This window comes from Tursiops truncatus, chromosome 7 (genome assembly GCF_011762595.2).
Source record: "Tursiops truncatus isolate mTurTru1 chromosome 7, mTurTru1.mat.Y, whole genome shotgun sequence".
In the NCBI taxonomy this organism is placed as follows: Eukaryota; Metazoa; Chordata; class Mammalia; order Artiodactyla; family Delphinidae; genus Tursiops; species Tursiops truncatus.
In genome coordinates this window covers 80,883,997-81,156,022 of record NC_047040.1, presented here as the reverse complement: position 1 = coordinate 81,156,022, position 272,026 = coordinate 80,883,997, and the positions used below count along the sequence as shown (strand labels likewise).

Sequence of the window (272,026 nt, the reverse complement as noted above, 5' to 3'; positions counted from 1 at the left end):
AGCATGTCGAGTTCTCTCTCGGTGACGTTTTTCATTTAGTCCTAACAATTGTGTAAAGTACTATTATTTTTCCCATTTTACAGGTCAGGAAAATGAAGTTTAGAGAAGTTAGGTAACTTGCCTTATGTCACACAGCTAAGTTACTGAGCCAGGAATTAAATTCAGGTAGTCACCACACTTTTAACCACTGCCTCCCATCTTTAATGTGAAAGAAGTACCACCTTCAAAGGAGTACTTATTGTACTTCTCAGTCCACTTATTGACAGCATCTGTGTAGCAGAGTTTTAAATTTCATCTAGAAAACAACCTCCTCCACTCTTAACACCATCAGGCAATTAATGTTTGTTTTTTGCTTCCCAGACTGAGTGCATTAGATCCACCTGTGGCTTCTAGCCATCCATCAATCAAACCCAGCCCTATCAGTTTATCCTCCTCTGTCTGCCAGACCTAGCCGGTAAGTGCTAAAGCTCTCAACCAGCACAAAGCTTTGGAAGCTGGGTCTGGGCCAGGACGTGGCTGAGTTTAGCCCTTTCTGGACCTTGGTTTCCCCATCTGTAAGATGAGCAATTTCCTAAAACTCTAGAAAGGAGGCCACCCTGCCAAGCTTGGTGCAGGTGTACATGTGGCCCGTGTGTCATTGATTTCTCACCAAGGAAGTAAATGATGTGGGAGCTAAGGCTGAGCATATGGTTAGTCTAGAGCTGCTTTTTATAAAGTCATTACTGTCATCGATGACTGTAAAATATTGACAATTGTATCATGTAATGCAACTTATCCTGTGCAGAACTAATAATTCTAACCAACTTCAGTGACTACAAGTCTCAGAAGGGCACAAGAATTACTTATTTTTTGGAGGAGGCATCAGTGGGGAAAACAAGACATCACAGTGCAGTAGAATATCAGAGAATTTGTTGAGCTGGGCTTTAATCCCTTCTCTGCCATTTAATTGGCTGGTGATTTTATCATCTTCATATTTCCCAACTTGTATCATAGGACAGATGGGTAGAATTAGATAACCTCTGACATCTCTGCCAGCTCTGATGTCATAGGAATCAAATCTCCCCCTACCCCTCTTAACCTCCCCAGGTGGCTCCCTTGCTTTCCAGGAAAATCACCTTCCATGCCATTGTCAGTATCCATTGCCTTACCAGCACCATTCAAAAGGATCAATACCAAATCAGACCCTATGCACCTTCCTACCACATCTTTTTCTTTTCGTATTTGTCTGAAGGGGGACTGTTTCTTATTTCAAACACATGGGCTTAAGCTTTTTAGTTGTGACCTACTGCAAAGCTTGACATTTTAACAGGGAAGAGGAAGGTAACACTGAGCCACATATTTCTTTAGCAGTAATTTATTTGGCACAGGATTTTAAGCATGGGCTGTCTCGAAATGGGGTCTTGTATCAAGATTAAGAGTTATGTGTATACTTAGAGATGTCTTGTTATTCTCATGAAACCTCTCTTGTAATGCATATTTGAACAAAACCCCTACTTCCCTGGCTGGCTGACTAGAGTAACATTGCAGGTCAAGAAGATGATAAAGTATCTCTGAACGTTGACCCTCCCTCAGAGTGAACATCTGTTATCCTCAGGAAAGCCTAGGATCACTGCAGTTATCTTCCACTGATAGAACAAAAGAAATCTACTCCAATCAAAAAAAATTATTTCACCTGCCGTATACAAACTGTTGATTTGATAAATAGCACATTCTAGAGCAATGACATTTGCCATTGTTGAAGACCTTTAACCATTAGCGTATAGAAGAACACCGTGTACTTCCTCTGCTCAGTCCCACGGCCACCAGGGGTCATGGGCACACACAGCTCCTGTCTTACTAATGGCTGTCTCTTATATGCTCTTCTCGCTCATAAGTAGATCTTGGTCAGTGGCCAGGTAAGCCCAAATTAGGAATAGCCAAGATGCAGGATTTCAGCTTTTAACATGAGACGTCTATATTAGTTATCTACTGCTGAGTAATAAGCTATTACAGACAACACATATATTACAGTGTGGGCTAGGAGTCCAGCACAAAGCTGAAATCAGAGTGGCAGCTGCTCTCGTGTTCTCTGGAGGCTCAAATAGGGGAGGATCTACTTCTAAGATCCCTCAGGTTGTAGACAGTTCACTTACTTGCGGCTGTAGAATTCCTAGGAATTTGCTTCTTTAAAGCTAGCAATGGAAGAGAGAGTTTCTGCTGCGTGACGTCTCTTGCTTCAGGGAAGACCTAGGCCTTTGTGAAAGGCTCATCTATAATCAGGCCCATGCAGCCTGGTACGCTTTGATTAGCTCAGTCAGCTGATTGAAGACCTTAGTCACATCTGTAAAATCACCTTTGCCATATTCTATACCTTAAGCAAGTCACAGGCCTTGACCACACTCAAGGGGTGGGAATTACACAAAGACATAGGTACTAGGGGACAGGAATTATAGGGCCACCGTAGTGTGTGTCTGCCACATCTGTGTAATTGAATTAACTCCATCCCACTCAGCCCAGTCTCCCCATCTCAGTATACCTTGGATTAACCTCAATGGAACTACATATTTATATAGGGAAACGATTTAAAGTACTCTATAATGCAAACACTTTGCTATTTTGTAAGTAAGTCTTAAGTCCCACAGGCCTAGATGTTGGGCAGCGGGTCAGGTCCAGGCTGGAGCTAAGCCTCCTGGCCAGCATCAACACAAAAACCTTGCGGAAGCTGGAGTGGATGAGACCAGCTAGAGAAAAAGTAGGATGGAAAGAGGAAAAGTATGAAGAGCAAAACTCTGAGTTTCCGTGAGGCCAGGGGAAAGTGGGGAGAGGAAGAGGCAGAGGAAGAGATTGGTAGTTATCTTGGAGGAAGATCTGGATCCAGGGGTTTCTAATTTCCTTCAGAAGAACCATGCAGAGGTAGAGTGCAGGGGGGAAGGGATGAGTGGTTTGGGTAGGTAAGGAAGTACAGGTGATGAGGATTTAGCAGTGAGGAGGTAAAAAAACAACGAGGGCGTGGATCAGAAAGCCTGAGCCCAAGCACGGGCTCCAGACGCGCAGGCTCGGCGGCCATGACTCACGGGCCCAGCTGCTCTGCAGCATGTGGGATCCTCCCAGACCGGGGCACAAACCTGTGTCCCCTGCATCGGCAGGTGGACTCTCGACCGCTGCGCCACCAGGGAAGCCCCCCAGGAGAGCTTTTAAAGTACAGATGTGTGGGTCTCACCCCAGGTTGACTGAATCAGGATCTCCAAAAGTGAGTCAGTATATTATCTTTTGTTTTAGTTCTTTCTTTGCTTGTGTGATTTGCTGGTTGACTGGTTTTTGGTAAACTCCCCCAGACGGTGTTTGTTGATTGCAGCTAAGGTTGGGAATGACTAGTCTAATCTTTCTGTTTATTAGTTGTGACCATGGATGTGTAACTTTATGGAAAAGCTCAGGATTTATTTCCTTAGCTGTGAAGTAAGGAGGGTTAAATTATTTGCCCAGTCCCATTAGCTCCAAGGGCACACAGAGAGTGCCTCTCACTAAGCAAGCTTCACAGCCACTAGAAATAGTGCTGATTATGAAGCTTATAACAAATGCTTCCTTTAAAGTTTTGAGATTGTGTGCTTTAAAAAATAATTCTGTCTTGCAGTTTATCACGGATGAAAATTATGGCTGCTTAAATTCTCTATAGCAGTTCATAAGTGTACCTCACACCTTACCATCTCAAGCACTCTAAGTTCCCAGATCACCCCCCAAACATCAGCGTGCCCAGAGAGAGAATTGTCGTCCCTCCCCACCCCTGCCGCGATGGTCCAATCACCACGTTTCAAATGCTCATTCACCACCACTGTTAGATGCTTTCAGGTTGTTTAGACCATGGCTGTCAGTACATGCTTTCCAATTGTATATGACTGTGGTATTTGATTACAGGGACAAAGTTACTGTCCTTAAGAAGCTGCCTTAGGCGAACTTTTCTTGCCTAACATTTACACAGCATTTGGGACTTCGCTTTTTTTCTCTTTGTATGTACTCTTCCCTGCCATGAATTTGAATACTATCTTTATCTGGTGACTTCACAATTTTTATCTTTATCCCAGAACTCTACGCTGAATTCCATTCTTCTATATCCAATGCTTTGTTGACGCCAACACTTGGAAGTCTCACAGACATGCCCACACTTACCATGTGCAATCTTTCGCCTGCCTGCTCCCAAATGTGTTACCACCACCTCTCCATCCCACCACTGCTTGCCCCAGTCTTCGCCATCTCAGATGTGACATCTAAGACTCACCTTGATTCCTCCCTTCCCTCAACCCAACACCTGGAACAGTCCCTAGACAAGTCTTTTTTTTTTTTTCCCGACAAGTCTTTTGACCTGAGCTCCAATATATATATTTAGTTCATCTGTTTTTCTCTGCACTGCAGCAGCGCTTCTCCCCACTTCTGTTCTTGCCCATTTCCAATCAACTCACGTGGTAGCAAATGTTATCCTTTGCAAATCAGATTTTCTCAGTTGTTTCCTAAAAACACTCCCACTGCTTCCCATTGCATTTAAAACCCAAAATCCTACCATGACTGTAAGATCTTTCGTGTCTTGCACTGCCTTCCTCTCCAAACTCATCCATATTACTTTATCGCCTCACCACACTTGAGCCCACTGATGGATTCGTCCAGACTTTAATGAATGATTTCCTGCCTCAGTGCCTTTGCACATGGGCTTTCCTTCTGCCTAGAATACTCCTCTCTGTCTATTCGCTAGCTCCTTTTCATCTTTTAGGCCTCAGGTGTCCCCTCTTCAGAGAGGTGCTCTGTGGCCGTCCTCCGCTGTTATTCTCTGTCCCTTTATCTGTGAGTGATATGAAGGAAATATTTTAAATTATTTGTCTGCTTACTAGTCCTTTCATCTGCCTCATGAGCCTCGTGATGGCAGGAACTGGTTCTCCATCGTATTTCCTGCACTCAACACAGACCCCGGCACATGGTAGTTGCTGATATACTTGTTGAATAAATAAGTGAATGAGTAACAATTAGAGCTTCAGAGTCAAAAGATTTCTTTTTTATTTTTTACTCTTTTTATTGTTATTTTAAACCAAAATGTGGTGACCACTAAACTTAGTTTTATTTCTCTTGGACTTATTAAACAAACAGATTTGAAATCTAAAATAGTTTAGTTACACTTAAAATGATTGACCTATAGCTTCAGAAACTGGTTTTCCCCATGAAGCTTCTTTAGGAGGTTGCTGTCATCTTTAATCCAAAACCTGGCAGATGGTTGTGGGTAGATAGTGGCAGAAAATAGGCTTTGTTTTAAGATTTCCAAAAGCTATTTTTCTGCTTATATTTATACAAAATTAGCAGTTGTGCTCAAGTATAAGAAAATCAGGGAGCAGATTGGGTAGCTGTTGGTTTTGTCATTGTGTTTGTGAGCTAGAAATATTTCTTCATCAATGATCACTGTAAGTCTCGTATCTGGGGTTTGTGACTAATCACTGTTTCCTTAGGCACTATGCTTTCCAGGTGTATTTTTGTCAAAAACTCAGATTTTAACACACTTACCAGGAATGCATTGAGTTATCAAAGCTTTCCACTTAAGCTATTATAGTTCGGAGAGAGAATTCTTGCTCACACCAAACCCACATCAAATGTTTGCCAAAAAATGCAAATAACATTTGTACCCAGCTGTTGATATTTGACACCAATTTTCCAGATGTGGCTTGAATTGGGGTTAATTTTTCATCTGTAAACCATCCTGTCCTGGCTGCTTTAGAAAGTGCTATTCTTTCCAACCTCCATCACTGGCAGGTGAGATTTGTCTCGGTGTTTATGAATGAAGTATAGCCCTTTTCTCAAAGGCTTTGCCTTTTTGCATTCTGTCTTGGGGAATAGATTGCACAGACTTTTTGTAACTAAAAAGGAGGCCTACTGATGATCTTGTCCAACCCTCTCATTTTACATATGAAAAAACGAAGACCCAGCCAGCTGAAGAAGCTTATCCGGAACTAAACGGTGCCCAATCTGGGACTAACCCCAGAAGGCTGCCAATCCTGTGTGCTTTCTGAACATTCATAACCTTGATCCAACAAATGCTTGTTTAAGTGGTTTTCAGCTCTTAGTTATAAGTTCTATTTAAAAATGTCAGATGGCCATGTTACTAGTGAACATTTAGATGCTTTGTTATACACACTGCATAAGTTAAGAGACCCTTAAAAACTACATGGCTTGAAATTAGTATTTTAGTTGTCTAAATTCTACCCCACCCGAAAGTAAGTCATGGACCCCTTCTTCCTTTGTTTGAATTTTATGGATATACATTTTTTGTTTTTGTTTTTCCTGAGATGACATTCACAACGTAAAATTAACCATTTAACAGTGAACAGTTCAGTGGTATTTAGTACACAATTCAGTGTTGTGCCACTACCACATCTAGTTCCAGACATGTCAACACCCCAAAAGGAGACTGTAATTAACGCACAGTTCCCTCTCCCTCCAGTCCCAGGCAACCATCAGTCTGTTTTCTGTCTCTATGGATATACCTTTTCTAGATATTTTATATAATTGGAACCATATGTGACATTTGTGTCTGGCTTCTTTCACTTAGCATAATGTTTTTAAGGCATATATACATTGTCGTATATACCAGTGCTTTTTATGGCTGCATGATATTGCGTAAGTGTCTACCACAATTTATTTCTCCACTCGTTTGTTGATGTGTTCGTTTTTGGTTTTTCCCACCTTTAGGCTATTGTGAATAATGCTACTATGAACAAGGGTATACATTTATTTGCTTAAGTACCTATTTTCAGTGCTTTTGAGTATATAACTAAGAATGGAATTGCTAGGTCATGTGGTAATTCTATGTTTAACTTTTTGAGGAAGCCACAAACTGTTTTCCACCATGACTAAACCATTTTACATTCCCTCCAGCAATGTACAAGTGTTCCAATTTCTCCACATCCTCGCTAACACTTATTATTTTCCTTTTAAAATATGTATATGTATACGTTTATGTATATGTATGTATATAACCATCGTAGTGTTTGTGAAGTGGTATCTCATTGTTTTGAGTTGCATTTCCCCAGTGACTAATGAAATTGAGCATCTTTTCATGTGCTTGTTGGCTATTTGTTTATCTTTTCTGGAGAAATGTATATTCAAGTCCTTTACTCATTTTTAAGTTGAGTTGTTTCCATTTTTATGTTGAATTGTAAGACCTCTTTATATATTCTGGATATAACACCCTTGTAACTCATGATTTGCAAAGAATTTCTTCCATTTTGTATCTGATCTTTTCACTTTCTTGATAATGTCTTTTGATGCACAAAAGTCTTTAATTTTGATGAATTCCAGTTTATCTATTTTTTCTTTTGTTACTTGTGCTTCTGGTACATTATCTAAGAATTCACTGCCAAATCCAAGATCATAAAGATTTACTCCTGTGATTTTTGATAAGATTTTAATGATTGTGAGCTCTTATATTTAGATCATTTATATATTTTGAGTTAATTTTCATAAAAGGTGTGAGTTAGGGGACCAACTTTATTATTTTGCATGTGATACCCAATGGTCCCAGCTGCATTTCTTTTTTTTTTTTTATTTTTTTATTTTTTTAACATCTTTATTGGAGTATAATTGCTTTACAATGGTATATTAGTTTCAGCTACACAACAAAATGAATCAGTTATATATATACATATATTCCCATATCTCTTCCCGCTTGCGTCTCCCTCCCTCCCACCCTCCCTATCCCACCCCTCCAGGCGGTCACAAAGCACCGAGCTGATCTCCCTGTGCTATGCGGCTGCTTCCCACTAGCTATCTACCTTACGTTTGGTAGTGTATATATGTCCATGCCTCTTTATCGCTTTGTCACCGTTTACCCTTCCCCCTCCCCATAGCCTCAAGTCCATTCTCTAGTAAGTCTGTGTCTTTATTCCTGTTTCACCCCTAGGTTTTTCATGACATTTTTTTTTTTTTAAATTCCATATATATGTGTTAGCATACGGTATTTGTCTCTCTCTTTCTGACTTACTTCACTCTGTATGACAGACTCTAGGTCTATCCGCCTCATTACAAATAGCTCAATTTCGTCTCTTTTTATGGCTGAGTAATATTCCATTGTATATATGTGCCACATCTTCTTTATCCATTCATCCGATGATGGACACTTAGGTTGTTTCCATCTCTGGGCTATTGTAAATAGAGCTGCAATGAACATTTTGGTACATGACTCTTTTTGAATTATGGTTTTCTCAGGGTATATGCCCAGTAGTGGGATTGCTGGGTCATATGGTAGTTCTATTTGTAGCTTTTTAAGGAACCTCCATACTGTTCTCCACAGTGGCTGTATCAATTTACATTCCCACCAACAGTGTAAGAGGGTTCCCTTTTCTCCACACCCTCTCCAGCATTTATTGTTTCTAGATTTTTTGATGATGGCCATTCTGACTGGTGTGAGATGATATCTCATTGTAGTTTTGATTTGCATTTCTCTCATGATTAGTGATGTTGAGCATTCTTTCATGTGTTTGTTGGCACTCTGCATATCTTCTTTGGAGAAATGTCTATTTAGGTCTTCTGCCCATTTTTGGATTGGGTTGTTTGTTTTTTTGTTATTAAGCTGCATGAGCTGCTTATAAATTTTGGAGATCAATCCTTTGTCAGTTGCTTCATTTGCAAATATTTTCTCCCATTCTGAGGGTTGTTTTTTGGTCTTCTTTATGGTTTCCTTTGCTGCGCAAAAGCTTTTAAGTTTCATTAGGTCCCATTTGTTTACTCTTGTTTTTATTTCCATTTCTCTAGGAGGTGGGTCAAAAAGGACCTTGCTGTGATTTATGTCATAGAGTGTTCTGCCTATGTTTTCCTCTAAGACTTTGATAGTTTCTGGCCTTACATTTAGGTCTTTAATCCATTTTGAGCTTATTTTTGTGTATGGTGTTAGGGAGTGATCTAATTTCATACTTTTACATGTAGCTGTCCAGTTTTCCCAGCACCACTTATTGAATAGGCTGTCCTTTCTCCACTGTACATTTCTGCCTCCTTTGTCAAAGATAAGGTGACCATATGTGCGTGGGTTTATCTCTGGGCTTTCTATCCTGTTCCATTGATCTATCTTTCTGTTTTTGTGCCAGTACCATACCGTCTTGATAACTGTAGCTTTGTAATATAGTCTGAAGTCTGGGAGCCTGATTCCTCCAGTTCCTTCTTTCGTTCTCAAGATTGCTTTGGCTATTCGGGGTCTTTTGTGTTTCCATACAAATTGCAAAATTTTTTGTTCTAGTTCTGTGAAAAATGCCAGTGGTAGTTTGATAGGGATTGCATTGAATCTATAGATTGCTTTCGGTAGTAGAGTCATTTTCACGATGTTGATTCTTCCAATCCAAGAACATGGTATATCTCTCCATCTATTTGTATCGTCTTTAATTTCTTTCATCAGTGTCTTATAATTTTCTGCATACAGATCTTTTGTCTCCTTAGGTAGGTTTATTCCTAGATATTTTATTCTTTTTGTTGCAATGGTAAATGGGAGTGTTTTCTTGATTTCACTTTCAGATTTTTCATCATTAGTATATAGGAATGCCAGAGATTTCTGTGCATTAATTTTGTATCCTGCCACTTTACCAAATTCATTGATTAGCTCTAGTAGTTTTCTGGTAGCATCTTTAGGGTTCTCTATGTATAGGATCATGTCATCTGCAAACAGTGACAGCTTTACTTCTTCTTTTCCAATTTGGATTCCTTTTATTTCCTTTTCTTCTCTGATTGCTGTGGCTAAAACTTCCAAAACTATGTTGAATAAGAGTGGTGAGAGTGGGCAACCTTGTCTTGTTCCTGATCTTAGTGGAAATGCTTTCAGTTTTTCACCATTGAAGATGATGTTTGCTGTGGGCTTGTCATATATGGCCTTTATTATGTTGAGGTAAGTTCCCTCTATGCCTACTTTCTGCAGGGTTTTTATCATAAATGGGTTTTGAATTTTGTCAAAAGCTTTCTCTGCATCTATTGAGATGATCATATGGTTTTTCTCCTTCAGTTTGTTAATATGGTTTATCACATTGATTTGCGTATATTGAAGAATCCTTGCATTCCTGGAATAAACCCCACTTGATCATGGTGTATGATCCTTTTAATGTGCTGTTGGATTCTGTTTGCTAGTATTTTGTTGAGGATTTTTGCATCTATGTTCATCAGTGATATTGGCCTGTAGTTTTCTTTCTTTGTGACATCCTTGTCTGGTTTTGGTATCAAGGTGATGGTGGCCTCGTAGAAGGAGTTTGGGAGTGTTCCTCCCTCTGCTATATTTTGGAAGAGTTTGAGAAGGATAGGTGTTAGCTCTTCTCTAAATGTTTGATAGAATTCGCCTGTGAAGCCATCTGGTCCTGGGCTTTTCTTTGTTGGAAGATTTTTAATCACAGTTTCAATTTCAGTGCTTGTGATTGGTCTGTTCATATTTTCTATTTCTTCCTGATTCAGTCTTGGAAGGTTGTGCATTTCTAAGAATTTGTCCATTTCTTCCAGATTGTCCATTTTATTGGCATAGAGTTGCTTGTAGTAATCTCTCATGATCTCTTTTATTTCTGCAGTGTCAGTTGTTACCTCTCCTTTTTCATTTCTAATTCTATTGATTTGAGTCTTCTCCCTTTTTTTCTTGATGAGTCTGGCTAGTGGTTTATCTATTTTGTTTATCTTCTCAAAGAACCAGCTTTTAGTTTTATTGATCTTTGCTATTGTTTCCTTCATTTCTTTTTCATTTATTTCTGATCTGATTTTTATGATTTCTTTCCTTCTGCTAGCTTTGGGGTTTTTTTGTTCTTCTTTCTCTAATTGCTTGAGGTGCAAGGTTAGGTTGTTTATTTGAGATGTTTCCTGCTTCTTAAGGTGGGCTTGTATTGCTATAAACTTCCCCCTTAGAACTGCTTTTGCTGCATCCCACAGGTTTTGGGTCGTTGTGTCTCCATTGTCATTTGTTTCTAGGTATTTTTTGATTTCCTCTTTGATTTCTTCAGTGATCACTTCATTATTAAGTAGTGTGTTGTTTAGCCTCCATGTGTTTGTATTTTTTACAGATCTTTTCCTGTAATTGATATCTAGTCTCATGGCGTTGTGGTCAGAAAAGATACTTGATACAATTTCAATTTTCTTAAATTTACCAAGGCTTGATTTGTGACCCAAGATATGATCTATCCTGGAGAATGTTCCATGAGCACTTGAGAAAAATGTGTATTCTGTTGTTTTTGGATGGAATGTCCTATAAATATCAATTAACTCCATCTCGTTTAATGTATCATTTAAAGCTTGTGTTTCCTTATTTATTTTCATTTTGGATGATCTGTCCATTGGTGAAAGTGGGGTGTTAAAGTCCCCTACTATGAATGTGTTACTGTCGATTTCCCCTTTTATGGTTGTCAGTATTTGCCTTATGTATTGAGGTGCACCTATGTTGGGTGCATAAATATTTACAATTGTTATATCTTCCTCTTGGATCGATCCCTTGATCATTATGTAGTGTCCTTCTTTGTCTCTTCTAATAGTCTTTGTTTTAAAGTCTATTTTGTCTGATATGAGAATTGCTACTCCAGCTTTCTTTTGGTTTCCATTTGCATGAAATACCTTTTTCCATCCCCTTACTTTCAGTCTGTATGTGTCTCTAGGTCTGAAGTGGGTCTCTTGTAGACAGCAAATATATGGGTCTTGTTTTTGTATCCATTCAGCCAATCTGTGTCTTTTGGTGGGAGCATTTAGTCCATTTACATTTAAGGTAATTATCGATATGTGTGTTCCTATTCCCATTTTCTTAATTGTTTTGGGTTCGTTATTGTAGGTCCTTTCCTTCTTTTGTGTTTCTTGCCTAGAGAAGTTCCTTTAGCAGTTGTTGTAGAGCTGGTTTGGTGGTGCTGAACTCTCTCAGCTTTTGCTTGTCTGTAAAGGTTTTAATTTCTCCATCAAATCTGAATGAGATCCTTGCTGGGTAGAGTAATCTTGGTTGCAGGTTTTTCTCCTTCAACACTTTCAATATGTCCTGCCACTCCCTTCTGGCTTGCAGAGTTTCTGCTGAAAGATCAGCTGTTAACCTTATGGGGATTCCCTTGTGTGTTATTTGTTGTTTTTCCCTTGCTGCTTTTAATATGTTTTCTTTGTATTTAATTTTTGACAGTTTGATTAATATGTGTCTTGGCGTATTTCTCCTTGGATTTATCCTGTATGGGACTCTCTGTGCTTCCTGGACTTGATTAACTATTTCTTTTCCCATATTAGGGAAGTTTTCAACTATAATCTCTTCAAATATTTTCTCAGTCCCTTTCTTTTTCTCTTCTTCTTCTGGAACCCCTATAATTCGAATGTTGGTGCGTTTAATGTTGTCCCAGAGGTCTCTGAGACTGTCCTCAGTTCTTTTCATTCTTTTTTCTTTATTCTGCTCTGCAGTAGTTATTTCCACTATTTTATCTTCCAGGTCACTTATCCGTTCTTCTGCCTCAGTTATTCTGCTATTGATCCCATCTAGAGTACTTTTAATTTCATTTATTGTGTTGTTCATCGTTGCTTGTTTCATCTTTAGTTCTTCTAGGTCCTTGTTAACTGATTCTTGCAATTTGTCCATTCTATTGTCCATTCTATCTCCAAGATTTCGGATCAACCTTACTATCATTATTCTGAATTCTTTTTCAGGTAGACTGCCTATTTCCTCTTCATTTGTTAGGTCTGGTGGGTTTTTATCTTGCTCCTTCATCTGCTGTGTGTTTTTCTGTCTTTTCATTTTGCTTATCTTACTGTGTTTGGGGTCTCCTTTTTTGCAGGCTGAAGGTTCGTAGTTCCTGTTGTTTTTTGTGTCTGTCCCCAGTGGCTAAGGTTGGTTCAGTGGGTTGTGTAGGCTTCCTGGTGGAGGGTACTAGTGCCTGTGTTCTGGTGTATGAGGCTGGATCTTGTCTTTCTGGTGGGCAGGTCCACGTATGGTGGTGTGTTTTGGGGTGTCTGTAGACTTACTATGATTTTGGGCAGCCTCTCTGCTAATGGGTGGGGTTGTGTTCCTGTCTTGCTAGTTGTTTGGCATAGGATGTCCAGCACTGTAGCTTGCTGGTCGTTGAGTGAAACTGGGTGCTGGCTTTGAGATGGAGATCTCTCGGAGATTTTTGCTGTTTGATATTATGTGCAGCTGGGAGGCCTCTTGTGGACCAGTGTCCTGAAGTTGGCTCTCCCACCTCAGAGGCACAGCACTGAGTCCTGGCTGCAGCACCAAGAGCCTTTCATCCACAGGGCTCCTTAATTTGGGATGATTCGTTGTCTATTCAGGTATTCCACAGATGCAGGGTATATCAAGTTGATTGTGGAGCTTTAATCCGCTGCTTCTGAGGCTGCTGGGAGAGATTTCCCTTTCTCTTCTTTGTTCTGACAGTTCCCAGGGGCTCAGCTTTGGATTTGGCCCCGCCTGTGCGTGTAGGTCCCCGGAGGGCGTCTGTTCTTTGCTCAGACAGGACAGGGTTATAGGAGCCGCTGATTCGGAGGCTCTGGCTCACCCAGGCCGGGGGGTAGGGAGGGTCACGGAGTGCGGGGCGGGCCTGCAGTGGCAGAGGCCGGCGTGACGCTGCAGCCTGAGGCGCGCCGTGCGCTCTCCCGGGGGAGCCGTCCCTGGATCCCGGGACCCTGGCAGTGGCGGGCTGCACAGGCTCCCCGGAAGGGCGTGTGGCTAGTGACCTGTGTTCGCACACAGGCCTCCTGGCGGCGGCAGCAGTGGCCTTAGCGTCCCATGTCCGTCTCTGGGCTCCGCACTCTTAGCCGCGGCTCGCGCCCGTCCCTGGAGCTCTCTCAAGCAGCGTTCTTAATCCCCTCTCCTCGTGCACCAGGAAACGAAGAGGGACGTAAAAGTCTCTTGCCTCTTCGGCAGGTCCAGACCCCTCCCCGGACTCTCTCCCGGCCAGCCGCGGCGCACCAACGCCCTGCAGGCTGTGTTCACGCCGCCAACCTCAGTCCTCTCCCGGCGCTCCGACAAAAGCCGGAGCCTCAGCTCCCAGTCCCACCCGCCCCTGCGGGCGAGCAGACAAGCCTCTCGGCTGGTGAGTGCCAGTCGGCCCGATCCTCTGCGCTGGAATCTGTCCGCTTTGCCCTCCGCAGCCCTGTTGCTGTGCTCTCCTCCGCGGCTCCCAAGCTCCCCCACTCCGCCTCCCGAAGTCTCCACCCGCGAAGGGGCTTCCTAGTGTGTGGACACTTTTCCTCCTTCACAGTTCTCTCCTGCTGGTGCAGGACCCGTCCCTATCCTTTTGTCTCTGTTTAGTTTTTTCTTTTGCCCTAACCAGGTACGTGGGGGGTTCCTTGCCTTTTGGGAGGTCTGAGGTCTTCTGCCAGCGTTCAGTAGGTGCTCCGTAGGAGTTGTTCCACGCGTAGATGTATTTCTGGTGTATCTGTGGAGAGGAAGGTGATCTCCGCGTCTTACTCTTCCGCCATCTTCCCAGCTGCATTTCTTGAAGAGACTCTGCTTTCCCTGTTAAGTGGTCTTGACACTTGTAGAAAATACAGGTGTCAGGCCATAGATGTATGGGTTAATTTCTGGATTCTTAATTCTATTCCATTGATACACACACACACACACACACACACACACACACATATATATATACCCTTATACCACTACCACCATTGCTTTATATAAGTTTTGAAATCAGGAAGTGTGAGTTGTCCAATTTTGATCTTTTTTAAGATTGTTTTCATTATTTGGGGCTCTTACAATTCCATGAGAATTTGAGGATTGACTTTTAGAAATCTGCAAGAACACTGATGGACTTTTTATAGGGACTTCATTGAACTTGTATATTTCTTTGGGTAGTATTGCAGTCTTAACAATATTAAGTTTTCCAATCCATGAACATGGGTTGTCTTTCCATTAATTTAGATCTTAATTTCTTTCAGCAATGTTTTGTAGATTTCAGCATACAAGTCTTTCACTTCCTTAGTTAAATTTCTTTTATTCTTTTGGATACTGTTTTAAGTGAGATTTTCTTAATTTTTTAACAGAGTGTTCATTTCTGGTATACAGAAATAAAACTGATTTTGCATACTGATTTGGGGTCCTGTAACTTTGCTGAATTTGTTTATTACCTCTAGTAGTTATTTTTGTGGAATCTTTGAGATCTTCTATGTATAGGATCATGTCATCTGTGACTAGATAAAGTTTTACTTCTCCCTTTCCAGTTGAGATGGCTTTTATTTCTTTTCCTTACCTAATTACTCTGGCTGGAACTTCTAGTACAATATTGAATATCAGTGGTGAAAGTGGGTACCCAAGTCTTGTTCCTGATCTTTAAGCGAAAGCTTTCATTCTTTCTCTATTAAGTATGGTGTTAACTGTGGGTTTTTCATAAATATCCTTTATCATATTGTGGGAGTTCCTTTTACTCTTAGTTTTCTGAGGGTTTTTTGTTGTTTTTTATCATGAAACGGTGTTGGATTTTGTCAAATGCTTTTTTCTATGTTAATTGAGATGACCGTGTATGTGTTGTTTTGTTTGTTTGTTTTTGTAGTTCTATTAACCTGTATTATGTTGATTGATTTTCTCATGTTGAACCACCCTTGCATTCCTGGAACAAATTCACTTGGTCATGGTATATAATCCTTTTAATATGCTATTAGATTTGGTTAACCAATATTTTATTGAGCATTTTTGTGTCTGTATTCGTAAGGGATATTGGTCTGTAATTTTCCTGCGGTGTCTTTGTCTAGCTTTGTTAGCAGGTTAATACTGGCTTTATAGAATGTGTTCTCTCTTCTGTTTTTTGGAAGAATTTTGGAAAGATGGGTATTAATTATTCTTCAAATGTTTCGAATCACCAATGACTCTGTATAGTGCTAGAAGTGGGGGGGGTTCTACTACTGGTTCAATCTCTTTACTTGTTATGGTCTATTCAGATTTTTAATTTCTTCTTGGATCAGTTTTGGTAAATTTTGTATTTGTAAGAATTTGTTCATTTCATCTAGGTTATCTAATTTTTTGGCATTTAATTGTTCATAGTATTTTCTTATATTCCTTTTTACTTCTGTAAGGTCAGTAACAATGTCTCATTTTCATTTCTAATTTTAGTTATTTGTGGTTTTTTCTCTTTTTGCTTTGTCAGTCTAGCTAAAGGTGTGTCAATTTAGTTGCTTTCAAAGAATTGACTTTTGGTTTCATTGATTCCCTCCATCATTTTTCTGTTCTGCATTTCACTTATCCCCACTCTGATCTTTCTCTCCTTCCTCTACTAGCTTCACATTTAGTTTGCTTTTTTTTCTCTAGTTTTTCTAGTTGAATTAAAGTCTTTCTCTAATAAGTCCAATGTCTGTGTCTCCTCAGGGGTAGTTTCTATTAATTTTTTTCTAGGAATGGGCCATATTTTCTTGTCCCGATACATGCTTCATCATTTTTTGTTGAAAACTGGACATTTTGAATACTATAACATGGTAACTCTGGAAATCAGATTTTTTCCTCTCCTTAGAGTTTGTTTTTCTTGCTTGTTGTTGGCTGTAGCTGTTTTTTAGCAACTTTTCTAAAGCATATTTATAAAGTCAGTATTCTTTGTCATGTATGGGTTTCCGGTGTCTGTTTTTTATCTGTGTTCAGCTAGCGTTTTAATAAAGATTTCCTTCAGTCATCCCCTTCCCTGGTTGGCGGTGGTGGGGCCGGGGTGGGGGGGGAAGTTGACAGAGAAATAAAAAGTTTTAAAAACACAAATAGGGAATTCCCTGGTGGCACAGTGGTTAAGAATCCACCTGCCAATGCAGGGGACACAGGTTCGAGCCCTGGTCCGGGAAGATCCCACATGCCGCGGAGCAACTAAGCCCATGTGCCACAACTACTGAGACTGCACTCTAGAGCCTGCGAGCCACAACTACTGAAGCCCGCATGCCTAGAGCCCATGTTCCGCAACAAGAGAAGCCACCACAACGAGAAGCCCGTGCACCGCAACAGAGCAGCCCCCTGCTCGCCGCAACTAGAGAAAGCCCTCGTGCAGCAACAAAGACCCAACTCAGCCAAAAATAAATAAATTAAAATAAATAAATAAAAACACAAATATTTCCCAGTCTTTGCAAATTGCTTTGTATTGGAGCACTCCTTCAGTGTTTAGCCAGGCTATTTATAACTCTGCTTTAGCCTTCACTTCCTCTTGGACTCAGCCTAGAGATCAGCTGGAGGAGAAAGCTTAGAGTCTTCTCAGGTGTCTTCTGTGCATGTATTCTGCCCTGGGCATGCATGTGGCTTTCCAAATTCCCCAGTGTGGAAGGGCCCCTGCGAATTCCCTGATTTCCCAAAACTCTCTCCCTAGCTTTTCCACCAAGCCTTTGGGCACTTTGTGCTTTAGTTATAATGTTTTTGCCCCAAGTAGCTTTGGACAGTTGATTTGCCTTACAGTATTTTCAAGGAATGTCCACCACTTTTCTACCCTGAGCGAGTTCCAAGTTAGACAAAACAAAAACAGAACACCAGTATCAGTTCTTCAGGTAACTCCTAGACAGGTTAGAATAGACAAGCACAATTCTTTGCAAGTTAGGTTTGTTTTGCTCCTTTTGGAACCAGAGTCCTACCCTGGGAATGTGGACCACCATCTTCAAGACCACTGATGTGCCACAGAGGTTAGTGGGACAAGGGCAAAGGAAAACACCACAAAGCTTTTCTACCATGTTTAGGTTGCCTTTTTCTTTTTTTTAATTAATTTATTTTACTTATTTATTTAGTTATTTTTGGCTGTGTTGTGTCTTTGTTGCTGTGCGTGGGCTTTCTCTAGTTGCGGCGAGTGGGGGCTACTCTTTGTTGTTGCGGTGCACGGGCTTCTCGTTGCAGCGGCTTCTCATTGCAGAGCACGGGCTCTAGGCACGCATGCTTCAGTAGTTGTGGCATGTGGGCTCGGTAGTTGTGGTTCATGGGCTCTACAGCGCAGGCTCAGTAGTTGTGGTGCATGGGCTTAGTTGCTCCGCAGCATGTGGGATCTTCCTGGACCAGGCCTCAAACCCGTGACCCCTGCTTTGGCAGGCGGATTCCTAACCACTGCGCCACCAGGGAAGCCCCATAGATTGCCTTTTTCTTGATATAGGGTTCCCTTGCCTGCTGTAAACCTTTGTTTTCCAGAGTTGACAAAGTTGGTTCTAAAATTTTTTGCTTGATTTTTTTTGATGTTTCTGTGGAGGGATGGGTCCTTGGAACTGCCTGCTCTACCATTCTCACTGACATCTGGCAGATATAGTTTTGCCCATCTCTTTATTTGTAACCTCTATCATTCTCGTTGTTTTGTGTGCGTCTCGACACAGCATAGATTTTATAGAATTGTGTATTGCTGGTTTTTTTTTTTTTTGGCCGTGCCATGCAGCATGTGGGATCCTAGTTCCCCGACCAGGGTTTGAACCCTCACCCACTGCATTAGAAGTGCAGAGTCTTAACCACTGAACCACCAGGGAAGTCCCATATTGCTTTTAATAGATCATTTAAGCCCATTTACATGCTTTGATATGAGAGATGTTTTGTCTCAGTTCTTTCATATTGTTTCACGTTTACTGTTTGTGTTAATGTTTATGTGTGTGCATGCATACTTGTGTATGTGTTTCATCATGTGATCTGCTTTCTTTGTTCATCTTTGTTGTTGTTGTAGTCCTCTTTGTGTTTAAGAAGGCTTCTATTTTTTGTTTTAGTGGTTCTCTTTGCATGTAGGTCATTGTATAATTCATACTCTTAGTTCCTTCTTTCTTTAAACAACACCTAGTGGTTCCCTACCATGAGTAACAATTTCATTAGCTTGTGTCTTCCTTGCCCTGCTGCCCCTCTCTTCTCCAGCACCAAATTTTAGTCAATAATAACTTTGTTTTCCCTTTGTATGCTAAAAGTACTTACGCTTATGTTACTATAAGTGATATCCTTTGATTCTCAGCTATTTCAAAAGGGACTGTCGGGCTTCCCTGGTGGCGCAGTGGTTGAGAGTCCGCCTGCTGATACCCCGGTCCGGGAAGATCCCACATGGCGCGGAGCGGCTGGGCCCGTGAACCATGGACGCTGAGCCTGTGCGTCCGGAGCCTGTGCTCCGCAGCGGGAGAGGTCACAGCAGTGAGAAGCCCGCGTACCGAAAAAAAAAAAAAAAAAAGGGAAGTAAAATAAGTGCCGTGACAGTCCCCTTTTTTTGTTTGTTTTTTTTTGTTTGTAACTTTGTCAGTAACTTTGGTTATTCTTGCAACTTTCCATATGAATTTTTATTTTATATTGGAGTATAGTTGATTAACAATGTTGTGTTAGTTTCAGGAGTAAAGCAAATTGATTCAGTTATACGTATACATGTTTCTACTCTTTTTCAAACTCTTTTCCCATTTAGGTTATTACAGAGTATTGAGCAGAGTTCTCTGTGCTATGTAGTACGTGATTGTTGGTTATCTATTTTAAATATAGTAGTGTGTACATGTCAATCCCAAACTCCTAATCTATCCTCTCCCCCACCCTTCGCCCTGGTAACCATAAGTTCGTTTTCTAAGGCAGTGAGTCTGTTTCTGTTTTGTAAATAAGTTCATTTGTATCTTTTTTTTTTAGGATTCCACATATACGCGATATCATCCATATGCATTTTAGAATCAGTTTCCTAGGTTCTAAGATCTATGTAGGCAGTTTGCTTGGAATTGTACTGAATCTTGGAGAAATCGAATGGAATATACCTATAGATATCTTTGCAAATTTGTTGTTAGCCTTACTCCTAGGCATGGTTTTTGTTGCTCTTGTAAATTACTTGGAAAACCATGATTTCTTCATTAATTTATTGCTTGTTTTCCTTAACACCAAGGGGTACCCTGGCCTTTACTCCCTCACCTTGATCATCTCTGCACTTACCTCCAAGTGGTTCCCCATCCGCTGCTCCTCCAGTGCACCTCAATACAACTTAAACAGCCGCAGATATCATTCGTCTCATCACACTGACCATCTATCCTTCAATGCTGGCCAGTGATCACACTAACCAGTCTGTCCTCAGTGCCAAGGTTATACTTTTTTCCAATTCTATGTCTTAATAAGCGCCACTGTTTTTGTTTGTTTGTTTTTGCGGTACGCGGGCCTCTCACTGTTGCGGCCTCTCCCGTTGCGGAGCACAGGCTCCGGACGCGCAGGCTCAGCGGCTCCGCGGCATGCGGGCTCCTCCCGGACCGGGGCACGAACCCGTGTCCCCTGCATCGGCAGGCATACTCTCAACCACTGAGCCACCAGGGAAGCCCCAAGCCTTGTCTTCTGATGAGGCTGCCTTCTCCAACGAGGCTGACTTCCCGTTACTTCCCTTTCATAGCACTTGCACTTGAACTCATTACGGAGTGACCTCATCTGCCTCTAAGCTACTTAAGGACAGGGAGGGACCTCGGGTGCCTTCTCCACCCATGCCTGGCACATATCAGGCACAAACATATTACCTGTTGGACTGAACGAATTGGATTTCTTCTACCAGTGGGAACGAGAAGGTTGTTCCCTTGTTCAAGATAGTCCCTCTTCTGGACCATATAGCAAGTTCTCTTTCCCATCTTAAGAGATCCCTCTACTAAGGGGTCCCTCCCCCAGCTCACCAGAGGATGTGACTCAGGATTTCAGGTGACGATTGCATGGAGGCTGGTGCTCCTCACGGCCCCTGACAAAAGTGTGTGTGTGCAGACAGCTGCCAGCTGGGACACATTGTCCTCTGGAGCTCTGCCAGGCCACCCTTCCGTACATACGTGGCCTGCATCCCTGCCCTGCCCAGACTTTCAGTGTTCCCGGTAGTGAGCCTGGTGGCAGCTATGCCTCTGTCCTTTGCACAGGAGCCCTGGCCCCTTACCGCTCATTCCCATCAGCTGAGAAGCTTTCCCGCAACTGACACAGGGCCAGGGCTCCTGGATCCAGCGCCAAGAAACATTTTGTAATAACTTATAACCACATGCCCAAAAGTCTAACCTTGAGGATATCTGTGAGTCACACACACATCCCAGGGCTGGCAGCCTCACAGGAACACGGGGCCAGAGGGCAGCTTAGAAGCGGGCACTCAGCACGGTGGGCACTAGGCTGTTAGAACTTCTTGTCTGTCCTTCCACGTGCCCTTCTTTGCTGTCCCTTATCTCTGCCATACCAGGCCATCCAGGGAGCAGTCTCTGGGGCAGGGAAGATGGAGCAGGGAGTCGGGTGGGCTTTGGCAGCCGTCATGGTCTGCAACAGCCGAGAAACATTGCCAGCTGCTTCTGGACCTCATGGCTGTTTTGGGGCTGCAGAAAGTAACGTAGATCTCTCTCTCTCGCTCTCTGTCAAGACATTGCTTGAACATAAATTTTTTTCAGCCGTGTTGACATCTCCTGCCTACCCCACCCCTCTCTCCCAGATGCTCTGGAGCATACGCCAACCCCCAGTAGGAAGAATGTCACCCTCCAGCACGAGGAAGTTACGCACCGTGTGTGTTTCGTTAGCACCGCCTCTCAGGGCATCCCGCTTTTTGACTCCGGTTTTAGGATTTTACTTCTAATCACTATGAAGTATTGAATATATAGGCCAGCACTGTCCAGTAAAAATGTAATGCAAGCCGTATCTGTAATTTTAAATTACATTAAAAATGTAAAAAGACAGGTAGAATGAATTTAATAGTATTTTATTAAACCCAGTATATCCAAAATATTATAATGTCAACATGTAATCAATATAAAAATCATTAATGAAATTTTTTGTTTTGTTTTTTGCGGTATGCGGGCCTCTCACTGTTGTGACCTCTCCCGCTGCGGAGCACAGGCTCTGGACGCTCAGGCTCAGCGGCCATGGCTCACGGGCCCAGCTGCTCCGCGGCATGTGGGATCTTCCCAGACCGGGGCACGAACCCGTGTCCCCTGCATCGGCAGGTGGACTCTCAACCACTGCCCCACCAGGGAAGCCCTGAAATGTTTTTACACTCTTACTAAATCTGTTTAATGAAAGATGATGTTATACTTTAAAAAAATATTTATATTAATTAAAATTAAATAAAAGTGTAAAATTCAGCTCCACAGTCACACTGGCCACATTTCAAGTGCTTGATAGTCCCAGGTAAGGAGGGACTATGGGCTGCACAGCATATGGCGCAGACAGTTGGGAACAAGGTGACAGGCTCGATTAGGCAGGCCAGCTTTCAGGATATTGCTTGGTTTTCCCTGCACAGTCGCTGTGTCTTTTATTTTCTGTATTCTGCGGCTTTGACCCTGGAAGGACTGCCCCTCCCAGTTCCTAGAGAGAGCAAACAGCACATCTGTAACCTGCCTCCCTATGCAAAGCAGCCAGTCCAGAGCCTGCTCCCCAGACACCGCTGTCGGGCTCTCACTCTCTGCTTTTCCCTGCCCTAATCACCCCCAGACCAGAAAGCAGACTATTAGGGACAGCCCCGTAGTCATCGAAATGACTCAAACTAGCCAGTCCTAAACAAGCGTATCCTGCCTTGCCCATGCCTTCTTGAGAAGCCACAGTAAAGACTCTCACCCATGTTTTCTCCTTGTTCTCTCTGCCTCCTGACCCACCCCAGCACTTCTGGATGTGGCTTCCCTGCATGCTGTAGCGTGGCTCCTGTTTCTAGGGAACTGTGAGTTTAATAAACTTCTTCCTTCATGACAGTCAGTTCAGTGTCTGTGTGTCTCATCTCAGGTACCCATAAACCACCCTGTTCTGGGGCTTATCTTCCTTTTCATCCACCTCGTCCTCCCCCCCAGTCCTGGCATGCTCCTTCTTATTTCTTCTTTGCTCTGAGCATGATGCTCCTGTTTGGTTAAGCTCCTATTTCCTGAGCAGGCCCGCCATGTACAGTTGTGCAGGTTGTGTATAGCAACCAGTTAGGGCTGATACCCAGCCTGCATTGGGTCGGCCCTAGGAGGTCCCTCTTTCTGTGGGCTGGCAAGACTGTTTCTGGGAACCTCCCTGCCACCCTCCTACCTCCCTAAATCCAAGCCATCATGGAGCCCTTCCAGCTGTTTGCAGACCTTGTGCTCCTGAAACAGAAGGCAGGATCCTACTCATGTTGCTGCTCTGTTATCGCACTGGAATGTATCCTCCTCCCACAGGAAAATTCTGCAGGAAGGTGGCCAAGCTGCCTGTGGAGCCTCAGTGGAAAGCAGAAAAGATGCTCTTTTGCCTCCTCAGCCGTTCTGCTTCTGCTTCTAGGTGGAGTTCTCACCATCACCCACCCAACCCCACTCCCATCCCATTTATACCAGGGAGGAAATGACTGAAGACAGCTTGAGGCAGGGCCCTCACCCCTTGCCTCCTGCCTGTAATTCAGTAGCCCTCAAGTTTTCCAAGATTGGCTCTTGAGGTCTAGACTAGATCAGTGCATCTCAAACTTTAAGGTGCATCAGACTCGCTGGAGGACTCCTTAAGACACAGATGGCTGGGCCCCACCCCCAAAGTTTCTGACTCTGGGATGGGACCCATGAATCTGCATTTCTACCACGACTCAAATGAGGCCGGTGCTATTGGCTCTGGGACTGCACTTTGAAAACCACAGCTCCAGATGTAGTGCTCCAGGTATCAGCACCACCTGAAGTGGCCGTGACCCTCGTCTCCACTCCTCAAATTCAGATGTCTTCCTTGCTTTGCAGAATACGGTGCCTGAGCTTTTTGGGCAGAGAGTCTGTCCTAACGTGGATCATTTTGTTTCCCCTCAGCAAGTCTTGCGTATCCTCTCTGTGCAAGCTTGTTTGCCAGGAACAAATATCTAATAGTTTTGCAGACTCTTTGTGTGTTTGATACCAAGTGATGATGGTAATTTTCAAAGCGCCACAGAAGTATTACATGGAATTCCTCCAGTCCCTTTACCCTGAACTGAGTGACATCGGGGTTCTGACTCCAGAACAAATAAGGATTTTCTGGACTCATTGATACGGGCTGTGAACATCACAGGGAGAAAAACCAAGAAGCGTCTTATTTTAGAGAAACCTATCCCCCTGGCTCGTGCCCTTTTCCCATTTGATAAAAATGGTGGCTTTTCAGGAACCCCAGCTCACCTTCTGAAAGCCACAGCAGCATTGGTGGAATAGTAAAAAGAAAAGCAAGCCCTCTCCCCCCGACTTGGTGCCAGCTTTCCTTGGAGAACGAGCGACGAAGCCTCACTAAATGGCAGCAAGTTGAAAATTGTTGGCAAGAGAGGAGATTTGCACGCAACATTGAAACCCCTCTGCAATCGTCACTTCCAAGTTGTGACTGCCTGTCTGTAAGGACACCTTGGATGCTTCCCCAGATTGCCACAGCCTCCAAAATTGGACCTGGTATTATAAGCTGACGTCTGGATATGCTTTTTCTGGGGTGGGGGGGAGGGTGGTGGAAGAGAGAACAGATTTTAAAGAGCTCCTTAAGTTAAAACCCAAATCATATCCAGTCTGCACAGTGAGAACTGCCTGAGCCAGGCACGCTTTCTCTTTGCACAGCCAGTAAATGACACAGAGATAGCCCCTGGGAAGGCTTGTCACTGAACTCTTTCAGCACCGGTGGGCAGGGCGATCTTCAAGACCCACACTCAGCAGCAGCGGAGAGCACAGAGCTCATTTAAAATCAGAGGTTCTGAACATCACCATCACTTTTGGAGCTTTTTAAAAAATACCCATGCCTAAGGTCCTCCCCAGACCAATTAAATCAGAATCTCTGAGGTTGGAGCCTGGGCCTCAATAATTTTCACCCTGTCCCTACCCAGGTAACTCAGATGTGCAGCCAACATTGAACGGCACTGCTTTCGAGCCTGCAGGCCACTTACTGGCTGGGTGACACTGGAAGGCTGTTCAACTTCAGTTTCCCCCAGTGATTCAATGTGGTGGACATGATTTGCCTCCCAGAATTGTAGTGAGTAGCAGGAGAGGTGAATGGGTATGTAGAGCTTGGCACAGTGGAGGGACCACAGTAAGTGCTCAATAAATGGTATCTTCTATTTTGAGCTGAGCAATTGAGGGCTAGCAATTGGGGGAAGATCCTGAAGTGTGGAAATGGAATGAGAAATAAAATTCAAACCAAAATCCAAGGAAATGAAATGGCAAGCCATGGAATATTGTGAACATTTAATCCTAATTTTATCTGATGAAGGACTAGGATATAGAAAGAATATCCAGGATATAGAAAGAATCTCTACAAAGCAGTGATAAAAAGATAAACAACCCAATAACAAAGGGTCAGAAGACTTCAACAGACTCCTCACAAAAGAAGATATATGATTAGCCAATAGGTGCATGAAAATGTGTTCAATGTCGTTAGTCGTTTTAGGGAAATGCAGATTAAAATTGCAGCACGAGATCACTTCATACCCATTGCAACAGTTGGAATTCAAAAGCTTGATAATACCAAGTGCTGGTAAGGGTGTGGAGCAATTGGAAGGCTCTTACATTGTGGATAGAAGTGTAAAATGGTTTGATCACTTCACAAGTCTGTTTAGTAGTTTCTCATAAAGTTAAGCATATATTTACAATGCAACTCCGATCCCAGCCCAAGAGAAACAAAAACATATGTCTACAGAAAGACTTATACAAGAATGTTTACAGTTGCTTCATTTGCAGGCAAATACTAGAAACAACCCAAATGTCCATCAATTGGTGAAAGGATTGACAGACTGCAGCATGCTACTAAGCATTAAAAATGATCTACTAGGGGCTTCCCTGGTGGCGCAGTGGTTGGGAGTCCGCCTGCCGATGCAGGGGACACGGGTTCGTGCCCCGGTCCAGGAAGATCCCACGTGCCGCGGAGCGGCTGGGCCCATGAGCCATGGCCGCTGAGCCTGCGCGTCCGGAGCCTCTGCTCTGCAACGGGAGAGGCCACAACAGTTAGAGGCCTGCATACCGCACAAAAAAAACACAAAAAAAACAAAATGATCTACTAGTTCAACCGCAGAGATAAATTTCAAAACATTATGTAGTTGTGAGAAAGAAGTGAAACACTGAAGCATTTGTCCTGTATGAGTCCCTTCATGTAAAGTCCAAAACAAACAAATCTAATCTTCGGTGACAGAGAACAAATCAGTAGTTATGTGTGAATGGCTGGATGGGGTTGAGTAGAGAGAGGCATGAAAAACTTTCTTGAGGATGGAAATGTTCTACTTCTTGTTGGAGGTGATAGAGACATGAAATTTCCATTTGTCAAAACCCATCAACTTGTACAATTTAACCTGTGCATTGTATTTATGTAAATTATACATCAGTAAGAAAGAGGTTGGGGAAACAAATAATAAAATCTCACACAGGAGAGTCTAAGCGTTTAGGTGCAAAGGATGAAAACTGGAAGAAGGATGAATGTATGGCTGCCAAGTTCACCACCAACTATTTTTGCCCATATCAGAGGATGTATCTGTGCCTAAAAGGAGGTGTAAAGCATATTTACATATAATATTAACCAAGGATGTATGCCCTCCACAGAGGAGTATGATCTGCTGTCTCTCATGTAGTCCTCTTGTCAAGTTGAGATGATTTCCATTCTCCAAGACTTGTAGAAATAAAATCTTTTGGCAGGGCAAAACCGTTCCTTGTGGATTTTCAACTTGGATATTTACCAGAGACTAACCTCAAAATATGATGTTGTGATAGCTTGTCTTAACCCAGCCAGTACCCAGGAGCAAACCTGTAGAGCTTCCAACTGGCCAAAGATGGGCCATGTGAGCCTCGCTGAGGATGATGACTACAGTGGATTAAGTACATCAAATACGTGTAAATGCAAGAGTGTATAATGGTATTAAACCAGCAGTGACACCAATAGTAAATCTAACTGGTCACCACTGGAGGATGCTGAGGAACCAAGCCATTACTGTGAAAACAGTAAATAAAAGGAAAGAAGTAAGCATTTATCTTGACTTCTCTTTACTAACTGTGCCACCAGCTAGAGCAGTAGTACACAAGGTGACATTTATTTTAGTAGAAGTATTCCAGCTAATAAATAAAGAATCGTGGATTCTGAATATCATAATTTTGGATCTTGGAATGTTACTCTTAACATCACACAAAGAAAGCAGCAAGCCATTGTGTGCCTCCTGATGGAAGTGCACGCCACCATCCAGCAGGTGTTCTTCCCAAAGTCTCTTGCCTGAGTCTGACCAAGCCTATAGATCTACCTGCCAGTGCAGAGAACACAGGACCCCATGGATGCAGTCAGCAGAATGCCAACTTGGGAAACTGGGGGACAAACAGCCTGTTTTTTCCCCCAACAAATTACTTGTAAGAAAAAAAAAAAAAGATGGAAGGGAAACCTATAGATTAAAGAAAGTATAAACACATTTCATCCAATTACTGTGTGTGGACTTTAATTGGATTCCAATTCAAACAAGCTGTAAAAAAAAAAAAAAAGAAAACAATGAAGAATGAAGTTTACGAAACAATTGAAGTTCTGGATATTTACTAGATATTTGATATTATTGATTGATTCTTAGGTGTGATACTGTTATATATAAAAGAGGAGTCCTTATACTATTTTGAGATAGATAGTTTTTTAATTTACAGATGAAGTAATATGATATCTGGGATATGCTTCAAAATAATACGGGAGGAGCAAGTAGATGGGATATAGAGGAAACGAGATTGGCCCTGAATTGGTACATACTCCTCCTTTTGAAGCTGCTGAGATGCACAGAGCAATTCACTCTACTATTTGGTCTACTCTTGCCTGTATTTGAAATTCTCCATAGTGGACACTTTTAAAGAGCAGAACTGGGGCACAATTTTGGTGACAGTGTTACCCTGTTAGAATACGGATATCATGGGTGCTTACTAATTTTCAACAGCAATAGAAAAAAATATGCTTAAAAATCTGTCAAAATGTAAATGTGACATCAGTTAAATAGAAATAAAATATATAATTTTCAAATAACTAAGGGAGGGAAAAATATAAGATCCTTGAAAGTCCAGTAAAAGTCAGAGGGAAATAAAGGAATAACACAGTGGAAATTCCCTGGACACAGTGGTCCAGTGGTTAGGACTCCTCACTTCTGCTGCAGGGGTATGGGTTCGATCACTGGTTGGGGAACTTAAGATCAAGCATGCCATGCAATGCAGTGATTCCATGTGTGTAGAGAAGACCCTATGTGTTTGTAAATGAAAGAAAAACGGAAGCCCAGGCTCTTAACTCCAAAGAGAGGAGCAGGATAGCAGTGGGAATAAGGCAGACTTTCATCTTATTTTATTTACTTGATATTATTTGAATTTTTAATATAAATGTATTAGTTTGGGGAACTTTATTGAAATATCAAAAGGAGGTGATAAGTTTCAGCCATACGTAGGACTGGTTGACCTTGAACTTCTAACTCGATTTTCTGGGGCAGGGCCCATGCACCACTTGCCTGCCTCCACTCCAGGTGATTCTGTCGAGCAGACCACAGTCTGACGATCTTAAACGGTGGAAAGGACAAACCTGACCAGAATTTACTGTTACAGAAATAATGTATAGGATATGCAGTACTCAAAGCTTATTGGTTTGTTTATCTCACTATAATAAACTATTTATTTTATAATAATTTTAGATTTACAGAAAACTTGCAAAGGCAGTACAGAGAGTTCCTGGGTCCCTAACTGCTAACATCTTATGTTACTATCGTACATTCCTCACAATTAGGGAACGAATATTGACACATCATTATAAACTAAAGTCAATATTTCATTCAGATTGTCTGAGTTTTTACCTCATGTCCTTTTTCTGTTTCAGGATCCCACCGAGGATACTGCGTGACATTTAGTCCTCGTGTCTTCTCAGACTCCTCTTGGCTATAAATAACAATTTCTCAGACTTGTTTTGTTTTTGTTGACCTTGACAGTTTTGAGGAGTATTGATCAAGTATTTTGTAAAATGTCCCTCAAGTTGAGATTGTCTGATGCTTTTTTCACGATTAAGCTGGGATGATGGGTTTCTGAGAGGCAGATCCCAGAGGTGAAGTGTCGTTCTTTTCCCGACATATCAGGACTATAGACCATCACCACGACTTATCACTGATGATGTTAAACCCGACCATCAGAGGAGTTTCATATCGTATACAATCGTCCAGAATACAGTTCCAGAAGAGAGTCTTCAACACGTTTACTAGTAACATGTAATGTCTTCTTTTTTTCTTTTATTAACAAGATAAAGTAAATAACAAATATTCCATTACTCCTGATGTAGTTACAAAGGCTTGAGGAGGGAGCGAGGCTTTGGGAGCTCTGTGGATTGCGTGTTTTTGTCTCACTTCTTGACAACACCAGGGTCTGATGGTGGTTTTCTCTGAGATCATTTATGTCCCACAGGGGAGCCCATGGCCTGGCTGTGAGCATCAGAAGAGCTTCTAAGAACATGGAAGCCAGCCCTGAGCACCAGACTGGATCACAGGTATCAGGCACTGCTCTTTTCTTTCTCAGTTACTTAGAGGCTGTTTTTTTCTTCCAAGAACTTTACATGGGTTATCTCCTTTATTTTTATTTATTTTTTAAAATCTCCCCAGCTGATGCTGATGTACATTCGTTGTTAAGAACCATTGCACTAGTTCAGTAGTTCTTAACCTTGACTGTACGTCAGCATCATCTGAGGGAGCTTTTATGTATGTATGTATGTATGTATGTTTTTGGCCATGCCACAGGGCATGAGGGATCTTAGTTCCCCGACCAGGGATTGAACCCGTGCCCCCGGCATTGGAAGCGTGGAGTCTTAACCACTGGACCGCCAGGGAAGTCCCGGATTATCTCATTTAGTCCTTTTACAATCACCTCACAAGGAAGGCATTTGTATTTGGGGGCCTCCCTGAATGCGGAGCCTGAGACAAGGATGTGTCTGAGCTTGTCTAGGGGAAAGTGATCCCAGGAGCAGGGACAGTGAGGTGGAGACAGGGAAAGTCACTCCAGAGAATGGTAAGGAGGTCGCTGCTATGGGCAAGAGAGGCCTGACACCCTAAGATATCTAAGGAGCACACGGAATGCCCCCAGATCTTCTGTCCCAAGCAGAGGAGGTTAACTGTCCCTCAGCTAGGCCACCGGCCCACTGGCTTCCATCTGCTCTTGGTGGAGGGTTGCTAATGGGGGCTCAAACTTCCCTGCTCTTCCAACACAGGGCTTCCGCTGCTTCAGAGAAGGCCCTGAGGCCCAAACGCCTGCAGGCTGAGAAGCACCAGGCGGGTTCCTCAACAGCAAACCTGTGAGTGGGAGAGTGAGGCGCACAGAGCTTGCCCCCCAGCCACCAGCTGTGGCTGAACCCAGAGGCTGCCATGGGTTGGTACCAAGCACTGAAAGCCTGTAAGAACTTCAGCAGCATCCCTGATTTACCGATGAGGGAACTGACGCTGAGCGAGGTGAATTGACGCATCCAAGGTCACACAGCTGGTAAGTTACACAGCCGAGATGGTCACTCAGGCTCTCACGAATTCATCTCACATCGTTTAACCATTACGCTTCTCTGTCCACTGTTTTGCCTGCACTTAAAGCAACGCTACGTCTCGCTCATGGATTCCATTCAACATCCTCATCTTGATGCACTTTCTCCCGGCCCTGTGCCCTAACCCCCCATTTCTTACGTGGCTAGGCCCTGCTGGGTCGTGTGTCTCCCTTCCCCACCTCCCTCTGCGCCTCCTCGTGGCAGGACCGAGAGCCCAAAACTCCTTTTCCACCTGTTCTACCTCGGCCAGTCCTGTCTTCTATCGAGCGAGCAGTTTCTGATACTCCCACCTGTGCTGTGAGCTGTGCCTGGACTTGGAGGGGAGGGTGGCTTGCTGAGTCTGTGCTCAAGAGGAGCTCATGGCTTGCCCTCGCCCGAGCCAGGCTGCGCGCGAAGCGCCCAGGGCCTGCCCCGTCGGCGGCCCAGAGGCCAGTTCACGTGGTCCCCACACACACCTGCTGACCTGCCTGTGGTATCCAACTTCACTGGCCACTTGGCTCTGGTCTAATGGTTTTTATCCAGCTGTACTTTTTTTATCTTTCTATTTTGGTACTAAATTCCTAGAGGTCATGGACCATCTCTGTGCATCTGCCCTAAAGTCACGGGAAGGAGCCTTGCTGGCCGCCCCTGCCGCGAAGTCAAGTTTCCTGGGTTTGGTCAAAAATGCGTGGACAGAGGCCCAGATGAGGGGGCTGAGGTATCAGTGTGTACACGTGGCTGCGACTTGTTCCGTTTTTCAACGTGTGTCTATTTTATCAGCTCCTTAGGCTGAATGACCATGTGTCTGTTCTTTCCTGTCTGTCCCCTGACGTATGTATGACTGCTGCTGGGATGTGAGTCCACACGGGTCCAGGGTGCGTGGCAGCCTCCTGTGTTCCAGCCAAGGAGGTGAACAGGGATGGATTCTACCATCCACTGGGCCTGGACTCTGGCAGGTCGTTGGTAAGCGGGACAACTTATGGCATGAACAATAAGGAGTTGCTGCCAGAGAGGCCAGAATCTTAGAGAATGATGTAGAGGCTCTGTCAGTCCAAGGAGCTGAGTCCAGAGGCTGAGATCAGGAAGGAGGGAACAGAAGAATACCAAGCGCTGGAGCTGGCAGCTGGATTCAGAATCCAGGAGCTGTCCAGGGACAACCAGCCCAAGCAGTATAAAGGAATGGGGCTGGGCGCACAGGCAAGGCCCCCCCCCCATCATGCTCGCTCCACTGCAGGGGTGGGATCAGGCCGGCCAGCATGGGCCTGTGGCCAGGGGACCTTCCTGACTCAGGCAGGGAGGGCTGGGCCAGAGGCTCTGCAGGCCTTTTTGTCCTCTTGGCTTCTTTATCTCCTTGGTCATGCGGTAGCTCCCTGGATGCTGGTCCCGCTGTTGTCCAGAGGTGGGCAGGGTCTGCAAGGAGGCAGTGGGTAAGTGCAAGCAGTGGCTGGTGGAAGCAGAGCCTGGGGGTTGGGGGATGGAGAGGACTGGGCGCAGGTGCCCAGCTGCAGCTGGAAAGAGTTTTTGCTGATCCTTTAGGGCCCAGACGTCCATTAGAGCTCAAAGCTAAAACGCCTTGGCAGTTCCAGCAGGAATAATGGTATTGAAGGGGAAATGGGGTCAATGCAAGAAAGTAAAGTGCTGGCACACTAGCATGCTGGTTAAAGAATTTGGAAAAGCCCAAGAGCTGCTGAAGCAGCTTAAGACTTTGTAATAAACACTAAAGGAGGTGAATGGGAGAGGGAAGCCTGGCAGGGCTGCCCCAGGCAAATGTGCAGGTTTTGTCTTCAGCTCATCCCTTCTTGTTGGGGCCTCACTCCTTGTGCAAATCTCTCCCACCCACTATCATCAGTGACGTCAGCAGATGTGAATTAAGCACGTATTGTGTGCACAGCATATAGGCAGGCCGTGAAGATGCAAAGAAAGAAGTGAGAACATCCAGAGGCTCACAGCTGGCATGGGGAAGCATCACTACAGCTCTTACAAGGGAGCCTGGACCAGAGCTGGGTCAGGGACTGGGACGCTGCAGCTGCCCCTCTGTCGCTTTCCTGTGACAGATGGAGCAGTGTTTTTTCTTTAATTTTAGCGTCATTCTTGATTGACAACTCCCATGATGTGACTGCCTTTTCTGGCCACAGCAACATACTGGCCAGGGTCCTCAGGATGGTCCACATTGTTAGAAACATCAGGGTAGGAACATTGGGCACCTTGCTAGTCCTCTCGCACCCTCAGTTTCCTCGTCTATAAAGCAAGGCAGTTGGACTTTGGAACAGACACTTGTCAAGGTCTTTTAAAGACTAAGCAGAATAGTGCTTCTTGTACTCTAACGTACATCTGACTTAACCTGTGGACCTTGTTGAAATGCAGGTTCTGCATTCAGCAGGTCTGGGTGGGGCCTGAGAGTCTGCTTTTTTTTTTTTTTTTTTTTGCGGTACGCGGGCCTCTCACTGTTGTGGCCTCTCCCGTTGTGGAGCACAGGCTCCGGACGGGCAGGCTCAGCGGCCATGGCTCATGGGCCTAGCCGCTCCGCGGCATGTGGGATCTTCCCGGACCGGGGCACAAACCCGTATCCCCTGCATCGGCAGGCGGACTCTCAACCACTGCGCCACCAGGGAAGCCCGAGAGTCTGCTTTTTGAACAAACTCTCAGGTGATGCTGATGCTGCTGGTCCATGGACTCACTTTGTGTATCAAGAAAAACGATCACATCGCATGATACAATGGGAAAATCCAAGGCTTTCCAACAAATAGCCCTGGGTTTGAAGGCCAGTGTTGCTACTATGTGGTCTTGGACATGTTCCTTAACTTCTCTGAGCCTCAGTTTCCTCATCTGTAAACTGGGACAATACCAGTAGTAATATCCCCTCTTTCATTTATGATTTTAGTATTTTGAGTCTTCTCTTTGTTTTTCTTGGTCAGTCCAGGTAAAGGTTTGTCAATTTTGTTTATCTTTTTGAAGAATCAACAACCAGGTGATTTCACTGATTCTCCTGCTTTTCTGTTCACTATTTTTTAAAAATCTGTGTTCTAATCCTTATTGTTTTTTTCCTTCTGCTAAATTTGGGTTTAATTTCTCTTTTGTTTTTTTTACCCACTGTCTTAAGGTGGAATGTTAGGTTGTCAATAGGCTCCAGAACTTCAAAATTGCTTTACTGGACAGTTTCTGCTCGACAACTCTTGTCTAGGTGGGGAGACAGATTTCTGGAACTTCTTACTCTGCCATCTTCTCAGAACCCTCCCAAGACTAGCTTTTTTTTAGGCTGGTCTTTGACATTTGTTTTGACGCCACTTGGGCTGTTTTTTTTTGTTTTTGTTTTTTTTTCCAGTACGTGGGCCTCTCACTGTTGTGGCCTCTCCCGTTGCGGACGGAGCACAGGCTCCGGACGCGCAGGCTCAGCGGCCATGGCTCACGGGCCCAGCCGCTCGCGGCATGTGGGATCTTCCCGGACCGGGGTACAAACCCGTGTCCCCTGCATCGCCAGGCAGACTCTCAACCACTGCGCCACCAGGGAAGCCCCCACTTGGGCTGTTTTTAGCAGTGTCTTTCCCTAGTTCTCTCTGGTGAACACGTTAGCCTATGTTTTAGCTTATTGCTCTTAATTAGAAGGACCTATTGTTTTCTATAGCACTCTTAGGCTTGAACTACTGCACACGCTGTTTCAAATAAAGTCCGTTCTTTTGATGAGAGCCTTGGAGCTCTCTTTTCTTATGGACTGACTCTCCCTTGGGCAAAATTTCTCAGCCACCACTCTGAGCAATGGCTGGTATGGTAGTCTCTAGTCTTCTTGGCTTGCCTCTACCCTACAAGTGAGCACTGCGATGAGGGTGATTGAGGCCCCAGTGTTCTTGTTTCGTCAAGCCTGGGATAGAACCTCCATCCTATGGGTTAAGGCTGGATGGTAGTAAAGTTCTCATCAGGAATTTAGCCTCTTTACTTTGGAGATGGAGGGAATGAGAAATGCTGATGGCTTGGCTCTCCTAGGGAAATATGGTAACCATTGATTAGGAGATGAGGGGAGAGGGAGTCCTGTCTTCTGGATCACAACTCTTTGGAGTGGAGCTTCTGTCAAGCTGAGATGGGTAGGGCGAGGGAGGGAGTAGGTCACGGCTCAAATGCCGTGGACGCTTGCTATTCTTATCAAGTTTAATATATTTTCTTGAATAAATGTTTCTTCATTTGTTGTATGCCCATAGGACAATTTCCAGAGATTACAAATGTTTGTTTTAAAACTGGTTTTCACCAGCTTTGCTTGTTTTGCTGGGAACTGGGTCCACTCAGCTCCTCATGTTACCATCCTGGAAGTGGAATTCCCATCCAATCCATTCTATGCCCCACTGAGAGGAGGTTTTCTTTGGAGCATTTTGATCAATACCATTACTTTGTTTAGAAACTTTCAAAATTCCTGTGCCAGAGACTATAGTTGAGATTTAATAGCCATTTCCCCCTTCCTCCTCAAGCACAGAACCCCAGTGTTATCTGAGGCAGCAGTGCACCCAGACAAAAGACTATATAGCAGTTAGGTGTGGCCAGGTAAGTGAATTCTGGCCTCTAAGTGGATGTATTGCCTGTGTCTTGAAGAAAACTGCTTAAAGGGAGCTGTTCAGTCAGGATTGTGACCCTTTGCCTTTCTTGTTGACTAGAATATGGTCCTGATGGCTGGAGTGCTAGCAGTCACCTTGGACGATGAGGCAATCTTAAGGATGGAAGTCACGCAGTGAGGGTGGCAGAGTAGAAACATAGAAAACATTCTTACTTTGATTCCTGAGTCCTTTGTTACTTCCTGGAGCTGCCATATCAGTCCTGCATTGCCTTCTTATAACGAGTATAAATCTTTGTGTGTTTAAGCCACTGTTTTTTCAAATGTCACCTCCTCTAAGTCTTGCTTGACCCCTTGAGAGCTAGAAACGCTCTCTCTTTCCTTTGAATTCTCATAGCACTTGCCTCTAACTCCCTGTGGCATGATACATGATATAACGTTTCTCCTTGTATTAACAGTACTCCGTTTTATGCTGAAAGGAACCAAATGGCTAGCCCAATAAAATCTAGTCCAGATCGTCCAAGGCCGGCCATGGGCAAGGAATCAACAAGTGAGGAGTGCTGGCTGGACCTCAAAGCCCTCATCCTTGCCCTGAGATTCACTTCTCTCCTGGGGCTTTCTCCCTACTACCTATTGGCTAGCTTCAGGGACCACTGCTTTACCTTTGAGGGTTCAACCCAAGTATGAGGACAGACAACACTCAACTATTCCCTTAATTCCATTTGGCACAGCTGAGAACAGGCTAGAAGATATTCTTTAAAGATTATTGAAAGCTCTGAATAACAAAGGAGAAATAAATAAGACAGTAAAATAACACCAGTAAAATCATCTATTTCACTCCCCTTAGCTTGGGGGCCCTGCAGCATGCTTTGGTGCCTCCATGTAACAGATACCTTCGGTCCCTTGTCATCTTCACATTCCAGTGGCCAAGCTATCCAGATGCAGCCATAACATTATCTTAAAGCCTTTGGAATATGAAGGTAGTGGATGTCTGTATCTGGCATGCCCAAGCTGAGACCTGGATCCTAATACTTTTTGAAACAATATCGAAGAGGATAAAAAACAAACAGCTTTTGTAATTTAAAAGCTGCCTTGTAGGGGACTTCCCTGGTGGTCCAGTGGTTAAAACTTCACCTTCCAGTTCAGGGGGTGCAGGTTCCATCCCTGGTCAGGGAGCTAAGATCCCACATGCCTCGGGACCAAAAAACCAAAACATAAAACAGAAGCAATATTGTAACAAATTCAATAAAGGCTTTAAAAATGGTCCACATAAAAAAAATCTTTAAAAAAAACCCAACTGCCTTGTCAAGGTAATTATTTTGAACCTAGAATTACATTCAAATGGAAATTTTATAAATGCAAATGTAAAGCAAAGATCCTCTTGTAAATGAAGATATTTGAGACTAGTTCCCAGGAGCTAAACTTAGAATTTAAGATAGTAAAATGTCATCCTCGCTGAATGCTGAGTAGTATCTCTCTCTACAAACTTGATTGCTTTGGGAGAAAATGCCCTTAACTTAAAAGGGGACAGGGCTTCCCTGGTGGCTCAGTGGTTAAGAATCTGCCTGCTAATGCAGGGACACGGGTTCGAGCCCTGGTCTGGGAAAATCCCACATGCCGTGGAGCAACTAAGCCCACGTGCCACAACCACTGAGCCTGCGCTCTAGAGCCCATGAGCTACAACTACTGAGCCCATGTGCCACAGGCACTGAAACCCATGTGCCTAGAGCCCGTACTCTGCAACAAGAAAAGCCAGCGCAATGAGAAACCTGCACACCGCAAAGAAGAGTAGCCCCCGCTTGCCGCAACTAGAGAAAGCCTGTGCGCAGCAACGAAGACCCAACGCAGCCATAAATAAATAAATAAGTTTAAATAAATAAATAAATAAAGGGGGACAATAATGATGGAAGAGCTAGCATGGTACCTGGGTCTTGGACTTGCACTGAACCCCTATATTAATCAAAGGGATGGAGGTTAGGCAATAACAGAACTGTTTTCAAAGAAGAATTTGTGAGACTCAGGGCTTAAGGCAGAACTTCAGGGCAGGTGACAGGTAGCTGAGAGCTAATAATAAAAAATAAAAACAATAATAGCAAATACTTCTATAGTGCTTATTCTATGCCAGGCATTGCTCTAACACATAATACTTGATCTGTATTACTTTATTAATCCTCATAGTAACCTTTGAGGTAGTACGATTATCATCCCTATTTTACGGATGAATAAACTGAGGCATAGTAGGTTAGGTAGTGTGCCCCAGATCACTCAGCTCTGAAGAAGTGGAGTTGGGATTGAAGCCCACGCACTCCAGCTCCAGAGCCTGGGACCTTCTCAATTTACTGTCCACGTAAGGAAAGTGTCTGTTTCTTTGCACCGCTACATGAAATCCTGAGCTCTTATTAATAGCATTCCATCTTCGTTATCAAGCTGTATATTCCTGATGAAAAGAAAAAACGGGTGATTTCATCCACGTATTTTTCATCTGACCACTTTACTGACCTTACATATTAGGTCAATTAGCTTTTTAGCTAACTCTTACTATTTGGAGGTGGTGGTGGTCGTGAACATCTTTCCTGCGATTGTGTATAATTTTGCTTCCCCTTTTTCTACAGCTATGACTCCCATTTCGGTTTGTTGCCTTACCACACTGAGTGTAATTTATGGAATAGTAAGAATGGGATTAAGTGTTAGAGGGGCTATTGAAAGGATAAATATGAGATCAGAGTATATGGTGCAGAGCGAGCAGTTAAGAAGCTCCTGCAGTAATTTAGGTGTGACGTCATTATACCTTAGTCTAGGATAGTTGCTAGGGACGTATAAGGAAGGATATACGGGCACGATATTTTAGACAAAGAATTTACTGGACTTAGTGATGTGGCTGAGCAATTAAATAGACACATCCTACCTGAAATCTAGTACTCTACCTGATGGTGACAATCTGTAACAGATGTTGGTATCGATGGAAAACATATGTCTGGTCATCTAAAAGGGGTAAGAGGAAGGGAGTGAATCACAAGTCTCAGTTTATGACAGCATTAGCAGAGAGAGAGAGAGAGAGAGATTCTATTCTATCTTTATCCATCCATCCATTTATCTATGGATCCATCCACCTATCAATCTATCTAATTTTAAAAAATCAGATCTCTGTGGTTCAGTCTTCAGTCCCTGAACTATCCAGCCCCATTGCTTGTCTGACTGCTCCAGGACCACCAGCATCCTTCCCCCTCATGTCTTCCACACACTGTATTCCCTATCCTTCCTCCCATCTTAGTTTAAATGGCACCTGCTGCGGAGCCCTGCCCTGATCGCCCCAGCCCTCCAGCCAATACCACCACACATCCTGCACTTTTCTTTCCAAAGTACCTGCCACGATTGCAATTCAATAGGTATTTGTGTGACTGTGAAGTCTGTTGCCCTCACTAGACCATAAGCTCCGTGAAGACATGCACCAAGGCTGTATTTGTTCCTGCCGAATCCCTAGTGCCCAGCACAGTGCCTGGAATATAGTTCATAATCCATAATCCTCTTGCATGGATTTATGACTATCAAAAACATATCTTTTTTTTTTTGTTTTGCGGTACACGGGCCTCTCACTGTTGTGGCCTCTCCCGTTGCGGAGCACAGGCTCCGGACGTACAGGCTCAGCGGCCATGGCTCACGGGCCCAGCCGCTCGGCGGCATGTGAGATCCTCCCGGACCGGGGCACGAACCCGTGTTCCCCGCATCGGCAGGCGGACTCTCAACCACTGCGCCACCAGGGAAGCCCACCCTTGTGTAGAGCTTTTCTAGTTTCTAGAGTGACATTCTGTCTGTTGTGCACCATCTGGTCTTCACACCAACCCTGTGAGACATGGGACATTTAGCCGGCACCTTACAGGTGGACTGTATTTTCACCTGCATCATCTCATTCCGTGCTCATTTATATCCTCATCATTCACACACCAGCAGAACTGGGCTCTGAACGCAACATAATTTTTGTTTGTTTGGGGATTTTTTGGCTGTGCTGCACGGCTTGCGGGATCTTAGTTCCCCACCCAGGGATTGAACCTGGGCCCTCAGCAGTGAAAGCGCTGACTCCTAACCACTGGACCGCCAGGGAAGTCCCCCACAATATACTCTTGACACACACAAGTCCTTCTCTCTGCTGAGCACATCCTCCCATTGTGGACGCCATTGTGCCCCACCCAGACCTCCTCTACCAGCTTGTGCTCCCCTCTCCCAGTGCTGGGAGTGTCAGCTCCTCTCTAGAGAGTTGCCTTCCTCCTAACCTGAGAGAGAACCCCACACATCCAGTGACTGACTGACACGGGGGTACAAAAGGCTACCCCCTTCCTCAAAGGGTTGCAGTTATATACCAGAGTTTCCTGGTGGGGCCAGGCTGGAGCCGGTCTCCTGCGACCTCACCATGTCTCACTCCCCTGCTCCCCTCACTCTTTCAGAAACCACTGCCATGGGACTGCCCATCTCAGGCTTTGCTTCTGGGGAGCCCAAATCAAGACACAACTGCCTTGGACTTCCCTGGTGGCAGTGGATAAGTCTCCATGCTCCCAATGCAGGGGGCCTGGGTTCGATCCATGGTCAGGGAACTAGATCCCACATGCATGCTGCAACTAAGGGTTTGCATGCCACAACTAAGGAGCCCTGGAGCTGCAACTAAGGAGCCCATGTGCTGCAACTTAGGAGCCCACCTGCCCCAACTAAGACGCTGTGCAACCAAATAAATAAGTATTAAAAAAAAAAAAAAGACACAGCTGCCTTGTCCACCTTACACACCTCTGTTCATCCTACAAAGCATTTCCACCAGAGACAACCTTCTTCTGCCTGGAGGTGGTGAAACAGGTGAGTGCAGGCAGCGTGGTCCTCAGAGAGGTTACACCCAAGCACCGGGTGGTCCCAGCAGGCTAGCAGGTGTGGCGGGATCTCTACAGAGTCTGCATTTCTGGAAGCCACCCTGCCAGTGTCCAGGGATGAGGAAGCCAGGAAGGACCTTCCCTGTGTCACTGAGGTGCACGGTGAGTTGGCCCCCCTGGTGGGAGAGAAGCAATACCCGCTCCTCAGCCCCCCTTCCCTCACTCCTAATGCCTGAACATGGAGGAAGGGGAGTGGGTTATACACAGGAGCTTGCATTCGTGCAGCCCTGCTATCTCGAGCCCTACCACTACTGGACCCCTTGATGTCCAAGATTCCAAACAGAGAGACCCAGCGAGAAGCTGGAGCCTTCTCCAACCTGCCTGAGGCCTGCCTCCCTCCTGGGGGTGCTGTCAGTGGAGACCCCACGCCTCTCCCACAAGGACATGGCTTTACTCTGTGAACACTGCAATTCCACTCCTCTGAAGCCCCCAATTCAGTTATTTTCCAGGTCTCTGTTTCTCTCCTAGATGGCAAACTCCAGGAAGGCAGGCACCATGCCTTGCTTATGTTAGTAGCTCCTGTGGTAGCAAGAATATAAATGTTATTTTTGAGTTGAAAGCGTTCTTAGAGTTACATGGTATCGTTTCCTAGGACAGAGTCTTGTGATCAATCTCATTAAATGAGGGAATAAATATTTTCCTTTGATTAGGATATTCCAATAACTCAACCAAAAGTATATTACGGTAGGATTTCCCTGGTGGTCCAGTGGTTAAGACTTCGCCTTCCACTGCAGGGGGTGTGGGGTCAATCCCTGATTGGGGAAGTTCTGCATGCCTCATGGTGTGGCCAAAAAAAAAAAAAAAAAAAACCAAAAGTATATTAAGGTAGATTTGCTAGTTAAGACCAATTTTTATTTATATTTTAGGGCAGGGAGGCCTATAGGTGTCTTCACTCTTTTAATTACTTATTTATTTTTTTATTTTTTTCTTTCATGTGGACCATTTTTAAAGTCCTTCTTGAATTTGTTACAGTATTGCTTTTGTTTCATGTTTTGATTTCTTGACCCTGAGGCATGTGGGATCTTAGCTCCCCAACCAGGGATGGAACCCTCACCCGCCACCCCCTCATTGGAAGGCTTCGTAACCACTGGACCGCCAGGGGAGTCCCTCCATCCCTCCGCCGAATGTGGGATCCTCCCGGACCGGGGCACGAACCCGTGTCCTCTGCATCGGCAGGCGGACTCTCAACCACTGCGCCACCAGGGAAGCCCTGTCTTTTGTTTTTTAAGTTGATTCCTCAGGCTTACTTGACATTTTGAAAATAGGAAGAGAGTAGGCTGTGATGAGAGTCCTCCAGGCAGAATGAGAACCTTTCACACAGCAATTTGTTTTGTCCCACGCATGGAAAATCCCCAAACCATTTCTATTTCTTTTTGGAATAAAGTGAGCCAGTCTCAGGGCGCTTCTCTCTCTCTCTCTCTGGTTCTGATCCTCCTTACCTTCTGACTGCCTTCTGCTCACAGATGGAGACTGCAGATAGGCACAGAGTGCATGACGCACTTTCAGATGAAAGAGAGTGGAACGTATTCATTTTTTCAACTATACACATATTTAAAAATAAGTAAACCTCCCTCCCTCCTTCCCTCCCTTCCTCCCTGCTTCCTGTCTCCTTCCCTCCCTCATCGTGGTAGTAAATGGCCTCCATGTGTCCATACCTTAGTCAGCTCGGGCTGCCATAACCAAACGCCACAGACTTGGGGGCTTAAACAACAGAAACTGACATTCTCACAGTTCTGCAGGCTGGGGGGGGTCTAAGGTCAAGGTTCCGTCAGGGTCCGGTTGTGGTCAGAGCTCTCTTTATGGCGGCAGATGGTCACTGTGTCCTCACATGGTAGAGAGAGAGATTTCTCTCTTCCTCTTCTTACAAGGCCACCGTCCTATCAGATTAGGACCCCACTCTTATAACCTCATTTAACCTTAATTACCTTCCCAAAGGCCCTGTCTCCAGATATGGTCACATTGGAGGTTAAGGTTTCAATATATGAATTTAGCGGGACACGATTCAGTCCGTATTTACAGCCTTGCCCTGCAGCTTTGCAGTCCTCTCTCACTCTGTCTCTGGCCTCAGTCATGTGACTTGACTTGAAGTGTGAGGCAAGCAGAGGCTTGAAAAGTACACGCACGTTTGCACCTAATCTCTTGCATAGCTGGGCTTGCTCACGCTACCTCGCCGTGAGAACATGCCTGGACTGGCTTCCTGGGGTGATGGAGAGAAGTGGAGGGAAGCCTCGACCATCTTAGAACACACCGACAGCCAGCTGATCCCCCAAAATGGGAGAGAGCCCAGCCAAGTCAGCAGAACTGTCCAGAGACTCATAGACTGGAGAGACATAATCTACAGTTGTTATTTCAGGCCACTGCAAGTGAGACCCAAAGGCTGAAACCATCCATACAGTCTCCATTCTGTAAGAAGGGCTATCTGTTTGGCTCTGCTATACAGTGAAGCCAAAGGGGGAGGAACAGAGAGCCCATGGAGAGAGTGATGAGTCTCTCCCATTCTATCCCCGGGTTTGTATCTCACTGGTGTTTCTAACTGGGCTTAGAACTCTTCTTTCATCTGATCACTCCCCACTTAAAAACTTCCAGTGATTTCCCACTGTCAGCTGAATGCCACCCAGACACCACCACCTGTGGTCCAAGGCGCTCAGTAATCTGGCATAAACACACTTTTCCAATTTTAGTCCCCAGATGTGTCCGTTCAGGTTTGCACTTGTTGTTCCCTGAAGGTACAAGTGGTGCATGCCTGGTATTTCTGTCACTTTCAGTAGGAAATCTACCTCTGTACACATTTCAGGGTTTGATTTATGTTGCCCTTCCAGAAAAATGATACACATCTACCCTCCTGCCAGTAGGATAAGAGAAGGGTGGCTTCTTTGTATGCATTACAGCATTGGGTGTTATCGTTCTTTGTAATCGTTGCCAGTTTAGTAGGCATTCCTTTGGTTACTAATAAGGCTGAATAGTTTTTCATGTATTTAAGGGTAATTTGTAATTCTTTTGTTTATTGAGTTTTTATGCTCTCGGTTAGTTTTCCTATTGTGCATTACAACTGTCATATTGACTTGTAAGAATTCTTTATTAAGGATATCGACTCTTTGTCATATATGTTGCAAAAACCTTCCTTAGCAGGTTGTGTTATTTTATTATTGCATATGATTTTTGATGTTAAAATTTTATATTTTTATGAAGTTTAATATGTTTCTTTTTTCCTTTGATAGTAGCCATCTTAAGGGTTTTTTTATTGTTTGCTTAGAATGACTATTTCTCTTTTAATCTCTTTATATCTTGTCTCCCAATTAGACTGAAGCTCTTTGAGAGAAGGGTCTCTTTCCAAAGTTGTACTCCTTGACTCTACTCTCTACCCTGTTTCAGTGTAAGTGACAGATAAGTGACAGTTAATTCATTTATTGTTGTGACAGGCAGCCTTCTAAGATGGTCCGCAATGATCCATGCCTCCTGATATTCACACCTAAGTGTAATTCCCTCCCTTTGAAAGCATGCAGAACCTAGTGACTTACTTCTAATCAAGGAAGTATGGAAAAGTGATTGGATGAGATTAAGCTATGAAAGACTGTGGTTTCGGTCTTGTTTCCTCTCTCTCACTTGCTCTGATGATGTCTACTGCTCTTGAGAGGCTCACATGACGAAGAACTGAGCGTAGCCTCTGGCCAACAACCAGTGAGGAGTGGGATCCTGCCAAAAAACACAAGACTGAGCAGGAAATGGATCCTTCCCCAGTCTGAGCCTTGAGATGGTTGCATCCCTGGCTGCATGAGAGAGGAAACTTGGGCCACAGGACTCAGCTAAGTGATGCCCAATTCCTGACCCACTGTGAAATAACAAATGTTGTTTTAAGCCACTAGGTATGGGGGTAATTTGTTACGCAGCAGTAGATAACTAATACCATTGTTGAAAAAAAATGCTCTAGTCTTTGTGTACTTTTCTCTGACCTCTGTTGGACAAAACCTCATCTTATTTACTGTTTCAAAAAGTAAAGGAGAATCTCTAAAGGGAACCACATCAACCTTGGAATTCACAGTCTTTATTTAACATATTTACAATGAATTGATTTGCCAGGGATGCTACTGTATTCCTCCACTGTGGGCAATAGGAAACGTGTTTTTATTTATTCTTCTTTCCCACAGTGTCTGAGGAGGATGGAGCTGCTGAGTAGAGGAGCCCCCTGTGTTTTGCTGAGCACAGTGATAAGTTAGAGGCTGCAAGCCTGGGACGCAGGTAGAACACCACAGACTGACTCTGCATCAGGGAAGAACAGTGCAGGAAATGTCAGGACCTGGAGAGAGGAGTCACATAGGGTGTTGGGATGGAAAAGGACCCTCTGTGGTGCATGATGGAGATGGGAATTTAGAGACATGAAGTCTGTCTAGCAGTGGTTTTTAAATAGTTCACTGTGGGGTGTGCAATAGAAATCCCTCATCTGGGATTCCTGTTACATTTTTAGCAAAGTTTACATTACTTCCTAAGCTTTCCTGAGAGTGGATTTTTAGAGGAACTAACAGTGTTGAATTCTGTCTCCAAGTAGGGCCTGAATGAAGTTAGGCATAGTTGCTGAAAGATGAGGGAGTCGTTGACATTCAGGTCACACTAGGATTGTGCTGTCAGACCGGGGAAGGGCAGAGGTGCCCATGCCTCTCACCTCCTGCATCTCAGCTCCTAACTGGGCCTGGTGCCTTGTACCTGGTTGCCAGAGCTCATTCACAGGTGGGCCCCTACCTCTACCCCCAGGACACAAGAGTTTGGCTTTTCTCTCTCCTCTGCTCTCCCTCCTTAGACTCAGTGGTTCTCCATTGTATTTGTCCAGAGCCCTGGATTTTTTTCTGCAAGAATTAATACTAAAGATTTCTAAAGATTTAATCTAGTAAAATGAATCTCAGTTGATGTGTCAACTCCCCTAGAGAGAACAGGCTTTCTCCTTCAGATCAGCTAATGTCATGTTAAAAGGAAGTGATAGTCTTTGCTTCTTCCCCACTGAGCTGGGTTATCTGGGCCACTTGAGGTGATAAATTTTAAAAGACACCCTGGTTTTCCATTCCATGGCAATAGGCTATTTTGCAAGTTTTTTTTGCAAGTTTTAAAAGGATTTTTCGACACTTTAAAAAACATTTTCACCTGTTCATTTGGTTTTTAATGTTCACTAGGGCCAGATATTCTTTGTACTTATAGGAATGGAGCTGGGCCCAGACCATCAGAAATGATTAAACCCACACGGGAACCTGCAGACCCCAGGGTTTGAGTTAAACGACTATCCCAGTGACTGCCAAAGATGGGGAGCTGATGTGAAAATTGAAGCAATTACCTAGATCACTCAGGCAGAAGGATTTCTGAGCCTTCTTTTCCTTGAACAATCCAGATAATTGCTTCAATTTACACTTCTCACTAGCAGTAGAGACTGGGATAGAAACCGTTCTCCAGGACTGAGCTGAATAGAGAAGCAGAGTGTTCAGAAAATGATTCTGATCACTCCAGAGAGAAGGGGGGATGGGGTGGGATTCACATGCCTTGATTTCTGTTAAGCTCAAGCTAGTCAAAGGGAGACTGTTCATTGTTGCCTGAATGATCCAGATAATTCCTTACTTATTTTCTGTCCCATCTCAACATTGAATTTTTTGGGCCAAGCAGGTGTTGCTGGTGGAGGCGTCAGAAGAAACTGTGGCTGGGGAACTTGGAGGCCGTTTGAGGCTCTTACCCTGTGCTAGTGGGTGAATTCCTCAGTTCCTTAACTGCCCTCAAAGGACCTATAAATTCCAGCTTCAAGAAGGCTTTGCTGGGTCAGGAGGGAGGGGAGTGGAGTAGGCGCTGTCCTGGAAGAGCATAGCACACCTCTTAACTTAACCATGAGCAAAAATCAGGGCAGCAGGACTTGACCAATCCCTGAAGCAGATGATTCCTTGACTAGGGCACTCAGGGATTCATCGCTGCAACGGGAAATGCACATTTGTTGGATGAATGATGATGCATGAACACATGAAAGACATTTATTGAGTTGCTACTTTGTGTCTGGCATTATGCCAGGCCTTGGAATAATTCATTTTATATTATTACCTACTTTTCTTTCTTCTCATGCTTTCTTGGAAGGGGTGATTCCCTCAATCTCTTCACAGCCTCTCCCAGACCTTATTTCCAGGCATTTTGGCACATATTTCTCTCTCAATTCTCACTTATCCAGAAGAGATAATATTTTTAGCACCATTTCAACAGATGGTGTAAAAAAATCATTCAGAGAAGTTGAATATATTTTCTAAAGTCGCAGAACTTGCTAGCAGCAGAATGAATGAAAAATGCAGGTCCAGTGGTCAGGACTCCACACTTCCAATGCAGGGGACAGGGGTTCTTTCCCTGGTCAGGTAACTGAGATCCCACATGCTGCATGGTGCGGGCAAAAATAAATAAATAAAATGAACTACAAAATTCTATTTAAAAATGCATGTCCCGAGCCCAGGGCTCCATCTACAATGCAAGATCATCATTTCCAGGTTCATGTATTCATTCATTTGTCCTTGCCATTATCATGATCATGATGGACATGGGCTGATCACCCAGAAAATATTTTTATCAAGCACGTAAATGATACATGATCCCCACAACATGGATAAGGGAGCAAGACGTACACACAAGACATTTAACAGAAAGAAAAACACTGTGAAGAGGAAAGAACTAGAGAACAGAACCACACAACGCTGGGAATGTCACTGCAAGACAGCAAGTGCTCAAGTGCCAGATCAAGGGGACCGACGGCCTGAGACAGCAGAGAGCTCTGTGGGCTAGAGCTGTTCAGGAAGGTTTTCTAAAAATCAATTTCTTTTTCCTTCACTGTTAATATATTTTAAAAAACTGAGATATAATTGATATATAGCATTGTATTCATATATATGTATATTGTGAAATGATCACCACAGTAAGTTTAGTTAACATCCATCCCCATACATAGTTACAGTTTCTTTTTTCATGACGAGAACTTTTGAGATTTTCTCTTAGCAACTTTCAAATATGCAATGTGGTATTATTAACTATAGTCACCATGCTGTACATGACATCTCCAGGACTTATTTATCTTATAACTAGAAGTGTGTACCATTTGACGCCCCTCTCCCTCACCCCCTACTCTGGCAACCAGCAATCTGTTCTCTGTATCTACGAGTTCGGTTTGTTTTTCTTAGATTCCACATATAAGTGAGATCATGCGGTGTAATCTTTCTCTGGCTTGTTTCACTTAGCCTCTTGACATAATCTTTCATTAATTCCACTCTGGTCGCATAGGTTTTCTCGCTGTCCTGGGTATGTAAGCTTCATCTGACCTCCAGACTGTGTCTCTTGCTCTCTTGCTCCCTAGATATCTTCTGGTATCACTTAATACCCTTTCAGCTGCAAGTCACAGAAAGTTGACTTGAAGAACAGGCAAGTTTACTGGCTCAAGAAAGAAATCTAGAGAAGGGTGGGTTTGGGTTGTTGAATCTCAGTGGCTCAATCATGTGATCAAAGACCCAGGATTTTTGGTCTCTTGGCTCTGTTGCCCACAGCTTGGCTTCATCCTAAGCCTTGTTCTCCATGCAGTCACAGAATGTGTCAGTAACAATTGGTGTTGAATGTCATCCTTTAGCCGAGGAGGAAAAGGTTGGGAAATAGAATCTCTTTCCAAAAACTTGGCAAACTTTTATCTCCTTGGCTTCATCCTGCCCACCCCTGAGGATGGGATGATACTGTTTGTCTGAGACTAACCAAAGCCCATCTCCGGAGTTGGGGATGGTTCTCCACGGCATGTTCTGACTTCACAGTAGGGAGTGGTGGGCTGGATGTCAAGGAATTAACCCCAATGACCCAATCACCTCCCTTTCCCTTTTTACTCCTTCCGCCCCCCAGGGAAATCTATTATTAATTTTTTTGTTTCTCCAGCTTTATTGCGATATAATTGACCTATAATGTTGTATAGGTCTAAGGTATATAAACTTGTTAATTTGATACACTTATATTTTGCAAGATGATTATCACTATAGTGATAGCTAACACCTGCATCATGTCACATAATTACCATTTCTTTTTGGTGGTGAGAACATTTAAGATCTATTCTCTGAGCAACTTTCAAGTACTTGGTACAGTATCGTTAACTATAGTCACTATGCTGTACATTACATCCCCAGGACTTATTCATTCTGTAAGTGGAAGTTTGTACTCCTTGACCAACATCTGCCATTCCCCCCAACCACCAGCCCTGGTAATTCTATTCTATTTTTCTTTATCTCTTAAAAAATTGAGATAAAATTGACATATGACACTGTGTCAGTTTTAAGTGTACCACATTATGATTTGATATATGTATGTTGTGAAATGATTACCAGAATAAGTTTGGTTAACATCCATCACTGTACACAGTGATGAGAACTTCTAAGGTCTACTCTCTTAGCAACTTACAGATATGCAGTAGGGTAGTGTTAACTATAGTCATCATGCTGTACATGACATCTCCAGGACTTATGTATCTTATAACTAGAAGTTTGTACCTTTGACTACCTTCATCCAGTCTCCACTCCCCCACCCCCTGCCTCTAGTAACCACAAATCTGATCTCTATATCTATGAGTTTGCTTTTTTTCAGATTCTACGTATAAGTGAGGTAATACGGTATCTGTCTTTTTCTGACTTATTTCACTTAGCATAATGTCCTCAAGCTCCATCCATGTTGCTGCAGATGCAGGATTTCCTTCTTTATTATGGCTTAATAATACCCTATTGTATATATACCACATCTTCTTTATCCATTTGTCTGCAGATGGACACAATTTTTTCCCTGTCTTCGCTATTGTAAATAATGCTACAGTGAACACAAGGGTACAAATATCTTTTCAAGATAGGGATTTTGTTTCCTTTGGGTAAATATCCAGAAGTGGAGTTGCTAGATCATATGATAGTTCTGTTTTAAATTTTTTGAGGAAACTCCATGCTGATTTTTTTTTCTTTTTTTAATAGTGGCTGCACGAATTTACATCCCTACCAACAGTGCACAAACGTTTCTTTAAAAAACTGTGGTAAAATAGGGACTTCCCTGGCAGTCCAGTGGTTAAGACTCCATGCTTCCACTGCAGGGGGCGTGGGTTCAATCCCTGTTGGGGAACTAAGATCCCACATGTGGCGCGGTCCAAAAAAACAGAAAACAAAAAACCCCCCAAAACAAATGGAGCTGAGTGTGCCAACCTGTGATGTCAGAAACATACCCCAAATATAGGAATCACTGTAAAAAAATTGTGGTAAAATATACTACAACAACATAAAATTCATATTATATTTTATAGCATAAAATTTACTATTTAAACCATTATTTCAGGGTACAGTTCAGTGGTATTAAGTAAATTCACATTGTTGTGCAATCATCGCCACCATTTATCTCCATTTTTCATCTTCACAAACTAAAACTCCATACCTATTAAATAATAGCTCCCCATTCTCCCCTCCCCCAAGCCACTGGCAACTACCATTCTACTTTCTGTCTTTAGGAATTTGACTACTCTAAGCACCTCATATAGATGGAATTGATACTGTATTTGTCCTCTTGTGATTCGCTTATCTCACTTAATGTCCCCAAGGTTCATACATGTTGTAGCTCGTGTCTAAATTTCCTTCCTTTTTAAAGCTGAATAATATTTCATTGTACGTATATACCACATTTTGTTTACGCATTCCCCATAGATGACTTGGACACTTGGGTTGCTTCCACGTTTCAGCTATTGAGAATAATGCTGCTATGAACATGGGTATACACATATGTGTTTGAGCCTCTGATTTCAATTGTTTGAAGTATATACCCAGAAATGGAATTGCTGGATCATATGGTAATCTATTTCTAACTTTTTGAGGGATGGCCATATTGTTTTCCATGGCAGCCACACCATTTTACATTCCAATCAACAGTGTACAATAGTTTCAATTTTTCCATATCTTCCTGAACACTTATTTTCTTTTTTTGATAAAATCCTTCCTAATGGGTATGACGTGGTATCTCATTGTGATTTTTTTTAATTAATTAATTTTATTATTTATTTATTTTTGGCAGTGTTGGGTTTTCGTTGCTGCGCGCGGGCTTTCTCTAGTTTCAGCGAGCGGGGGCTACTCTTCGCTGCGATGCACAGGCTTCTCATTGTGGTGGCTTCTCTCATGGCGGAGCACGGGTTCTAGGTGCGCGGGCTTCAGTAGTTGTAGTGCATGGGCTCAGTAGTTGTGGCTTGCGGGCTCTAGAGTGCAGGCTCAGTAGTTGTGGCGCACGGGCTTAGTTGCTCCGCAGCATGTGGGATCTTCCCGGACCAGGGCTCGAACCCGTGTCCCCTGCATTGGCAGGCGGATTCTTAACCATTGCGCCACCAGGGAAGTCCCCTCTCATTGTGATTTTGATTTTCATTTCCCTAATGATGAGTGATGTTGAGCATCTTTTCATGTGCTTATTGGCCATTTGTGCATCTTTTTCAAAGAAAGTTCTTTTCAGGTCCTTTGCCCATTTTTAAATCATATTTTAAAATATTGTTGATTTGTAGTTCTTTATATATTCTGGATATCAATCTCTTATCAGATATATGATTTGAAAATATTTTCTCCCATCCTGTGAGTTGCCTTTTCACTCTGTGGATAGTATTGTTTGATGCATAAAAGTTTATCATTTTGATATTGTTCAGTTTATCTACTTTCTCTTTTGTTTCTGTGCTTTGGTGTTTCTTTTTAATTTTTTTAAATCCTAGCTAGTCCGTCTCCTTGATTAAGCCTTCTCAGCACCACTGAGCATTGTACCTCAGTACTGACTTGTTTCTAAGTTGCCTGAGGGTGATGACTTATTTTGCAATTTCCCCTCAAGTGGGGGACCATAGTCCCCTTGAGTTCACTTAATAAACCTAAATGTATATAGTGGCAGCAAATGTCATTTGTTCAATCAGTAGTTGATGGATGGATAGGTGGATGAATAAATGAAGAGTGAACCCAGGGACACACAGTCAGTTCTCTCTTACCACTCCAGGTTATCCATGTTCTGACCTTTTCAGACAAACCAGTGTGTGTGAGCTTCTAGGCATCCTATGGTGGGCTCAGGGAAACTGGGGATTGGACTGCCCTCTCCAGTATATTGTGAAGTTGACAACTGAAGCTTGTGGGTGTCTGAGCCAGAGAACTACTAAGGTGAAAATAGATGAACATGTAGCATTTGGGCCTTTTAAAACCTACTATCACTGTATCCGAGGACAGAAAATAAAATTGGTACTGCTCACAATAGCTGACAAAAGTTTATTTCAGTAGCTGTGTCTTCTCAGCTAGGTGGAGAACCTCTATTCCCAGGTACACCTGCATTTAATCAACAGATGTGTTCCTAAAATTAACTGAGTAAATTACTTGTTTTACACTCATTTGTTCATAACTTCATCATCATCATCATATCTGACTTTCAAAGGTTTATATCATACATGTGACCCGCAGCATGCTAGGTGCTTTAAAAGTATTATTTCTTCTAATTCCCTCAAAAACTCTATGAGATGGTATCATTACTTCAATGATAGAGATGAGGAAACTGAGTCTTAAGGAAATTACATACCTTGCCATGGTTTATTATGTGCTATTATGGTTTATTATGTGCTATTATTATGTGCTATTATGTGCTTGCCATGTTTATTATGTGCTAAATGCTAGAGACATAAAGATGAGGCAGATATCATTGCCCGTGGACTTGCAGTGACAGAGGTGGACACAGGAGGTAATGAGACAACAAGGAGGACCACCTACTCTCTGTCAGTGTTTAGTGAGTCAGGGAAGGCTTCCTAAGGAGGGAGGGCTCACTTAGGGCTCCCTTCCTAAGGAGGGAGGGCTGAGCTGAGTCTTAGAGGAAAAGATAGCACTGGAAAGGGAGAGTGGACATCTAATTGTTCTGCCAGCCCTGCAGAACGCTCTTCTTCTGGGACTGATGTCCCTCTTCTTTCGTGTAGCTTCCGACCGTGAGATTCCTGCAGGATCTCACAACGTCCTTGACTCTGATCGAGTTGTCTAGAGGTAGACACCAACCGAAGCCCAGGCCAATCACAGACTTGCCCTAGGGGTTTTCAAACCAAATCTCTGAACAAACATCTATCCTTATCTAATGGCAGAAATTGAAGAATGAATGCAGGGGCTGTTGGCAGCTGGGTTTCTTGACATGTTGAAGGGATGATCTAGAGGGAGAGTAAGGCCAATAAAAAGAGAGAACAGGGACCAGTGGTAGAGAGAGAGCCTTGGTAGTCTGCCTGTTCCCTGGCTTGGTTTTTCATCATTCCTTTAATAAGCCAGATCAATCTGTCTTCTTCTTTTTTTCTGTTTGTTTATTTATGTTTTTAATTCATCTTTATTGGAGTATAATTGCTTCACAATACTGTGTTAGTTTCTGTTGTACAACAAAGTGAATCAGCCATATGCATACATATATCCCCACATGCCCTCCCTCTTGAGTCTCCCTCCCACCCTCCCTCCTTTAACTCAGTGGCTCCAGGTGGATTCCTATCACTTTCCACGGTAAGAGCCCTAATATACGTACTTACTAATAGGCATGAATGCTTGACTCTGGGAGAGTAAACGCTTAAACAAAATACCAGAAGCAAGAAGAGCAAGAGGTGAATTTAAACGGAGGAAGCCGCAAGTAGTTTGGTGTTTGTCAGAGTGTAAACATCAAGACAAGAAGTGGCAAGAGATGAGGCTAATAAGTAGACAGAATCTGATCATGGGACCTGGATATATTTTGCAAAGTACTTTGGACTTGATCCTGTATACATTCTGTTCATTCTACGGGGTTATAAGTAGGCATTAGGCAGAGGTTCTGTAAACTGTACAATAATTAGTAGTAATTAAGAGGCTCTTAACCTGGGAGTCACAGACAGGCTTCAGCTGTCTCCAGTCCCTCTCAAATAGCATGAAAAATCTGTGGGTGTGTACAGGTTTATTTGTCTTTGTTTTTGTTATGGAAGAGGTCCCTAACTTTCATCAGGTATTAAAGGAGTCCCTGACCCAAAATATGTATGAACTGCTCTCTATGTACAGGCATTTTCAGGAGTTACTGACTTCAAATATTCATGCAAATCTCATTGCCCCCCTCCCTCCGATTTCCTCACGACGCTTAAAAACTGTTGAGCACAGAGAAAATGCTTCATAACTGGTTGGACACTGTCTTAAGAGGGGATTTTCCTTTGGGATCATGAAACGATGTAAAGAGATGATATAGACCTGGTTATTTATAGAGATTTTAACCGGGAATATTGGATGTGACATCCATCCTGTTATTGACTTGGGCAGCCAGCCAAGACCTGCAGGCTCTCGGAGGTGTCACCCGGGGCACCAGCGTTGTCTCTGAAAGCCAGCTCCAAGCATCCTTGTCCTTCCACCCGCAGGTACAACGACTACAAGTCCCAGGACGCTTCGCTCGTGGAGCCTGGGCGAGGGCGGGGCGGATCTCCGCAGTGACGTCACCGTCCCGGGGCGGACCGAGGGAGGGCGGGGCGAAGGGGCGGGGCGGGGAGGCGCCGGAGCGCGCTGGTGCTGATGCAGGATGGCTGAGCTCGCTGGAGCCCGGGAGGTCTGAGCCGGGCGAGGCTTGCTCCCTGCGCATCGCCTCGTCCGCCCGCCGCGTGGTCCTGGGCAGGTGGTCCCGGGACGCAGCGCAGGGCCAGGGCAGGGCCAGGGAAGGCAGGTGTGCAGCTGGACGGGCCAAAGGTTGATAGACTGCCCACCTACCAGGTCTCGGAGCGGCCAGAGCTGCCCAGCCCGCCGAGTTCGCGATGACCTGCTGAGAAGCTTCGTCGGAGGCTGCGGGAGGCGGCCTCGTTGCGGGCGGTGCGGTTCTCGACCACCTCCCTAGTTGTGCGGAACCCCGTCCCCCCGCCCATCCCCGCGCCCCTTCCCTCTGCCGCCGGCAGAGATGGCGGATCCAGCCGAATGCAGCATCAAAGTGATGTGCCGGTTCCGGCCGCTCAACGAAGCTGAGATCCTCCGCGGGGACAAATTCATCCCCAAATTTAAAGGCGATGAGACCGTGGTGATCGGGGTAAGTGGCTGGGAAGTCTGGCCTCCCCTGCTGCTTCGCGCCGCAGCCCTGACGCCCCAGATCTGGCAGAGATGCTCGGGCTACCCCTTCGGACATCCCCTCGGGGCTGCCCTCTAGGGTAGACTCGACGAGAAATCCCCTCCCCCCCCGTAGTTCGCCCCTGGGCCGGTGGAGGGTCGACTGGGGACCATGGGGCGGGCCCCAGGCGGCGGGGGTCGGGGTGGGGGGCGAGGAAGTGTTCGGCGCCGCCATTGTTATTGGGGTGCGGGCCCGAGTGGGCCCATTGTTCCCCGCCCTGGCCACACCGCGTGGGTAGTGTGTTCAGGTTACCCTCAAGCCCACGTGTAACCCACAAATGATTCCAGTCATTGGTTCAATTTATCGAACACTTTGCCTCTTCTCACGAGCTTGGTGAAAGAAACAAGGTACTGGAAAAATCCTAGCCTCGGCGCGGAGCTCCCACAGCTGTGCAGAATTGGCTCCCCGCGGCGTTCCTCCTTGCTCTGCACGCGGAAGGCGGGGGATGGGGGAACACTGGTGGCCTTGGTGTCTCCTGCTTCCTCTCAACCCAGGGTGCCCTGGCTTGGGCCTCGGTTCTGACCCTTCCGCAATAGGGCGACCCCCACTTGGTGTCCGCAGATCCTCGGGTGTGCTTCACGCTGGGTGGAGAGGAGGCTGTGCGCCCACGTCTGTGGGGCTGGGGGTCCGGAGCGCAACCAAATAGCCTCTGTGCCCAAAGAAGTTACTTTGTGTGGCTGGGGTCCCCTCCCTCTTGGTCTCCCTTCCCACGTTACCCCTCCCCCCTTCCCTCACCTCCGCAGACTTGGCTCTTTCTGCAGCGGGGCTGCTGGTGGGGGGGAGGGAATACCATTGGGTTTTAGTTCTCAAAAGAATATGTCAAATGAAATAAGCCAGCCTCCCCCAGCTCCACCGCCCTTCCCCCTCCGCTGTCCCCAGCGTGTGTAGCTGATGGTGCCCTCTTTGTATGCGAGTCGCGTGGGGAGGGACCGAGTTAATGGGAGCCTCCCGATCCCTGCTGACACGTTCCTGGCAGCCTGCTCGAGGCTGCTGATGCAGCCTTCCCGGCCTCAGCATTGATTAAGTGATGTCATCCCGTTTACTGAGCATGCTCCGACTAACCCCCTCCCTCCTATTTCACCCAGTGGCTGGTGTATTTAGGTCAAGTGATTGACAAGTGACAATTTACTTAGGGTCTCTGCCCGAGTCAGCCCGGCCCTTCTTAGGCACCAGAGGCCGACATTTGCCGGCCCAAGCAGTCCCAGCATCTTCGCCAAGGTTGTGCCGCAGTCCCTGGTTAGGGACCTGAGCACTGGCAGATGCTGGCTGAACCGGAAGACAGGCGCTCTCCGCGCAAGGGGAACAGAGGCAAGGCTCTGGCCTCGGGGCTTCATCTTGTACCTCCCTTAGGAAGGTAGCTCCTCTCGATGCCCTCTTCTCTCCTCCCAGTTTTCACAGCCATCAGAAAACCATGACCTCCAAATGCTATGGGGATGGTAGTTCACCCTGAGAGCTGACCTAAGAGGGCAGGAAAGAGGGGTTTTCTGTCTGCTTAGTGTTAAATTGAAGAAAAGATGTATGCTACAATTATTGATGAGGAAGATTCTATACTTAATGGCAGACATGGGATAGTGACATATCTATGGCCAGTACATGGGGCAGATGGGGCAGAGGTGTTGGCATACACCTCTAAGCTAGGGTCAGCCTATAGTCTGACTTGCTACTTCCTGAGCCACACTATGGTTTAGATAGAGTGGGAGTTACTGGGGACATCTAGTCCCTGCCCCTTTTCTTGTAACAATGTTTTAACAAGTAATTGTGCAGCCCTAGAACATGGTCTGATGACCCTAGTTTTTCAGAGGTTTTAAAGAAAAGCTGAAGTTGTTTCTTCCCCTTTTCCTCCTTCTTCTCCTTTTCCGTCTTCCTCTTCCTCCTCTTCCTCCATCTTCTAAGGGTGATATACCAGGACTAATGAAGTGGAGTAATAAGAAATCATCCCTTTGATCTGTGTGCAAGGCAGAGATCCTTAATCTTACAGTTATTCTTCTTTCATTTTGACACTACTATGAGTATATATTTAATTCCATCTACATATTCATGTTATTGAGTGAATAAAGTAAAAACAAAGTCACCATATAAAAGAAGTATATTAAACAAAAGATTGTAGATGTGAATACACATGTAGCTCTTCAACTGTAAATTAACATTTATGATCATCTTACTATAATCCTTTCTTTAAAATTTTTATTTATTTATTTATCTTTGGCTGCATTGGGTCTTCGTTGCTGCACACAGGCCTTCTCTGGTTGTGGCGAGCGGGGGCTACTCTTCGTGGCGGTGCGCAGGCTTCTCATTGCGGTGGCTTCTCGTGTTGCGGAGCACAGGCTCTAGTAGTTGTGGCGCACGGGCTTAGTTGCTCCGCGGCATGTGGGATCTTCCCAGACCAGGGTTCGAACCCGTGTTCCCTGCATTGGCAGGCGGATGCTTAACCACTGCGCCACCAGGGAAGTCCCTTACTATAATCCTTTAATACAACAGAGAGTTTTCAGTTTTCTTTAAGGTAAATTTTTCTTTGAAATAAAGCATTCATATAGAAAAGTGTTTTCATAAGTGTACAGCTTGATGATTTTTTTTTTTATAAACGCTCCCTTGTAACCACCTCTTAGACTAAGAAACAGACATTTTCAGGACTGCAGAATTCTCCCTAGCATCCCTCCCAGTCACTGACTCCCTCTGCCTCAGGGTAACTACTATTCTGACTTCTAATGCCATAGGTTAGTTTAGTTTAGTTTTTTTTTTAAGCTTTATCTACATAAAACCATACAGTATGTTCACTTCTGTGTGTGAGTTCTTGCGCTCAACATTACTCTCGTCAGATTCATCCATGTTGTGGTGTGTAGCTGCAGTTTGTTCATCCTCATTGTTCTGTAGTATCTCATATGAATGTACCACAATTTAGTTATCTAGTAACTGGTCGTAACTGTTTGGATAGTTTCCACTTTGGGGCTCTTATGGATGGAGCTGCTATGAACACAGTTTTACACATCTTTCAGTGAGTGCGGTACAGAACAGAAGACTGCCAGATGCTGAAGGGTGCTGGGACTTCTGTTGGCATGTGCTAGGACCCTTCCCATTCCTGATTAATAATGTGTAACTAAAGGAAGTGACAGTTCTGGCAGCCTGTATCTGACTTTGTACACCAAATAGAATGGCTCCCCAAGTCAATTCAGTAGGAACCATCCCACATGGCTCAGTTGCAGGTGGAAACTGCCTTAGGGGGGGCATTCCCTTCCTTGCTTGCAGGGACAGAGATTGTGGGGATGACCAAAGAAGCCCAGAGCCATCCAGAAATGTCACCTTCACTCCCAAGAGAGATGAGTGAAGAATGAATTTCTGTGCAGTTATCTGTGAGTCCAAATTCAGAATTCCAGACATTGTATTTGTTTTTGAAACTGGGGTGATTTTATTTCCTTTAATGTCTTGTTCATTTCTTATGGAGATGTATGCTAAGCGGGAGATTTTGCAGGTGGAGTTCCTAGATTTTTCTTTTTTAAGAAATGTCCTGTCTTGGAGGGATTATCTCTACCATTCTTGCTCCACCCCGCCCTCCACCCCCGCCCCCATCCTGTGCAGAGCTTTCTTTCCCTGACTGCTCCAGCCACAGTCTCTTCCCACTATGAACTCTTGTAGCATTTATTCTGTATATGATCTCCTGATTTTTTTGCCTTAGATTATTTTTAATTTTGATCATATGTTTAATGACATTGTAAGGCATGTGTAGAGACAAGGCCCATCCATGTTTTGCTTCTGTGTACTTCCCAGGGCCTCGCCCATAGAAGGCACTTAATAAATATTTATTCATCTCTTTGTTGAGTATAGAAATCTTAACTCTGATGTATTTAACTGATTTCATGGACTTTTAATTGACTGTAGGCTGTTGGGGGTAGTTAAAAAAGAAGTTTAAAGAGATGTGCTATTCATTGGAGCAGGACTGGTAAGAGAGCATATAATACACTTAAATGTTATAAGAAAATTGGGAAAGAACCATATCCAGCTTTGTTAAAAATTAGAAGCACTAATGATACTCGTGGTGAGCTAGAAGTGGAGGGCGGGGCTAGGGACTCCATAATTCTTCAGAGAAAAATATTGGATTTACAGCATTTCTCAGAATACTCCTCCATTAGCTGCTAAAATTCCGTGTGAGTCATCCATTACTTTGAGCTCTGCCTATTGGTTTTGATGCATCTGTATTGTTGGAACTCTGTTTCAGAGAGGTCTCAGTGAGTTTCTTTGAAATGGACTCATACCCTTCAGTTTTGGGCTTTCCTCTTGTTTGCAATCCTGGGAAAGCAGGTGTTGTTAACCATGGGTGCTTTCCCTGGGACAATGTAAGTTCTGACTTGTTGGAAAGCCAAAGCAAAATATTATCTATAAACCCTGAGCTGGCCTTCGGGTGGAAAGTGGCCTCAGGCTGTAGGAGCTTAGATTAGTTCTGGGCAGTGGATGGGCAGGGAAGGCAGGAGCCAGGACAGAGACCAAATTCCAAGCCTGAGTTATCTTTGTGGAGATTATAGGCTGAAGATGTGAAGAAATATGGCTAGAACTTTTCTTTTTGTCCATAGCAATGGTCTTTTAAAGCAAGAGTATTTTCTTTTAAAATTTATACAGAGTAAAGTCACTTTTTTTGGTATATAGTTCTATTGTAGGGGTGTGAAAAATACAGAGTTGTGTAGCTATGCTGTATTAGTTTCCTGTTGCTGCTGTAACAAATTACAACAAATTTAAAGGCTTAAAATGATACAAGTTTATTATCACACAGCTTCCATAGGTCGTGTGGACAAAGGATGTCGCCTGCCATTGATGGTGCACCCTGAGGGGAATTCAGGACATAGAAAAACAGAATACTGACCCTAGATAGTTAAGATGCATATCGCAGGAATGTTTTCCTTAGCCCAGTCTCTTTCATCTTCCCATACATAGAAACGCACTAAAATCATTAACTTGAGATGTCTGTTTGTTGTGATTAGCAGTAATGTTTTGATGTTCCACTACATTGTTTTGTTTTGTTTTGTTTTTTTCCCCTGCAAAAACTCCTGTATATCCCACTCCTCCTTTACCTCTTTGGAACAGTCCCTCAGAGCTATCTGAGAGGCTGCCATCCCGGGCTATAGTCCTCAGTAAATGTCCTAAATAAAACATATTTCTCAGCTTTTAGGTTGTGCTTTTTTTTTTCAGTCAACAATCAGAAGTCCATCAAGTCAGCTGGTTTCTCTGTTTAGAGTCTCACAAGGTCAAGAGCAAGGTGTTGGCAGGGCCATGTTCTTTTCTGGAGGGTCTGGGAGAAAATTCATTTCTTTGCTCATTCAGGTTGTTGGCAGAATTCAGTTCCTTGTGGTTGTAGGACTGAGGTCCCCATCCCCTTGCTGGCTGTCAGTCTGGGCTGTTCTTAGCTTCTAGAGGCCACTCGCAGGTCCTGGCCACATGGCCCCCTTCCTCTACCTTAGGAGCCAGCAGTGGGTTGATTCCCTCTCATACTTCAAATTTCTCCTGCCTCTTCTTCCATGGCTTGTCTCTCTCACTGACTCCTCTGCCTCCCTCTTTCACTTTTTCAGGGCCCACTTGGTTACAGTGAGCCCAGTCAGATAATCGGGGATAATCTCCCTGATATAAGGGCAGCTGATTAGCAATCTTAATTCCATCTGCAAAGTTCCTTTTATCCTGTAACTTTCACATATTCACAGCTTCCAGGGATTAGTGTGGACATCTTTTGAGCCATTATTCTGCCTCCACATACCATACTCAAGATACAAAGCAAAAAAAAAAGATACAAAGAAATTTCATCACTCCAAAAAAGAAAAAAGTCCTCATGCCCCGCCCCACCCGTAATCAAACCTTCTCCCCTCTCTTAACCCCTGGCAACAATTTATCTGTTCTTCCTTTGTATAATTTTTGCCTTTTCCAAATTGTATATATAAAAATGGAATCATAGGGCTTCCCTGGTGGCGCAGTGGTTGGGAGTCCGCCTGCCGATGCAGGGGACACGGGTTCGTGCCCTGGTCCAGGAAGATCCCACATGCCGCGGAGCGGCTGGGCCCGTGAGCCATGGCCGCTGAGCCTGCGCGTCCCTGTGCTCCGCAACGGGAGAGGCCACAACAGTGAGAGGCCCGCGTACCGCAAAAAAAAAAAAAAAAAAGGAATCATAAATTTAAGTATCTTTTTGAGCTTGGGTCCTTTGAGGTTTAGGTGGTTGTTGGTGCATGTATCAATAGTTCATTCCTTTTTATTGCTTAGTGGTATTCCTTTATACAAGTTTGTCACAGTTTGTTTATCCATTCACCTGTTGAAGGACATTTGTGTTGTTTCCAATCTGGCATGATTCTGAAAAAAGCTGTTATGAAGCTTTGAATATAGGTTCTAGTGTGAGTATAAATTTTTTATTTCTCTTGGGTAAACACCCAGGAGTGGGATTACTACAATAAATCATATTGTAACTATATGTTTAACTCTAAGAAATTGCCAGTTTTCCAAAGTGGTTGTACCATTTTGTGTTCCCACCTAAAAGCGGTAACATTTTAAGCCAGACTTTTAAAGAATGTATTCAGTCACTGTGTCTAGTGAATACGAACAGTAGTGTTTAGTAGTGTCAAGATATACCAGCCCTTCACTCTCTTGTGCCCTAACTTCAGAGATGTTTACATGAGATGTCACATGTTTAGATGACTTAGTGATTTCCTGTAAACCGACCCTCTGAAACCCTGGAATGAGTGAACACAGGAGAGTAGCTATAACCTGGCATGTGTCACTGGAGGCCACTCATGTTGGTGGTGAGCACACAGTCGATGCTATGTAAATGACTGGGGGGTTGGTAGAGGCAGCGGGGAGAGTCAGACAGAACCGAGTGTGGATTCACTAGCTCTCTGTGGAGCATTTTTCAAGTTGCTTAGCTTTCCTGGGCCTCAGTGTGGTCATATTTAGGGTGGAGATAATTACTTATCTCACAGGGTCGTTGGGATGAAATGAAGTGGTCAAAACAGGGTCTAGCACAGAGAAAATGCTCAATAAATGCTAATTATCTCCCACATTTCCTATTCCCCTTTTAATTTTCCTCATTTTCAGAATTAGCCTTGCCCCCCAAAATTACTGCCCTTAACCCTGGCTAGCCCCTGAAAGCCCTTCTTGCATCCCCATTTCCTAGGAACTGGTTCACCCCATTCTCCTGCTTGGAATAGCCACTCTTTTCCTCTTACCTGTGGAATTCCTAACCATTGGAAGGCAGAGCTCAGGTTCCATTTACTCATAGACTATATCAGCTGTTCCTATTATCTGCAATGATCACACATAGGTGTGTGCACACGCATGCCTGTGTATATCCTCCTCATGTAAATTGCGAGCTTCTGAGAAGCAGGAGCTGTTTTTTTTTTACGTCTTTGTCCCCTTTTCTGTCATTTTCTTGTTGCTTAGTAAGTGTATCTTGATTGACAGTTCTGTCTTCCCCTTTTCCCTGCCTGGAATCAAGTCTCCCTAAATGCCAATTTCTGCATTTCCTTAAATAACTTGGGCATCACTGGGGATTTCCCTCTGCCTCCACCTGTGCTCCTCTGGCCTAACGCCCCTGTTTAATGACAGTGTTTTGCATCCTTGGCTTTTCTCCTCCCTTCAGAATACGAAACCTCCCCCACCTTTGGGTTCTCTTTAGTACCGGCCTCAGGTTTCTCACCCGTGTCTACTTGTTACACAAGCAAAAACAAAACTACATCCTCCCTAATGGTTTCTCTTGAGTTAAAAAAAAAAAAAAGCTCCCTGACAGATCCAATTTCACTTGATTTCTCTCAGGTTTTCCATAGAGTCCTATTTTTGTGGCTGAGAAAGCTCCTCCCTTAACCCATTTCCTGCACATCAACCAAGTTCCTTTTAGTAGGAAGAGAGATGTTGAGTTTGTGGTTATTTGCAAATATTGCAGAACTTGCGAGAAAATAGAGTTTTAGATTCATCTTACTGTCCCCAGCACCAAAATTGGACGTGAGGCAGACAGCCCAGGACCATCATTTCCCAGCTCTGCGACTTCTTAGCTTTAAGAACTTGAACAAATTGCTACACCATGCTGTTTCAGTTTCCCGGCCTGTGAAATGGGGATAATAACACTCTCCACCTTGTGACAGTTACATGAGCTAATGTGTGTAGATTGCCAAGTACGGTGCCTGGTTCAGAAAATGTACACTGTTGTAAGACCCACAATGGTTATTTCTCTGCACACCTGTCAGGCTGACTAATCTGGGGAAAGCCTTAGACCCTTCACAGGTGCCCTGGTACCTTCAGGTTGTGTTAAAGAAAAAATTATTCTCACACTTGTAAAGATAGTAAGGAAGACTGTTGTAGTAGGGGGTCTATAGTACTGCAATAGGGAAGAGAAATCAGGCTCAAGTACAAGTGGAGCAGGTTGGTGGGGGGATAGGTGGATGGACAGTCACTAAGAGGGGACATGAAAGGTAAGGGGGATTCTTGCTGAACTGACCTAATAGGATTCTTGCTGCAGGCAGGCCAGATATCAACGTTTTAAGATACACGTATTGCAGTATCGAGGGTGATTAGATATTGACGGTGGCGGGGATTCTCTCTAAACTGCCTTAGCAGGAGCCGTGCTCAAATTGGACTCTGCAGGGACAGACATGGAAGTCCAAGGTCAAGGCCCAGTTGAGAAGAGGGCTCAGCGGAGCCTGACTAAAGTTCGATCAAGGAGAGAGTCTTGGGACTTCCCTGGTGGTCCAGCGGTTAAGACTCCACGCTTCCACTGCAGGGTTCAGTCCCTGGTTGGGGAACTAAGATCCTGCATGCCACGTGGCACGGCCAAAAAAAAGGGGAGAGAGTCTTGTTCATTTGGAACCCAGATGCTTCAGTGGGGGCATTCGAGACCTCCATCCCCCAGCCCTACCTACCTTCCTAACCTCACCCCCGACCCCATGTTACATCTGGGCTTCTGTTCCCCTAAAATATTAGGCTTCTCAATGTCTGCCCTTCGCCGCCACAGCTGCCCACATCCCACATGCCTGGGATGACCGTCCTCAAAGTGTACCTGCATGGCAACATCCACTCGCCTTTAGAATCTCATCCCATGGTGCGTTTTCTGAACACTTTTGTGACCAGCTCCTCTCCCCCTCCCCCCCGCCACCCTGGCCAGGTTAGATGCTTCTTCCCTGCACCCCTCGTACCACACAGGACTCCTGTCAGACCTCCCCCACTACTGCATTTCATTTATTTGGGTATAAGTGTCCTTTCCCCCAATTAGACTAAACCTCTTGGAGGGCAGGAAGTGTGTGCCATTCGTTTCCATCTGCAAGTCCTGGACTAGTAGCTGGAATAGAGTAGTTGCTCGGTACAAGATGTCATTTGAAAGAAGTGAAAGAATGCCGACCCTCCTGGGCTGTCAGATGTCCAAGCCTGGGGTTCTTTGCTTGGATTTTTACCTTTGACCTCTGTCTAGCTCTGGTAACTTCTTTCCTGCCTTGGATATCTTCATGGTTTTATTGTTGTTGTCTTAAAAGAAATAGCTTTTTCAGGCGTCCTGATATATGCTCACTGAAAAGACCTCAGACCGTGCAGAAAAACATGAAGGAGAAGGTTAAAATCACTGTTAATTTTATGAACCAGAAAGCATCATTGTTAACATCTTATTGTTTATTCCAGCTCTTTTCTATTCTATAGGAAACATACTTTGTTTTAAAGTGAAGATATGATTTTATAAAATTTGTTTTGAAACCCAGCATTTTACTTAACGGTATACCTCGGACATCAGCATTTTTAAAGGTTGTATGTAATTCCATATGTGTCTGATCAGTACTTTAACCATTTTCTACTGATGGACATTTGTTTTTCTTCTGTTTTATTTTTCAGTTATAAACAAAGGTGTGATAAACATCGGTGTATGCATCTCTTTGTGCTCTTGCCCAATTTTTTGTTAGAATACGTTCCTAGAATTGGGATTGATGGGTAAAAGGATATAGATGATTTTAAGGTATCCACAGTTTTTGAGGAGGAGCAATTTAGAGATGGTGAATTGTCTTCTGTTTTATATTCTCACTTCTTTGCCCCATGGCAGACTCCATGGGGTTGGTGCCAGTTTGTCTCATAAGACATCCCTTCATACCTCAGCTAAATTAAATTCTTACCAAGAGCGTGTGCTTCGTCATGCACTGTTAACCCATAGATCCAGAACACGGCAGTGTCTTCAGATTTTTAATGTAAACCATAGGATTTTGTTGGCTGTCTCTTGTCAGTTTCAGTATCCTAAAGGATGTTGTTCCTTGGAGGTGATCAAAAGCGAAATTTGTCCCTTGAGACAGCGAGAGATAGAGGTCAAGATTGTAGTCTTAAAGAAAACTAGGATGGATGTGTCCTTTCTTCTTGGAGCTAACAGTGAATGGCCTGTGATATCTTCCAGGCAATGGTAAGATGAGAAGGGATATAATAGCCCTCCCAAAAAAGCCCTAGAAAGAGCTTTTTTTTTTTTTCTTTTCCTTTGATTACTAGGTACTCTTAAAAAAAACTTATATAAAATTTCAAGCATACACCAAAGTGGAAAGAATATCAAAATATACCCCCATGAATCTATCAACCAGTTTTAGCTATCATCAACAAATGGGCTAATCTTATTTTTTCTATACACTCCTAACCTTATCTCCCCAAATCACTCAATTATTTTAAAGTGAAATCTGATGTCTCACATTACTCTATCCCTAAACTTTAATAGATACCTCTACAAGATCAGGACTCTTAAAACCATAATAACATGATCACAGCTAACATGTGCACAATTCCTTAATGTCAAATACCCAGACAAATTCCTCCCATTGCCTTATAAGTTTCTTCTACAGCTGGTTTGCTCAGATCAGAATACTAGGTACTATTGATTACAAGTGTGGAGGAAAAGAAATGCTCATACGTACCAACCTTGAAACAAGACGGAGGGAGGCTTTTGCTATAGAGTCATGTGTGGCAGTAGAAACACACACAGAGCAATCAGGGCTAATCGAGATGTCCAGCGCCATCTCCCTTAACAGTAGTAATGTCCTAGTTATCCTTTTTAATAAACCAATGCCAGCATTGCAGAATCACCCACAAAAGCTATTTAAAGAGCAACATGCTTTATAGCTTCCCTCACTGCTGCATCTCCCCTTGCTTTAGTTGGCTTGCGTAAACGTCAGCAAAGCAGGACACGTCACTCATTTGTCTTCTAAGCCCAGTACCCACCCTTATAAAATCGGTACCAACTACGTTTAGAGCAGTTCTTTTAGGTGTGTCTTGGTGTGTTAGTATTTATTATCTTTTCAGTCAGTGCATACTCATCCTTGATGTGAATTGAATACTGGAAAAGAAATCCACAGAGCTGAAGGGAAAACATGCAGGTGAGCAGGTGAGAAGAGAATTCAGTGTAACACAATACTTTAAGGAAAAAGGTTTGTAGTTCTCTTTTTATGCATTTTCTCATGCAAAAAGAAACCTTGGAAGGGAGTTGAGGTTAGAGAAAAAGTGCAAATAAACACCAAATCCCACATGATCGATGCTTTAACTTCTTTGACTGCAGAGTATGGTCGTGAGAGCTGCTGATCAGTAATGTTATTTTAGGAGCATTTTGTTTGAAGAGCTTGGTCACACAATTCCGGGCTAGCAAATCTCCGGGACTCTTCCCAGGCTCTCTCACAGAGCCGTCTCCCCACTCCCAGGTCTCATTTGTTCTCAAGGGGAAACGAAGAACAGCCTGCTTCAGTTCTCTGAGGAGGTTATATCATAGTTTTTTACTGAATGAATGATCGGGTCCCTCACTCCACAGAGATTACTGATGTTCATCTGGGAACCTGGGTAGACAACGGCTCCGTCTGACATCAGGAACTTGGGGTAGCCTTGGGGGAACGGACTTCTGCTCCTCTTTCATGGCACCTCTTGCTCCATAGAGAGGAGCAAATGCCAATCTGATTGGTCAGTGTCCAAACCTCTATTGGTCCTGGTTACTGGTGGACAGGGTCCCTTGGGAGGCGGTCAGTTCCTTCCTCTATCTGGCCTCTGTGGTAAGCTGACCCCTGCTGGGTCTGGCTTCCTGGGCTGGCTCCCGGGGGCTGGCTGTTTTTCCATCTCAGCATCATCTACTGCTGAGTGGATAAGTTCGTCTGGGCCCACAGATTCGGGCCCCTGTGGGCTGGTCTTAAGGTTCAGAACAGGCTGGGCTGTGGGACGGTGGGGTGGTGAGGTGAAGAAAACAGGAAGACCACACAAGCCTCCTTGCCCAAGCCTTGGCCAATTTTGATATTGGGATAATGGGTGCTAGTGCCCTACCCAGGTGGTGCTTGGACACCTGCTGTATCCCTGTTCCTGTGTAGAGCAAACTCGTCCGCCCAGGGGGAGAAGGCGGCTGACTGTTAGGGGAGGCTTCTGGCATTCCAGGGCCCCTGGTACTAATGTCATCACGATAGCATCGAAACCGTCTTCAAACTACTAATAGTTTTTTTATCTAATATTTGTGAAAGTAGACTTTAGAAGAGAAGTGTTTAGCTCTTCAGTAATAATTACTAAACAACACAACCCACTAATTATCTGCTCAAACAAGTGGGAAAAAACCCCCACCTGAAGTACTGTATCCTAGAGTAACGCTTGCTCATGTGTGTTGTTAAATTTGCCTTAATGAATATGCCTCTTGGAAAAGACTGGCTTGAGAATTTTTTTTTTTTGAAGTATAGTTGATTTACAATGTTGTGTTAATCTCTGCTGTACAGCAAAGTGATTCAGTTATACATATATAGACATTCTCGTTTATATTCTTTTCCATTATGTTTTATCACAGGATATTGAATATAGTTCCCTGTGGAGGATGTATTTTAAACAATATTTTCTGATCTAGACATTTATCTAAACAAGTTTGTAAAGGGGAAAATATACACCTATCTAATACTTACTTCCTTCGTTCTATTGAAAACAAATATAAAGAGCTAGCAAATAAGTTAATGTAAAACTTTAAATGAGTTCTTTATTACTATGAAAAATGTTTCCCTCTATAAAGAGGTGTTTTTCTGCACTGTGGACCTTTTGGAACTTCACTGTAATACTATGCTGTCCGAAATGGTAGCCACCAGCCTCATGTGACTATGAAGCACTTGCAGTGTGGTTGTCCAAACTGGGGTGTGTAGGAGATGTAAATGTAAACTGGCTTTCAAAGGCTCTGTACCAAAAAGAAAAAAGGAATGTAAAAATATTAATTTATTCATTAATTCTTTTGGTATTCATTTCATGTTGAAATGATAACATTTTGGATGTATCGGGTTAAATAACATTGATGAAATAAATTCCCCCCTTTTCTTTACACTTTTTAAAATGTGACTACTAGAAAATTTAAAGTTACATGTGTGGCTTGCATTTTTGTCTGACATTGTGTATATACATACATATATACATATATATATATATACCTTTTTTCTCTTCTTATTCTTTGGTGGTGGCATGCGGCATGTGGGATCCTAGTTCCCTGAGGAGGGATCGAACCCCGCCCCCTGCATTGGAAGCGAGGAGTCTTAACCACTGGACCGCCAGGGAAGTCCTGGCATTATATTTCTATTGGCAATATATTTATATATGACAGTGCTGCTGTAACATTTAGATGCTAGCATTCTGATTGTTTTTGCATTTATTAATTTTGGTTCCAGTTTGGCATATTGAGGGCTTATTGTATGCTAAGGTCAGTGCTAGGCACTGTGGACTTCCTGTGATAAGTAAGACAAGATCCCTGCCATCAGTAACCGTGTATATAATTAACTCAATGGGCGGAAGCAAGTGAAAAAAAAAAAGTAGTGTGCTATGAGTGTCCGAAGAGAAGAGGAAGCACAACCTTGATGGAGTTAAGAAGAGAGAGAAAGCACATCCAGTGGTGTTCTGGGAAACCTCAGGCAGGGGGACCGTTTGATCCTTACCTCGAAGCTGGGGTAGGAATCTGCTCTGCAAATGTAAAATTTGCTTCTTTATCCTCAGTTACTTTGCAGTTCTGCATAGCCGCTTTAGAGATTTCTGTTTTAAATATGGTTGAGAAAAAGACCTGATAAGGGATGTGTGCTGTAGCTGGGCGTCACTCTCCTCTACCCCCGCCCCACCCCCACCCCCCAGCCCCCCCCGCTCCGCCGCCAGGATTGTGCTCCACCCCGCATCCTGTAATTAAGTACCAGCCATTTGCAGCGGGTTTGTGATGCGGATTTGTGATGCCTTTGCGTGGGTGACATTGAGAACACCAAAAGGTGACGGGGGCCTCGTCTTGGAAATGCCGTCCTGCCGCCAGGCTCCAGCCGCAGCCGCCCCGGGGGCGGCGGGCCTCGCCCTACCCTCCGCTGGGTGCTGGGTCGACCTCCCCAGCCGGCGGATTTTAATTTCCAGGCAAGGAGCGCCAGGGTGATGGCAAATTTGCTGCTTACCTTGTCTCCATTCTGTCGCTAATGCTGGGAATGATGAGACCTCTTGTCCTGAAAATACATTCCCCTTCAGCGCAGGCACCTTCTAATGAGGTCCCTCCCCGCAGCGGAACAAAAGCTCCCATTAGGAGGACGTCAGGGGGAGGCTGCGCTGCTGTGGGAAACCTAGGCAACGCCGCCTTTGTCGCTCACAGGTGCCTCTTCTTTGTCCTGGCATCTGGGGGAGAGGTCACCTTGCAGGTGAAGGCCACACAGCTTTTTGGAGAAGGAGCTGGAAACTTTTCCACCCCTACTTAGGTCCCTGTGTGTGTGGGTTGGCACAGAATTGATTTTTCCTCCTTTGTAAATGGCAGAAAGGCTCATTCACATGATGGTAACATGAAAGAACAGCCACGGCAAAATCAGCCATAAACTTACCACCTTACATCATCCACGTTAATTCTTTTGTATCCTCCTTTCTCCTCTCTCGGTTGACACTTAACATCTTGGAAAATAAATGTATACCATAGATATACAATTCTGCCTTTTTTGAAAAAACCAAATCCTACTCCATAAATGATTTTCCATGTTGTATAATATCTTCATGGGTATAATTTTCACTGATGACTTAAGTGTGCTTTGGGCTGATAGATCACAGTTTGCTCGTTCAGCTCTCGTCCCCCCTTGCTGTGGGTGATGCTTTAGTGAGCATATGCATGCACGGAGCTGTTTTCTTTTGCTGAATTATTTCTAGACGATACGTTCTCCAGAAGTTGATTTACTGGACCCAATGCTGTGAATATTTAAATTGATCCTATTCAGTATTATCCTGTTGCTTTCTGTAGGGGTCTACCCATCCCTATGGCCTCTGGGGATATGTGAGTATCCCATCTGGCAGGGAATTAATTTTTAAGGCAAAGGAGATAATCATTTGAGAGGGTAATTTATAGAGCAGTGGTCTGGGATTCATGTGTCTTGGGTTTTGTTCCAGGCATTTCCTCTGATTTTATATGAATTTTAAACTAAAAGTATAACTATTCAGTGATCTGTTTTACTTTGGAATGTTGTTGACATCGGGCACTTCTGGGGTCAGGCTGATGAATGGGGAGCCTCCTGGGCTTTCAAGACGAAGGAAGGACTTGGAAGTGTTGGTCCACCTCCCAACATTCATCAGAGGAGTTGCTCGGAGGTGGTGATCTACACTTATGTTTAACTCAAGGCCCTTCTCACATGCTCACAGATATAATTATTCATGCTGTGGCATTGGATGAACTTCAGACCTTCTCTAACCTAACAGCAGCTCACGTAGGGATACATCTTGCTGGATGACCTGGGGCACCTTGTAGGAGTCCATCCTTCCAGGAGGTATGGTGACATCATGCAAAACGCATGACTTCATGCTTTAGTGGTTCTATACATCCAGGCACCAGCATTGCTCTTTAGTTCTGGGGTAGCCCACCAACCAGGCTCATCGTCCTGTGGGCATCACTGGCAAACCCAGCGCTGGGACACAAGAACCCAGGTAAGGTAAACAAAAAGAAAAGCAAGATGAATAGGAACTCGGGCCAGCCTGAAAATGAGAGGAAAAGAGTGCTGTGGGCCCCCTTCCTGGGTGTCTCTATTCTCTGATCTTACTAGAGAAGACAGGACACATTTCTTTTCTTACAAAATTGACTTTGAATACAAAATATTGCTCTCTATTGAATAGGTTTAGTCACTTTTTTGGGGTGCCTTGATTATCGTTTCAAATACCACTTATTTAAGAAACTTATTTCATTTGTGAAATTTTTACCTATTACTCTGATGAAATTTTAGGTTTTATAAAAGTGATAAATTAAGGCATACTCATGGTATAAAGCTCAAAGAACACAGAAGGAGATAAAGAGAAAAGGAAGGATGAGGTAAGAATTTTTACAGGGGAGGAAAGGTATTCAATGTGATCACTGTGTGTTCAAGGACTGGAGGAAGCCTGCAAGCCACATTCAAGAGGCTTGAGGACAGAGGAGCAGCAAGGTGGTCAGATTAGAATAAACAGGAAGGAATGAGATGTAGAGAGTCTTGAAAGGGGGCTAGAGGAATTGAAACTTGGTTTGGTTGACAGGTAACTCTACTCTAGCCTGTAGCTGGCTCAGGAATACACCCACAAAACATTTCTCCTTAAATCATGTACCCCTTGGCCTCAAACAACCTTTTCAGGTTCCCACGAAGGCGGGTACTGTTGAAGTTTGCTCTTCACAGCTTTATGCCTGGTGTACAATGCAAAACATGCGTGTTCTCATCTATCCCAGACGAAGTTCAACAGTTACGGTCCCTTGATCTGTCATCTAAAAGGATTAATATATCTTGTTTAACCCCAATAGTTAGGGGATGAAGGTTTTTTTTCATGTGTGGATCACCACATTTCAAGGAATTGACACACAGCAAAGTATACATAACTTAAGCCACATTTAACATAATGTTTTTCTGATGATCTAGACATTTCCTGGAAGATTTTTGCATTGTTGGTAAGAATGGTCTAATTTGGGATATTGTATATGTCAAAGGCTTCTCATTGTACAACAGTAGTTTCATGTCTGTTGATGTCTGTTGATATTGCTTATTTTAAGGGAAGAGATGATAGAAAACAACCCTCTAAAGTGGCTTAATTCTGGCAGAATTTCTTCAGCACTAAATTGCATTTCAGTAGCTGGCGCTTACTCTGGAAAGTGAGTGTGGGAGGTCAGAGAGAAAGTGCCTTCAACTTGAATGCTTGGGAGAACCATATTTAGAGAAAACTCCTGAATCTTTTAAAAGTTAAGAATAGCCTGTTTTTTTATTTCCTATTTGCCGCACCCCACCCCAAACACAACTCTAGTGTTCAGTATAAATATCAGTTGATAAGAGTGTCTCATTAGCAGAACTACAGACAATCTGTGTGTTACTGCTCTTCTCAGAGACCTTTATGAACCTGTTTGATGACCAGTAATTTTCTTCTTACACCAGTGAGGTTATACTCTTCCCTGCTTGCTTGCGAAATATTGTAATTCTAACAGAGTAGTGACAGCGTATCACAAAATCTGCTTGACTTAACAAACACGTAAATGCTTTACGTTTATTCAGCCATTTATTTTAATCCTCAGTACCACTCTATGAGGTAGCCACTATTGTCCTAACCCATCTCCTCATTTCCACAGATGAGAAATTTGGGACACAGGTTAAGTAACTTGCCTAAGGTCACACAAGAGTAAGTTGTGGATCTGGGATTCAAACCCAGGCACACTGGCCTCAGAGTCCTTGCTTTAAACTGTTTGCTATGTTGATTTTGCTATTTTGGTTCATACCAGGAATTGAGAATGTTTGGGTGCACAGCATTTTCTAAATTCGAGTTTCTCTAGGTCACTAGTTCCTTGAGTTATTCCCTGATAAAAGGGTTTGATATCAATTAAATGTAGGAAGAGTTACCCACATTCTCTGCCTCTTGGAGATCCGAGCCCCCCAGCCCCCTCAAGCAGTCCTGCCATAAATCAGCACACTTAGCTTTGTTTAACTTGGTGTTTCTGAGCTGAGGCATAAGTTTGGGACCGCTGTAGGAGAAGGTAGCTGTAAACTAGGGCTACCCTTGAAAATGGAGGATTTTTTTTCTCTCTCTTTCTTGTCTTTGCATTGATATCAAATTATATATGATGGTCAGAATCAGCTTCTCTGTTATTGCTGTGATTTCCATCTGAAAGGCTGTTTAGGGCATTCCATAGAATACAATGCCACTGTTCTCAAGGGTGTGGTATATTTGTTAGGAAGCCTTGTAAGCTAGACTTCTGAATATTTCAGTCTGCTATTAATCTACATGGATCTGTCCACAGAGAAAAGAATTATGATGCTTTTCTTATAAAAACATGTGTTCACTCTTCTCTTCTGTGTCTTAAAAGTGGAGAGATTTGTGACTGCTTCTTGGGTTTCTAAGTCCATCTGTGTTCAACCATATTACTAAACTCTCTTTTAAAAATTGTCAGTAAATTTAAAAAGATATATCATGAAGATAATTTTTTGTCATCTTCAAATAATGTCAGTTTTTTTCTTTCTTTCCCAAACATGTACTTTTAAGTTCTTTTTTCTTGTCTTACTGAATTGGATAGGACCTCCTGGACAGTCTGAAATAAGAAACAATAAAAGCAGGACTCCTTGTCTCGGTCTTGATCTTAAAGCAATGTTTGATGTAGGTTTTTAGTAGATGTCCATAATCAAGGTAAGGAAGTACCACCTATTCCTAGTTTGTTTTGTTTTGTTTTTAGTCATGAATGGGTCTTGAGGACCTTGATTCCTTCTTTCTTGGATTGTGATAGTCTTGGAAAACAATCCCCTGCTTGCTCTTCACTTTCTCTAGTCTCTTGAATATTGTTGCTAAAATCTTTCTGAAGTTCCATCCAGAATATGTCAATTCTCTGCTCAAAACATTTAAGGACTCTCCTTTGCTTACTAAAATAAATGTGAACTCCTCAACTTGTTCCTGCTATTCAGCAAAACCCTCCACAATATGTTCCCTTCAACCTTTCTCAAACCTAACCGTACGCTGTATGCCAAACTCAGTCTGGGCTTTCACTCTTTCAGGCCTTTGTTGATGAGGTTCCCATCTCGTGGAGTCCATTGCCATCCTTCTGTCCTCCTGAACTTCTTTCTCACACTAGAAACTCACAGGAGGTATTTCTCTTGTCCTTAGTCTCTCTCTTCTTGGAATTACCCCACTTAGATGCGAGCTCCTCTCCAGGTTAGGGTTTCTATGATTGATTTTCTTTCTTTCTTTTTTTTTAAAACAGTTTTATTGAGGTATGATTGATATACATTGTTTGACTTATTTTCATACTCTCAGCATATGATTCATAATGAGTGTGTAATACACAATGGGATGTATGAATGACTAACTGAAAAAGTATTTCTTGTGGTGTTAGTGCTCATTGTTATGATTATTTTTTGTTTCATTATGCCTCTCTTCATCAGTCCTACCTGAGGACTAAACATGCCCATATGTTTCTTTTGCGGAATTCACCATAATTGGGCCAAACTGAGAACAGGCATTCCTTAGGGTGCACGATCCATTCATCCCACCGGCAACCAACTCTGTCTAGTAAGAGAGAGAGACAGACAGACAGACGCACACACACACAAGTAATGGCAATGAGACTGATAAGTGATTGAATAGTACTCAAGGTTTATTGAGCATGAAACGCCTTTAAAGTTGGGGTAAATTTTGCAAAGTGGTTCCATTTTCCAAAGGAAAAAGTTGTTTTGTATTGAATATCCAAACTCCTTTACGTTCTATTCAGTTGGCAGAGCCAAAAAGGAAAGAAATTAGAGATTCATTAAGTACAGAAAATGATTTGCTTTCAAATGATTTCCTCTTCTTCTAAAACGTAGAAGCCACACACAAAACACTCTTCTCTTGACTTGCGACTTAACTAGTCTTACAAAATTATTTTAATACGAACTGAAAACTAGCATCATAAAGAAAGAAGCGTCCAGGAAATTGTAAATTGAAGACATTAATATAAATGAGCCATACTTAAAGTTCTGTCGATAGTCCTCAGCTCTGAAAGGGAAATGTCTGTAATTTACCTAAATTGGCTTGAAAGAAAAAGAAATGAGACTTCCTTCCTTGGATGTCTGTTTCCTGGCATTTTCCTAATAACCAGCCTACAGAGGGATTGAATTATTATTATAATCCCATAGCTATTATTTTCATTTCAAAAGAGTATGGGTTAATTCTAGCTGAAGCTTACCTTTCAAGTAAGTGTGTGTGTACCATATTTAATAAGTCAATATGAGCCATATGGTCTGGGGATCAGAATTACTTGAGATCAACCAAGGCATTTTTCTTAAAGATGATCAGTTGTTCATCCTAGCATATTATTCGGGAAAATGGAAGTGGGGGAGGGAAGATTAAAGAAACTATGAAAGTAATTACAAGTGTTCAGTAGTTCCTTTTTACCTCTTTTAATTTTCTTGACTTTTTATTCCAAATATAAATATAATATAAATATTTCAAGACAATTGAAGAGATTCAGGGAAGTAAAATTTGTAAGGTAGAAATGCCCCCTATTCCCCCTCTCCAGAATAATTACTGTTAAATGATGGGTGTTATATTATTCCAACATCTTACTTTTATAAGTTCAATTGTAAAATATTTAATATGTATAAAAATAACAAAAATGAACTATGAGACATTCGAATAAAGTTAACACCCATGAGGTCACTGTGTACTTAATAGCATGTTACCAATGTGTGACTCTCCCTAGGTCCTAGCTGTTATCCCCTCATCCCAGAAGCAACCACTCTCCTGAATTTTGCTTTTATCACCTCCATAATATTCTTTATGGTTTTATGGCAAACACTTTTTAAAGCCCTAAATGATATATTATTTACCTTTGCTTGGCCTTCTATGTGTAAAATATTTACTACTGTGTATATTTTTCTGTGACTTGCTTTTTTCTCTTAACATTTATGTTTCAAGATAGCTACTTAAAGTCACCATGAATTCCGATGGTAGGAAAACATAGCCTGTTCAAATCCAGTTCAGTCTAGGTGATAATAGTCTGCTTGCACTGCCATCATATAATACCACAGTCTGGGTGGTTTAAACAACAGAAATTTATTTTATCACAGTCTGGAGGCTGGAAGTCCAAGATCAAGGTGCCAGCAGAGTTGGTTCTGGGGGGATCTATCTTCCTGGTGAAGGTGACACCTTCTCACTGTGTCCTCACATGGCCTCTTCCCTGTGTGTGTACGGAAAGAGAGAGATCTCTGTTGTCTCTCTTCTTCTTATATGGACACCAGTCCTATTGGATTAGGGTCCCACCCTTATGACCTCATTTAACCTTAATTACCTCCTTAAAGACCCTGGTCCAAACACAGTCATATTGGACATTAGTGCTTCAACATACGAATTTTGTGGGGAACAGTTTAGTTTAGTCTGTACAGGTGGTACACACTACGGCTCTGTGACACCCCGCAGGGGGTTCAGAGATGATAAAACTCAAGCATTTCCTCTAGAGGTTATAGCCCATGGGGGGTTTCCTGGCTTTTTCCTAATAAAACGGCTAAGGTTCCCCAGAGGAGAACTCTTGGGGAGCCCTCCCAGAGAGTGACTTATGTGAGCATGAAAACTGAGCTGAGCTGAGCCTCCAAACAAGAGAATAGAGGGGCCAAGTAAGAGGCATGCCAGCTTCCCCGATGGGATGCATGATTGCAGTTTGAACCCTGAGCATTGGAAGTGGCTTCCCTGAAAGCCAGATGCTGCTGTCATAATGGGGTCGATGACTGCGTAAGAAAAAGTCTTCTGCAGCAGTCAGACCAATTTTATAGACTTCTTCCCTTTGGGAGCATCATGATACTGATGACTCTCCTGTTTTAGTTGATGACAAAAGAGAATCCTGGACAAATGTTTTGGTAAGGGATTGAGAGTGCCTTGGAAGAGAGAATAAGGAGGTGATTCTCTTAGCATCATTTGTTATCTTGTCTTGCTGGAACTGTCTGGGAGTCTGGGTGCGTGTGTATGGCCAGGAGAAAAGACAATAGGAACTTGAGAAGCTAAAAACTAACAGCCATTTGGGACTGAGTTATTGTTAATTCTCATTCTATGAAAGGCTGGCCTATTCTAAAATTTTGTGATGACTAGAGCAGAGGTTTTCAAGTTTTTGATCAATAGACCGTGATCCATTTTACCAGGAAATCCAGAAATACATTTGATGTTACAGCTCAGCACACAGACACGAAAGCACACATCTGAAATAATAGTTTTATGAAACAATACTATTAGTATGTGTGCTGTACTCTGACCTTTTCTATTCTACTCTATCTCCTTTTATGTTTTTAGATGCTAGTTATGATCTGATAAATGAGATTCTGAACCAGCACATAGTAGACTAGTGTTTCCCTACTGAGGAGTTTTTTGTTTTTTTTTTTACGAGTTTACAGTCCCCAAATCAAATTCCTTGTGTTACTTTGGAAAGGCTGGAGGACATCAAAATTTTACTCTTCACCATTTTCATGTCCTGATCAGCTCAACATTCCACCTGACAGGTGTTACAAAAGTATGTGATTATTTGTGCAACAGGTATTTTTCGAGCCCCAGCTCTGGGCCAGACACTATGTGAAGAACTGGTGAAATAAATTTTCCAGACTGGTGGCATGTTTGTTAAGAGTTATAGAACGCAATTTAAAATTGCTGTTTTTAACTTAGGTTAACTCTGTGATGTCCGACCTTGGTGCCCCGTAAGTCACCATAGGCCTGCTGTCCTGGTGCTCCAGGGAGAGGTGTGGCTAGTGGGGAAAGCCTGGGGTTTGGGTCAGTAGAGATGAACTGGGCCCTGGCTTTATTTCTCTGAGGGCATCATCTCAGGCAAATTGACCAATTTAACATGTCTGCAGTGAAATGGAGATGCTGAGAAACCTGGCGGATGTGAGTGAAGAAGAACTGATCTTGTAAGGAGTTTGCACAATGTACTGGCAGCACCCGCTCCCAGCACCTTCTGCATGTGGCCCATCGTGTGAAGTCCCGCCTCTTCCCTAGACCTCTCTTCTTACCAGACATCCTGTCCAGTCCACATAGGAATGGAGACCTTCAGGCATCTAGGCGGTGGAAAGTCCTAGACTGAGCAGCTCTTTCCATTCAGAAGCAGCCAAAGTTTGTCAGTTCCCGTGCAGCGAGTAGGCAGGCTCACCTTGAATGTCCCTATTTCTGCGGTGACTTCAGTGAGTGTCGTTAAGATCACCACCAACCCGTTTATTAGATGCACAAGGTCCCAGGACCCTGAAATAAGTATCTCCTGAGACAATTCCCATCCCATCTGAGGAAGGCAGAATAATGGCCCCCACAGGTGTCCATTTCCCAATCCCTGGAACCTAAATCTGTTACGTTATATGACAAGGGGGGGGAAAGGTTGCAGATGGAATTGAGGTTGCTAATCAGTTGACCTTAAGATAAGGAGGTTGTTCTGGATTTTCCCTGTGAGCCCAGTCTAACCACAAGGGTCCTTAAATGGGGAAGAAGGGTGCAGATGAGTCAGAACCAGACAGATGATGACATCTTGAGAAAGACAGGACTTGACTCAGCTGGTCATGGCTGCTTTGAAGATGGAAGGAGGGCATGAGCCAAGGAATGCGGGCGGCCTCTGAAACCTAGAAAAGACAAGAACACAGATTCTCCACCAGAGCCTCTAGGAAAGAGATGCAGCACTAAACTTCACGTTCGCCCAGTGAGGCCCACTGCAGACTTCTGACCCACAGAGCTGTTAAGATGATAAAGCTGTGTTGTTTTAAGCCACTAAATGTGTGGTAATTTGTTACAGCAGCAATAGGAAACTAATACACCATCCCATGATTATTTAATTTTTTACAAAGAAAACTTACGTATATTTGCCAGAAATGAATTAAGATGAGAAAAACAGTAATATTTGAAGGGCCCATTTTCATATTTACAACAAAATGTTCAATATTCAGAAGGAAATTTTATATGAAATGGAGATGTGTACAATCCTTGCTTCTAAAATAAAAGAATTGTTTCAGGTGCTTGCTGTACACAATATTAGTTAAATAGTATATTTTTCAGAATTCACAATTATTGACCTATATAATTCTTTTGGCAGAGAAGACTTTTTAATCTGTTTAAAAAAGATTAAGAAAAAAAAACATTCAGTGACAAAGCATGTATAGCTATAGCCTACTGTTTCCTTTTATTTATGTTAACTAGTTGATGCCTTTTTTTTTTTTTTTTTTTTTGCGGTACGCGGGCCTCTCACCGTTGTGGCCTCTCCCGCTGTGCAGCAGAGACTCCAGACGCGCAGGCTCAGCGGCCATGGCTCACGGGCCCAGCCGCTCCGCGGCATGTGGGATCTTCCCGTACCCGGGCACGAACCCGTGTTCCCTGCATCGGCAGGTGGACTCTCAACCACTGTGCCACCGGGGAAGCCCTAGTTGCTGCTTTTATTGTTAAAAACTCTTGGCAGTTTCAGCTTTTGGATAATAAAAAATGGAAACCAGCTGAAGTAAAGCAAATTAAAAGGGATTTCTTTCATTCTCTTAAATGAGAACATCCTAGACACGCTTGGGCTTTGCATTAAAAAAAAATGTATAATTAACACTCCACTTACCTACAGGCTCCTTAAAAGCTAGTTCAACAGATTTCCTCAGCCAGGTCTTGGAATTTCTTCTTCCTGAATTCCTTGAGGTTGGGTCTCCCCATCTCCCCTGTAGCCTCATGGACAGCTCCTGCTTTCATGGCTAAACGTAGGACTGTCCTGGGGCATTGAGGCAGCAGGATGACTTCAGATCCCATGGAGAACAAGTGGGCTCACAGCCACTTCATCCTGCCCTGCTTCAAGCTTTGCTCAAACCAATACAGAAACAATTAAGGATGGTAGCTGCCCTAGAATCTGGCTGCACGGTCAGCTTTATTGAACCATTTTTCTACTCTTCAGGTTCCTTGTTTGATTATTCCTTGGAAAGCTATTCTGCTGATTTTGTGGGTTTTCCCATTTGCCTTCTCTGCAGCTCAGTTTTCAGTATTCCCCAAAGATGTCTCTATTTTGACAATACCTTCTACTTTCCAGACCTCAAAGCAGATTGTTTTCCTGACAATTTATCTCCCCTCATTCTTAAACCCACATCATTGTGGACACTCTGTCCGATAACCTGCCTAGATTCTCCGTTTTCTATTTAAAGTTTACAGTCCAGTGATTTAGTGATGCAGGGAATGCCTTATCTGTGCATGTTCCATGCTCAGCCCAAGAAAAGCCTCTGATTTGTTTTCGACACCTTGGAAATCAACTCTGAAATGTCCGTCATTCTTTCCATCATCAGCAAAGCAGACAGCTGACACAGAGGCCCCTCCCTGTCCGCCTGCAGAATCCTGTGAGTGGCCCTTCCCCATCACAGGGCTGACACACCGTTGCCTCTTTACAAGGTTCCTGCCTCCTCTCTGACAGTTACCTTAATTGTGAAGCGAAGTTTGCATTTAGCCATTTCCATAGCAACACTGGTCAGGGAATTGATATTTTTACTTTGTAATTACAACCTGCCTTGGGGAAAGGGTTTAACAAATATCTAGTTGGTGCTTTCTTAGTAGACACTGGAGAAGCATTGGTGACAAAGAATGGAGCTCGCGCTTACAGACCAGGGGGAGAAAAGATCATTTTAGAGGCTATGATGGTGCAGAGTTGGAGGGCAAGTACAGGTGTAGGAGCACAAGGAGGGCACCTGGTCTAGACTGGGGCAGGTGTGCGGGGCAGGGAGCTGTGTTAGAGGAGCCTTCACAGAGGGGTGAACTAGCTCATGACATTCATTTCTGGTCTCTAACAGGAACAGGATATCTTATGATCATTATGACACGCATAAAAAAGCATTGCATCATGGCAACAGAAATCAAAACTGGTGGTTTTGAGGTGGGGTTGACTAAAAAGGAACACAATGCAAATGTTCTATTATTTTGTTTTAGGTGATGATTACACAAGGGTACATGATTGTCAGAATCAATAGTGGAATACTTCAGATCTATGCATTTATTATATGTAAATTAAAAATAAAATTTATTGCAAGAAAGCTGTCTATGTACTAATATATGGAAAGATCTTCAATATATACTAAGTGAAAAAAGCAAGGTGGACCAGTACATTTTATGACACCTGGAGGGTATAAACATGGCCATAAATTAAAAAAAAAAAATAAGCAAGGTGGAGACAGGTGTAGATCACACACCACCTTACCACCTTTTAGGGCATAAAGAGGGAAAACTAAGAATCCATGTTTGTCTGCTTCTGTATGAACAGAGAACTCAGGAAGCCAGGTGGGGAGCCAGTAGCAGTGGGTGGCCTGGGAGGTGGGGAGCAGCTGGCATCTGAGGGGATGGAGGGCAGGGTTGTGAGGGAGATTCTCACTGTATACCTTTTTTTATGCTTTTTGGTGTTGGAACCACGTAAACATTTTTCTTATTCGAAAAATTAAAAAGAAAGCACGTCGAAACGGAACTAAGGAGGTTTTAAACTGAGATATAAATGGTTTTATTTTTTTTGTCTTGAATTTTATTTAATTTATTTTTTTATACAGCAGGTTCTTATTAGTTATCCATTTTATACACATCAGTGTATACATGGCAATCCCAATTGCCCAATTCATCCCACCCCCACCCCCTGCTGCTTTCCCCCCTTGGTGTCCATACGTTTGTTCTCTACATCTGTGTCTCTATTTCTGCCCTACAAACCGGTTCATCTGTACCATTTTTCTAAGTTTCACATATATGCGTTAATATACGAGATTTGTTTTTCTTTTTCTGACTTACTTCACTCTGTATGACAGTCTCTAGGTCCATCCACGTCTCTACAAATGACCCAATTTCATTCCTATTTATGGCCGAGTAATATTCCATTCTATATATGTACCACTTCTTCTTTATCCGTTTGTCTGTTGATGGGCATTTAGGTTGCTTCCATGACCTGGCTATTGTAAATAGTGCTACAATAAACATTGGGGCGCATGTGTCTTTTTTAATTACGGTTTTCTCTGGCTGTATGCCCAGTAGTGGGATTGCTGGGTCATATGGTAATTCTATTTTTAGTTTTTTAAGGAACCTCCATACTGTTCTCCATAGTGGCTGTATCAATTTACATTCCCACCAACAGTGCAAGAGAGTTTCCTTTTCTCCACATCCTCTCCAGCATTAGTTGTTTGTAGATTTTCTTTTTATTTCTTTTTTTTTGCGGTACGCGGGCTTCTTGCTGCTGTGGCCTCTCCTGTTGCGGAACACAGGCTCCGGACCCGCAGGCTCAGCGGCCATGGCTCACGGGCCCAGCCGCTTCGTGACATGTGGGATCCTCCCAGACCAGGGCATGAACCTGTGTCCCCTGCATCGGCAGGCGAACTCTCAACCACTGCACCACCAGGGAAGCCCTGTAGATTTTCTGATGATGCCCATTCTAACTGGTGTGGGGTGATACCTCATTGTAGTTTTGATTTGCATTTCTCTAATAATTAGTGATGTTGAGCAGCTTTTCATGTGCTTCTTGGCCATCTGTATGTCTTCTTTGGAGAAATGTCTATTTAGGTCTTCTGCCCATTTTTCGATTAGGTTGTCTGTTTTTTTAATATTGAGCTGCTTATATATTTTGGAGATTAATCCTTTGTCCATTGATTCGTTTGCAAATATTTTCTCCCATTCTGAGGGTTGTCTTTTCGACTTGTTTGTAGTTTCCTTTGCTTTGCAAAAGCTTTTTAAGTTTCATTAGGTCCCATTTGTTTATTTTTGTTTTTACTTACATTACTCTAGGAGGTGGATCAAAAAAGACTTGCTGTGTTTTATGTCAGTGTTCTTCCTATGTTTTCCTCTTAGAGTTTTATAGTGCCTGGTCTTACATTTAGGTCTCTAATCAATTTTCAGTTTATTTTGTGTATGGTGTTAGGGAGTGTTCTAATGTCATGCTTTTTCATGTAGCTGTCCAATTTTCCCAGCACCACTTATTGAAAAGACTGTCTTTTATGCATTGTAGATCTTTGCCTCCTTTGTCATAGAGTAGTTGACCATAGTTGCGTGGGTTTATCTCTAGGCTTTCTATCCTGTTCCATTGATCTATATTTCTGTTTTGTGCCAGTACCATATCATCTTGATTACTGTAGCTTTGTAGTATAGTCTGAAGTCAGGGAGTCTGATTCCTCCAGCTCCGGTTTTTTCCCTCAAGACTCCTTTGGCTATTGAGGGTCTTTTGTGTCTCCATACAAATTTTAAGATTTTTTGTTCTAATTCTGTAAAAAATGCCACTGGTAATTTGATAGGGATTGCATTGAATCTGTAGATTGATTTGGGTAGTATAATCATTTTCACAATATTGATTCTTCCAATCCAAGAATATGGTGTATCTCTCCATCTGTTTGTATCATGTTTAATTTCTTTCATCAGTGTCTTATAGTTTTCTGCATACAGGTCTTTTGTCTCCCTAGGTAGGTTTATTCCTAGATATTTTATTCTTTCTGTTGCAGTGGTAAATGGGAGTGTTTCCTTGATTTTGCTTTCAGATTTTTCATCATTAGTGTATAGGAATGCCAGAGAGTTCTGTGCACTAATTTTGTATCCTGCAACTTTACCAAATTCATTGATCAGCTCTAGTAGTTTTCTGGTGGCATCTTTAGGTTTCTCTCTGTATAGTGTCATGTCATCTGCAAACAGTGACAGTTTTACTTCTTCTTTTCCAATTTGTATTCCTTTTAATTCTTTTTCTTCTCTGATTGCCATGGCTAGGACTTCCAAAACTGTGTTGAATAATAGTGGTGAAAGTGGACATCCTTGTCTTGTTCCTGATCTTAGAGGAAACGCTTACAGTTTTTCACCATTGAGAATGATGTTTGCTGTGGGTTTGTCATATATGGCCTTTATTATGTTGTGGTAGGTTCCCTCTGCCCACTTTCTGGAGAGTTTTTATCATAAATGGGTGTTGAATTTTGTCAAAAGCTTTTTCTGCATCTATTGAGGTGATCATGTGGTTTTTGTTCTTCAATTTGTTAATATGGTGTATCACACTGATTGATTTGTATGTATTGAAGAATCCTGCATCCATGGGATAAATCCCACTTGATCATGTTGTATGATCCTTTTAGTGTGCTGTTGGATTCTGTTTGCTAGTATTTTGTTGAGTATTTTTGCATCTATGTTCATCAGTGATATTGGTCTGTATTTTTTTTTTTTTTTGTAGTAGCTTTGTCTGGTTTTGGTTATCAGGGTGATGGTGGCCTCATAGAATGTGTTTCAGAGTGTTCCATCCTCTGCAGTTTTTTGGAAGCATTTAAAAAGGATGGGTGTTAAATGTTGGATAGAATTCGCCTGTGAAGCCATCTGGTCCTGGAGTTTTGTTTGTTGGAAGATTTTAAATCACAGTTTCAATTTCCTTACTTGAGATTGGTCTGTTCATATTTTCTATTTCTTCCTGGTTCAGTCTTGGAAGGTTATACCTTTCTAAGAATTTGTCCATTTCTTCCAGGTTGTCCATTTTATTGGCATAGAGTTGCTTGTAGTCTCTTAGGATGCTTTGTATTTCTGTGGTGTGTGTTGTAACTTCTCCTTTTTCGTTTCTAATTTTATTGATTTGAGTCTTCTCCCTCTGTTTCTTGATGAGTCTGGCTAATGGTTTATCAATTTTGCTTATCTTTTCAAAGAACCAGCTTTTTGTTTTGTTGATCTTTGCTATTGTTTTCTTTGTTTCTATTTCATTTATTTCTGCTTTGATCTTTATGATTTCTTTCCTTCTGCTAACTTTGGGTTTTGTTTGTTCTTCTTTCTCTAGTTCCTTTAGGTGTAAAGTTAGTTTATTTGAGATTTTTCTTGTTTCTTGATGTAGGCTTGTATAGCTATAAACTTCCCTCTTAGAACTGCTTTTGCTGCATCCCATAGGTTTTGGATCGTCGTGTTTTCATTGTCATTTGTCTCAGGTATTTTTTGATTTCCTCTTTGATTTCTTCAGTGATCTCTTGGTTATTTAGTAACGTATTGTTTAGCCTCCATGTGTTTGTGTTTTTTACGTTTCTTTCCCTGTAATTCATTTCTAATCTCTTAGCATTGTGGTCTGAAAACATGGTTGATATGATTTCAATTTTCTTAAATTTTCTTAAATACTGAGGCTTGATTTGTGACCCAAGATGTGATCTATCCTGGAGAATGTTCCGTGTGCACTTGAGAAGAAAGTGTAATCTGCTGTTTTTGGATGGAATGTCCTAAAAATATCAATTAAATCTATCTGGTCTATTGTGTCATTTAAAGTTTGTGTTACCTTAGTAATTTTCTGTTTGGATGATCTGTCCATTGGTGTAAATGAGGTGTTAAAGTCCCCCACTATTATTATGTTACTGTCGATTTCCTCTTTTATAGCTGTTAGCAGTTGCCTTATGTATTAAGGTGCTCCTATGTTGGGTGCATATATATTTATAATTGTTATATCTTCTTCTTGGATTGATCCCTGGATCATTGTGTAGTGTCCTTCCTTGTCTCTTGTAACATTCTTTATTTTAAAGTCTGTTTTATCTGATATGAGTATTGCTACTCCAGCTTTCTTTTGATTTCCATTTGCATGGAATATCTTTTTCCATCCCCTCACTTTCTGTCTGAATGTGTCCCTACGTCTGAAGTGGGTCTCTTGTAGACAGCATATATATGTGTCTTGTTTTTGTATCCATTCAGCAAGCCTGTGTCTTTTGGTTGGAGCATTTAATCCATTCACGTTTAAGGTAATTATCGATATGTATATTCCTATTACCATTTTCTTAATTGTTTTGGGTTTGTTTTTGCACGTCCTTTTCTTCTTCTGTGTTTCCCAGTTAGAGAAGTTCCTTTAGCATTTGTTGTAGAACTAGTTTGGTGGTGCTGAATTCTCTTAGCTTTTGCTTGTCTGTAAAGCTTATTATTTCTCCGTCGAATCTGAAGGAGATTCTTGCCTGGTAGAGTGATCTTGGCTGTAGGTTCTTCCCTTTCATCAGTTTAAATATGTCATGCCACTCCCTTCTGGGTTGTAGAGTTTCTGCTGAGAAATCAGCTGTTAAGTTTACGGGAGTTCCCTTGTATGTTATTTGTCATTTTTCCCTTGCTGCTTTCAATAATTTTTCTCTGTCCTTAATTTTTGCCAGTTTGATTACTGTGTGTATCGGTGTGTTTCTCCTTGGGTTTATCCTGTATGGGACTTTCTGTGCTTTCTGGACTTGGGTGGCTATTTCCTTTCCCATGTTAGGCAAGTTTTTGACTATAATCTCTTCAAATATTTTTTTGGGGTCCTTCCTCTCTCTCTTCTTCTGGGACCCCTATAATGCAAATGTTGTTGTGTTTAGTGTTGTCCCAGAGGTCTCTTAGGCTGTCTTCATTTCTTTTCTTTCTTCTTTTTTTTTTTTTAGCGGTACGCGGGCCTCTCACTATTGTGGCCTCTCCCGTTGCGGAGCACAGGCTCCGGACGCGCAGGCTCAGTGGCCATGGCTCACTGGCCCAGCCGCTCCACCGCATGTGGGATCCTCCTGGACTGGGGCATGAACCCGTGTCCTCTGCATCGGCAAGCAGACTCTCAACCACTGCGTCACCAGGGAAGCCCTTCATTTCTTTTCAGTCTTTTTTCTTAATCTGTTCCACAGCAGTGAATTCCACCATTCTGTCTTCCAGGTCACTTATCTGTTCTTCTGCCTCAGTTACTCTGCTATTGATTTCTTCTGGTGTATTTTTGATTTCAGTTTTTGTATTGTTCTTCTCTGTTTGTTTGTTCTTTAATTCTTTTAGGTCTTTGTTAAACATTTCTTGCATCTTCTCGATCTTTGCCTCCATTCTTTTTCCGAGGTCCTGGATCATCTTCGCTATCATTATTTTGAATTCTTTTTCTGGAAGTTTTCCTATCTCTACTTCATTTAGTTGTTTTTCTGGGGTTTTATCTTTTTCCTTCATCTGGTACATAGCCCTCTGCCTTTTCATCTTGTCTGTCTTTCTGCGAATGTGGTTTTTGTTCCACAGGCTGCAGGATTGTAGTTCTTGCTTCTGCTGTCTGCCCTGTCATGGAAGAGACTACCTAAGAGGCTTGTGCAAGCTTCCTGATGGGAGGGACTGGTGGTGTGTAGAGCTGGGTGTTGCTCTGGTGGGCAGAGCTCCGTAAAACTTTAATCCACTTGTCTGCTGATGGGTGGGGCTGGGTTCCCTCCCTGTTGGTTGTTTGGTCTTAGGCGACCGAGCACTGGAGACTACAGGCTGTTTGGTGGGGCTAATGGTGGACTCTGGTAGGGCTCATGTCAAGGATTACTTCCCAGAGCTTCTGCTGTCAGTGTCCTTGTCCTCATGGTGAGCCACAGCCACCCCCTGCCTCTGCAGGAGACCCTCCAACACCAGCAGGCAGATGTGGTTCAGTCTCCTATGGGGTCACTGCTCCTTCCCCTGGGTCCCGATGCACACACTACTTTGTGTGTGTCCTCCAAGAGTGGAGTCTCTGTTTCCCCCAGTCCTGTCGAAATCCTGCAATCAAATCCTGCTAACCTTCAAAGGCTTGATTCTCTAGGAATTCCTTCTCCCGTTGCCGGACCCCCAGGTTGGGAAGCCTGACATGGGGCTCGGAACCTTCACTCCACTGGGTGAACTTCTGTGGTATAAGTGTTCTCCAGTTTGTGAGTGACCCATCCAGTGTTTTTGGGATTTGATTTTATTGTGATTGCACCCCTCTTACTGTCTCATTGTGGATTCTCCTTTTGCCTTTGGATGTGGGGTATCTTTTTTGGTGAGTTCCAGTGTCTTCCTGTCGATGATCGTTCAGCAGTTGTGATTTTGGTGCTCTCGCATGAGGGAGTCTGGTTTTCTTATTCTTTATAGCAGGTTATTTACCAGTTGAATGTTTTAAAGCAACTTTCTCTCAACACTGCTTTGGCAAGTAGCTGGGGCACATATGCCACCCCCACGCCAGGCACACCCGTAGCAGGCTCCTATCTGCATAGCGCTCCATCCCAGCTCTGCGCTCCCAGGAACCTCTCCCCATCAATCTCTTTGGCACTAAAGAGGAAACATTATTTGCCATCTGGATAATGGCTTATGTGAGACATGGCCTCAGTTACAGCCTTTTTTTTTTTACATTTACTGAGTCAGTATGCTCTACAATATTCCATTTCTACTTCGAACAAATGTAAGCAAGGTATACTTTTTAAACAAGGTTTCTGGCTTGAATTAGGTAGGGTCTGTACTTCTTGCCTCTTGTGGGGGTGCTGTGCATGGAGGTGGCGTCTTCACTGAGCTCACTGGCTCTTTCTAACAGTCAGGATTGGACCCGGAAAGAACAAAAATCCTTTCCCTCTTTCCTCTCACTTCAATGCTTCCTTTCTATATGTGGAGCCTGTGCAACACCTTCTTTGGTTGACAGGCCAGCGGAAGCGCCACTCACATTCCTGGATTCCCCCTCCTCTGGTTTGTTTCATTTCTCTGGGTCCTGAGCTTTCCTCCCCCTGTTCATACAGGGGACAAGGCCCAGATGGCTGCTAACTGCCAGAATATCTTTAACAAGAACCTTGCAGTCTCTGTTCCTTCACGTTTCTTACCTTTCAAATGAAGATGCTGCTAGGTCTTCTTCTGGGAGGTTGGGGAGAATGAAAATGTTTCTGGAGTGCTTGTGTATTCCTACAAAAGCCTTATAAAAAAGAGCATCTCATATTGCTTAAAGAGCATCTCATATTGCTTATACCTATTATTGTTTGGATGCTCTGCACCTTTTCCCTGAAATACATACAAGATGAATTTTGTATTCTTAGCTGTTTTAAATGTAAATGTCTTATCCAAAGAACCCAAGTAAAAATAATCCTTGGACCCTGCTGAGTTTTAGTCCCATGCCTCATTCTTGGGTTGCCTGCTTATACTGTCATCCCCTAAAACTCAACACTTATGAACTGGCAGTGGAGCACTGGTTTGAGAAGAATTGTAAGGCCGTACTTGAGCTGTATTGGACTCTATGGGCAAGTGTGCTGTGATTGATTAGTGATGTCTGCTGTGGGACATGAGAAAGAAATGGGGTATAGGTCTACGGACAGGCATACCTCCTAATATCGTGCTTTGCGATAAAGCACTTCACACCATTGCGTTTTTTGCAGATTGAAGGTTTGTGGCAACCCGGTGTCAAGCAAGTCTATCAGTGCCATTTTTCCAACAGCATTTGTCTCTGTTACATTTTGATACTTCTCCTAATATTTCAACCTTTTTCATTATTATTATATTTGTTATGGTGACCTGTGATCAGTGATCTTTGATGTTACTATTGCAAAAAGATTATGACTCATTGAAGGCTCAGTTGATGGTTAGCATTTTTAGCAATAAAGCGTTTTTTAATTAAGGTATATACATTGGCTTTTTTAGACACAATGTTACTGCACAGTTGGAAGACTTCATGGTAGCGTAAACATAACTTTTACATGCACTGAGAAACCAAAATATTCGTGTGACTCACTTAATTGTGATATTTGCTTTATTGCAGTGGTGTGGAACCCAACCTGTAGTATCTCTGAGGTACGCCTGTATTTGCCAAGCTCGCCTTAGATGGCCCTATCCTAATTTTTTTTGTATCTTATATAGTGCCTAGTGCTTTTTTACTAAGTATATGTTCAATAAATATTTGCTCATATTACTTTTTTTTTGAGTTTGCTCTTCTAGAAACATGATCACCCAAATAAACAAGTCTACCCACGAGATCATGGCAACTGACACTGATGCTCATTCCTGCAGAGTTTAAGTAGCATAATACAAGGCACGAAGGTCTGGTTCCCGTGCCCTTCTCCCTCCTGAAATGAACCTTGGCTAAACTCCTTTGCTTCATAGTTTGAGCTCCGTGTAGTAGATGTTGGCCATCTCCTCTAAGAGCTCCTCAGCACATAATGCATACTTATTGCTGTTCATAGCAGCCCTGATGAGAACTTTAAAGTATTTCCAAGGCCTGTCATCCCCATGTAGCTTACTATTTAAAGCAGTAGTATGAATGGCTAAAGGTATTGATCAGATGTCATGTGCCCAGGTAGCATTCCAAGTATTTACATATATTAGCTCATTTAATCCTCACAAAACCCTATGAAATAGTTACTCTTATTATCTTCCCAACTCGAGCTCAGAGAGGTTAAGTAACTTGCTCAAGGTCACACAGCTGCTAAGTGAAGTCAGGTTTTCAGCTTTAGGCGGTCTGACATAAACCTGTCTAATCAGTGAGGTGTGCTGAGCACTTGAGCAGGAGGCAGAGACCTGCATGTTCTTGGGAAGTTTTTTTCTCTGGGCCCTGATGTCCCCATGTATAAAATGCAGGGTTGGATGGGCTGGCTAAGATCCCTCCAAGCCCTACCTTATCTGATTCTAAGTTACATATTGAAGGTATCGTTGAGCCACCCTAGTACTCACCGTGAAATCTGACCAATGATCTGTGGATGTGCTGGAGATTCACAGATCGAAGCAAAGACTTGAACATTATCTCAGCACACACCAGAATTATAGCGTGTCAACTGCGAGAAATTTATTTTCCCTAACAATTAGAGGACACCAGTAATTATGTTTAATTACATATTGAACAGTTTTCCTGTTGTGTCAACCCATTGTCTTAATCGTGCTTAAGAGCAGCAGGCTATTATTTTGAGGTTTATGAGGTTTAAAATCGATTTGTGTCTGAGCATCAGGGGAGCAGAAGAGTTAAGAGCCAGGGCTCTAGAGTTATAGACACACTTGGTGCAAGTTGGATCTGCCACTTACTGGAAATCCTTGGCAAGTTCCTTAACTTCTTTAAATGTTGGTTTCCTCATATTAGTCCATTGGGACTAATAATGGCATCAGCTTCATAAGGGTGTTGTGAATATCAAAGAACATATATATGAGGTGCATGGTGCAGCATTTGGCATGTAAACCTTTCAGATGCTGGCTGTAGTATTGTTTCTTATGGATTGATTAGATGTTGATGACGGGCAGTCTCTGGACACATTCCAGCCTCCAGCGCTGATGGATGGCCCCATCTGGGGTGGATCTGGGCTCTAGCCTGGATGGATTGCTGCTGCTCTGCACCAGTTCTGACATTTCAGGTGTTTGCTCTCTATCTTGTTTCCATTTTATGTCTGTAATTTCATTTTCTAAGGACATGCAGAATGGAGCTAAGAAATATAGTCAGCTGTTGAAGAAGTCACACTTGTAAGTCCCCTGGAGAGAACCATGGGGGAATAAGAGCTAATCCTAGTATTGAGTAGGGGTATTATCTTGGTAGTTGATAATTTTAAACAGTACGCAGACATGGCCTTAGATGACATTGAATCCCATGGTGAGAAGTTATTTCCTTTTCATTCCTCTTTTAGTCCTTCTGATTCTGTCAATGAGAAAGCCTCAGTGTTGTGCTAGCCTTTAATCTAGAATACTTTGGAGTTTCCCTTTTAAAGAAAGGAAAGAGCAGGTCTTAGGTTTGGAGCCCTTGGGAGGGATTGGTATCTGGCTAGAATTCATTAATATGGCATTGTATTTTTTACTGCCTTTTATTTACAGCACTTAATACTAGTGTTTCACTTATAATAGTAATATGAGAGTTTCATTGAAAGTGTATTTAAGGAAAGATGACTTGATTTAAAGAAAAACGCTAAATTAAAAGTGAGTGGGTGGTACATGGCTGCAGCAAAAATTGTGATGGTAGCATGCAGATCTCTGAGTTGGGAAAAGATGGTTTAGAGAGGGAAGGGAGACGAAAACCTTATCCTAGGGAAGGCCAATGATGTGAAAGAAGAGAAGTGAGAGAAGTCAGAGGAGTGCCAAGAGAATGCAGAGCTGCAGGAGAAATCCTTTTGGAAGCAGGAGGTGGGCACGGGGGCAGACGCCGCAGAAAGGGCTCTACACTGATGACAGAGGAGATGCAGCTGGGTTTGCTGATGGGCCCACTGAGAGGCCTTTGCTGGTGCCCGTTTAGCACAGGGACCGTCACAGACTGAGGAGTGAGTTAGAGGCAGGAAGCAGGCAGGGTTTTCTACTTTTTTCTAAGAAGCTTGGTGTGTGATGATGGCACAGAAAGTTAAGGTAGAAACAAGGTGGTTGGGAGTGTTTGTTTTCGAATAGTAAAGACATGGGCATGTTCTTAGCTAATGAAGGAGGAGCCGGCAGAGACGCATGTGGGAGGGGATAGATGGAGCCAGGACCAGGGATGTGGGACGATGGGTTTACCTAGGAGAAGAGGGAGGAGAGCAAGCAGGAGCGCCTCAAGGGAAGCAGGTGGCTGTGAAAGTGGAGACCGAGGAGATCTAGTCAAATACCCACTCACTGATTTTTTGGAAACGCAGGGAGGGAGGTGCTTTCCTGCAGGAAGTCTTGGAGCTCAGGGCATGATGTTGCTAGAAAACTGAGGGCAACGTTGCAGCTGCTTTCCAGACCCATCAAAGGGGGATTAATCTAAAATCAGCCCTTTGGGGCCCTCTGGTGCCGCGTCTTGTGAGGCTTCTTGAATTAAGGGAGCTCGGTAGAGAGGCCTGGGACGTTTGTCCAACTGGGGCCTCTCAGCGGGCTCTCTTAGAGTAAAAGCGATGATTTCCTGTCGTTTGGGTCATCTGGAGATTCAGCCCATAGACTCCAGGCCGGAAGTCCCTTCCCGGTCTCAGATCTTTCCAACCTACTCAAATGCCGTTGCTGTCATTTACATCGAAAGTTTCGGCTGGCCTGGCTTTTCTTTCATTACAGCATTGCCCTCAATCCCAGATATGGAATTGATGTAGAAAGGGCATTCTGGGGTTCACCAGCGTGGAGAGTAGACCTTTCCAGACAGCTCAGATGGCAACTTTTAGAACCACTATCCCCATTTGCCTTTTCCAGAGAAATGCATCAGAGACCTAGGGGGTTGGGTAAGGCCTGGCTCCTTCCCTCCAGAGAATTGCCATTCAATTAGGGAGAAGACATATATTCTCAAAAGAAAAAGAAAATAACCAGAGAAAAAGACTTCTCAGCAGGTGGGATGTGAAATGGTCCTTGAAGAAAGAGTAGGATTAAGAGGAAGCATTTGTGGTTTGGCAAACAATTAGAGGGGACACCAGAGCTTGTCAGGGTCCAGCAAGACCCCACTGTCTGGACGTTCTTTATCTACTTCACCTGTCAGGCTGAGCGTGAGAGTCTTTTCTTTTACCCTCACAGGAGATGGAGAGCAGCTGTCTCAATTTGTTTAAAAACTGACCTGAATTTGCTATGATGAATCACCCTCCAAGATTTCTCTCCTCCAGACAAAATAAAGCTAGGTCCATCAGTCCAGTCTCATATTTCTAATCCCTTAGTCATTGCAAAGTCCCACCCTGGCCTTAGCAGAACAGAAGATGGGTTGAGAACACGGCCCATGTTCCATCCCACACTTACTTACTGGGCAACCTTCCCACCCTAAGCCTCAGTTTCTCTAACTGTAAATCAGGCATCCTAATATTCTGTACTCCATGGGGCTGTCTTGGGATCCAAGGAGATGATTTCTGCTCCCCATGGTGCCTGGGTCCAGCAGCTGACAAGCAGTCTGTCTTACTACCCTTCCCAGCGTTGTGCTCACCTGTCTGGTGAGGTGCTGTTAGCCCTGCTATTATTCTGAAGGCTGCTTAAAATAGAAAAGAGTTGCTTTGTCTGAGACTTTGCTTTTTTTTTTTTTGCGTTACGCGGGCCTCTCACTGTTGTGGCCTGTCCCGTTGCGGAGCACAGGCTCCGGACGCGTAGGCTCAGCGGCCATGGCTCACGGGCCCAGCCGCTCCGCGGCATGTGGGACCCTCCCGGACCGGGGCACGAACCCATGTCCCCTGCATCGGCAGGCGGACTCTCAACCACTGCGCCACCAGGGAAGCCCGAGACTTTGCATTTTTTAAGCTGACACATTTTTTTATTAGACGGAACTCCTACAGAATAATAAAATGGAATGAGAAGTTATCAACATAATGAGGCCAGTGTGGCACCAAAGCAGTGAAGTCCCTGAAAATATCAGCTAGATCTCCAGTATCCGTTTAACCTTACCATTCATGGAGTTTAAAGAACCTAGGAGAGAAAAATCACCTTCCTTTCCTGCTTCTTTGCCTCCCCCATCAGACCCTGGACTGTTGGTCCTTAGGAACTGTGTCCTCCTCACTATTGACCTAGCAGGTTGCCTGACACAAGAGAACATCAATAATTATATGTTAAATAAATGAAAATATTTTCTACCTAGGAAATTTTTATTTATTTATTTATTTTTAGTTTTTACTATTTATTTGGTTGCACTGGGTCTTAGTTGTGGCAGGCGGGCTCCGTAGTTGCAGCTCACCAGCTCCTTAGTTGCAGCATGCATGTGGGATCTAGTTCCCTGAACAGGGATCGAACCCGGGCCCCCTGCATTGGGAGTGCGGAGTCCTATCCACTGCGCCACCAGGGAAGTCCCATACCTAGAAAATTTTGAAAAAAATGGAGGAAACGGAAGTTAAGGAGGAGAACCCAGAGTAGTTTCAGGGGTGGGTGTTATCAACTCACAGTCACTCCAGATACTCTGAAGTTTATTGTCCCTGCAGTGAAGTCTCTGGATTCTGTACGTGGTGTGGTTGGAGGAGTGTGGGCGACGGGGTCAGACAGACCTGGGCTCAATTACGGATGTGCCGTGTCCCAACTGAGTGATGTTGAGGACTCTGCCCTCCCTGTCATATGGGGGGGTGTATGATAGCACCTCTTCCATGGGATCGTTGTGGGCATGAAAGATGTTGACTTGAGGTACTTGGTCCCTCGGGCTCTCTCTTCACCTTGATTTCTGGACTATGTGGATGACTCTCCCGTTGGCGTGCCTGAACCTGGAGGCTGAAGGAAGAGAGGCAATCTCTGAAGAGTGTTTTGAGATAAGGATGAGTGAAGCCTTCCTGGCCTGGTCAGCCTTGATGTCGGGCTGACTTTAAGTGATCTGAGGCCTGTGACTCTTGCATGGCGATCATCGTATCTGACTCATGGACGTTTGCAAGAGTCCATCGTGTGTGGTTCTTTGTCATCCACGTTTGCACCATGCGTCCCCACCCCCCTACCCACCCTCTTTCCATCTCCATTGCCCACTCCACCCAAGCTGCCCCCTTTCTTTGTGGACTTCTAAATGGCCTCTTAAGTGGTCTTCATGTTTCTTTTACTTCATGTTCCCTCCCCAAACACTAAGTCCCCACAGAGCATACAGAGTAATATATATATATATTTTTTGTGGTACGCGGGCCTCTCACTGTTGTGGCCTCTCCCGTTGCGGAGCACAGGCTCTGGACGCACAGGCTCAGTGGCCATGGCTCACAGGCCCAGCCGCTCCGCGGCATGTGGGATCTTCTCAGACCGGGGCACGAACCCGTGTCCCCTGCATCGGCAGGCGGACTCTCAACCACTGCGCCACCAGGGAACCCAGAGTAATATTTTTAAAAGCAGAAGCCAAGTCAGGCCATTCCTTTGCTTAAGAGTACATTACAAGGTATGATAATCTCTAGTTGCATTCATGTTACTACAAATGACATGATTTTGTTCTTTTTTATGGCTGAGTAATATTCCATTGTATATATGTACCACATCTTCTTTATCCATTCATCTGGCAATGGACTTTTAGGTTGTTTCCATGTTTGGCTATTGTGAATAGTGCTGCTGTGAACATAGGTTTGAATTAAACCATAATGGAAAAGAATATTAAGAAAATATATATGTGTATAACTGAGTCACTTCGCTGTACAGCAGAAATTAGCACAACATTGTGAATTAACTATACTTCAATAAAAAAAATTTTAAAAAAAGAGTATATTACAAGGATGTACTACAGGGCTTTCTAGCACCAAGCTTCCGCCTGGCTCTTCCCCTATCATCTCATACCACCCTGCTCCTTGCTCTCCAAACACACCAGCCCACTTTCCAGCAAACTGAGCTCCTGCTAACTCAAGGCCGCACTGTCTTGGTTGCCTCTGTCTGGAGTACTTTGCCCCTCATCCTTCCCGTGGCTCACAAGCCTCCAAGCCTGCACTCTGGTGTCACATGCTCTGAGCCGTCCTCCTGACCCTCTGTATTTCCATCACGTCAGAACACTAGCAGAAAGGATCTCTGTTATGACTTCATTGCTTATTGCCTGTCTCCTCCCACTCCATTCAAATAAAAGCCCCATAAAAGCAGGGAACTCATGTCTCATCACCACTACATTCCCAGTGTCTAGAACAGTGCCTGGCACGTGAAGGAGTCTGTTAATATTTGTTGAATAAAGCAGTGAGAAGAGAAACTCTGAATCTGTAACAATATATGAAATACGTCCAGCTGTGTGGTAATATTGAGGGGAATCTGAGAGGGGGCTCTCAGTGCTTGTGGGTATAAGAGAGAAAATAATGTTTCTGTGCTCCTAAGGGATGGGAATCATCTCTGATGCAGAAACATTGTGGATTGTGTTGGTGTTTAGGTGAACTGGATCTTTGTGATTGGGAGTCTGGAATGGGGGGGAATCATGAGCTTTGAAATCCAACCCTCCTTCTTCTGCTCCTTACTAGTTGTGTGATTGTTCCTGATTGTCTCTGAACTCTGATTTTCCCACCTGTAAAATGAGACAGTAATACCAGCCTTCTAGCCTTGCTTTGGAGATTAGAGATGGTCTATGTCTGGCCCACACACCTGCTCAATAAATGGCAACTTTTATTTTGGAGTTAATTCAAGACATGGCACCTGAAATCCAATTTAATTAAGCAACTATTTAAGCACTTTTAATAATTATTATAAATATTGCCAGGAATCCAAAGACGGGTAAAGTAGAAAACATGTCCTTAAATAATTAAAAGTCTATAGAAGGGTAATATAGGTTATAACACTAATAACAAATATGTGTACAGTACTTTGCAATTTGTAAAGTGATTTTGTATGCTTTTTGTTAGTTGGTTCTTACTGATACCGTGTGAAGCAAATATAATACAGGCTTTGTGACCCTGTGCAAGTCAGGGACCTCTCTGAACCTGACCTCGTCACTTGTAAAATGCAAGGAGTGATAGTTATATTAGAGAGTAATTGTGAGAAATCTATGTGATGACCTAGGCAAAGCACAGGGTTTGGCAGGTGAGAGTCACTGAAGTAAGTTCTCTCTCTCTCACCCTAATCTCTGACCGTGGATCCTGCTTTCTTATAACGTGGTGCTTCTGGGTGACTGTAATATGAAGTAGCTTGTGATCTGAGATCAGAGTCCTCCTGGAAGCATATGAAAGTGCTATGGAAGTTCAAAGGAGAGAGAAAGAGAGAGAGAGAGGGACGGAAAAGGAGAGATATGAAGTGTGAGAGAGAGAGCAGGCATCTATTTGAGAGGCTCAAGAAAAGGCTTTATCGTGGGAGAGATAACATTTGAATCTTAGAGAATAGGTAGTGCTTTGACAGATAACGAGGTAAAGGTATCAGGTTGTTATTCCAGTTAGAGGGAACAGTTGCAGCAGTGAGGTGGATGCAGGGAAGTTGCTGTTGGGCAGGGAAGGACCCACCTCTGAGTTGGTCCCGCATTGTGGAAAGCATCAAACTTATGGATAGTAGGTCATCCTAGCAAGTAATTGAGTGCCATCTTTTAGGAGCAGGGCCAAAGGTAGATGGATTTGGCAAAGGATGTAGAATGCACTGGAGAGAGGCGAGACAGACCACCTAGAAGGCTCTTACACAAGTGTAGGCAAAAAGTAATGATAGCTGAGACGCAAAGCAAGAGATAGGCTAAAGAAATGAACCACTGTTCTGTGGCAATGGTCTGGGTGACAGTGGTGAGGGAGGGCTGTGGGCAAGATGGCTCTGAGCTTTTCAGTTTAGATAATTGGGGACAGGGGTAGAAAAAGGTGGTGGGGGAGAAGAAGGCAATGGATTCTCTCGTCAGCATCCATTGTATAGGGTATTTGGGGACATCTAGTTGGAGGTTTTAATCAAACAGTTGGTAACATGGGTGAGAGGTTCAGAGTTAGGACGGGACTTTTGTGAGCCTTTTGCACACAACTTATGGTTGAAACTATGGAAGTGATTGAGCTCTCCCATGGGAGAGAGTACAGAAGAGGAGGGTGCAAAGGAGAAGAGAAGAGGTCCAGTGAGAGAGCTGGGGACATTCTTTTTTTTTTTTTTTTTTTTTTTTTGCGGTACGCGGGCCTCTCACTGTTGTGGCCTCTCCCGTTGTGGAGCGCAGGCTCAGCGGCCATGGCTCACGGGCCCAGCCGCTCCACGGCAGGTGGGATCTTCCCGGACCGGGCACGTTGGCAGCAAGGAGAAGTAGCGGCAGGAAGACAGGAAAGGGTACTGAGCGACAGCGTGCAGTATCTAGGGAGACAGTGGGTCAGAGTTTCTCCAGAAGCCAGGGCTGCCGCATAACTCTAAACGCTGTATAAACTTTGAGGATGTTGCAGGCTGTCAGAGGGCTTAGATTTGGTGATTAGCAGACCGTGGAGCTCTTTAAGAAAGCAGCTGAATGAGGACAAAAATTAGACAGCCGGATGTGAGGGGAAGGAGCGAGAAGTACTAGAAACAAGAGACCAACCTTCCTTCTAAGTAGTTTGATGGGGAAGGAGGGCTGAGATGGAGCAGTGGTTTGAAGGAGGACAAAAGGAAAAATAATTAACACACCAACTCCTTCCTTTTCTTGAAACGTGCTAATGAAGAGGGAGATACAGAAAGGAAACGTGGGACGAGAATGATGAACACAGCGTCCCTTCTCAAAGGAGAAGGCACCCACAAGCAGATAACTGGGTGTATATTAACCCTAGATACAGTAGTTGAGCAAAAGCTGCTTGGAGTCATAGGTTTAGACAATTCCCTGCTGACCCATCCTAGGCTGGTGGTGAAGGAGGTGCGTTTACCTTTGGTACCTTCTCCTGTCGTCCTGACTCTCCCTGTTCGGCTGGGAAACTCCTCCCTTCCCTGATTGTCTACTCAGAAATGAACAGTTCGTTTATCTCGGTTCTATAAACTAATGAATCTGATGAGCTAATTGCTGCTCCTGGCAGAACACTAGAAAGCTATTTCTTTTCTTTTCTTTTTTTTTTTTGCGGTACGCGGGCCTCTCACTGTTGTGGCCTCTCCCTTTGCGGAGCACAGGCTCCGGATGCGCAGGCCCAGCGGCCATGGCTCACGGGCCCAGCCGCTCCGCGGCATGTGGGATCTTCCCAGACCGGGGCACGAACCCGTGTCCCCTGCATCGGCAGGCGGACTCTCAACCACTGCGCCACCAGGGAAGCCCCTAGAAAGCTATTTCTAACAGCCTTCTGGAACCATACTAGTTTCTCTTGTTGTCTGATCCGTTAATGGTTCACATGGTGGAACTTCAAGTCAGGAGGAGCGGCGTGGGCAGGCAGAAGGAAGTGTTGGGAGACTTTGCTCTTTAAATCCCAACTTGTTTGTGGTCACCCAGACCTTCCAGTGCCTTAAGTGCTGACAAATATGGTGCCCTATCCTCCAAGTAAAATTTAAATTTTTTAAAAGATGCAAGCCTTCTGTGTCCACTGCACTTAAAACGGCTTTTTTTAGGCTTGCTGAATACAAAATTGTGGCTGAATTCAGTAACGCTGAATCTTTAAAACAACAACAAAACATTTTTTGTTGTTGTTGTGTCCCAAGTACCGCATTTGCTAACTGGGGAAGTCTGCTTCCATGGGTCAAACTTCTGTTCTCCTAGATGACGATATAGTTTCATTAGATTGGGATGCATGAGCCTTATGCATCCTGAGTTCCAGCCTGTCCATTCGAGGCTTCGCTGGATGTGGAAGATCTAATGAGCTTGCATGGAGCAGCTCCCCTTTCTAGTGCTAATGCTCTCTAATTCAACGGGGCTGGCGCCCTAGATGCCCACTATAACATAGCTACCCCAAACTTAACAACGGGTGCTGGTTTTGGTTAATGGAAGCATTCTATTTTGTGGGACATTCTTTTCTGTAATGTATGGGAGTCGTTTTTTCAGTAATATGTAAAAGCAAGGTTAAAACCTTAAAAGCAAAGTTATACTGCGTTCTAAACTCAAATGTGTGGAATTCTTAGAAAATCTGTAGTTGGAGACTAACTGTGTTCTTGGAGGATCAACGACAAGATGCAATATGGTGTTATGGGTAGAAGGCTTGGCTGGGAACCAGGAATTCTGGATCCCAGTCTCAGCTCAAATTGTTGCTTTGCATATGGTCATGGGAAGTTCTTCTTCGGAAAGGGAAGCTAATATTCCTGCCCAGCCACCAAAATCATGTGGAAGAAATGGAGATGAGGGACCTGAATATACCATAAAAGCAAAACTGCTGTCCAATGCATGGGAAAATCACAATTATGTAAGCTGTTTCTGAAGAGTGAAAAAATTAGTAGAATATTAGTTCTATTTGTAGTGAATATTTGCAGTGCACGTTTATCAGAAGTCTCTGTGCGCCCCATACCTAGTCAAGTGCAGGTCTGGGGAAAAGTTTTTATAATTCATTTTTTAACTAAAGGGACGAGAACATGTATATGTTAACCATGTGGCTTCCGTGTTGTTGGAGATGCCACCAGGAGTCTTGGCATCACTGGGAGAGATTTACAGAGTGGCAGTTGGACTGGATTGCCCAGTGCCTCACGAGGAAGCTGCCACCAGGGCAGCGTGCCCCAGAAGGAAGACTCGGAGTCGTTTTTGCTCTCTTTCATTTGGCAAAATAAACCCTCCCTTCAATGAAATAGCTTTTCACCTTCTCTCCAGTGAGAAAGGTTTGATTTTTTTATTCCCCACGAATTGACTTGGCAGAAAATCAGATCTCCTGAAACAACTACAGCAGCAACTTTTATTCATTTCTCCAAGTATATAGAACATTGAGCTCACTCCAGTTTAAAGATTACCTCCTCTCATGCCCTATGTGGTCAAGACAGAAGCCACTCTTAAAGGGAAAAATTCCAGAACCGCTGTGGTCCTCATTACTATTACAACATGTTAGAGCTGGAAACAGCCAATCTTTCACTTGTCAGAGAGGAAGAGACCCAGAAAATATAGGTAAATTGTTTAAGGTCACAAAGTATGTGTGGGACGAGGTCCTAGAGTAGAATCAATTCCTCTCTCTCCTAATCTCTACGTCGGGTACAGAACAGCTGAAGGGCAACGGCTGGGTTCATTGTATTTTGATAAGAAATGAAAATCACATACAAATAAGAACCTTATTTTTGAAACACAGATCCCATTAATTTCTCTCACAAAAGTAACTCTTCTGTCTTCATTTTGTCCATTAGCCAGGCAATAATTTGGAATTTCTTCATTGTCACTTGGGCAGGTTGCCTTCCCAGAGTGTTTTTTCGTAGCTGTCTGTGATTTTGACAGTGCTTGTGTGTCCATGCACAGGACTTTTGGCAGAAAGGAAAGAATTTGAGGCTGGTTCCCTACAGGAAGAAGGCTTACAAGATTCATGCTTGTGTGTTGCCTTTGTTCATTCTCAAGACGTGCAGAGGTTGGCATTGCCTTGGCAACTCCAGTGGAAGCCAATTGCTTCTACTGGCTTCACGGACGTCAGTTTTATTGCAGCCTCTCCTGGGAACAGCCTTGGCTTTGGCCAGAACTGGCACCAAGCTCCTTCCCTGGGGCACAGAGCCAGTGTGGGGAGGGAGATGGGAATGTCTGCGCCCAGCTCTGGCTTAGCATTTCTATCCCCGGTCACAGAGTCATCCCAGCGTAGATGGGGACAGGCAGTGGAGTGGCGAGAAGATGGAGCTGGAGGGTTCAGCTGACGGGAACAATCAGGCTGACTGGCCTTAGGGTTTCCTTGTGAGGCTACATTTGCAGATTGGTGGACCCAGGAGAGGATATAACGGTGATGGGAAAGAGCTGGTCACTGCTGGGTACGGGATGCTTTGGCACAGGGAGGTTTCTTTCTGCTCTGGGAATTTGCAGGCCAGTTCCAGATATACGGGAAGGTAGGTGATGGGGTAAAGAGGAGTAAAGGGATGCAGAAAAAGATAGGGCAACTCCTTGACTGCTAAAATCTTGGAGGTGGGGGACGAGTATGGTCAGTAACAACTGACGTTTCTGATACTCTGGAGAGAGACAATGAGTATGGATTCCGTCCCTCCCTCCAGCATCCCAGCACCATTTCACGGCGTCCTGGCACCCTGCATGCTCGTCTGCAGGCATTAGTCATCAACAGCAGCAGCAGAATTTTACTGAGCACCTACCCTGTACCGCTATGTACAAGATACTCTGCTAGGTCAGGATCTTCAGGAGCCTGGAGCCCTCATTTGTGTAGGCGAGAAATTGATAATCCTCTGGGCAGATGTGGCCCCATGGACCCAAGGCTTGGCAAGTGACCAGCACCTTTTGATGAAGAAAAAGTCACCTCTTTTTCTAGGACAGCGTCCCAAACCCACACCCTGTTAAATTTTAATAAGGATTTCAATTTCCACTCACCCACCCCCCGTCCCTGGTCTGGACATCAACCAAATGTGATGGCTCCATATTTGACAGTGATTCAACAAACCCCGAATCTCTTAGGACCTACTTACTGATTGAAAGAGCAAAACTGTCTGGGATTTTGCCTTACTTTGAACCTTCCCAGAAGCAGACACTGGAACGGATTCAAATTCAAGTTTCTTTGGGAAGTGGTTCCTGGACACACTGATGAAGAGTGGAGAAGTGAGACAGGGAAGAGAAGGAAACCAACAGAGAGCGTGTCATCACGCCAGGTTACCACCACGTGCAATGGGAGTTCCATCCCAGTGGGGAACCCTGGGAGCCAGTTTGGAATACCTGCCTCATAGTCACTCTCCCCTCCCCTTCCACCCCTGGGTGAGGGAGCTGAAGTGTTTACCCCAACTTCTGTCAGTCACTGGTTGAAGACCACTGGGCTGGTGCTGGGGAGGTCCTTCTGGCCTGCTGCGGGTGACAGAGAGGGCTCCAGTGCCAGAAAAGCCCTCAGGCAGAGATGCAGATGCTGGAGGTCAGGCCAGTGTGCGTGGAAATGGTGAAGATTGAGGGGATATGGTCAGGACCCTGGAAGCGTCTACTTTAGGTTTGCAGTTGGTATAATCACAGATGTTTCCAGGAGGGTCCAAATCTGTAATAGCAAAGCTGGTGGGTCTACAAGTGCCCGTACCAGACACAGCTCCTCTGCTTTCCTGAACAAGCTTTATGACTGAACATGGAAATTCTATTTATTTTTAAAGAGTGTAGGAGATGGCCTTAGAACAGAGTAACTTTTTCGAGGACCCCTGGAAATTAAGTGGCCCCCATGCTCTGTGGAGCAGAGCTCACGAGTCGCAGACCTGGGGGCCTAGATGCCTGAGGTGTGATTTGGCACTTGGGTGTGGTAGGGGCACCGGCATGCCAAGTCTCGGAGCTGGTACATTGTGAATGATTATCACTTATTAGCATCCCTTCCTTTAAAGGGTCACTGCTGAGTAAGTTTGCAGTACAAATGCCCGGTGAAAATTGGCTCAAATTTTTCGTAACAGAATAACACTGACCATGTCTTGAGCATCTTCTTTAACACCAGGCACTGCCCTAGATCCTTTACTTGCATGAGCACATCTAATCCTCACAGGAGGCCTGAATTGTGGATAATATTGACTCTGTTTTACAGATAAGGAAACTGAGCCTCAGAGAAATGGGAATTATACCCACGTGTATTTGGGTTCATTTCCACTATATTTTGGTAGGCAGCCTTCTTTGGGCAACATTAAGTATTGGCTACTGGAGTGAGGAGTACAGAAACACTGTTATAAATCCTTTTATAAGTCCCCTCCTCCTGGTCCACTGTTCTCTTTCTTAAAGCATGTGGATGTGTATAACTTATAGTTTTCATAAGATGATTCATTCCAGGCCATTTTATAAATGTTAACATAACAGCACAACAATGTGTTACAATGCCTGGGAACATCTCTGTGTCCATAACATATATTAATACAAATTTTATGATGTAAGTGTCAATTTAAAAACTTCTCCCGATATCAGCAAGAAATACCACTGCCTGCCCACTAGGATGGCTATAATAAAGAAAACAGATAATTACAAGTGTTGACAAGGATGTGGAGAAATTAGAACCCTGATATGCTGCTGGTGGGAATGTAAAATGGTATAGCCACTTTGGAAAACAATTTGTCAGTTCTTCAAAAGTTAAACATAGAGTTACTATATCACCCAGAAATTCCACTCCTAGTTACATTACCAGGAGAAATGAAAATATATGTCTACGTAAAAACTCCTACATGAATGTTCATAGCAGGACTCATAATAACCCCAAACTGGAAACAACCCAAATGTCCATCAATTGGTGAATGGATACAGGAAATGTGGTAAATGCATACAGTGGAATTTTATTCAGTCATGAAAGTGAGTGAAGTGGTTCATTCCACAACATGGATGAACCTCGAAAACATTATAAGTAAAAGAAACCTGTCACAAAAAGCTACATATCATATGATTCCAGGACAGGCAAATCTGTAAAGACAGGAAGTAGCTTAGTGGTTTCCCAGTGCAGGGGGAATTGAGAGGCTGGGGAGTGACTGCTAATGTGTACAGAGTTTCTCTTTAGGGGAATGAAAATGCTCTGGAATTAGACAGAGGTGATGGTTGCACAACCTAGTGGATGTTCTGACAACCACTGAATTGTACTTGCTTATTAAAGGGGTGAATTTCATGGTATGTGAGCTGTATTTCAATAAACAACACAAAACAAAACTTATTCTGGCAGAATATTTGTGTCAATAAAAAAATGAGTATCAACATTAACCCAAAGGCTTCCTGCTTTTTAGTTAATGTTTTAGAAACATTCTTTCCGATTGTTTGCCAAGCCCTGGACAGTTTATGAGTTTATCTTGTTTGATTTATTCTTGTGCAAACTAATATAATGTTTTACTGATGTCTTAACCTTGGACGTCTTTGGAGTCCTTCAATTCAAGACAAATCCATACACCTTTCCGGAAGGAAGCACATCTGCCTTTCTCTCTCAGAGAAAAGAGATTTGGATGTTGAACACTTAGCTCCCAAAGTGAAAAAAAACTGCCACGTAAATGTAGGCCAAGAGCCTTGGTCTGTCTTGTTCTGGAGGACAGCGCCAGGTCTGATGCTTCAGGGATGCCGATTTTAAATCGATACAAGAACACAACTTTCTAACATTTGGAGCTAGTTGAGTGTCGTGCAGGTTCCCTGCTGCCTCGCAGGGCTGTGGAGATGAGAGCTGTGCATTGGGAGGGCATTGGATGGGCTGACTCTCAAGTTCCTGTTAACTCTGAGAGGCCATGATTCTCATTCTCCTGCTGTACTGCTCCAGCTCTCATAGCAAGAACTCTTTGTTGAACTAATCAATTGTATATTTGGAAATAATTTAGAATTGATGGGGAAGAAAGCAGGGGAAAAAAGTACCAGAGGCTCATGCTTGTTTCCTTGATGTTCAGAGAGAGCAATTGATTCTAAAGCCAGAACTCTCAGAGCATGACACAGGGAGCCAGGAGGTCTGGATTCCAGGCACAGACCTGCTAGCCACCTAACTGGCTGGGTGACTTTCTGCAGGTCATCTACCCTCTCCCAATCTCATTTGTTTGTCTGTAAAACACAATGCTGGGTTTGGACCAAGGACGTTTTGGCTCTGAAAAATTTTAGAATTTTTCTTAATAACTCCTTCTTTTCATAACAAGTCTTACATCTGCCTTTTCCTTGCCTCTGGTTGGCTTTCACCTGTTTTTAATTCCTTCTGTTGCAAGGAAGCCTTGCCATGTGCATAATGCCCACCGTGTTTCTTGCCAGTCTTGTCCTTCTTTCCTGATCTTAAGCCCTTCTTTCCTCATTGGGTTCCTGTCAATCCCAACTTCATGGTTAACGCTGTCTCGACTTCTGTAGGCTATGGTAGGGCTCTCTGTCTTTTGTTGCCTCATTAATCGCTTTGCTTCCATCTTTCATGTTAGTCCTAACATCTGCTGTTCCATGTGTCTCCTACTTTTCCAGTAAATCATTAGCTACCTAGGAAAACAGCATGATGTAAAGGAAGAACACTTGAAATTAGAGACTTAAAGTAATTTCCCCAAAGTAATAGAGCTGGTGATGTGCCTGGGCCTTAGTTTTCCAGTTTGTGAAATGGAGATAATAATATCTACCTCATGGAGTTACTGTGAGAATTAAAAGAGATAAAATATAAAAGGATTTGGATCACAGTGGCTGGTGATGGTGTTGGTGGACAGTAGTGAGAAGGTGGTCAGCACAGGAAGAACTTGTCATATTCTGTACTTTCAGGAGTGAAGTCACGCAAACACCTGGGATGGAGAGGTTAGTGATATTCTCAGTAATCACTTCCTCTACTCAGTGTCTGAAGATAATCCCACAGAGTGAGTTTAAATCTTGTTGTGGAAATTTAAGTCTTTTTTTCCTGTTTCTTTCTTTCTTAATAAAGATAGAAGAAAAATCATTTAAATCATTGGCCCCCTTTGGTCACAACCCTTGGTTGGTCTCAGAGATTGTTATTAGATTACCTCTTGATTATCTCTTCTTGGGCATAATTTATTTCAGTTTCCTTAACCTCTCTCCTGGTGCCCATTTTCTAAAACTTTAAGTGGGTCTTTTGCTTTTGTCTGTCTCCCAGAGTAATATTCCTTCCAGGATGGGGAACAGTTGTTGGGTAACAGGTCAAATGTGTTAACAGACAGGCCATATAGTTCACAGACACTTTGCTCTCAATAACTTGATAGGAATTCTGGTGGTTTGACTTTTTTGTTTTTTAACTATAAAAATGTAAGAACCATCTGCTGTTATTTTTTTGTATGTGATCCTGGTAAGTTAGTTAGCTACACTGCTCCCATGCAATTAGCACTGCTCTGCGAGAGACTTCCATGGCAAAGCTGGGTTACCTTATTTTCAGTTGTAATGTACGTGGAGTGTGTGTCCCATCCAGATTCCTTTCATAAATTGCAGCAGGTTTGCATAACATGCAATTAGGTCTTGGCATTTATATGGCTTCTGTCTTAGCCGGTTAGATGCTTTAATAGTAGTGGTCCATTTGATTGGTTGAGAATGGGTCACATAGTAATTTCTGTGGAGCAAACCAAATAGGGTAATGTAATAGAAAGTGATGGCAGGGTGGGGTGGGGCTGCTTTAGTTTAGCGTCACGGAAGCCCTCAAAGGAGGAGAAGTTGGAGTTGACATCTGGCAGGGGATGAAGAGACAGCCAAATGAAGATCTGTGGTGAGCCAAGTGAAGATCTGCAGTGAGAGAATTCCAAGAAGGTGGAAGCGTTAAGAGCAAAGGCTCTGAGCCGAAGAATAAGTACGGTACTGAAGGAAGTCCAGTGGGCTATGCTGTAGCAAGATGGAGGAGAATGCAGGGAGCTGAGGGTGGAGAGGGTCTAGTCTAAGTATAATAGGAGCCACTGGAGAATTTTAAGAGGGATGATACCATTCGATTTACAGTTCTAGAAAGCTCACTCTGCTAAGTGAAGATTGGATTGTTAGGAGCAAGAATGGAGGCAGGGAAACCGGTCAGGAGACTGTAGCTGTTGTCTTGATGAGAAACGATGGTGGCTTGGACTGGGGTTATGTGGTGTAGATGGTGAGAAGCGATAGAATTTGGGATATATTTTGGATTTGGAATCTATGGGACGTGATGGATGATTTTGGCCTGAGTACTAGGTGATTGGTGGTGCAGTTCTTACTCAGACATAGAGGGCTTGATGGTTCTTTTTTGTCCAGTCAAGTTTGAGATGGCTAATGGACATCCAAGTGGAAATGTCTAGCAGGCGATTGAGTATATGAATCTGGAGCTTGGGTGAGATTTGAAGGCTGACATGTTCATTTGAATTACAAAGAGGAGGCTGAGGTCTGGGTCCAGGACACACTGTCACTCAGAAGTCTGGAAGAGACATCAGCAAAGGTCATGGACAGAGTGGCCAGAGAGGTCTCAGAGGACCGTGTGCTGAATAGGTGCCTGGAAAGGAAAGTGTCTCCAGAAGGAGTAACTGGTGACCTCATCATTCAGTTTCAAATGTTAGCACCCAGCACCCATATTAAGATGTAAATCCAAAAATTTACTCTGCAGCTGCAAATGTAGTGACAACTAGAGCAAGCTGGGCCCATGGCCTGCCCACAGAAACCCTCAGCCACAGTGGGATCAGAAACAGGGAGACTCTTGTCTCCTGGGGGTCTTTGCTGCAGTCTCGACCAGGATTTGTGAGATTTCCATTTCTTTACCAAAACAGCAGAGAGTGATGAGTTCGTTGTTGTTATTTTTGCTTAAATGGCCGTTGTATATACAGCTGGCACACTGTGCCACAAGTCAGTTCTTAAAAATAAAAGCCTATGACCGCCTCAGCGCATGAAAGGACACATAAAAATGCTTACATTTTTAACTAATTTATGTTCTAATCCTGACAAGATAAGTCTCATAACAAATCATTTTCTAAATTTTCTCTTTTCTCGAAGGCAGTTTCTGTTTGGGAATTAACTTCAGCTTATGGAAAATTGCTATATTATGCGTTTGTCACTTGGTAAATGTGATACTATTGAAATGAAGAGTAGAGATTTCTTGCTTTCTACGTCTTTTAAAGTGAAAGCACAGCACACTCCAACAAACATTTTAAATTAAAGGGCAAAATTGGGGACTCCTATTTTTTGTATCATATACTATAATTTAATGGGTCCTTTCCCCTGCTGTGTCAAGTGCATTTTCTCTAAAATCTAAAGCAGGATCATGCTGTACGCAAGACGGTTTATTTTGGTGATTCTCATCAAGTTTGGAGAAATGATGGATTTGTTTTAAATTAAGCAAAGCTGCATTTTCTTTCCAGAAGGTTCAGCGGACGACAAACACTTAGGCAGACTCTGTAAATGTTTATTCTAACCTTTTACACTACTGACATTTAGTTGACTTTTACAAATAGATAAAGCTGCTAAGAATATGGTGGGCTGATCGTTGGCAATAGATTGCAGTGAGGAGTATAATCGTGGTCATTCAGCCCAATACTAGATTCACTGATTGAATGAGACTTGCTGGGAACAAAACATCAGGAAATAATCCCTTTCCAGAATTTTAACAGAATGAATGGTTCTGCTGCTTTGTATAAAAACAAAATTTGATCGTACCTGAAAATTCTCCATGTTTTTCTAAAACCAAGCTGGAAGTAGCTCGTTTACCTGGTTGGCGCAATCTTGTTTTTTTAAAGACGAAAGCTCGAGAGCACAGCCCTAACACGTAGCCTCACCTACGTGTGGCTTTACCATAGACATAGAGGAGTGAAATATTAAGCCCGTCTGACAGCTGTGTGCTTCCTTTTGTGTGAAGGTTATGGGATGTAACAAGCCTTGTCCTTGGATCCCCCGTGAGCGGTTATCTTTTCAAGGTGTCAGACTTGTCCTTGGGCGGTTCCCCGTGTCCAGAGCCACGTGTAGGAGGTGCAGGGTGGGAGTGAAGGAGGCTCTTGGCTCTCTCCTCTCCTCCCTTCTCTTCTCCTGCCCTCCCTTCTGCACTTGGGGAAAATGAAGGTGAAGGGGCCGGGGGGAGGACCACCCCTTGCCTGGGTGGTAATTGGTGGGGAAGAGGTGCTGTGATGGGGGGTTCTCCCGGGGAAGAGGCTGCGTCTGTCCTCCCTACCTGCTTCCCCAGTGTGCAGCACTGGGCGTGGAGACGCCCCGTAACTGCTTGTTGAACGCTGAGTGGTGGAGTGTCAGGGCTCTGCACCTCCGGAGTCAGTAGCACCTCAGCAGAACCTCTTCCCTTCCCTCCGGCAGTTCCCTCCTCCAATCGCACACAGCCCAGTGTCGGGCCAAATCCCCAGAGCCCACACCTGGGGAGAGCACTTGATTTATATATTTATAAATATATTTATGTAGAGGCCCCCCTTTATCTCCAAAGCCTCCACCCAGTTAAGACACCACTTATGCATGTGAAGAAAACACTAGAGTAATCTAGGACACAGAGCAATAATATCTGGCTATTAAGAGCAGCTTCTTAAATCAGATCATGGCATCTTCCCACTGAATAAAATCCAAGTGCGTTACCTTGGCTAATTTCCTTTCCCATCTCCTCTTGTACACCCTCTAGTTCCTTGAGCACTCCAGGCCCCTTCCTGTCTGCTCCACCCTTTGCCTGGAATGTTCTTCCGTGGTTCTTCACCTTTCTGATCTTTTAAAGATCCACTTAACTGCTACTGCTTCATGGAGGTCTTCTTTGGCCTTCTCTCATCCCCTCTGTCCCTTTACGTTATTCCTAGGCACGTTGCATTTTCCTGTGTGTTTGCTTTCTTGTTCATTATAGCTGTCACACTTGATTGAATGTTCTCCAGGCAGGACTGTCTTCTGATTTGGTTAGCATCTAGTCTATGCCTGGATCAGAAGAAACTCTCAGTGACTAAATATTTGTTTAAATGCGTGAATGACGTGTCAACCTACATTTCATCAGAGAAGGTGCTTCAGGTAGGGAAAAAAAATGTTTTTCTTCTTTCTCCTTTCCGATTCTCAACATACAGTACACACACACAAACAGTATATTCTTAACATACAGTACACACACACAAACATGTCGTTCATGTTAGAAAAGTTCCCTAGTCTTGGGCTTCCCTGGTGGTGCAGTGGTTAAGAATCCGCCTACCAATGCAGGGGACATGGGTTCGAGCCCTGGTCCGGGAAGATCCCACATGATGTGGAGCAACTAAGCGCATGCGCCACAACTACTGAGCCCGAGTGCCACAACTACTGAAGCCCGCGTGCCTAGAGCCCGTGCTCCGCAACAAGAGAAGCCACCGCAATGAGAAGCCTGTGCACTGCAACGAAGAGTAGCCCCCGCTCACCGCGCTTAGCCCGTGCACAGCAACAAAGACCCAACGCAGCCAAAAATAAAAATAAATAAATAAATTTATTTTTTAAAAAAAGAAAGAAAATTTCCCTAGTCTTGGTAAGGAACTGCCTTAAAGAGTGGGCTTGGTGACTTAGTGCCTATGGTCTGACTAGTGCCATTAGTGCCTTTTCTTCCTAAGCGTCTAATGTGCTTTGCCGTTTCCTTCTAGCAAGGAAAGCCATATGTCTTCGACAGAGTGCTGCCTCCCACCACGACCCAAGAGCAGGTTTACAACGCGTGTGCAAAGCAAATTGTCAAAGGTAAGTGCTAACTCTTCATTTCCTCGGGGCGCTTCAGAGTAATGGAAGACAGTAAGTGGTATTCGCAGCCTAGGAATCAATACCCTTTGACCATAAGCAGAGGCCTGCTAATTGGAAACACTGAATTATAGTGAGTTCTGGCCCTGATTTGCTGTGATGTCAGGCAAGTTATTTAACTCCTCAATACCTCCTTTCCAAGGAGATTTCTTTATTTCTTTTGCCACCTTTTGGGCAGAGTTATTCTGTCACCCAGAAGTTTAAAAGCAAGGTAAGCTATAGTCACGCTATTTGTGTAATGGTTCTAAAATACTGCTGAAGGTATAGTACCTCCTCAGGAGAAAAATATCTATTCTGAGACTCCAGTTGTGTATTTTTGGTTGATTTATTTTGTGCATCTGTCTCTTCAGAAAGAAGCTTTTTTTTCTTTTTTAATTTTAAATTTTTTTATTGGGGTATAATCGATTTACAATGTTGTGTTAGTTTCAGGTGTACAGCAAAGTGAATCTGTTATACATATACCTATATCTACTCTTTTTTAGCTTCTTTTCCCATATAGGCTATTACAGAGTACTGAGTAGAGTTCTCTGTGCTATACAGTTATCTATTTATATATAGTAGTATGTATGTGTCAATAGAAATGATCCCTGAAAGTATAGTCTTCAGGAAGAAGCTTTAAATGTGGGAAATTCTTGGGCATCAAGGAATTTTCTACAGCATCCTAAGATCACATTACCTTGCTGGTTAGTGAGTTGTTCTTGCTAGTCAGCATTCCTCAATGATACTTTCATCTAACCCACTTTCAAGCATGCCACCCAGATCCTGACATCTGTTCTTCCCCATAGGTAGCCTGAAGCCTGAATCTGTGTCTTAGAGATCAATCCTATTCTCTGGGACTGGCCTTGGTCCTGAAGGATCTGTGTCAAAATAACAGCAAGGAGACAAAGCAATTTACACGTTGCTCTACCTTGCCCTTTTAAATCGGGGGCAGGGTGGAGCTTGCCTTTGGGGAGCTCACCATCTGGACAGAGCTGAGGGGCATCTTTGCCTTTCATACTTTGCTTTTCATCCTTAAATCCTTGCCTTCAAATTGGAATGCTGCAGCAATTGTGCTTTCAAATGTCTCGATGCTGCCACTTTTATAGGCAGTGCTAGATTCAAAGAGTGAAAAGTAAAACAAACAAACAAACAAAAAACCCCCAAACATCTTGTCATATTAGATCCACTTATTTTTAGAAGCTGAGCTGACTAACCTAACTACTTGAAATGCATGAAAATCAGCCCTGGGTACATCTGTTAGATTAATTCTGACCCTGGACACCTGCGTGGGAGACGCCCATCAGAATGTAATGTTCCTTGCTGAGGTGTATGGTTATTCACATTCTTGTTGCAGACATCAATTAAATTAGACGGTGTTCACAGTAAGATTATTATAGAAAATTGAAGAGAAAAAAATATGCCTGAATATGAGCTTTTTTTGAATTAATCGTTTGGGCCTGTATCTGGTGGTAATTTTTGTCTTCTCTCTACTTCTACTCTTTTGCTTCTCTTTCTATCTAAACATATTTGCTCTTTCTTTCTGGAATATATAGTTCTAGTTTGCTTCTAGTCAGCCCTCCTTCCCCTCTATTGTCAGACTCTTTCATATTTTTATTAAAGTAAGATTAATCACATATGAGCCAGAATTTCCTTGTTTTTCTCTCCTCCTTCATTATCAGATCTAAATAGTATTTACTACGTGCTATGCTAAGCGTTAGGGCCATTTAAACACATACCTGCCCTCTCTAAGTTGACATTGTAATTAGGGATGGATACACTCTGTTTTTTAAAAATCCTGTGATTAACAAACAATCATAATAATCTTTGAGTCTTTATTTACTAGATAAGTTTGGGTCCTTTCAGCGCTTGGAATTCTCTATAATATATGAAATGTCAGAAATGGGCAATCCCTGGGGGGTTCCTATGGGCACCCTAACTATGGATAACTTGAGGCCCAAATATATAGTGAGCCACAAAGAAAACTATTTAGAATAAAATTGGGACTTCCCTGGTGGCGCAGTGATTGGGAATCTGCCTGCCAATGCAGGGGACACAGGTTTGATCCCTGGTCCGGGAGGATCGGATCCCACATGCCGCGGAGCAATTGGGCCCGTGTGCCACAACTGCTGCGCCTGCGCTCTGGAGCCTGTGTGCCACAAGTGCTGAGCCCGCATGCCTGGAGCCCATGCTCTGCAGCAAGAGAGGCCACTGCAGTGAGAGGCCCGTGCACCGCAGTGAGGAATGGACCCCGCACTCTGCAGCTAGAGACAGCCCGCGCACAGCAATGAAGACCCAACACAGCCAATAATTAATTAATTAGTTAATTAAAATAATAATAATAGAATAAAATCAGGCTCTGACATGATATAGTAAACAGACATTTCTTGGGCACCATACATATAACATGAACATACTCATTTTGTAGCAATAAAGAGTATCTTATTCTCCCTTGAAAGAAAATTATTAGGGGCATAATGAAGACCAAGTTTAACTTTTTTTAATATCCACTGAGGCTAGTGTGAGGGGAAGTGGCTGTGTATTTCTGCATCAGCAAGATAAAATGTAGGCATATAAGAAAGAACTGCTTGGAATAGATTACTAGGTACAGCTGAGGCATCTGTGGCCCTGACAAGCCCTATTTACATCAAGTATGGAAGGTGGTGCAGTGGAGGTCTTTTTTTTCTAGAGGCCAAGAATTGAATTAAATGACTTCTAAAGGAAGTTTAAATTGTGGTCTCTGTGATTCATGGTAATGTAGTGGACTGGTGAGCTTTCTTTTCAAGTCTATCTAAACCCTTAATGTTTTTGAGATCAGGAAGACTCCTTTTAACTGGACAGCTTTATTCTCTCTCAGTCTTTACATTCCCTTCAACTTCACTGAGTTAAAAAAAAATATTTCGAACATTTGATTGTAGAATCCTGGCACCTCCCACGCTCCCCTTTTTATCTGGTGTGTATTTCTCAAAACATCTTCTGAAAGAGTCTGTAGAATCTCTTCCAGTTCTTCTAGAAGAGGTTATAGGGTTTGTGAGTACCAGCATGGTAAATAGAAAGGTTCCTATGGATGCCCTAGGAATTAAAAACCATGGTTACCGGACACTATTACTGAAATAAGAAGAACTGCGTCCCAGCCTACAGAAGCCACCCCTGGCATTTGCCTTCCAAATTAACTGGATGTAGACCATCCAGTGCTAGAGAAGATGGTTTCTTGTTTTCCAGTTCTAATTTCTTTAAATTGCATTCATTTAGTTGTTTCTTTCATTCATATTTTTATGAAAGTATATTAGGTATTTGCCATGTGGTAAGTACTGCTAGGGACTGGAGTCACCAAGATACATAAGACTGCAAGAATCTTTGAGTATAGGGAAAGAGACAGACGCATGCACAATTATCATACACGTGGGGATTATGTGCTTTAGGATGGGTGTGTGCAAAATGCTGTGGGAGCACAGAAGAAAGTCACTACTGGTTTTGGTGGGTAGAGAGGAGGATTGGAGAATGAAGGCTTCTTGGAAAGGTTGGGTTCTGAGGAGCATAGAAAATGCAGGGTGGTACAAGCAGAAGAAATAGCAAAAGCATAAAGACCCAAATTATATGGGCAGCTTAGAATGGTACAGGGTGCATGGCTATGAGACCTATAAAATTAGACTGGACCAGAATTTGATAGAAGTTGAAGGGCTTTATCTTATAGGTGATGTGGACCCATTGAAGAGTCACAAGCTTAGGATATTATCAGATCTATTTTATTATTTTATTATATATGACTCTTAAGAAGAATTATATTTATTTAACTGCTGTTATCTGTCAGGCGCCCTGTATGCATTTTACATATGTTATTGCATTTTAAATCTTTACAACTTTATGAGGTGTGAACATTATTATTCCCTTTGTACTAAAGAGGAAATTGAGGTGAAGTAACTTGGCCAGGTCGTTGAGGGAGTAGTGAAGCGAGGCTGGGCCTCGAACCTGAGTTCGTCTGACTTACTTGAATTTTACTATCCTGCCCCCACTTTTCTGGTGGGCCCATAATGAGCATTTGATAATTATTTTATGAGTTGTTCCTTTTCCATCAGGCCATATGGACCACATTGCAAAAAGACAGGGGTAGGAATGGCGGTGGGGAAGGGGAGAGGGGAGAGAACGGAGAACGGAGACTGGGTTCCAGAGCTGAAGGGTGGCCCTGGCTGTCTGCCGATAGTGAGACACACTTCCATTCTGAGACGCTGCACGCCCTCACCTGGGCACAGTGCCTGCCCTCGGACTGGTGGGGCCAGTATCCCGGTTGGCCTCTGGCATTCGGCAGAACGGTCTCTGCGTTCTCTGGGCACCGCCTGCCTGAGCAGTGTGGTTGGCTGGCAAAAGCCTTAGGATTCCAAGCCAGGGGTGAGTTGCAGCCACTATTGCCAGGGGCTCTGGTGCCACGACCAGGCCACTGTTTCACCTGGAGAGTCGATAGGAGGCCACAGCAGCCTCCTCAGGCACCCTGGTGCGTAGGTATGATTATGTCTTCCCCAGATTCTTACCTGATAATGGAACTAACTCTTCTGCTTCAGCAAGACCTGGACTCAGAACTAATAAAACCTAGGATGGAAAGCTTGGCTCTCAAGGCTGCACCGGGAAGCAGCAAGTATTTTCAAGGACCCCGTTCCACTCCTCCCTCCCAGGGCTCTTCCCACCCGCTGTGGACTCTCTTTTGGGTTTGCTTGGCCGCTCGATGGACGTGTGCTGTGCTCGTGGGGCGCCGCTGGCTGTGTGGTGTGAGCTGAGGTCACATCACGCCAGACTCCATCACAAAGAAAGGTTCTGTCCAGCTGGGCTGGTTCCTGGCTCTGTGGCTGGTGTATAGAAACAGTCATTATGTTATGGCGGAGACTCTGAAACAAATGCTCTCCTCGGCCCCAGGACCTGTCCCTCAGCGTGATGAAAGTGCCTTTCTGTGGGCTGTTTCTGCGAGAGGCAGGCGGGTTGGTTGTGTGGCTCAGTGGCACCGAGCACAGGCCTGTTCCCTCATCTCTCTGTGCTTGGCGGGTGTCCATCTCCCCGTATCTCAGTGGTCCAGCCCCAGATGCACTTTTGTGCTGCGCCCCCCTCCCGGCCTCTCCTCTCCTCTCATAAGCAAATACAGCCTCAACAACAAACAAACTCCCCCAGACCTGGAGTTTGGAAGAAAGTAGAGAACACTGGGTTTGAAGAGTTTTCTGTTTTCTTTTAAAATTACCTTCTGATTCGGAATCCAGTTGATAGAGGGCGGCATCAGCCCTGTTCAACCTTGAGCACCAGAGGTGGGTTCTCCAACAACAAATTAATTGTAACATGATTCTGAACACTTTAAAGGCCACACAGGGGATGGGGAAGTTAAGCTGTGACAAAGTGAGAGAGTGGCGTGGACATATATACACTACCAAACGTAAAATAGCTAGTGGGAAGCAGCCGCATAGCACAGGGAGATCAGCTCCGTGCTTTGTGACCACCTAGAGGGCTGGGATAGGGAGGGTGAGAGAGGGAGGGAGATGCAAGAGGGAGGGGATATGGGAACATATGTATTTGTATAGCTGATTCACTTTGTTATACAGCAGAAACTAACACAACATTCTAAAGCAATTATACGCCAATAAAGATGTTAAAAAAAAAAGGCCACACGGAGTTTGTCCTAATGGGCTTCTCTTATGTGTTCTCTTCTTCTCAAAAAAAAAAAAAAAAAAAAAAAACCCTAAGAAATTGCCCGCAGTGTTGAAATAGCCTCAGCAAAGAATCAGGGATTCTCCAAGTAAGAGTCTCGTGTGCCTCTCAGCTGTCTACCCCAAACAAGTGATGCTGTCCGTGAGCTCTTGTTTTCATATATGTGCCCCAGTCCTTAACCTGAGGGAGTTTGGTGAGCAGTGACTCCCTAGGAGTTAGGAGGATTGTGCATTCTCTTAGCGAGGGTGGATTTAGAGGGGTGGACTGAGCCTGGGGGTTGTCTGCGGGGCAACATTCAGATGCCTTGGTCCCATTGCTTCCTGGCGGAGGAAGAAGCAAGTGCTGGGTTTTCTCCCATCTGCAGAGCTGGGTTCTGAGCTGAGGTTTCTTCAGCGTGGGGCAGTTGTTCAGGGCCGCCTGTATGTGCAGGTGAATGAGTAGGGTGGCCAGCGGCTGCGATGAGGAACCCAGGGAGCTGGACCCCTGGCCTTGGCTGCCGTCTTCCTGCCCCAACACCTGAGGTAAGGGGTCGTCCCAGGCTACTTCCTCCACAGGGACTTAAGATAAGAAAGAAAGCCCTTTCAGTTTGGGGGAGAGGTTTAGTCTCTAATAAACAGGAGTTTTAGCGCTGGGATTGTGGCTGAAATTCTCGTTGTCTGGAGTTGTTTGTGCCATGGATATGTAGAATTTGAAAACAACCACCAAGGGTGGAGACCACTTTCTTTGGTCCCTGAAAGCCTGTCACATTTGTGGTTGTGTAGAAGCTCTCCACTCTGGCCACCATTTTCAGACTGTAGAAATCTTTTCTCTGGGCAAGTTGGCACTTTTGAGAAAACTGAAGCTTGAACCTCCAACCCTTACACTGTAGTCTTCACGTTTTTGCTTCCCCCGTTACCAGGGAAACCATTACCAGAAGTTGGATACGTGCGAACATTTTCTCTCTCAATATAGCTTGACACAAACTCTTGAGGGCTGCCAGGATTAAAAAAAACTGCCACTTAATTTTTCTTTTTTTAGCTACCCGAGGGAAAATCCTGCTTTCTTTTCTGATCCCAGTTCACACTCCAAAACCTCAGACCAGTACAATGTGCATTAAAATTTTTTTTTAAAAGACCCAACAGGGGCTTCCCTGGTGGCGCAGTGGTTGAGAGTCCGTCTGCCGATGCAGGGGACACGGGTTTGTGCCCCGGTCCGGGAGGATCCCACATGCCGCCGAGCGGCTGGGCCCGTGAGCCATGGCTGCTGAGCTTGCGCATCCGGAGCCTGTGCTCCGCAACGGGAGGGGCCACAGCAGTGAGGGGCCCGCGTACCGCAAAAAAAAAAAAAAAAGACCCAACAAAACAGCAGAAACTAACCAGCATCATAAAATTGAGAGAGACCAAGAAAGCAAACCAACCAACCTAATCAGGGCCTGAAATAGATGGAGCTGATTGGCTGGCTTGATTTTTCTGTAAGTGGCCTTGGAGAGGACACCCCCTTATGGGGCTCCTGTCCCCACCCCTCTGTGCTTTTAGGAATGAGGACTTCCTCCCTTTATATAGAGATGGTGGGTCAGGGAATATTAATTATGCATCATTCCGCTTTCAGTGATGTTTATGTGGATGAAGTAGGATCGAGGGAAATGAGCACTAAATATATTTTAATCACCTTTGCTGCTTTGAAAGAATTCCCACAGATAATCGTCAGCTCATAGCAGGGTCAGTCCATCTGTCCGCACGCCTCCCCTCGTCCCTGGATGAGAGAGAGGGAAGCGGCCTGCAGCGTGGGGCACAGTCTGCTTCTTGTTTGACTAAAAGAAATTCCCGATGCTCTTGGGCCAGGGTCATCTTGCTAGCACAGTCACTGAAAAAACAGAGGCCCTAAATTCGAGTCAGGGCCCAGTTGGTTTCCGGGCTGATCGGATTGTCACCGTGTGTCTCAGTTTATAGAGTGGGACCCTGTCCCCCCAGCTGTGGAGTAGCTCTGCTCTGAAGGGGCTTAGCACGGCCTTCTCAAGAAACCTCCCCAAGGAGCCTGCCGGGGCCAGGGTTTAAACCGACCCAAAACAGATCTTCAGGAGAGAAATCCTATTCTACACCTCACTCCAGACACTCAGGGCACGATAATGTTTTGGGTTTTTTTTTCCCCACCTCAACTGATCTCAAGAGATCAACGTGGAGAAGAAAACTCAAATACCTTTCTACTAAAAAGAAAATACACTGCTCGATACCTGTTTCGATTTTGATGTTACCAGGAGAAAGTGTGTCTGCCTCCTTCTTCATTAATATATTCTGTAGCCATGTGAGTCCATTTCTTTTTATTTTGTGGAGCAGTGGAGGCCCTCGTTCCTGCTTTTATCTCACAATTCTACTTAAAATGCACATGGAGTTGAAATACATCATTTGTGTGAAAAATGAGGTGGGCCATTTGGAAAATGCAATTTTAAAACAGGCAACCAGCACTAGCATGCAATCAAAGTAATGAGTTAATTTTTTTTCTTGCTCACAGATGTCCTTGAGGGTTATAATGGGACAATTTTTGCGTATGGACAGACATCATCAGGAAAAACGCACACCATGGAGGTAAGGTTGCAGCGTGCTGTTATGTCGTCTCTGAGATGACTGAACGGAAGTGGTGCTTCCAGCAAAATGCGAGGTGCATGCGGCTTTTTGACGGGGCAGTAGATGGTTAAGGGATGGTTATGTTCGTGTCACAATTTTTTGTGTCTTTGAGGAGTTTTAAAAATATTGTTGAGTAATAAAATCTCAGGAGTTCAGTATTTTAGAAAATCCTTTGTTGATAGCTCTGTCAAAATAGGAATAATAAATTCTATTTAAAATAATCATCGATAATCTAAACAGTGGTGTGAATATCCCTGTGGACTGCCGCCCCAATCTTACTGAGAAAGTCTGCTGTGAAAATCATTTAGTCTAAGAAGGGCCTCTGGGGAGGTGAGTCTCTTCTGAATAAATGAAAAATGGTAGGTCAGAGGTTGAGAGAAGTTGGCTTGTGGACCAAATGCAGCCCACAGACATATTTTTGTTTGACCTGCACAGTGTTTTTTGTTTTTGGTTTGTTTTTAATTGCAGGCAGTGTTTAAAATGAGATGGTTTCAAATAATTCTAAGTGTCCAACTTTGGCTGAAAATGCTGAAGATCTAGCAACTCTGGGTAAAATTTCACCATAATATAAAGTGTAAGCTTCACTGGAGCAGTGCTCTTCAATGTCTTGTTCACCTTTTTACTTACATTGCTATTGTGTGGGACCATGGTGGTCACCTAGGAAGGCTTCGATAAAGTATTTGTGAAAATGATAGCCTCATGGTGGCCCTGGCTGACCCACGTTGGTGGGGCTGGGCCCTCCACGCACATTGTGAGCAAGTGTTCAGCATCCTTCCCCGCAGACTTACACACCTGGCCTCTCTGTGCTCTTGAGGGTGTGACACCAGCTCTAACTGTTAGCCCTGGAGCTCTGTGGCTCCAGGCTGTCTTCCAGATGAGGCACGCCTGCAGACAAAATTGGTCCCCTTTACCTCTTCTTTTCCTGCTTTTTGCCATGGATCGGACTCCTGTGTGGTCTTTGGGGCTGGATAATTCTTCTAAAGGCTGGGCCCACCTGACAGGTGAGGCGAGGTGAAGAGCAGTTATTATAAGAAACTACACAGAGGAAGTTTGGGGAATTCAGCTTACAAGCAGCAGGGTAAGATGAATCCTTAATCCTTCAAGCTTATGTTTTTCATTTACTGTCCCCTCTTGGGAATGTCACCGAGACGCTGCTGCAGCATCGGTTTAGCTTATGAATCATTGCTATTGAAGAAGAGATTTCAAAGGCTCGAGGCTAAAATCCTCAGGGCTCTGATGTTCTGCTCACACCGATTTCAAGTGTGGGGTGTGCCTCCGGGGATCTCATTCCTGTTGTGTTGACTCGCTTCCCCCCCATTTTGCTGGAGACAGAGTGGTTCAGAGATTGTACGGATTAAAGGAAGCACGAGGTTTATTTGCCACCTTTTCTAGACGGAGCAGGACTGTTTCCTGACACCTGAGCCTTTCCGTCTCCTCTGCATCTCACATCCTACTGCAGTACTCCTTGGAAATGGTGGTACAGGCACGGCCGTCCCCACTCTCCGGCTCTGGCCCCTCGCCTGTGTCTCCTCCTGGGCCCCATACCCTTAACCTTCTAGGTGCTAGAAAGCCGCAGTGGCATACATTTCCTAAGTTCCACCCACTCCAGTAACCATGGACAGAACCTTCTTCATGGTTCATAAGGCATGAGAGAGAGAGAGAGAGAGAAAGAGAGAGAGAGAGATTGATTGATTGATTAAGAGATGGCTTCTCATGAGGGAATCATTCCTTAGTTCTTTGGAAAGTTACCAAACAACATACAATACAAAAAATGCCATATTTAAAATCCCTCCACATCTTACAAAAACGCCTCTACGAGTGACCTTTTAAGCTTTGGGATTAATTCGTCTTTGGGAAATACAAGGTGTTTGCTAAATGTCAGAAATTTAAACTGTAAACTATCAAAGGAGAGACCTGTCCCCAGAGTAAAACCTTAGTTTGTGTTTTGTGTGTATGGCAGGGGTAGGTGGGTGTGAGGAGATGGCAAAGAGGTATGCCAGCTCTTTCACACTAAAATTGGAGATGTCTTATTAAATGAGGGCATCGCCAGCCCTCTGTGACTCACGGTGTCAGCCACGCAACTCCTGGAGCAGTGCTGTGGGTCCAGAGGGAGCCACGGGACCTAAAGGGAATGGGATTCTGTGCGGGCCACTCTAACAGTTGCCTGAATTCTGTCTCCTTTCCATCCTTGCCAGTTTTAAAAGGTTGCTGGTAATGAGCTGCTTTTCTTTATCGTGACTTTGAAGGATCACATGCTTAGGCCCACAGGAGGAAGGAGAGGGGTGGCTGTGGGTCCTTTTCTAGCACCTTCTCACCCCCTACACACACTTCATCTGGCTCTTTCTGTTGGGTGATTTTAGGTCGGAGAAAAGGTAGGGGATATTTTAGAGGAAAACAGAGGAAAGGAGGAACCCGAAGCTGAAATCCAGAGGCTGTAGGAGACCAGGAAACCCAAGATCCTGGAATGCAATTAAATTTAAAAAAACCCTGCAGGGCTCTCACCATCTGAAAGGAGGATTTTATGTATTCAGCATTACACATTGTGATCCTTTAAAGGCTTTTGCAAGGGGCTGTTAACTCCCTGAATGGACAGAAAGTGTCACATTTAAAAGCTGTTTTTCATTTTAATCCCCTCCATTTTGGGTCTGACATCCAGTGGTGATTCCATACCTTCTCCTGAGGGGAACAAACAGATGAGCCGACATAAAATTGGAAAGATTAGCTTCCGAAAATGGCGCATTTCAGGCGGATTTTCAGTGCAAAGAGGAAATACTTGGCAGTGTTGGTGCTAAGCTCCATAGGACCCTTGGTGCACTGGGCCCTGGCTGGGCTCTGGCGGGCAGCGCTCGGGGAGGGTTGGAAGAGAGGTCCCTGGGTGCCGGCTGCCCCGGGAAGAGAGGGCTGGGCCTTTGTTCAGCGCGGGAGGCTGGGAAGGGCTTCTCTCGGCCCCATGCCTCACTTTGTGGCCCTCTTCTGCACATGGATTTAGATGGATGGAGACACGCAATGTTTTTCCTTCTGCCCAAAGGGACACCTGGAGGCCCTGGAAGGGTGCGGGCTGCTCTGCTGCGAGGAGTTGCCAAGTGATTTTTAATGAGCCTGTCTGAGTGCATTGGTGCTCTTGCGCTGACAGGCCCCCTGCTCTCCCATCTTAAGTGTTTCAGGAAACTCTGTCCTGCTTGGGAGGCTGAGGCGGCCACTGGGGCTGGAACAAAGGGAGTCTTGTTCTGTGGCCAGTGGCCTGGGTCTGCTTTCTGCTTTCACGTGTGCTCCGAGAAGGCCACCTTCAGAAGTGGGAAAAGTTTTTGGAGAGGATTATACAGGATGCAAGCGTTAAAATGTCTCTTCTTTTTGCTTTCTGGGAGAAACGAGAAGACGGAGTGGGACATTCCCCTCGAGTCCATCCCTGATGCTCCAGCCGACTAAACTTGTCGTTGTTCTCTCAGTTCCTACCTTTGTTCTGTTACTCCCATCTCCTCTCCTCTGCCCACATCCTCTTTGTCCGTCCTTAATCTTACTCATCCCTCAGGATTTGGTGTCTCTCAAGGAAGCCATCCATATCACCCCAGCTGGAAGGGACTTTTCTGTTCTGAGTTTCTATAGCTCTTTGCCTCCTGACCACCTTTTATTGCCTGAGGTGACTGTTTATTGTATGTGTACATGTGCATTTCATTTGCAAAGCAGTCAACATAGATGCAGTGAAGACCTTTCTGGAACACCTCTCTGTCTCATACACACACCACACACATCCGTCCTCACCACGCACATACCCCACACCCCTCCATGCCACACACCCACCACACATCGATAGCCCTGCACACACATCCACATGCCACTCACACCCACACACTGCACACACCACATATACTGCAGATACACACACTACATGAACACACAGCCACAGCACACCCAAACTACATACATCACCACCACAGAAGCCAGCACTACACACACCCACATGACACACATCCACACTATGTATGTGAACGCCACACACATGCACACTACACACCATGTACATTAACACCACACACACACACACACACACACACACACACACACAGATTGTTTTTTTTTTTTTTTTTTGCGGTATGCGGGCCTCTCACTGTTGTGGCCTCTCCCATTGCGGAGCACAGGCTCCGGACGCGCAGGCCCAGCGGCCATGGCTAATGGGCCCAGCCGCTCCGCGGCATGTGGGATCCTCCCGGACCGGGGCACGAACCCGTGTCCCCTGCATCCCCAAGCGGACTCTCAACCACTGCGCCACCAGGGAAGCCCTCATACAGATTGTTTTGGCAGCCTTTGTTTACTGAGCATAAAAGCCCTCACACTCCTGGGTTTATGAGCTAGAGCAAGCATCCCAGCCCCTAAACCTGTGGTAGACTTGGACATCCCTCTGTCACTGTGGGGATGGGGGTATTATTAGGTGTTCTCCAAATGAATATGTGCTCCTTGTCATGTGATTTTCGGGTTGGGTCTTCAGGGCAACAAAACAGGAAGTGTCCAGACTCATCCTGGCTCTGCCTTGATTCTTACCCTGCCAAAGGCAAACAAGGGATGTCAATACTTGTGTGCACCCAGAATCAATTGGAAGATAAATCCGTTGAAAGGGAAAGCATCTAGGGAAAGAGATTTGAGTCAATTATAAATGATTTTTGGATTATTGATCATTCGTCTTTGGCTGTGGGCCACTGAAGAGAAGCTAAAGGATTATGATGAATTATTAAAGAGCTCTGGGTGGCAGCATGGAGGGCACTCTTTGGACCCTCTTGAGTCAGATTGGCCCAGTGGTGTTGCATTTGACTGTGTTTTCAATGTAGGTACCATTTCTGCCAGCAAATTCCATAGTCCAGAGCAGGTAGGGTCCAATATTTGATTTGTTACATGTTTTATGATGGTCTAGGAGACCATCATAAAACATAAAACAAAAGGCCATCATAAGACAAAACAAGTGATTTGGTTTCGTTTTCATTAGATATATATATTAATGGTTTGGGGTGGAAACATGTTTTCAGACTCTTCAAGTCAAGTAAACCCCAGCAACTTCTTGAGAGAATGTATCATGAGCTGAATAACAACATTTATTGTCACTGAGTACATTATATATACTGTTTAAGTTATTTTTTATTTATTTATTTATTTTTTTCGCAATACGCGGGCCTCTCACTGTTGTGGCCTCTCCCATTGCGGACCACAGGCTCCGGACGCGCAGGCTCAGCGGCCATGGCTCACGGGCCCAGCCGCTCCGCGGCATGTGGGATCTTCCCGGACCGGGGCACAAACCCACGTCCCTTGCATCGGCAGGTGGACTGTCAACCACTGCGTCACCAGGGAAGCCCTGTTTAATTTAAATTCTACAGTAATTCTATGCAGTAGATACTATACCAAGTATCATAAGCAGTGGGAGGAAATACATATGCACTGGCCACCCTGCCTTTAGGGAGTGTACAGTTAAACTGAAAAACAATAGAAACACATCAAATGATTTAGGGTCCTTAGCAGATGAGGCATTCCAGAAGAGTACCTGTTTTCCGAGTGAGAGCCAGAGGCCAGATGTGTCTGAATTCGGCTTTTCTCTTGCTTTGAACAGAGTGGAAGGTCGGGAATCAGGTGCGTGAAGGAGGACTCATAATGGAAAGTGCTTTGTGGCCTGTAGTCAGTGCCAGGGTTCATGCAACTTCTTGCTTTTGGTAACTCAGATGTTGGCTCGAAAGTCATCTTGTTAGAGAAGCACCAGGCAGTGAACCTCTGAAAGAAAGAGAGGACTTAATTGAGGAAGACAAAGCAGATCTTGCAGGTATTGGGCAGATTTTGAACAAAGATGTATGAGTCAAAGTTGTAAAGGCTGTTGAGCATCGCTGGAAAACTAAAGAGCAGACTGGCTTTGCCTCCAGTTCCATTTCTTCCTAGAGTCTTAGAACTTCTCAAAGGCATGTGTGATTCTCTGGGAAGACAGTTGCTGGCAATCCCTTTAGACATGTGTTTGTCTGCCGACGGGTTGTTTAACCCGTGATAGAACTTTTCAGTGTTCCTTTGGTGTGGGCATGAAGAAGGCTCTCTGGGAGTTGTGCACCGAGGTCCTTGCTAAGCCTGTTGCTTGAAACACTTCTAGAACTCTTCTTTAGGAATTGCTTTCAGGTCCTATGCTGTCTGTTTTTGAAACTCTTCAGAGGTGGCAAATTCTGGATCTTGAAAATGGATTTAGTGATAGTCCAAATAACAGAAACATTCACCCATCCATCCACACCTTAGGTAAAATGAATAGAAGTGGAAAAAGGCCAGGAAAGAATAAGAGAAGATTTTATAAGCAGATTTATGTATTAGAAACAGTCAAAAATTATTTGGAACAGTTTGGGCTGGGAATTACAGATTTTAAAAAGAAATCGATAAAATGGATTTTCTTGATTGGTGTGTCAAGTGCTACTGAAGGCATTTCCAGAATAAGTTTCTTAGAAATTTTTGAGCAACGATGATGTGAAGGAAACTGTATCTATCAGCTCGCAAGGTGATTTCATTAAGGCAGATTAACTTGGATTTGTAGGTTCTGGTCAGTCTGTAAAATTTCCAAAACAAAGCCCACGTTTAGTATGTTACAGTCACACATGTAACCTTATTCTTTCTCCCTTTCCCTCCTTCCTACCCACACGCTCACCCACATACACACTGATCTGCTGCCTGCAGTGACAGCACGAGGGGATATTGGGGGCCTTCAAGGCCAGCAGGACATGCTCTCCCCTGCCTGGTTGAGTTACCCCGCTAACTGTCGGTCTGTTGGCAGGTCGGGTAGATCTCCTAGGGAGCAGGCAGTCCTGCGTGGTGCTCCCTGTTCCACGGAGTCCTGTTTAAGAAGCCCAGGTTCGGTCCCTTCTCTCCCTCTCACATGTCGCCCAGCACTCTTTAGCTCCCTGTGTTTGTCTTTTTCACTCACTAGGGGAAGCTACACGACCCTCAACTCATGGGCATCATCCCGAGGATTGCACACGACATCTTTGACCACATCTATTCCATGGACGAGAACCTGGAGTTCCACATCAAGGTAAGTGCTATTATTGGGTGCCAAGAGAAGAAACTGAGTCCCAGATCGTGTTTCTTTGCTTTTCTCTTTTATGTATACATAGAAGATTTTATCTAATTTAAATGACATTCCTGTGATCAGCAGAACCATATTTATTAGTTAATGACTCGGGCTAATACTGAGGAAATACTGAGATAAAGTCAAAGCCCTTTTTAGGATGGAATCATCTTGGTAGTTGTCTGAATTCTACCCTTTACCCTGTGGATTTCTGTAGATCTGACTGGCCTGTGTCCATGATTGGGTGAGGACAGCATTTCCCAAAGTGTGTTCCATGGAATACAATCCCTCGTATTATTACTCAGTGGGCTGCAATGGAAAAGGCGTATGTGGTCAAATTAGCTGGGAAAATGCTTTGCTGAACAATGTTAAACTTACCCCAAGCTTAAATATGCTAACGTGTAATGCAGTTCTGCAAAGTGGACATGTACTGTATTATATTTCCTATCTTATTTGACTGTGGACATACTTTACCCTCCTTGGAGGATGACAGACTAGTGTCTTGAGGAGCACTTTCTGAGAAATGTTAGGAAAGGGAATTCTTTTCCTCCTTGTTTTTGTTTTTCAAACCTATGTTCTGGCTTAAATTTGAATTGAAAGAGAGATTTCTACTCTCAACTATAGCTGTGAATTCATAACATTTGGTAGAAGGGGTATATTCATTGGAACGCCTTTGTTTGCAAGTGACTGAAAGCTACTTGTTTAAGCAAATAGAGGAAGTTGTTATAAGATACAGAATCTGACAGCAGGCATGGGGGCGGGGAGTTGTGGAGAAATAAGAAATCCAGGCTCTGCTTTTCCTTTTTTTTTTTTAACTTAAAAAAAATTGCGATATACCATAAATTTAACCTTTTTAAAGTGTACAGTTTGATGGTTTTTAGGATATCTTCAAAATTGTGCAACCATGATCACTACTTCCAGAACATTTTCATTACCCCCAAAAGTAACTCCATCTCCATCACAGTCCCCACGTTTCTTAATTTCTTTAATCCCCACCCTCTTGCTTAATTTCTTTCCCTTGTTCCAGACCATCTTTCTCTTTTCTGTGTATGGGAAAGAGGGTGCATGGCAGCTCCTGCTCTACATTCCCTTATTTCCAATTCATCATTCCCCTGGGGAGGGGCCCATTGGCCCAGCCTCCAGTAGGTACCCCCTGCCCCCAGCTCCGATCAGCTGTGTCCAGGATGCACGTGGCTGGTAGGGTCCCCGCCACAGTGACTGGGGACGGGGTTGACAAGGAGGTGGAGGAGAAAGGGGCAGTTGGCAGACTTGGAGGTGAGCAGATCAACCAAGAGGCTGCTCATCCTTGAAGGCTGGGACCCAGGTGCCTAGGCCCATCATTTTAGAGGTGAGAAACTGAAGTTCATGGATATAGAGCCAGATGGCCAGAGTGACATATCAAGTCCTCGGCAGAGTTGAGATTTATTGATTTAATTAATTCATTTAATTTATTTATTTTTGGCTGCGTTGGGTCTTCGTTGCTACGCGCGGGCTCTCTCTAGTTGTGGTGAGCGGGGGCTGCTCTTCGTTGGGGTGCGCGGGCTTCTCACTGCAGTGGCTTCTCTTGTTGCAGAGCACGGGCTCTAAGCGCACGGGCTTCGGTAGTTGTGCCTCGCGGGCTCTAGAGCGCAGGCTCAGTAGTTGTGGCACGTGGGCTGAGTTGCTCTGTGGCATGTGGGATCTTCCCGGACCAGGGCTTGAACCCGTATCCCCTGCATTGGCAGGCGGATTCTTAACCACTGCGCCACCAGGGAAGCCCCAGAGTTGAGATTTAAATTCTTGATCTGACCAACCCCACATGCAGTACCTATTCCATTATATTAAATTTCCACCTCTACTTATTTCTGCTGTGTACCTTCCCCAAATTATATTTAAACAAGTCAGAAACTGTTTGCCCAATTATAAAGTACATCCGGCAGATCTTTTTCTTTACAGCTCCTTTTGTTGGCTGAAGCCAGCTTCTCCTCCTTGCTAGAGTTTTTTATATCTGAGGGTACGGACACTTGTTGCTTTGATGGGATCAAGATTTGGGAGCTTAGTGCATCTTTAAGGCTGTTTGCATTTAAATACCTGAAACCACTATAGGGCTCTTATGGGATAATCCTGGAGTAAGATGTTAAACCAATTATTGCCCTCAAAATAAGGTCTCATATTAGAATCTTATTAAGATAAAAATAGCCCCAGCATGAAGGGGAAGGAGAGGAGGAAGAACACTCACGTCTAGGGCTGAATTTTACAGTCCAGCTTCCTGTCCTGCATTTGTAGTTAGGCTGTCTTATTTCACAAATAATAATTGTAAATGAGCAGGTTCGTTATTGACTGCTTCTTATTTTGAACTGAGTAGTGACAGGCTTAATCAAGAAAAAGAGGCTTGATTAAGGCAATATTGAAAATCTGTTCCTTAAAGTGAGTCCCACAGAGGTTTTATTGATTTATTTATTTTTACATCTTTATTGGAGTTTAATTGCTTTACAATGTTGTGTTAGTTTCTGCTGTATAACAAAGTGAATCAGCTATACATATACATATATCCCCACATCCCCTCCTTCTTGAACCTCCCTCCCACCATCCCTATCCCACCCCTCTAGGTGGTCTCAAAGCACCGAGCTGATCTCCCTGTGCTATGCGGCTGCTTCCCACTAGCTATCTGTTTTACATTTGGTAGTGTATATATGTCCATGCCACTCTCTCACTTCGTCCCAGCTTACCCTTTCCCCTGCCCTTCCCCCTGTGCCGCCCCGCCTCCCACCGCCCCACCGTGTTCTCAGGTCCATTCTCTATGTCTGCGTCTTTATTCCTGTCCTGCCCTTAGGTTCTTCAGAACCATTTTTTTTTTAAGGTTCCATATATATGTGTTAGCACACAGTATTTGTTTTTCTCTTTCTGACTTACTTCTCTCTGTATGACAATCTCTAGGTCCATCCACCTCAATACAAATAACTCAATTTCATTCCTTTTTATGACTGAGTAATATTCCATTGTATATATGTGCCACATCTTCTTTATCCATTCATCTGTCGATGGACACTTAGGTTGCTTCCATGTCCTGGCTATTGTAAATAATGCTTCAATGAACACTGTGGTACATGACTCTTTGAACGATGGTATTCTCAGGGTATATGCCCCGAGAGTGGGATTGCTGGGTTATATGGTGGCTCTATTTTTAGATTTTTAAGGAACCTCCATACTGTTCTCCATAGTGGCTGTATCAATTTACATTCCCACCAACAGTGCAAGAGGGTTCCCTTTTCTCCACACCCTCTCCAGCATTTATTGTTTGTAGATTGTTTGATGATGGCCATTCTGACCGGTCTCACAGAGGTTTTAAACATTATTTCTGAACATGCTTTCTCCTAGTGCCAAACAATGATTATTTATTTTTCTTCCATCTGGTTTTACAAAGTACTTGAGGTGACAAAAATAAAAAAATTCAACCCCCCACCCCAAAGCAGCCACTATCTGCTATGGTAAAAAGAAACTAATAAATCAGGATTCTCTTTCTACTTATATTAAATGAACAAGATTCTAATTGCCAGATTTCCTAATATCTAGTTCACAACCAGTCTTTGGATGTCATTAATTTTCTCTGTAACCTATGGAAATAAGGGCACAAGCTTAAGATCTCAAAGATAACAGAAAAGTCTTAATGAAGACCAGACAATTCTGAAATACACAGAATGGGTTGGAACCAGGGTTGAGTGGGGTGCAGAAGGGTTGGGTTAGAAATGTCTAAGGTTAGAGGCCAAGCAGACCCTGATTCCAGCCACAGGGAGAGGTTTCCAGAGCAGTAGGTCTTTCAAAGGTCAGGTAGTTGTATCTATGACAGAGAGGGTCAGTGACAGGGCTGTTTGACAGACATTCAAGCGGTCAGAGGTTGTTAGGGAGAGGATGCTCAGCTACAGATTCCAGGGTTTGAAGCCAGGACCCCAGGTCTCAGAGAAACGAGGCATCAGGAGGTTCCAGGCTGAGACACGGACAAAAGATAATGAACCAGGGCTGAGCTGGGTTGGGACTAGTGCTGGTTAGGGAGTGTTCACTTTCCCCTGCCTCGAGGCAGGACTGGTCCAGAGCTGGGATGTAGGGGTGAGATTTCACAGGTAGAGTTACATCCCAACTTTACAACTACTTTTCAACTTTTAAAACACCTTTTTGGCTCAATCCTCTGTTTAGATTTCAAAAAAAAAAAAAAATCCATGAACTTGAAGGAGAGGACAGTTGATCTGGTCTGCAGAAGGCAAGTGTAGACAGTACAGAATCCTAGAGGGAATTTTGATATCATCACGTCGAATGGCTTCATTTGACAGATGGGAACATTGAGGTCTAGGGTCTTGGTTACTTGTGCATTACATCTCCAAGGTCACGTATCCAGTTAAAGTTGTTCTCAGATATCAGCCTGAGATAAGATAAGAATCACCTGGGGAGTTTAGAAGCCGATTCCTAAATCTTATTGGAGATTCTGATTCAGGAGGATTGCAGGAGGGTTCAGGGCAATTTAAACAGACGCTATGGGAGATGCTGATATAGGCAGTGCTGGGACTGAAGTTTGAGAATAACTAATTGGAAGGCGTCCTTTCCCTCTCACAGTCTAGTTGTGTTTCATTAAATTGCATTTTGTTCAGATCCTTCCTGGACTCCCCAAAGCTGTCCACTATCACCAGCTCTCTCCCTGTTACTGTTCTGTAGTTCCAAGCAAACTGCCCTTATCCCCCTCCCCACCTTCTTCATGTGAATGTTTGGAACATGCTCCCTCCCTGGTCTGAAGCGGCTGTTAATGTCATGCCTGAGGTGAGGTCTACTGATCTTTGACAGTTACTTGCAAAAGACATGTTCTGTTCTAGCTGTTGTCATACCTAGAAGTTTGCTTGGTGCTCATCTAAGGTGAAAAGGTAGAGTCCTCCTATAAGGCTGTCTAGCACAGGATGTAAATAACACCTGACTGGAAGTGAAGGCAACTCTGATGTGGGGATGGAGAGTGGCCCATTGAGCAGGGACTTGTAGAGCAAGCTGACAAGCAGGAAATAGGAGGCCAGGGGAGTGGGCTGGGGCTCCGCCCTCTAGACTCTGAATCTTCACTTTGTAGAGCTCTTCTCACTCTTCGTGGCATAACAAAAAGCTTTTACGAGTTCTAATAATGATGTTTTTGAAATACAGGGTGGCATTTCTGTTTCAAAATCAATTTGTTTTTAATCAGGTTTCCTATTTTGAAATCTACCTGGACAAAATCAGGGACTTACTCGATGGTGAGTAACCCGAATTCTTGTCTTTTATTTGTTCTGTAACTGAAGTCCAGAAAGGTTGGCATGATGTACAGCACTTCTGCTTAAGGAATTTATAGAGATGTTCTGTTGCCTTCAGGCTATCTGCTTATTCTCAGCCAAAGCTTTAACTTGAGTCATTGCAAAGTGATTAGATTTACCTATCTTCTGTAACAATTTCTATTTTTTCTCCAATACAGGGTCTTTAACTTTTGTTTTCTTCTTTGCATGTCATCATTATCATCTCTGTAGTATCCAAGACAAACTTGGCTGTTCATGAAGATAAAAACAGAGTCCCGTACGTAAAGGTATGAGGAAAACTTGATTGATGATGCAATTGATTTCCCTCCAGTCACTGTCATAATTATTACATAAGATGCCCAGAATATTACCTTATAAACTGCATATAGATATTTAATCATGTTCCTTATATTTAATATTCATCTGGTCAAAAAAACTGACTTTTAATTTCTTCAGTTGTTTCTATGTAAGTTTATCACAGATGTCAAATCACATGAGGTAAGAACTGGAGAACTGAACATTATTCACCTTTAAAGAGGCTTTGGTATTGAGTACGGTTGTTCATACTTTGCACTTAGGAGAAACCTGTCATGGCACTATGTCTACAACTTCAGTATCTAATTAAAGTTGGTGGCTAGATTGAAAGGCAAAGCAAGATTTCATCCATTTCTTTTTCCGTCATTGGTTTCCTTCTTTATTTTCTGTCTCCACTGCTGATGATTATGGATATGTACCTAAAGTCTGGCATTTATTTTGTGGTTTACTTCTGGGTTTCCTAGCGTTTGCTCGGACTTTTTTTTTTTTTTTTTTTTTTGCGGTACGTGGGCCTCTCACTGTTGTGGCCTCTCCCGTTGCGGAGCACAGGCTCCGGACGCGCAGGCTCAGCGGCCATGGCTCACGGGCCCAGCCGCTCCGCGGCATGTGGGATCCTCCCGGACCGGGGCACGAACGCGTGTCCCCTGCATCGGCAGGCAGACTCTCAAACACTGCGCCACCAGGGAAGCCCCAGACTTCTTTTTAATGTACACTTGCAAGCCCTAGGCGAGGAGGAAAAGTTGTTGGGTCGACAGTGCAGCCTTTCTCTGGATTGGCAGCTCTAGAAGAGAAGTGGGAAAATGTTTAGCTGTTTCAAAGTCATGTTGCTTTTCAGTTTTTCCATGACCAACCTGATCTGGCTGTCTTGCAGGGGTGCACCGAGCGGTTTGTGTCAAGCCCCGAGGAGGTCATGGACGTGATAGATGAAGGCAAAGCAAACCGCCACGTGGCTGTAACGAGTAAGCCTGGGGTGGTGTTCCCTCCCCTCTAACTTAGGACACAAATGTCTGCCTACCAACCAGGTTGGGTGGGGGTAATGAGGTCCAAGTGGAATAATGCAGGGGAAGGCGGTTGTAAAGCAGTGACAGGCACTCAGAACACAGGGTTGTAAGCAATACCAGCAGGCCTGGGCAGGTCCTGGGAAACAGCGCCTCCTGCTGTCCAGGGGCCTGTTGGAAATGTCGGGTGACACTCACTGACTGGGCCCTGGTAACAGCCTAAGCCTGAAAACTGGGGTAAACAACCAACCAACCAACTAAAGGGGGAAGAAAGTAAGCTTCTAAGTTCATTTATTTTAACTATGTTATTGTTTAAAAAAATCCAAACCAACAGATTCTATAGGCCAGTCATACGCATGGAAAGAAACCATGTTAGATTTCTGCACTTTGTAAACAAGGAAAAGAAAGACATGGAGGAACGGGAGCTTGACTGTAAACTTTGTGATGCCTTGTTGGTAACAAACATAGTCAGGTCAGCTGGTTTACCTTGCGATGCCTTCCTCGGCCTGTCTCAGGGAAGCAGGTCAGGTTGTGGTTAGAGCAGCAGAGTTTCCATGAAAAGATGGGGGCTGTCTGTCTTATTCAGATGAGATGTGCACAGATGAGAGTGAGTTCATGTGAAGAGTACTTGAAAGAATGAAGGATTTCTAACTTTTTTTTTTTAATATTTATTTATTTGGCTGTGCCGGGTCTTAGTTGTGGCAGGTGAGATCTTTTAGTTGCGGCATGCAGGCTCTCAGTTGCGGCACGCAGGATCTAGTTCCCTGACCAGGGATCGAACCCAGGCCCCCTGCAATGGGAGCACGGAGTCTTAGCCACTGGACCACCAGGGAAGTCCCTGAAGGATTTCTAGCTTTGAAGAGAGAAAAATATCTGGGGAGGGCATATGGGCAATGCAGTGTTTCTTAACATATTCTTCATAGTATCTTCAAGGTGCTGACATTAAGAAAGAGAGTCAGCTTTCTTTGTTTGATCTGAATGAGTAGACCACCCAGAATTGTTGAAGCTACATGGAGGCAGATTTTAACCTATCACAAGAAGAACTCTAGTCCTTAATGCTGCCCCAAGTAAAGCCTACCTGGAGAGGTAGTGGGTTACCCGCATTGTGTAGAAGAGATTCAAGCTGTGCTTGGTTGACTGGTGCTATGATCCTTTGATCCAGAACTGTAATTCTCAACTGTTTCCCTACCCCCACAAATGTATCAGATGATATTCCTATACATGGCAAGTTTCATAGGTGAGCCTAGACCTGTATACAGTGTAGGTTAAGCTCTACTTCTTTCTCTTCTGCTTATACGCATATAGGAAAGAATGTAAGACTGATATTCTTATACTAATAGCATCTCTCATTTGTAAAGAAGTTTTTCACTGTTTCTTAAGTTATTGTTAGTTATGAATTATTCATGACATACCTGAGAGTCCTTCTTGGCCCCCTGGTTCAGAACTGTTGGTCCAGAACATTACTATTTTTCTTATCATTCTGGTAAGTTGTTGTTTTTTTAATTTTGTTACATTATGCATAACATAAAATTTACCATTTTAACCACTTTTAAGTGTACAATTTAGTGGCATTAAGTACATTCACAATATATACAACCATCACCACTTCCTATTTCCAGAATTTTTTTCCCAGAATTTTTAATTATCCCAAAGTGAAACTCCATATCCATTGAATAATAACCCTCCATACTCCCTCCTCCCAACTCCTGGTAACCACCACCCTACTTCCTGTCTTAGTGAATTTGACAACTCTAGGTACTTCATATAAGTGGAATGAAATAAGTCCTTTTGTGACGTGCATGTTTCACTCAGCATAATGTCCTCAAGATTCATCCATGTAGCATGTGTCAGAATTTCCTTCCTTTTTAAGGCTGAATAGCATTCCATTGTATGCATAGACCACATTTTGTTTTCCATTCATCCACAGATAGACATTGTGTTGCTTCTACCTTTTGGCTATTGTGAATGATGTTGCTATGAACATGGAAGTATTTATAAATATCTGTTCAAGTTCCTGCTTTCAGTTCTTTTGGGTAAATACCCAGAAGTAGAATTGCTGGATCATACGGTAATTCTCCTTTTAATTTTTTTTTTTTTTTTTTTTTTTTGCGGTACGCGGGCCTCTCACTGTTGTGGCCTCTCCCGTTGTGGAGCACAGGCTCCGGACGCGCAGGCTCAGCGGCCATGGCTCACGGGCCCAGCCGCTCCGTGGCATGTGGGATCTTTCCGGACCGGGGCACGAACCCGTGTCCCCTGCATCGGCAGGCGGACTCTCAACCACTGCGCCACCAGGGAAGCCCCTCCTTTTAATTTTTTAAGGAACAGCCATACTGTTTTCCATAGCAGGTGCACCATTTTATATTCCCACCAACAGTGTGCAAGAGTTTTAATATCTCCATATCCTTGCCAACACTTCTTATTTTCTGGGTTTTTTTTTTTCTTTTTAATCATCATCCTCATGGATGTGAAGTGCTATCTCATTGAGATTTTGATTTGCATTTCCCTAAGGATTAGTGATGTTTAGCATTTTTTCATATGCTTATTGGCCGTTTGTGCATCTTCTTTGTAGAAGTGCTATTCAAATCCTTGGCCCATTTTTTTTAAATTGGGTTGTTTGACTTTTTACTGTTGTTTATTTGTAGGAGTTCTTTATATATTCTGGATCTCAATCCCTTATCTGATATATGATGTACAAATATTTTCTATTCTGTGGGTTACCTTTTCACTGTTGATAGTGTCCTTTCACGCACAAAAGTTTTTTTTTTTTTAATTAATTTATTTTTTTTGCGGTACGCAGGCCTCTCACTGTTGTGGCCTCTCCCCTTGTGGAGCACAGGCTCCGGACGCACAGGCTCAGCGGCCATGGCTCACGGGCCCAGCCGCTCCGCGGCATGTGGGATCCTCCTGGACCAGAGCACGAACCCGTGTCCCCTGCATTGGCAGGCGGACTCTCAACCACCGTGCCACCAGGGAAGCCCAAAAGTTTTTAATTTTGATGAAGTTAAATTTATCTTTTTTGTTGCTGTTGTTGCTTGTGTTTTTTTGGTGTCATATCCAAGAAATCATTGCCAAATCTCATGTCATGAACCTTTTCCCCTATGTTTTCTTCTAAGGTATTATAGTTTTAGTTTTTACATTTAGGTCTTTGGTCCTTTTTGAGTTAACTTTTGTATATGACTTAAAGGAAGAGTCCAACTTCATTTTTGCATGTGGATATCCAGTTTTCAATTTGGTGAAGAGACTGTGCTTTCCCCATTGAATGGTCACTCTTGACACTCGTGTTGAAAATTATTTGACCATATTATGGGAGGGTTTATTTCTAGGCTGTCTATTTCATTGGTCTATATGTCTACCTTTATGACAATACCACACTGTTTTGATTACCATAGCTTTGTAGTAAGTTTTGAAATCAGCAAGTGTGAGACCTTAAACTCTACTCTTTTTAAGGATTGTTTTGGCTATTCAGGGACCTTTGAGATTCATCTGAATTTTAAGATGGACTTTTCTATTTCTGCAAAAAACATTGTGATTTTGATAGAGATGGCATTGAATCTGTTGGTAGTATGGACATCTTAATAATATTAAGTCTTTCCAAGAACAAGGATTATCTTTCCATTTATTTGTGCATTCTTTAATTTCTTTTAGCAATATTTTATAGTTTTCAGTGTATGCCTCTCACTTCCTTGGTTAAGTTTATTCCTAAGTATCTTATTCTTTTTGTTCTAATTTTAAATGGAATTGTTTTCTTAATTTCCTTTTTGGATTGTTCATTATTATATATAATGGAACTGATTTTTTTTTTTTTTTTTTTGCGGTACATGGGCCTCTTACTGTTGTGGCCTCTCTCGTTGCGGAGCACAGGCTCCGGATGCGCAGGCTCAGCGGCCATGGCTCACGGGCCCAGCCGCTCCACAGCATGTGGGATCTTCCCGGACCAGGGCACAAACCCGTGTCCCCTGCGTCGGCAGGCGGACTCTCAACCACTGTGCCACCAGGGAAGCCCAATGCAACTGATTTTTATGTATTGCATTTGTATCCTGCAACTTTGCCAAATTCACTAGTTCTAACATTTTTGTGGAATCTTTTAGGGTTTTTTCCCACATAATCTGGTTAGATAGTTTTGAGAAATAATTGCTAGTGGGGTTGAGTAAAACAGTCACTGGGGTCTCTGCCTGCCTGGTGAGCAAAGACCAGCGTTCAAGAAGATTTTTATTTTTGGTACTTGGTCCTAATGAAGCATATTTCATCTTTGAGACCTTCTATATGCCTAGCATGGGTTATAGAAGAAATGTATGTCTTGATCCTTCCTTAAGAAAGTCATAATTCTTCCTTAAGAAAGCTTATGATATCACTGATAAGGCAAGGCTTACACACATGAAGAAGATGGAATACATCAGAATGATAAAGGCTGAGGGACTTAAAATGAGGCAGGGGAGGAAGACTTGAGCTCTTCAAGGAGAGAGGTAGGCTGGATTGGGGTGTTGGAGGATGGCGGCTTCAGGCAGAGCTCAAGACTCTGTTTTCTTAAACCACTGACCACGATTTTTAGATTAATTTCTTTGCCACATGAAAATATTTTGAATCTTTCATTTCTAGAGTGGGCGTTGTTTTGCAGGAGAAACGGTCTCAGGTAATTGTTTAAATTGAGTGGACTTACAAAAAACGGAGCTATTAGGCATGATTGGTTGTGTTTTTTATTGAGATGCTTGCTACCTAAATTTATATGTTCTTTGTAGAGCAGTAAACTGTTTTCCTTTTCAGACATGAATGAACACAGCTCTAGAAGTCACAGTATCTTCCTGATTAATATTAAACAAGAGAATGTAGAGACTGAAAAAAAACTCAGTGGGAAGCTTTATCTAGTTGATTTGGCTGGGAGCGAAAAGGTAATTGGTTCTTTATTTGTATTATCCACAGTTTCCCCGTTATTGGCTTCAGTGTGCAATGGGATGATTTGTATGTCTTTCTATTCCCTGGTTTTAAAGAGCTTTTAAAGTTTCTGATGTTGTGCTAAGATGTTATTAAATTTAACCTTCATTTCTCTGCTCTTTCTTTTCTGGTCCTGAAGTCCCCTATTCATGTCACAGGAGGTGTTTTGAATGCCAACCTGATTTATGCCTAATAGACCCTGATGATGACATGAGGCGAGTGTTGGTGTGAACTTAGCCTGGCAAAGGCAGCGGCACAAATGCTGGAGGGACGTGAACTTCTGAGAACAGGAAAGATCTCTGTGTTTTAACAGATTCAAATAGGCCAGGAAGGGGCTTTGACGCTGGAATGTGGCAGGCCTGCCTCTGCAGGTTTGTTTGCTGATAGAAGATCTGGAAAGTGGGGCTCTCCCTGCCTTCCCGGCTTCTCTCTGCAGGAGGCATGAACTGACCGTGTTCTGTGTGGGCAGCCTCACTCCCTTCAGTCTACGGGGTCTGGAGCCAGTGTTTTAGCCACAAGCCCTGACCCTTCTCTGATTTTGTGAGGATTTTCTTTTGGCATCTGTACCCTTTCCGTGCTCTCCCAGGCACTGGCTGAGGCCATACTGCAGACCGAATAGGCTTCCCAGAAACTCCCCTCTGCCCTCCCAGCCCCACTTCCATAGTACCACCAGAGGCTCCTGCTGCCACACCCCGGCTGGGGGCACTGCCCACCTCGGACAGCGTCACAGAGCAAGTCTCTCTGCACAATACCATGTGGCCTCCCTCATCTCTGATGTCGTGCTAACTGTCCCCATCAGGGCCGGCCCTGAAGCTCAGTCAGTCTCCCAGACTGTGTCATTGATCCCCACTTACTGCTCCCACCACTGAGCTGCTGGACGCCAAGTTATGGCCAGTAACATCCGTGTGAGTAATGGCTACTTGGATTGTCCTCCTGTCCGCGTTTGTTCAGCCTTGAGCAGATCACACGTATCCTCCTAGTTGGCAGTTGAAAATCGAACTGGTCCAGGCTTGTAACTTTAAACAGATGCCCACCAGAACGGGAGTAGAGAGCAGCATTGCTCACTTCTAGACCGGCCATTAGCAACTAGCATCTGCTTTGCTGCCGCACCTGTTGTATGGGTCCAGACAAAGCTCCCAGTGACCCCTTCCCTCTTCCCAAGCTTGCCCCCTTTCCCTTCAGAGCACAGAGATGAGTACTTGAGGCCTAAGTGCAGCTGAAAAGTGCTTAATGCAGGCAGTTGAGAGTGGAGGCCTGCACAGTGTCAGTGGTTATTACTTATGATATTTATGAGGCATTTTAAAGTTGTGGTCCTGCATGTCATTTCCTGTGCTAACATCTGTTTTCCTTGCTCTAGATGTGTCCGCATGAATGTAGCAGTGTGATCTAGTAGAACAGAGCTCTGGGTCTTAGTCCTGTCTTTCTTAAATGGTGTTCTTCCCTTGGGTGGGCAATTTGACATCCCTGGAGCTCAAAATTTTCTTGTCTGTGAAAGGAAGGTGATTGTACTTGTCTCGCATATTTCATGGAGCTAAGATGCTCAAGTGTGAAAGCACCTTAAACAACACCTTGTGAATAGACTATTACTATTAATACTTGTGACACAGCAGCTCTGTGATTTCTTCATCTGTAAGCAGGGGACCCACACATGATTTCCAGAGAAATCTTTGAATTTTTCTTTGGGAAAAAATCTCCGCTTGGACATGCATTCATCTCTATCGTTGGGAGTTTCTCCTTTATACAGAATTGAAATCCATCTTCGCACAGTTTAAAATCATTTCCCTGCTTTTCTTTCTTTCTTCAGAGCGCAGCCGCTCCCCACCGTGTCGTTTGTCCAGTCAGCAGAGCTATGAATCATGTTGAGTTCCCTTTTTTCTAGCATCTGTGAACTGCTTTCTACCTAGAGCAAATGCTGTAAATAGGAAATTACCAGTAATAACACAGCCGAGGAGGAATGGTGCATGGTCCCTCTAACTGCAGAGGAAAAAAGACAAATTCACTATGTAATGTACATTTTCTTGCCTTACATGTGTTGTCGAGTATTTTTCCTTTTGGATGATTGTTCCTTTTTTTTTCTTGCTATGGGAATAAGTAGGGAAGGAGCAGAGAGTCCGGATAACCATCCCTACCACTTCTTGTCCTTTGCTTGAAGTTGGAGCTTGTAATCTACGTTTTCCCAATAGTGCATTCATTGTGGCTGGGACCGTGTTTTCTCTTAATGCTTCCTGGGCATGTAGACTGTGGTTCAGTCTCGCAGGACCCCAGCCTTTCTGTAGTGACAGCACTTTTGGAGCCTGGTGTCCCTGAACAAATGTCCCCTGGGAAGCATCCGCAGCTCTACACTTGAGGCATCTCAGCTGTTCCCCGTAAAACCTAGTTGAGAGGAAAATGACAATAAGAGAGAACAAATGCCCAGCCTCAGGTACAAGGGAAGGTTTTATCACCATGATTCTTACTTACCTTTATTTTCCCCTGCATTCCAGGAGGATTCACGTCAGTCCCTTCCTCCCCGCTTGCCCTCCTGTGAATTGGAATTTTCTCCTCTGTGCTTTTGCTGTCCTGTGCAGCTCACTGTTTTCTCTTCTTTCTGGTAGGTCAGCAAAACTGGTGCCGAGGGAGCTGTTCTCGACGAAGCTAAAAATATCAATAAGTCTTTGTCTGCTCTTGGAAACGTGATCTCTGCCTTGGCAGAAGGGACAGTAAGTGATCCTGTCCCCATCTATTCAATGATATTATGAGAAGTCACCTTTTGAGTTCGTGTACTCTCTTGGCCACACACCCCAGAGATTCATTTGTTTTTGTTCAGAAAGGGACAGGGGGAATCCTGGCTGTGGACGCCCTGCTTGCTGGGAAATCTAGCCCATTAAAATGTGTGAATGGTGATGCTAATTTCATATGACCCGGGTGGTCCCAGAATGGGCATTCTAAACTTTGACAAGATCCAAAGACCAGGCAACAGGTTTTTATTTCACATGTTTCTAAGCCCAGCTCCCGTCACTAACTTGCTTGCCTCTGTATTTTCTCTTTGAATGGGCTGTAACAGCCAATATGTTTTCTTTTCCTAAATAGAAAACACACGTGCCGTACCGGGACAGCAAGATGACTCGGATTCTTCAGGACTCTCTGGGCGGGAACTGTAGAACCACCATCGTTATTTGCTGTTCTCCCTCGGTGTTCAATGAAGCTGAGACCAAGTCAACGCTAATGTTTGGACAAAGGTGGGCGTGGCCTCCATAACCTATGCTCTGAGCTGGGTCTTAGGTGTTAGGAGTGAGCAGCGAGGGGCTAGGGTCAGAGAGGGAACAGAGTAGGGAAGCAAGCAGGCTGTTTAGTAAATTGCATCTAGCAGGTGACCTGTAAACTTGAGACATCATTGATTGAGGCCAAAGGAACAAGTATGTTTTAAAATAATGGGTAGGAATATGCCTATCAAAGGTATGATGTTGAAAAAAACAACTCAAACTTATTATAGATGTGATTGTTGGTTATTCCGTGGAGTGTTACTTTTGTTCGTCATGCAGTTAAGTCTCTCAGGTTCACAGAATTTCAAGTGTATATAACTTGACTGGTAACTGCCAGTCTTGGTAGTATGATTAGTGGTACCACTACTACCAGTAAGTACTTCCATATTTGGGATCCATTGCAAATTTGCTTGATAGAATAACTGAAACTTAGGTGATTGTAGAGTAGTTGCATAAATATAAAAGGGTGGGGAGAAGAAATACTGATACCTACCCTGGGGGTAGGAGATGCAGCATGTATGCTGAGGAAAGGGGAGGGTGGCCACCCTCTTCTCACCTTCAAAAATGTCCGAAGGAGATTTCCTAGATGTCTGAGAATTTTACGAGGTAGGCAGCAAGGACAGTCAGTAATCCTACAACAGGGCTTCCCTGGTGGCGCAGTGGTTGAGAGTCCACCTGCTGATGCCGGGGACACGGGTTCGGCCCTGGTCTGGGAAGATCCCACATGCCGTGGAGCGGCTGGGCCCGTGAGCCATGGCCGCTGAGCCGCGCGTCCAGAGCCTGTACTCTGCAACAGGAGAGGCCACAGCGGTGAGAGGCCCGCATAACGCAAAAAAAAAAAAAAAAAAGTAATCCTACAACAACATTCATGGGTATGGATTAGTTCATTCCTTCCTTTCTTGACCTTCAGTCATGGTCTGTCAGTTCCAGGTGTTGAGCCCCATCCTCCCTGCATGGCTGCCTCAGGTGCTAGTTCCCAGAGTGCTGGGGTGCTGTGGCTTGGGACCATCTGAGCATCTTCCATGCTCAATGGGCTGAGCCTGAACCTGAGGTTGGGAGTTGTGGATTCTACTGCTGTCATTCCCTTCAAACAACTGTGTGATCTTTAGACAAGTTACCAGTTCTCTGTGGGCTCCAGCTGCCTTATGCACGGAGCACTCCCTCCGCCTTCCTCCTGGGAGTGTGTTGTGTGGTTATGCCTGAGAAATCGTTTAAGATGCCTAGCGAAAGGCCAGATGGTGGTCGGCATTCTGAATGGGAGATTGTTACGGCTTGTTTAAACTGCATTAAACCCCACTCATTTCCTGAACCCTCAACAGAACATAGAATTACCCAGTCATGGCACCTGTGGGATGTCTAAATAAATAATAATTACACAGAATGGTTGTAGAACTAATATATCTTTTAAATTGGATTTGGGTCCTTTACTTCCTCTCAGATCACTTCCTTGATTAGCACAATGCTTAGGTCAATGGATTGCAGTAGGATAACACCTACTTTTTCTTAAGGGTCACAGAATACCTATAAACCTGTATCTGTTTATGGGAAACGTAGAGGACTGTGGGGATCATCCTGCCTGCCCCATCTCTCCTGGTTTCTTTTTCTGTTCGTTTCTTGTTTTTGCGGTACGCGGGCCTCTCACTGCTGTGGCCTCTCCCGTTGCGGATCACAGGCTCCGGTTGCGCAGGCTCAGTGGCCATGGCTCACAGGCCCAGCCGCTCCGCGGCATGTGGGATCTTCCCGGACCGGGGCACGAACCCGTGTCCCCTGCATCTGCAGGCGGACCCTCAACCACTGCGCCACCAGGGAAACCCACTAGCACTTTTTTAAAGGAACTAGTGTGTGCCAGGCATGTCAAAATCCTCATAGAAATTCTGTCAGGTAGGCATCTCTCCCCTTTGTGCAGAGGATGAAATTGAGGCTTTGGCTCCAAGCCATTAGGTCCTGCCCCTGAGAGCACACAGCCAGTAAATAACTAAATGTGCGGGATGTTATAGGACCGAGACCATATCATTTGACCCACAGCCTCTTCCATGTGGGCTGCTTGATCAGGGACCTTGATGAGCACAGCCCTCTGGGGTCAGTTACTCCAGCTTTGAAGCTAAGCTCTGCTTCTCACCCATTTTTTTCTCTCATTTCCTTCTCTTGGAGCCTGAATCTCCTTGCCTATATGAAGAAATATAATAACACCTACTTCTGATAATTATTGGGAGGATTAAATGAGTTGCTTCAGTTTTTACGTAGCACAAGGGCTGGCACAGAATAAGGTGTCCAGTGATTGCAAGTCCCCCCTTTCCTCCATCTTTCAACAGGCTTGGGAAAGTCATGGTCATGTATGGGACTGGACTGAACGTGACATAATGTACAAGGATATGGGTGTAATATAAGGATCAGGACTGAATGAAGTAGGAGTAGAATTAAAGTTCTGGAATGAATGATTAAAGAAATCCTGCTGAAGAAGACTTAAATAGACATTTCTCCAAAGAAGATACACAGATGGCCAACAAACACATGAAAGGATGCTCAACATCACTAATCATTAGAGAAATGCAAATCAAAAGTACAGTGAGGTATCACCTCACACCGGTCAGAATGGCCATCATCAAAAAATCTACAAACAGTAAATGCTAGAGAGGGTGTGGAGAAAGGGAACCCTTTTGCACTGTTGGTGGGAATGTAAACTGATACAGCCACTATGGAGAACAGATTCCTTAAAAAACTAAAAATAGAACTACCATACAACCCAGCAATCCCACTACTGGGCATATACCCTGAGAAAACCATAATTCAAAAAGAGACGTGTACCACAATGTTCACTGCAGCTCTATTTACAATAGGCAGGACATGGGAGCAACCTAAGTGTCCATCGACAGATGAATGGATCAAAAAGATGTGGCACAGGGCTTCCCTAGTGGCGCAGTGGTTGAGAGTCCGCCTGCTGATGCAGGGGACACGGGTTCGTGCCCCGGTCCGGGAAGACCCCACGTGCCGCGGAGTGGCTAGGTCCGTGAGCCATGGCCGCTGAGCCTGCACGTCCGGAGCCTGTGCTCCGCAACGGGAGAGGCCACAGCAGTGAGAGGCCCGCGTACCGCAACAAAAAAAAAAAGAAAGAAAAAAGATGTGGCACATATATACAATAAAAGAAACGAAACTGAGTTATTTGTAGTGAGGTGGTTGGACCTAGAGACTGTCATACAGACTGAAGTAAGTCAGAAAGAGAAAAATAAATACCGTATTTATGGAATCTATATATAGATATATGTAATCTAAGAAAAAAGAGAAAAGGTACTGATGAACCTAGGGGCAGCACAGGAGTAAAGACGCAGATGTAGAGAATGGACTTGAGGACACAGGGAGGGGGAAAGGTAAGCTGGGACGAAGTGGGAGAGTAGCACTGATATATATACACTACCAAATGTAAAATAGATAGCTAGTGGGAAGCAGCCGCATAGCACAGGGAGATCAGTTCGGTGCTTTGTGACCACCTAGAGGGGTGGGATAGGGAGGGTGGGAGGGAGACGCAAGAGGGAGTGGATATGGGGATATATGTATACATATAGCTGATTCACTTTGTTATACAGCAGAAACTAATACAACATTGTAAAGCAATTATGCTCCAATAAAGATGTTAAAAAATATAAAAATTAGAAGACCCTTAGTGTGCATGTTAAAAAAAAAGAAATCCTGCTGATAATTTAGGATTCCAGGAAATAAATAGTATGTCAATTATATTTTCAAATGAAATAGGTTGGTCTATAATCTTTAGTCAGAGTCATCTGGATACTAGGCTCCATGAAGACAAGGACTAGTTTATTACCAGCCTCCGTTGTCCCAACAAGCACCTAGGACAACTAGGACACCGTAGGTGGTCAGCAGACAAATGTTATCAAAATGAATGAACAGATGAACCTAATGCTTATTATGTAGGAATCCCTAGAACATTAGAGCGGTTGCTGAACTATGACACCATTATGTCCAGAAATTTGGTTGGGTTTCGATCTGGTTTGTTTTCCTGCCCTTAATTAGAAATGTGTGAAATTTTGTTCCCTTTCCTCCATCTTCGAGTTAGTTAATGGATTCTTCAAAGACATCTAACTTCTCTGTGGGGCCAGTACCCGCTTTATTGTTAACTACACACATTGAACCCAATTACACACAGACATGAGTCTGAACATCAGATTAGACATGGTATCTGATAGCTAATGAGATTAAGCACTATGAACTCAGAAAAGACTGCCGGGCATCTCCCAAATTCAGTATAACGAGTGTTCATGATATTCTTGTTGCAGGGGTGGACAAACCTAAGGGCAGCATGAAGTTCCTTAGTTCTTGCCACGTGGTTCTTTCAAGGACACAAAGAAAGTCCATGTTTGTTGCTAGGCTATACTGTATTGATGTTCTGAATAAAACAGTAGTAGGTCCTTTGATACAGTAGAAACATGACAGAGTATACAGGTGCCTGAGGGCAGCAGAGAGTCAAAAACCCTCCTCTGTCAGGAAGCTGAACACTTCCTGCTTTAAGGGATGGGGACTCAAATTAGAGCACTTTCACCAATTTTTCTTTTTCATCTGGCTCCCAGAGTTTCATTTCTTAGTCTTTAATTAGTCTTCCAAAGTACCTTTTTTTTAAAAAATACATTTATTTATTTATTTTTAGCTGTGTTGGGTCTTCGTTTCTGTGCGAGGGCTTTCTCTAGTTGCGGCAAGGGGGTCCACTCTTCATCGCAGTGCGCGGGCCTCTCACTATTGAGGCCTCTCTTGTTGCGGAGCACAGGCTCCAGACGCGCAGGCTCAGTAGTTGTGGCTCACGGGCCCAGTTGCTCCGCGGCATGTGGGATCTTCCCAGACCAGGGCTCGAACCCGTGTCCCCTGCATTGGCAGGCAGATTCTCAACCACTGCGCCACCAGGGAAGCCCCTCCTTTTTTTTTTTTTTAAATGAAGTGCTGTCAGGCATACTAAAACCTTTGGAGGAAAAGTAATGCGTTCTTTTTTTTTTTAATCTTAATAAATAAATTTATTTATTTATTTAATTGCAGCATTGGGTCTTCATCGCTGCACTCAGCTTTCTCTAGTTGTGGTGTGCGGGCTTCTCATTGTAGTGGTGTCTCTTGTTGCGGAGCACGGGCTCTAGGCACGTGGGCTTCAGTAGTTGTGGCACACGGGCTCAGTGGTTGTGTCTCACGGGCTCTAGAGCACAGGCTCAGTAGTCGTGGTGCACGGGCCTAGCCGCTCCGCGGCATGTGGGATCTTCCCGGATCAGGGCTTGAACCTGTATCCCCTGCATTGGCAGGCGGATTCTTAACCACTGCACCACCAGGGAAGTCCCCAAAGTACTTTTATAGCACTATTCAAAAAGGTTATTTTTAAGTTTTAGAAGTGTGGAAATCACCCAGTTAACAATTATCAAATCACCCAGTCATGGAAGCCTATTTAATGTACCTTGATTTGTGATGGTAATGAGGGAAAAGTGAGTCCCCAGGGGGCAGACCAATCAGTTTAGAAAAAGCCTGAATCAGCACATTGTTGACACCAAGAGTTTGATTGATCCAGCATGAATAATTCACAGGCTTTATTTATATGTTAAATGTGAAAGGGGAATGGATAGTTTAGGAAAAGTAATATTCTTTTTCCGATATGCACTTGTTGAAAAAAAACTTGTGCCATTTCATGCTCAGTTTAACGGCAGCTGGATTAGGCAGAGCCTGGGTGGTGTGTGTGCAAAATGCATGTCCCCAGAGCATAACAAGTTCCCTGCGGGACGAGAGCAAGCACTTTGGCCAAGGGAGATGCTTGGCTGCAGGTTTGACATAGGATGGAGAAAGAATCAAATCACCCCCTGTTGGAGGGCCTGTTGCCAAACACCAATAGGGTTAATTTTTGCTCTTGGAGGAGGAAACGCTGTGGATGACAGTTAGTTTAACCAGATGCCAAATCTTTACCCAAGCTGGTCATTTCTTAATGTTTCTCCAGAGATTAAAATTTTTCAAAAGACAAAATTTAAAGCTTTTAATTTCTCCTTCCCTACATCCCCGACTCATGGGCAGGGAAATGGCCTTACCGGGAAACGGAAAGGTGCTTTGCGGCAGTCATGTGTCCAGAAGAAGGTTAGGTGTTTTATATGGGAACTAGGACCCAGAGCAGATTAGAAGGTGTGATGGTTTTATGTGTTAACTTGACTAGGCTGTAGTAGCCAATTATTTAATCAAACACTAACCTAGGTCTGAAATTTTTTTGTGGATACCATCTACCATTAGTTGACTTTAAGTAAAGCACATTATCCTCCATAATAGGGGTGAGGCTCATCCAATCAGATGAAGACGTTAAGAGCAAAAACTGAGGTTTTCTGGAGAAGAAACTGCCTCAAGACTGTAGCATCGATTTCTGCCTGAGTTTCCAGTGAGACAATTTCAATAGATAGATAGATAGATAGATAGATATCCTCTCTGATATATAAGATATCAGATATATAAGATATCTCTCTCTCTCTCTCTCTCTCTCTCTCTTTCTCTTTCTCCCTCTCTCCCTCTCTCCCTCTCTCCCTCTCTCCCTCTCTCCCTCTCTCCCTCTCTCCCTCTCTCCCTCTCTCCCTCTCTCCCTCTCTCCCTCTCTCCCTCTCTCCCTCTCTCCCTCTCTCCCTCTCCCCCTCTCCCTCTCCCTCCCTCCCTCCCTCCTGTTGGTTCTGTTTCTCTGGAGAACCCTGACTGATAGAGAGGGATGCTGGGCTACCCTCTTCCACCCCACAAGAGATCTCAGTCTCTTTATCTCTCTCACGCACACCATTCGCCATGTGGAATCATACATTACAGATTTATTCTATGCATTGAAGGTGTGGGTTTGTCTAGAGCTCCTTGTTCAAATGCCACTACTATCCTGGAGAGGGAAAGAAAATGCTGTAAACAAGAGATAGGAAGGTACCAAGAGCAAACATCTTCCTGGCTGTTCCAGGGGAGGCCGAGGTAATTTGAAGAAACTCCAACAGTATGTAGTTTCTATATCATTTAGAACTGATCTTGGCCAGAAAGTACAAATATAGGCAATTATTCAGGAAATAGGTGGGGATGGGATTTAACAGGACATAGAGTGATGTGAACCAGTGGTTCTACGACTTCCCCTCTTCAACAAGGGTTTGATTCAAGTGCCAAATAATGGTGACATCACATATGGGGGCTTAATGAAGGTGGTAGAAATGCACACGATCAGTAATCTTGGAAGCCTGGGCATGTGGTTCTGAACAAGTAAATTGCGAGTTCAGTGACAGAGGAACTGAGAGGTGCTGAGGAGGACATAACAGAACACGCGAGGACAGAGGGGTAGAGTCTTCCTGTTGCCATCCTTCAGTGGAATATGTCAGTGTATCCTTTTCTGACGTAACTGTGTTTGTATGGAGATCTAGGTGGAGTATGTACTGTGGCCTCTGCTCTCTCTCTGCTATGCTTGGTCTGCCTTCTCCAGAAATGGTTAACATTCATTAGCTTTGAGATCTTTTAAAAACCGGATCCTGGTTCCCTCCCTATGGGGAGAAGAGATATTATATCTGGTGCAGGCCTAGATCGTATTATTTAAGTGGTACTTATCTCTCTAAAGAAAGCTGAAACAAAGAAAAACTGCAAAACAGAAACCCTGATCATTGTACCTTTAAGATTTGACTCATTCCTGCTAAGTAGGTCTTGCTATTAAGCTGTAAACCTAATATCAATTAAGGTTCTTCCCCTAAGTAGCCTTTTAGGATTTTGCTCAGTGTCTGCTGTGGTCATAGCTTGTGGAACAGGCATTTATTTCTGTATACAGCTTAGGGGATCTGGTTGAAAAACCAAACTGAGGATCTCTGAAAGTGAAGACCCAAGATACTTTTGTGCTCCCTTCTGAGTGATGAGGTCACACTGGATTAATCATTTGTTAGCAGAGTGAGATTGACCCATAAAGATGATGAATGAGTAGTCAGTTCATGGCTATGGTAAGGCTCCTATGGATTATTGGGTTTTTTTTCCTGTATCAAGGAGGTGATGTCTCAAAACTATGGGGCTGGGTGGTATTGCTATTGCTATATAGCTTCAGCTAGAAAAAATGATAAAACCTGCCTTAAGAGCATTTCTTAATTTCTGCTATCCCATCAATTCTATGTTTCCTTGTTAGCTACCTGAAATCCTTTTGCAAACCAGGCTGAGCAGGAAATGCTCATGGGTCCTGGCACTGTGTCCTGAGTGCCCAGGATCCATGTTTATTCACTGTGTTTGAACAGAGGGTCCAGATGTAACGCTGCTTAGTGTGATTGACAGCTAGCACGTATGTGGAAAATACCAAAATAAAAGAGCAATGAGTATGAGAGCTGGAAGACACTTGGACATGCTCTACAGTGAACAGGGCAAAAACAAAACAAAACAAAAGAAAACTCATCAGACCACTAGCTAATCCACACTGGCGGCAAAATTAGATAGAACCTAATCATTAGGCCCTTTTACTCTGTAGATTTTCCTAAAGTTCATGGTAAGAAGCAACAAGAGATTATACATGTTCATCATCCTTTTATTCTAGGTCTCTTGTGGGAGCAAGGGACCAAGACACTCTTTATTTCATTTTGCAAGGTTGGTTTCAACCTCCTAGATAGGAGAATATTTGTTCTATTAAAAAGAAATAAATCCAGGCACAGAAGTTCAGTATCTCTCTTAGTAACTCTTGTTTCTTCCACAATTTAGAAATATTTGTATCTGACTTGATTTCTTTCCACATCAATTTATTTTTCTTAACTTATTTTTGTTGAATATAGCATACATATAGTAAAATACATTTAAGTATGCAACTCAGTTAAAATTTAAATACACATGTATATTCACATGTAACCACCACCTGGCATCTTAGAAGCCTCTCGTTGAACCCTCCCAGTCAGTACCCAACTCTCAAGGGTAAGTGTCATTCTGACTTCTGTCAACTTAGATGACTGTTTGCTGTCTTTGAACTTGATACAAATAGAAACATGCAGTGTTATTTTGTATCTGGCTTCTTTTATGCAACACTGTATCTGTGAAGTACACTACATTGTTAGGTGTAGGAGTAGTTTAGTTTTCATAGTTAGATAATATTTTGTTGTATGAATATGGCATGTATGTATCCATTCTACTGTTGACGGTTATTTGTATTGTTTTCAGCTTGTGGCTATTATAAATGAAGTTGCTGTGACATTCGTTGTCATGTCTTTAGGTGAACATATGTCCTCATTTCTGTCGGTTATATACCTATGAGTGGAATTGCTAGCTCACAGGATGTAAGATATTTAGTTTTAATAGATAGTACCAAAGAGTTTTCTAAAATGATTGGAATAGCTTATACTCCCTCTAGTAGCAGTTGAGTATTATAGTCACTGCACATCCTCATCAACACTTGGTATTATCAGTTTAAAATTTTTTAACCATCCTATTGGGTGTGTAGAAGTATCCTGTTGTCATTTTATTTTGCATTTCCCTGAAGGCACCCTTTGTGGGTGGTATTTATTGGCACTTCTTTTGTGAAGTTCCTATTCGGATCTTTGCCCAGTGTTTTCACCCGTTGTCTGCTTTTTTTCTGATTGATTTATAGGGATTATTCTGGATAAGTCCTTTGGCAGATATATGGATTGTTTATATCTTCTCTCACTTTGCAGCGTATGTTTTAATTCTTTTAATGGTGACTTTTAATGAAGAGAGGGTTTTAAATTTTTATGAAGTCAAATTTATCTTTTCTTTCTATCTATTTAAGAAATTAATCTTTGCCTACCCCAAGGTCTTAAAGATACTCTCCTGTTTTCTTCTAGCAGCTCTATTGTTTTACCTTTCACGTTTATGCAAATGATTCATCTGTAATAGAATTTTTTATATGTTACTGGGGGAGTTGATAAAGATCGTCACCTCCACCCCTGCCCCAGCACCGTGTACTGAAAGGACCATCCCTTCCCTCTGTGCTGTACGCGCACCTTTGTTATAAATCAAATGGCTACATAGCTGAGTGTCTGTTTCTGGATAATCTATTCTGTTTGTATTCTAAAGTTTCTGGACTATTTAATCAGTTTCAATTACTGTGGCTTTATAATATGTTGCTATTCCATCCTCTAGCTTTGTCCTTCAAAACTGTCTTTGCTATTCTCGGCCCTCTTTATTTTTATTATAAATCTTAGAATCAGGTTGTCAATTTCTACAGACACATGCAAAACTCCTGAGATTTTATCTCAGATTATTTTAAATCTGTAGAACACTTGTGGGCTAATTGATCTCTCTCCCATTCAGTGTTAGCTGATTTCTTCATGTTCTACCTTCAGTGGATGGGGAGGCGTGATGTTTTTGCCTCATCTGGGACTGAATGGAGTCTGTCTAGGACAGCAGCAGGAGACGTGGTTTCCCACCATTGTTCTCAGTTCCAAATGGGAGTTGGGTTGTGTATCTTCCATCTGCTCCTCTGGATTGTTTCTGTACCATCTCTGCTCTGCTCTGTGCCCTGGGACAGTGACCAGTCTGGACAGCTACAATGGGCTCCCTTGCCTCTGGCTTCCAGTTAGGTTCCACCAATGGGGAAGGAACATGGGCAGGCAGTCATGAGGAGAGGAGAGAATGAGGTCAGGGTATTCATTTCTTGACTGCTTCCCTGAAGGGTCACTTTGGGTTGGCTGTGTTCTTAGACCAAAGACTGTTACAGCTTCTACTGGGAAGCCTTCTTCTTTTTTTTAAGGGTTAAAATTATTTTTAAATTTGTTCTCTTTTTTAAAAATTGAAGTATAGTTGATGTACAATATTATATAATTACAGGTGTACAAAACAGTGATTCACAATTTTTAAAGGTTATACTCCATTTATAGTTATTATAAAATATGGGCTATATTCCCTGTGCTATACAATATATCCTTGTAGCTTATTTATTTTATGCATTGTGGTTTGTACCTCTTAATCCCCTACCCCTATCTTGCCCCTCCCCACTTCCCTCTCCCCACTGGTAACCACTAGTTCATTCCCTGTATCTGTGAGTATGGACAGCCTTCTTCTTATAGCTCCCTCCCTCTGGGACTCCTTTAGCCTAAGGGTGGTAACGGCATCCCCATCACTAATGTGGGGTACCCATTACCCCTTGTTATTTCCCATCACCCTTCCCATACCTTTGTTAAGCTCTTCCCAATTTGAGTAGACTATCTCTTGCCAGGACTCAAATTACTACAGAAATGGGAGAAAAAGAATTTTCTCAACAACTTAAAAGAACTTTGAGAATGAGGTTCAGCTATACGAGGGATAACCTTGTTGGGTCCGCTCACAAAATTGGACTTGTGGCTAAACCTGCCTGAGTATAGCATAAAGGCTCTACTCTTCTCTTTCTAGTATCACTGGAAATCAAGAGAATCTTTATGATGTAAAAAGTAAGATTAGTAGCCTTGGACTTCCCTGGTGGTGCAGTGGTTAAGAATCTGCCTGCCGGGCTTCCCTGGTGGCGCAGTGGTTGAGAGTCCGCCTGCCAATGCAGGGGACACGGGTTCGTGCCCCGGTCCGGGAAGATCCCACATGCCGCGGAGCAGCTGGGCCCGTGAGCCATGGCCGCTGAGCCTGCGCGTCCGGAGCCTGTGCTCCGCAACGGGAGAGGCCACAACAGTGAGAGACCCGCGTACCGCAAAAACAAAACAAAACAAAACAAAAAACAAACAAAAAAAAGAATCTGCCTGCTAATGCAGGGGACACGGGTTCGAGCCCTGGTCCGGGAAGATCCCACACGCCGCAGAGCAACTAAGCCCACGCGCCACAACTACTGAGCCTGCGCTCTAGATCCCGCAAGCCACAACTGCTGAGCCTGTGTGCCACAACTACTGAAGCCCGCACACCTGGAGCCCATGCTCCACAACAAGAGAAGCCACCACAGTGAGAAGCCTGCACACCACAACAAAGAGCAGCCCCTGCTCGCCACAACTAGAGAAAGCCCGTGTGCAGCAACAAAGACCCAACGCAAAAATGAAGGAAGGGAGGGAGGGAGGGAGGGAGGGAGGGAGGAAGGAAGAAATGTTAAAAAAAAAAAAAGATTAGTATCCTCAAAGTATGCCCTTAAATGTCCACAAGCATTTCAGCCATAGGTTATTGTTCACTTTCTTACTAACCTAAGTTGGTAATGGATGCTGCAGTGTTTGTGCTTGTATCTGAGAAACACCCACGACACTGCCTGAGGATGTTAGAAGGTGAGGTGAAAGTGTCAAGTCGGCATAGACTTTAAAGTAGCAATAAGATTGCTGTTATTTGAAAAATTAGTTGAAGCACTTCTGGGGACAGCAGCCTTAAGCTACAGTGAGTGAGGGAGAATTACACTGAAATGATTACATTGAAATCATTTAACTCCTCTTTTGACAGTTGGGTTATTTAGTTGTCTGCTTTAGGAATTAATTTTCGGAATGACGTCTGCAGCACTGGTGAGGACTGCTGAATTTCTTTCACTGTAATAGAAATGTCCAAAATGTCATTTCATGACAACAGCAATTAACCCGAATCACACATCAGATAGTGCCAGCAAATGTGACAGGACAAGAACTGGTGGGAGTTTAAAATGAAAAAGTCAATAGCAAATAAAACAGGATATCACATATTTTTAAATGAAGTTTGTACTTGTTCAGAAGTATGCAATAAGTGGAATTCTGCCATCGTCAATTTACTTTTTTTTTTTTTTTTTTTTGGTGGTACGCAGGCCTCTCACTGTTGTGGCCTCTCCCGTTGCGGAGCACAGGCTCCGGACGCGCAGGCTCAGCGGCCATGGCTCACGGGCCCAGCCACTCCGCGGCATGTGGGATCTTCCCGGACCGGGGCACGAACTCGTATCCCCTGCATTGGCAGGCGGACTCTCAACCACTGGGCCACCAGGGAAGCCCTACTTTTTTTTTTTTTAAACATCTTTATTGGAGTATAATTGCCTTACAATGGTGTGTTAGTTTCTGCCTTATAACAAAGTGAATCAGTTATACATATACATATGTCCCCATACCTCTTCCCTCTTGCATCTCCCTCCATCAATTTACTTTTTAATTGGACAGATCTGCTTATGTGTTCATTTTTGTGCATAAGTCAGTGAGTCATGTATTTGGTTTTCATTACTGGCTGGAGCCCCCAGTGCCTTAACTCTCACTTCTTGCTCCCTTGAGATACTGTCCCAAAATCCACTGTGGCATCACACTCCATCCCAGGCCATCCATCCTAGGAGGCCACTCCATCTCTTATACCCCAAGTGGCAAAATGGTGTCCATTAGACATGTTTGTTTGTCCCACACATCATTCTGAAGAATTGTCTTAAGCTGGGAGATACAAATAAAAATCTTAATTTCTGACTTTTCTTGAGAAAAGTGGGCCCTCCACTCATACTTGGTGACAGTTGCCTGGGTGGTGGGGAAGGATGTGCCTGGCAGGGAGCCACGGTCTCACCTGGCCAGGCTGAGTTCATAAAGTGACCCACCTGTCTCGGGTGTCATGTGTTGGCATGTGTTAAACACATCAGGGATGATTCTAGGTACCAAATGTGGGTAAGAGAAACAGCTGATTTGTCTGTGTATTTATTGGTATGAGAAACTGTAAGCTCCAAGGCCAGAGACCTTGTCTCGTTTGTCTTGGTATATCCCCAGTGTTTCACAGTTAAATGAATTGAAAGAAAGCTCTACTTGGGCAGATGAATCTGGTAGTGGTATGTAAGATGCTTAAAGGAGGATGCTGAATGTTTGAAAAACGCTATAACCATAAGTTGTTACTCAGAACATAGACCAAGGTGGTGGCAGAGGGAATAGAGAAAGACCCCAAGAGATAATTCGAATGAAAATCCTGGGACTTCCCTGGTGGCGCAGTGGTTAAGAATCCGCCTGCCAGTGCAGGGGACACGGGTTCGAGCCCTGGTCCCGGAAGATGCCGCAGAGCAACTAAGCCCGTGCACCACAACTACTGAAGCCCGTGCACCTAGAGCCCGTGCTCCACAACAAGAGAAACCACCGCAATGAGAAGCCTGTGCACCGCAACGAAGAGTAGCCCCCGCTCGCCGCAACTAGAGAAAGCCCGTGTGCCGCAACTAGAGAAAGCCCATGCGCAGCAACAAAGACCCAACGTAACCATAAATAAATAAATAAATTCATTTAAAAAAAAGAACGAAAATCCCATGGGATCTAGAGACTGGCAGGAAGTAAAGGAGAAATAAAAACGGAAAGGTGAGTTTAGAGCCTTAGGAATAATGGTGCCATTAATACAGCTAGGAGGGTGATAGGTAAAAGTGCCAGGGTCCCCCGTGCTCCCCAAGTCCCAGTCTTCTGGTGTGAAAGGAATTTGAGGCTTAATTATATTCATGATTTAGCAAATGCTAGTAGCTATGCTCAGAATTTTTCCCTTATGTTTTTCACCCCAGGGCTAAGACCATCAAGAATACAGTCTCTGTGAACCTGGAGCTGACAGCAGAAGAATGGAAGAAGAAATATGAAAAAGAGAAAGAGAAAAACAAGACTTTGAAGAATGTTCTCCAGCATCTGGAGATGGAGCTAAACAGGTGGAGAAATGGTAAGGAAGAATGAGGCATGAGCGTGTGCTTTTTTTCCCCCTACAACTGTTGGCATCCTGGGGCATTTGGGAAAGAGTGGATGATGGTGGAGCTTGGTCCTGCCTTGCAACCACCTATGTGAACAAGCAGATATTGTCTTATTCCCTAGCACTCATCCCCGCCCCACCCCATCACTTGGCTGATGTACATTCTTTTTTTTTTTTTTTTTTTTTTTACCCAAACTCCCCGATGTCTTTTGGGGGAAGGGTTTTTAAATTTTTTTTAATTTTTTAAAATTTATTTTTTGGCTGCGTTGGGTCTTTGTTGCTGTGCGCAGGCTTTCTCTAGTTGCAGTGAGCGGGGGCTACTCTTCGTTGTGGTGCATGGGCTGCTCATTGTGGTGGCTTCTCTTGTTGCAGAGCACAGGCTCTAGGTGTGCAGGCTTCAGTAGTTGTGGCTCGCGGGCTCTAGAGCGCAGGCTCAGTAGTCGTGGCACATGGGCTTAGTTGCTCCGCGGCATGTGGGATCTTCCCGGACCAGGGCTCGAACCCGTGTCCCCTGCATTGGCAGGCGGATTCTTAACCACTGCACCACCAGGGAAGCCCCTGACATACATGCTTAGTGTGGGCAAGTGACTGTTTACAAGGTTCCCTTAATCTATTTGCAGTGAGATGCGCCTCTGTCTATCACTGTAATTCACTCCCTGGTAGCCATATTTGAGGTTTACAGGGCAGTGCCCAAGACTTTGGGGGCTCTGATTGCTTTTGATTAAATGAAAAATATCATTCTCCCCTATGTGAGTCTTATAATCGATTTGGGGTTAAAAGTCACCGCTGGCAAATATTTGCATTTTTATTTGCCCAATTCATCTTCATGCTCTGCTTCTTCAGAGCCAGAAATAGGGGATTCCTGAAGAAACTCTGTCCTAAAATGGAGCCTTAAAGGCTTGTTTCGTGACTCATTTTTCTTTTTCCCTGAAACATTCTCTTTGGTTCGTTCTGCTCAAAGAAAACATCTCAGAGGGCTGACATGCAGTGGTGGGTGGGTTGTGGGTGAGGTGCTGAAGAAGGGTTTCCAGATCCAGGCTCAGACAGATTATTTTAATGGTTTTCGCTTGGTGACGGAGGTTAGAAGGTAGCAGTCTCCCCCTTTTTTTTGTCACTGAAACAAGGCAGCTTGGTGTGTGTGTAGGGGAATAGTGGATAGTTGGAGGTTGTTCTTCAGATTCTCTGCTGCTGGGTTTGGTACTTATTTCGGGTGCTGCATCAGATCTCAATCTTGGGTAAGTGCAGGAGCCTAGGGATGGCTGTGCAGGTTTGGCAGGTAACCTGCCTGCTTATAACTGCAGAGTTAGCAGCAGATCATCTTGTGATTGTATGTTTGCCACTGTTTTTGCTAGGAAGGGTGGGGTGTCCATGAGCTACTGTTCAATTGAGAAAACAATTACGTGGGCAACCAGGATTCAAGAGAGGTTCAAGAAATGACCTAGTAGCCTAAATAACACAATTCTTTTCTTTTGGGGAGATTTTCTAGCTGCACAAGTGTTTTGAAAGCTGCTGGAATTATTGAATAATTCAGCACCTGCGGCTGGTGGATGATTCCTTGCAATTTGGCAGGAGTAGGAGAGTGGGGAGGAGTGCTTGGCAAGGCAGGGAGTGGCTGTATGAAATTTTGTTCTATTTCTGGGATTCTCTTGGGTCACTTCTCTGCTGGGCAACTGGAACATTCAGTAAAGCCTTTTGACAAGGGGAGGGGGAACTGGCCTTAGAAACACTGTGGTGTGGGCAACTAACCTTGTGTTTTTCTTTTCTTTCCTGTCCTTTGCCAAGCTCCAACCCTCCAGTTCTCCATCCCTTAGTCAGCTGTCCTCTGGGGTCTGCCCACTGCCCTGTTTGCCTAACCCACGCTCATGCCTTGCATCTCTTTTGGGTGCTGTCCCCTGCTCTCGGATTGCTCACTTGACATCATTTTAATTCTTTGTCCCACCTTGCAGATCCACTCAGAAATTTACTGTTTTCCATGCCCTATAGGGTGAGATCCTACCTAAGCCCTTAACTTACATAATTCAGGAGAACTAATGTATGGTTTCTGACACGTGATAGACTTTCATAAATGTCTGTTAAGTAAGCATGTGTTTAATGCAGTGCCGGAGGTTAAAGGGTGAGCAGTCAGGCATGGTCTCTGCCCTCACGGAGCTTACAGGCTGGTGGGGGAGATAGTCTCCAACCGCGATGAATAACAGTGTGATGCTAGTCTGTGCTGTTCATCAAGAAGGGAAAGTATAAGGTGCTAAGAGTTATTACAGCAGAGGGCCCTGAGCTTGACTCAAGTCAGCAAAGATTTCCCCCAATAAGTGACCTAGGGAATAAGATCTGAGAGAAACAGAGCAGTTAGCTGAGCAAAATAGGTGAGGGTGGAAGTGCGGGTAGGGTGGGAGGAGCCAGGTTTACAATGACCCTGACGGGGCGGGAGCGATGGCCAGTGTGGAGATCTGGGGCTGGGCGAGACGGACTGAGATGGGTGAGAGAGGGACAGGCAGGCCCGTACAGGGCTATGTAGTCCTTGTTCAGGATTTTGGTCATTATCTTGGAAGCAGTGAGAAGCCATTCAAGGTTATTCAGCTGCAGATCGTATGATGAGATTTACATTTTTGAAGATCCATTGGTTGTGTTGGAGGATGGACTGGAGGGTGTGGGAGGAGGGCTAGGACCTGGGGTGGTCTTCCAGAGATGAGATTATAGTCGTTGAATTGAGAGACAAGGCAGTGGAAAGGGAGAGAGATGGACGGACCGGAGACGTATTTAGGAGGTGAAATCAGCAGTGCTTGGTGAGGAGTAAGCCGTAGGGAGAGAGAGTGTCAAGTTTTCTAGCTTGCTGAGTTGGATGGAGGGCAGAAGTGCTCCCTGAGACAAGAAACACAGGAGGAGAACCAGAAGGGAGGCGAGGGAGGTGAGAAGGGAGTTTGAGGTGCCGATGTAACATCCAGGTGAAAATGCCAAATAAGAAGTTAGGTCTGGAGCTCAGGGGAGCTGCCATGGATCTTCTGGAGGTAATTGAAGTCATAGGTAGGGGTGAGGTCCTCTATAGACTCCTGAAGAGAGGAGAGGGAAGAGAAGAGGAAGGGTCTTGAGAGACCCCTCCACTCACCCCCACCATTACCACGTAATCACTGAGTGATTAAGAGTAGGGAGATCGATGCAGCTCTCCTGTCCGGCAAGCTAACACTTTTTTTTTCTGGAAGCAAAAGTTTTCAAATGTAGAGAACCTACTGTAGTGGTATAAAAATGTCAGGCAGGAAAGGAGACAGGTGGAGGCATGGTGGAGTGGTCCTTTGACCAGGTATGAATGAAGAACTATTTTAAGGATTAACTGCACATCCAACAAAACCCGGAGGGTTTCTGTCCTGTTCCGAGAGACTAGGTGTTTAATCCTCCGGCAGCCCTTTGAGGCAGGATAGGAGACTCGCCCTAGGTGACTCCACAGGGCGCTTGACTCCTGAATTCATTCTCTTTCCCTTGTGGGTACAGCCTGCATGCCGCCCTGGTGGTTTGTGTTTAGGCCATGGAGATGAGTGTGAAAAAAAGGGACTGGAATTCCTTCCGTGGTGTCCCGTGCACCCTGATTCCTCATGGTCACGAGGGCACGGCTGGGCTGTCAACTAGAGAGCAGGGATTTTGAAAGGTGGAGTGGAGAGAAGAGGCAGTGCCCTCCACTACAACCCAAGTGGCAGGCTATTTCCAACTTGCTTCTGAAATTTGGTACGCACCTTGTTTCTAAACGTGTGGGAGGGCAGCCGCTGAGTTCACTGCGGTGACGGCTACGCATGGATATTCCCGGGTTGCAGTCAGAACGTGATAAAGGAGCGTTGTCAGCTGCGTGCACCCTCCCTAGGGAAAGAGATTCCTTTCCTCGCACAGTGTTTACCATTTAAGAATTTGGCTGCCCCACTCCAGCGGTAGGAGAGCAGGAGAGGAGGAGTGTAGCAGGGAAAAGCATGCATATGTTTGCATGCCTGTGCTTTTGCCGGTTTGCTGTTATACAGAATGAGGTAGGAATACAAAGGAGTAGGAGAGGCAAAATAATATGATGTCTCAGCGGCCAGTTGGGCCCAGGCAGATACTGTAAATAAGTGAAGAGCGGTACGTCTGATACAGTTGGCCACAGGAGAGAGCATTCCCTGCCCAGTCATTCAAAAGCCATGAAATACTATCCTATTACATGCCTGTAGTCTGGTCCTCACCCCATCCCCACCTATATTATAGCATAATGGGCTACTTCCGATGCAAGCCTGGCGGTTTTCTCCACTGCGTGTAGTAGAACATTGATTCTCAGAACATGGCCTGGGACTCGTAGTAATGCACATACCACACCAAGCCTTAATTCATTTCTGCCACTGCCATTCAGGCAGCGTGGCCCAGGGCATGTGCGTGGGAGCTTAAGGGGGGGGGGGGCGTCACACCTTGTTTTTTTTATTTTGGTTTTTTTGCGGTACGTGGGCCTCTCACTGTTGTGGCCTCTCCCGTTGCGGAGCACAGGCTCCGGACGTGCAGGCTCGGCGGCCATGGCTCACGGGCCCAGCCGCTCCGCGGCATGTGGGATCTTCCCGGACCGGGGCACGAACCCGTGTCCCCTGCATCGGCAGGTGGACTCTCAACCACTGCACCACCAGGGAAGCCCTCACACCTTGTTTTTACAAAGCAGGAGTGGGGAGAACCCTCCACTCTCCTGGCTCCATTCCCCACTGGGCCAGTGAAGGTCCTGCCAGCTTAAACAAAAAGAGAAAGCAGGGAACTACATTCAGTATCTTGTAATAACCTATAATGGATAAGAATCTGAGAAAGAATAGACGTGTATGTATAACTGAATCACTTTGGTGTATGCCTGAAACTAACACAACTTTGTAAATCAGCTATTCTTCAGTTAAAAAAAAAAAGAAGGCTATGAGTGACTCACAGAACCGAAAGAACAGCTGAGGAACTGGGCTTATAAGGGGCCACACCTGGAGTGGATCCCCTCTAAATGTGTTTCCATCCTTGTCTCGTGCGTTGGACACCCAGAGGCCCTGGAGGGTCAGAGGATACTGCACTGGGTGGTGTGCTTTGTCTGGGGAACGACAGGACACCCTGATGTGTTGTCTGACCAAGACTACATGCACTGGAGAGGGTAATTCCTCACAAGGCAGTCAAGGTGCTGTTGTGGGAGTGGCTGTTGAGTGTCTGAAAAACAACACATGTCCACCACAATCTCCTAGTGACATCTTGTGGGCTAAAATCGACGGGCAGTCTTTCTGCAAATCTGGAGGCTCTGTTGGCAACTTTAGCAAGTTCAGCCTACTTGCTTAAGGACAGATAGAGGGAGTGGGCAGCTGTCAGAAATAGGATCTTTCTTTTTTTCCAGCTCTGTTGCTTGTTGATCGGATGTACAGAAAGGATTTGAACCATCCTGTAAGTGGGGATAGATTTAGGTAGTTCAGCTTCCAGTTCACCGCTGCCCCCTCCTCCTCAATCCATCAAAAAGACTCTAGACAAGAGGATGGGGAAGGAGGGCTGAAGGCCCAGGGGCATGATGCTTAGAGAGGGGTTGAGTCCATCGTTCCCAGTCTCTGCCAGGTCAGTCATTACACATGCCCTCTTCTCTGGTACTTCTTTGAATTTTGTTCTTAAAAAAAATGATAACTTTTTACAAGGGCTTCAGTCAGAAAAAGAGGCCCTGAATATCCAGGTGTCAGAAGTGCAGGGAAATGACCTGATGAACCTGCATATCTGCAGCATCTCTTGCATAATGTAATATTTTCTAACAGAGTGGATGTAGATTTACCCCATCTGCTGAAGTCCTGCAAAGAAATTATTTCATCACAATCTGAGAAGGTGTGGAAAAATCAGCAATCTCTAGAGCAGATTTGTTCTCCAGACTTAAAACCTGCCAGGCCAGCAGGCTTGGTTCTCCAAGTAGCTAAATCTGTAACCTCGAGGCTGATGGGGGCTCTGTGGAACTGTGCAGCCTCCGTAATTCGGACCCAATTTGCTTTTTTTGGCATTAAATATGTAGAAGATGCTGGCCCCCCTCTCAGACTCATGATTATTGTAGAACTTCAGAAGTTAGCATTTCATTTGAGAGGTCTAATTTGTTAGGCCCTCTTCCTTCTTTCGAGAGCACAACGAAACACTAATAGAAATACTGATCACTAGGAGAATCGTGTGGCCTGTTTAAGAAGAATGTAAAGAGGATGCTGAGTCCTGGGTGACCAGTTTATTAGAAAATTACTGTAGAAAGGATTAGAGAATGTCTTAAACTCTTACAATGTCTTGAGGAAATAGGGTAAAAGATGCTCTTTGAGTGCAAAATAATCCCATAAAGGAATGATTTTTTTTAAACCTCCCATTTATATAATGACATCTTGTATCCAGCTGCCCATCTGGCAACTTAAAGGTTTCCTTTTCGTCTCTTTGATATAGAAATTACCTGCCATTAGGTCTGCCACCGGGCCTGTTTAATTGGTATTAAAAGAGAGTGGCTCCTTTGCCAGATCTGATCTGGTTCCTGGCAGAAGCTGTGAGTGACCAGCCAATCTTTGCCCTGGAGCTGCAGAGAGAAGCCAATTACCTTACTATGTTCTCCAGAGGCTGTAGGGACTCCATTTATGAAAAGGATAACTAGCTTGTTGCTACTTCATGTGTGAAATTTTAATGAATTACTGGCAGCCTAATGGTTTTCTTTCTTTCTTTTTTTTTTTTCTGAAAAAACAAAACCCCCAAAAGCCCGTTTTAGCGTTTTTTAACTAATAGCACTAACAAGAATTTTTGATTAGTCTGTCATTCTTGTTTATTGCAATTGATGGATTTCTACTTCTTGTGGAAATGTTATTTATGCCCTCTGGGGGGTTTTCATTTTATAATTAAAGTGCTCTGCAACCTTATAGGTATGCTCCAACTGAATGCTCCTGTGTACACACAAATCGTTTTAGTCCTTAAAGGTAATTACATCTGACAATAGGAAATTAGGAAATGCCAGAATGCTTATGTAAAAAAGGGAAATGTTTCTTGGGGGGGTGGGAGGCGGAGTTTTCATTCTAAAATAGCAGATGCTTTACAATATTATAAGCTCTTTCCTTATAACTCCTCAAGGGATAAACTAAGAGAAATTTGCTTTTCATGCAAAGGAGAATAAAAATAGATGCTAATCTTCATTTGTGATCCTTTTCTTGTTCTCCTACCTCCAGATTTTAGGGCATTATTTCTCCAGGGTTTGTTTGCAGCTGTCTTCTGTGTTACAATCAGTTATTCCATAATCACCTCATGGGGGCTTCTCCGGAGACCCTATCCACTGCATTGCAGGGAATATTCTCCATTAATGCTGTGAGATTGCCTTGGAGACAGATTGCCTAGTGTCAGGTCCTTCACAGTGCTGGGAATTTACAATCCCCAGACATGTCTGTGAGCTGGACAGTGTAGTTACCAGGGACGCTTCTGGAAGTCATTTGCTCGGTCCTTTGAAGGGCAGCGGTGTTTGGGAAAACCTGTTCTTGGTTCCTCTCTGGGCAGGAGCTGTGCTCTCCCCCAGACACCCTCTGCTTTTGTTCCTGTGTGTTGCTGCTTTGTTCTTCTTGGCCTGAACGGCTGCTGCAAAAAATAATACTGACTGCCTGACCTTTAGAATAAAAACTGGGATGGGCTCGCTGTTTAGATGTAGTTTTGTGGGGGACATGTTGATGCTTCGACTCAGAGAATTGTTCAAGGGAAACCAGAAAACCTGCTATAGGTTTCAAATATTGTTTTCACAATAATAAAAATAACCCAGGCTAGCGGGAAGCAGCGGCATAGCACAGGGAGATCAGCTTGGTGCTTTGTGACCACCTAGAGGGGTGGGATAGGGAGGGTGGGAGGGAGATGCAAGAGGGAGGGGACATGGGGATATATGTGTACGTATAGCTGATTCACTTTGTTATGCAGCAGACGCTAACACAACATTGTAAAGCAATTATACTCCAATAAAGATGTTAAAAATAAATAAACCCTAAAGGCACTACTCCTATGGCTGTATTGTATTTTTGGGGGGAACTGAGCTCTAACTACCAAAGGTATTGTGAAGACCCCAGAAACACTAATCTCAGGATAAGTAAAAATGATATTTTATCTGCAAAACCTAAAAAGTTGACAATTCATCAGGAAGAGGAGGGGATAAGAGATGGACTTTTGTGTTTTTTACATATACTAGTTTAATTAATCTTTAGAACAGTGCTGTGTTAAAGGCATTGTTATTTCTTCGCCTTTACAAAAAGCGAGAGGTTAATCAGGAAATGGCTTGATAGGTGGCTTACTGTCCCACTGACCATGTTTATGCAGTGTCTGTAGGTCACTTTCAGGTGCCTCAGAGCAGTGTTGGCTAGCTTGTTGAACCTCTCTAAACTGGGACAACTCTGGAACTTTGTAATGCTATAACTTCTCAGTGGAAGACGAAGGCAGCTTTAGGGGTAGTCAAGCCTGTGACTTTTGGTTAGAGCAGGTCACCCACTGCTAGGTTGTGGGATTCATCCCTGACTCCTGCCCACCCAGACAAACGGAAATACACACTGGGCGACTCCTTAGCTCACCCCAACCTCACTGCCTCTGTGGCCATTTGGAACCAAAGAATGCAGGGAATATGCCCTTTTCAGATGTTTTTGTATCTTACCTCTGGACTTGGGCTGAATTGGCCTGTGGACAATATGACTGTATTCTGGCTGGTTTCTGGTCTAGTGCAGTTAAGAATTTCATCTTCGATATGCTTTAGCTGGAAGGTCAATTCATACTGCCCTGGATTGCCCTGTTCACAAATTTCAGAAGCTAGGATTGAAAAATTAGAGAGAGATACAGTCATGATCCGAGTGGGGGAAGGACATTTACCAAAGTGTTAGTGGTGAAATTCTCTAGAGAAGGAACAGAGTTGGGAGGTAGAGGAGAAGGAGGGCGAAAGTTTTAGTATATACTCTATGGTTAAAAAAAGATATTTACATATATATTTTTATAATTTTATATATATATAATGTCTTGAAGCACACACACACAAATCCTTAGGAACTAGAACATGGTACTGCGTTTATAGCCCATGGACATAGCAGGCTCTAGATCATATAGATCCTTTCATTGGATGAAATCCGGTCTGCACACTAAGGTTGTTGATGAATGCTTCAAACCAGGAATTGGAACTGAATGAAATAATGATTTGGTTCCGATTCAACTCAAAGGCTACTCAGATATTCTGGTTTTGTTTCAGGTCAATAATTTTAGAAAAAAGCTTAGGTACAGTGCAGTGTAGTTGAGCTTCAGAGGAAAAAAAGGTTGGCTCAGTTCTGTATTCAGCAAAGTAATCATTTATTCCAGGCTTTGCTTCAAGTTGCTGCTTCAAATGGAACTGTGATACCGAGGTGAGATCATTGAGTGTTCATTGTATTTGACGTGGAGGCCTGTGGTACCGTTTGTGATTATCAAGTGAGATAATGGAGTCTTAGGCAGCAAAGCTAACCATCCCAGTGCTTTGTTTATATTGAGATAAATGTACACGATCAGTGTTCAGGTGGGTTTCTTGAGACTTGATATATACTGTTCATGAAGCCATGGATTAGTTCAGTTCTTCTCTCCTTTGTTTTGGGGTGTCTTTTTTTTTTTTTTTTTTTTTCCTGTGAGAAATTCCCTCTGGCTCAGGACAGTTTTCCTGGGGAATTTCCACAGAATGCATTTTACAGGCTGAGAACTGGGTGAGGTTTGGAATGTTGCAGACACTCACTGATTGTAGCAAACTGAGTGTGAAACTGATGGTAAACATTGTGATGGAAAAGTATGTTTGGTTTTGGTTTGCTTTCCAAGAAGATATTTAAAAGACACAGTTGAGCCACATGGTTTTCATAGACTCCTTTTTATGCAGTCTGTCTTTGCAAGGTGGTTTTCTTGTTGGGGATAGCCGTTGACCAGCTTGAGAACTTCACCTTTTCCCTCAATTTGCGTGGTCACATTTGGTACTACTTCCTTCGAAGGCCCCATAAATGCTCCTCTGCAGACCGAGAAGCGGTATGCAGAGTGTCTGCATGATATTCTAGATGGGCTGCTTTTTCTTTCCTGGGATTACCTGATATCACAAGAAATTATTCTATTTGAACTCTCCAGTTGAGACAATTAATTCTGACTTCCTGGGGGAGAGAGTGGTAGTGGGACGTGTGTTGGTGCGATGTCAGTCGGAGTTCCCGGGTCCGGGGCTACCCTGACTTCCTGTTTCAGAGTGAGAGAGTCTCAGAGTCTGAGGATTGGGGCCCTACGGTGTTCTATTAACAATGGCGAATTTGTTCCTTGATTTGGCTCTTTCTATTAATGAAACAGTAACCTAATTAATTGTAATTAGGATGCCTCTGTTTCCCTTTGAGTCAATCGCTAGAGAGAATATGATTCTAGTAAAGCCCTAGCATATTCCTCAACAAAGAAAATTGTATGCAAAATTTCTGGGTATCGCTGCAAAGTTGGAGAGCTTGTGTGGTTGATGGAACCAGTTTACTTCAGTGATGCATCATGGGGGAGGGAGTGTTACATAGTCTCCTTCTTCCTTAGACCCATTTTGGTCAATTCACTGCGACCTTTCTTGTCAAATAGAAAGAACACAAGCTATAACTCTATGCAACAGCTCCTTATTCTGTCCTCTGTGTCTTTTTCACGGGAGTGACTATTTTTGGACCTCCTCCTGGAGGGCTGCACGCTGAATTTCTTCAATCCCTAACTCCTCTCGGCTGTGCTTTGCAGGAGAAGCTGTGCCTGAGGATGAACAGATCAGTGCTAAGGACCAGAAGTCCCTGGAGCCCTGTGATAACACCCCCGTCATAGACAACATTGTTCCTGTGGTTGCTGGCATCTCTGCAGAGGAGAAGGAGAAGTATGATGAGGAGATCTCCAGTCTCTACCGACAACTGGATGATAAGGTCTGTAGTCAGAGATTATAGACCTCACACTGGTACAAAAACTAAAAGCAGCAGGTCCTAGATTTACTGGCTGGAAGCAGCTCAAGCCCCCCAGAACTGATGTAGGGCTGCAGACTGATGTTTGTGCCCGTCTTCCTAGTATTTACCCTGGCTCTTCATTGGGCAGACTCAGGGAATTGGATTCGTGTGGAATGGAAACTTGATCGCAAGAGTGGAGTGTTGACCTGGGTAGACAGAGTCTTCACCTCTAGAAATTGGATGGGGCCTCATCACTGCATGAGAGTGGAGGCTGCGTGATCTTTCTTGAATTGTCCCTTGTTTTCTTCTCTGGGCCTGTCCATCACCTCTTGGAAATTCCAGCAGTGTCCCAGCTATAGGGGCGAAGGTGGCAGCTCCCAAAACTCAGGTGTGTACTTTAATTACGTAGCTCTAAGGCCCTGGAGTGAGGAGCCAGTAGTAGCAGCAGCAGGAAGGCTGTTTTCAGGGGCGTCCTCTTGGACGAAGTAGTTTGGACATGCTGGGATGTCTAATTTCATGGCAAACTTTTGGGACTCAAAGAACCATGTCAGTGCACAAACTGGAATAAAGGAAAACAGATCTTGGAGAACACTGTATCATTCATTCCCAAAGAAGGTCGGGTTAGGAATCCCAGAGGCAAAGGAAATTAAATTGATGTTTCACGTGATCTTGGCGTATTGCCCTTGGAATATCTAAATCCTTTCAGTGCATTTCATCAAGGTTGCCGATATTTTTAGTCTGATTTAATCTTTTCTGCGGTGGTTCAGCTCAGAGTGCTCGGGGACACCTCTGGCTTGGATGAAACATCTTTGTTATGTTAACGTTGTCATTAATCTTACAGGCCTGTCTCTTCTGAGTAAAGCTCAGAGTCTGGTATCACCTTCACGAGGGAAATGTAACTGGTTGCCATAAGGAAGCTGGTTCTCTTTGTGCTTCCGACTCTGGGGGTTCGCATTATAACTGCCGTGTTAAACTGGGGTCACCCTACCCTTTGGGTAACATTTAATAAGATATTCACACCGTGAGAGCTGGGTTAATTACTCTTTAGGCACTAGACATGGTTACCCTTCCATTTCTACCCAGGTGTTTTATGTAAAACCTCAAACAAAGTGAGAGAAAAGGGAGATCAGGAAGTGAATAGTGTCTGTGGATTTCTCGATTTCGCCAAAGAAATGCTATTGTTTAATAGCATTTAGAATTGATGGTTCATTTTTAGTATCCCCAAAGAATCCTGGATGCGGGGTGATAACCTGATTCCGCTCTCTAGTCTCTATGAATAGAAGCCCGCAGTGATTGGAATTGGGAACTTTACGTTGGCAGCATGAGGATTTCTCTTTGCTCTGAGGGAGACTTCAGAGTCTCGACTCCAGCTCCTGAAGTGTAGGAAATGCCAGGCCTTGGCAGTTCTCAGTTGGTAGCTGGCAGAGCTGACCCTAGAGCCTCTGCCTCCTAATGACCAACCTAGGACATTTTCTGTTATATCATTTTCCTTTAGCGTGTGTTTTGAAAACCCTGTTAAGCACACATTTTGAGATTAGCATGTGTGGTCCATCACAGGGTGATGCTGAGAGATCTGGGAGAGGACTGAGCCCCAGAGCCTGAGCCTGGGGAGGGGGGCACCAAAGCTAGTGGTTTGACCTTCATATCTCTACCCATGGATGGCCTGATTATGACTTGTCAGCTGTCATTCTTACTTGTCCTCCTCTTAAAGGTTCTAGGAGCTATTTCATGCTTCTGATGAGGTAGGTGGTGTGATACTTTTGAGAATGCATGGGTCGGGACAGGGCACCTTCATAGATTATTAGTGGCAGGGCTGAAAGTATCGAAGTCTAGATGAAAGGCTAGCCCAGGGTGGTTAGATGACTTACATCACCTGTAGGTGGCAGAGCTGCAGTGAGATTACACATCTTCTGACTCCCAGTCCGGTGCTCATCCCATTTTGGCCTTAGCCCTTGAAATGAGGAACTTTTCAGCCCTAATGAATTTGTCTAGAATGCGGTGGGAGAAAGACTATGCAGTCTCCTCCCTGCTGCCCACTCTGTCCCTCTGTGCTGCCCCTCCAGGGGTCTAAGGACAGGTGCTCTTCCAGGGCAGTTCTGTGTGATGGAAAAACATGCACTTTATTATTATTTTTTAATACTTAATTTTTTTTATGGAAGTATAGCTGATTTCCAGTGTAGTGCCCATCTCTGCTTACAGCAGAGTGACTCAGTTATACACGTATAGACATTCTTTTTTTATATCCTTTTCCATTATGGTTTATCACAGGATATTGAATATAGTTCCCTGTGCTGTACAGTAGGACCTTGTTGTTTATCCATCCTATATATAATAGTTTACATCTGCCAATCCCAAACTTCCAGTCCTTCCCCCACCCCCGCCTTGGTAACCACAAGTCTGTTCTCTATGTCTGTGAGTCTATTTCTGTTTTGTAGATAGGTTTATCTGTGCCATATTTTAGATTCCACATACAAGTGATATCATGTGGTATTTGTCTTTCTCTTTCTGACTTACTTCACTTAGTGTGATAATCTCTAGGTGCATCCACATTGCTGCAAATGGCATTATTTCATTCCTTTTATGGCTGAGTAGTATTCCACTGCATATATACGTACCACATCTTCTTTATCCATTCATCTGTCGATGGACATTTAGGTTGTTTCCAAAAAGCATGTACTTTAGAGTCAGACCTGTGCGTTAACATTGCTGAGATGACCTGGGCCGATGACCCACCTGCTGAAGATGTTTTTCTCATCTGCAACATGGAGTTCGCATCTGTTACTTTAAAAGGTTTCGTTGGGGAGTAAAAGTTTCTGAGACATAGCAGATGCTCAATAAATATTGGTTTCTTTCTTTCTTTTCTGTCTCCTCCCTTTGTTTGCTTAAGGGAGAAGCCACATTATATATGGTGTCAGAGGGGTGGTGGTGCAGAGGTGGGCCGAAAGCGGAGGTGTAAGATAGGCAGCTCAGCACTGCCACTGTCTCTCTTATTTCCCATCACCTCTCCAGAGCTTCTGTACTGTTGGAGTTGTAAGAGAGGAATTAAGTGGAAGTAGAAGTAGAAGTTGAACCTCATTTCACTGATTACCATTGCAACAAAAACATCTTTATAATTAAAGGTGACCAGTGACCTGTTGACGGCTCCCTTATTTTATTTCAAATACCAGAATATTTTTTGAAAGGTGCCTGGAAAACCATTATATCCACAGACAGATCTTAACAGTTGGCATCAGAGTGAGCCTGTGTAAACATGTTCTAAGAGATGCACTTGAATGTATAGATATAGACTGCACAGCACATCTTACTCTGAAAGTTTTGAAAATTAAAAAAGAGTCGCAGTAGACTGTGCTAATTCCTTAGAGAAGTTTCCTTAAGAAAGGGTAAGTGTAGTTTTGGAAATGTCTCTGATGTAAGTTATTCGTGTCCTTATAATGTAATCCTTGTTCTTCATCCTTCCCAGATGGGCTAAGGGCCCTTAGATTCTCACGGTACCTCAAAAATCACTGCATCGCAGCCCTTCACCTGTCAGGAGCAAGCCTGCGTCTCAGGCTTTGGAATGAACACAGTATAAGAACAAAACACCTGCACTACTGTTTTGCTTCTCTTGTGATTTATATCACTTGTAGCTGTTGCTCATACGTCCCAGGGGAAGAGATGGTAGCTCCCCCATGTTAAACTTCTTGAGTCTTCCATGTTAAGATGTTTAATATTTATGTGCGGAGGGACATAAGCACAAAATCGTTCCTGGTAAATGGCATTCTAAGTTTATAAAGTAGAAGAGAAAATATGCCCAACATATAGTCTTCTCACTGTGGAAGTACCATTTTGGGGGAGAGGTTTCACTCTGATATAACTTCCCTAATTCTCCTGCCAGAAATCTGACTTGAAGTATTTTTTAGAAGCATTAAAGAATTTTAAATTGTAAAACAATTTTCAAAACTTCAGAGTAAGATGTGCTGTGCGGTCTATATCTGTACATTCAAGTGCATCTCTTAGAACATGTTTACACGGGCTTGATGCTAGCTGGTAAGATCTAGTCCGTGGATAATAGGTTTCCGAGCACTTTTCGGAAAATATTCTGGTATTTGAATTTTCTTATATATAAAATCGGTGAGTTGGTGTAAAAAGTTCAGTAGAAACAGGATCTCCCTGAGCAGAGAAGTAAGCCCCAAAGATGTTCTACACAAAGGAAAAGGAGATGCAGATCTCATAATATTGGTGTTAGCATTTTCTTGCTCCATGGAAAGCATCAAGTTGTGATTTAATCGATTTTTACATTTAATCTGATTTAAACGGATGCACAGACACGACCAAACAGGCAGGAAGATATCCCGTGGGAAACTGAGGTTCTGCCACCTAGGCCCTTGAGTTTACCCTCTTCCCTCCCCGCCCCTGGAAAAGGCAGAAAGCACAGTGCAGGTTTCTTATGGGCTGCACGTGGAAGCACCTGGGCAGCTCCTGGCACAAGGATGGACACAGCAGCACTGAACTGGATCTGACTCTGCTTGGGGTTTAGACCCCAGAAGCGTCACCACAGAGGATTTCCTCCTGCTCCTAAGGGAGAGGCACATGTGAAGCCAAGCTGTCTTTCTTCACAGGCTGTGCTTCGCAATTTGGTTTTGAACTCATGAAAATCTTCGTAACCAAGACCGAGTCTCGTGCGGTTAGGCCTGCTGGGTGCCTGCTGCTTTCCACACTGGGTGGACCACGTCTAAGGAGGGGAGAGGCAGAGGTGCCTGCACGGGGCCACGAGAGGCCGCAGTTCTGGCTTTTGTGGCAGCAACACCTAGTGGCAGAAGTTGAGAGTGAGAAGAGTGAACTTGCCTGTGGGGAGATCCTTTCCCACTTCCATGACAGGCCAGAAAGGAAGCAATCACGTTTCTGCACACCAGCTTCCTTGAGGTTTTTTCAGACTGGTAAGAAAATTAGCTCCTAATCAAAGGGAGCTCTGTAATGCCAAAGAGTAATTCTCTAGTAAATGTTTTCCAGTTTCTCCACGTAAGAGGTTTGAAGTGGAAATACTGGTCTCTTCTACCTATCAAATGGCAGTGTTCCCGGTCACAGATGTGTTTAACAAGATTTGGGACATGCATGTATTACAGTGCAGGTGGTTAGAAATTCACTCCCTTATTTTCTGAGCTAGGAGTTCACTGTTAACATCTTTAAGCTTGGAGGGATAGCTCCAAAGTTCCTTTCGGTTCCCAAGCCCTTCATCGCCGATTTCTGGATGAGCAGGAATTGAGTTGAATGTGTAGGATATTGTATTTCCCAGAATATCCAGATGTTTCATTGGCTGAGCAAGGTGGGCAAAGTGGTATTTTAACCAATCTCTCTTCTGCGGGGAAGCACCACACCATTTCCTTCATCTTATCAGCCAGCTTATAGCTGGCATCCTGGTATCCAACGGTCATCCGTCGAGAAACGAGGATAGCAAAAATGACATAACCAACCACAAAAAATTAAATATGGTATTTCGTTTCAGGATGATGAAATTAACCAGCAGAGCCAGCTGGCTGAAAAGCTAAAGCAACAGATGTTGGATCAGGATGAGGTAAAGAATGCAATAAAAAAATTTTTTTACACAGTTCTTTTATGACTCTGTTGTTGATGTATGTTCCAGAAATTTAACTCGCAAAGTGTTTTTTTAAAATCACTGCATCATGTGAAAATTTCTTGGAAGATTTCCTTTCAGTGCCTGCTGAAAGCTGATTTTAGGGGAATTTAGAAAATAAATGTGACTTCCTAGAACTCTAGGGTTTTGAGAGCGCATAGCTGGCTGCTACACAGTCTATGAAGGGCAGAAATAGAGGAGCTTGGAGGTCGGGCAAGGATGATCCTGCTTCCTCATACTCAGGGCCCAGCGCTCCTGGTTTGTGCCACTTCTGCCTTTCTTCGGCTTTGCAAATCAGACAGCTCAGGTCTTTGATATGCACCATGTTCTTGTGCTGTCTTGTAGGAAAAAAAAATAGCCCAAAAACAAAAGTAGAAGGTAGAGGAGAGGAAAGCAAAGAAGATAGGGGTCCAAGTGCTGCGTTAGAATATATGTGATATGGTCACGAGGAGGGAAATTTTTTTCAGTCTCTTCCTGGGTGGCATTCAATTCTCCAGTAAATGTCTCTATTGTATTGTGTTTTGCCAAGCACTTTACAAATAGGAACCTAAGCAAAGAACAGATAGCCAATCTATCAAACACAGGTGATTCGTAATTCTCTTACTGAGGACATCTAAGTATGTTTTCTCTTTTGTGCTTTAGGGTGCTTTCTGCTTTGTTGCTAAAATGCTGTGAGTTGGATCATATGATGCAATTATAGCAAGTGGCTTAAGTTCATGGCCCCAGTCCCAGCCCTCTCGTAGACATAACTCTCTCTCTAACGATCTTTTTCTCTTCCTCTTTGTTATCCTTCATCTCTCCAGGACAATGATTATGCCCTCTGTCCAAACACTTCCCTTGGCAGGAACCATATTTAACTGATTCCGCTTTTAACTAGAGTCTTCATTTGCTTTGTGTTTCCTGCCATCTTCCTCCCATTCTGTTGCTTTTCATCTCCAACTTGGTACAACTGCCTGTGATAACCTTTCCTTTTTGTTACAGTTAAAACTCTTAATATTTTTTTTCTCTACTATCAAGACAATATCTGTTCATTACAGGAAAATCAGAAAATACAGTAAGCACAAAAATAATGAAAGTATCCATAAGCTCAGTCATTCACTTTTAACTAGTGTTAATGTTTGGGTATATTCTTCTATAATCCGTGATGAATATTAAGAAAAATTAGTGACTGCCCTTTTATACTGTTTTGGTTGACTCTAAAATCGACCTGTTTACAATGTGAAATAATGATAATAGTAAAAAGCCATGTAAGTATTATTATAGTCCTTGGAAATTATTCCTCCTCGTCCTCTGTTCAACTTGTGGAATAGCCAGCCAGCTACAAAGTGTGGTGATTTATTTATATTTTTTTTTGCGGTACGCGGGCCTCTCACTGCTGTGGCCTCTCCCGTTGTGGAGCACAGGCTCTGGACGCGCAGGCTCAGCGGCCATGGCTCACAGGCCCAGCCGCTCCACAGCATGTGGGATCTTCCCGGACCGGGGCACGAACCTGTGTTCCCTGCATCGGCAGGCGGACTCTCAACCACTGTGCCACCAGGGAAGCCCTGTGTTTTTGTTTTTTTGTTTTTTTTGTTTTTGTTTTTGTGTGTGTGTGTGGTGATTTTTGATGTGTAATCAATTCTTGGAGTTAAGCCTATGTAGCTTTAAATAAGAAAGAAAGAAAGAAAAATTAGAAAGAAAGAGAAACAGATTTTCAAAACAATATGCTATTTTTTCATTTAGCATCTGGATATATAGTAGCATTTCTAGTTATCCTGAGCTTTTCAACTTATTTTCTTTTATCTGTTTTTTAAAAAAATTACTTTATTTTGGATAGAGCACAGAGTATAAACTCTTGAACATTTGATTCACCAGTTCCATGCCATCTAATTTCCCCAGCTTTTAGCTTCTACAAGAAGAGACTATGAGAAGATTCAGGAGGAGCTGACACGTCTCCAGATTGAAAATGAGGCAGCCAAAGATGAGGTGAAAGAAGTTCTCCAGGCCTTGGAGGAGCTGGCTGTCAATTACGACCAGAAGTCACAGGAAGTGGAGGACAAGACCAGGGCCAATGAGCAGCTGACAGATGAGCTGGCCCAGAAAACGGTTGGAGCATTTGTGTGTAGGGGGCAGGACTTCCTCAGCAGCCAATCGTGTACTTATATTAATGTTTGCTGACAGACACTGTATGTAGCAAGGCAGTTGGCTGAGTGGTTTTTCAGTGTTAGGCAAAGATGCATTCTTTGAAATCCTCCAATTATTGAAATACTTTGTGTAAGTGACTTGTCCATTCCCCCCGGAACTGCATGTCAGAACTGTTTTATATCTAGGGGATTTGTAACACCAGCAGGGATGACTTGTAGGATAGTCAAGAGAGCACAGACTTTGGAGCCAGAAAAACCCTAGCTAAAACTTTGACTTTACAACTATTAGGCCTTAGTCGAGACATATAAACTTGAGTATTCATTTCCTTATCTGTAAAAATGGTGATAATAACATGTTCCTTTCAGGGCGTGAGAATTAGTGACAGTTTACATAAAGCACTTAGCACGGACCTGTGCATATGCTACAATCTTAGCAAATAAGTCTCAAAATATTATATTAACAGGGGAGAGTGGCTGACCTGTGGAAGGTCTGGATTTCACTCTCCTTGTTTGCACCCTCCTGAATGCAGTCCATTCCTTCCCCAGAGCTTCTTATCCTCGCCTAGGACCAAGCTGTCCTGGTTTGTCTGTTGTCCTTTTCAGCCAGTGTTTCAGTCTTCACATTTCCTAATTTTCAGATTCTCCCAGCGAAAGATGCTGCGGGTTCTGCTCAGTGAGCTAGTGGCAGAGGGCCAGTGAACATTTGGTGAGGTGGCTGGTGGTGGGATGTGTCCATTTTGTCTTTTTCTACTTGGAAGATGGGTGGTGGGAAGCCGAGTGGCTGTAACTGGCTGCCCTTGGCACTTTGGCCTGGTGGCCTGGTGTCATGGGATTGTGCCCAGCCTGCTTTGTGGAAAACAGCCAGTCCTCCCAGGCAAGGGGAAGTAGCAGATGGTGCAGGAAAGCTCTGATCTGCTGACCGTAGAGCTGATAGAAAATGCTCCTTACTCCATACATTCAGCTGCACGAAGGAAGACTTTTTAATGTTTCCCAAGATGGGAACTACTGCTTCTGTGGATTTTAAAAACAAAATGAAAGAAGCAGCGGCAATGCCAAAATAAAAACAAGAACCAGAGAAATAAAGCAGAAGTCACGTAGGAAAGGAGGAGACTTAGATTTTCTCTGCTTATGGTTTTCTGTCAGATTCTTTAACTAGTCCTTGGTACTAGTTGCTTCCCAAAACAATGAAATGTTTTCCATGATACAGGTTTTATTTTCTGTCAAACCAAAGTACTGCTAGACTGGTTTAGAGTGCTATTTTTAGTCGTATCATTAAAAGTCCTCTAGTAAAAATGCTCTAGTAAAAATAGCTGCATATGGAAGAATTACATGAATGTCTTTGCATTAACCTCTACAACTCCATAATTTAGGGAAATTATTTTCTTTGTTGGCTGAGTTAGTACCAAGACACCAAAAGATGGCCGTTCTGTCGGTGTTGAGAGTTTGTTAATTAAAAATATATACATTTGGGTAACATACATGAAGGATGGGAAAGGTGGATTTGTTCGTGTTTGGCAGTAAAATGGAGCGTCTGCTATATATTAAGAAGCCGTCTCCAGTTGAACCAGACCAATTTTGAAACTAGGTGAAGTGTTCAATTCAGCTTCACCGTGAAGATTAAAAGACTTTTTCTAGGTTGTTTTCGAGACTCACTAATGTCCCTTTGGGCCTCCCAGACCCATCTGTTTTGAAGCCAGATGGGAATTTGGAAGTGGTCCCAGGGAGCAGGTTTTGTTTGGAAGTGGAGGTGGGGATGCTTGCAGGTATGTTTAGACCCTGGAGAATGTGGACTGAAACAGAACAACATTTGGTAGGTAGGACGATATGATTACACAGAATAAACGTAAGGATTCCTTTTGGGCTTTATTTATTTTTAATAACTTATTTTTAATAACTTATTTAATAACTGACCTGGAAGTTGTTGTCTGATATGCAGACAAATGACATATCAGGCCAAGACAAATTCCTTTTCTTATCAGAGAATGCAGTGCTGTACTATAGTCTGGATGAAAAGGGCTCTTGTGTTGAAATCACATGAAATGATAAAAGAACGCTACCCTACATTCTGTTGTTATTCTTTGCAATGCCATGTGTGTGAAATTGATGAGTGACCCTTTTCATTTGTTGTTAAAATGTGTTTTGCAGACTACATTGACAACCACACAAAGAGAGCTGAGCCAGCTGCAGGAGCTTAGCAATCACCAGAAAAAGAGGGCTACCGAGATCCTGAATTTGCTGCTGAAGGATCTGGGGGAGATAGGAGGAATTATTGGCACCAATGATGTGAAGACTGTAAGCTAGCCTTTCTTGTATCCTCTCTACCTGCTCGTGTAATGGCATGATCCTAAGCAAGCAGAGGCTGTGTTTTATTCTCCTGAGTATGCAGTGCTTAGCACAGTGTTTTGCATCTGCTACGCGCTTGATAATATTTGAATGAACGAACGAAGGGCTGATTGAATGACTAAGTAAATGATTGGTTAAGGAGGAGAGAAACATTTACCTTTCAATTATAGGAGATGTCCTCGAATCTTGGTTGGCCTTATGTAAGTTGGCTTATTCCTCAAAGTTGCATACCAGTGTCACAGAGGTTTGGGACTGGATACGTTAAGCAAAAGTTCTACCCTCAGAAACGTTTCTCCTTTTCTGTGAGAATGCAACAGAGTGAAAATCGCCAACCCATCAGTATGAATTAGGAGAGCTTTCAGCTGGAAGTAATAGGATTCTAACAGTGGCTTAAAAAAATAAAGCCACATTTAATTATTCACAATATGAGAAGTCTAGAATCTTGTTATTTCAGGTTGTGATCTGCATTCACCTGGGAACTTGTTTGAGCTATAGACTCTCAGGCCCACCTCAGACCTACTGAATTAGAATTTTCATTTTAACAAGATTCCTCAGGTCATTCGTATGCTTCTTGAAGTTTTAGAAGCAAAATTTGGTTTGTTGCGGTATCTCAACAATGTCGGGCATCCAGGCCTTTTCTTTATTTTGTTTCTGCTTTCCTCAGCCTATTGCCTTTTCACATCTATAGATTTTTATCTCAAGGTAGCAAGATAGCTTCTATAGCACCAATCATCACATCCCCACACAACCACATCCAAGGCAGGATGGGCTGCAAAGGCAGCCAGCTTTCATCCAGGAGGGAACTATAATCCTAGAAATCCCCAATAGACATCCCCTTATACATTATAAAGGCCGGAATTGGGTCACACGGTCACCTCAAACTTCAAGGGAAGCTGGGAAGGCAAAGAGAAATAGTATTACTATAATGGGCTTAAACTAACCATGATTAACCCCTTGGGTGGCGCACCTTGGTGTAGCAAGGATGTAAGGGAGATGGGGAGAAAGAGGGTGGTGTAACGTTGTCTATGAGTTAGGAATAGAGAGAAAAGAGAATAAACGATGTTATCATCTGAGAACAATTAACAATTTGCCACGATATAGAGAGGACGTTGGAAAATAAGAAAGTGACATTAAACAAAATAGCTTGATTGAGGTATAATTGACGGAAAGTAAGCTGCACATATTTAAAGTATACAGTTTGAGAAGTTTTGACATATGTATACACTCATGAAACCATCCCCACAATAAGATAATGAGCATGTCTGCCACCTCCAGAAGTGTGTAGGGCTATTTCTGGTCTCTCTAGTCTATTTCAGTGATCTAATCTTTATGCTGTACCACACTGTTTTGATTACCATAGCTTTATATGAACTCAGTGCCTTCTGGGGAGTATCCATTGATTAAACGTGTGTGGATTTTATCCAGCCAGGGAATAGTGTTATAGTATTCAGCTTCGTCACAGGTCCCTAAAACCAAATTCTTAGAGTTTAGCCCTTCAGCCTTTAAAAGGCCAAATTCTACGTCAGTCTGCTCTGTGGGAACACTCAGGTTTTGAGTTGAGTTTGTTAAATACTAGTGAAGCCTCCCCAAATTACTTTCGTTTATTGACATTTCTGGGAAACATTGAAAGTCCTCCTTCGATGGTATAACAGACCTAGGTCTAGAGTATATGGCTTCTTGTAAACCCAGTCATTCTTTCATGGAACCTGTATTGTAACTGAATATTTCATGAATCTTTGCAAATGAATCTAATTTTAGCGTAGAATTCTTAGGTACTATAAGATTAATCCTTTCCAGTTTAGTGATTTTGTATTTGAGGATTTATTTTTAGAAGCATATATTGGTGTTGAGCTATAAACTTCTGAGGTTGGGGTGATTAAATGGCCCTTGCAATGTGAAGGTACAGTTGATTTATGGGAAGTTAGCGCCTGCTGCTGATAATGATAAAGGAAGATATTTTTATGCTAAGTTCTAAAATAGAGCTGATGAAAAATGCTAATGAAATCAAGGAGTGTCCGGGTGCTTTGGAATTTAAAAAAAAAAGAGTCCTTACCTTTGGGATATGAAGTATGATTGAGATTATTTTTTAAATACTTTCAATGTTTTTAAGTTATTTTTGGATTCCAGAAATCGGATGCCCTAGTTAATTTCATTGGTAACTAAGTTCATTGATAACTTTCACTTATATAGCATCATATTCTTAATTGTTCTGGTTTTTTTTCTTACAATTATGATTTAATCATTAGGGCAATGAGAGTTAAAGGGGAGGAATTATGTGACTTTGGGCAAGTTACTTTACTTCTCTCGGTTTCATTTTCCTAGTTTGTAAAATGACAAGATGAGGGGCTTCCCTGGTGGTGCAGTGGTTAAGAATCTGCCTGCCAATGCAAGGGACACGGGTTCGAGCCCTAGTCCGAGAAGATCCCACATGCCGTGGAGCAACTAAGTCCGTGTGCCACAACTTCTGAACCTGTGCTCAAGAGCCCGCAAGCCACAACTACTGAGCCCACGTGCCTAGAGCCCGTGCTCTGCAACAAGAGAAGCCACGACAATGAGAAGCCTGCGTACCGCAACGAAGTGTAGCCCGTGCACAGCAACGAAGACCCAACGCAGCCAAAAATAAAAACAAACAAATAAATAAGTAAAATTAAAAAAAAAAAGGCAAGATGAGTCCAGATTATCTTGAAGGTTGTCAGCTCAGGAATTGCATGAGTTATGTGTATAGTTCTTAGATCTATCATTGTGGGTACAGATACTTTTCTTACTGATTATGAGTATTCAACTGATATAATTCTTTTGATCTAAAAAAACGAGATCAAGGAAATCTTTTTCGGTGATCTTGTATTTTTATTCCTAACATGTTGTTCGGTCCCCACAAGGTCCCTCCTAATAGTGCTCTGGGGTGAGAGGGAAAGATAGGTGTTGGAGTCTCCCTCAGTCCTCAGTTCCAGGATATGACAGGCCTAAACAGCAAGGGAGCAGAAGAACCCATATTCCTCCAGCTCAATCACATCTGGAAACATTTTCAGAGCCCAGGCAATACTTTAAGTCAACAGAACAAGATGAGAGCAGCTGATGACAAGATGAGCCTAGTGTTGACTTTATTCAGGTTTATTAGCGAGCCTCCCCTTCCTTTCATGTTCCGATGTCACCGGTCTTTCTTTAAAACGAAGATTTCCAGATTCCTAGCCACAGGCAGAATAGCAGGTTGAGGTAGAGTGAACGAGATGGATTGGATTAGCTGCCTAATTTTCTTTCGACCTCAGGTCTGGCTGAGGTGGAGGTGAAGAAGTTCAAGCAGGTGACACAGACCCTGGGCCCCGGCTCCATCAGGGACCTGACTATGGGTGGACCAGAGATGCAGATAAAACTGCTCCAGATCCTGGGTCTGAAGTCAGTCTTCATCACCGACAGCTCCCTTTCCACCGACTTCTTCAACACAGCCTGGGGTCTGCTGGGGCTGGGGTCTGAGGTCCAGTCCCCAGCCAGAAGGGTGACTGGCGTCCCCACCCCCAGGACAGCTTGCTTCTTCATCCCCTCTTGCCCCTCAAGCTCTTGGAAGCAACTGTATCATACCTTAGCTCTGTACTGCACTTATAAATAAACCTGACGATTCTGAGCACTTTTTTTTTAAAGGATTTTTTAAAGTCCCATTATGACTTTTAGGTCTTAGAATGTGAAGTCACCTCACGTACCTTTTACTTGACCTAGAAATGGCACCTTGCTCAGCTGCTCCATGCTCTAGAGTCATGGGGTGGGCGTGGGGGGCGACTCCTTCCATACAGGCAAGATGGAAGGAGAGGCAGCCTCTTCTGCTGGATTAGTCAGGACTGGACTGGATCGCACAGTCCAGTACGTACAGTGGAGTCATTGTCAGACCCAGGGGAGAGTTATGAAATAATAGTGCAGCAGCAAACTCTGATTCTTCTTTTTGAAATAACAGTATATACTGGAATTACTGAAAACTCTGAACTAAACATGACTAAATATATGAACTCATAAGTGGTAGGAAACCTTACAGTTAAAACCATTTGTGTGGAGTATTGTTTTTTTCCATCAGGTGTGGATTCAAAATCTCCCTTTAGACCTCCTAGGACAAGTGTAGGCTTTAGAAGTTATGGTTCTGGTTTGGGGGAAGAAATATCCAGCTCTCACTTTGGAGGGAGCTCATTATTGTACATTTTTTTCACTCTTGCCCGATTCACATGGCACCTGGGCATAGCATACAAAGTGTCCTCATCTAAGGAGAGCCCTAGAGGAGGAGGTGTTTGTTCCCTTCTCATGATGCTCTACCTCTTGGTTCAGCAATGTTTTCCCACTAGGAGATGGTGTAGGTTGTGAATTCCACATGAAAGAGATGGATGTCCCCTTACCTTTATACAGAAAGACAATAAGCAGGCACACCTGGTCAGGCTAAAGAATGAGCTTCTCATCTCTGTTCCACGTTGGACCAGTCACAAAGGCAGAGGGACAAAACTGAACTTAAAGATGGAGGGATTTTCTCACCCGTTACCTCCATAATATTGGATTATAAAAGGAATGTAATGAGGAGTGGTGTTGCTAGGCAAATCGTTGGCAGTCAGAAATGTAACTAACTGATTAGCGAGAACCTCCACCAAAGTAAGATGGAGTCAGATATCGATGCTCGTGGATTTTCTTGCTGTTAACATAGATTCTGCATTGTGTTGATGGACACTGGAGTCATTTAACAAATACTGTTGTGGAATTTTTAGGGGAAGGTTGACACCAAATTACAGGCACTCAGCACTGTCTAGCGTATTTCCTATCTGCTACCAATTTTCCAGTTGATACACGATTCCATATTCCTAGCTCTTAAATGTTTACTGAAAAAATAGTCATACGATGAGTTAATGACGGTAATAATGACAAAAGTGGGCAGCGAACTGTGGAACATCAAAAAACCATAGTTGGAATCATTGTCTTAGAACCAACTGAAGCCTCTGTTCACGGGCTGGGTACTGGACAGGGCTCTTGGTTTTCTCCTGAGGTGCTAGGATGCCCTCTGGTGGTTAAACAAAATATTCACACAGTTGCTTTGCTCCTGTGGTCAGTTGCCCTTCAAGACCATCTCTGCTTCTCAGCAAATGGGTTTTTATCCCAAGTAGCTTGCTGCAGTGTTTGTTTCCAGTAGAACTCTGAAAATTAGACAACAAACATGAGATGGTACAGGAATGCTGGTTGTCAGAATCTTTTCTTCTAAAGGTGGATTTACATTGTTATTCTTAGGTGATCTAGATTCCTGTGTGCTTGGAAGGGACAGTTGGGTAGAGGCAGGGAAACAGATGGGTAGTACTGAGAAGTTATGCAGGAAAATTTTCATCCAGAGGTACTTTTGGTAATAGCACATTCTTAGTCATTAGATTTTTTATTTAATCGAAGACTACATAGAAAATCCTTCTTATTTCAACCCTTGCTTATGGAAACATATTCAAGCTATTAGACTGCTTGCCTCTCTGGATAGCAGATTATAGAGAACATAATAGAAATTTTGATTTGACTTCTTATGGGGACTCAGAGTCACCTTAGGAACACTGGGCTTTGCTGCTGTTCCAGAAATGTAAGGTGTAAGACATTGAATGGAACACCTCTTCAGAGTTAGCTCTTTTTAAAATTTCAGTGTCTTTTTCTTCTGTCATCTCTTTTATCCTAAAAATCAGTTGTAATGAAAAACCTGGTTAATTGAAGATTATGTTAGTAGAGGATTTATTTATTTTTGGCTGCATTGGGTCTTCGTTGCTGCGCGCGGGCTTTCTCTAGTTGTGGCGAACGGGGGGCTACTCTTGGTTGTGGTGCATGGGCTTCTCATCGCAGAGGCTTCTCTTTGTTGCGGAGCACGGGCTCTAGGTGCGTGGGCTTCAGTAGTTGTGGCTCATGGGCTCTAGAGCGCAGGCTCAGTAGTTGTGGCGCACGGGCTTAGTTGCTGCGTGGCTTTTGGGATCTTCCTGGACGAGGGCTCGAACCTGTGTCCCCTGCATTGACAGGCGGATTCTTAATGACTGCACCACCAGGGAAGCCCCCAGTAGAGGTTTTTAATTGAAAGTTTTACCCGAGGTTTCAGAGAACTTGGGGTTGAACGTATAGTACTTTTTAGAGAAAAATTCTCAGCTTGTGGTCCTCCAATTAGCGTTTCTTAACCAGAAATCCACAGACATCTTGAGTTCCCATGGACAGGTTTCAGGGCCCCCATGAACCTCTGGAAATTGTAGGCATAGTTGAGTGTGTTCCCTCCTGTGCTCAGTTGGCAGATGTGAATGGAGTCATCGAGGAGGAATTCACCATGGCCCGGCTGTACATCAGCAAGATGAAGTCGGAGGTTAAATCTCTGGTGAACCGCAGTAAACAGCTCGAGAGCGCCCAGATGGACTCCAACAGGAAGATGAACGCCAGTGAGCGGGAGCTGGCAGCCTGCCAGCTGCTCATCTCCCAGGTAGGCCACGCCTTTCTTCCTCATTTCACACCCTTGTGCTCTGGAAAATCTGCTTCCTCCGTGCTCTTACTGGGGCCGATGGTGCATAACAGGGATAGTTGATGGACTTTGCTTTACGTAAGACTTGTCCATGGCCTCCTAGGCAATGACAGCCCAGGCTTATTTCTTAAGGCTAGGTTTAGTTGTGTGAATTACATGCATTACCTTCAGTCCCTGTTTAAAGGATGTGTCTATATATCTTTATCTAGCTAAGTAGGTAGGTAGGTAGGATAGGTAGAGATATGTAATGAATGGACAAGACTGGGTGGCATCTAAAACTCCTATCAGCTAAGACAACATTCTTTCGTCTTTTAATCTCTACCACAGGTCCAATTTAATATGGGACAACAGAAACTACCATCACTACTACTATTATTAATAGTAGTAGCAGTTAACCTTTTACTGAGTGCTTACAACGCACCATATACTATGTTAAGCACTTTACGTGCATTCTCTCACTTGATCTTTTTTTTGCGTACGTGGGCCTCTCACTGTTGTGGCCTCTCCCATTGCGGAGCACAGGCTCTGGATGCGCAGGCTCAGCGGCCATGGCTCACGGGCCCAGCTGTTCCGCGGCATGTGGGATCCTCCCGGACCGGGGCACGAACCCATGTCCCCTGCATCGGCAGGCGGACTCTCAACCACTGCGCCACCAGGGAAGCCCCTCTCACTTGATCTTTAAAAAATTCCTGATGGGCAGGTTTTATTTATTTATTATTTTTTATTTTTTTTTGCTGTACACGCGCGGGCCTCTCACTGCTGTGGTCTCTCCCGTTGCGGAGCACAGGCTCCGGACGTGCAGGCCCAGCAGCCATGGCTCATGGACCCAGCCGCTCCGCGGCACACGGGATCCCCCCAGACCGGGGCACGAACCCGTGCCCCCTTCGTCGGCAGGCGGACTCCCAACCACTGCACCACCAGGGAAGCCTGCAGGTTTTATTATTGTTCCTGCTTTTTTAAATAAGGAAAATGAGACTTGAAAGGTTAAACATACTGTCCAAACTCATATAGCCAGTGAAAGGCGGAGCTGGGACTCAAACCAAACTGTGTGTGAACTCAAAGCCTTGAAGGAATCTTCAAGCTCCTGGGGCATATGTCATCCCCTCAATGAGTAAGGCTACTCTTCTTCCATTAGAAGGGTATTTTCATTTTAGTAAGGTGCTTTCAGAAAACAGCAGCCTCGTTTCTGACCTGCCACTGATACCTGAGCTTGGTGTTTGGGCTTGAGGCTTCTGTGAGTGGTCCAGTGTGTGCTACTCACTGCCTTAGCCCAGGTATTAAAACAGCTGAAGTCATTTGGGGTAAACAGAGACTAGTATGGAATGGCGCATCAGACAGTGCTGAGAAGCAGACAAAAGCATACTTCATCCTGTACGCTTTTAAACATAGGGATGTGTCATCATAGAACCATCTCCTTGTCTCCTACCATAATCATCTAAGGGATGCAAATTAAAACATCAAGCTTCCATTTTATAAATAACATAGTAAGCAAAGATGTATTAATATTTAAGAGATTATTCAGTGCTGGTGTGTGATAGTGAAATTTATTGAGAAAAGTATAATTTGGTCAGTCCATTTGGAAAGGACCTTGGGAATCAAAAACCATAAAAATGTAAGTATACTTTGGTCCAGTAATTTCACTTATAGCATTTTTCATTGATAATGAAAATGAAAATTTTTCATTTCATATGGTATTATCATTCCCTGATTAAAAATATTAGCATTTATATGGAAGATGTTTAGTGCAGTATTACTTTCATTTTAATTAAATAAAATAGGCAACTATCGAGAGACTAATAACATAAAGTGACATGGAAGGATTTATGCAGCTCTTACAAAAAACTGATAAAAACCAGTCATTTGGAAAGTATAATTATATAAAGTTAAGTAAAAATGAAAATGCTGAGTTACAGATCTATGCTATGCCTTGCAACTTGGCAAAATATGCATTCATATAGATAAGACCAGGAATATAGGGGGACATGGTTAATAAATTAGAGTGGTTCATGGGTGAAATTTATACTACTTTTTCTGCATTTGCTTTACTGTTTGACATTTTTATAATTTGTGAAAGTTGAGAGGAAAAACACTAAACATTAGGACATAGTACACCTCAAGTCTGATTTCCAGATCACCTGTTACACTGAGAGCATGTGCTTCCGGAGGCCCCTAATATTTGGAGGCCAAGGCAAGAGCACAGACAGAGGCCCTGCGGCCTGCAGCCCAGTGTCTCTCCTTCCATCTGGATGTACCAGCCTCCATGTCCACGTCGAGTCCCTTCTGCACGTTCTGTGAACTGATGGAAGTGTGTAACTGGGTCAGCTGTAATCTATATAAATGGATGATGGGAGCTGCACTGCTGGTCCTGGGAGTGGCCTTAGGGCCATTGGAGTAAGGAGTTTCTAGTTTCCCAGACTCACTGTGGTCTAGAAGAGGATGTGAGCTCCAGGTGGGCACGCTCCCTTGGCATATGAACTTTGCTCAGTGGAGTGGGATGCAGCCAGAGGACCGCCCAAGTGGGGTGCTCTAAAGTGTAGGGCCCAGGACAGTTGCCCAGATCTTAGAGTGACACTCACTCAGGGTATATGAGATCAGAGTCAAGAATATTAGGGCGGTTTTAGTTAGACGGTGCTTTCTGCATTAGCAACAAATACAGTTTTCCATTAGGTGCTATTTTGTACTCTGCTACAATTTACATAAAGCCAAAGATTCAGCCATAATTGCCTGGGGTTCAAAAGTAAGAGAATTCTTGGCTCTTTATTTTCTGACATGATCTAAGGAATCTGACAAAATATTTCCAGCTAAAATGCTGTTATCTCCTTTGTTTACACTCATCCTTGTCACCAAAATCTATGCTTATAAAACAACTGCTCCAACAGGGTCCCATTTCCCAGAGGTTATTTCGTTAGATTAGAGCTCAGTCTCCAGAGTGTTCCTGCCTAAATATGAACCCTGTAGATCTGGAGGGGGGAGTGTTTGCATATTTCCATCTGCCTAGAAGTGACGACTGTCCCTAGTCAGTCACGAGCTCTCATTCATTCATTCACACCATTATTATTTATTAACTCTATTTTCATGGAGCTAACAAGTAGGAAAAAAAAAATAGATAAATCAAGCAGAAGTTAGGTGCTATAAGAAAATGTCGGGGCCTGAGTGATAAGGGTCCAGCCAGGACCATGGCTGGGAGGGTGCTGGGGAGAGCTTCCTAGGGAGAGGAAAATGTAAATGCAAAGTCCCCGAGACAGGAATCGGTGCGTTTGAGAGACAGAAAAAGAAAAGACATCATATTTGAGTTCCAAAGAAGAAATCCAGACATGCAGTTTCAAAGAACGAAGCCCTCAGCCTGGACGTTTTCCCAGTCCCTTTCCCTCCAGCACACTCTGTTTTCTGTAAGGAGGAAAAGCAGCTTGGGCTTCGGTGTCTCACTTAAGAGGACAGTGAGGAAGGGCACGGCCATGAGTGGGTCTGTGGGGAGCGAAGCAGAGAAGCACGTGGAAGAAAAAGGACAGATCCCAAACAAAGGGCAGAATATGCACCGTTTGGGTGCTGGGACTCAGAAAAAGGACTCAAGAACTCCTCCTCTCTTGCGTTGTCTCATCAGACAGTCCCGGGCGAGCCAGGATGGCCACTTGGTAGTCATTCACTGCTCCCTTTTATCTGTTCGCTTGTTTAAAGCATGAAGCCAAGATCAAATCCCTGACAGACTACATGCAGAACATGGAGCAGAAGAGGAGGCAGCTGGAAGAGTCCCAAGACTCGCTCAGTGAAGAGCTGGCCAAGCTCCGAGCCCAAGGTGAGTAACTGACCGCTTTGCAGGTGTCTGACTCTCAGCCTAAATCAGACACTCTCTGGTTGGCTGGACTCATGATGTTTAATTTTGCTCGATTAAAGCATTTCTAGGTCTACTGAAAACAATGGCATAATTGGGCGGGGGCGGGGAGGGGAGAGAAACGTCTAGAAGACTGCCCCCACCCCATATCTGCTTCTCTTGCCATTTTCCCTCAGTCCACCCTGCTGTTCAAGTCAGAATCCTCTCCCTTCTTTACCTCCTGCGTCCAGTCTGTCCCCAAGGCCTGTCCATTCGACCTGCCAGGGGCTTCTCTGGTTCTGCTCTTCTCCGTCTTCACTGTCGCTGTCCTTAATCCTAGTTAAGAATTGTGGCCACATCCATCTACCGAGGAGCTCATCCTGCTCTAGGCTGACCACTGTGCTGTATTCCAAAGGAGGATTCCAAAATCAAGTTCTACCTCGTGTCCAACCCCAGGCCTCTGACCCTTCCCTGGTGTCCTGTTGCTCTTAATATAAAGCCTGAACTTGCACCCATGGCTTACCTGCATCCCCCATCCTTTTTTTTTTTTTTGCGGTACGCGGGCCTCTCACTGTTGTGGCCTCTCCCGTTGCGGAGCACAGGCTCCGGACGCGCAGGCCCAGCGGCCATGGCTCACGGGCCCAGCTGCTCCGCGGCATGTGGGATCTTCCCGGACCGGGGCACGAACCCATGTCCCCTGCATCGGCAGGCAGACCCTCAACCACTGCGCCACCAGGGAAGCCCCATCCCTCATCCTTTGAACAAGCTCTTCCTTTGCCAGGCAGTCTCCTGACCCCCTTTGTTGAGGGAAGTGCCCAACACATAGGAAGCACTCAATAAATGTGAATAAATAGAAGAGATTTGAGAGAAATGACTAGAAATGTAGAAATCAGAACAGGATTAAGAATGTAGGTGTTGTGGTGAAACGGGAACACACAGGTCATATTATGAGTTGCAACGAAAACTGGTAGAGTCCCTTTGGAAAGCATTTTGAAAATACATATTAATAATTCTAACACTTTTCATACCTTTTGCTCCTCAAATCTCATATATTCATTGCAGAATTATTTATATTAGTGGGAAAAAAAAGGAAAGGAAGCCACCTAAATGTCCAAGAGTTAAATGAACTATGGTATGTTGTTTAAAAGAACAATTTTTTTCATCTTGGAGATGAAGGCCATGCAGCAGTGCTTATAATGCATTAGATTAAACATCATAATATGTAATTTCGTCTTTACTGTGGTTGTAACATTTAAAAATCAATAGATGCTTATGTCCCAAGGCCTGTAAATTAATATTTGAAAGGAAATGGTTTTGATAGGATAATAGGATTGGCGATGATGCTATCCTTTTTAATGTCCTTTATTGTTGTAGAGTCATATGTCCAGTAAATACATGTTGCTTCAAATGCCAAAGTAAATTAACGATGAAAGAGAACACACTCACCCCCACTTTGACCTTGTAAGGTTTTCTTTATGTCATAGGGGGTGTTAGGAACAGAACGCTCCACCCAAAACTTGACATGGAAAAGAACTTTTCCCTCTGGTAAATGGCGTCTGCAGTGGTGCCACTGAGTGGAAATGGAATCAAAGCACGAAGAGCTGAAATGAAGTGAAACAGACTAGAGAGAATACTTAATGACTTGAATGTCACTGTCCCAAACGCTTTTGCTCCCTCCACCTCGGGCTGTGCTCAGGGAGGGCCACTGACCAAGAATAGGATGGGACTGGTCCCTCCCTCCCAGAGGTGTGCCACGTAACAGCCCTGCCCCCAGTACGAGGCGTGGCCTTCCTGTTTAGTCTGGAGGGTGTCCTTTTATATTTCTATTTTCTTTGTGCCTATCCTTAGGTTGTTTTCCTGCTCCAGATTCTTAGAGAATACCATGGGAGGTAAATTAGCTCTTTCCGAAACTCTAATAGTGGCGCGAATCCAAACACCACTAATATTAGCAGAGCTCGTTATCATTGACAAAGCACATTTACGTGTGCTGCCCAGGAGTAGCTCACCAGGCCTGGCGGGGAACCAGTCCTCCGAGGCGTGAGGTGACAGCTAGGTCAGCTGCAGCGTAACCCGCTCCAAGTTAGCACTTCCCCTCCAATCGCCACTGTCCCCGAGGGACTTCGATAATCTCCCAGGAGAGATCAGCCTTGATTTAAAAAGCCAGAAGTCCTCCTTCAGAGGCACGTTCCTTTCTACCACGGTTGTAATTGGTTAGATAAGCTGATGTTTCACCCCATTCTTTTTTCGTTTTCTGATTTTTACTTTTGGATGTGAGTCCTGCCAGTTAAATCTTAAATCATCGTTTAAAATCCAAAACAGAAAAAATGCATGAAGTCAGCTTCCAGGATAAAGAAAAGGAACATCTGACCCGGCTGCAGGACGCTGAGGAAATGAAGGTGTGTGTGCAGCCCCTTCCAGAAGCCCAGCCCATGTTTGGACTGGATTTGCTTGATCTAGGAAAATCCAACTCCTTCGGAGATGTGTGTGGCAGGGTAGGAGGGAGGCGGGTGGGGACTGGGGCTGGGCATCAGAGCTGCTCGCAGAGCGTGGCTGGGCTTAGCAATGAGATGGAGGTGGAGGTGTCCAGGAATCCCGAGGTGTCTGTAGATAATAGTTATGTTGTGTTGGTACATTTCTCTTCCCGTTCATGACGAGGAAGGAGAGGGCACACCTTCCAGTCACTGCATGGGGCCACTCGGCACAACTTCTGCAGGAATGGTCGCCCGAAACAGCCCAAATTCGAGTTTTCATCTTAAACATAGAGATCTTTATTTTTGGTCACATTTTAAACAGAAAAGGAAAAGTGGGAAAGATGATTGGGAAATAAGATTTTTAGGTGGATACAATGAAATAGGAGAAAATGTGGAACTTTTGATTAGCTTTAGGCAAACCCCTCTCCTGGGTCTGCATCACTTTGGTGGAAAGGTCTCCTTTGACTATCACTGTAAATCCATGCTGTGGGCAGGGCCGGGAAATTATCTACATTTTACGGTGAGGAAGTGCAACTCCCACAGGTTCCATGGCTTGTCTGAGGTCACCCAGGTGGTAAGAGGTCCATGCCCTCTGACTGACCTGGCGAGAGAAGCCGTGTGGCTCAGATGAGCTATAGAAGGTCAGGGGGAGACCCTTTACTCATGGAATGGGCTAATCGGCCCGTAGGGACCACTCAGTTTTATAACAGATCCTTGAGTTTTCTTATCCCTGTAAAGCACGGTGGGTTCTGAGGGCCCCGGTTTGGGGATCTGACAGCTGAGGGATATGGGGTAGGAGACAGCGAACAAGGGCTTTGTCACAGAGCCGGCTGAGAGCCAACGAGCGGCTGATACATTTCTCCCGGCCTGGGTTGCAGAAGGCGCTGGAGCAGCAGATGGAGAGCCACCGGGAAGCTCATCAGAAGCAGCTGTCCAGACTCCGAGATGAAATCGAGGAGAAGCAGAAAATCATCGATGAGATTCGGGAGTGAGTCGGCCTGGGGGCTCGTGGGGCGTTGGGGCAGACACGGCCCCTGGGCCAGCCTGGAGGTCTCTGCTTTCCCCGCCCCATGGACCCTGGGCTCTGCCCTGGTGCCTCAGCGAGCTGGACGTGATGCTTTGCGGTCTGCTCCCCAACTGGAGCCGAGCCTCCGGGGGCTCTGGTGGGCAGGTGGCAGGCGGGTCCAGCTGCCCTGCCTGGTCCCCATGGAGCAGGGGCACGTTGGTGATTCAGCTGGGCAGACACATACCTCAGAAGGTGGGGATGCTGTTCCTATGAGAGGATGAAAAAGACCCCCAAAGACCCTGAATTGCTTCTGATTCAGGGTTTCTGATGGGTTAAGAAATGCTCCAGAGAAGACAGTCAGCTCCCACTGCCTCAGCCCAACACATACCTGAACACTGCACACCCCAGAGACACCTGCTTGCAGGGGCACACTCCTTAGGGACCCGTGCTGTTGTGTGTCTGTCTGTGCTCGAGGGCATTGCACCTGGGCTCAAGGCCATTCTCCTGTTGAAGCTGCTGAAGAGCCCCCTGCTCAGCAATTATCCCTCCCCACTCCTCTCACTTTCCCGCCTCATCAACACAAGTCCCCAGGCTGTGTTTAGATGCCCCCAATTAAAGACATAAGAAAACCAATTATATTGAAATACACTTCCACTCACTGACACCCTCCTCCCCTGTCTTCCTCCTCCCCGCCACCCCAGGTCCAGACTCAAGGTTCCCTCCTCTCTGTGTCTATAGATGAAGAAACATTTCTAGATGGGAAGCAAGATTCAATGATTTCCTTAGGGTCACGCTGCTAAACAAGAATCTAACTGGAGTTGGAGTTTAATTCTCTCTCGATGTCCGTGAGATACTCACACAGCACATTTGCATTTTAAAAGTAAAGATGTAAATGATGTGACGGGGCTCTGTGCACAGTCTCCCTAGGAAAGCACTTAGCATCGCCGCTCCCCTTCTTTTGGTCCACCCCCATGCTCCCACTTACGCTGAGCTTTCCCCTGTAAGTGTGACTCTTATTTGTTAGTTGATGAATCACCCTCAGATTGTTCCGCTGGAAGGGGAGGGGAGGGAAGGAAGGTGAGAGAGATGGAGGGTCTCTGAGTCAGTTGACAAGTGGGGCCATTTCCTTGGCCTTTGCGTTTCACATGGGTTTTCCTTCAGAGAGTGTATAATCTGTTGTCTACAGTCATGTAGGCATGGCCGTATGAAAGGTTTTAGAAGGACCAGGCTGATATAAATGGTGACCAAATACCCCCAACTCGATGGTGAGTTTCTTTTTTGCAACAGCCCCTGGACTTTCTTTGCGTTTCCCCTCTCTGCCCACTGCCCCCTTTTCGCCCCCAAGACTTCACAGAACAGAACTGTCCCTGTGTCAGCCAGGGATTTGGATTTAGGAGGTGTTTTTGGAGCGTCAGACCAGAGAGGAAGGGAAGGTCAAAGTGGCCAAATAAGGTTCTGGGAGTGCGTGTGTACCATCTGTCGGGCAGAAAAGCAGAACTCTTACTGGGCTTTGTTTTTCTGTTTTAAAATATCGGCTCCTTTCCCATCTCATTATTTTCCCTCCCAAAGCTCTTGCGCAAGCCAACTATAAATACATTATTAAAGCCTTATGTTTCATGCCTCTTAGATGTTCCCAGAAATTTCATTTTCACTTGGGCAGGGAGGAAGCTGTGAGGTTGTTCTCTGATCCCTCCAAATCTTCCAGAATTGCCGCCTTTATTGCACAGGGCTAATGGGGTTAGAACAGAACCACGTCTTTAGCAGCATGACTCAGAATTTCAGGCTGATGTGGAATGTATTGCTTTTTCCTCTCCATTTCAGTTTGAATCAGAAACTGCAACTGGAACAGGAGAAGCTCAGTTCTGATTATAACAAGCTGAAAATAGAGGACCAAGAGAGAGAAATGAAACTGGAAAAGCTCTTGTGAGTGTGCTTTAAATATTTCCTCTGTTTTCTCTCATCCTCTCGAAGTTTGTTTTTTTTTTTTTGCCAACTGCACGGCACGCGGGATCTTAGTTCCCTGACCAGGGACCAGGGACCGGACCCATGCCCCCTGCAGTGGAAGCACAGAGTCTTAACCACTGGACTGCCAGGGAAGTCTCCCCACCACCCTGCAAAGTCTTAAAAAGTCTGCTTTGGTGATTCAGATACCCAAATATTCAGGTTAGGTCAGGCCAATTTAAAAACAGACCGTGGCCATTTGGGTGAGTTGGTTTGTTTTGTTGACTTATCTGCAGGTGCAGATGGTATCTGTGAGAATCTCTGATGCCCCTTTGGTGGTTCACAGTTCCTTTCTGTTTTTTAGATTGCTCAATGATAAAAGAGAACAAGCCAGAGAGGACCTCAAAGGGCTGGAGGAGACAGTGGTATGTTGATGTGTTTCCCAACTCATTTTAGTCTCAGAGACCAGATTGGTTTATGATCTTTTTTTTTTTTTTTTTTTTTTTTTTCCTGGTACGCGGGCCTCTCACTGCCGCAGCCTCTCCCGTTGCGGAGCACAGGCTCCGGACGCGCAGGCCCAGCAGCCATGGCTCACGGGCCCAGCCGCTCCGCGGCATGTGGGATCCCCCCGGACCGGGGCACAAACCCGCGTCCCCTGCATCGGCAGGCGGACTCCCAACCACTGCGCCACCAGGGAAGCCCTGGTTTATGATCTTTTGAATTTGTTTCTTCTAAAATTTTATTTGTGCATGCCTTTCTTGAATATCATTTTAAACATAAAACTTCCTATGGAAACATGAGAGCTGTAGAATTTATTCCCCTGGTCTTAACAGAGTGAATAACCAACCAACCATCCATCCATCCATCCATCCATCCATCCATCCATCCATCCATCCTTAAGACTGTAACCATGGAGTCCTGACTGAGATTTAAACTCAAATCAGTGCCTGCAATTTTATAGCCTCTGTATGTTGTGACTTACTTCCATGCAACAATCAGTGGATATTTATTGATCACCTACTGAGGGCTGGCATGCTTTTAGGTGCTTGAGTTGCATCAGTACAAAACAGTTAAGATGCTGGCCCTTGTGAAGCCGTCTTTCACCTGGGGGAGACAGACAGTGAGAAATATGGATGTAGATCATGACCTCCATTAGATGGTTATAGAAAGTGCAGGGGTACTGGTTTGGGGTGGCCCCACTGGGAGGTGACATTTAAGCAGGAACTTGAAGCAGGTAAAAGAAGGAGCCATGGGGATGTCCGGGGGAGGAGCCTTCCAGGAGAGGCAGCAGCCAGTGCCAAGGCCCTGAGGTCAGCCCATGGCAGGCATGTTGAGGTACAACAGGGAGGTCAATGTGTATGTGACCAAGAGAAGGGGGGAAGGCAGGAGGTAGGCACAGAGAGGTCAAGGCCAGAGGAGGTGCAGGCCAGGTAGGGCCTTGGGACCTGCAGGGTTTGGGGCAGAAGAGTGACAGATCTACTTCCCTTTGGAAGAAGGGCTCACCATCTGAGATCCTGGTTAGTTTTCTCTGTGCTTTCATTGGGTTTGTCTCCTCTGGTCAACTTCTGTCTCAGTTGCCCTGGGGAGTAGCTGCCTGGCTCCGAGGGCTCTCAAGAGCCCTTCAAAATGCCACGCAGCCTGTGTTTGAAGACAGACACCCCAGATAGTCTCAATTTGGTGAAAACACGTCGAGTCATTTCACATGACATGACAACAGAGAGAAACTGTTGTTTACATACAGTCATGCATTCTGATTTCATTCCCACGTCCTGGGAATTTATGTGGGACTGAGCCTGAATCCAGGAACTCGGTGACCCCAGACTGGAGGCAAGCGGTTGATCAGGGCTGGACCCGAGGCTGCACTCTGGCCGCTGGGCCAGTGTTAGCTGCTCCTCAAAGCCAGGTGTGGGCTCGGAGGGCACCAGCCGTTCAGGACAGAAGTAGGATGACTGTTCACAGGAAGTTGGGCCTTTTGAGCCTGGTGGAGAAGACGGTGGACAGGGCGGCTGGAGGGGAAACAGAAATGAAGCCATGAAGTTGCTTCCTCCACATCTGTTCTCCTGGAGAAGTGGTACCCATAATCATAGATAATTATAACAATTCAGAAATATATTGCACATTAAAATGTCACTGTATTCCCACCAGCCAGAGATCAATATTTCAGTATCTTTTCTTCCTTTACACCCTCGCACTCTCTCATGCACACTCACGCAGCACACACACCTTCCATGCCCACACCCAGAAGCTCACTCTTCACCCCTCTCTCTCTCACAGCCTCACCCACGCTCGGGCACAATCACTTATTCTTTCTCACACACACATCTTCACACACACTCACACCCACAGGCCCTCACATTCACATTCTCATGCCTGTGTTCATCCACTCACAAATTCTTACACACTCACCCAGCACACCCCATAACATGCTGACACACACATTCACACTCATTAGTGACCATCCACACTTCCTCACTGGCACACTCACACTTTTGCTCATTCACTCTCACACCCTCCATCATGTCCACTCACACACACTCACCCCACGTGCTGACTCTCTCCCAGACTCACAAGTTTTCTGTCTTTCACACTCACTCATGAGCATGTTCTTTTGCCCTTTTGAATGTTTTTTTGTTTTGTTTTGTTTTGGCCTCACTGAGCGACTTGTGGGATCTTAGTTCCCTGACCAGGGATCGAACCCATGCCCCCTGCAGTGGAAGCACGGAGCCCTAATCACTGGACCTCCAGGGAAGTCCACTGAATACATGTTTATTTATTTATTTATTTATATGTTTGGCTGTGTTGGGTCTTCGTTGCTGCACGCAGATTTCTCTAGTTGCAGCGAGCAGGGGCCACTCCTCGCCGCAGTGCACAGGCTTCTCGTTGCAGTGCCTCTCTTGTAGAGCACGGGCTCCAGGCACACAGGCTTCAGCAGTTGTGGCACACAGGCTCTAGAGTGCAGGCTCAGTAGTTGTGGCTCACAGACCTAGTTGCTGCACGGCATGTGGGATCTTCCCGGACCAGGGCTTGAACCCGTGTCCCCTGCACTGGCAGGCAGATTCTTAACCGCTGTGCCACCAGGGAAGTCCACTGAATACATTTTTAACAACACATTTTCCTCACTAGCCTCCTCCACTGGTTCTCCTTCCCCCACCTGCCCGCCCAGCCCACTCACCTATGTTCCCACCCTCACATCCATTCTCCCCAGCCCCCCTACCACACACACATGCTCACACAACACACTTGGTCCCTCACACGTGGACGGACCCACTGACACAGCCTCCCACGTTCCCTCTGCAGCCCTCACTGCCCGTCCACACACATCACGCACACACACGCTTTCAATTCCCAAACTGGAACCCCACGGTCTGTGCCATTCCAGACGTGGGTGTTTTTACTTATCCTTCCATCACATCCTCCCCAAGCTGTCAGTGTTCCTCAGGGGCAGGCCTGCTGTCCTTGGCTGACCCTTCCTGAGCCCCCCTTAGCCCTAGGCCTGCGCTGCCTCCTGGACTGTCTGGACAGGCCCGGGTGGGACCTGCCACCCAGGGGTTGTAGTCTGTGAAGCCCACTCCAGGGGGCGATGTTGGGAAAGGCCAACCAGCCAGTGGGGACGTCTCTGGGGTCCCGGGAAGCCATCTGGCTTTAATAGGACACTTTGTGTGGGCTCTGGGGCTGGACCTCTCCTGCTGCATTGATGGGCCTTGTGTCCCCACCTCTCTGGTCACACCCTCGCTGTCCCCCGTGACAGGAAGCTGAGCCCTGGGCTTTTACACAGAGGGCAGCGTCCGTGCCAGGAAAGGCTTGTGACTGACTTCACAAGGGAAGGGAATCGGGGTGGGTGAAGGAATGCTAATGGATACGATGGAGGAAAATTGATTGCCCCAGGAGGCCAAAATGGGGTTATGCAGGCATTCATGTGCAACTTATCAACTGTTTCCAAGGCCTTGAACTGCCCCTCCTAAACTGTTTCTTGAAGTTACCTAAAAACAAACAGTAAGGAGAGAAAGTCGCCAAACTCCGGACTCTGGATTATTTGGTGCTCGGCCTGGAAGAATCGCCTGGCCCTTTGACAAGACACCCGGGTCTTCTCTTCTCATGTCCCTGCAGGGTGGTGGCGTTTTTCATGGAAAGTATTTACTGTGATTATAGTTCAATCAGTAATGAAATCCCTGAAGCGGGAGGGAGAGCTCGCAGAGCAGGGGGCCGAGGCCGAGCTCCCTCGGGCAGGGGCACAGGCAGCACAGCTACATCACTGAGAGCTCAGAGCAGCCCCCCTGCACCTGCCGGCCGGTGGCTCAGCTCTGGGCACGCACCGCGTGCACGGCGTTCCTAACAGCAGGCCCGCTTGGCCTCCCGCAGAAAGTAATTTGCCTCATCTGAGGAATCAATTGACTTCAGGTGCTTTTTATTTCAACTCAATTATGGAATTGGACCCAGTAATTTGACCTTAAATTAACATAGAACCTTTATTCAAGAAACTTATTATTTCCATGGCTTTAGAGCCTGTTTCTTCCTTTTTTCTGTGAGCTTGTGTGAGCTCCATCCCTTGACATTCTGTGTTAGAGTCGGTCAATTTAGACAAACTGAAAAACAAATGTGAGTGTATTTCTCTCCTTATGGGAAAATATTTTTAAGGGAACTAGTCGTATGTCCTGTGGTAAATACACGGAGACTTAAAGGGAAGGAAATGTTTTGGTTTTCTGATTTTGTTAAACAGAGGTCACCAGATTTGACTTAGACCTTTGTCTTAGCAATCTAATTCCTATGGGTTCATTAGTAGAAAAGACTCCAAAATGAAGAAAAAAAATGCTCCCAAGAAGTTAATTTCATGAAAGTCATAACAACAACCAAAGGAAGCAATAAAAGTCTAATGAAGAAATGTCTGTCAAATATGATGCATCAGTACATTAATACTAGCGAATATTTATTGAATGTTTACTATGTGCCAGAAATGGTTGTAAGAGTTTCATAAGGATCATCTCACTGAAGCTTGATAACAGCAACTATGAGACAGCTACTATTTTTATCCTCATGTTACAAATAAGAAAGCTGAGGCACAGAAAGGTTAGATAAGTTGCCCAGGGTCACCCAGGTGGAAAGTCCATAAGCTCAGTGATGTAAAGCAAAGGAGCATGTGGACCACGGCCAGAGGGGTGTGGAAACATGAAAAATGTCGGTCAGTTAGGGTGGGAGAAACCGTGGCTAACTTTTCATTTAAATTTGTTAGCATTTTGTATAACGTGTACACCATAAGTTAGAGGGAAAAAAGAGTCCATTCTGGTACAACACAGCCCTCCAGGAATTTTTATGAGAAAACTTTTGAATTTTTGCGGTTGAAGGGGAAAAAGCGTTCTATTTAAAACACAGCAAACGAGCAGGCTTTGTTCTAGTTTACGCTTCATTGTTTGAGTTCCCAGTCTCTGAACCTTGGGGTGCCCGTGGGAAGATGCCAGGTGGAGGAGGATATGAGTGGTGGGCAGGTCAGAGGAAGTGGTGAGCCCCATGGCCTCGATGGTTGGCTTACAGAGCTTTATGGAGCTGTCTGGGGTTGATGGTCTGGTGCCAGCTGTGTCGTAAATTCAGCGTGTTCCCTCATTTAAGTGGCATTTTAACAATCTTCTCTTCCAGTCTCGAGAGCTACAGACTCTGCACAACCTCCGTAAACTCTTCGTCCAGGATCTGACCGCCCGGGTTAAAAAAGTGAGTTCTAGTTTGTGTGAATGGGACTGAGAAGAAAAGTTGGCCAGAACGAATCATTTTCAGTTGAAGTATCACTTGCTTAAATCGGGGCTGGTTATGCTTAAAAATTAATTACTTCATGCCAGAGAATGTGATTAAAAGAATGTGCTGGAGGGGGAAAAATACTTGGGAACATTTTTCCGTCTTAGTACAAGGAAGTTATTGGGTTGGCCAGAGAAGTTCATTAGGGTTTTTCCCGTAACATTTTATGGAAAAACCCGAGCGAACTTTTTGGGCCAACCCAATATCCTTCCAAACGAACGCATATTTATCTGGCCACAGTGTGAAAACCTCTGAGCGTTGCAGGGAAAACCCAGAGGGGTCTCATCAGACAGCGTGGCCCTGAAGCCTGGTGAACGATGTCAGGAACGTGGAAGTCAGGGGCTAGAGCCTCATCTTTGCTTGTTAAGAGGCTATGAGGGGCCAGGTCAGAGTGTACGAAGCACTTTAACATCCGGCGTCTTGTGTGCTCTCCCCAGGAGCCATGTAAGTGGTTCTTAGTGTTCTGTTTTGCAGCTGTGGAGGTGGGCTCAGAGGTTACGTGACCTCCCGAGATCACGCAGCTGGGGAGAGCCAGAGATGGGGTTGTAATCCAGGTCTGTGTGACTCCAGAGTCTGAGCTGCTTTGGTCCTTGTGCCACACACAGTGACAGTGATCTTGGGAGTCACTGAACGGTGAACCCCCAGAGCAGCTAGCAGAGGTTTTGGGAGGGGGAGGGGAGGGGGAACAGCAAGGGGGCCATGCTTTAAAGATATTTGAAAGTGATGGATGAGGGGCAGTGGGCGTGCCCAGAGGTGTGACAGGATGGACGGAAGGTATATTTAAGAAAAGTGTGTGCATGGGGGTCTGTGTGAAGGAGCGAAGGAAAAGGGATGAAATATATTATAAAAAAAAAGAGGAGGTGACTGATGGAGTCGGATCTGAGAAGACAGAATTGATGGTATAGGGGAATGTATTAGGCTTGGTAGATGGAAAGGACCCACTTTCCCAGAGAGGAGACGTGGAGAAGCCAAGATGGAGACATTCGTAGGGAAATATATGACACTGGGAAGAGATGCATCTGAAGACTTTGACCTTCTCAGTTAATGTGGAGAAGAAGGTGCTCAGTGGAGAAGAAGGAAGAGAATGGGAAGCCCACAGAGACTAGAGGCGGCCCGGGCAGCTGTGGGAGATTTGCTGGGGACGAACAAAAGGATGCTGAGCAGTGTGGGAGCGTCCAGCTGAGGGTCAGAGCATGGATTTGTCGTGGCACCTGACAGCACGATTCTAGTGAGCTTGGAGGCCTGGAAATAAAAACAAGGAAAGAGGGTGGAGAATGATGGGAGGTTTCAAGGTGGCACTGGTCAGGCAGGTAGGTAGTGATCACCGTCATCAGAATAGAAATGACTGGAGGACCTGGACCAGGGAGGAGAGAGAGGCCAGAGCAGAGGTGATGGAGACAGAGACTAGAGAGGTTATGACAAGAACCAAAAAGGCTCAGTCGGAGGGAGGAGGTGTTCCGAGGAGGGTGCGGAGCTTGAGATCAGACTTTCCTGACTTCACAATATAAAACTCTCTAGGAAGAGCCTATTCCTAGACCAGTGGTTCTCAAAGTGTGGCCACCTGGCTAGCGGCACTGACGTCACCTGGGAACTTGCTAGAGGTGCAAATTCTCAGACCCACCCTGGATCCACTGACTCAGAGATGAGGGTAGGGCCCAGCAATCTGAGTTTTAACAAATCCTCTTCTGGGTTTGAGAACCCCGGATTTAGATCAAAGAGACAGGTTTGAGATGCTCATATAGACATCACGTCTCAGAAAGAGAAGGGTGATGATCTCTTCTATAATGAGACAAAGCAAGCGTGCTTTGCCATTTTGGGACTCCAGGATGTGTTTCTACATGTATTTCCCAACTTATCTGGCCACTCAGTGTGGCAGTGCTGGGAGAACAGTGTTTTTATCAATCTCAAGACCTGATAAATTTCGAGAGTTGATCCAGCACAGCGCGCAGATGCCAGGACTAGTCTGAGATGGATTCATTAAGTAATTTCATGGAATTGGAAGCTGAAGGGACAAGCAGAGGCCATTGAGACTTCCCAGTGGGACCACAGACACTTTCCCACAGCTTGATGACTTGTTATCTCACTTGTGATGTTTGAAATGAAACTTGGGTCTTGGGCTTATGTTGTTTCTTTTTTTAACATCTTTATTGGAGTATAATTGCTTTACATTGTTGTGTTAGTCGCTGCTGTATAACAGAGTGAATCAGCTATACGTATACATATATCCCCACATCCCCTCCCTCTTGCATCTCCCTCCCTCCCACCCTCCCTATCCCACCCCTCTAGGTGGTCACAAAGCACGGAGCTGATCTCCCTGCGCTATGCGTCTGCTTCTCACTAGCTATCGGTTTTACATTTGGTAGTATACGTATGTCCATGCCACTCTCTCACTTCGTCCCGGCTTCCCCTTCCCCCTCCCCGTGTCCTCAAGTCCATCCTCTACGTCTGTGTCTTTATTCCTGTCCTGTTGGGCTATGTTTTCACACTAGTTCTTCTTAATGAGTTTTGGAACACTTCCTTTTGAAAAGAAAAGCCTCTACCCGCGTGCAAGGGAGAGGTATATTTCACAAAGAGAGCTGAATCCCTCAAAAAAAGATTTGAAGTTTTTCTGTCAGCTGTCCAAAGAGAGAACACGTTTGATACCAATCAAGGAAATTAATTGGGAAGAAGGTCGAGTCTAAACTTTTAGAACCACTCTTCATTTTCACTTTCAGAATAACCTTTAGTAAGATTGGGGGTTTTCTTTCGAATGGCTCATCCACGTGATGTTGGGACTGGGGGTGGGCGGTGTGGAGGCCTGTCCCGCTGACCCCTTGGTGTTGATGCAGAGTGTAGAGCTGGACAGCGACGAGGGAGGAGGCAGTGCTGCCCAGAAGCAGAAAATTTCCTTCCTGGAGAATAACCTGGAGCAGCTCACTAAGGTCCACAAACAGGTAGGAGGGTTGCGTCATCTTCCTCCCGCTTCTCTTTCTCTCCTGGAGAGAAGCCCCGCTGGATTCAGCCCTAGTGAGGGAGGTGACTCTGATACAGAAGGTAAAAGGACAGTACATCACTAGGGAACATCAGTGCTGGAAGGGACCTGGCACTCTTTTAGTCTTCAGTGACTTCCCTTGTATAGAAAATACCTTTTTTTTTTTTTTAATTTTAATTTTTGGTCGTGCCGCGTGGCACGCGGGATCTTAGTTCCCCAACCAAGGATCGAACCCGCACCCCCTGCAGTGGAAACGCAGAGTCTTAACCACTGGACCACCAGGGAAGTCCTAAAATACTTTCCTGATGGAAGCCAAATATAAGGAATTGAGTGTGAGCTCTCTGGGGCTTGGGGAGCAGGGCGTTCAGTCGTGTCTTTTCATCCTGCCTCCCATCCCAGCCTCCAACCCCAGCTGGCCTCAGTGTCTCCCGTGATGCTTTTCAGGACCCTCTGTGGACCCAAAGACTCCACAGAATGCAAAGTGGATGCCAGCGAGCTGGGTCAGGCTCCCTCTTTTTATAGATGAGGAAACAGACTGGGCGAGGAAGCCACTGGCTTCATCCCACACGTGGGAGCACTGGGGCCGGAACCAGCCCCCTCTCTGCACTGTCACCCTATTTCTTGGGCATCCTCTCAGGTTCCTGCAACACCCTGGAGTTTGTCTAGAGTGACAGAGTGACAGTGTCCAAACCTACCGGTGACTTAGGCAGGTTATTTGTCTCCTTTCTGTTTAAATGCTGGAAGGTTCATGACGGTTTTCCCTAAATCCTCAAGATCTTGGATCTGATAAAAATGGTCCAACATTTTGGACCCCGTGGCCCAGGGGATGTCACTTCTCCTTGACTTGTTACATCCTCTTCAACATTACTGATGATGGCATTTTTCCCCAAAGGGAGGATGACAGATTCAACATGGTTGAAGTCATTCAAGCAAATTGTTGATGAGAAATAGAAAGGCAGAAACTACCAGGGAACTTGAAATAGAGCTCTGAAATTCATTAATTATTTTATTCATGAATTCAATGAATATTTATTAAAAACTTACTCTCTGCCGGGCACTGGAGCTGGTGCTGGGTGCGGGGGACACAGGAGTAAAGAAAACAGGTGTAGACCCAGCAGTAGTTCAACCTTTGTTTAGCACTTAAGATTCTCAAAACTTTTCCTGATCCATTTGGATTCCCACAGTGATCCTATGTATGTAGCCTGTAGACTTAGAGTGGTTGAGTGACGCACACCTGGTCAGACGGCCAGGCAGTAACAGATACGGCTCTTGAGCCCATTCTTAACCCAGGGTGAGCTTGTTCCTTCTTAACTGAGCGTCTTAGGTAATGAAAGAATGAGCAGTATCCCTGAGTTACCCGTTAGCCTCTGGATATGTTGCAACGTGGGGTCTAGACCCGGTGCTGGTGTAGACGATGTGTCCTGGCTTGGAAGGAGGCCTTCAGAGAGCTCTAGAACATGAATGCCTTTCACTGAGCGTGTCTGAACTGGCTTCACATTTCTTATCTTTCACATGCCAGTGTCCAAGTAGTCAGTTTTCTCTGGCAAGTCCCCCCCTCACCCCTCAAACAAAAGAGGCAGTAAATCCCACCCACGCCTGAAAGTTTCCTACAGCTGGAAATGGTTTTTGATTCTATCGCACACCCCTCCCCGCTTTCTCGTACCCGTGAATCCTGTGTTTGGCAAATTGGAGCCTCAGGGTATGGGAGTTTTATTCCCGTTGGTCCCACCGTTTATGGTCTTACAGACCCTCCAAGACGGCCCTGGTGGGGCGCGTGGGTGGTGGTTCTAGCGGCTCTCCTGTCACCTTCTCAGCCCCCGCAGTGCGTCTGCCCAGCCCCCCCGCCCCGTAACTCCCCACCTCCCCCTCCCGCCGCAGCTGGTCCGGGACAACGCAGACCTGCGCTGTGAGCTGCCCAAGCTGGAGAAGCGCCTGCGTGCCACGGCCGAGCGCGTCAAGGCACTGGAGAGCGCGCTGAAGGAGGCCAAGGAGAACGCCATGCGGGACCGCAAGCGCTACCAGCAGGAGGTGGACCGCATCAAGGAGGCTGTGCGAGCCAAGAACATGGCCAGGAGGGCCCACTCGGCCCAGATCGGTACGTGTGCCCGCACCCGGGCCCTTGACAGAAGGCGAGGGCTCCTCTGGGTGGAAGCTCTGGGCGGGGCGGCCCGGCTCCTCCCGGCGCCCAGCGTCCATCCTGGGAGGATGGGATGGCCAGGCGTGCGCTTCCTTACACTGAGAGATTCTGGGGGACCTTGTGATCGTCAAAGCTATTGAGCTGAGCAGAGAAGGCGGCCAGCCCTGGCTTCAGGCGGAGGTGTTTGGCTGTAAACAGACAGAGGTATACTTTCTCCGGAATACCGGAATATTTGGCTTGCTCAGGAAAGCCCGAAGGCCCCTTCTGTTCTGCACCCGGCGGAACCATGAGGGAGCTACGTGTAGCCAGAAGCCTCAGGGAGAGCTGCCTGCAAGCGCAGCCTTGGAAATACTCTGGAGAGAGCCAGGCCTGGCATCAGTGAGTGCAGGGGGCCTGGCCATCCAGCCCCTTCAAGACCTGGATTTGGACCCATGCAAAGAATGAGAGTGTGCCTGTTGAGTCATCGTTCTTGGGATAATGCGGTGACAGTAGAAGGGATTTAAGGATGTTCTCTAGAGCGCTTCTTTCTTTCTTTTCTTTTCTTTTCTTTTTATTTTTTCAATGGAAACATCTCCAATAACATGTAATATTATTTCTCATCAGATATTGCTGTGCAGATGTTATGTAAACCAGCAACTTCACATTTCTAGTTTTAAGATCATAACTTACATTAGTGGTTCATTGCATTTATTGGGTCTTATACCCTGGGACTATCTTACTGAAAACTGTGAACCCTCTCCCCCTAAAATGCATCACAGACAGAGTTCTGCATCCAGTTTCAGGGAGATACTGTTGGAACCCATTGGGACCCACGGATCTGCCTCAGATAAAACTGAAAGTCCTCTGTTTCTAATTTTCCTTGATAAGAATTGAAATAATTGATACACAAGGTCTCTTTGTCCCCTAAACATCGGGTGCCTTGGATTAACTAACTGTACTAATCGGAGGGCAAACGTCCCACTTTCAGAAAGATCTGGTGATTGATAAGAATTGTCATGTCGATAAAAAGTGTGCCTCTTGGTTTTCGCACGTGACCTGGAGGTATCTCGGCGCGGCTGTTTAAGTCCTTTCTGAATGTCTCTTCTCTCTTTTCTGTCGGTTGCATACAGCCAAGCCCATCCGCCCTGGACACTACCCAGCATCGTCTCCAACGGCTGTCCACGCCATCCGAGGGGGAGGAGGCAGCTCTTCAAACTCCACTCACTACCAGAAATAAACACGAAGTGAGTCCTTAGTGTCAGGGGTGGCTTCCGTCCGGGGCAGGCCTGGGGCTCTCCCTGCTTCTGCCTGGCTCTCAGCCATGTGTGTGTGGACCTGCAGTGGAGAGGAAAGGGTGCAGCTCTACCCCAGCACAGGCCCTGGGGCTTCAGGTTATCAGGGGCCTGGGTCTACCTTTAGCTCAGTCTAGGACCTCAGGGTCTTCCAGCTAAGGTCACCTGGTGCCAGGGACCCTCCAGGGACGGGCAGGGTGCGGTGAATGAATCATCCGAGCTTTCTCTTGTCTGCGGGACTCCCCTCTGTAGCTGGCATCCAGAAGGGCATTACCTGTTTGTCAACTGCTTTTACCCAGAGTAGGCAGGTGTGGGTGCCTGCTTTAAGTCTCAGGAACTGGATATAAAGAAAGAGCCAGATAATAGAAAGTCACTTTCTTTTTTTTTTTTTTTTTTTTTTTGCGGTACGCGGGCCTCTCACTGCTGTGGCCTCTCCCGTTGCGGAGCACAGGCTCCGGACGCGCAGGCTCAGCGGCCATGGCTCACGGGCCCAGCTCCTCCGCGGCACGTGGGATCTTCCCGGACCGGGGCGCGAACCCGTGCCCCCTGCATCGGCAGGCAGACTCTCAACCGCTGTGCCACAAGGGAAGCCCTAGAAAGTCACATTTTTATAATTACTATCTGAACGCAACAAATGGAATCTTTAAGAATTGTGCAGATTTATGTCTAGGTGGGTCCAGACCACTCTTTGCTTTGAGATGGCGGTCTGAAAACTTCTCTTCCCACACTCCACATGCCTGACATTGCTGTACCAGCACAAGGGAAAAAGTGATGTCCTTTTAGAAAAGAGAAGGAGAGAGCACAAGCCTGTCCTCTTGTACTTGAGATAAAGAGTTTACTGGTTGGGCAGGGCAGACAGCTAGGTGGCCAGAAAACTCTGTTTAGAGAAACTCTGACTTTGGGCCAGTAACCCGTAGATGGGAGGAGGTGGATCCTAACGTTGACCTTGGAGTCTTCGTCCTCACTAGGAAAGCTTGTGAGCTTGACAGCAAAGCCGCAGCAATCAGGGGCAACTCAGGAGAGCGCTGGTTCCTCACCCAGTCCTTTTTGCATCCAGGTAAGGAAAGTGAATATGAGGGGCTGGAGACTCCACTCAGGGGGTACGACGACATTGCTAAGGCTCAGACTAAAACTTCCACGGAGGAAGCTTGGCGGCTGCACCCAGATGACTTTCACCTGCCCTGCCCCAGGCAGCATGTCGAGGAGCGGGACAGGTCGAGGCAGGCCGCGGGCGGGCAGCGTGCCCACCACCTTCTGCCATATCCTGGGAGGGTGGATGCAGAATTATCTTGGCTGTGGGCCACCCTGTTCAGATGCGATCTCTGCTTTCAATCAGAAATAAAGTGAAGCTGGATGTTATAAAATTGCTTCTGACCGCACGTTATCAGTGTCGGGGATGACGCTTGAAGGGAACTGTAAGAACAAATTGGGCCGCTTAGAACAGAAAGCCTAAAGCAGTGGTTCTCGACCTTTGGCGGGTGTCCGCATCATCTAGCACCCAGACACCCAGGCTCCTTGAAGGAGCATAGGCCCAGAGCCTTTGTATTTTTACCAAGTACCCCAGGTGATTTTGCTGGCCACCTAAGTTTGAGACCTGCTAGCCTAAAATATCCTAAAGTGGCTGATACAGGATGGACGTTTATTTCTTTGTCACGTAAAGGACATTTGAGGGTGGTCTGTCAGTGACTGGTAGAAAAACTCTACAGTGACAACAGAAAGCTATAGCCTCTTAAATTTAGACTCACTGTCCTCAGCACGTACCTTCCTTGCTGGTCTCCTAAATGACTTCCTCAAGCTCGCCTAAATGACTTCTGCAGTTCTAGCTATCGTGCCTGTGTGTTGTGTGTTCAGCAAGCAGAGAGGAGGCTGGGGAGAGGCAAAAGCAGCTCTTACAGTTGAATGCGCTTCCTTTAAGTAGCCTCCCCAGAAATCCCATCCAGCTCTGATCCCTGCATCCCTCTGGCCAGAGTTGAAACACGTGGCCACATCTAGCTTCAGGGGAGGCTGGAGAAGGTCGCCTTTAGCTGGGCACATCACCGCCCCACACAAGAGTAGTGTTCTGTTGCCTAGGACAAGGAGATGGAGGTTGGGTGGGCAGCCAACACTCTACCTGTTGAACACCTGATCTGCAGCAGCACTGTGCTGGACGTAATATCTACATCACCCCATTTGATGGGAGCACCGGGTTAGTGTGTGCCCTTGGCTCCCAGCAAGCTTTTAATGACTATACCGGCCCAGGGATTCCAGGGTCAGAGACTGCAGTGGACAGTCCCTCTCCTCGTGCATGCCCGTAAATGCCTATCAGACCCACGTTTTGTGGAGGGTGCGTACAACCAGATGTTGGCTAGGCCTCACCCATATATCCCCTTCTCACTCTGAAGACCGAAAATCAATAGGTCTGGTGAGACTTTGAAGACCTTCAGCGTATAGAACCACCCTCACCTGTCATGGCCGTTCTTTCTCTAACTCAAAGTGTTTTGAGTGGTTTTGATGATTTTATCTGAAATTGGAACCTCCACCACCCACCTTATCTATTCAAATGACTCCTGTAACTGCATGTTTTCCTCACAGTGTCACCAAACAAACAGGCCCCATCCAGGTGTCGGGATGGTGGTAGGGTCAAAGGGCCTGACTTTGGACGAGCGACCCGGGTCAGGTGTCAGGTCTTCCACTGCCTTCGAGTTACTTAACCTTACGGTCGGTTTCCTTGTCTGTGAAATAGGGAGAATCCTTTCCCTGGGCCACGGGCATTGATTTGAGGACTAAATGAGGTCATACTTCTGAGCTGCTTGGCACATAACAAGTGCTCAAGAAAATGTCAGCCGTAGGAGAGGCTAGCACTGCAAGCTTGGCACACAGTAGGTGGTCCATGAATGTTGGTTTATATTCTCTTCTAATTCTCATAGTTGTTACAAAATAGTTTTTAGTCTGTAGCAATTGATCATAACCACGGCAGGGAAGGCCCATGTCTGAGTATCCTATTTGGTGCTATGACCAGATATAAGGGGTTTTAAAGATACTATCATTTATTTATCCAAAAGTTATGAACAGCAACATTGACTATTTTTATAAAAATAACTGGGCATTGGTCAGTGGAGGTTAAAAAAAGGATGATAACCAATGGAGTAGGGAATTATAATTGGAAGTGAGGGAATGCTTATTAAAAAATCAGCTTATTAAAAAAATTGGAAATATGGAATTAATCGCTTAGATGAGATCTAATTAATTAATTAGCAATTAATTGCTTTTTGAGATGATCTTTCCTGCTCTTTGGATTCTCGTTCTGAAGTGTGTCTGTCCTGTAGAAATGATCTCAACTGCTGACTCTTCCCAGCCCTCCTTTTGGAGCCAGAGCAGCACATTCATACTTGGGCAGCATCTGGGTACCTTTGGGATTTATTTCTGCTTCATTTAGGATTCAAGGAATATAGTCACAATGAGTCTTTCAGTTTATGCCCAAAGTTTCAGAGCAACCGAGGATGCCAACATACAGAAATCAAAAGAACCCAGGACAATGCCAGCTTTTATCTCATCTCATTCAAATCTGGGGGCGTGGGCTGCGTCAGGAGGAGGGGCCCATCTTTTTCAACCCCCAAAGCTGGACATGGGGCAGTACAGTGCAGTAAGCTGACGACACGGGATATGGGGTTGGCCAGATGTGGCCTTGGCTCTATTCCTGTGTGACATTGGGCAAATTGCTTGATTATTTTTAGCCTCAGTTTCTTCATCCGCCAAATGGGATCAGGCATTTTGTACTTGCTCTGTACTTGGTTTAACAGTAAAGAGACAAAGAAGGCTCTGTTCTTGTGTACTGACACGCTGTCGGGGGGAGATAGACAGCAAATAAAGACGGTAACTGCAAATAGTGTTAAGTGTTCTGAAGAAAATAAGAACAGGTTAATGAAATAGAGATGAGGGACACTTATTTAGAAGAGGGGGTGACATTTGAGCTGAGAACTAAATGATGAGAAATGCCAGCCCCGCAATGACATGGGCACAGACACTCGCTGGAAGGTGGGTCCAGACTGTGGCATATTTGAGGAACCACAGGAAGGCTGATAAGGCTGGAGAACAGGGGAGACCATTAAAACTAGGAATGTTGGGGAGGGAGATGGGACCAGATAAATGAGGGCTTTGAGGCCGAGGTGAGCAGTTTAGAGTGTAAGCTAGGCGTGTAGGGCCAGTGGGGACTTTGGGCATGGGAGTGCTGGAACTCAGTTCATGATGAGGAGAGGTTTGCCTGGGCTGGACTCTGGAGGAAGGAGGGGGGTGGGGTGAGCGTAAGAGCAGGGGGCTCCCTTGGGGGCTATTGCGTGTGTCCACTTTGGGGGGAGTAGCATTGAGCCAGGGTGGCAGCAGCAACTGGTCAGAGTCAGCCTGTGTTGGAGAGCTGAGGGTGGAGGGGAGAGAAGGAGGGGTGGGTGGGAATCAAAGGTGATTCCTAGGCTGGGGCCCTAGCAACCAGGTCAATACTGGTACCTTTTAGCCATGACTGGGAAAATTGGGCAATGAACAGATTTTATGGAAAAACAGAGAGTTGGGTTGATTATGAGATGCCTCTTAGACAATCCAACCTAGCTCACCATACAAGCGGGTATGTTGAGTAGGCAGTGGGACCCGTAAGCTCGGGAGAAAGATGAGGGCTGAGATCATAGAGAACTGTAACCCATAGATCGTGTTTAAGGCCATGGGGTGGAGGAGATGACCTGCAGAAAGGTGGATAGAGGTGGAGGGTGGGGAGAGTTAGGCCAGGCCTGGGGACTGGCCAATGGAAAGGTCAGAAAAAGGAGGTAGCACCAGTAAAGGGGTCTGAGGGGGCAAGAATGTGATGTTTGAGGAGGTGGAGTGGAGCCCTGCTTCCTAAGGGGAGGTCCACAGCTGTGCCAAAGGCTGCTCAGAGCTCCAGGAGGATAACCACAGAGACTGAGGGCAGTGACGTCAGCTTCAGCACGAGGGGGAAGCATGGGCCAGAGCATGGGGGTGGGGAAATAGAGCCAGCCACTGCATGCAGCTTGAAGTTTTGTTTGAAGGAGCAGAGGAATGGAGGGATGTGGGGTTAAGATGGGATTTGCATTTCTTTTTTAAGGTAGGAGCCATTGCAGCTTATTTGTACGCTGATGGTAATGATCCAGCTGGGAAGGGAAATTGATAACTTAGGAGACAGGAGAATTACAGTAGAGAGTATTGGCTTTCTGACAGGTGCTGTGATCCAGAACATAAGCAGAGGCAACACTGCACCCAAGGTGACAGGAAGGCAGAGCAGAAAGTACGGATGCTGGTGGCTGGTAGATGGGGGTGTTGGTAGATCCATCCAGTAAGGTGGATCCCATCTTAGCGCTTGTTTTCTCATGCAAGTAAGAAGCCAGGTTACCAGCTGAGAGGGTGGGGGGAGACCGTGCTGCAGGCTGAAGAGAGAAGGCGTGACATAGGCCTCTCGGGCAGTGCTGAGTGCTTACTTGAGGCCCCATATTGAAAGTAGACAGCATTTAAATACGTGTTCAGCTCCCTGGTTCTGAGGGCCCTGGAGTACGGCGGTGCCAGTGGGCACTGGTTCGAATTGCCCACCAGATGGCGCCAGTGGGGCATTGCTGAAACCTGTTTTCTGACCGGCTTTGGGGCAGAATTGTGTTCTCTTCGTTTTCCTATCTGTAGACTGTTATTTCTCAAGCTTGAGTAGTAAATAGAGTACTTTTAGGGAAATAAAATTCTCACAGATTCCTGGAGTTTAAATTATAAAACAATTATAAAATATTTCAATTATTTTAATACTCAAGTATTTGCACATTAAAAACAGTGTACACTCCCTATACTTAATGGATCTTCCATAACTATCAAGTTGAAACAAATTTAGAAAATAGATTTAAAAAGTCAAAAATCCAAATCACTAACCTTTACTAAGCTTTACTAATTTAACGAATGACAGTCTTTTGCTGAAAATAAAGAGCTGTGTGCAGTGTGACTCTGGTATGCATTGCTTCTGGTCAAGTTTGGCTCATGTGTCAAGACATGACAATTCTTTCACCCTCTTTCTCTGTTAAAAACCACTGCAGAGTCACAGCATGCTTTCAGGTCATTTTGTCTTCTTGTGGCTGGAACGCATCATTTTCCCATTGCCCAGCTTTAGCCTGAAGGTGATGAAAGCTGTGAGGAGAAGCACCAACTCGGTGTTGGCATAAAGCAGGTGTGGTGCTGAAGTTGGTGACAGGTGGTCAGCTAGATAATCTAGAATACGCACATGTTGGGCTTCCCTGGTGCCACAGTGGTTGAGAGTCCGCCTGCCGATGCAGGGGACACGGGTTCGTGCCCCCGTCCGGGAAGATCCCACATGCCGCGGAGCGGCTGGGCCCGTGAGCCATGGCCGCTGGGCCTGCGCGTCCGGAGCCTGTGCTCCGCAACGGGAGAGGCCACAGCAGTGAGAGGCCCGCGTAAAAAAAAAAAAAAAAAAAAAAATCCTAGAATACGCACATGTTAACGCTTCAGATTTTCATGGCAAGAAAAGCATAAAATTGAAAATATTGTGAAATGAACCAAAGACTGAGGATGCCTTTCACTTTGTTGATATAGATGAAGACTGATATTTTGAGGACTGTACTTTTATTAGAAACCATATATATCAAGTCTAGAAATCATATTCTATTTAATAAAGTTTTGATACACTTTAATAAAATATTAGGCGAAATCGCAGTGGCGGAGCTGGAAGGGACTCACTGGCCTCTTACAGTACATTTGAAGAAGAATTTTTTTTTTTAACACTGTGATTTCATGTTTTGAGGCATAAAGAAAAGAGCTCTGGAGAAGCACTTCTGCAGTTCATAGCAGGGTCACCCAGGTGAACGTAACTACAGGAAGCCATCAAAGGAGCCCAGGAGTCTGTCATGACCCCTGTGTCACGATTTATGTGACATTCCGTGGGTCACTAACCGTCACTGTAGGATGGCTCTGTCTCTTTCTGGTTTTACTACCTCAGGAGCTTATCGTGACTATATTTGCTAATTGTTTTCTTCTTTTTTTAAGTGTACGTCTAAGTGTTTTCGTTTTTTTAAATTTAATTTTTATTTTATATTGGAGTAGAGTTGATTTACAATGGTTGTGTCAGGTGCACAGCAAAGTGATTCAGTTATACATATACCTATATCCATTCTTTTTCAGATTCTTTTCCCATATATTAATAAAGATAAGACCTTTAACTCCTTAAATGGTGGGATGGGGCACACGCATAACAAAGATTTATGGGCTTTCACCACCCTTTCCTTTTGCTGCCATGATGTGATGGTCATCTGGGACCAAGGGTCTGAATTCCTGGACCCCGTGTTGCCTGTGTGCCTCCTGCTGTCAGGATCTTCAGCCTGTCATACTTGGCCCAGGCACTGGGAACGCACAAATGACTTTCTTTTGCAAGCAGTCTTCTCACAGTAAGCTACATCCAAACAGGGAAATTCCAAGTGTGCATTAAAGACAGGAAACCCAGTATTTTCTAGCCTCGCACGTAAACCTCACATCTCCTTCACTTTAAATGCCCCTGGCCATTTCCTCATATTCACCACTCTCAGCGGAAGCCCTAAACATAAAGTCCACTTGGGCTGCTGGCTCTTCTTTCTTTGAATTGAGAAAGTTCCACCTTCTCTGAAGCCCCACCTCACCCTTCTCCCTTAACTGCTTTCCTCACCCACCCCAGGCAGAATGGAGTTTTCTCTCTAAGCTTTTGCCTGTTGGAACAACAAGGCTGTTTCTGGCTGGTCCCTGGTATATCCTTAGGTTCAGGCTGAGCTTCTCAAAATGGCATCTGCTAATTTATACTCTATTTTCTTTTTTTTTCCTTTCTTTTTTTTTTGTGGTACGCAGGCCTCTCAGTGTTGTGGCCTCTCCCGTTGTGGAGCACAGGCTCCGGACGTGCAGGCTCAGCGGCCATGGCTTACGGGTCCAGCCGCTTCGCGGCGTGTGGGATCTTCCCAGACCGGGACACGAACCCACGTCCCCTGCATCAGCAGGCGGACTCTCAACCACTGTGCCACCAGGGAAGCCCTCTATTTGCTTTTCTGACACACTCTGTCTTTCCTTCTTTTCTTTTTTATTTTAACATCTTTATTGGAGTATAGTTGCTTTACAATGGTGTATTAGTTTCTGCTGTATAACAAAGTGAATCAGCAATATGTATACATATATCTGCATATCCCCTCCCTCTTGTGTCTTTCCTTCTTATTACCCTTCTCTCTGTCCTGAATTCCTGCATCCAGCCTATCTTGCACCATTGTTGGGGTTCATCTTGACCTGTATCCTGTTCTTGATACCCTAATCACAAATAAAAAATATAGCGGCATAAGACGCACAGGTTGACTTCTGGCCAGAGCAGAAATGGGTTCACTCCACACGTGGAGGGTGGGAGAGCTGCTGCTTTGGGATTTAGCCCTTTGAAGCCGAAAAGCTTCCTTTACAGTAGGTCATGAAGCCACACATGTGGTCTGCATCAAAGCCACTGGGCTGTTCAACTTGCTACTGCTGTTGGAAAATCCTAGCAATTAAATGAGTAGCAAGTATGTGCATGCGGAGAGGGACCCTTTGCTACAGGCAGGGTAGCTGGATGGTTGTGGGCTCAGGATCTGGAGTTGGACTTCCTGGGGTTGAATCCCAGCTTGGACACGTCCTGGGATAATTACCTCATTTCTCTGGGCCTCAGTGTCCTCCTCTGTGAAACGTGGCCAGATAGCCCCTACTCATAGGGTGGCTGTGAAGATTAGATACATGAGTATCTTAGGGCTTAGATGAGTGCCTGGCACAGAGCCAGCTCTCAGTGATCGCTGGTGTGGTCATGATGGAGTCCAGCTTCACTCAACATGCTACACAGAGGCAGAGTGAACTGTCAAGATCTTAACAACTTGGTGGTGGTGGATCCTGGTCTAAGAGCTCTGATCTGCTCTGCAGCAGTTCTCAGGGTTCCTGACCTTGGGACCTTTGACATTCTTAAAAAGTATCAACATCAAAGAGCTTTTCTATTTCTGGGTTGTATCTATGATAGGTATTATGTTAGAAATTGAAACATTTAAAATAGTAATTCTATTAACAAATGCTATTTTTGGACTTCCCTGGTGGCGCGGTGGTTAAGAATCCGCCTGCCAACGCAGGGGACAAGGGTTCGAGCCCTGGCCCGGGAAGATCCCACATGCTGCAGAGCAACTAAGCCCATGTGCCACAACTACTGAGCCTGCGCTCTAGAGACCACGAGCCACAACTACTGAAGCCCGCGCACCTAGAGCCCATGCTCTGCAACAAGAGAAGCCACCACAACGAGAAGCCCGCGCACCGCAACGAAGAGTTGCCCCCGCTCGCCGCAACTAGAGAAAGCCCACGTGCAGCAATGAAGACCCAATGCAGCCAAAACTAAATTAACTAATTAATTTTTAAAAATGCCATTTTTAATGAAACATAATTATTTTACAAAACAAAATCTTAGAATGGTGCACTTATGGTTTCACAAATCTCTTTACTATTTAGCTTGATAAACGACACCTGGATTCTCATATCTGCTGCTGCCTTCTATCTGCTGCAGTGGGTTGTTTTAGTTCAAGTATATGAAGCAAACCCAACCTCTTCCCTCCAGGAAAGGTTCTTGGCCATTTAACAGCTAAGAAAACTGTGGCATGGAGAAGTTATGATCATAGTACCTTCATCACAGGTTTGTGCTGGGAATTGAACAAGACAATGTGAAAGGAGAATGAAAAGTCATAGAAGAATGCCTGGCAAAAATCTGGCCCTGACAAATATTCTCCAGTGTTATGGTGGTTTCATGGGGACAGGCCTAAAAGGAGTAGACGAAGCAGGACCTCAGGAAGAGAGGAAAGACATGACTGCAGATGGGCACGGTGGGACCTGGGATGGGACTTAGAAACTGGCATTGTGAATTCAACAGGAGGGATCACAGAGGGACCCTTACTTCATTTCCAGCGCAGTCAGCTGCTGGACCTAATTCACCTTAATGGCATGGTTCTCAGACTTATGAATTCAGAGCAAGTAAAATTGTCTCTCTACAGTAGATTGCACGAATGCCCCCGTAGGATAAATCCACTTCTGTTCAGCAATGATATGTCCGGTACAGTTGTTAATTCTTATAATGTGGGGATTGAACTGTAGAAAGGCAAAGGAAAGATAAAACTCTGTACTGTTTGGATTAAGCGTAAATCCACTGCAGGCAATTGCAAAAGCCAAGGTTGGGGGGGAAACATCTCTGACTACTTCTTGCAAAACCCACATAAAATTAGCTTCTTTCTTCAACCTTCCCCATCCCTTCTAAAGAAAGGTGATTTTATTTCCTTCTCAGTCAGTCACACATTGCCACTCTGCATTACCATCTCCAGTTGGGCAGAGGCCCAGGGACAGTCCAGTAGCGGGTCACTTGGTTTCAGTACCCTGCTTTTAGGAGAGCGAGCGGCTCCTGTAAACCATCTAAGGAGGGTCAACAGAACTGGGTTTTAAATGTTCTTGAGATGCACTGACCTCTCTGGATGGTCAGTCTATTATTGGAACAGTCAGAAATGTTTTTTCTAGGGCCTCACCCATTTACCTCTATACATTATATCCATTTTCTCCCCAGAATTTGTCAAAGGAGGTGAACTTCCAGAAGGTTGGGGGATGGATGGGAATATCCTAGTTAAATCCATTCTTGGGCCTGCTGGAAAGACTGCTTTGGCAGACATGTCTGTAAAGATCTTTAACTCAGGATGAAAAAGAAGCACCTCTAGATAATAAGGACGTTTTCTTGGTGGAGTTCCTGTGTTTTCCTTTCAGAGCCCCTCACAAAGTCTCGGTTCTCTCTTGCGCTCCTGGAGGTGCTTAAACTAAGCAGATGGGGCCTCCTTTGTGGCCCCCTGTTTCTTCCAAACTCTTAGCTAATACGTGCAGAATCTTACACGTTGGGGGAAGGGGGGATTTGAATGAAAGGCCTTCTGTGGAAATCGTGTCCCTCTGTGGTTGGCTGGAGCTGTTGAGGCTGCCCTGTTGAGTCTGTGCCTAGCGCTTGGCTGTCAGCATGGGTTGGCTGCGGTCATCACGTCAGGCCATAACCCTACAATTTAAGGTAGGGGCTCGCACCTCCCTGCCTCCAGGTGTGTAGGACGGCTGTCTCATCTGACCAGGGTGAGCCATAAGTGATTCTGAGATCCTGTGCTTGGAAAAATGAACCTGGAAGGACAGTGAAATGGGCATTTCAAAGGGAGTGTGCAGAGAGCGTTCCCGAGCCTCTTGGTTTTCAGCTCAAAATGGATTTGAATGACAGCTGTGACTGTTCTTTCTTAGGCTTTTCATTTCTGGTCCTAATAATAAGCACAAAATCTCACCAGAAAGTCTAAACAGTACAGAGGCTCCTCCCAAAGGCAAACCTCTCTCTCTCTCTCCCTCTCTCTCTGGGACTTCTAAAAAGGACAGGAATATAGGTTGCTTTACCATTTTTAATTGAGCAGCTTTGTAATTGCAAGTGATTGCACTATTGGAGCAAGAAATGGTAGTTATCAGATGAGCTCCCTGAATATGTATTTTTTGAGTTGGGGAAAAGGTAGTATTCTTTTTTTATTTTTATTTTTTTACATCTTTATTGGAGTATAATTGCTTTACAATGGTGTGTTAGTTTCTGCTTTATAACAAAGTGAATCAGTTATACGTATACATATGTTCCCATATCTCCTACCTCTTGCGTCTCCCTCCCACCCTCCCTATCCCACCCCTCCAGGTAGTCACAAAGCACGGAGCTGATCTCCCTGTGCTGTGCGGCTGCTTCCCACTAGCTAGCTATTTTACGTTTGGTAGTGTATATATGTCCATGCCTCTCTCTCACTTTGTCCCAGCTTACCCTTCCCCCTCCCCATATCCTCAGGTCCATTCTCTAGTAGGTCTGTATCTTTATTCCCGTCTTACCCCTAGGTTCTTCATAACCATTTTTTTTCTTAGATTCCATATATATGTGTTAGCATACGGTATTTGTTTTTCTCTTTCTGACTTACTTCACTCTGTATGACAGACTCTAGGTCCATCCACCTCACTACAAATAACTCAATTTTGTTTCTTTTTATGGCTGACTAATATTCCATTGTATACATGTGTCACATCTTCTTTATCCATTCATCTGTCAGTGGGCACTTAGGTTGCTTTCATGTCCTGGCTATTGTAAATAGAGCTGCAGTGAACATTGTGGTACATGACTCTTTTTGAATTATGGTTTTCTCAGGGTATATTCCCAGTAGTGGGATTGCTGGGTCGTATGGTAGTTCTATTTGTAGTTTTTTAAGGAACCTCCATACTGTTCTCCATAGTGGCTGTATCAATTTACATTCCCACCAGCAGTGCAAGAGGGTTCCCTTTTCTCCACACCCTGTCCAGCATTTATTGTTTGTACATTTTTGGATGATGGCCATTTTGACTGGTGTGAGATGATATTTCATTGTAGTTTTGATTTGCATTTCTCTAATGATTAATAATGTTGAGCATTCTTTCATGTGTTTGTTGGCAATCTGTATATCTTCTTTGGAGAAATGTCTATTTAGGTCTTCTGCCCATTTTTGGATTGGGTTGTTTGTTTCTTTGATATTGAGCTGCATGAAGAGGTAGTATTCTAAAAAGGAATGTGTTCTCTTTTTTTTCTACTCAATTTTTGTTCTTTATTCCTTTTTTTCCCTCACCCACTTTGCTTTTATCTACTTTTAAAATCCCTTTCCACACTCTGAAATTTTTCTATTATAATTTATATCCTGCTTATTTATACAAAAATATGTGAGATTGTTTACAGTATTATAACACATAAATCAGGAGAATGAAGCCAAAAAAAAATTAGAGAGGGAGAGAGCACTGTAGCAGGAACCTGAGTCCAGGGGGTGGGCTCGGGGAGCACTGTAGCAGGAACCACAGTCAAGCACTAAATTTGGATGTAAGCCTTCTAGGGGCAAAAACAGCATGAGGTGTTGAGTTGGAGTTCTTTTCTTTATTGAGGTGTAGTTGATTTACAATACGACATTAGTTTCAGGTGTACAACATAGTTATTTAAAAATTTTCTAGATTATACTCCATTTATTGTTCTTATAAAATATTGGCTGTATTCCCTGTGCTGTGCAATATATCTTTGTAGCTTATTTACTTTATACATAGTAGTTTGTACCTCTTAATCCCCTACCCCTGTCTTGCCCCTCTCCTCTTCCCTCCCCTGCCATTGATAACCACTAGTTTGTTCTCTATATCCATGAGTGTGTTTCTTTTTTGTTATATTCACTAGTTTGTTTTATCTTTTTAGATTCCACATATAAGTGGTAGCATACAGTATCTGTCTTTCTCTGCCTGAATTGTTTCACTTAGCATAATGCCCTCCAAGTCCATCCATGTTGTTGCAAATGGTAAAATTTCATTCTTGTTTGTGGCTGAGTAGTATTCCGTTATGTATCTGTATGGAGTTCTTTTTAAAATCAGAAGAGCAGGTGGGTTTTTCTTCGTGTCTGTCACATTTCCTGTGCCAGCAGTCCCCATGTGTTTCTCAAGGATGAGCCTCCACCTAGCTCTCTTGTCACCCACGCCCCACCCCAGAAGCACCATGAGCTCTGCACATGACCCACAGGCAGGATCACAGACAGACCCAGGGCTTCCAGCTGATGTGAGGAAGTTGAGCCTTTCCGTTTCTTTCTGAGAGTTGAGTTCATTAGAGTTGGTCCAAAGGCTGATAAAGGGCTGGCCTCTGAGTCGGGACTAGTCGCCTTTCATCCTGGAGACTTGACGGTGATCAGGTGAACATCTGGTGGGACGTGGAGTGAAATCATAGGGGGTGCCCTACTGAGTAACGTCATCACACTGGGGAGGTGAAACACACCTTTCAGGACTGGGAGCCTCCTTCTTGAGAGAGCCTGGCTAAGGGGGTGTGTCTGACCTGCCTGGGTATCTTAAAGTGCTGGCAAGTGAGAAAGGATGTTTGGGTTCCCTGGAGGAATGAGAAAATGTGTTATGTTTCTCCAAACATCTATAGTTTCAATAGGCATGGCTTTGGGAAGAGACAGTTGTCAGGGCTAAATACTTAGAGCAAAAGCAGTAAATAGGAGGCTGTACTGTCCAGTAGGCTAGCCACTAGCCACATGTGACCACTGAGCACTTGAAGTGTGGCCAAGTCCACACTGAGATGTGTGGGAACTGCAGAATACACACCAGATGGCAAACACTGGGGGAAAAAAGACTGTGAACGATCTTAGTAGCAATATTGTAATGGAAAATATCTCAATCCCTACTACTTGATTACATGTTGAAATGATAACATTGAGTATATTGGGTTAAATAAAATGTATTATTAAAGTTAATCTTACCCGTTGCTTTTCACTGCTTAGTGTGGCCACTTGAACATTGAAAATTAAATGTGTGGCTCACATCGTATTTCTATGGGGACAGCTCTGGTCTAAATATCGAAAATTAAAAGTTTTTTTTGTTTTTCTTCCTGAGGAGTGAATTTCCATTGTGTTCTCTAACTCCTGTGTTCTCTCTTTGGTTCTCTTTCAACAGATACGACTCTCCACGTAGCATGTCAAGGACTACATTAATCACCAATTCCTTTACTTTTTTTCCCTCCTACACAATTTCCATTTTCTTTTACACTTGCTCACCCCAGCCATCTGCAGTACACCAGTTTCAGATATTTGAGCTGTGTAGAGTTTCTGTGTACAGATGTGTGCTTGGACTTTTCTCTTCCCGAGAAATCTGAAAGGGGCGATTACAGAAGATCCACTTACTCCTGGGATCTGTTGCTGTGGCCCCGGGCTCGGGGCATTGGGTGGTCCCTGGGTGGTCCTTGGAGACTCCTTCTCTGCAGCCACGTCCCAGCAAATACCATTCCCTGGAGGGGAACAACCAAGTGCCGTGGAGGCAGCAGCTTCTGCTTCGCCGCCGCAACTGTCTGGTTTCCTGTAAAATAAACACATTACTTTATATTTTTAGGGAACACAAAAGTGCTGCTATAGGGCGCAAAATTTTCATTCTGGACGCTTTTCCAATACAAATCACCCCAAAGACGCATTTTGAATATCCTGGTCGCATCTTTGGATCTGTAAAATACACCTTTTAGTATGGCATCCGTTAAAATGCAAAGCAAATTTCTTCGAGGCAGAAAAACAATCTGACAGTAGCAATGTAGAAATTGTTCACTCAGACACATCTGTGTAAATGCGAAAAGTGATAGCATTCACCTCTGAGCTGCTTGCTATTGAACCTGCAGTGACTAGTCTCGGCCAGCCCAGGTAGAACATCATTCCTTCAGAAGTGTTGAAAATGCTGCAAAGTTGGAGGAGTGGAAATGCGGCTGCCCCCCTCCTTGCTTCCTCTTCCCTCATCCTACTGGAGCTTGCATCAGGGATGGCCTCTTTCTCTACGGAACCATCTTGAGCCTTGTGGGGGTATTGCTGACGAAATCCAGGATCATTGCAGCAGTTGAAAAAGGAAGCCCTAGGGGGAAAGCAATTGACATATCTTTGTGCCTGTGAATAAGTTGCCATGAATAATGTGTTACATTAACCCATCCTTGCCGACCACTTAGTTGAGTTCTCTCCTTGGCATCAAATAGATAGGTTTCCTCTTAGGCAGAATTAGAAGAAATCGGTGTGGACGGATTTTTTACATTCGGCTACTGTTTTATTCAAATACATGAATCTAGAGCTGAATCAACTCTTATTTCCAGTTGTGCATATTAAAATGATCGGATTCCAAGTAGTAAAGTTTCAGGGAAACTGACAAGGATTCAATTAAGTTAGTCTTGTGTGCTGCTACTTGTTTTGATAAATTTGAGGGTTAACTACTTGTTTTGATAAGTTTGAGGGTTAAGTCAGTGATAACCAAACCAGTCTCAGTGAAAGCACCCATCCTATGGTTGTGTCAGCCCAGGATGAGTGAGCTGGTACTGTCCCTGCTGCTGTCACCACTGGAATGAAATTTTGCCAGAAGAGACGTTGCGCTTTCTCATTGCTGGTGGGTGAAAGATAGTTCAGGTGTGTGTGTGTGTGTCTGTCTGTCTGTGTGTGTCTGTCTGTGCGTTTGTGTGTCTGTGGATAAAGCACTAAAGACTGAATTGACTTCTAGACTTTTCTTGTATAAAATTTCCCTAACCAAGCAAAGCTGCTTTGACTTAATTTATTTGTTAAATGTTGCACTTTGTTTATGTGTGGGTTTTTTTTGGGGGGGGGGCAGCTAGTAAGTAGAGAGAAGAGGACGAATTCTACTGACGTATTTATTTAGTAAAAATGACAATTTTGCATTCATTTACGTTTTAAAAATTCTGTCTCATTTTTTTTACATTGTTGCTAATGCTCGCCCAACATAACTGCTCCAATGCTATTTGCCGTCTGACAGAAGGATCCTTGTAGGGCAGGCTTTGCAAACCTTATCAGGTAATAACGTATGCCATAGATGATAACCTTGCTGTTGAGATGTTTGCCTCTTATATTAGAAGTTAAAACCGGCCTTTGAGAGGATCGCCAAATAATAAATTGTCATACCACTGCTGTCTGTTATGCAACTGTGTAATAACTCCATAGTTGGAAATTGAACAAAGGTTAGGCATTCTTTCCTTCAGGCTCTCTTGTTAACAGATTATTTTAGATTTTTTCCGAAGTAAGTTTTCCCTGGGCACCCCTTTTCTAATTCTAAAGAAGTGTTTGGCCCTTTCATGTTTCAAAAAGAAACATTCGCTTGTAGTTCCATATTTCTTGATCTCTATAAGGGACTCACAAAATTCAGTTTCCTTTTATTCACAGAGAAAGTTGGCTTTGATGTCTCTTAAAGATAATTCTGCTAGCTGCTGATCAGCCAGTCAGTTCACCTAGCTTCAGTCTTTATAGGACCTCTAAACTAATTTTCCTACACTGTGACTGAAAGGTAGGCAGATCGTGGGAATGGATTATACGGTATATTCAAATGGATCTCTAATATTACTTTGTCTAATAAGGTAATATCAGGACCACATATTCTGTAGGCCTCTTTTGTTAAAAGCCACATTTATGCAGTTTTCACTTTTTTAGGCTATTGTTCCTTTACATTTGTACTCCAGGCGTAAAAACCACACTTGTGAATGGCTGAGCCTATGATTATACTTTCGGTTGTATGCTGCTTTTTGCTAGTGTGTGTGTGCTTGTGTGTGTGTGTTTCTCCTCTCTGAATCATTTTATATTTCGTGCTACTTCTTGAAAGTTTACTCTGATGCTAAAAGGGAATAACCAGATGATTTCTAAAAATAATGTCTCCCTGCAGGATGGTGGCTTGTTAAATTAGAGGAATGCTGTTTGCTATATCAACATGTATGGTCAGAGGCTAAAATATATTAACGCCAAGTGTGTTTTGGTCAATAACTGGAGAATTCTGTTTAAATGCATCATCTCTTCCAACGTTTTACAGTTTGCCATGTGGAATGGCAGGTAGTAGGGAGAAAAATAAGTGTGGATTAAGACTTTTAATTAAAGGAAATAGTTTCATATGATTAAGAAAATTAGAATTCGTAGAAATACTGGGATAAGTGAAGAAATAAAAACGTCTGTCTAGAATGTAGCACCTAGAGAGTTTTTGGAAGCCCTACCTTCACATGAGGGCGTGATATTCCTATCCAAAGCCAGACTAAGCCATCAGCAGGACGCATGGGGGGATTATTACCTCTCCTTTCCTAGAGGAATAACCGAAAGCAAATAAAAATTCTTAACAGTCCCCTCTTTGAAGTGTATTTTTTAAGCAAGGTGGAAAACATTTAGACTCTGGCTTTATGACACATTAGGGAAGTTGTTTGTTGGCAGGGGGCAGGAGGCGGGGGACCCGGAGGATTTCACTTATAGATTGTCTCACCCGCATATTGTGAGCAAGCTAAAGGAACCATCCCACTCTAAAATGCCTTCATTGAACAATAACAGTTTATAGACTTTTTAGAAAGTATTGAATAAGGGTCAGGGAACAGCCGAAGGCAGTACCGCTCCGTGAAGTCTGCTTACACATTTACTAATTGTCCATCAGTTTAAAATACTTTTCACCATGTGCAGATATAAGGGGGATAGGGCACTCTGTAGAATTATACATGTCTAGTTTGTAAAGTATGTCGTGTGTACTGCAGATGTATGTTCTCTGGGCTTTGTGTATCTGTACAGTAGCTTTCATTAAAACAAAATTGTGGACTAACTTGTTTTGGTGGTGTGAGGGGGAGAAGGGCCGTTTATATCAAGTAACGATGCTGTAATATAGTACATGTAACAGAAGATCTGGAGTAACCCTTCCCTGGCCCGTGGAAAATTTTGGTGATCTTCTAGGTTCTGAAATGAAGATGTATGGATATTCTGGCGGACTGCATGTTGTATAATTTGAAAAATACTAAAAGTGGAAAATAAAATTGAATTAAACTTTGGCTGGTCTGTTTTTTCTTAGAGTCATCTTAAAGGCACTCTCCTTGAAGGCCTCAATGCCGTTGTGAGGACGGGCCTTTTTCTGGCCTTGAAGGAGTTCATTTCAGTGAGCAGCTGCTTGAATTCAAAGCCTGAGCAAGGTCAACCGTGACCTTTCTGTCTTTTACTTTGCTCGAATATCTGTATTTAAATTTTTCCTTCATTGAGGACCCAAGAAAACCTGACATTTGTTCCTTCAGCACTGAAAAGACAGCCGCCTATGTCAATAAGTGTCTTAACTTTTTAAAAAGTAGGATCGAGTTAAGGTGCAATAGACCAGTGTATTAGCTGAATTTCTGAATTTCTTCTTGTCCAAGAAAGGCACTTATTCTAATAATATGTTTTAGCTCATTGGCCTTCTCCAACTAATGCCTTGGACCTCTGCGTATATTGAAAGGTTACTGGCATCTTTTGAGAAGTGTTGGGGTGTTTGTATTCCTGTTTAACTTACTGATTATTGCTATTAACGTACAGGTCTGAGATCTTGTGAGAGGATGCCAGAGTGTGAAGCCGTTGGAGAATAACAAATGGCGGGACACAGGATTACTTTTATCTGCTCTCTTAGCAAGGAGACTTCCCTGCCTCAGGTCACTGAAATCCTGTGGCCACGCACGGCCTTGTGTATGTAAAACACCCTCATTCTGGTTCTTGGTTTGGTTAATGTTGCATGGGAGCCAGACAGGAGACTGCCGGCATCAATTAAAAGTGGAAAGATGGATGCGAATAAAGATTTTATAAGTGGAGTTGAGGACACTGCAAATCATGTGCTTTTATGATGTCTTATCCATCTCCTCGAATTTGTTATTCTCCAAAGAACTTGGAAGAGGCAGTTACCAAATATCAGATTGTTAAAGGTGACTTAGGTAGTAAAACTTCAAACATCGTGGGTGAATATTTAGGCTGAAGCCTGTTTATTTAAGACGGGAAAGCAGTCTTTTGAAAGGACCTGATGACAAAGCACATTTCAGTATCACTGAGAAGTGACCCTATAGGTTCCAGGAGAAGCAGCTCTGCAGTGCAGTAGGTCTGCACTAGCACCCACTGTTCCCCGGGTTCCTGTGAGCCTTTCCCGAGGTTTCCTGTTCTATTGAGCTCTGAACGGTGCTCGGGCTACGCCTTGGAAGTACTACAGAGCTAGAGCAACTGTGGTAGAATGTGGAATGGAAGCTATAATCTGCCGAGGCAATTACCGGTGATGTGTGTATTTGCAGGTTTAATTCTAGCATTTGTGACAGGTTATATCTTGTGATTTGTCTCATGTACATGATAAATTGAACAGGAGTGGGAGGGATCTCTCGGGTGACACATCAGATGAAAATATGTGGGCTCACTTGACAAATGCATCCTGAGCCATGGGATTTTTACTTTCCCTTTGGCGTTTGGTGGTTCTTCAGCCAATCTGCAGAGAAAACACCGATTTCTGTGTGGTTAGCTGGGCTCAGAATAAAAGACTTGCAGGTAATCCCTGGGGATCTTTCCACTTGTGATGCACCATGGATGCAAAGGCTGGACTCCTCCACCTGCTTTGCTTCCCCGGCGCTGAAGGAGGTTCTGTTTGGAGCCCCTCTCTCTGGGACCCTTCAGACCCTCGCTCCTCCACGTGACCAGACTGCAAATCATTCTCCTACGATAGCTTTTCAAAAAATTCACCTGAAAAGATACTTTACTCCTTCAGAATGTATACCCGAAATGAGAGAAATTGGCAAACTTGCTCCCGATGCCGTGTACCAGCACCAGAACCTCGTAACGCTTGGAAAGCTGCAGTAGGCAGTGCATTAAGGTGAGAGACTATCCTGGCGGTGTGCCAGACACTGTATTACGTGCTTTACATGTATTAGTCCATCTAATCCTCCTAATAACTCCATGAGGTAGGCACCATTATCTCCACTTTCGCAGGGAGTAAACGGGCACAGAGAGGTTAGTTAACTTGCCCAAGGTCTCACAGCTGGGAGGAGAAGCCAAGATTGAAACCCGGGAAGACTGGTCCTAAGGTGTGTGCTCTCCACAGCTAGTAACACTGCTGCTCAGAACAGTGCTGCGTGTGTGTGTGTGTGTGTGTGTGTGTGTGTGTGTGTGTGTAGTGATAACCAGCAAGCAGCCTCAAAAATCCTTTTGTAAAGAATTCATACAAAGTGTTCTTCCTTTGCAACTTTTCTGTGTTTTCTCCTTTCATAGGAATCCGAGACCTTGTTTTTTGAATTACTTTAAGCAATCAAAAGCATCTAGGGAAGAATCATCGAAATAATAAGAGATGCCTCACAGCGGGGGGGGCCTGACAACATACAACTGCAGGGCTTCTGGAGGAAGGCTGCCTGCAGGAGCGCAGTGCTTAGAATCTTTTTCGTACATAGTGGACACTTAGAAAGTGCAGCAGTCACTTGTGTCACGGGTTTCAAACTGTGTGTAGTAAGAATTTCACTTATCCATGTTGACGTTTTTTTCTCTTTAGGACACTAATTTTCTCTGCTTGCATTTTAAAATGTATAACCTATATTCCTCAGTTTCTCAAGCTAAAAATAAAGCAGGGTTTTCTTGTCCCAGCTGAGCCGGCTCTAAGGGAGAGTCTGAGGGGGCACTGGGTGGGTTCCCTTATTCCACCCAGATCTGTGTGAGGCCTCGGAGAAGACTCTCAGGGAGCTGTGCTGATAATAGCTGCCCCGTACCTAACCTCCAGCCCTGTCATAATGATTAATAGGATCTCACTTTAGTGCTTTAAGTTTTAGAAAAAGTAAACATGCCAATCATACCACACATGCATGTGCACGTCCAACTACAGAAAGGGGCAGGAACAGCACAAGTGGGGTTCGCCCTGAGCCCCCCACTTTACTGCAGACTCCCATTACCTGTGCTTCACCTGTCTGAGGATGCTTCTGATGGGCTACTGCAGGGTTGGGAGGGACAGGCTGGTAGTAGGTGTGTCTAGGTCACGGGATGCTAATTCCTTCAGCTAGTGGCAACCTGGCTGCCTGCAAGCCAGACCCCAACCAGCAGCCCAGGCGTCCTTGCTGCCCTGCAATGCCCCGTTCTGGGACATGTACACAGCGGCAAGATACCCCTGGAGCACTGGCCATCAAGCAGTGATGCTACTCAGTCATCCTAAATGGAAAGAATGATGGACTTGGGACCTGGATCTGACTCTTCTTACTTCCCATGGACCAACTGTGGGATGTGGTCAAGTTGTTTACCTGTGTAGCATCTCGATGACCTCATCTCCATACCTGAATTACGGAGATTTGTAGCCCACTGTCCTCCGCCCTTCGGTTTGTTGTTAGGATCAGATGAGAAATTGTGTGCAAGCATCTTATAAAAGTGCTACTCAAATGTAAGGGATTGTTAGGTTGAAAAATGAAATTCAACGGACTAAATCTTAAAGATTTTATTTGGCTTTATTCAGTGATTCATGAATTGGGCAGCATCCAATCTAGCAGCTAGAAAGAAGCTCCGAGGAGCTGTACAAAATGAAAGACTTTTATAGGCAGGAACAAAGAGGCAAAAAGCAGGTTGGTTATTGCAAGGTCGGTTTCCTTTAGGGAATGTCAGGGGTCTGTAAGGCAGATGACCTAACCAGCGCCTATCAGGCGATTTCCTATTGCCTGGTTTAAGATTCCATTTCTGGGAGAGCCGAACCTGTAATTCAGTCTCGTCTCGGTTTGGTGACATGGGGCTTAGCATAAGTGATTCCATTTGGGGCCTGTTGCCTTGTTTTTTTTTTTGTTTTTTGCGGTACGCGGGCCTCTCACTGTTGTGGCCTCTCCCGTTGCGGAGCACAGGCTCTGGACGCGCAGGCTCAGCGGCCATGGCTCACGGGCCCAGCCGCTCCGCGGCATGTGGGATCTTCCCGGACCGGGCACGAACCCGTGTCCCCTGCATCGGCAGACGGACTCTCAACCACTGCGCCACCAGGGAAGCCCTGTTGCCTTGTTTTTAATAGTTATTATCAAATACTTCCCAGGAGCAGGTGTTTTTGCCTTGGACCCCAGCTATACCTTCACTTAGCATCACAGATACTTAGAGTAAGAGAGAAGGCTGTGAGGAGACCCCAGGAGTCATCTAATTCTACCAGTGAAATGGAATTTCACTGGACCTCTCCATTTAGGGTCCTCCCTCTTCCCACTGCTCCACCCTCTTCTTTGGGGGAAAGTCTGCTCTTAGGCTGTTTCATGGGGAGAGAAAATGCTCCCTCCTGAGAACTGCAGTGAGCAGTGTTTAGGGCTAGTTTCCACCTCTGTGCCTGGTGGCTGTTCATACTGAGGGCTCCCGCAAATGCTCCCCACTCAATGCCCTGACGCTAGTCATGAATCAAGTCTATTCAGATTCCCAATAATTACAGCTAGTGCTGAGAGCCTACAGCCCAGCAGCATCTTTGTAGGAGCTTAACAAGTCCCCCAAGGTGAGCTCAGGGATGCTCAAGGAGTCATTTAGCCAAGCCGGAACACAAAAGCACACTCAGCATCTGGAAACAAGCTGTCTGCTCCCTCTACTAGAAAGTGCCTGGGATCCGAAAGCTCCCCTCCTGCCACCACATGCACTAGAGGCAGGAACTGACTGCAGAGTGCAGGCCAGGTCTGCTCTCTGTGTGTGGCCTGCCGCTTATAAACAGGAGAGGGCTGTGGCCAAGGCCTCTGCTTTATACCCACCTCCTTGCAGACCTTACACCCAGGAGAAAACCAAAATCCCCAGAGTTCAAGTAACTTGTCCGAGGTCACGTGGTTTGTTTGGGCTCTAGAGCTCCGATTCCTTTCTATTTCAGTCCTCTGCATGCCAATGCAGGGGACACGGGTTCGAGCCCTGGTCCGCGAAGATCCCACATGCCGTGGAGCAACTAACCCCGTGAGCCACAACTACTGAGGCTGTGTGCCACGACTACTGAAGCCCACTTGCCTACAGCCCATGCTCCTCAACGAGAGCAGCCACTGCAACGAGAAGCCTGCGCACCGCAATGAAAGAGCAGCCCCTGCTCGTCACAACTAGAGAAAGCCCGTGCGCAGCAACAAAGACCCAATGCAGCCAAAAATAAATAAATTTATGTAAAAAAAAAAAGTTTCTGCCATTCCCAGTTGTCCCTGTGAGCTGTTGTAAATGAAGTGCCTTTTTAAAAAATTGAAGTATAGCTGATTTCCAGTGTAGTGCCCATCTCTGCTTACAGCAAAGTGACTCAGTTATACACATATAGACATTCTTTTTTTATATTCCTTTCCATTATGGTTTATCACAGGATACTGAATATAGTTGCCCCGTGCTATACATTAGGACCTTGTTGTTAGTGCCTTTTAAAGTGGATTACACTTCACTATATTGGGCCAAAAAGTTGGGCTGTTCTTGGAAGAAATACAGATCCACCACTAATAGAGTGGAAGAGAAGCCTATGAAGGACGTTGGGACACATTTGGCTCTACCCAGAGAGGTTACATGACTCCCCTCACCTCACACTTGGAGAGCCCGAGCCCAAAGCCCCTCACTCTACTCAGGGTTCACTCTGCTGCACCAACCACTGGCCCGCAAAGACGAAGCTAGTCACAACCACTCTGATGGCAGCGGACGCCTCTCTGACATGAGGTCAAGCCTGGCTTGAGGTCAGTTGTGTGGAAATGTTTTGCCACAGTCATTTGTTGTGTTTGTACTATGTACGAGGACCCTGGTGATCAAGAGTGGACTTCAGCAGTGCTTCCCTGGTAGCGCAGTGGTTGAGGGTCTGTCTGCCAATGCAGAGGACACAGGTTCGTGCCCCGGTCCGGGAAGATCCCACATGCCGCGGAGAGGCTGGGCCCGTGAGCCATGGCCGCTGAGCCTGCGTGTCCGGAGCCTGTGCTCCGCAACGGGAGAGGCCACAACAGTGAGAGGCCCGTGTACCGCAAAAAAAAAAAAAAAAGAAAGAAAAAAAGAGTGAACTTCAGCAGCTTCTGGACCAGAGTTCCAGTAGCTCCCACTCTTCCCTGGGTTACCTGAGTGCCTCGCACGAGTTACCTAACCTGTGTGAAGCACTTGGCACCATGCCTGGCTCACGGTGATAGCCTGTCCTGCATGTGCATCATGGAATCTCTTCACCAGCGATGGATGAGGTGCTGCTCTTATTCTCCCCAGAGGCAGATGTGGTGAGGTGTGGACAGGTGAAGTGAGTTGTCCAACATCACAGAGCTAGGAAGTGGTGGAGCTGCTCCAGAGCCATGTTCTTTTTGGGTTTTTCTTCATTTTTATTTTCATTTTTTTTGGCCACGCTGTGAGGCATTTGGGATCTTAGTTACCCGACCAGGGATCGAACCTGTGTCCCCTGCGTTGGGAGCATGGAGTCTTAACCACTCGACTGCCAGGGAAGTCCACAGAGCCCACGATCTTAACCAGGAAGCTAAACTCTCCCAGGGTCACAAGGCTGCTGAGGAGCACAGAGAGACTGAGCTGAGATCCTGCTTTACTCCTAGACCAGAGCTTATTCCCAGGCCTAAGCAATGTACAGGAGCAGCTGACATCTCCATGTGTTGCACTCAGAGCCTGCTGCAAAAATGTGAGCATTCATCAAGATTCCCACAAAGATTTGAGCACCTGCTTTGTACTCAGCTTTGATTTTTGAGCTGGGGAGAGGTGGTAAACAAGATAAAGTCTTCATTTTCTTAGACGCAGATTATAAACCAGTGACCAACACTTTCTAAAATGATTCAGTACATTTAAGTGCTATGAAGAAAACAGAACAGGCTGCTGTGATACTACATGGCTTGGGTGGTCAGGGAAGGCCTCTGTGAATGATTGAAGGAGGCAGGCTTGCAAAGATCTGGAGAGAGTTCCAAGCAGAAGGAACAGTAAGTGCAAAAGTCCTGAGGCAGATTTTGCTTGGTGTGTTCACGATACTAGAACTCTGATTTTACACACAGAATTTTCTCCACACGGGTATTTCAGTTCCTCATTGACTTAGCAAATTAAAAAGATGATAAATATGTTTGTGTTGCCTTCGAAAGTAAGAGTAAATTTGGAATAACCAAGAGCTTCTTCCTGGATTTACAAATATAGCAACAAAGGCCTTTGGGCATTTTTGTAGCCAACAACTTTGTAAGCAGACCCATGCATTTGTAGTCCATGCTTCTGTGCTCTGAAAACAAGCAAAAGAGGGCAAGCCCATCCCTGGCTGATGTGTTTGAGACAGCCAAGCAAATTCACACTGATCCACAGTCCTCGTGAGGGTAAAAGATAATACTGAGGGATAAATACGGAAAAGCTGATTTGCTGCCCATCCTCAGGGTCAAGCACAGGGCTGAGGGGGCCAGCTGCATCTTTTTATACTCTTCTTCTCAGGGAAATGGTACTGCTACAGCATGGCACCTTGGGAATTTTTCCTGCTTGCCTTGGGAGAGGTTTGCTCAACTCACTTTGGGAAGGTTATTTCAACGTTCTGCTGCATCAGGACTTTGTGAGCGGTGAACACCAAAACCCCAAAGACACACATGCATCCTTGGCTGCCCTTGGTAAGCACGGAGAGAATCTCACCAGTCAAAAAGGGAATATCCTGGATTTTGCCTGATAATTCTTGGGTTGACATTTTTGGGCATCCCTGAAACAACCACTCTTGCTGCAGCTGCTGCCTGGGCTGTTCTTGCTTCAGACTCAGTACTTGCCAAGATCTGCCTAGGAAGAAGTGTTTCCCACTGTGGGCCTCACACAGTGAAATGGCATCAGACCGAAGTCCTCTGTTTCAGGGTCTAATTAGCCTGTAGCTTTAGGAAGTGGAACAAAACATCTACATTTTTGTAGGATGTCACTTGAAAGTGTTAGCTGAATAGCCTCAGCTGTTCAAATAGTAGAGCTAGATACGGTGGGGTATGTGGAGGGGGATGGGCCGGGCTGAGGGGCGTGGGTACTGGAGGGAGGTATCCGTAGTCCTGGCAAGAACGGTCCAGGCTCCTTTGAGATTTAAAGGGCTAACACAGAGGTAGCTGCGCATTTTATTTTCTTCTTGAAAGAAGCCTGTTTTGTTTGCTAAGTGCTCCTTGTGTGAAGCTGCGCTGTGGAGAGAGAAACATTTCTTTCCCTTGGTTCAGGTGGGGTGAGGGCTTCACTTGGAAGGGAGGCTCCGTGGCAGGTGCGGGCTGGAAGGTGATTCCAAGTGAACCGATCCCTAGGCCTGTTACCTCGCCTGAGAAATGAGAAGTTTGGATGAGATCGGTTTCCTAGGCTCGCCTGTCAGTGAATTGCACCTGAAGTGCTTATTCCCAAACCACTCCGCTCTCCAGAATCGGAATTCTCGGGAGCAGTGATCTGCATGTTGGTCAGGCATCCGGTGATCTTCATTCTCAAGGATGTTTGGCCTGTGTGATCTCTCACAAGTCTGTCAGCTCTAAAACTGTTGGCTAAGTCTGGAAGGCAGTGATTCCTAACTAGTCTTGAGACCCAAGGCTTTTTGCAAATCTAAGGACAGCTGTGGATGCTCTCTTCAGGAAAAAAATGTCTGTAGGCAGAATGCGGAATCCAGTTTCAAGGTTTGTGATCCTTGATGAAGAATTCCTACTCTAAAGTCAACTCAAAAGAGAACCTAAGCACCTGGAATCGTGGATAGCACAAAGTAACTGCTCACTAAAGGTAGGTTATTCTTTTTATGTCTCCCACCTTTTTCCTATGATGTACTAGTATTATCTTCATTTTTTAGATGAGGAAACTGGGGCATAGAGAGATGAACATACCTTGTAAGTGGGGAATGGATTTTAACCTAAATGATCTGATTCCAGAACCAGTGAACTTAAAATTCTGGGTTACCTAATAAAGTGGGGTGTGTAAAGTGGGGATGGGGGAGGGTGGAACGGTCGGAAAAGGCCTTTCTGAGCTCTTCCAGTTCTGAACTAACTTGCCCCTGTCCCCATCATTTTCACCCTGAGGGTCTCGGTTCTTGGTTTCTACAGCCCACAAAGAAAGGGGCTGGCCTCCCCTCTTCAGTGGGGTCCGACTCCCACGCTCTGCGATCCACTTCCCCAGCGGGCCAGGCTGTGTGGAAACAGGCCGGGCCCTGGCTTCCCGCCGCCAGCCAAGGACTAACCGTCCCAGGTGTCTCCTGTTAAGCGGTCGCCGGGGCCTCCCTTCCACTCCGCGGAGAATTCCCGAAGAGTCCGAGGCACGGGCTGCTCGCGGCGGGCGGGGCCCACCTGTCTCGGCCCCGCCCCCTTCCCGGGCGTCCCAGGTGTCTCCTGTTAAGCGGTCGCCGAGGCCTCCCTTCCACCCCGCGGAGAATTCCCGAAGAGTCCAAGGCACGGGCTGCTCGCGGCAGGCGGGGCCCACCTGTCTCGGCCCCGCCCCCTTCCCGGGCGTCCCAGGTGGCTCGGGGCGGGGAGGGGCCACACCAACGCCAGCCAGCCACTAGTGAGCTACTAGCCGGGACCGGGGCCGGGAGCAGGGAGCCGGCCGGACGCGCGGACAGGCCCGGCGAGCGCGGCGGAGCTGGTGAGCCGGGCGGGCACAGCGGGCGGGGGGCGGCGGTCGGCGGGGGACGGCGGGCTCCGCGCCCGGGTCCTGCGGGGCCGAGCGGCTGCGGCGGGCAGTGCGGGGCTCCCCTGCCTGGCGCGTCGGGGGAGCGAGCGCGCCGGGGTCGCGGCACAGCGGAGGGGTCGGGGCCCCGTAGCTGCCTGGGGGCGAACAGCTGCGACCCTCTGCACCGGGCTGGAGCTGGGGGCGGGAGCGGGCGCGGGGACAGGGCTGGACCTCCGTGGGTCTCTGAGCGGCCTGGACGGCGCGGAGGCGCTCTGTCCGCGGCGCTGGTGGGGAGAGGGGAGGCTGGGGGCCCTACTGCTGCAGAGAGCGCGGAGCTGCGCGGGGGGCTCAGGCCAGGGGGGAGACCCGAGCGAGCTCCCGCCTCTCCCTCTGCGGCGCTTCCCAGGGGCCCGCTCAGGTGTCACTGCTCCTTCTTCCCGGCGCTTTACTTTTGTTGCTGGTGTTGAGTGTCCGACATACACCTGGGTTAGTTACCTGGGGCTTCCAAAAAACTGGGTATGCAAGGCTGCTGTGACTCCAGGGGCCTGCGCTTGTAAGGCTTCATCCAGGTCTGTGTGTCCTGGGGCGCTGTCGGGGGTTGGGGTGGAGGCGGAGGGTGCGCTGCATCTCCCAGGCCCTGGCCATCGGTGTGATAAAGTGAAAAATGTCTAGAATTTAAATTCTAGTTACTAGCTGTGTGACCTTGAGCAAGTTGCTTAACTTCGCTGATTCTCAGTTTGCTCAGAGGTAAAAAGGGTATTATAATCATTACAACGGCCTGAAGTTATACGATGTTCATAAAGCCCATAGCACGTTGCTTGATGAAAGTTCTCTCCATTTTTTCCCTATGTGTTAATGTAACACTTCATGCCTTCCAGAGGTCCCCACTCCTTTCTGAACAGAGGGAGATCCAGGAGGCTCAGAGTACCCTCCTTTAGGAGGGAAGGTGGTGGTGTGTGGTTTGGGGGGTGGTATTTTGTCCATTCTAACTTGTTCATGGCCTGGCCTCCTCCAGGCAGTTTTACTTCCTGACACCATTCTAGAAGCCCGGTTTGAGAGGTGACAGTGCACAGGTCCTGAATATAGAAGGGATGTTATCGGCTTGCTTTCATCATTACTGACTGTATTTGTCAGAATTCTTTTCTTTGGGTTGGGTTTGGTCACTTGAAAATTGCTTTATGCAGTATAGAAATTGATTGGGTCACATAAATGAAAAGGCTGAGGGTTTAGCTTTAGGCATAGCTTGATCCAGGGGCTCACATAGGGTTGCCGGGCTTGTTCTCTCTTTTTCCCTCTGTGTTGACTGTTCTTAGTATGGAGTGATAAAAAGCACTGGCATCTCAGGCTTATCTGTTCCTTTAGAGAGAGGGGGGATAGGAGGGATCTCTCTTCTTCCATCACCTCTATCCTTATAGCAAACGTTATTGATACACTAGACCAAAGCAGGGCCAAGCCATCTCAGTGGACAGGGAGTGGGTTTCCACCATGGCAGTGGGTACTTTGCTCAGGTGCCACTGTGATAGTCAGTCCCACCCCAGGTGCTGGGGATTGGGCAGGGACAGTTCCCAATGAGAGGTCTGACTTCTGGGCAGATAAAATAGGACCTGTTCATTGCATTATCTCTGCCTTTGCTCACCACCGCCTAAAGGAAGTCTTTAGTAGAGTGTAGACTGCCTGGGTGCCATGTTCCATCTGTTAATTGTCAAGTCTTATCCCAGGCAAGGAAGGCATCCTGCATGTTCCTCTTTTGATTCCTTGTTTTGTTGTTTGTTTGTTGGTTGATTCATTCATTCAGCATTTAATAAATGCCCAGCATACACCAGGGCCTCTGCCAGGAGTGAACATGTTTGCTTTTGAGAAGCTCACGGTCTAGTTGGAGAGGCAGATGTGCAGAGAACAGAGTCTGGGACTGTGTAACCGTCTGGGGACAAGCAAAGACTTCCCAAGGAAACTGTACTTGAGCTCTAAATTGGAGATAGTAGGGGATAGTAGGAGGAAAAGTTGCAGGGACTTCCCAGGCCAAGCGGTGTGGTGTGGTAGGGTACTTTCTGTTGTAAGTAACACTAGTTAGGTTACTTTACTGTCTTGCTTAAGAAGTCTAGAGGTAGGTGGTTCAAAGTGGCCACAGTTCTGGGTTGGCTTCTTGAAGATTCTCTGGGTTTTCCCTGCCCTGCCACAGGGTGACTGGAGCTCCATCACGCCTTCACGTGATAACATGTAGAGCAAAAAGGGAGGGAGACGACTTGCTTCTCAGTGATTCTCTAGATAACAAAGGTCAGAATTTCTCAGAGGTTCCCTGTGTCACTGGCCAGAATGGTCATACGCCCGTGCTGAGCCAGTCACTGGCAAAGGAGGAGAGGGTGGCTGTGATTGTCGTGGCCCAGCCGTGTTCTAGAGCTGGGGGAGGGGTCACCTTCCCTGAGCACGTTGGTGCCCCTATCTGAAAATTGGAATTCTGTTAGCAAGGCAGAAAGCGAGACTGCCTTGCCTGTCGGGCGGTTAGGTAGCCGGTCACCCGTGTCTCCTGCAGGTGGTGACAGATGATGAAAGACATGGCCTTACAGGAAGCAGGAGAAGCTCAGGAAGTGTAGGGTGTGTCTGAGGGGAGGGAAGGAGCTGAGGTTGGAGGCGCAGTAGAGACAGGAAAACCCTGTGTTAGATGCCCTCTAATTATCACTAAGAAGCCTAAATCTCGGTCCCATTCCTCAAAGAGCTTACACTCAAAACCTGGGAAAGTTTTTCTGGGTCTGTCACACTCCCATAGTAACAGCAAGAGTGGCTCACTCTGTGGAGGTAATTAGGGTGGAGGAGTTTAGGGAGGGGCCGTGTGCAGTTTGAAGAAGCCTCACAGCTGGTTCTGCCGTGCCCCCCACTCCCCAGTGCCCCCTTCACCTTCTCCCCTGCCCCTTATTGAGAAGATTTGCTCTAAATCATGTCTTTGTTTCGGAGTCCTTACCTGTCTTCAAGCTAACAGGCTGGGACTTGGAGAAGATGCAGTTAGTGGTAGATCCTGGACTAGAAAACAGTTCTCCTGATGATAGTCTAGCGGGTGAATACTATATAATCGTGTTCAGTAGGGAACCAGCCTCCACTGTCTACTGCTTTTAAAGCGTTTAGCCTGTTTTCATTTGAAGTATGAAGTGAGAACTGCCTTTTGTTTCCATTTGATGTGGTGGACATGGGTGGGCATTTGGTGTTAGATTGGGCAACCAGGATACTACTTCTCATATTCCTCCATCCTCAGTGTCTAATTAGCACAGAAATTGGCAGAAAGATCTAGTCACTAATCCTGGAAGAAAGGAGGGAGAGGATGCCAACATATCTTGTTGTTTCCCTCAACAGCCCTGCCCAGGGCTGCCCAGGCAGAGCGTGAGGGAATGAGGTAGAGAATTGCCTTGGGCAGTCATTAATTCACAAATGTTTATTGAACACCTACTGGATGGCGGACACTGCCCTGGGGTTGAAAGGAATATATAAGAACGTTAAAATCTCTGTTCTCATGGAGCTTACAGTCTACTGGAAGGGGACCTATTTATGTTTTGTCTCCTATGTCAGGTGATGAGAAGTACTATAATGAAAAATAAGGCAGGTTAAGAGAAGCCTGCAGTAGTTGGAAACAGTCTGGGCATAGTGCTAGAAATCATCAAGGTTTAGTCTGTCTCTGGTTTCCAGCAGAGAAATATGGCCTAAGCAGGTATGGTACTGGCCAAAAAAGGCGTTCCCTTGGACGAAGAGGATCACATATTAAATAACTTGATTAAAGAATTTCTTTCATGTGGAATCTCTTGGTTTGTTTGTTCTACTGTCCCTCACATTGTTACCAAACGTGATTTACAATGACTTACAAAACATGGTACCAGGTGATGAGAAATAAATGAAGAAAAATGAGCAAAGGGAAAATAAGGGTCATTTCTTTCATCATTGTTTTTCAGAATTGTTTAGATTTGGTAGCAGGGGAAGAAGGAAGTATGGTGATTAAAAATGTGGTGATTCATGCTCAGGGTTCATTATTTAAAAGGTGACAGCGTAAAGTTTTGATGTCTCAGAAGTTTATAACTTATTTGGGTATGTGTGAAGAGCCAGTTTTATTTGATAGGAAAAAATAGTCTGAGTTCAAAGAAAACTACTAGTAGTATTTCTTTAGGTCAGCACAAAGTGCACCAAAGGTTCACAGAGATCAAAAGCCTGATTCCACAGTCAAAATAATATGGTATAAATAAAAAATTGGTGAGAAGGTGAGTTTGGACTCATAAGTGGCTGGGAAAAATACACAAATTTCAAATAAAAATTTACAGCATAGATGGGTTACACAAAGGTAATTTTGATTACCTATTTTTATTGGGTTGTTTTCTTATTGTTGAGTTTTGACAGCTCTTTACATAACCTGGATATATGTCCTGTGTCAGAAATATGATTTTCAAATCAGTTCTCAGTCTGTGCCTTATCTTTTTATTCCCATAGCAGTGTCTTTCTCAGGGCAAAAGTTTTTTAACTTTGGTAAACCAATTTATCAATCTACTTATGGATCAGAATTTTGTTGTTGTACCTAAGAATTCTTTGCCTAATTAAAAGTCTTGACATTTTTCTACATTTTCTTCGAGAAGTTTCATAGTTCTATGTTTTACACTTAGGTTTATGATTCATTTTGGGTTAATTCTTATGTAAGGTGTAAACTCTGAGTCAAGGATTTTTTTTTTTGGTATGTGGAATTCCAGTTGTTTCAGCACCATTTGTTGAGAAGACTATCCTTTCCCTGTTGATTTATCTTGACATTTTTGTTGAAAATCAATTGGCCATAATTGTAAGGGTTTATTTTTGGATTCTCAATTTTATTCCATTGATCTAGAGGCCTACTTTATGCCAACACTACACTCTCTTGATACTGTGACTTTATAATAAATTTTGAAAGCAAGTAGTATAAATCTCCCAATTTTATTCCTTTTCAAACTCGTTATGGCTCTCCTAGGTCCTTTGCCTTTTGATATAAGTTGTAGAGTCAGCTTGTCAGTATCTGTGAAAAATTCTGCTGGGATTTTGAATGGATTGCATTGAATCTATAGATTTGTTTAGGAAGAATTGACATCTTTACAATACTGAGTATTCCAATCCATGAACACAATATGGCTTATCTCTTTAATTCTGTTTTCATTTTTCTATCAGCATTTGTTTTCAGGGTATAGATCTTCTACATGTTTTGTTAGATTTATACTTAAGTATTTCATTATGGGGGTTGCTATTGTTGCTCGTATATAGAAATACAATTGATTTTTGTATATTGACATTGTATTCTGTTACCTTGCTAAAGTCAATTATTGTTCTAGGAGGTTTATTTATAGATTCTTCGGAATTTTCTACGTAGTCATGTCATCTGTGAATAAAGACAGCTTTATTTCTTCCTTTCCAATGGAATGCATTTTTATTTTTTTAACACCTTTATTGGAGTATAATTGCTTTACAATGGTGTGTTAGTTTCTGTTTTATAATAAAGTGAATCAGCTATACATATATCCCCATATCTCTTCCCTCTTGAGTCTCCCTCCCTCCCACCCTCCCTATCCCACCCCTCTAGGTGGTCTCAAAGCACTGAGCTGATCTCCCTGTGCTATGCAGCTGCTTCCCACTAGCTATCGATTTTATATTTAGTAGTGTATATATGTCCATGCCACTCTCTCACTTTGTCCCAGCTTACCCTTCCCCCACCCCCCGCCGTGTCCTCAAGTCCATTCTCTAGTAGGTTTGCATCTTTATTCCCGTCCTGTACCTAGGTTTTTCATAACCATTTTTTTTTAGATTCCATATATATGTGTTAGCATACAGTATTTGTATTTCTCTTTCTGATTTACTTCACTCTGTATGACAGACTCTAGATACATCCACCTTACTACAAATAACTCAGTTTCGTTTCTTTTTATGGCTGAGTAATATTCCATTGTATACATGTGCCACATCTTCTTTATTCATTCATCTGTTGATGGACCCTTAGGTTGCTTCCATGTCCTGGCTATTGTAAATAGAGCTGCAATGAACATTGTGGTACATGACTGTTTCTGAATTCTGGTTTTCTCAGGGTATATGCCCAGTAGTGGGACTGCTGGGTCGTATGGTAGTTCTGTTTGTAGTTTTTTAAGGAACCTCCATACTGTTCTCCATAGTGGCTGTATCAATTTACATTCCCACCAGCAGTGCAAGAGGGTTCCCTTTTAACCACACCCTCTCCAGCATTTATTGTTTGTAGACTTTTTGATGATGGCCATTCTGACTGGTGTGAGGTGATACCTCATTGTAGTTTTGATTTGCATTTCTCTAATGATTAGTGATGTTGAGCATCCTTTCATGTGTTTATCTATATATCTTCTTTGGCAATCTGTATATCTTCTTTGGAGAAATGTCTATTTAGGTCTTCTGCCCATTTTGGATTGGGTTGTTTGTTTTTTCGATATTGAGCTGCATGAGCTGCTTGTAAATTTTGGAGATTAATCCTTTGTTAGTTGCTTCACTTGCAAATATTTTCTCCCATTCTGAGGGTTGTCTTTTCGTCTTGTTTATGGTTTCCTTTGCTGTGCAAAAGCTTTTAAGTTTCATTAGGTCCCATTTGTTTATTTTTGTTTTTATTTCCATTTCTCTAGGATGTGGGTCAAAAAGGATCTTGCTGTGATTTATGTTACAGAGTGTTCTGCCTATGTTTTCCTCTAAGAGTTTTATAGTGTCTGGTCTTACATTTAGGGCTTTAATCCATTTTGAGTTTATGTTTGTGTATGGTGTTAGGGAGGGTTCTAATTTCATTCTTTTCGATGTAGCTGTCCAGTTTTCCCAGCACCACTTATTGAACAGGCTGTCTTTTCTCCATTGTATATTCTTGCCTCCTTTATCAAAAATAAGGTGACCATATGTGCGTGGGTTTATCTCTGGGCTTTCTATCCTGTTCCATTGATCTATATTTCTGTTTTTGTGCCAGTACCATACTGTCTTGATTACTGTAGCTTTGTAGTTCAGCTTTGTAGTCTGAAGTCCAGGAGCCTGATTCTTCCAGCTCCGTTTTTCTTTCTCAAGATTGCTTTGGCTATTTGGGGTCTTTTGTGTTTCCATACACATTGTGAAACTTTTTGTTCTAGTTCTGTGAAAAATGCCAGTGGTAGTTTGATAGGGATCACATTGAATCTGTAGATTGCTTTGGGTAGTGCAGTCATTTTCACAATGTTGATTCTTCCAATCCAAGAACATAGTATATCTCTCCATCTGTTTGTATCATCTTTAATTTCTTTCATCAGTGTCTTATAATTTTCTGCATATAGGTCATTTGTCTCCTCAGGTAGGTTTATTCCTAGGTATTTTATTCTTTTTGTTGCAATGGTAAATGGGAGTGTTTCCTTAATTTCTCTTTCAGATTTTTCATCATTAGCGTATAGGAATGCAAGAGATTTCTATGCATTAATTTTGTATCCTGCTACTTTACCAAATCCAGTGATTAGCTCTGGTAGTTTTATGGTAGCGTCTTTAGGATTGTCTGTGTATAATATCATGTCATCTGCAAACAGTGACAGGTTTACTACTTCTTTTCCAGTTTGGATTCCTTTAATTTCTTTTTCTTCACTGATTGCTGTGGCTAAAGGTTCCAAAACAATGTTGAATAATAGTGGTGAGAGTGGGCAACCTTGTCTTGTTCCTGATCTTAGAGGAAATGGTTTCAGTTTTTCACCATTGAGGAGGATGTTGGCTGTGGATTTGTCATATATGGCCTTTATTATGTTGAGAAAAGTTCCCTCTATGCCTACTTTCAGGAGGGTTTTTATCATAAATAGGTGTTGAATTTTGTCAGAAGCTTTTTCTGCATATTTTGAGATGATCGTATGATTTTTATTCTTTTATTTGTTAATATGATTTAACACATTGATTTGCGTATATTGAAGAATCCTTGAATCGCTGGGATAAATCCCACTTGATCATGGTGTATGAGCCTTTTAATGTGCTGTTGGATTCTGTTTGCTAGTATTTTGTTGTGGATTTTTGCATCTGTGTTCATCAGTGATACTGGCCTGTAGTTTTCTTTCTTTGTGACATCTTTGTCTGGTTTGGGTATCAGGGTGATGGTGGCCTTGTAGAATGAGTTTGAGAGTATTCCTCCGTCTGCTGTATTTTGGAAGTGTTTGAGAAGGCTAGGTGTTAGCTCTTCTCTAAATTTTTGATAGAATTCGCCTGTGAAGCCATCTGGTCCTGGGCTTTTGTTTGTTGGAAGATTTTTTTTTTTTTTTTTGCAGTACACGGGCCTCTCACTGCTGTGGCATCTCCCGTCACGGAGCACGGGCTCCGGACACGCAGGCTCATCAGCGCCATGGCTCACAGGCCCAGCCGCTCCACAGCATGCGGGATCCTCCTGGACTGGGGCACGAACCCGTGTCCCCAGCACCGGCAGGCAGACTCTCAACCAGTGGGCCATCAGGGAAACCCTTGTTGGAAGATTTTTAATCACAGTTTCAATTTCAGTGCTTGTGATTGGTCTGTTTATATTTTCTGTTTCTTCCTGGTTCCATCTTGGAAGGTTGTGCATTTCTAAGAATTTGGCCATTTCTTCCAGGATGTCCATTTTATTGGCATATAGTTGCTTGTAGTAATCTCTCATGACCTTTGTATTTCTGCAGTGTCAGTTGTTACTTTTCCTTTTTCATTTCTAATTCTATTGATTTGAGTCTTCTCCCTTTTTTTCTTGATGAGTCTGGCTAATCATTTATCAGTTTTGTTTATCTTCTCAATCAGCGCTTAGTTTTAGTGACCTTTGCTATCATTTCTTTCATTTCTTTTTCATTTATTTCTGATATGATCTTTATGATTTCTTTCCTTCTGCTAAATTTGGGTTTTTTTTGTTCTTCTTTCTCTAATTGCTTTAGGTGCAAGGTTAGGTTGCTTATTTGAAATGTTTTCTGTTTCTTAAGGTAGGATTGTATTGCTATAAACTTCCCTCTTAGAACTGCTTTTGCTGCATCCTGTAGGTTTTGGGTCATCGTGTTTCCATTGTCATTTGTTTCTAGGTATTTTTTGATTTCCTCTTTGATTTCTTCAGTGATCACTTCGTTATTAAGTAGTGTATTGTTTAGCCTCCATGTGTTTGTATTTTTTACAGATCTTTTCCTGTAATTGATATCTAGTCTCATAGCGTTGTGTTCGGAAAATATACTTTGTATTTCAATTTTCTTAAATTTACCAAGGCTTGATTTGTGACCCAAGATATGATCTATCCTGGAGAATGTTCCATGAGCACTTGAGAAAAATGTGTATTCTGTTGTTTTTGGATGGAATGTCCTATAAATATCAGTTAAGTCCATCTTGTTTAATGTATCATTTAAAGCTTGTGTTTCCTTATTTATTTTCATTTTGGATGATCTGTCCATTGGTGAAAGTGGGGTGTTAAAGTACCCTACTATGATTGTGGTACTGTTGATTTCCCCTTTTATGGCTGTTAGTATTTGCCATATGTATTGAGGTGCTCCTATGTTGGGTGCATAAATATTTACAATTGTTATATCTTCTCCTTGGATTGATCCCTTGATCATTATGTAGTGTCCTTCTTTGCCTCTTGTAACAGACTTTATTTTAAAGTCTATTTTGTTTGATATGAGAATTGCTACTCCAGCTTTCTTCTGATTTCCATTTGCATGGAATATCTTTTTCCATCCCCTCACTTTCAGTCTGTATGTGTCCCTAGGTCTGAAGTGGGTCTCTTGTAGACAGCATATATACGGGTCTTGTTTTTGTATCCATTCAGCCAGTCTGTGTCTTTTGGTGGGAACATTTAATCCATTAACAGTTAAGGTAATTATTGATATGTATGTTCCTATTCCCATTTAGTTAATTGTTTTGGGTTTGTTATTTTAGGTCTTTTCCTTCTCTTGTGTTTATTGCCTAGAGAAGTTCCTTTAGCATTTGTTGTAAAGCTGGTTTGGTGGTGCTGAACTCTCTCATCTTTTGCTTGTTTGTAAAGGTTTTAATTTCTCCATCAAATCTGAATGAGATCCTTGCTGAGTAGAGTAATCTTGGTTGTAGGTTTTTCTCCTTCATCACTTTAAATATGTCCTGCCACTCCCTTCTGGCCTGCAGAGTTTCTGCTGAAAGATCAGCTGTTAACCTTATGGGAATACCCTTGTGTGTTATTTGTTGTTTTTCCCTTGCTGCTTTTAATATGTTTTCTTTGTACTTAATTTTTGATAGTGTGATTAATATGTGTCTTGGCATGTTTCTCCTTGGATTTATCCTGTATGGAACTCTCTGTGCTTCCTGGACTTGATTAACTATTTCCTTTCCCATATTAGGGAAGTTTTCAACTATAATCTCTTCAAATATTTTCTCAGTCCCTTTCTTTTTCTCTTCTTCTTCTGGGACCCCTATAATTTGAATGTTGGTGCGTTTAATGTTGTCCCAGAGGTCTCTGAGACTGTCCTCAGTTCTTTTCATTCTTTTTTCTTTATTCTGCTTTGCAGTAGTTATTTCCACTATTTTATCTTCCAGGTCACTTATCCGTTCTTCTGCCTCAGTAATTCTGCTATTGATTCCTTCTAGAGTATTTTTAATTTCATTTATTGTGTTGTTCATCATTGCTTGTTTTCTCTTTATTTCTTCTAGGTCCTTGTTAAATGTTTCTTGCATTTTCTCTATTCTATTTCCAAGATTTTGGATCATCTTTACTATCATTATTCTGAATTCTTTTTCAGGTAGACTGCCTGTTTCCTCTTCATTTGCCAATTTTTAATTGGGTTATTTGTCTTTTTATTTTAGAGTTGTAAGAGTTCTTTTTATATTATGGATACAATACCCTTAACAGATACATGATTTACAAATATATTTTCTCATTCTGTAGGTTGTCTTTTCACTTCCTTGCTGGGTAGTATTCCTTGAAACACCAAAGATTTAATTTTGATAACATCCTGTTTATGTATGTTTTCTTTTTCCAGTTATGATTTTGGTGTCATATCTAAGAAACCAGTGCCTAATCAAAAGTCACAAAGGTTTACTTCTAAGAGTTTTATAATTTTAGCTCTTCTATTTAGATATTTGATCTATTTTGAGTAAATTTTTTTATATGGTGTGAGTCAGGGATCCAAATTTATTCTTTTGCATGTAACTATCCAGTTATCCCTGCACCATTTGTTGAAAAGAGTATTCTTTCCCCCTATTGATGTCATAGCACCCTTGTCAAAAATCAATTGGTCATAAATATATACAATTACTTCTGTGCTCTGAATTCTAGTCAGTGAACTATATATCTATCCTTATGCCACTACCACACAATCTTGATTGTTTTTGTTTTGCAGTGGTTTTGAATTCTGGAAGTGTAAGTCTTTCAACTTTGTTCTTTTTTTTTTTTCCTCAAAATGACTTTGGTTATTGTAGGTCCCTTATACTTCTATACTAATTTTAGGATTAGTACGTTAATTTCTGTAATGAATCCAGTGGGGATTTTGATAGGGATTACATTGAATCTGGAGATCAATTTGAGGATTAATGCATTTTAACAGTATTGTCTTCCAGTCATGAACACAGGATGTTTTTCCAGTTATTTAGGTTTTCTTTAATTTCTTTCAATGATATTGTTATTTTTCAGTGTTCAAGTATTGCACTTCTTTTGTGGATTTATTACTGAGCATTTTATTTCTGCTGTAGTGTAAATGAAATTGTCTCAATTTTATTTTTGGATTTTCTCTTGGTAGTGCCTAGAAATACAATTGATTCTTGTGTTTTGATTGTGTATTCTGCTACCTTGTTGAACTCATTGATTGGCTCTAATAGTTTTTTAGTGAATTCATTAGAATTTTCAATATACAAGATCATATAAAAATGGAGATAGTTTAACTTCTTTCCAACATAGATCCCTTTTATTTCTTTTTCTTGCCTAACTACCTTGGCTAGAAGTGACAGTACAATGTTGAATAGAAGTGATGAGAGCAGACATCTTTCTCTTGTTCCTGTCTCATGTTCCTGGTTAATGAGATGGCCAGTATTATTTATGCTATTTTTTTTGGTTTGTTTTTTTGTTTGTTTGTTTTGCGGTTTGCAGACCTCTCACTGCTGTGGCCTCTCCTGTTGTGGAGCACAGGCTCCGGACGCACAGGCTCAGCAGCCATGGCTCACGGGCCCAGCCGCTCCGCGGCATGTGGGATCTTCCCGGACCGGGGCACGAACCCTTGTCCTCTGCATCGGCAGGCGGACTTCCAATCACTGTGCCACCAGGGAAGCCCTATGCTATTTTTTGATGACTGTTTTTATAATCTAAGAATCTGAGTGATGGGGCAGGAGTTGCTGCTTGATTCTTCCAAGGGAAGGAGTAATAATAGACAATCAAACAATAAAAATTCCCTTTGTCCTATGCATTGGAGGCTTTGTGTAATAGTTACTAGAAAAGAAACATTGTAATGGAGGAATCTATTCAGGTAACCAAGGAGTTTAACATCTTCTAATATGCAAGTGTTCATTATTTAAAAATAAAACAAATTGTCCTTACTAATTTTTCCACCCTGTCTTTCTACATTTTTGATTTCCCACTGTATGCTTCCAGGTACCATGTGGGATCACAGAGATGAATTAAACACAGGGTATGCCTTTAGGGTGCTTGTTGAAAAGTCTTTTAAGGGAGATAGGAAACAGAAGGTTTAATATTCTGGCAGTCAAAGGGTAACCTGTCAGAAGGGATGGGCTTCACCCTTAGAGTTTTTGAATCTCAGTCTGCTGATGGAACATTCACTTTTTACCCCCATAGAATCAAAGAATTTTAGAACTAGAGGCTTGGAAATCCTTTTATCCGACCCCACATTTTTCATAGGAGGAGCCTCTTACCTTATTCATTAATTCCTGTTGTCTCTCATCAGCAACTCTTCTTTCTCTGAAATGTTTTATCACACACACAAACACGCACACAGACAACACACATGGACGTCCACATGTACAATATTTTCCATAGAGAGGCAATCCATGTTCAGTCCACATCCTGGCTCCATTTGTTATGTCTGGTTGGGGTAATATAACACCAGGGCCCGTGTTGATCTTCAGTATGACTTGTCTAGGATTCCTGCTTCACCTCACCCTTGAAGACTACTCAGTGTTGTCCTTCTGATAGGTGCTTCTGACACGTGGAGCTGACAAGGACAGGGATGTTATCTGACTCCAAATCTGAGTGATCCAGAGGCTGTGGGAGGCTGCCTGTTCTGTTTAATTGTATGTTCATCTTTCTTTGTAAAGAGCATACTCCATCCATTTTAAACTTGTCGATTCGGAGGATTAACTAGGAGGCACATAAAGACATACCTGTGTGCTTATTGTAAAGTTGTCTTTCTAGAAAAGAACGAAAGTGGTATTAACAAAAACAATTACATAGATACACACCTTAAAAATGTTTACAGAGGCTTTTAAAAAATAAGTCAATTCAGAATTGTATGGAACATGTGTTTCCATTTTTACTTTGCTATTTAGAAGAAACCCTTTATTCTAGCTTTATGTATTATTTATTATTACGATTAAAATAACATCAGGTTACTTTTTATCATCCACTAGTAAAATGGAATGTGAACCTTATGGTATTAAGCTACAAAAGGAAATGAATCGTCCCTACAAACCTTTCAAATTTAATTAACTTTTTTTTTTTTTCCGGTACGCGGGCCTCTCACCGTTGTGGCCTCTCCCGTTGCGGAGCACAGGCTCCGGACGCGCAGCCTCAGCGGCCATGGCTCACGGGCCCAGCCGCTCCGCGGCATGTGGGATCTTCCCGGACCGGGGCATGAACCCGTGTCCCCTGCATCGGCAGGTGGACTCTCAACCACTGCGCCACCAGGGAAGCCCCGAAAGACCTATTTTAATTGAGGGATATATAGCTGGAGACCCAGAGATGTTGAGCAGTTTAATTAATGTTGATGAGAAATGAAGACTTGCTGTTTAAAAATGAAAATGCAGACCTCCTGTCTCCATACCCATTTCTCCATCATGTCGTTGTTACTTTCACCTGATCTGTGATTCAGCAAACTTCCCTGGAATGCCCACGATGAGACCAGGCACCGTGCTGAACACGGCGCTGCCAGAGGGGAACAAGCCCAGGCCTTGCCCTCAAGGGGCGTGTGGCCGGGCTCGGGAAGGAGCTGAGCAGTGACAGCCCGAAGTGGTCCGTGCACGTTCAGGAAGGTCCTGGGAGTGGGGGACTCGGGGTGAGCAGCCACGTGCTCCTGGCTGGGGCCCGAAGTGTTCCTGCGGGAGGTACCCCAGAGGGATGACCTAGAGGTGCTCCAGAAAGGGGGGAGGGCGTTCCAGGGGGGGCGCGAGGGACTTGGTGGGTTTGGTCAAGTGTAGGAGCTCAGAGTGGCTATTGGGCCTGACCTTGAGGGAGAGAGGAGGAGGGAGCGGGGGCCTGGCCTGGATATGCAGGATCAGGCTGGGGAGGACCTGGAATACTTCACAGCTGCGCTTGTCAGTTTGGGTTTTACCCCGAGGGCGTGGGACCCGCAGCAGAATTTGGGGCACATTGGGAGGCATGGGAGGAGGTTTGCAAGGCTGCTGGGCGTGGGGCTGATAAGCAGGGGCTCTGGGTGCAGGTGAATGGGGTTTGAATCCTGCCTTTACCATCTTCCAGCTGTGGGCAGGTTACTTAACTGTGCCTCTGTTGCCTCATCTTTAAAATAGGGATGAAAATCCTCCTTGTCTTATAGTGTTCTTGTGAGGAAACAAATACGTCCACCTAAAGCTCTTACAAAAATGAGTCCAAGATAAGCACTTATTAAAATTTGGTTGTCGTATTTGGGGCAAGGGGGCATGTCGTATTTTCCATGAGCAGTCTCTTAGACTGTGTATCACTTAGCTGTTGGCATAATAACGCTGGGTAGAAAATACTCGAAAATGCAGCAGCTCAGAGCAGTGGTTTATGATCGCTTTTGCAGCTGTGGGCTGGCAGTGGGGCTCGGCTGCTCCACGCTGGGCTTAACTGAGCAGCCGAGCTTCAGGCAGTGGCCCTGGCTGGGCCCGCGGGTTGGGTTCACGTCCGCTCCACGTGTGTCCAGGCTGAGGGCAGCAGCCGTCCTGGGGCAGCTCCTGCCAAGGCCGTGGCAGAGCTGGAAGGGGTAAGAGGAAACCTGCACGGCTTCTTCGGGCCTGGGTTCCCTCCGGCCAAAGCAAGTCACAGGCCAGCAAGCCCGGGGTCAAGGGGCCAGGGGATGATTCTGATCCCCTTTAGTGGGAGGAGCTGCAGAGTCTCTTGGTAAAGGCCATGCACACAGGGAGGGGGACGGGTTGGGGCCACCAGTGAGGTACCATGGGCTGCGCTGGCATTTGCTCCAACTGCAGCTTCTAGAGGGGAGTTTCCACGAGGGGTGGAGCCAACACTCACCTGGCCAAGCGTGAGCCCAGGGTCTGGCTTCAGTTAGTGCCCTTCCTGGTTTGTCGCAGCGCCCACCTTTAGGCCTTGCAAATGCGTGCTTTCTCCTGCTTCTCGGAGGCTTGGGGGAGCCTGCACATTTTAGGGAAAAAGTACTGGTGTGGGTTTGACTCTTCGAAGTGGGGACGAGAACAGACTCTAATGATCCTCACTGCAAAGATGAGAGAGTAGCCGAGGTGTTGCTGCAGGAATGCTCAACAGCCTCTCGCAGACTCAACAGGCTGCAGTGTCAGTGAACGTGTCGGCAGATGTGAACTCCACGAGAAGACTTACTGTTTAAATCCAAGAATAAAATGTCTCTGCTTACGTGTATTTTTAGATGCCTTTCTCCCAGTACAGTTGAGGAATTGCATTTTTTCTGGGCTCCCTGGCATTTGCTTTCTACTCCCTGGGAACCTCTTGTGAGACGTGCCAGGCTCTCGAGTGGCCACCCCTAGGCAAGTGCTGGGAGAGAGGTGAGGGAGAGGCAGCTTGGGTGGGATTTATTAGTAGGTAACTCTGCCTCTCGTCCTCCCAGCCTCCTCGGGGCTTGGGAGTAGGATGGGGACAGTGCCGGGAGGAGTCGAACACTACGGCTTTGCTTTGCCAGCACGTAAGATAATCTCTCTCCTCTTCCCTGGCCTCCTTATGCTGCATGACAAATGTATCCATTCTTCTCCAACAGAAAAGAGAGAAGCAGGGAACGGGAGGGCATTCTTTTAGGTTAGGCTTTTCTATTTTATGTACGAGACTATACTGTGAAATGAAATATCCCATTTCTTAACATGCTAGTCATGTATTAGATTTAAAAATTCAGCAAGATCTCTAAAATTATGCTTAATAATTAAGCATGATATTAAATTGAGCAGTTTTTTCAGAGATGGGGAGGAAATACATCCTAGAATATTTTTGGTAACAAAAACAGCATCAGATATAACAAGTGAAACGTTTAGCAGTGTGACGGGCATACATAAGATGCTCAGTAAATTGTACCATTGATGGCGATGATGATGGTGCTCTCTCTGGTTGGTGGAGGGGATTAAAAGCAGAGAATACCAGGCTGAGCACTGCCATCCAGTGCCTTCGTCCAGAGGAACCTCTCTCAGCCATCCCCTCCTGACCTGGAAAAGCAGCAGGAAGATGAACCAGAAAAGCTCAGATTCTCAAACCAAGCCGTGTATATACCTTAGAAGTTACAATTTTTTTCTTAAAGTGGTTGCTTGTAAAAGACAATTGAAAACAGTCACTCCAAGAATAGACATGCTGAAATCCTAATGGTGCAATTCGATTTTGTTGAGTCAAAGAAATAGGGCTGGATAATGATGAGTCGTAGCTATGCAAATGAAAAGAAAGATCATAATGTCTTGTGCTTCAGGGTGTGAATTGATGGCAAAAATCTGTCCATATTACTTAGTAGGGCAGATGAGTTTGGATGAAAGCATTCAGTGATATATGTTCTTTTTTTCTTTAAGCATCACTTACAGCTGAGATGCTAAAATAGTTGGTCCATTGGCAGCCTTTCCTGAGTGACCACTGTGGGCAAGGCTCAGAAAGAGGTCACTGCAAGGATTGTACATGAGTCCTTCCTTCCTTCTTTCTCTAATAGACGCAGCCTTTGCTTTCCAGGAGCTTGTATCTTTATGGGAGTGGCAAGATGCAGACATTAGAAGCCTAAAAAACGAGGGCAAATTTACATAGTACATACTGTCTGTGGTAGGCTTCTAATAGATCTGGAGGAAAAACTCAATTGAGTGAAAATCATGGTTCTAAATCTTGACCAAATTAAACAATGAATTCTTTGACTTTTTTTTTTTTCCAGGGCAAGGAGTGTTATTTCCAGGTGTGTCAAGGTTAGAATAACATTGCCACCTAAGAAGTAGTCTCTCCCCATAAAATAAGCAGATAATTCAAACTGTTGGTGACTCAGCTACCATACACTTAAATACCCTACAATTACATTCTCAAAGGCTTCTGCTGAGTAGGAAGAACTGTTTGTGAACAGGGATTATCGCTCAGTTGACTGCTGCCCCACTGAGGATGAAATGGCGTGATGATGATTTGATTTGCTCATAATCTCTTACTGAGATTTCTTATAGAACTATTATGTATATTTGGATTTTTACTTTGAGACTCTTGTACTTTATATTAAAAAAGTAAATTGGAATAGTTTCATACCTATATATAACGTGTGCTAAATTTTCAAAATAAGGCCATGAGGAAGGATTCTTTAACAGATTATTTTATAAATGGTTTGGACATAATGTATCAATTTGGACCCACACCAAACTTACCATGCCCCAAATCTAAACTCCAGAGAGTTGAATATTGCAAATCAAATGATAGAAATACTAGCAGAAAGCATAATATTTATTAGATCTGCATAGAAATGACAATTTTCATCACTTTAAAGCAAGAGAAGCAACCAATGAAGAAAAAATGAGCAGATTTGATAATATGAAAAATTTAAAACTTTTATGCAAATGAAGAGACAGCATACTGGGAAAATAGCATTAAATTCGTGACACAAATGATTAATATGTGTTATAACTTTAATATATAGCTCATGCAAATGTATTAGAAAAGAACTGGAGCCCTAATAGATAAATGTAAAAAATACAGTACAGTCGCTCCCATTTATTGAATATTTTTCTATGTCCACATAGATTTACAAAAAATCAGATGATACTGATTGTTCTGTACACAGAATGTTTTGTAACCAGCTTTACTCACATGCCCAGACTGTTATTACTAACTAGTTTTCTAAATCACAGTTTCCAGGGCTTGCAAAGTATTTCATAGGTAAGGAAATACAGCTAAATATGACTTCACTAAGCTTTCAGTGCTGTATGTGAAGGTTACAGAAATCTAAGCTGATTTTTCTACTGTCTCTTCTACTTACGAAACCGTGGTCTGCTGTTAAAATTATGGTTATGGAAAAATACATTACATTGTACTTTACAAAGAAGCACATTCGATATTTTTATCAACAATTATAGGTAGTGTTTGCCACTGAAACCTGTTTTAGCGAAAGAGGAAATATCATTTGAGAGCCCATGCTTTTCACAACATGTCATCAGTTACCTTTACAGGCTTTAGTAAAAGGAACACGTTAATTACCATCCCTGTGAGCATTTCTAGGGTAGTGATGACTGTAATGTTATGTTAGGGCACTTTTTCAAGCATGTCATTCCCTTATCTTTTATAGCGGAGGAAATAAAGGCACTAGACAAATGTCTTTGAGGTCACAGAAGTTAACAGCAGAGAAACATTAGAACTGGCAGCTCCAGAATTCCCACTGTGTGTAATTAGTTCACTGCAGGCGGGAAATGGCAGCATGGGGGCTAAATGGCAAATGTGGTGTTTGGGGACCTAGAGGCTGGTGGGAATTCTCTGTGCTCTTGTGAATCGTTAATTAAGTTAGTTTCTTTCTGAGGTTCTCATTGCGTAGAACTTGGAGGCCTCTCAGCCAGGTACCTTATTCCTTAGGATGAAAGGAAACACTACAGTCACCCTCTAGCGCCTTGATGGGCAAGCGAGGTGGAGGATATAGGCTGTGGGCCTCAATATTTTCTTGGGCATTGCAATCTCTTCCTGAGGTTTTTTGGAGTTCGAGTGTGGTTCTGTACTTAGCTCCTGATGGGCCCCCGAGGTGGCTGGGGGGAGTGAAAGGGCAGGAACTGTTTGACTGTTTACAAGTTCACCCTCCTTCCCAGCAACTCCAGGGTCCAGAGTCACCTGATAAGCACTTGGTCAGCTCGTGGAGTGCGTGCTTGCCTTTTTTGTTTGTCTGTTTACTTTTTTTGGTCTCCTTCTGAGTGTTACATATGGAATTGGTGGACTGCCTCCTATTCGTAGGCATCTGACAGAATCATTGTAGGAAACAAGGTGGTATTTGAAAGCTACCATCAAGAGATTGATTTGGAGAATTCTAGAGAGCACAGAGGCAGTCTGCCAAGTTGGAATCAAAGGCTGCTCCATCTGATGCTCTAACAAGCTCATTAGATTCTGGAATCATGGTTATCTTAATTTCATTGGCCCCCGTTTAAGGACATGACTAAGTATTTAGTCACCAAGGGCTGATTGGAGAGAGAGGAATCTGCCTCTGCTTTAGAACTTTCAAAAGAAGGCGGGATCTGGAGTTCAGCTTCTCTTCTGTCCTCTCTCAGAGGAGCTTGGCAGGCTTCACGAGGCTCTACTCACTTCCCCTTGCATCCATCCTGGCTACTCAAAGCGAGGTGCACTGATTGGCAGCATCAGTATCACCTGAGAGCTCGTTCGAACTGCTCAGGTCCCATCACTGTGCTCTCACACACCCTCCAGGTGGTTCTTCCACCTCCTCAAGTTTGGGAAGCACTGGTATGTAAGGTGTAAATTGTTTTGACTCTGAAAGGCGGCTTGATCAGTGGCAAAAGCTTTCTTCCTGATTATATTTTGTGTTTATACATTTTTGACCCTTAATAAATACTTTAGTCCTTTGACATTTTAATAATTTAAACAGCTTTTTAAAAGGTTGTTTTTCATTGTAAATTACTACATTCTCGTTCTAAAAGCTTCAGAAAATACAGAAAAGTGAAAAGTAAAGAGCAACTGACCCCCCCAAGTATACTTATTCATAACATTTTAAAGGTACATTTTCTTTCTGTCTTTTCTGTGCATAATTTTGAAAAACTTTACGTTTTTTCCTGATTGTAGACATAATACATGATTCTTGTAGAAAATCAAGAAACTAGGAGAAAGCATAAAACAGAGAATGGAAACCATCCTGTATATTTAGGTTCTGGGATTTTACCTAGTGTTATAAAGTGGTGCTTCATAGTCTTTGGTTTTAGAGGATCCTCTCAGATAAAAACATTTGTTTTTAGTTCTTACACTACTTGAAGACCCTGTTTCTTATTTAAATTTGATACGATTTTAAAAGATTCTGGTGTAATCATCAGTGTCTCAAATATTTTGTGGTCAGAATGGAGGATTTATTATCTTTTATGTGCAGTTGAGAAATTTAATTGACTCCCCACCAGTAGGGCATATCCTATATTATGTATGAATCTGCTTTGACCAGAAACTTCCCAGAGGGTAGAAAAGACTTCACTGTTGAAGGATGCATGACAACACTTCTCTCCACTTGCCTGATAGGTTGTCTTCCGGAGGGGAAAAGAGGGACAGGTTAGATTGCTGCTCCTTAGAGAAAGCCCTTTTTTCTTAGGTCTACTGCTTAGAAACTTCCAGATGATTGGAAAACACCACTGCAAGGAAGCAGGTTTTTGTTACCTGGGCTTTTGGTTGAGACTTGAAAAATGCAAGAGAATGAATCTTTGCCCAAATCTCTGGGTTTTTTAGGTAGTTTGAGAGAAATCTAGCATGTGATTTTGAACATCTGTAGAATAAACTGGCTTCAGTGTCTGAGGCAGGTAGGGGACATCTGGTTGTGATTTTCCCTGTGACCGCTTTGCCAGGCTTTGTTTTGGAATACGTCATTGCCCTCAATAATGCAGAATGCATTGCGTTAAGTGAAGAATTCACTGCATTTTTTTTATGTCTGTGGACTAGACTCTTTGCTCAAGTCTAGTTGTTCCAAGAGTAGTGGATGCAGTTTACCATCCAGAGGAACACAGTTCAGAAACTGAATTAACAAGTATTTCCAAACTTCAAACTTTACTTGACTCTTCCAGAGAACGTTAAGAAGAGATTCAATGTATATTTCTAAAAATTCTAAGTAACATCTCTAAAAGTTCTCTCCCTTCTCTCCTGCCTCACACTTCTGGTTCACCTCTCCTCAAAACTCATTTTCATTCCTCTGATCCACACCTGTTTGAAGTTCTAGTCACTTCTTGCCTTGTAGCTCTTCACTCTATTAGCCCCACTGACTTCCTTTCTTTGAAAGAAGTTCTTTTGAAAACTTCTAACCAAGGAGAATCATGAAATAAGCCAGCAACGGGAATTTGTCCATTTTGTGGGTGTGGCCTCAGCAGAACCTGATGGGGAGGGATTGTGGCTACTTAGTTATTAATAATAGCTCCTCTTGTTTTTCTTTGGTGTGTATGTTACACAGGCTTCAGGTGTGCCCTGTAGTCCATGCTTGTTGCCTTGGTGACGCCGTGTGTTCTTCGGAACGGTGGAGGCACTCCAGTGAGTTGTGCAGAATTTGTTATGAGTGTTTGCTCATTGGAAAACTGAGTATGTGATGCATGAAACTGGGCTGATCAGGACTGAATGGAATTGGCAGGGAGCAGATCCGAAGGTCCCACACCCAGACACTGCTGTTGCAGATCTTGGCTGAGAGCATCTTACCAAGAAGCTGTTTGGGCAGGAAGGGCATGTGGTCTGGATATTGCATTAGCCAGCTTGGCATTGAAATTTGCCAGAGTTTGACGTATTGCACCATTTACAAAAATGTCCCTGTGGTAAATTTCAATGCTTCAGCCTCCTGTAATTCTGCATGTTATTCTTTTTAACCAGCTTGACATCTTTCTACAGCATCATTGCATGTCCAGTCGCCCGTGGTGCTGAGCTGTGTTCTCTGTTGTGACGCCTGGTCCCAATCTTATAGAAGCTTACACTGAAAGCCGCAGACTGTTCTATTTTTATTAATAGAAGCTTAGGATTTTTCTCCACGCAAATATCTTGACTTGCTGTATAATTGTTTTTCTTTTTGTGGAGGGCAGGTTGTTCTCTTTAATTATGGAGATAGAAATTCTTGGAAAAATAACCACTAGAGAGATTTGAGTAAGTGAAAATTAGGTAGATGGGTGGTCTTTCTATGACTGATAAGAAGGCGTATGTTTTGAAAGCAAGGTTCTGTTTGCTCCTGTTCCCTGCCCCCCTAGGATCTTACTTTCTTCCATCTCTCCCTGTGAACGTTAGGCTCCAGCCACACTGGCCTCCGTGCTGCCCCCCCAGAACCACGCTTTGCCACAGAACCTGGCTTTTGCGTCACGTTTGCCGGAAGTGCTCTTCTCCATTGACCTGCTAGCCCGGCTCCCTTACTCCCTTTAGATTCAAATATGAGCGTCTCACCAAGGACATCATTGGCCACCCATCTGTAATTTCACCCCCTCCCTTCAGCCCTTCGACAGTTCATAGCCAGCCTCCCTGTTTTGTTTTTTGTGTCCCCCCCCATCTTCTCCTTAGCACTTGTCAATACCTAATACAGCATACATGTTGCTTATTTCTCTTGTTGATCTCTGTGTCTCAGTCAGTTGAATAACCTTCCTGAGGGCATGGTAGGGTGTTTTCCCTCTGGCATTCAGGTGCTTAGATCAGTGTCTGGACCATCATATAAATATGATGTCATCATATAAATATGGTGTCATCATATAAAGTGCTCAATAAATAATGGCTGATAGACGGCGGGAAGGAACAGAGGTTGTGAATAACTCTTGTTGGCTTCTACCTGTCATAATTGTCCTCGCCCACATTTTAGACAACCCGGTGTAAGCTAGCCCACTCCCTGCACAGAACAGTCTGTGATTTCGAGGTGCATCTGGAGGCTCCCTGTTCTGGCAGACTTCCCAGTCGGTAACCATAGGAAGTAAACACTCATCGGTATTTGGTGTGTACAGACATGTCCCGTGACACTGTAAATGCCTCTCTCTCTGCATGGTCCTACTATCTCATACATTTCCAAGAAGCCAACAGGTATGAACAGATGCAGCCTGATTGATTTCTGGGAAGGTAAAGACGGAGCATATTTGCTGTGGGATAGGTAAATGGAATCTTTGGCACTGGGATTCCTTTATCGTTTGTCCACGGATAAAAAGTGTATGACTGACTTATCATTTAATCCCACACCCAGCATTAGCAGTGGTGCTAGGTGAGGGGTATGAGGAGAGGGACTTATAAAAAGTGATAAGATGGTGGGAATGTGAAACTCGGCCTGGCAGGGTCCGCCTGGGGTTTTGCTGAGTCCGTAGCAATACTTAACTAACTGCGCAAACATTCAAGATAAGACTGTAATGGTTGCCTGGGGGAAAATTCTTTTGAGTCAATATTTGTTTGATCTGTTATATAGTATTTTGGCTCTGCTGTTCAAGCTTTAGCAAAGTTTCTATAATAAATGCCATTTCCAGGGATTTGCTGTATTTACACACAAGGTCAGTCCTGGAAGAGGTAAAGGATTGGAATCACTGTCTAAACAGAGGTTCTCAAATGAATCTTTAAACGTGGAAATCCTTTGTTTCAATCAGTTGACAAATAATTATTAAACATCTGTGGTAAGTACTCTGGGGGAAAATTCAAAAAAACAGGGTAAGATGTTTGCCCTCAATTTGCTTTGTAATCTAGTTGTGGAAATGAGACTTTAAGTCTCATTTAAGACTTTAAGTATCTTGTATATGTGATAGAAGATACTTATATTAAATAACAGTAATAATTGCTCTGATTTATTGGCTAACAAACAGCACCACACAGTCTTAGTACTTTCCTAAGCATGAGCTGACACGCTGTGTTCTCCCAGTTAGGCAGGAGCTGTTGGTTAGTGTGGAGTTCGCATGGAACAGACAATGCTGTGGCAGTTTGGAGAAAGGTGAGAGAGGGGAGCAGAAGAGACGTGAAGGTGAACCCTAAGGAAGAGGTCTCTCAATCCAGATCTTAAAGGCTGGGAAGCAGCAGGACCTACTGTATAGCACAGGGAACTATACTCAATATCTTGTATAGCCTATAATGGAAAAGAATCTGAAAAAGAATTTATATGTGTGTGTGTGTGTATAAATAAACCACTTTGCTGTACCCCTGAAACTAACACAACATTGTAAATGAACTATACTTCAATTAAAAAAAGATACAGATAAAAAATAGTTACAAATTTTGCTCTAAAAAAATATTTGGAAGCAGATGGCTGTGTCATGGGAAGAAGGAAAAGGGCATGATGGGCATTTGGTTTTTTTCCTTGTAATACTGATACCTTCTTTCACTTTGGAAAGTTGTTTTACCCTTCCTTGACTCTCTGCCCATGTGTTTCTGGAGAAGGGGACAATAAACAAATACAGAAGGAAAACATGGAATGTCAGTGTGATAAGTGCTGTGAAGAAGAAGAAATACAGGAAAAGGAAAAGATGCTGAGGTGGTGGAGGAGGGGATTTATGATTGAAAAGGGTGGTCACAGAAGGCTGATTAAGACATTTGGGTGAATATTGAAGGAGGAGAGAGAAAGAGCTATGAAGGTACCTATGGGAAGAGGCTTCTAGGCAGAGGGAACAGCAAGTGCAAAGACCCTGAGGTGGCAACTTACCTAGTCTGTTCTAGGATCATCAAAGAGGCCAGAGAGGCAGGAGAGTGGTAGCAGGTGATGTCTTTAGAGGCAATGCCTGCCCAGTTGCTGCTAGTTTTGTTGAGGGGGATGGTGGTGATGATGTAGGAGGAGCTCTTGAGAGTTTCTGAGTGAGGGGAATTGCAGTTGGGCTGCTTCCTCCAGCCCAACTTCCTCCTTCCTCCACCTGTTTCCTCCAGCCCGGTGCGGCTGTAGCTTCTCGTGGGCAGAGGCACTTCGGCAGCGTCACATCCATCGCCTGGCAGGTAGGAAACCGGCGATATAGCTCAAGGCCCGGGCGAGAGCACCCGCGTGAGCCGAGCGACCCCCTCACCTCAATCCTCACGATGTTTTCTTGGCCTGCAATTCTGCGTTTTTCCTTTGGTTTCCTGCTTGGCACCGACGTTCCTTCTGGAACAGCCACCCTGGCCTGAACTGCAGCCTCTTGGCTGCGTCCTTGGCTCCACCTGGTCCTACCCCGCCAAACCCACCACCGTGTTGCCGGGGGTCAGTGGTGGTTCTGGGCCGTATCTGTAGTTATCTGGGGCTCTGTGCTGAGTGGAGAGTTAGGAAGATGCTCTGTGCCGCTGGGGCCTCCTTTTCCCCCACCGCGATGTTTTTGGTTATCTCCCCACCACTGCGTGTCTCCTTGGATAACAGACAGGAAACTGGAATTAGCTCGGTGGCCGCTGCTTCTTTAGACACACGTGCTGGACGGTTGCCAGAGTCCTTGGGGCAGGGCTGGGACGCGTGGATTCCCTCCAGCCTGGGTTTGCCTGTCTCTGATCCTTTCCCTTTAGTCCCTGCAGCTGATCCACTCAGTTATAAGCATAGGCTGTAGCAGAGAGGATGGAGACCTGGGGTGGGGATGGGGGCCCAGACCAGGCAGTGCTAAAGGAGGAGGAGGGCGGATGTGGGGGTTTGAAGAAGCCTCGACAACACGGTAAGGTCTGCTCTAAGGCGACATGGTAAAAAGCAGAACCGAAACAAGCATTTAAGGGTTTAGGGATGAATATTAATTCACAAATTGCAAACGCGACAAGCACTTTCACAGAGTCTTATAGGTGAGTCATGACCAAGTTATGTAAAGAGGAATGTGTCTGCCTTGGAGGCCCTGTGAGGGTACAGGTGGGGCTGGGTGCATATGGGTTAAGTTCAGATCAGACGGTTGAGCTGATATTTGCTCAGCCATAGGGTCACTTGTGTGAGGACACACCCATGCACACACACATACACGCACATTCTCACCCATTCCGTCATTTGGTTTCTGTTTTCAGTTGCTGTTACTTCTGTGTAGATCTAAAACACCAGTGTGAATGCTGTTAATAGGAAAAATTTCAGTGCCAAGTGGCTGAGTTTTCAAAAATACAAGAGATTGAGGTACTGGAAAGTTCTCTGCAGTGAGAACCTGACTCACTAGGGGTGCACGTAGAAGCTTTTTCGAATTTTCTATGAATCAAGGCATGCTGTTGGGTCCTTCTGGTGCTGGAGAAGAGTAATGGGGTTGAAATATGTTATTATAATAAAAATATAATATTGGCGTGATCCTAGGAGGTGGTTAAACTAAGGCATGTTCCCTGTGTGAAGAAAAATGCTAACTTAAAGTAAGTGGTCTCCCCGGCCCGACCGCTTACTTTCCTGGGAAACGGATTAATTTAACATTTAGTCAGCTTCCAGTATATCCTATGAAATGTTTTAAAATGTTAAAATACAATTTATTTTTTGAATAGGTAATTGACTCACGTGATTCAGTATTTAAAAACTGCAGAAGAATAGTCAGTGAAAACCCTTCCTCTCCCTCCTCCAGGTTGGCTGGTTCCTTCCTCAGGGCAACCCAGGTTACCAGTTTCTGATCTATTTTCTTAATATACAGTAGAATGCGCTCTCCCTGTGTTAATATTAAGGAAAAATAAGGTGGCTTTTCTCTCTTTAAGAAACTTCTATGTAATAAAACAAAGTGAGCCAATCAATCATTTATAGCTGTATTCTGGAAACTTTTGTTATAAGTCCAGTAGTTTCAAAGTTCTTAGGTATTGAAGTCTGTATATTTGCTACTCAGTTTTTTGGTCCTCAGACTAGCAGTAGTAACAAGCTCCTGGTAGCTTGTTAGAAAGTATTGATATACTCTCCGGTCCCACCCCAAACCTCCTCGATCAGAGTCAGCATTTCATGCATGCACAGGTGATGCTGAGGCATCTGAAGGTTTGAGAAGGCACTGACTGCTCTGTCTCATTTTCACAGCATTGGCCTCAGGTTCCAGAGGAAGAAAAGGTCTGTATGGAATGAAGAAAGTGAGAGATGGTCCTGAATTAGAGCTCTGCTCCTTACCTTATTCCGACGGCTCTTGTTTGTTGCTAAAGTTACATGATGCTGGTCTTTTCTTAATTTGCAACCAGAGGGTACTAGGTAAACTGTCTGTGATTCTGATTTAAAATTTTAAAAAATTTATTTCTTATTTATTTTATCATTTATTTTGATGTTTTGGCTGTGCTGCACAGCTTGTGAGATCTTAGTTCCCCAATCAGGGATTGAACCCAGGCCCTCAGCAGTGAAAGCACGGAGTCCTAACCACTGGACTTCAAGGAAATTCCCAGATTTTGATTTTTAAATTCAGAAATCTTCCTCCTTTTCTCCTTCCCTTCCTTATGAATTTTTCTTAAGCCTTTGGCACTTGGTGTTTGTTGCTTCCTTATGGGGCTGTGCTGAGCTAAGTGAATAAGTAATAAGCAAATGTTAATAGGAAAATGTAGAAATAGCCAATCAGATATAGATCAATATTTTCTGGTTTTATGGATACATATGTTTCTGGTTTTAATATTACATTTGGCGGTGTGTTTGTACAGCTTATTAAATTTCACCTTTCTGAGCAATTTAGACTTAATGTATATGTTTGTGCTAACATCAGTGTGGTGGAACTAAATAAATAGTTAATGGGATTCTGAAAAAAAAGATTTAAGTTTCATAAAAGTTGTCCAGCTTGTCTTGGGGAAACTTTTTTGTTTTAGGTAAATGGAGGAGTAGAGAGCAGAAATTATTGAAAACCCGATGTTGGGTGAACATGTAAACTAGTGCAAATAATTTGAATTTAACAAGGAACTTGTGGAAAATTTACAAAAAGGAAATTAGGTAGTAGATTATAGGACTATATTGTGTTTTTTTTGATGTTGTTAAATGCTTAAAAAATGTTTCTAATCACTAAAGGTTTCACCTTCTATAAAACAGGTCAGATAAATATGTGATCCACATGATTTAAAAACTAATGCGAATGGAATACTCTTTTGAGTGTGCTGTGGCAGGGTTGGAGGATGAGTGAAACAGAAGCAAAAGCAAATTCATAACAAAACTCTGCCTTCTTAAAAGTGAGACACTTAAGCCTAAGAAACTGGGGCGGGTTCTACTAGTGCTGGAGAAGGAGGCCTAAGGGAGGGAGGAGGCCAGTCCAGGAGAGAAGGCTCCAGAGAAGAGTGGTTTAGGGAAGAAAGGCTGCTGAATACGGGAAAGTGAAATGTCAGGATTCAACATGGAAGTGAGACCCCTTTCGCCAGTGGGACAGTGAAAACTTTGAAATTATTTGCACATTTGGGTAATTACTCACACCTGGAGTAATTCTAATGCTAGAAATCTATTTTCAAGGGAATGTCTGAAATTAAAAAAAATCTTTGGTGTAAAAATGTTCTTTAAAGTAAAATTTATAATAAAAATGGAAGATGAGTTACTTTTCTAACAAGAAGGGAATAGATAAGTAAATTGTAGTACATCCATAGGATGGATCATTTTACAGCTAAGATAATATTTATGATATGTTCTAAATTAGGTATGAAGCAGGATAAAGATAGTTTGGAAAAATGACAGGAAGGAATTTTGATAGTGGTTATGTATATGTGACGGGGTTGTTAAAAAACCATTGTGGATCTGTTAAATAGGCTGTAGAGTAGGGATATATTACTTGAAAAGGTATCGGAGAAATCCTTATTCTAATTAAAAAAGAAAGGTTGAAATGGACAGAAATTTGGTTGCCTTTATTTAGTGGAGGATATTACCATGAATGTCTTAAATCTGAGGTGTTCAAGGCATTTTTGTAAGTTGCTTAGCAATGTACTGTCAAGGCTAAGATGTACTGGGGTTGGAGTTGGCTTTATAGGGAGGAGACGGGAGGAAGGAACTCTCAGTAGGGAGAAGTAAGACATTCCTAACCTGGAATTCACATAGTTTACAGGTTTCCCCCACCGTGTATGTGAGGCATTTGTAATTTGTGGAGATGACAATCAGTGCCTCTGGCTATAGATGGCCAAGCTGCTGGCTGCCTGGAATGAACGGATGGCCACGGACGACTTAGTGACCAGTGTTGTGTTAAATGCCACAGGACGCCCTGGTAGCTCGTATCTAATTCTCGGGAAGTCCCTTGCAACTTTGAAAAGATAAGGCAAGAAATCCTACTGGGGGTGCACCCAGAGCATAAGCAGCCTCGGTGATGTCTGCAGGAAGCTCTGGAGACAGTGAAACTTACCAGCTTTCCAGCAGCCCAGGGAGGTGAGGGCTTTGGTTTTTAGCATGGTTTAAATAGCCATCTGGACATAATAGATTAACTCTGAAAAATATGTTCCCTTTGTATTTGGAAACTATTGTATTTCTATACGTTTTGATTTTTCTTAAAAACAATGTGACATGTAGTAAGAAGTGGTAACAACAATTAAAACAAAATTTCCGGGCTTCCCTGGTGGCGCAGTGGTTGAGAGTCCGCCTGCCAATGCAGGGGACACAGGTTCGTGCCCCGGTCCGGGAAGATCCCACATGCCGCGGAGCGGCTGGGCCCGTGAGCCGTGGCCGCTGAGGCTGCGTGTCCGGAGCCTGTGCTCTGCAACGGCAGAGGCCACAACAGTGAGAGGCCCGCGTACTGCAAAAAAAAAAAAAAAAAATTTCCCTGGGACTGTGCTGGAGCAGCTCCTCAAAGGAGGTTTTTAAAGTGATTTGAAGGGAGTGGCTTTTAAGGTTTTTGTCCTTTTCATGAATCTTATTCTTTAAAGTTGGTGAGTTGAGTACATCCACATGAACGCATGCAATTATAATTTTTAGCTCACCTGTGCCACAGTGAACGATCCACATTTCATTGAGAAAGAAGGTAAGTTGGAATGGCATCAAGTCCCAACAGGGTAGCTTTGGGCTAAAATTGAGTTGCTGCTCCTTGAAGCAAGTGCTGCTGCTTCAGGAGGAGCTGACGTTAAAGGGGCTGTTTTGAACTGCTTGGTCCTCAACAGCAAAGGACAGTCATGGAATTCACACAAGGATGTGACTGTCAGTGATATTAGTTTGCCTGGTAGGCTGAGACTGTCAGGTCACAGTGCCACAAGGTCAGGCCAGAGGAGGGTCCTTGAAGGCCTGAGGGCATCCCAAATGTAGGATGGTATGAATGCTCCTGGCACCCCTGCCTCCCCTGGGAAAGTGCCATGATGACTGGCTGGACGGAGGCCTGTTTCCTGCCACAACCAGATCTTCCTCTGTGCTGGCTTTGCTTCCCACTCAGTTCATAAAATGCTTTACCCACATCCCCTCTGAGTATGCTGGAGGGCATATTCCTTTCTAGAAACCAATGATGTGAAATGTGGACTTGTCAGCCAAGATAATAAGTGCAGTTTCTTGAAGTTACCTGGTCCTATGAAGATTAAATCAGTGACCTTGGCTTTTTCAGGCTACCCATTGGTCCTCTTTTCAAGTTGGTGCGCACACGAAGGGGAACGCTCCTCCCATGCGCTGTCCTGAGAGCAACCCAGAGCCCAGCCTCTGGTACTGATTTCAGTGATAGTCATGGAGGTCTGGCTAATTTTAAAACTGAGAAGAACAGATAGAAAATTCTAATATAGTTGTCACTACAATTTCTCCTTTAAAGACCAGCAAATATTACAACCGTTTGTGTTACCTCTGGATTCCCATTTGAGAGCTTCACTCTAAACTCCATGAGGGCTTTTAGACAGGGCTGATGTCTATTTTATTCACCCTTGGATCTGACTTTCAGTGTGTGGACTGGCATCCAGCATGTAGCTCGATTAATATTTTTTAATGTGTGACTTTCCATTTCATAAAATCTAACTCTTGCCATACTGTTCCACCTAATATTAAATGTAATCTAGATATTACTGACATTTGCTGCAGTTTAGATTTTAGCCATAGCTGGCACACGCCAGAGATCAATTCATAAAACCCACCCTAACACTGATTGCTTTTAGAGGTTCATTTGTATTTTCTGTGGCTGCATTTGAAGTGGACACCCTTGTGCAGGCTCTTTTCTGGACTGATGCTTTTGGAAGATGATGTAGATTAATTCTGTGTTAAATTTCAGAAGTGACTCTGAACTTCTAGCTTCCCTTGAAGTCTTATTACTTATTAAAATGCCATTTGTATTCACTCCTTTTTGCTTGCCTCATTTTTAGTAGCTACATTCTTTTTAGCAGAGTCAGGCCTTTGAAAAGTAATGCATTCCCGTAGTGGGAATTACAAGTCTTGGGGCAGCTGTGCTGTTGGCTTAGATTTGTAGGTAGAAGCACCTTCTTTATAGACAGGGCCACCCCAGGCCCTCCCAGACAGGAGTTAGCAGGCCTCCAGGAAAGGAGAGTTTGCCATTTCTTTCATGCTTTTACTTCTTATGACTTTTTGCAGCATATTTTTTCTTGATCCCTGAGTTCTAATCTTGGTCAGTGGGGGCTTTGTGACTTACAGCAGTATACCTTATTTCTCTGTACTTGTTTCTTCATCTCTAAGATAAGGATAGAAGTCCTCGTTCACCAGCATTGCCAGACCTGGGCTGTGTAGATGTATTAGTTTGCTAGGGCTGCCACGACAAAGCACTAGCCCAAACTGAGGGCCTTAAACAGCAGAAATGTATCTTCTCCCAGTTCTGGAGGCTGAGAGTCTGAGATGGGCAGGGGTCAGTAGGTCCATGCTCCCTTGGAAGGCACTAAGGAAGAATGGGTTCCAGGTCTCTCTCCAGCTTCTGGTTCTTCCTTATGGCAGTGGGACTCCAGTCTTCACATGGTGTGTGTGTGTGTGCATGCACGTGCACCCAAATTTTTCTTCTTATAAGGACCAGTCGTGTTGGACTCGGGCCCACCCTACTCCAGTATGACCTCATCTTAACTGGTCACATCTACAATCACGCTATTTCCAAATAAAGTGAATCTGAGGACTGGGGGCTAGGACTTCAGCATACAAATTTTGGGGGGACACAACTCAACCCATAATAGTAGGCAAGAAGGTCAAATAGAATTGGGGGGTTTGAAGTTACAGACTGTGCTCTTTCTCTCAAGTTCTCTGTTCTTCTTTGCTTTTAAAGAATCTAATATATTAGGAAAAATGCCAACCTGGGACATATAGATTTGCTATCTGATTGGGATCCTGCTTATAAAGACCAGACAGATGTTAACATGTGGAGTTTTGACCTAATGTTTTTATATCAGGGCATTAGTAACACCTAGGCCTTTTCCTGATTTCAGCTTCTCCCATGCAGAGGTGCAGGATCTGGGGCTGGTGCTGTAAACAGATGAAGACACAGTGGCCTTTGTCAGTGCGCTGCTGGGCCTTGTTTGTTTGCTGGCTTCTTTGAGATCCCAGATAGAAGATATAATAGAAGATCAAAGGCCTCTGTAATTACTGCCCCCCAGCAGTTCTTGCTAATGCCTGCAGAGTGATTTGTACAGCTATTGTAGGGACTGTGTCTAATTTCACTTTACATGTGGACTTAGGTGTTGGTTCCTAATTGCCTTCAGCTCTCACTTTCTTGAAGTGGATGATTTTAGATAACACCACCATTTCTGAGGTTGTTTCGAAAGTAGAAGTCAGAGATCTCTTGGTATAGGAGTATTAAATTGTCTTCATATTTATTTATGAAAACATGTAATTGACATACAATATTATATTAGCTTCAGGTGTACAACATGTTGATCCAGTATTTGTATATATTGCCAAACTGATCACCACAATAGTTAACATCTGTCCCCATACATAGTTACAGAATTCTTCTTGTGATGAGAAACTTTTAAGATTTACTTTCAGCAACTTTCAAGTATATAATATAGTATTATTAACTATAGTCACCATGCTGTACATTACATCCCCAAGACTTATTTATAACTGGAAGTTTGTACCTTTTGACTCCCTTTAACCCATTTCGCTCACCCCTACCTAAGGCAACTGCCAGTCTGTTTTCTGTATCTGTGAGCTTGCTTGTTTGTTTTTTAGATTCCACATATAAGTGAGATCATATAGTATTTGTCTTTCTGTCTGAGTTACTTTACTTAGCATAATGCCCTCAAGGTCCATCCATGTCGCCAATGGCAAGATTTCATTCTTTTTAATGGCTGAATAATATTCCATTATATATGTATGTATGTGTGTGTGTGTATAAAATCTCACATTTTCTTTATTCAGTCATCCATCAGTGAATACATAGATTATTTTCATATCTTGGCTATTGTTAATAATGCTGCATTTAATATGGGGGTGGGTGTAGGTATCTCTTCAAGAAGTGATTTCATTTCCTGTGGATATGAATATATACCCAGTGTGGAATTGCTGAATCATACAGTAGTTCTAGTTTTAATTTTTTGAGGAACCACCATCCTGTTTTCCACAGTGGCTGCACCAATTTCCATTTCAGTCACAGCTTTGCTGTGCACCTGAAACTATCACAACATTGTTAATTGGCTATACTCAAATACAAAATTAAAAATTAAAAAAAAACCAGTGCATAAGGGTTCCCTTTTCTCCAAATCTTCACCAACATTTGTTAAATCTTCTTTTTTTAATAACCACTCTAACAGATGTGAGGTGATATCTCATTGTGGTTGATTGTTTTCACATTTTAAATTTCTGAAGTGTAACATATAGAGGAGGTACACAAAGAAGAGTACAGTTTAATGAATTTTCATGTGCAGAGCAGACCTGTGTAACCAACGCTGACGTGAAGAAATAGAACCTCACCAGCCCCCAGATACTCCCTACCCATGGTGCCCCTTCCTAGTTACTACTCTCTTCAGAAGTTACCACTATCCTGAATTCTAACAGCATTAATCATTTTTGCTTGGTTTAAATTTTATTCTATAAACATATTTAAAATATATTATAAAAATTAAAAATTTTTAAATGAATAAATTATACAAATAAGTTATATATCGTCACAGTATGTACTTTTTAGTGTCTGGTTTCTTTTGTTCAACATTATATGAGATTTGATCCATATTGTTGCCTGTAGTGTTGCCCATTTATTCTGTAGGGGAGGAAGAAGAATTTTCCCTCTACCCTTCTGAGTTCTTAGCTGAGACCCCTGTAATAAAAGATTAACAAGAGAAAAACAAGTTTTTTAACATGCATACCTCATATATACATGAGTGATACCAAGGAAAAATTAGTAACTCCCCCAGGTGGCTGAGAATTCAGGATTAAAGGGCATCTTAATAGGGAAAGGGGAGAGTAAATGATTTTTAGGAAGGATGAATGGGCCCTTGAAGAACGTGTCGACTTCCGGTCTCCTCTCTTGTGATAACAGTCAGTCTTCCCCAGTTGATGAAACTCCCAGGGAGGGGATTTATGACAGTTGAGTTGTTTTTGGAAGCTCTGTCTTTAAGCATATAGGGGAGTTTGGAGGAAGCCTTTCCCCACTTTTGCTGTTTTTCAAGTGCCTACAACTCAAAATAATCAATATTCCCAAGGGGCATGCTTTTGGAGTGGCATGTCCTGAACTCCTGTGGTCTTATTTTGGGGGTGGTGTATTCTGCTACCCTTCCATTCCAATTGCTGTATGATATTCCAGTGTAGCCTTCCTATTGTATGAGTAAAAAGTTACTGTCTTCTGTATAGTTACCAGGTAGTTAAATACTGGAGTCAGTTGCTAAATGGTTGGCCACACTTGTATTTTTGTCTGTGTTCATGTAATTTAGCTTCCAAGATTTGAATGCCTGCCTAACTTCCTTGATGTTTACAGGTGTTTTTTCCCCTTTATTCTATCCCCAAGGGATATTTGAAGCTTCATTTTCCCCACCCTTAATAACTGTCTGCAGTAACTTTGAGGAGGGAAACATCTGCTCTAGTCTTTAGAACTTTCGAACGCTAATGTGTGAAAAGAGTTGTGAGCAATGGCAAGTGGCCGATGAGTGATGGCCCGGGAGGAACAACTGGGTTAGGTGATATATCTTTGCTTCTCTTGCTTTGATTGCGGACGTCAGGAAGCAAGCTGTGATTTTTGATTGTGGTACATTCTTTCCATAATAAATGGTTATAGATGCCGAGACTTGCAAGAGTTTGAAGGGTGATTCGCATTAATGGTTTTTAGGAAAGAAATACTGAACCTCCTCCCACCTCCAGTATCAATTCCCATTTTTTCAAGCCAAGGTGACTTAGCCATCTGAATGTGAATATTATTCCAAATTACTTTTTAGCCTTTGCCTGCAGTGAGGGTTTCAGTCAGTCCTGGATGGTAGTGCTTAATGGTAATACGGTAAAGCTTGACCGCGCCTGTAAATCCATACGTTAGGACACATCAGGCACTTAGAATGGTGTCTGGTACTTAGTAAGTCCTCCAGAACCATGGCTGTCGTTGCTGTTATTGGAAATTATTTGGAACTTTTCTTGTGCCAGCAGAGGGCCCAGGCCTGCTGGACTCCGTTGTGTGGTTAATAATTACCATATGCTGTGAGGCGCCCGGAAAAGCTTGTCAGCTGAACCTGGTTGGGTTCAGCCATAATTCAGGCCTCCCTTTCTACCTCATTGCGTGCAGGAAATAAGGAATTCAGGGTGTGGAACAGCCTTCTCACTGCCTGCCTGTGTGCTCCTAGCTGTGCCTCCATAAAGGAAAGCCAGCATCAGTACACAGAGCAGAGGCTCCTGCTGTCAGATGAGAAAGCCAGTGCAGAACCCCACGTCCCTGGGCTAGAGTCTGGAGACGCCGGACCAGGTACCCAAGAACGGGAGTAGCATGGCACAGTAGGGCGTGACGGCAGGGCAGTTCTCTTACAAAAGGAAAGAGCTTCCTGTGTGCCCTGCCAGTACGCTGCAACAGCAAGCAGTATTTCGCTATATCTGCTCTTCTCAAGTTTCTGACATCAGAACATTTCACCCCTAAATACTTCAGGATGCATCTCCTAACAATAAGGACATTTCCCCTTCATTACAGCAGTACCCCTAAGAAAATTAACAGTGACTGTTTTACCATCTAATAGCCAGTATTTTCAAATTTCCGTGCTTATCTGAAAAATGTCTTGTAGTGTTTTTTCAACATTAGGATTCCAGGTTCATGAATTACATTTGGTTTTGTCTTTTTTAATCCGTTTCAACAGCCTCCACACCTCCTGTAACTTTTTGGAGCGTCTGGGCTTGTTGTCTTGGAGGATGTCCCACATTATGGGTTTCTTGATGGTTTCCGCATGTGTCATTTACTTATTCTTTAGCGTGTGTATTTCCTGTAAACTGGAAGCTAGGTTTAGAAGTGTGAGTAGATTCAGGTTAGATTATCTCAGTCCACTTAGGCTGCTGTAACACAAATAGGATAGACTGGGTGGCTTATAAACAACAAATTTACTTCTCACAGAGCTGGAGGCTGCAAGTCTGAGATCAGGGTGCCCTGTGGCTGGGTGAGGTCCCCCTTCTGGGTTGTACTAGGGCTCCTTGTACCCTCACATGGCAGAAGGGGCAAGGGAACTCTTTCATAAGAGCCCTAATCCCATTCATGAGGGTTATGCTCTCATGAACAAATCATCTCCCAAAGGCCTTACCTCCAAATACCATCATGCTGGGGATTAGGTCTCAGCATAGGAGTTTTGGGTGCAGGGCACAGACACTTCAGTCTAAAACAAACATTCTTGCCCAAACTACTTCATAGGTGATGCTATGAATTTCATATCGCACAATGTCCAGCTGTCTCAGTATTACTGATGCAGAGCTGATGACTGCTGGCTCTTTCCACCAGAAAGGTACATTTTCCTTTGCAATTAGTAAGAATTTGTGGGGTGATTTTTGGCAGAGTGCAAATATCCTGTTTCCTAACAACTTTTCAACCAAGTTTCTGCCTTCCTTTGCTCCCTGCCTGAACCAGCTCTTACACTGGAAGTACTAAATGGAGATTCTCTGATTCTTTCATTGCTGCTGTGTTGAGCTGCTGGCATTCATCTGTAAAGAGTTTTCCTCACTCACCCTTTTCTGAGTATCACTATAGATTTGTGGATTTTTTATGGCCATTATTCTTCTTGATCCTCTGGATGACCTTCATGTTGAAGGATAATAGGAAACTGAGTTAGGTGACAAGTTCTGCTTGTGTAAGAGTGATAGTGGTGTGGTTTAAAGTAGTTTCTTAACTGTAGGCAACTGGCTTAAAAGTTGGTTATGTTCAGAAGTATTTAGAATGCTCCAGCAATGGGGGTTGATTTATGGGGGGTTAGTTCTGTTTAACACCCAGCTTCATTTGAGACAGTTTTAAAACTGTAGAACCTAAGAAAGGATTTGATTGCTATAGCAAGGAGGAGAGTGAGGAATTCATCTAGTAACTTTTATGTTAAGGTAACTTAAGCTTTTTTTTTTTTCTGATTTGAAGCATTTTCCTTTATCCAACTTTTCTGTCACTAATATGGGAGAAGAATGATCAAAGACTAGTGAGAGAGGACAGGAAGGTAGCCCTGTCCAGAGGGCTCATCAGTGAGGACTGGAATCTCCCCAAAGAGGAAGTTGGGCTATCGGTGCCTCTCGGTTACTGCAGGCAGTGGCAGAAAGGTCCGTTAAAAACAACTCCATCAAAATCCAAGACGTCGCCAGGAAGTTGTTCGCAGGTGGAGGGCCTGGGCCTTTTGCCTGCACAGGTGCACCTTCGGGGAGGTGCTCTGGTGAGGGTGGATGAAAATGAAATGTTTCCAGAATATACTCCCCCACCTCCGTACACAGAAACGCCTCTCCAGTGCTAAACAGCCTACCCGTCTGTGTGTACATTTAAGAATTGTAGAAGCAGAGGAGGCGACATCTAGAAAATGGAGAGGAGGTATCAGCTCTCTCCCTGATAAGAAAGGCAAGGAGGGAGCTAGTTGGTTTGGGGTTTGTGGATATTGACCTTCTTTCCTCGCAGCCCTCACCTCCCCCGTCGGCTCCTTCAGACCCAGGAGGGGAAGAGGAGCCACAGGAGATGAACAGCAGTGGTGCCATGAGCTTCAGGCAGCACAAAGTGGTAAGTTGTTGAACATCTGGTGCTTCATTCTCTCCTCCCCTTTTCTTAGAGCGTCAACTCTGAGCACGGCCTGCCTCCTTTCAGAACTAAGACAAGTACACTGCCTCAGGAAGGTATTGGATGAGATAGGATTGCCTTGCTTTTTATACGAGTAGATGTGTTAGTTTGGGAAGCCTGCCATCACAGTGTACCGCAAACGGGGTGGACTAAACGACCACCCAGGTTTCTTCTGAGGCCTCTCTCCTTGGCTTGTAGATGGCCGCCTTCTCCCTATGTCTTTATGTCATCTTCCCTCTGTGTCTGTGTCCAAATTTCATCCTCTTATGAGGACAGCAGTCCTACTGGATTAAGCCCTACCCTACGGACCTCATTTTAACTTAATTACCTCTTTAAAGACCCTATTTCCAAATATAGTCACATTCTGAGGGACTGGGGGTTTGGACTTCAACATATGAATATGTATATAAATTTTATATCCCATAAAGGGAGATATAGAAACAAATCCTAGTTTTTGATCTAAATATTAAAAATCATCAATATATTTGTAACTTAAAGGCAAGCTTCTGAGTGCTGCTTTAGTGTGCAACTTGTCCTTTTCCCTTCCCCCAACAAAAAGTACCTGAAATAAGAACAAGAACACAGTCATCTATAATAGAGTTTAGTGAAAAAAGTACTTAACTGATACTTTTCTTTATTTCTTCATCTCTTACTGTGTATTCAGTTTTTTTTTTTTTTTTTTGGCGTTACGCGGGCCCCTCACTGCTGTGGCCCCTCCCGTTGCGGAGCACAGGCTCCAGATGCGCAGGCTCAGCGGCCATGGCTCACGGGCCCAGCCGCTCCACGGCATGTGGGATCTTCCTGGACCGGGGCACGAACCCGTGTGCCCTGCATCAGCAGGCGGACTCTCAACCACTGCGCCATTCAGTTTTTAGGTGTGTAAGGAAAGGAGAAATCAGCTATGATAGTACTCTTCAATAGTTCTAATATACTTCTCTGAGCAGATTGTATATTTGTTGTGCAGGCTCCCTGTACCTGTGGAAGCCTTGCCGAGGTCTAACTCACCCACTAAGAAGTCTTCACAGTCACATGGTGGTATCTTTTAAAATTGGGACCTAGTGCCCAAAGGAATTTCTGTAGCCTCTCGATATAGTACCACCTGCCTCAGAATCACATGTGATGCTTTTAAAATGCTCATCTGTGGGCACTACACCATACCTAGTTCATCAGTGTCTTTGCAAACAGGGCCTAGGAATATGCATTTTTAACACATGAATTGGGAAATTATCAGGCAGATAGAATTGGGGAACTACTGTGCTGTTGGCAGGACTTGCAGATCTGCACCACCATGAAGTGGTGACAGTCATTTTACTTCTCAGAAGCCACTGTTTATAGGGAAATAATTTAACGCTTTGTCTTCCGGCCCCTCTCATCTCCCCTCCACATTTGGTCTTCATTAGAACAGGGTTGATATCTCCTTGTCCCCACATCCCCACTTTCTGCCTTTGGAATTATTATGTTTATTTGGTGCCAGGTGTCTCCTGGGTTCATGCTTCTCTGTGATGGTGGGTAGCTTCTAGAACCTTCCAAGACATCTAGAAATCACACTAACCATGTAACACTTCCAGAGGTTTTCTCTGAAATTCTTAGGATCAAGGTTATTCAGAGACACTTTTCTAATTACTGTGGCCTGTGTTCAGTGTGGGCTAGATTATACCATCCCAGAATATGGTTACCCTGGCAGGGCGAGTAAAATATGAACAGATAAATTAATAGATGTTCTTTTGTTGAGAGTTGATCTTTTAGTTTCCAATTTTAATTATGTGAGCATGTTGTCTTTTAGGTTTGATAATTTCTTCTTTGGATCATTGATTTTTTGGAAAATTCTGATGTCCAGGAGCAAATCCCAGCCACATTGCCTTCCCTCCTGCTTCTTGGTGGTGGTCCCCATTCTCCTTTTAACAGCCTAAGGACATGATCACTATGGTCCGCTCTACCACACACGTCCCTCTAAAAAGTTTGTCTTCTAGGTGGAGGAATTTTTCTAAGCAGTAGTCCATTTTGCACAGTGCATAAAGTAATATTAATAATACATGAATTGAACATTTAATGTTTAGGACCATGTGCAGTGGTTAAACGAAGTGTAGTAGAGTTGACAGTTTAGGGGATTTTCACAGTTGTCACTAACTTTGTCAGGGCCAGCACACTAGGATGAAGACTGTGACAGTCTCCTGCTGAAGGGCAGTAGTTGCATCAAATAGACAGTCTGAGCCTTTGCGAAGAAAAGGAGAGACAGTATAGTGTGGTGGCTAAGAGCAATTTTGGAGATGAGAATTGAACAGACCTCCCACATACTTCCTGGGTGTACTTAGAGGAGCTGTTTTACTCTCAAAGGCTGTTTCCACTCTTTAAAATGGCAATAACAACAGTACCTAACATAGTGAGGATCAAAAGATACAATGCGTGTAGTATAGTGCCCAGCATATTGTAAGTCCATTTGTGTGCATTTTGAGATCCTATGAATGTTATTTTTAATATTGAGATAGTTATTTGGCATGCGGCATAACAAATGTGGGTAGAGAACATTCTAGTTTACCTTCAGTTGTATGTAAATCTATTATAAATCCAATTTGGAGGTGGCTAATATATTTTATTACAGATTGGAAGGGGCTGATTGTCAAGCTGGGTTGAGGATGGTGAGGCTGTATCTGGATGCCATAGGAAGTGCTGGGGTGCCTGTACAGGTTCTAGAGGGAAGATTGGAGACATGCATGCCATGGGTTTGCCAGTCCTCTAACTCATAGCTAAGCTCTTTGATCAGTAATGTTTTCTTCTATTCCTTTTTATACTTGGTAGGAACAACTGGTTTTATAAGATAATTAAAATAGTTAAATCTGATGTTAATATTTTTCCCCATGATCATCCATACTATATGTATTTATGGTTTGGATATATTATGCTTCAATGGATGTACTAGAAAATTTAAGGAAAGTATCATTTTGCATAAGTAGAGGAAGTAAATTAACTGCTGCTGTTTATTAACCATTCCTGTTTTTTTTGTTTGTTAGGTGGTTGGTTTTAGTTGTTGCTGTGCAGTCTTGCCTGTCCTGTAGCTTCTGAGACTTTTAAAATATGTATTTCAAATATTTAAGTGGTTTAATAAAACAATGAA

General features: G+C 44.2%; 1 protein-coding gene across 2 annotated transcripts; it reads left to right on the top strand.

The window, feature by feature from the left end:
• The first annotated feature begins 53,228 nt into the window (after positions 1-53,228).
• On the top strand, positions 53,229-221,567 carry KIF5C (kinesin family member 5C). Of its 2 annotated transcripts, XM_033860351.2 has the most exons (26): positions 53,229-53,731; positions 109,556-109,646; positions 117,849-117,922; positions 124,893-124,997; positions 130,225-130,273; positions 130,541-130,596; positions 131,496-131,583; positions 136,384-136,508; positions 139,146-139,250; positions 139,621-139,769; positions 154,156-154,304; positions 165,048-165,223; positions 170,724-170,792; positions 172,731-172,937; positions 175,121-175,267; positions 181,578-181,766; positions 185,481-185,598; positions 187,933-188,009; positions 188,963-189,072; positions 190,912-191,013; positions 191,396-191,456; positions 196,660-196,731; positions 199,641-199,745; positions 201,662-201,878; positions 203,030-203,143; positions 217,703-221,567. In XM_033860351.2, exons 1-25 carry the CDS (start codon positions 53,606-53,608, stop codon positions 203,134-203,136), a joined length of 2,874 nt encoding a protein of 957 aa, XP_033716242.1. In that variant the 5' UTR covers positions 53,229-53,605; the 3' UTR covers positions 203,137-203,143; positions 217,703-221,567. The 2 variants fall into 2 exon arrangements, 1 of the variants encoding a protein (XP_033716242.1); XR_012333124.1 differs by lacking the exons at positions 191,396-191,456; positions 203,030-203,143; positions 217,703-221,567 and having other exon boundaries at positions 201,662-201,695.
• Positions 221,568-272,026: the final 50,459 nt, after the last annotated feature.

Excerpts from the sequence above, each read along its gene's own strand:
- KIF5C (XM_033860351.2), top strand. The coding sequence starts at position 53,606 with ATGGCGGATCCAGCCGAATGCAGCATCAAAGTGATGTGCCGGTTCCGG. Across the intron at positions 165,224-170,723 it reads ACCGACAACTGGATGATAAG|GATGATGAAATTAACCAGCA; the intron begins GTCTGTAGTCAG and ends ATTTCGTTTCAG. Across the intron at positions 199,746-201,661 it reads TCACTAAGGTCCACAAACAG|CTGGTCCGGGACAACGCAGA; the intron begins GTAGGAGGGTTG and ends CTCCCGCCGCAG.